The sequence below is a fragment of the Lissotriton helveticus genome, chromosome 2_1 (genome assembly GCF_964261635.1).
Source record: "Lissotriton helveticus chromosome 2_1, aLisHel1.1, whole genome shotgun sequence".
Lineage (NCBI taxonomy): Eukaryota > Metazoa > Chordata > Amphibia > Caudata > Salamandridae > Lissotriton > Lissotriton helveticus.
In genome coordinates this window covers 1,191,534,778-1,191,780,585 of record NC_136059.1, presented here as the reverse complement: position 1 = coordinate 1,191,780,585, position 245,808 = coordinate 1,191,534,778, and the positions used below count along the sequence as shown (strand labels likewise).

Genomic DNA, 245,808 nt, shown 5'->3' with positions numbered 1-245,808 from the left:
TCTCATCAGTTTTTCAGACAGCAAGAACCTTTTTCCCCAATTCCAAAATATTTACGATTTTTTGGGACACTTATCTTCTGCTTAAAGTAGACATTCTTAGAGAACTGAATTTCTATTTTAGGTAGTCAAGAGACATTAGCTACCCTCTAGCATTTTCATACAAAACTTTATGATTGTGATGAAATGGTCTCGCACTTTTCTTCTGTATTAAGAGCCATTTCATGTGTAGTTTTCGCATTTATTCATGCCGAGTTTAAAATATGCGTTATATGTTTAGCATTATTATACTGCCTGTGCATATAGTACATGTGATTGTGTTTCGTATATTTCATAATTCCAATTTTCAGAATGCATATGAATGTATTTTGGGGTGGTACAGTATACACAAACGCTACTAGTTTCACTATGCCTAGATTTGTAAATATGGACATAGTCTACGTGGAGTGGGTGTGATGTATTTCTATAGGTACTGTATCGATCCCCCTATTCCTGACCCTGGTTTGGTTAATAATTAACTAGCAGCCATCCAACGGTGCAAAAACCGTTATCTGATTAAGCCACACCACGGCACAGAAGCGCGTTATCTGATTAGGTCATAACGCATGCCATCTAATTAGGCAAGCGATATTCCTCCAGCCCCTGATAAGGCATACGGAGTTCTCAAAACAAATCAAACCTACAGCGACCTGGGAAATTCCCGTAGCCATTGTTTTGATTTCACCGAGAACTTCAGTAAAAGAATGTGCGAACGAACCCGTTCGTATGACATCCTTATTGACGTATATATGTTCATCCTTACGTCAATCTCGGCACCTTTCAGGTATAAATATTACCGACATTGCCTTAAGCAAACACACGCGGTGGTGACGAGATTGGAGCAGCGAGACTTGCCGAGAAGCCCAGCAGAGAGCGAAGCCCACAGGCGCTGCCCCGCCTTCCTGACGCGCTGAGAACGAGACGCTGCCTTTCTCCTGCTGAGAAATCCAGCTCCGGCGCTTCCACGCAGCCCTCGCAGGCAGCTGGAATATCAAGACCAGGGATAAGAGATACCAGCCCTCCACCATTCTAGATCTCAGGTACAGAACTGAATAACCCCTTGCAGAGAATTCTTGAGTCAGTCCCTTGGCAAAACAAACTTAACTTAAACTGCTACTTATCTACACCCGCCCACGTATTAGGCTTAGGTCAGGTACACTGGGGTAGGCGTGGTTAGAAGCACCAGTTGAGTACGATTAGTCAAATGTATATATGTATGTATGTATGTATCTATTTCATCCATTTTAAAGTATCATATGGCTCAGAAACCATATCAATGCTTTTACAGTATTATTGTATAATTCTGTCTTTACTGTATGCACTTTACTTAACTATAAGTATTACAATAGTAGCGATTCATTTTCTCTTGTACGAGAAAAGAGACTGATCAATAAATACCATCTTTTATTGAACACGCCCGTCTCTTCCTTTTCTCTACAATCTGGTGAAACTAAGAATGCACTGAACTGACTGAGTAAAATAAGTTGTCTTTTGTTTTCACACGACTCTAGAGATACACTCTTGATTAGGGGAGAGCAAAGTTGTCATGTTCTATGGTTGTCAGAAACTAAATCCCTTCTTGTCTATCCAGGGAGGTTAAAATCCTCCTTGCCTATTCGAGAAAGTTTCTAGTGAACTCTGAGCTAGCTGGCAAACACAAAACTTTAAGTCTAATATCGTCAGTAGAAGACCTAGTTAACCTCCGTCCTAGGTCTATACTATTGAAGATATTATTCCAATGCGCAGTGCCTATTGGGATAATAGGAACTACACTACAGTTCCTTGGGCTTCTCCAACCAGACAGGCGTCCGGGTTTCAGCCTCAGCTCTCATCCGGGTCCATTTCATCGTCAGCGTGCTTTCCAAAGAGGGTCTCGCCCGAAAAGGGTAAGTTGGCCACCCTCTTTTGGGCCTCAGGTTTCAAGGGCGTAAGCCGCAACCAGGCATGAAGTCACTGGTTGACTCCATGGCAGTACCCGTGGGCTCAAAAATATCAAAAGAGGGAGTGAAGAGGTGGTGCAACCAGGCACCGCGGTGGGCTAATCCTCCTCTTACGAACGTTTAAATAATCAACAGAGACCACCTGAAACAAATATACAATACATATTCCGATGGTGTTGGAATACACTCAGTGTGTTAAAATACCCCTCACACACCAAAAGGGCCCTTGGTGTCATGCTTCATCATCGGGGTCTTCCCGCCCCCGCTGCGGGACGGGGCAGTGCTGCGACAAGCGGCTACGCCGGAGCACCTTTAAATTGTGAGTACTATGTGAGTGATGATGGAGTGAGTGTCAGTGAGGTCAGGAGTGATAGACAGTGAAATTAAAAGATACCTGGCCTGGTGTTTAGAAAAAATTATTTAATAGGCACTGGCTGGTATCGTTAAAAGGGTGAGGCGGAGGGCAAGATCGGGTTACTAGTCTTGCTCTCCTGTGTGGGTCAACATGTTTCGGGGCGGCATGCCCCTTCGTCAGGACCGGGTTGTATAGATCCCCCTGTCACTCACTAATGCGCTCCCACAGATAGAGAGTATTGTGTTTGATCAATGTGTATAAATAATTTACATACACGTGAAAAAAGCTCGATCAGTAATACTGATGATGTAAGCCTGCAAGGATAAGAACACAGGATTTTAGAAAGGGCGCGGATCCCAATGCGCTTTGCTAATGAATACCTGTAAGGGATGAAAATACACATGGAGGAAGAAAACACACTATAGGCTGTTACATGTCACGCCAAAGATTTCTTGGGAGGACCAGGTTTGCTAAATGTGGAAAAAAAACAAAATATATAGAACTGTAGAGAAAAGCATTCATGGGCTTATTGCCTGGCAGGCCAAGGATTTCCTGGAAGGGCCAGGTGACTACACAGGGTGAAAAATGGGAAGGAATAAACACACATAAATATTTAAATACACACACACACAACAATATAAAGCATCAAAAACTCGCAGTGAGATGCTTATACAATTTTAGATACATACTTATTGAATGAGGAGACAATGCCCCATGAGCCAAGCTGGGCGAAGGGTATAGAGGGTCCAACTGTGGGGAGAAATGGAGAAATAATGCCAGGACCTAGATTAGCTATTTACACTGAATGGATTCGGGTAGTGTATTCCAGGTCAAGACTGTCGGCTATGCCGTACTTACTCAACCCCCACACCTCAGTGCTTCCTCCTTCGTCAGTGGCTTCCGTGGTAATGGTGAGCCAGGGCGGGGCGGGTCTTTTATAGTCTAGCAAGGGCTTGTTAACATAGCCTTAATTGATTAACTCGAAACCGATGTGCGCGTTCGGTCGAGTAGTTGGGACGTGTGACCAGAGCGGCCATTGTTAAATGTCCGAGGTCGGCTGGGCTGGGGTAGATTTTAGCAATAGATCCTTGCTAAAATCTACCCCAGCCCAGCCGGTTTCGAGTTAATCAATTAAGGCTATGTTAACAAGCCCTTGCTAGACTATAAAAGACCCGCCCCTCTATACCCTTCGCCCAGCTTGGCTCATGGGGCATTGTCTCCTCATTCAATAAGTATGTATCTAAAATTGTATAAGCATCTCACTGCGAGTTTTTGATGCTTTATATTGTTGTGTGTGTGTGTATTTAAATATTTATGTGTGTTTATTCCTTCCCATTTTTCACCCTGTGTAGTCACCTGGCCCTTCCAGGAAATCCTTGGCCTGCCAGGCAATAAGCCCATGAATGCTTTTCTCTACAGTTCTATATATTTTGTTTTTTTTCCACATTTAGCAAACCTGGTCCTCCCAAGAAATCTTTGGCGTGACATGTAACAGCCTATAGTGTGTTTTCTTCCTCCATGTGTATTTTCATCCCTTACAGGTATTCATTAGCAAAGCGCATTGGGATCCGCGCCCTTTCTAAAATCCTGTGTTCTTATCCTTGCAGGCTTACATCATCAGTATTACTGATCGAGCTTTTTTCACGTGTATGTAAATTATTTATACACATTGATCAAACACAATACTCTCTATCTGTGGGAGCGCATTAGTGAGTGACAGGGGGATCTATACAACCCGGTCCTGACGAAGGGGCATGCCGCCCCGAAACATGTTGACCCACACAGGAGAGCAAGACTAGTAACCCGATCTTGCCCTCCGCCTCACCCTTTTAACGATACCAGCCAGTGCCTATTAAATAATTTTTTCTAAACACCAGGCCAGGTATCTTTTAATTTCACTGTCTATCACTCCTGACCTCACTGACACTCACTCCATCATCACTCACATAGTACTCACAATTTAAAGGTGCTCCGGCGTAGCCGCTTGTCGCAGCACTGCCCCGTCCCGCAGCGGGGGCGGGAAGACCCCGATGATGAAGCATGACACCAAGGGCCCTTTTGGTGTGTGAGGGGTATTTTAACACACTGAGTACCCGTGGGCTGCCAGGAGCAATGAATCCGCAGCTGCGCTGATCAGTTGATTAGAGACCAGCAGCCCTTCGTTCAGGATCGCCATGAAATCCTCCTCCTTGGGAAGGAGGTCAGCGAACTGTTGGAGGGACTCCCACAGAGCCCGAGCGTACCTCCCCAACAACACTGAGGCACTCGCGGCCTTCATGGAGGTGGCGGACGTCCCGCAGATCTTCCTGCCTGCCAAATCCATCCAGCGGCTCTCCTGGTCTGGAGGCACTGTAGATGACGGGGTGGTGGCACGGTTGTTTCCGTGCCGCCGTCACTATCACCGAATCCGGTGCTGGATCAACCCTGAGAAATGCTGGGACCGAGTCAGGAGCCCTGTACTTCTTTTGGAACCTAGAGGGGGCTGATTTCGCAGTCGCCGGAGTGAGGAACAACTCCATGGCGGGCTGCTCCAATCCCGGGACCAACAGCAACAGAGGTCGAGATAATTGCTTCTTATGAAGGGTCTCAAAAATGACTGAGGTCGTCGGTGTGGGCACATTAAGCGTTATGCCCAGCTTGCTCGCCCCTCTCAGCAGTACATCCTGGAAGGATATATGGTCGTCCACAGGCGACACCCTCGTCCGAGGGGACCCCGACAGGGTAGGTGAGTAGTCCTTGGCGCTGGACGAATCCGTCCGAGATCTAGACCTGCCCCTCCTGTGGCGCCGTCTAGATCTAGTAGACGAAAAACGGCGACTCCTGGATCTCCCTCTCCGTCCAGAGTGGGATCTAGACCTCCTCGGCCTTGTTCATTCCGCAAGTTTCAGCGGCGGAAGTTGTGGCGGCCTGACCGGAAGCCTCGGGAGAAGAGCGGAGTCGGAAAGCGTGGCAACGAGGTCGACCTCAGTGGAACAGGTGGCGGAAGTGAAGTCGGCAGCCCACGAGGCGGCGGAGGAGGATGCTGAGGAGAAGGTGGCGGAGGTGGCGTCGGAATCCGAGGGACCGAATCCTTTGGCAACGGAGGCGGTGGTGGAGTCAACCTCGGGTTTAGGGGGAGAGTATACCACAGAGTACACAGAGCCCGGAGACTCCTCTCTCCTCTTCTTCCTAGCCTGACCTGACTGGGGAGACCGAGAGGCCACGCCCCCTGTCGGTGACTGACGTCGCCGCCGTGTCCCCGATGATCTGGAGGAGCTTCTGGCTTCAGAACGCCTCCTGGAGGACGAAGCCTTCTTCTTAGGCGCAGAGCGCCTCTTCGGCGTAGACGAACGCCTCCTCGACGTCGGACTTCGAAGATCACCGTGACCTCGACGCTCTTCGTCTCGACGTCGATGATCTTCTCGACGATCTCCTCTTCGACGACGAACGCGTAGACGACGTCGATGGCGAACGGCGGTGTCGCCTCAACGGCGAGCGCCGGCGTGACTTCTCTCGACGTCGATGACTCGACAACGACATTGAATCTGTATCTGACGTCGACCTCGGAGGTCTCGACGTCAGTCCCCTCGACGTCGAACGTCGTTTCGACTGGGGAGACGGGGAACAGACCGTGGTCATTCCTCTCGACGCCGAGGCCATCGACGTCGACGGAGACCGGTGGAGTTTTCTGGCCTCCTTCTCACTGGGGATCTCCCCAGAGGCCTCAGCACGGGCAGATGAAGCAGATCCAGCATGCCCAGATCCACCTTGATGTTTTCTTTGCTCCAGTCCTTGGAGCCTGATCTTCTGTCTGTCCTTCAGGGTCCTGGAGGTGAAAGTCTGGCAGATCTCACACTCCTCAGGAACATGTGTAGAAGGGAGACACAGAATACACACCTCGTGTGGATCGGACTTGGCCTTCTTCCTAGAGCACTGAGGGCATTTATCAAATAAGGCAGGCATATTTGATAAATGAGGGCTCAGAATTACCAGAAAAACACCAGCAATTAAAGAAAGCCCAAAAACACGTCGAGTGAACACACTCTAACACTTTAAAAGTGCAAAAAAAATTGAAATAAACCCTAAAAAGGGAGAGCTCAATGCCCCAGGGTCCTGCTAGCAGGAGCCGGAAAAAAGAACTGAAAGTGGAGGGGACCTGCTGTGCATTCTGGGATTCTGAGAGTGCTGGAAAGTTTCCTTAAAGGCACAGTATCCCTTTTTGAGCCACATAATGGCAGCCTATGGGGGCTTGTCTGTCCACCCCTTCATCTCTATCTTCCAGAGGCTTTCTTGGTAAAAGGGGAAGTTTTTCTATGAGAGAAACTTGGCAGGCTGTGCTGAATTTAATGTTGGTGGAATATCTAGTTGAAGTACTGGACAGTGTAGCCTTATAGGTATAGGCTGCATTATTTGTCTTTAAATTCTCTTAAGTGTCTATGCAGGACTGCACATTGAGACAGCTTAAGAGATTATTTTTGATTGCTCCAGGGTCCCCGCACATGAGCGGGACTATTCACTAGATTATGACTATACACAGAGATCCCCTACTACAGAACATGTGGTACCAACATATGTCAGACATTGGATCAGAAAGTACTAATGAATCATGTTTTGTGAGCTCATTAAGTCCTCATGCCACAGGATCAGATAGGTTACACTCAGCTAAAGTACTCCCAAAACAGCTTTATGTCTTTTACAGCTCCACCTATGTAAGATTAAGGCCTGAATGCGGCCAACACGTTAAGGTAGTGCAATTTCTAGTTAATCCTTCAAAATATGCCTCTTTAGCAGATTTTTTTATATATCCTTACAGACAGGAAGGATAATAAGGATGAGATCGTGTGAATAAGAAAACAGGCCGTCCTAAAACTGCAGAATGGATAGTTTGGGTTTTTTAGGAGTAACATGCTCGTCCATTGAGTGTAGTAGGTATTTAGTAAATCATTTACCTCAAGATTGTGCTCCTACAACGGGATTTAGAGTGACTGGATCAATGTATGCCTATGATCAATGGCATTCTGATATCGAAATTTCTTGTAGGGCCAGGTCTTTGGAATGGTACTGATATTAGTTCGGATGCAGTAAAGAAATGTGCGCTTACATGGGATGCGCGATACACTTGGAAGGATAGTACAGTGAGCACTCAGACATGAGATTAGCGTCTGGTTCTTTATGCTGCAGAGGAAACTTCACCATTAATGTAGGACAGAATATCAACTACAGTGCCACTATAGTTAACACCAACCTGCAGGGGGGCACCTCCAGCCTCATGGACTATTATTGGCAGTGTGGAGTATTATTGTACACTCATTACCACTAAACTGGAATGGCTTCTGCACACTGGTAACCTTGCACACCCGTCTTGGTATTTCCGAGAGTAAATAAGTCAATTCTACATTAACACTCCATGAACAACTTGGCTACATCACCAACAAAGGAGATTATGGCACTATAACTTGGAATGATGTTCCCCAAGAGTACAGGTTGTTTAATGATGCTCAGGTATTCTTTGGAAGTATACCGGTTTGGCGTGCCTGTATCCAGAACCCAACTGTCTCTCGAATGTGGACTCGAGCACTCTTTGTAGGTAAGCTGTTACATGGAAGCAACCCCTCGCTCTAAACACGCGACAGCGTGAAGTCGACAATTACAGGCAAAAATGTCTTGAATTAGACTAACCATGCTGCAGATTAAATGTCTAGATTCTTCATGTGCAGCACAAACGTTTGGTAATTATAGAAATTTAACTTCTCCTATACGCTTAATTTTAAACAAATTGCTCTTTGAATGCAGCATATTTGACAATTTGTATAATTAAATATAGCCTATATACATCAGTTTTTGATATGGACACAGCGAAATAATCATGTGTATTAATTACTGCTTCAACTAAGGTCGAACAACTGTTTTCAAACTTGCAGATTCAAACACACAAGAGAAGCAATATTACTAAAACGTTAGGAAGCCGTTCCTAAAAAGCCCCAATCTGGAAGACGCGATACCAGAGGACTCGGGTAAATCCTCTGGAAGGAGCATTAATGTTTACTCACCTTGAAACTGTTAGCCACAACTTCGACGCGTTAAATTCTGCATTTTAGGAAACCAGGTCGACAAAATTGCATTCTACTCAGACCTGTGGGATTTCGATCACGAGAAATTTCGGTCCTTCTAAGTAAGTTATACACCAGGCAGAAAGGAAGTAAAATAGATAAGTTGAAATTTTGATACACGGACTGTTATATTTCAGAAAACCATGACGGCTTGTACCTTAACAATCGTAATTCCTGCCATGAACAGTCTCTAAAAGTATTGGGGACCTTTTACAATGAAGTGCACACAACTGGCAGGTTCTAGGTTGATTAGATGTAAGAATCAGTTACTAACACTATGAATTATAATGTCATAACAATGTATCTCAGATTAAGTGATATAGATATGATGTTTAAAAGAGATGTATTTCTACAATCATTGATTAGAACAAAACAGCTGTGAACATGACGATTTGCAATGTTAAATAAGTATACATGATGAAGTGGCATATGCTAGATGTGCATTAGTGATGTCTTTTAGCTAACAATAAGTTATAGTTTGCACACAGGTGATCTGTGTTTTCGTTCTTGTAAATAGTGAAGACGGGATAAAAGATATGACAGTAATGTATTGCGTTAGGTCTTTGTAGGGGGTCACCGTTTTAAACATATGTTGTCTGGAAGATGGTCTTCCGAGTGAACAACATAAGATCGAAACGTCAACTGTAAAGTCCATCTCTTGGCTGGTTATTAACGACACATTTGGCTGTTACTACAAGAACTATAGGAGTCATTTGTCACTAATTTAGTTTGATTGGACTTTTTATTCGGATGTTTGATATAAAGATTACCCGTGTTGCTGCTTTCTCATTTAATTGTTCATTTTAACATTCACAATAAGGTTGTTTGAGATAAATGATGCACAGATCCCAATGTGGTTAAGTCATATAAATTGTTATTTGTAATTTTTTCAATCTGACCCCTGTAAATTGTTTGACCAAAACAAATTCCCTTGCTGGTATTTTCAAGTTTATAAAGGAAGAGGAGCATGACATGAGAAGGATGATTATGCAGCATTGTTATGTACTTGACCTTATGACAGTCATGGAAGGATGGGTATGGTCAGAAGCTATATCAAATTTGCATCATCCACAGAAGACAATAGTAAATGAAGTAGGTGCACCAGATAATTGGCTGCAAGGGTGATTTGCTTTGCTACCATCCTGGATGTTGGGACTGTCACGTTTTCTTGACAGCTGTTATGGCATTGTTGATATATTGTGTATTCAATTAATTTTCACATGTTGCAGGAGGATCAGTACAAAGGCAGGAGGGATATTTACAGTTAGGACACCTACATAGTTTGTTGATGCTCAGGGCAATACATATCCTCTAGTGCCAAGTCCTGACACAGTATTAGAGCCAGTAGTTGAAATATCAACAAGAGGGGGAAATATTAGTGAGGAAACTAAATGTGAAGAAGTTGTGTCACCACAATCATCAGAAGAGTGTGTCAGTTTTAAAAGATGAAAAAGCAGTGTAAGCCCACAGTGATGCAAGACAGGTGAAGAGTACACTTGGAAATAGAGTGCACGATCAGCAATGTCTTAGTTAAAGGAAAACAAGTGTTTACAAGCCTAAAGGAATTCATGGTTACAGCAAAACAGGAACATATTCTGTGTTCTCAGCAAACTGAAACACGATTAAATAGGCACAAGAGAGTTAGCCAAGGGTACACAGAATCGGATAAGAAGTCCTGGGAGCAGAGCAATAAAACACACAAACATAAAAGAAGGAAATACATTGTTTAAGCATAGTTAGAATTACAATAAAGATTGTGTAGAGGAAAAGGTCAGGGGTTTAAAGACACAGTGGAGGTGATGTAATTATTGAGTAACCTATTATTTGACCTTTTGTAAAAGACATTGTGCAACTATTTAAGGGTCTGCATCTGAGCACCCATTTGAGACCAGCGGTTTACCTCTGTGGTGCTAGCTACATTTCCTGCTGCAACAGTAGACCTGCATTTACCTTGCCAAGAGAATCCTTGTTTTTTATTCAGCTTGCCCGCGACAATTGCCAATTTACTTTAACATATGCTTATTACAAAACTAAATACTTATAAGGTCCCACAAGCGAGGCCTATTGGCAATGCCAATGCTTGTACTTTTAATTACTGCTCTAAACCGTGTCATGGCAGTTTTAAAAAATAGAAAATGGTAAAATAAGAAAGAAAGAAAAAGAAGAGAAATGCATAGAAGCATAAAAAGACAAAAGAGAATATATGAGAAGGTAAGAGAAATAAAAGAAAATTAAGGAACAAAAAAAGAAATTAAATAGTGAGAGCAAAAAAGGACAAGGAAATGACGAGCAACGTGATGAGAAAGGGAGGGGGGAAAACAAGAAAACGATGGGAAGCGAGCAAAGCCATTAAAAAACACATGATACAAACGGTGCGAGGAGGTGGTTCAACATCTAACGCTGCTGCCTTTGGTACAGGAAAACAGGGTTCAATCCTCGGGGTGGGCTGCATCATTCCAGTGCCTTTTCATAATGAATAAACTAAACGTAAATAAGTAAACAGCGTCGGGTAAGGGCAAGAAGCTGCCAAATGTGAAAATGCAAGCCGGGAAACTGAAAGTATGGCCGGCCACCGGCCAGCCATGAATAATTAGGGGAGGAGAAGCCGCAGAGCACACGCTGGGCGAAGCCCTTTGATGTGCTGTGCAGCGGCCGTTAAAAAAATGCAATTAGGAGGGAGGGAGGCTGATGCGCGTGCTTGTTTGATCACATGAACTTAAACAAAACCGCAGCGCAAGAAGCCCTTGGTTTCACGAGGATTTCGAGCACTTTAATTCTCGCTCCGCTCGATGCGCTTGCGCGCATCGATAGGTCGCGAGACCTAAAAACCGTTACCTACTAGAGTAATATGCAAGACTCCATGTAACAAAATACCTTTCTAGTCTTTAGCACAGTGTAATAACAATTTGCCTGTAAAAGCCCTTTACCCATGTTTTTCACAATCAGAAAAAAAGGCCTTCTTGGTTTGTTATAAGTTTCCTTATAAACAGGTCACACCAAAGGATTCTGAAATAAATTTTCCTAGTGTACAGATAAGGCCTCTAGCCTTTTCAAATGACTGGACACTGTATACATCACAGGCCGAAACAACAATAGATCAGAACCGCATCACCATTCCGGACATATCCGCAAGAAATCTTAGTGTCCATATTAATCCAGTCGAACCAATTAGTGCGAGAACATTTTGGAGAACGGAGCGTTAAGGCTACAGGACCGTATGTTTGGGTGGAGAATACCCGCTGTGTGTACTGTAGAACTGTTTTTGGTACACGCTGCATTTCTTTGCTGTTCCTCTTATTGGAGTTACTGCGTTTTTTGGGACTGGAACGAATCCACCCTTGAGATCTTTATGGATTATTCTGATTATGCCGAGATATGAAATAGCCAACAAACATCGATCAGATTAGATTACCGGTTACTCTACATCGGATGACTGCTTTCCTTTAACATTCACGCGACAAAAGTATAAACAAAGTCCTAGTAGATCAGGACGAAATGCGTTGGCTGATGTCTTATGATTGAAAATAAAAGAAACTTTAAACCAGCTGTTGGGACAATTGACGTCTCTCGCACTAATTGGTTCGACTGGATTAATATGGACACGTAAGGTTTCTTGCATATATATCCGGAATTGTGGTGCGGTTCTGATCTATTGTTTTGATTTCCTGTTTCAAGGTAGCGCCCTTGGGCAGGGGGTGCTTTCGGGACCTGCACACAGACCTTTAGATTTGGTTTAAAAACATTGGTATAACTTTCTAAACTGGTGCTGCACCAGTGTTCTGTACCCAACTGTCCACCTTTGTGTGAACAACACAGGCCAAACTGAAGTGTTTATAAACTGGCAACCATCGTGCATACAGTTGTAAAATTACTAATATGTACAAAAGTTTAGTTGGCAAAACAATATACACCCCCTCCTAACTATCATCACAGGGAAAAACGTCTCCCAGATATTTTTAGAAAGGGAGACCAAAACCCTTGTTTACTATGGTAATCTTCAAGATTGCATGTAACCAAATACAGATTACAAACTGAACCCCTTTCGCTATCTGGGGGGTAAGGATATACCCAGATTCAGCTTGAGGAACCATATGGACTTCTGACTTACACTGAAACTATCAAAAATGAACAGAATTGCTGATTAGGATGGTGTCCCTACAAATATTTTTTTCTTCTTTAAGTAAATTACCTACATGGATCCTGGCCCACTGGTTCAGCAACTTGGAAGCAACTATCCAGGATTTTGAAAGGGCGGGGAAACTGCACAATCCAACCCTCAAAACACTGCAAGTCCCACTGGCTGACGGTAGGGTAGCTTTTGCCAGCCCAACTCTGAGTAATACACAAATCCTTTGGAGCCCATACCATTGCTCCCCGGAATTAGTCCAAGTTACTGACTCAGTACACAGCAAGGATGACTTCTCACACTTAATGAACTAGTGGATGAAATATGGATTGTCACCCACTCAGTTCCTGACTTTCAAAACACTATCCCACAATTTCAGATGCCTCTGGGACCCAAGGCCACAGAGTCTGTAACTCATGGAGTTTTACCAGTCGGTATCTATGGCTGAAAATGACTGCAAACTTGTAATGTGGTTTGCCTTGGACACACATTGAAACCAAGTAGAGGACTGTGCCAAAAGAGTGGGATAGCGCCTTACATAATGTTAAATAGTCTCCAGGAACAAAGGATCCACATACAGTTTAACTAACTCCAAATGATTTACATGTCCACTCAGAGGCTAAATCTCAATGGTAATAATATACACTGGGGCCACTCTAGATGCGGTCTTTCCATCTTTCCTCGATAATCAGTTACAATGGAGGAGGATTAGAGAGTTAATGGGTAAGCAGTTGGATATGGAGAGCCTGCGTACACCAGAGGACTATATAATAATACAGAGTTTTATAAAGCGCGTTCAGTTACCTCGAGGAGAGGTGTCCCGGCGCTAAGTGTGCAGTGCATGTAAAAAAGAACGCGTGATGAGGTAGAAGGCAGGGAGGCTCATTACTCAAAAAGCCACGTTTTCAGTAGCTTCCTGAAAGTCGCTTCAGATGGTGCCCGCTGTATAACCAGCGGTAGAGTGTTCCAGAGCTTTGCCACGCTCGCTGAAAAGGTCCTGCCCCCCAACCGAGCACGCCTAACTCGAGGGACACAAAGTTGGAGCAAGGAGTTGGTGCTAAGAGGTCTCGACTGTACATATCTAGAAAGTCGAGCCTTCAGGTAGTTAGGACAGGTTCCATGTAAGGCTCTAAAAGCCAAGGTTAGGGCTTTAAATTTAATTCTACTAGCTACCGGTAGCCAGTGTAAACTATACAAATGCGGAGAGACATGCTGCTTGAATGGGATATGATTTACCAGGCTCGCAGCAGCATTCTGAACGGTTTGTAACATTGGATCATATATTTCGGAAGCCCTAAGTACAAACCATTAGCATAATCCAACCTTGAGGTGACCATAGCATGGATTACTGTTTTACGGCATCCCTCTGGCAGAAGCCGGAGAAATTTTCGTAAGTTCCTCAATTTACTTAAACAGCCTCCGACCACCTGTTGGATGTGGGGCAGATAAGATAAGCTAACATCCCACTGTACTCCTAGGTTTTGAACCTTAGTGCTAGGGATAGGCGCCATGCCCATCTCTGTAGGCCACCAGAGCTCCTCAGGGGGGTGGGGGCCTTTCCCAAAGAAGAGCACCTCAGTTTTTTCGGCATTCAACTTCAGTTTGTTGGTATTCATCCAACTAGCCACGTCACGAAGACATCCCTTGAAATTAGCAAAAGCTGCCTCGGATACCTCAGAGTAAGGAAAAACTAACTGGGTGTCATCGGCATATGAAATTGCCGTGACACCCCAGTTAGAAATTAAAGTAAAAAGTGGGGCTAAATAAATGTTAAAAAGCAGCGGGCTGAGTGCCAAGCCTTGTGGTACTCCGCAGTCTAGCCATCTAGATTTGGACACAAAGGTCCCCAATGCTACCTTCTGGGACCTATTAGTTAAATAAGAACGAAGCCAGCCGAGCGCTTGGTCCTGTAATCCTATCTCCGCCAATCGATGCAGAAGCCTTCCGTGGTCAACCGTGTCAAAGGCGGCCGATAGATCCAGGAGCACCAGCATAGCAGATGCCCCTGAATCCAGCGACCACCTAACTGACTGGGCTACCTCAATCATGGCGGTCTCAGTACTGAAACCTGCCCTGAAGCCCGAATGGGTTTCATGCAGGATTTTATTGTCCTCCGTAAACCTATTTAGTTGCCGTTGGATCAATCTCTCCAACATTTTGCCCGGAGCCGCCAATTGTGAAATTGGTCGCAGGTTGCTAATATCATCCGGATCTCCATTCAATTTCTTTTTCAAAGGGAGAAGTGTGGCATGTTTCCAGCAGTCCGGAAACACTCCCGAGGAGATCGATGTATTCCACACGTGTCGGAGAGCGGGCGCAATTGACTCCGCCATCAGACTCCAGAGCTTAGGTGGACAGGGGTCATCGGGATACCCGGATTTACACTTTTATTTCTTGCAGGGCCTCCGATAACGAGATTGGCTGGAATTGACATAGGGACACCAGGGTGCAGCTTGCCTCGGCCCCATCCTTTTTTTTCGTGGGTCTTGGCAGGGAGAATGAGCCGTAAACTTTCTTAATTTTGTTATCAAAAAAGTCCGAGATGCTATCACAGTGTTACCGAAGGGACAACCTCCGTCTCGATACATCTAGGTTTAAAAAAGGATTGCACTATTTTAAAAACTTCTTTACTCGAATGCTCCGCTTGCTGAATGGAGGTGGCAATAAAATGTTATTTGGCCTTTCTTATTAATTTGTGAAGTTTACGAATGGCTGCCCGGTAACGGGCACTTGCCAATTCACAATAATTTGCCCTCCACAGCCGTTCCAATCTTTTACAAGCTGATTTTTCTGCCTTCAGTTCCTGAGAACCAAGGGGTCGAGGGAGATTCCCTCTGTGACAATACTCATTTAACTGGAGCAACATCCTCCACCATGTCACTAATTCATTGATTCACAGCATTGGCATCAGTATTAGTATTGGTGGTTAAGGGCGGGGGGTTCTGGGCTAAGGCTGGACCAATGATTTCTGGTCTCAAATTTTTCCACTGTCTCTGCAGAACAGAATATTTTCCCCCTCCAATCTCTCTCCCAGAGCTGAAATGGCAAAAGGGATTAGGGCATGATCAGTCCACAGCAATGGCCGTGGTGCCTCCACTGATATATCCTTGATGTTAGAGAATATTAAATCGAGCGTGTGACCTGCTGTATGCGTGGGTCCAGTATTCATGAGTAGCAGGTTGGCTGCACTTAGAGTAGAAATTAGCTGCTCCGCCCGGGGGCAATCAGATCTATCAGCATGCACATTAAAATGCTGGGCTTAATGAACATATCTATGAACAATCCTACTGGCAAGGAATTTGAATTTGGCTGCAGAGCCAGCCAGGTGCGTTCTTGGTATCCGATGGCGTTCTGGATTCTCGCCTTCAAATCCTAGGTGCCACTCTGACATGAGTAGGTGGGCTAACAAACTTTGCCTCTCCACAGAGGACTGTCCGCTTTAAACCAATAGACCACTTGTGAGGTGAAATCTTAGGTAGTTTTGAGAACCCTGATTATATTGATCCAACAGCCCTTGACTTTGTGCCCACTAGGGATTGTTCCAGGCCACTAAACATGCTGATTGCAATGGCAATTTCCCACCAACCCACCCCATAATTATTTATATTTATTCTACAAGTATCAAAAGTTTGTTGTTATGATTGTTTGTTTCTACTATATAAGATCTGTAGTTGACGATAACATTGCCAAAGCCATGATAGAGTGCCTAATTAGCCAAGACTGCTGGACTCAACACTTTGTGATCATGCTACTGTCAACTTTATTATATTTTATCAAGTATTCACTGCAGTTTTGGGGAGCAATGTGACTAAAGTCAGATTAAAAAAACAAAATTTATAAGCACGATTCCAAAAGGAAAGACAACAACCTAAAGACCGATTTGGAGACATCCCTATATTATGGACTAATTGGGCAAAATCTAAATTACTTTAGATGAAGGACTGGTACATCTCCGAAGGCAGCTAATCTCACACCTCAGGATGAAATGGAAAACTGATGTTCTGATACCTGAGGATTCAGGTTGCATACACTACTAATAAGCAGCTCAAATAATATGGGTAGGGTCTTAGTGGGAATACAAAGGTTCGTCTCCTTTTGGACAAAACTACCACTTTAGTCTAGTAGCGTCCCTGTACTTTGCCGATTTAAGTATTCAGTGTAGGCATTAGCAGAACCCACAGCCACCTCAAGAGGCATAGAGTCCTGTCATACAGCACATTTTGGAAAGGAGAAATAAAACAAGATGCCTATCACCTCAGATTATGTGGATGCATGTTGGCACTGAAGTCACCAATTAATGAATTCCTCCTCATAGTGAACTATCGCTATTTGATTAATGTAATCCATTCTAAGTCACAACAGCCAAACCTTGCGCCTATGTAGGAGATGCACCCAAGTGCTCTAAAGAAGTATATCTGGGTGCTCAACTACTTTATTCTTTAGGTGGGAGTTGTGTACTGTTAGAAATAGCCGAGGCAAATGAATCACAATACCATCATAAGTGACTTCACTAGGATTATATGGAAATCTGCAGCCGAAGTCTAATAGAAACAGGTTAAAGCTTTGAGGTTGGGGATAGTATTTTGACTCTTAAACTCAAACACAAGAAGATCGTGAAAGAAAGGGGAGGAAACAAAGGACATGCAACACATGAGGAAAGTGGAGTATGTAGTGGGAGCTTACTGAACAATGACATTTACACAAAACCAAGAAAACATTACATATACTCAGGATTTTTTCCTTCATTAGCTCATTAGATGCACAGAAGTGAAGCTGTTCATCCAGGAGGATTTGACTAAATAGATGACCACACCTAACAATTCAGCCCTGAAGTCAGATGGAGGACGAAACGCGTTGGCTGTTTCGATTTCAAATAACATTAATAAAGAATAATTCTCAACATCATAAGACTTGATCGACTTCTTTCATTGGGAAAACTGTTTAATGCAGACCATCTATAATATGGATATGGCTAAATGAGTTTTAGATGTTTAAACTTGAGCCTTCTTGAAGAGTACTGGGCGATATTGTTTATATTGCTCTAGAGTGATCAAGGGACTGGTTTTCTTGTTTCTCTATTTGGGTCATAGGGGATTGTGTCCTAAGTCCTTTTGCACTTTTTTTCGTTGAATATCACTTTTTGGGATGTTAGGACTGGTGCAGGCAATAATGCTTTGATCCCTATATTTGTGTACACCTAAGAATCTGCAATAAACCTTTCTAATGGATGCTAGTATTCATTGGTGTTCTTGAATGAAAAAGAACGTTAACTGGAACTGAATATGAACAAAACATTCAACCATATCATTTGGTATCTACGTCCCTAAATTTGAAGTTTGAGTCTAACAAAATGAATAATAAAGTAAATCTGAAGGATTTTACTTGTCATACAATTCCCCCACACTAATCTTCACAGAACTAAGATTCATTCATGCATACTGAATAAGGTCAGTCTGTTTACTTTTCCACTATGAAGCCAAAAAGGAGTAGGGCCCTGGTTGCTTTAGTTGCAACAAATAACTTACAATCCAACAAAATGGACTGTACAATTCTCAATACCACAAAGCCTTGCTGTATAAATATTGCTTAACGCTAACATTGTCTGCATCTTAGTAGGTGGTGGTTTGTTATGCGGTAATCTTAATTGGCTGTCATCAGGATTAACGCAGACCAAATAACGTACTTCCTCCAAGATTAAGTTCTCAAAAAGGTCAAATAATTTGAGTTAGACAAAATAATTACACCAATTAATCTGTTAATACTGACAATCAGATTTCAGAATTCGATTTTTGTAACATTTTGAGCCGGATGACTCATGAACTTCAACCGTACAAAAACAGACAGGAACATTTTCAACAATTGCAGATTTGCTCAGGGTTTACTAATTAAACATTATCCAACAGTTCATGTGGGGGAGGGGGGTATAGATGCTACGGTATTCAAAACACTGGTTTGGGGAGGGCTGAAGGTGACCTTTTACTCCATAAAGAAACATACAAAAAGGAAAGCACCAAAGAGTACTAACTTGCCCAACTCTAAGTGCAGCCACACATGCCCTAGTCTCCTCCGAAAATGCCCATCATGGAACAGGTCAGACGATGCTCATTATGTAGGTCAAAGAGACGTGTATGCATTTTTTTAAAAGAAATTCTAACATGCAAGCAAGAAGCATGAGCCACCCAGAAAACCGTTGCAAGGCGGGTATACCAAACCAGTAGGACACAGAGGTGGGACCGAAAGAAGGGGCAATAACACAACTACTTAATTGTGAAAGACAGGTTCTGGCAGGAAAAAAGGCCCCCTTATTTGCAGTAAATCGACTAAAACTGATACTACCCTGAGACAAAAAAATATAATGTCAAGGATAGTCTTCAGCCACATTACAATCTCAATTAGAATACCAGCTATTTGATAAGACACCAACTGTTATCTTAATACTGGTATGACTATCACCAGGGATTTAAATCCACAAACTGGTTATTCAAATGATAAAATTCCCAAAACAAACTAAACAGAAAAAAAGTATACTTATCAGCTTTATTGCAGAGATGGAAAGAGTGTATGCTTAAACAGTAGGTTTCTGAATAACCCCACTTAATGCACAAAGATCATGGACGAGGTTAACAGTTTAAGCATTTTCCTTTTTTTGTTTTAGGGATATGACAGGCGCTTTAAAATAGTGAAGCGATAAGAAAGTGACCAGTTTCCACACCTTACCATTGTCCCCACAAGTACAGATATGCAAGCTTAAAAAGGAAAATAGTCCAGAAAACATTTAACGGAAGCGGTAAGGTAGATTAAATACATTGGGCGATTTTAAACAGTTCAAAATCTTACAAGCCACAATTCTCGAGTTTTGCACTTTTAAGGAAAAAAAGGAAAAAATGTATGCTTGTGTGGGGGTGACCTGGTTCACAAATTTTTTAGCAGGAACGAAGCCGACAAAGTATTTTACGAATAATGAATAAAGCAATGTAGAGAACAAGATAATTAGCACACAAAAAATACATAAAGTATTACAAACAAAGTCTATATAGAAGCCAAAAGGTGGCACAAATTAACTGTCTACAAATGTATTCAGTTTCAAATTGAGTATTGCAGCAAGATTTTTCAGTGAGACCTAGTGTAGAACAAAATTGACTACAAGTATACACATTGCTTATATTACCATGTGAATAACAACAAGTTTGCAGTCAGTAAGTGCATATAGTAGGATGTCATGTTTTGCAAGGGAACATTAAAACCAGGATTACTGCTCTAATAACCATCCACCCACCAAGCCATCAAGTTTCCCTTGCACAAATCAAGCACTGTGGTAATGCTATAGTACATATAGAAAATAAACAGTGCAATAATATTTAATTGTGGAGAAGTAAAGATAATGATCAATAGAGAAACATACTAATTGGTTCGGTTGAATACAGATGTAAATGTTTAGACAATACCTCTAGCAAAATAAACTTCAAGAGGACAAGTAATTTATATAACATGGCTCATATCGGCAGTCAAATGTGCGCTAAATACAGATTCTCCAAATAGTGAGATTTAGCATTTATTATGGAACTAGATTTCAGACTTCAGTCAGCTGGCAAAGTACATCACAATGCACATAGCTAATAAAAGTGCAAGAGGGCGAGTTAAACAAGTAACAAAAGAATCAAACTGATAATACAGAGAGCTAAAATTAAACGTTACAGAAGACAGCAATAAACGGGAATGAAAACATCTGGCAACCACTTCTGCAGTAGTTTGAAAACTAAATGGCACGGTTTTATTGTAAAACAAAAATTTACCAGCAAGTCTATTCACATTTAGTCACCCCAAAAAGAGATTAAGTGCTGACTATTTGTAATGCTTCAAATGTAAATAACTGACGAAAATGCCCACACGCTGATTAACCACTTCAAACACAACCTCTTCACAACTTTCACACACACTAAAGGACTGGACTAGTATTTCGGTCCCATTAAACCCCTCCACCACACAATGAGCAGTCGGTGCATCTGAAAACCTACCAACAATCCAAACAAAAGCAGGTTGGCAAGTTACCACTGCCAAGTCACATTTTGAAGATATATCTATACGTCTTTATAGCCATTTATACATCTTAAATGTGGCATAATGTACGAAAAATGATTTCAACAAAGTATCCAATCTTGAGCTTGACAGCATTATTTTAAGTCAAGACATTAAGAAAATTCTAGCAGTAAAAACAGACAAAAAGCTTCTATGTAGTTACAAAATATTGTGCATTCAACATTGATTAATTCAGGCAGCTAACACATTGGTTTAGGCAACTTTATTAAAGAAAAATATACAATAAAAAGAGCTATTAGTTAAATACTCATCCATTTGACACTTGAATTGCTGATTCATTCAGTGTGCGAGTAACGGGCTCTGGAGAGAGTACTAATACCTCCAAGATTCCACTGAAGTGGACCATGATGGGGCTTAAGGGTACAGTGGGGAAGAGACAACATAAGCTACTCTTTTAGTGGTGTTCCAAAATAGGAATGACCAAAGGGATTCTCGAATTCCTTTCAGAGTAACAAAAACTTGTACTATTATTTGCTAGGCATGCATGATGTTATCTCATTTTCTGTTCCACTGATGCAAATTGTATGGGCCCGTTCTTGAGCCGTAAAATCCGTTATGCGCGTCAAGTTTTTGATGTAGCCTTTAAATATCAAACATTGCAATGTTCAAATAAGATAAATCCTGCTGGTGCAGTGTAACGTCCGTTCATGTGAAACTAAGCATCCATCTTCACTGAAGGTGACCTCTTCAGTATTGGGTAAAAATGGGATGGTTTTAGCTCTCACCCAAGTAAGTGAAGACAATGGACATGAATAATGCTCCATTCTGAAATAACTGCCGAGTAATTGGCAACTGAAGTTGTGTTATTTTACACTTTCTAAAAGCAGCATTGTCCAAAGATGATCAATGGTCTTCAGATGAAACGAACAAAAAACATATTGAGGTCAGTTGAGAGCCAGTGTGGCAGGGAAAAAATATAAATCAAAATGAACAGTAATTTATAGTTTATTCCATCTATAATGTAGGTTATTCTGCTTGGTGAGCATCACATGGCATATTTCTGAGTCCATTCGCGAGCTATTCTATTGTACCTACAAATAAAAAAAAAAAAAAAGGAAAACAGTCATTACATTGCAAACCTGAGAAAAAATAAGTTATGAAGACAAACATTAAAATGCTCCATTAACTTACACTTCCGAGTGACAATATAGTGTTTGTCCACGCATTTTCCATCAGTGCCACATCAGACTTCTGATTTGTTTACAAACAATTAAAATATGAATAGGAACAGGCCCTTGTAGAAACTCTTTCTCCAGTCAATTAGTTAATTCCTTACTACCACTCCGATGCAAAACTCCACCACCTCCTATTCATTTTACCAAGTTTATACTAACAAGTCATTGGTAAGTTTTCACACTGAAAATGTTTCATTCCTTCTGTATCTGTACGAGTCTGGCGGAAGAAGTATGGAAATAAGCTTCCATAAAAAAAAAGTTCACTACCACACTAACAATCCCCTGGCAAGAACTAATTTGCAAATATTGAAAAATATTTAATGCTAGTCGTTCTTAAAGGGGATTTCACTGTTAAACCTACCCACGACAACCCACTGATGAAACAAGATCTTCTGCACCACCACAATCTTCACATTATTTAATAAAGCTTCTAAAGTCAACAATATCAAAGCATCTTCTTAGCCAACAACTTTAGTTCATAATCAACCTACCCTACAAAATAGATCCCCCAACTCACAAGTTCCATCCCTAGAGTAGTGTTTTTTCCGATGGATACTTCATATTTAGGCAAGTATCTTGTATGCTAAAGCATCCCACCGGAGGACTGTATGGCCGGGGATGATTGGGGGGTTTGCTACTAGGTACTAGTGACATCTGCCATATACATGCTATCATTTTGTACCCAAGTCTCCATAAAGGTACACCCCACATCTAGGGCAAGAGTTCAGTTTAATTTACCTAACTCCAAGAGACCAGAACATGGATACGAAAGAAAAAAAGAATACACGTCATGCAAAAAGGACAAACGTTCTAAATATAACTATCAGAAAACTCATACTTTAATTCATATGAAGAGAAATGAGCAAGTAGCTCGTAAAAATACTTCTACAACCTGCTCTTTCCCCAAGAACTTAATAGAGGTTATCAACCATCTAATGTTGGAGAAGTATTGCAAAGTGCTACAACAAGTGTCAGTAGCAAGAAAAGCTATTGCCCAATATCACATCTCCATCACAGGTTAACACCCCCACTATCAGCCCCCCCCCACGCTCCGATTCCAATCCTTAGTGCTCCCCCCATGATTAACTACAAACAATGTCGCGAATTTAACAAAAACATTAAGTTAAGAACATGTTCTAGAATACCCCCCTTTGCAAAGGTCTTCCAAATGCTTCACTACAGCAGAACCCATACTTAAGTCCCTCAGACACCTTTGCCAAGAGATACTAATTTAAGTCCCTAGTATAATGAGAAAAGTATTGGAAACTGAATGCCTGGTGATTTGCAAACACACATTATGCTTGTGTTTGTATAGTGCCAACCACCATGTTCATGGCATATCATCAGAAGATGTAACTGGGTGCCCTTTCAAGCGGGACTGTGGAGGTAATCAACTGACTAAGCTATGCTGTTTGTTAGTGAGAGACTAGGAGAAAATATTGGGAGGGGAATAGATCAGGATAAAAGTAAATGGTGTTCAACCTTGAGTTTTCATTCACGGTTGGATGTGCAGAAGAACTTGTGCTTTTGGTGGCAGGTGGGGCATTGCTCAGCTAGTCACTTGTTAGCTATGCCAAGGCACACAATTACTGTGCTGATAAAAGAATTGTGTGATCACATTTGCCCTACTAAGGAGTTCTTGGGGCGCATGGTAGTGTGATGTGCAACAGTGCTGCTGGTTTGGCAGTTTTTCCAATGATGTGGCACTGGTGCATTACTGTGTGAATGTGGATCAAAGAGTTCTTTTTAAAGAGTACTGTCTGAAAGTTGCCATTTGAAGGCGTCTGAAAAAAAATGTGCTTGATACGGAGAGGAGTAAACGTATGTAAGGTGTGGTGTGCACATCTTTTAAAGGACAGTAGAAGCTTGAATCCCAGCCAGACCATCTCACTAGGAGGTAAGTTATAGTCTGATTCACCATTCTCCAGTTCCACAGTTATGGCAGCAACTCAGTTCACTGCTTTAGTCTTATTAAGAATTGTTCGCTCTTACTGGATTCAAACTAGTAGCAGTCCGCCTATCCCTCCATATGAACCTATTGGCCAAATGGTCTTAACCACCGCTTTAAGCACTTGTTACTGTAGGGAGTTAGTAAAGAAAGTGTCACGGTTAGGCAAAGAACAGTTGTCCATTAGAGCTCAGGTTACCTGCAGCTCACCAAACGCTGCAGTCTTTTGTAAGTAGTGATGGGGACAGGGAAAGCAAAGCGCAAGGAGAGTCAATCAATCACTGCATTTATAAAGCGCGCTACATACCCATGAGGGTCTCAAGGCGCTGGGGGGGGGGGGGGTGCAAATGATCGAAGTGTCCGGTCTTGAGGAGTCTTCTGAAGGCCAGCAGGTCCTGCGTCTGTCGTAGGCTGGTGGGGAGAGCGTTCCAGGTCTTGGCGGCGAGGTAGGAGAAGGATCTGCCGCCGGCAGTGGTTTTCCGGAATCGAGGAACTGTGGCGAGGGCGAGGTTGGCTGAGCGGAGGTTTCGGGTGGGGGTGTGGAAGCGGAGACTGTTGTTGAGGTATGTGGGTCCGGTGTTGTGTAGGGCTTTGCGTGCGTGGATGAGGAGTTTGAAGATGATCCTTTTGTTGACGGGGAGCCAGTGCAGGCCTCTCAGGTGGGGTGTGATGTGGCTGCATCGGGGGACGTCGAGGATCAGTCGTGCCGAGGCGTTCTGGATTTGTTGGAAGTCGTCTCAGAAGCTTGGTTGTTGTTCCTGAGTATAGATGGTTTTTCTCGTGTCGGGAGGGATCCATTTGAAGATCCTGCGGAGCATGCAGAGGGTGTTGAAGCAGGACGCGGAGCCTGCGTTGACTTGCCTGGTCATGGAGAGGGTGGAGTCGAGGATGACCCCCAGGTTGCGTGCGTGGTCTATGGGTTCCGGGGCTGTGCCTAGCGACGTGGGCCATCAAGAGTCGTCCCAGGCTGATGGAGTGGGTCAGAGAATGAGGACCTCTGTCTTGTCGGAGTTCAGCTTCAGTCTGATGTCCTTCATCCAGTCGGCTACGGCCTTCATTCTTCTGTGGAGGTTGGCTTTGGCGGTGTGGGGGTCTTCGGTGAGGGATATGATCAGCTGGGTGTTGTCAGCGTAGGAGATGATGTTGAGGTTATGTTGTCGTGCGACGTGGGCGAGCGGTGCCATGTAGATATTGAGCAGCGTCTGGCTGAGGGAGGATCCCTGTGGGACGCCGCAGATGATCTCGGTGGATTTTGAGCGGAAGGGTGGGAGGCGGACGCTCTGGGTTCTGCCGGAGAGGAAGGATGTGGTCCAAGCCAGTGCCTTCTCTTAAATTCCGGCGTCATGGAGGCGTGCTGATAGGGTGCGGTGGCAGACTGTGTCAAAGGCGTGCTGATAGGGTGCGGTGGCAGACTGTGTCAAAGGTTGCTGATAGGTCCAGGAGGATAAGGGCGGCTGTTTCTCCTTTGTCAATCAGGATCCTGATGTTGTCAGTGGCGGCAATGAGGGCGGTCTCAGTGCTGTGGTTGCTGCGAAAACCGGATTGGGAGGGGTCCAGGATGTTGTTGTCTTCGAGGTAGCGGGTTAGCGGTTTGTTGACGATCTTCTCTGTCACTTTTGCCGGGAACGGGAGATGCACAATGCAATAAAAGGACGGTGGAGATGATTGGTTATATTGACATGCAACTTTAGACACCACCACCAATACTGCATTGACCACACTATCCATCTGCCCACCTCTGCCTTTTATACCACACCTTGTGACATCAAATCTTTCCCATGCTTCCACACAATCAACCCCCCAGTTCCTTTCTAATGTGGTTAAGGACAGCAACTAAGAAGTGAAGTTGACGTTCTCCCGTAGCTCAGTGGAATCAAGATTCCCATGCTCCTCTTTGAAGACGACACTTCTCTAGGTCTTCATCTGGTCTACAAAACTGCTTCACTAAATCTAAAGAATTTGGTCTTTCTAGAGGTCTAGAAATAAACACCCAAAAGACAAAACGTATGTCTTTTAGCACTTATTGAAGCCTTAAGTACCAACACCACTCCCTTGCAGCTGGTTCAAACGTTTGATTATTTTGGGGTAAGGATCTTCAAAAGCAGCCTGATCATCCCCCCACAAATCGGCTGGTGTTTTAAAAACACACAAAACTTCACAACTGCAGGCCATCTCCCCAGCATTGAAGGTTTATAGAGCCAAACCTCAAACAGCTGCGCTCTATGGCACTGAGCTATGGGGGAATATTACTCTTAACTCACCAAGAATGAAGGAGCTCAAGTTTCTCAGGTCTTTGCTCAAATTGCCCCAATCTGCCCATTCTATAGCTATAATTCGAGATACTGCTCATAAAAATATTAAACATTGCAGCTTTCCTCGCGACCCTCTCGATATTCAGACGGTCTCCACTACCAGCAGGCTTGGCTTAAACTGGTTCGGATATTGGGATCACCTCCACTGTACTCTCCGAGCCTACCGCTCCGAAATCAACCGTGGATACCTGGGGAGAAGATAGTGCAGCGCACCCTTACCCGATTCAACAGGACCACTATTGGGGATCTTTACATTGATGGCCACGTTTTTTCTGTCTGCAACAGAGAAAAGTTTACCGAGGTGTCGTTTATGGACAAATTTGTGCTTGCCCGACTTCGTGCCACTTTAAGGGCCAAGATCCCTGGATTCCCTGTCGAACCCGACCACTCCCTTGTCCACAGTTCTCGATAGCGACACTGGGAACCACCTGCTTTCCAAACTAAACAGATCCTGTGTGCAAATGATTCCAGTCAGCGATGTTAACGTGCGGGCCGCAATGGAGGCAGATCTAGGTCACCCAATTACTGATGACCAATGGGCTGCGTGCTGTCTGAAAATCAAAGCAGTTTCCTTGAATAGCCGCCACAAACTCATCCACTTCAAATTCCTGCGCAGAATTTACATCACACCCGAGAGGACCCACAAACTAGACCCTGACAGATCCCACTGCTGCCTAAAATGTAAATCCCCACATGCCGATTTTGCACACCTCACTTGGACCTGCAGCAAAATCGGTGCTTATTGAACCGAAATATATCACATACTCTGGATAATGATAGGCCTAGCCTTTGTCCCCACACCGGATGTGGCCCTATTAGGGTATGTGAACAATATCCCAAAGTCAGTCCGGAAATTCACCACCTTGGTGCTGCTCCTAGCAAAAAGGGAAATAGCATTAAAATGGGGGAGTAAGGCGGCACCGACGAGCAAAGACTGGCTAAACAGTTTGGCAGATTGTCACCTTAATTACGATTTGTACGCCTCCTCTGCCTAGCACATCCCACCCACGTGACATTTGGGGCCCTCTTAAACAATACACAGCAACATCACAATCTCAACCTGACACCGCTTGACGCCAGCCTGGTGCCTGCAGGTATTGATTGATCCAAGACCAACTATACAAAGGACACCGGTTTGTGCTCTTTTTATTTGGAAAATAGGATTGTTTCCCATTTTGTGTTTTGCTTGCACCGCAGGTACATGTACTGAAAATGTGGTGAGCAAGTTAACCTAATATGCAAGTGTAACTTTGCTTGAACAGACTCTTACTTTCTGTGATACTGAATGCCATGCATCATATGACCAATGTAATACGTATTGTATTCTATTAACTGTCATGGAACAATATATTGCTTTTGAATCTGAAACTGGTAAATAAATGTTTTGTTTTTTTAACTTATTGCAGCTTTAAGACCCCCTCCTTTATTGGCTCAGACTATGGTCCAACTGTGAACTGAACCTGTATAGAAGGGATCTCCTAGAAATCAAGAGTTTAGATCAGGCAATACGGTTTACCCACTTCAAGGAAAGGTTGAAAAACTAGGCATACAGTCCTTCTACACCTCCCCAGTGTATCAATCTTAACTCCAAGGCTACTCTAAATAAAACAAAAAGCTATTGGGATCAACTAAATTGGGTTTACTATATTGGCAAATTTAGTCTCATAAACAACTCTTAATTGGAGATTTCTCGACAGGATCAAATTCCGTTGTGGCATTCTACTGTTAAGGGCCTTTACTAGTAAATGGTCCCAAGGCTCTTCAGTTTGTAGGGAGTGCAAATTATGTGGGTACAAATCCAAGGAGAGACCATTTTTTGCCCTTTGTGCCTTAACTTGGTACTCAATAGATTCTCGCTCGCCCGCAGGATCTTTATTTCCAATCCTTCAAGGATTATATCATTCAGCAAACAGTTACGAGTTTGTGGCCTGGTCTATACGCTCCAGACTTTCTCCACCCGATATTCTACTCTAGTTTAACCCTCAAATTACCAGAACTCTGTAAACACTTCATCTTAAGCATGCAGCAATAGAAACACAGCCGAACCACTTGCCTTAGCTTTATGCACTTAACCAGATCGCTAACAACTTGTGTACACTATCACTTGGCATTTTATCTGAACGTTAACTGCCCTTGCTACTCCATTTTACATGTGCAACTTGTGGTATTTAGATACTGTGATTGTCGGACCTTCAATTGCTGCCAAGTATGTGTATTTTGTCTTAATTCTGTACTTGTATAGCCTTTTGGCCGAAATTAAGTTTTGCTCCTACTGCCAAGTGCAGTGAGTCACCAAAGCATAGCCAGAACAGAAATACAGCAGAATGTAGCTCATTAAGAGCGTAGCCATCGGACAACACAACCAGATGGGCATCAAGTCGACACAAAGTTTCCCTCAAATTCCTGTATTTACCACTCCATCCTGTAATGAAACCCATCCACTACAGGTTCGCTCTGCTGCCCTCCAATCACTGGGAACTCTGGCATCACCAGATCCCACACAACTGCACAAATGACTTCAAGCAGGCAGGCAAAGATGTCTGCACTCAACCTTGCATTAGCAAGGAGCCTTTTACATCTAGTGACTCAAATACTGAAACAGCTTCTTCCACACCTTGCTCTACAAGCTTCAACCCTTTTTATTTTTTTTAAACCAGGGTAGCCAAAGAACATTGAACAAGTTACTTGCCTTTGGTAACGCTTTCTGGTATCTGCTAACCGCAGATTCCTCACCTTTTGAATAATTCCCCAGGCATCAGACTAGGTCTTGAAACTTTTGAGCAGTAGACCTGCATGCAGTCTGAAGACACGTTCCACTCAGGAAATGTGGGAAGCCAATACAGATGCCAGTCTGTTATGAGGCTGCATGCACCCTCAGACAGGGAAACCCAACAGCAAATTGGCCGACCAGTGTGCAGGTTCCTAGACTTGATATCTTTTTAATGAACAGAATTGAATTCCCTAAAAAAGGGGAGGATGCGAGTTGGTGAGGAATCTGTGTTTAGAGTCTCTAAAAGAAAGAGCATTACAGAAGGTAGGTAACTTGTTCTTCTGATAGACTTCTAACCTATCGGATTTCTGGCCTTTTGAATAAAATTACTGCCCTTTACTAAAAACTCTCTACCTGTCATCACTCACCGACTACAAGACCGCAATCCTCGCCGCCAAATCCTCTCACTTCTCAACAAAAATAATATCTGCCGATAATAAACCTAGGGAGATCTTCGGTATAGTGCAGGACTTGGCTTATTCTGATAGAGCCTCACCTCAGATCCCCCCATCTCAGTCCCTCTGCAACCAACTAAACACTTACTTCCTCGACAAGATCACCACTATTAAGGCCAACATCCCCCCCCCCTCGTCTGCCTTTATTGACCCTTCTCCTCCGACCATTCTAAACCTCCTTACCTTTATCCCTCCCCTCACTGAAGAGGCATTTTTGGAGATTCTCCCCAGAGTGAAATCAGGGTCTCCGGCAGATACCTGTCCGGCACGAATTCTCCAACAAATTTATTCCTCTTGTCCTGAACCCCCGATTGCCTTCCTTAATAGCTCCCTAGCGCAGGGAGTAGTGACCCCTACGCTCAAATCAGCCGCCATAGTGCCTATCCTAAAGAAGCCTGGCGCTGACCCATCCATCTCAGCCAACTACCGCCCCATTTCCCTGCTGCCCTTTTTGGGCAAGGTGCTGGAGCGCCATGTCACCGCAACTCTCAGCACCCATGTTGAGGCAAATGGGGGGCTGGCTTCCCGCCAGGCAGGCTTTCGACCGAGGCATTCCACAGAATCAGTCGTGGTATCAGTCATGGACAACCTCAGGAAGGGTATGGATGACAACAAATACCAGGCGCTGGTTCTCCTCGATCTTTCCGCCGCCTTTGACACGGTTGACCATACCATCTTATTGTCCCGTGTCAAGGCGGCTGGAATCGAGGGATCCGCCCTGGTATGGCTTTCCTCCTTCCTGAGGGACCGCACCCAGGCGGTCCGGCTAAGAGACTTCACAACCACCCCACTCCCCGTCACGTGTGGTGTCCCCCAGGGTTCCTCCTTGTCTCCCCTACTATTTAATCTTTACATCTTTCCTCTTATCAGCGCTCTTCAGCAGCTGGAGGTCACCGTGTACAATTACGCGGATGACCTCCAGCTCATTTTTGATCTATCTTCTTCCCCTCACTCTGTCTCCAGCTTTCAGCACACCATGATATTCATCAGGGACTGGATGAACCACAACCACCTCAAGCTGAACCCGGATAAGACCGAGTTGGTTCTTACCGGTGGTTCTTCCAGTCCCTGGAATTCCCTCTTCTGGCCCAAAACCCTTGGTCCCGCCCCCACCCCTTCAACCACGGTAAAAACACTGGGGGTTAAAATGAATAATCAGCTCACCCTTCACTCTCAAATCAGTTCTGTAGTTTCCTCCTGCTTCCTTACCCTCCGCACTATTCGCACTGTCTCCCGTTTCTTCACTCCCCAGGCACTCAAAATGATCATGGCCGCGCTTGTGATATCACGGCTGGACTATGCCAACGCCATCTATAATGGCATACCAGCATATAGCCTAAGGAGACTACAGTTGGTTCAAAACCAAGCTGCCCGGCTGGTCTTTGGTCTTCCACGCTTCCACCACTCCACACCCCTCCTCAGGGAGCTTCATTGGCTACCTGTCAAGGAACGTTCCCTGTTCAAAACCGCATGTATGGTTTTCCAGGCCCGGCAAGGCACCGCCCCTGCCTTTATTTCTTCTCTTATAAAAGATTACGCTCCCCCAAGAGATCTTCGATCCTCCACCAAGTCCCTTCTTCAAATTCCGCGCTTCAGGCGTAAAAAGTGGGGGGGGTCCAATTTTTCCACCTTAGCCCCCACTTTTTGGAACTCCCTCCCTGACCACCTTCGCGCCTTTACCCATTATGTACCCTTTCGCAAGGAACTCAAAACGTTTCTTTTTAAACAGGCTTTCCATGCGTAACCTTTACCACTCCCCGGCTTTACTACCGGTTCCCTTTTTGTCTCAGTAGTTAATACCCTCCTTCAGCGCCAAGAAACCGACAGGTGTACGCCGCGCTTTACAAATGTTTTAAATTAGAAATTAGATAAAAAAGCAATACCTATTCCGAGGTGGGTCAGTGAATTGGCTCAAGATAATAAGTACTGCAAGACTGAGTGGGCAAAAATCCCCTCTAAGCAACCCTGCCTGTCCAAACAGTAGTGCTTAGTGAACATGTGGAGAGACACCCACATACTCGCCTGACAAATGTACAAGTCAGGAACTTTGCATGCTAACTCAGTGATAGCAGCGTTGGCTCTGCTGGAATGAGCATTTAACCCCTCCGGGGGTGGTTCTGGACCAACAAGTTGCAGGTCTTAATACAGAGGATGATCTAGCGAGAGATGCTCCGTTTCTACATGGCTTTGCTCTTTTTCATTCCAGCAATTCCCACAAACAGCTGATAGTCCATTCTGTTTTCTCTGGTATGATCGATGCTCTTCTTGGTGTCTAGGCAATGGAAGTCGCTCATCCTTCTAAGAGGAGTGAGACAAAGCATAGAACACCAATATTGTGATTGATCGACGTGGAATGGTGTCACTACTTTTGAAAGGAACAATGCCCTAGTCCACAGAATTAATTAGCCTGGCAAAGAAGGTGTACGGTGGAGCTTGCTCACCCGCTGTGCTGATGGGATGATAGCTAGGAACACTGCCTCGAGGTTAAGCAGCCACAAGTGACAGCTGTGTAGTGGCTCAAAGGGAGAACACATCAAGTATGTGAAGACCAGGTTAGGATCCCACTGAGACAATGAAGGGAGGAGGAAACAAATGCTTGATTACTTTTAAGAAACGCATCACAACTGGTTATTTAAATCATGTGGGCTGATCTGGCAACCATTAAAAGGAGAAAAAGTACCCTTTAAACATGCTCAAAACAAATCCTTGCCGGGCAAAGGATATAACAAACAAAATATCCAATAACTTGGCCTGGGGTGGGGGCTCGTGGAGGGAGTTCCTATCTGCCGTGTGCCGCACCAAACCACAAAGTTGTCCCAACTACAAGCGCATACAGTTTTTGCCACAGGACGCCTGGCTGTCAAGATGACATCAAATAACTGCTATTGGCCAATACCTCTCCTTGAATCGTCTGCCACAATTATGGGCAGAATCATTTTTAGATAGATAAGAGGTATGTGCACAGGAAAATCGTATACTAACCTATACAAAATATGGCTTCAGAAGGGATATTGGTACTATTGAACAGTGCAATTATTTAAAAAAAAATTGATTAGTAAATATACTGACGTTAAGCAGGGCCATATCCACTTATGCTTTGCTGATCCGAGTTGGCCTTTGATTTAGTAAACCATCCAATGGTATGTGTGAAAAGTTGGCCTGATGTATGATGTCTCCAATTCTGGGGGCACCTTGTACCAGTCCAAACAATCCCTTATGGTGGTGGTTGTAAGTCAACCTTAAAAGACAAGCTATCCTAATGGTAGCATGGACTAAGCAGCCTTCAGGGTTAACTCAAGAGGGCATGTGAAGCCAGCTGTTTTATCATATGCAATCCTGTAATATCAAATGAAAGGACACCACACAAGTTATATTTTATAAAAATATATGTATTTATTACTAGAATAATCCCCTGTACTCTTTATGGAGTATAGAAGCACAAGCGTTTAAAACAAAAGCACAGTTTAACATATGAAAGTTGCACAATTATGGATGAGGCCGGTGGCCACTCAAACCATATATCAAAAAAGTGGTATAAGTATCACCTTTCGAACTGTGGTAAGGCCTGGGGCCTTGGGAATCGCTGGGACTACACTGGACTAACAGCAGTTCGGACGGGAGTAGCCCGCGGGAATCGGGTACAGCGCTAAAAGCACACGCCTGCACCAATGCAAAGTCAATGGTGCGTAAAAGTTATCGAGTTACAGTTTTAGGAGTCTTCCGACTGGAATAGAATTACCCCACTTTAAACTAGGACACTAGAGGTGTAAACCACTACAGGAGCACCGGTGTTAGATCGTTACCTCACCCACAGGAAGCGGATGCATAGGTGCCAAAGTGTGTCGGGTTTCGTCGTGTAGATCTATGGAGCCTGGAGATGAAGATGCTGCAGGTGGCCAGTAGAGAAGAGTCCGGTTGGATCCAAGGGTGGATCGAAGATGTAGAGTACCTGAAAGCAGAGGGGACAGAATCTGGGTCACTAGCCAGTGATCAGGAAGGAACCAGGCAATGTCGGGCGCAATCAGGTGCTTGACGGGAAGCTCGTATCCGCTGCCACGTGGACTCTGGGGCATCGAGGATGTCCAGGAGTGGATCACGAGCTGTTCCACGAAGGCTCTCGCTGTCTGCTTCCGGATCGGAGTTAACAAGCCTTGGCAAGTGCAACCCACGCAGGATTGGAAGATCGCTTCTTGTTCGGACCAGCAAGGTCAGATAGATTGCTCCTTTTCAGGGGAGCGAGGGCCAGTCTGAAGCAAACAGCCCAGCAGTGTAAATTCAAAGGATCTTCGGTATTGGGGCCACTAGCCAACGGGCAAGTGACCAGACCAACGCGTCGAGCACGAAAATGCAAAAGGGCCCCACGCAGAACTCGGTGAGTGTGGAGGGGAGATCTTCGGTGCAAACGCTGCTCTGGACTGGGGCTTCTCAAACCCCAATGCACAGCTTCGAGGGAGCCTCGGGAGCTGCACGGTCAGCACTTCGTAGTTTTTCCAAGATGGCCGACTCCACGCTTCACGTCGCCTCCACGGGCCTCAGATTCGCTGGGACTGTGGATCGGGCTGTTAGAAGTCGAGGGGAGTTAGTCCCTAAACCCCCTTGATACCCTTCACATTTCTTTTTGTTAGTTAATTCAATTCACTGCATAGTTATACTTGCATTTTATTATATTGCATATTTATTGTATTTTGTATTCCTGATTTTCCAGGATTCGTATTTATACCATGAATTCATTATTTTCCATTATATTGCTCCTCTATCCTTTTATTAATCCATCATCGTGTATTTCCCCTCCCCTTCTACCCTCCTTCTCTTCCTTACAGTACCTGTTCATTTTTTGTACCTTTACCATGCATTTCTTTCAATAAAAATTTTTGAACTGAAAGAAGTCGAGGGGAGCTGGTCTTGTCGATCTGTCGCTCGAGTTCCGGCGGGAACTGTAACAAAGCAAACCATTGGGCGCTGGATGGTGCCTGTTTGCACATGGTGGTCACTCCTTGACCACAAGGGAGATTCTTCAGTCTTCCACGTCGAGTGGGATGTCGAAGGGTCCAGAGTTTCGTTTCATAAGTTTGTCAGGATAATCTGATGTGCACTATCACAGCTCCTACCTTTATTCCAAATCAAGGGGCTGGATTACCTGCTAGGTCCGTCCTATGGGTGGGACCCAAGAAGGGGGTGGTTACACCCCTTTCCCTTTGTCCAGTTTCGCGCCAGAGCTGGGGCTGGAGTGCCCCAGAACTGGTTTGACTGGATTTTGCATGGGACACCTTGTGTACCCCAGGCAGTGTCTAGTTTCTTTCAACCCTCCCTGCTCCAATCCACTATCTCCTGTCTGGGGTGGCGTAACACCTCCCTGTGACAGGAAACTTTGTCCAAGCCACCCCTGCCAGGTTTCGGTGAGCAGCAGGAGGCCAGACTTGTGTCTGGGCAGCAGCATCCATTTTGTGATGCTGTGGCTCTGGTTAGATTTAACCGCGTTTAAGTAAAGTAACAGGTCTTCTCCCTCTAGAAGGGTGGAATGCTACCCCCGTCGCCAGAACTGGTGAGGGGGTAGTATTCCAAAGTGTATGACACCTTACACAACATGTTTTGATAAAGCCAAACCAAAGTTAGTAATAACCGCGAGGATTATAATGCACTTAAGAGTATATGGTATGGCAATATCCTGGAACAGCAGTAAGGAAATGGTTCCGAACAAGACAGAGAGGCTCAGCTCATGCTAGAGCACCATCTCACATAAAACCAAGCACTCTGCCTCCAGGATTGTTAAGGTCTGCCATAGGAGTGACTTATAGGTGCATATGTGTCCAGATATAGGTTTAGACATAGGTATACTATATCTAAGCAAGGGGTGAGTACACCACCCTGCCCCAGCTGAGTGATCAGCCAGTTGTGTCAATTTAAGTGACCAGTCAGGGGTGGCAAAAGATATGCTGCAGCCCCTGGTGGCCTTGGATGCATCTATGCCCTGGGTACCTATAGTACACTGTACAGGGGCTGATCAGGTGACCCAACCCAATTTAGTTATGCACCTAGGGTACATGGAGTCCATTTTAAAGAGGGAGCAGATAGCCGGGGGCCCTGAATAGCAGGGTCCCAGGCCAACTAAGTCGAAAACCAGCTAAACACAAGGCAAAAAATCTGGGGTAACCATAGTCAGGTATCCACCTTCCTACAGTATGGAAGACACTAACGAAGCAGGGCGCCCGGTCAATATATTTATTTCACACTTATCTCAGATATATGCAAAGCTAACACGAATAAGATATGGAACGGGAGGAGAATGTACCTCTCGCTTCAAGGTCACAAAAAGCATTAGACAAGGATGCGTTCTCGCACCCCTTTCATTTTCACTATACATTAATGAGGTGGACAAGACACTACAACAATTAGAAACACAAGTTCCTAGGATGGGTTTACGTCCGACACCTGTGCTCTAAAATGCAGATGATTCAGTCCGGATCTCGAGAACTGGAAATGGCCTGCAACTCCTGATCGAAGGAGTTGCAGCATACATGGAGCGAAAAGAGCTGAATCTGTCCACAACTTTTACCATGGTGTGTGGAAAGGGAAACCCTAGAAATAGAACACATTTTGTGAAGGACTATAGATTGGTCGAAGTGCAGACCTTTTCTTATCTTGGTATACTCATCACACTTTCAGGTACATGGGTTCCTCACATTAGAAACGCAAACATGAAAATAACCAGGACTATTGAGGCCAGATTTTCTAGCAATCTTACATCTAAACTACAGGTAGTACTGAACATGGCGGTCCAGCTGGTAAATAAACAGCCGCCAGGCACTCAGTCTGTCCCCGTACTTAGGTCCCAGGTAAAAATTATGGGACCCCCTCTAATGAAATTTCTTTCAGGTCAGGGAGAAGAGGGGAAGAAAATATCAAATACTTTTTACTTTCTCATTTTCTTTAAATAATTTTTTCATTATTACTTTTCGCATCGTTATTTTCAGCTTAAAAGTTTCATTCAAAAAATACACAAGTTATCATCAATAATCCATAATATAAAGTTCATTATTCATACTATAATCCATTCATTACCAGGTAGAGATCTAACACAATCAATCCACTCACTCATACCTCATACACATTCACACCTCAATCTATCTGTGCAAGTTAACACGTTTCGTTGCTTCGTCTATTGCCCAGTACAGGGCCACTACAAACAGTAGGATTTTACAAAGACTTGGTCAGCGCGTTCCGGTGGCAAACGGCAACAATAGGAGTCCCCTTCATCAGGACCCGCCAGATATGTCAACACTTGTTCTCTACACCCTGGTTTTTCCTTGTACAATGTGGAAGATAGAGATGATGGCTCAATATATTTTTAGATTCCTTTATCTGCGGGTTTTGAGGCACTACAATGAGGCTGCCACACTCCAATCTCTAGGTATATCCTCAATTCCTTCGTGATCTGTATGTAGGGGGCCCGTCCCAAACCCTCAAATGTGTAGGCCAAGCTTGTTTAGTTGCAGCAGTACCCTTCACAAATTTGGTCTCTTATATGGGCTCTTCATAGAAATATCGAATAGACTATTCGCGTCACATTCTTTCCGAATATTCCATGTCCATAAGGTTTCTCTCTAACAAGGCGCACGTTTCCCCGGACGTCCATGTTTTCGACTCCTCCTTCGGTCCCTCAACTGGCTGCCTATAAAGAAAAGAGCAATTTTTAAAGTACTCCGTTTTACCTTTAAAGCAAGGACAGGAAGGGCTCCCCGGACTAATTTCCTATTGCCCTCAAAGAAACCTTAGATCCACCAATCAGCTTCTGCTTTAACCACAACGTATTCAAACTTTAAAATCCAGTGGTCGCTCCTTTTCATACCTCGCCCCTTTCCATTGGAACCAGCTCCCCTTTTATATTAGGGACTGCACAGAGTTTAAGGTTCAAAAAACATCTGAAGACCTGGCTCTTTTAAATGGCACAGAACCGCTATCTGGCTATCAAGCATCGAGATGCCCCGCATGGCCAATGTTTCCCTGCCACTGTTGCATGAATATTGCCCACTGCCTTGCTATGATTGTAGCGCTCCGCCCATCCTGGTTGCCAGGTGGCTGCATAATGTGGACCTGTACTTGAGCTTCACCTAGATCCGCCTTCCTCTACATGGGAGGCCCTTCCTTTTTTTATAACCGGCATTTTGAAAGTGGAACGCTGCGACCGCTGCCTTAACCAAGAGTATACCGAAATCAATGTCTTCACATCCTTATGCCCTTAGGTTCTACGAATGTTGACAGCTGACCTGATCTGATCTCTGGGGTAGTTGGGGGTGTTAAACTATATGATTGTTTCTAATGACAATATGAAAATGAGACTGTTACATGTCAGTATGTATCATTCTTTTTTTTTTTAAATTGAAACGCTGCCGGACCTTTGGTTCAAAAGGGGGTGGTGATGGACGGAGCATCTGAACCAATCAAACACTCACCTTTGGTTGTCGGCTATACGGCTGTGTCAAAATACTAAGCTATATATACCTTAGACTACTTCACGGTCAGCCCTGCGGGTTGTAGGCCTAAAGCGGTGTTCTTGCATTTAGATATAATAAAGGTCTTTTAAAAAAAAAAAAAAAGCCATCGAGATGCCCTTCCGAGGAGGAGTCATCCACTATACTAAATTTGAAACCAACATAGCCATAGCAGAATAGGTAATATGCCATTTCAGGAATTGTTCATATTATATAGGAGTAAATTCATACCCTCTGCTATTTATGGGGTGGCTGTTTGGGGTATGGCCAAGAACCTACCGTTCCAATCAGAGGAAAATCAGTTTTTATGTATGGTCTTGGCAGTACCCTGCACGGTTTCATCTTTTATTACAAACGAGTTGGACATGCCGTATATCAAAGACTTAACTGATCTCTATTATCTGCTGGCACAATATTTGGAGAAAGACAGTCAGAAATAACTTATTTTAAAAATGTTGAACCTGTCTAAATCTCAAACACTATTACAAGATCCCTTGGCTACAATTTATACATCGGTTGTTAATTAAATCACTTAAGGGACATCAGTAAGAAATCCAGGCAAGTATTTTGCATTTTATTAAGGAGGAGATAAAAATGTTTAATAACTACAGAAAAAGAGAAATGAGAGAAAGTCGAACCCTCCATAGTTAGGTACTTGTCATGTCAGGAACATCTGGGATTACTCATGTATCCAACTATGGCAAATAACACCCAGCAGAGATTTTAAATTACAAATGCGATTGGGCATTTTGCACCAACTGGTAGCATGACCCCAAGAAAGCTGCATGGACAACATTTTTTTTTTTTAAACAAAAATGTTTTCTAAAGTATGCATTAGGTATTGGAAAATTATCAATTGCCTTAACGGATTTTAAGAAATGAAATCATGCCATTTTTTTTACTAGTGATGTGGCCCAGAGCATACATTTTTTAATGTTCTTTTACAGGATGTTGTATATATTGTATACACTGTCTTATATGCTTAGATAAGTAGTACTGTATCTTTTTTTAGCGAGGATTTAAAATGTTTGTGATAACTTTTTACATGAAATGTATCTTTTATGGATTACTGAATATCAGGATAAAGATCTTTTGAGTTGAGACATCAACCACCTTCTAAGAACGAGCAAAAGATGTTCAGCTGTCACCGCTCAATCTCCAAGCATGAAAGTGGAGACTGCCGTAGATCGGGTGTAATATCTTGCCTAGTTGCAACCACAGCAGATTCTCCTGGAGGGGCAGCCTGATCGCAGGACAGATGCTCATGTCCAGGTTCTTTGGATACCAAACGGTCTGTGCCCACTCTAATTACTTGGGAACTATTGCTCTTGATCTTCAGAACGCTAGGTGTAAGAGGTATTAGCAGGAAAGCATAGTCCAGAGTCCCACCGTAGGTTAAAAAATAGATAAAAACACCTGCTGAGATTGTGCATTCTTATCCCAAAGCCAATTCCCATTTCTGGAGAAGACCTTACAAAACCTCCGGGTGTAATTGCCACTTGTGATCCACTAAGCCGTGACAGACAAGTCTGCCGGGTGATGAGCCTGCCAGGTGGTTCACCAACAGGAAAATTAATTCGCTGACTGGCACACATTCCCTGGCTGAAGAGTGTGTGCGCGCAAAATCCTTGGCCACAAAAAGGCTGGGAACTCTGCCGAGGCCGATGTAGGTGCCTGTATGGGGCACCCCTGCAGGAGCCCTAGAAGAATTGAAAGGGCTGAGGTAGTTGGCGTGGCAGAGCAGACCAGCGCAAGGAGAGCACTGTGGCGCTACTTTCTTTGAAGCAATACAGAGTGGAATCTGCTTCATCGCCAAAAAGGAGTGTCTCAATTAGCATATCCATAAGGCACAACTGGGCATCGAACAAAAAAACAGTCCATCTCATCCAGGCATTGTGATGAATGCCAGGCATGGTGAAGAATGCCAGGCATGGAACATCCAAAGAAATTGATGGCATCCAGGCCTCCATGGATTGTAAACTTAACAGCATCACAGTCATGTGGTGTGGTCTGCATAAGTACAGGATGCAGGTCTTCAAGGACACCTAAAAAGGACTTGAGCAACAGATTCAGAGTGAGAATGTCAACCCAAAAGACAACTGGTATGGACAGCCCGTTGAGCTAAATGTACGGAAGAAAATACCCAGTTTCCATAGGTCTCAACTTTTAGATTCCCTATCCAGGGAGTATTTTGGACGCATTCTGGTTTGTGAGACTGGTGAAGGCTTGCACCACTAAACTGTCATGGATGTAGAGTGAAAAAAGGAGGGTTGCAAGGGTAGGGCGCTGGCGCACTGCCATTTGGCAATTCACAGGGGAACCAGAACAGGGTTTGACCTAGGCCCCCAAGAGTGCGTCGGTAAAGGCTTCATCAAAAGGCAGCAGGAGCTCTGGATTGGTTTGCCTTGGCTGGAGAACTTCGGTTAGTACATTGGTTTTAACCTCCTAGGTAGAAAGCTAGAGGTAGAGAACTTCAGCTGCCCTCCACAAAATCATGAAGGTACTTCCTTCAGCTTCAGGAACTGGGGACGAGAATTTTATCCATTCTTTTTGTATACTTCAGTGTTCCACTCGGTGTGGTGGTGGGGGGAGGTGTGGAGGCTAGGCCCAAACATAGGTCCAGTGCACCCTGCCACTAGAATGAAAACTACACCCAGCTGATTAGCCCCAATATTAGTTCTGGGTTGCTTGTGTTCCCTTTCAGGGACAACCCAAGCTGAAAGTTCGGGTTGGGCTGGTCACACTGGAGCAGGGTCAAGCCTGATTTGCATATGGCTGGGTCCAAACTAAAGTGCTGTGGTGTGCAAAAGAACAATGGACTAGGATGCGGCCCAAGTGATTTCCAGTTGCTGAGAATAATTAAAGCATTCTACCCTTCACTTTTTTGTATACTTCGGAGGTATCCCGGCCACTGGCTTCTTGGAGGCCCCATTACGATTTATTTTTTATTTTATTTTTTTTAATGGGAGATTTGCACACATACATCCCCTACAAAGAATGTAATACATGAGACCTGCACTACGGAATCTGGATGTTAAGCGCCTCAGCTGGAGCAAGGAAAAGCTGCAGTTCGATAGACACGGAGTGCATCCTACATCGTATTAGGAGCACTGCCAAATCTGAATTGGAGAGCACAATAGGATGCGTGTCTTCCTCCAGTACCAGTCTGGAGTAGCGCAAACATTACAGGAACTTGAGTGAGCAACGGAGCTAGAGATGGAGTTGGCAAATGCGCTGGTAGAGGTCCTGCGGTTATAAATGAACGTTCAATTGGCACAGAGGGCAAACCCGCTGGCAGTCTCCCACAAGGAGTACCTCTCAGCTCTGTGGTCCCTAATGGCTTTTGGACTAATCAATGCAAATTTACTGCAGGCCTTAAAGACAAGGCAACCGTGAAGAGATTCCGTCAGACATGTGGTTGCAACAGTGTTTAAAACCCATTTCAGGGAGTGACATTTACCTTACACATTGCATAATTGAGGCAAATAGGTCTTGGATATAAGAGGTAGCTGTGGATCCGCGTCTGGTGGTGCTAACAAAGGAAATTACATCAGCGCGCAGATTTGCGAGGCGCACAGAGATACTACTCAAAAGTTGCCAGACACAGTCTGATACCTGGGGTAGTATTCGAAAAGTGAGGAATCTGCAACTAGAAGTCTCTATTAGTAGTGTCTATTAGAAGTGTCTATTTGCAAGACAAAGCTTGTCAGATACATCAGCTTACTATTGAAGGATAAACATATAGTAGTGCAATTAGTTATAGCCCTTGGGGTCATTCCTACCTGCAACCATGCCACTTGATGGTGAGACAGCTACCGCTTCTCAAAATAGTTCAGAGTTTTGTGCAACAGATACCATGGATAGCTGAATACTTGTAAGTGGATATACTTCATCTCTTGAAAGGGAGTCATCATCCTTACCTTTTCAGTCTTCAATAAAAGCCTATCACTGGGTTGCTATTAACCCATGTATGCTGCTAATTGGTTTGGAGTAACATCATTATCAGTGTGGGGATTGAGGGGCACAGGTTTTAGGTTTGGGTGTGGGTCAATCAATTGGGGAGGGTTAGATCACTGGGTCATCCAAGAAGTCAATGGACTTTCCGAAGAGACCAGAGAGGATGATGGGAGGAGTACCTGAACAGCTTACACAAGATTGACAGACAATGGTGCTGGGGGTTTCAAGAAAGACTGAAGAACTTAGGCTAACACTTCATTGGAGTACTCAAGGAATCAAAACATTAATCAGATGAATCAGACACCAGGACAGATGACAAGTTGGTAAATCGATTACCTTTAGGAACTACCCATGTCAGAAGTTATTTGTACAGCACATACAAAAAGGTCTCTTGGTGCCAAGATAACCATCCAAAAGGTATAACAAAAAGCCACATTCTATATAGTTCTCTAAATGAAAGCAGATTAGATTCATTTTTCATGTCAAGAGGGAGTTGATTCTGGCAAAGCAAGACAGTATGCGTGGTAGCATCACCAAATTAGTTAGGGCATCATACCCACAGCAGTGAGGATTGGTTTGCTTATGATTATGTGGATGTAGTTTGATCTAGGAAGATCTTTGTTTTTAATGTGCAGAAGGATTTATCAAAGCTACAATGCTTCACTCTTAGGAGGGATTGACTGGCTAGACGGTCTACTTAGTCAAATTGCTTATCAACAATTCATGTACCCTAGACAGTGTCATGTTCATAGTAGTTTTATCTACGTACTTCTGCAGTATTTGCTGGTGTGGCATGCCAACGCAGATGATTGGGCAAAGCTTTGTCAACCGTATGGCTCTGGTACGGGCCCTTCTTCCATTATAGAGGACACTCACTTCCCAGTTAATAATATTTAGCAGCAGGTCCAACCATAAGAAAAACCTTTAAGCAAAGAAAACTTGGCAGTCTATTTATAAACAAGGTGTTGACATCTGAAAGCAGAAAACGGAATCTGGACTCGATGGCTTCTTATCCCTACTGGGTCTTGACACGAACTATGAAGCTAACCCTGTATGCTTGCTATGCCAAGCAAGCACCACTGTGCCTAGATGGTGATTCGTTCTGACAAAAACTACGACAATACAATGTGAAAAGAACAATGCGCACATTTCCACTGTTAAGTAGCGTTTAACCACCTAAGTAAGTCATTCATAAGGCTTGCAGACCACTGGGAGGGTGTTTTTGTTCACAGATTCAATACTGGGTGCAAGTTAGCACATTTAATTACCCATTACCTGCTTTTGGGGTTAAAGTAGATTGTGTTACACATTTTAATACTTTATCCTTGTATCATTTTTCAACATTACACAAACATCCTTTTACTCATTTTTTGTTCCAATGTGAAACACCTGTAAGGTAGCTCTCACACACAAATTACTTTTTTAGGACAAATTGGACTTTGTCTTGCTACCAGATGGTTAACCTATAATAAAACCAGTTTACATCAGAGGATAACCCTATTTGGCAAAGAGGGTGTTCAGCCACAAACTTACTTCTCTTCTGTGCACCCAGGGAGTGGCAGTTTCTTTGCTTAGGCATTTTCACAGCCACTGAAAAGCTTCTTGTTTTCAGTCATCAAGATTAAAAGCTTTTTCAGTTGAATTCCCAAAATTATAACTAAGTTTCTCTGGGCTCTATCTTCACTTAGGCCGGCCCGGGACAATTAAAAAGCACATAAGCACTTAATAGTCAACTCGGTTTCCTTTGTCTTCAAAAGACAAACGCAAACTGGGATATTCTCTAAAGTGAAACATGCAATCAGAGATAATCATGTTAAGGACGAGTTTATAACTGCCAGAAATAGTTTGTCTAGATTTTCTCAAACTGGTCCGAAGCTAGTTTACTAATCTTCAAAACATTCTGTCTAAGATCCGATCTTGAAATGGGAAAGGGCACCAAGCAAGATTCAAGTATGTCAATGTTCACACAGCGGCTTTTATTGTTACACAACTTAAAGAAGGGCACTCCTGCGTTTTTTTTAAACAATCATTACTGAAGTTTTGGTATGGTAATACAGCAATCATAGTATCTGGTGCCGAGTAGGTTGCAATAGTAGTTCGAGCAGCATGACTGAGCCCCAGAGGCGATACTCCATTTACATCAACAGTAAGAAATGCGTATTCTAGTAACACAACTGCTTAAACTATATGCCAAGCCATGCACAGCTGGTAGGGTAAATGATCATATTTTCGGATGCATAGTTTGCCACCCAGTCCAACCCAAGTATTGGAAGTGGTGCATCCAATCTAATCAAAACACAAAATAACAACCCCTACTTCAGGTGCAATAGCAATACGGTCCAACATTGCCGCGGGGGTGGGGCACACTGATATGTTTTATGGGGGTCGGCCAGGGCTGGGTGGGAAAGAATAATAGGCTTGTGTGGCATAGGTCAATAAGTCTGAGGGGACGGGGCTATTTTGTGGGACCACGAAGTGCAGTCATAAGGTCCTCCCAAACGGACAATATGGGTCTCTTTCAGAGTCCCCCAGACATCCTCCCGTCGGAGCGAGATAGCCTCAGCTTTAATATATTTCAGCACTGCAACTCACGCCACCCCTGGCAGCGTCACAGCCTTCCAAGACATTGCTATTACATAAACAAAAATGTTGGTATCTTGGAAGTTCTAGAAGAACAAGGACAAATATATTAAAATCTTCGCAATTGGTCATGCTATAAACCGCATGGAAAGGAAGGCTCCTCAAGAAATTCGCTCCTCTCAAGCCTTTTATAAGAAAAGAAAGGCAACTAATCCTTCACACTGAAATTACCAAAAGTATTAAAAGGTAGTGAAACATACATAAACAAAAAGGTGAATAACAAATGTAAATATGAAAATACAGGCCAGGGCATTTGCTTCACAAGATCGCCAATTACGACTGCTGTGCGATTAAAAACCACTGGATATTGGGAGTGGAGACTAGCTGAACACTACTATACAGTAAAGATGGTCATAAGTGCTGCAAACAGATGGGACAAAACAGCCACAATTTACTGAAAAAGCTTGATGCTAGGGAATGCACCTTGTCCAGTTTAAACACAATTTAGTTTCAGATGTTTTTTTTTTTTTTTTAACCTGAGCTCAAATTATTTTACAAAGCCCATGTAGCAGTGGCTGAAAGCAGCCCGTTCTTGGTTCCATTTGGGTAGGGGTGTGTATCTCTTCTATTGCTCAGGTTGGCTATGAACCATTGTTTTCATTATAAGATTTATCTTTATTCCAAGGTTATTAGCACTAGTGCTTTACCGATTATTATTTTTTGTACACTTCAACCTATGACTCAGGACAAATCTCAACAGGGGGTGCGACCATATGTGCGCCAAGGGATGCATCTGAGGCTCCAACCCAATGCCTTTTAATCTACGGTCTTGCAATGCGGGATTGTATCCTCTTTCCCTTTTAGCTGGATGGATAGAACTATTACTATTGTTGGCAATCTTAACTCATTTGGCTTGTTTCTCTTTAGTCAGTGTGTGATGCTTTGCTTCCTCTTCTTGTAGTTGGTTCTCCCTTAGAGCATGGCTCAAGTACTTGTGTGCTTACACTACTTGCTCTTTTGTAGCTACTTTTTTTGCTGAAGCACTCTACAAGAGTATGTATTTGTAGGCGGACTCATGTGCATCTCTCCCGACCTTCCATTATTCTTACCAGAGTGATTTCCGCCCCTACAGTATAAAGGGAAAAAAGAGCTATGAAGCAGCCAATGCATGCTGGCCGGCAGCCACACTGCTGAACAAGGCTAAAAAATTGAAAGCTGGCTTTCACAGATGAGGCCTATTTGCTTTACTGATGCCTTCAAGGCATTCTGCATGGCAGCCGTGCTGTGAACATAGCTAAACATTGACAACGCCAATAGCTCTTGTCTCAGAGGTAATACCTATAGGCTTTTTCAATGCTTATTTTATTAACATTTAGATGGCCCAAACAGCATCCTCTACTAGTAAGGTGGGTGAGACAAATTAGAATCTAGAACAGCCTTAAACTGCAAAAGCTAAGGGCGTGGCCAAGATGGCGACCTGCTAAGATGTGTTTTGTTCGGCTCCCCGGCCTGAAGCCCCATTTAGCCCCCTTAAAAGCCTATAAATCCCCCTGAAGTACAGGAGCTTTGTCTCACCGACAGTTGCTCCTCAGTGGTGTTTGCCCAGGAGACTCCTGGTCGCTGTGCCGCCGCCTAGCTCGAGCCTGACTTGACGCGACCGCCCTTCCCGGGAGAGGGCATTAATGGCAGCCGCGCGTCCCTGCGGCTTGGCGCAGCTTCTGGGAAGGCGCATGTGAAGCCGGATCCCGCACTGGGCTGACCCGCGGAGTGGGCGGCCGGACCTGGGGATACCTGGCGAGTGGCAGTGCACATGAGGCCCCGGCTTCGGGCCTACACCGCATGGTGTGGCTGGCGGTGGCCCCCACTCAGGCAGGGGCCTTACTGGATCACTCTGCAGCACGTATCCTTCCGAACCAAGGTGTGCTGGCCCTGGTAGCACGCCGACCCGCTGGACATTGCTGGGCAGCCTCCGCGACGGGCCGATCCGCGAGGAGGACGGTCAGGCCCAGTGACGGCCGGAGTGCGGCAGCAAAATCGAGGACCCGGCGTCGGGCCTACACCACGTGGTGGGGACTAGCAGCGGCCACCACTCTGGCAGCGGCCCAGAACAGCACATTCTACGGCAAGTGGTCGCCTGGTCCTGTGGGCGCCGGCCCTGGTAGCACACCGACCTGTTGGGGGGTCCCCCGGCCTCGGTACAGCTTGAGGCCCTGGTTTGAGGCATAGCCAGGCCTGACCGGTGGTGGAAGCAGAGGGCCGGCATCTACCAAGCGGGGAGCACTCGATCATCTGTGTGGAGACCCAACACTGACCCTCAAGACCAGCAGGTGAGGAGGGGCACGGGAGGCACGGAGGTGCCCGGCTGGAAGGCCTTTAGGCTCTCATTGCCGATGCAATCGGGTGGCGGAGGTGCTCTCCGCGGGAGCCAGGGCACCCACGTCAGGATGGGTCCCGGCAGTTTGCCACATCTGCGGTTCAGGAGTGCACTAGCCGAGGGAGGTGGGACACAGAGGTACCGGAGAGGCCCAGCATCGGAGCAGTCGCCGCCTTGGCCGGGCGGGACTGGGCACCTACGCCTGATACACTGCCCTACCCTGCAGGCATCGCACCGCCCTCCTTTGCGGCGCCCTTACTACAGAGGCATCATGGCCAACACAAACCGCAGGGGAGGCCGCACCATCACTGACCTGCTGGTCAAGAACACCGCCAAGGGGGACAAAAGTCAGAACCCGCCCTCCCCAGCGGCAGTGACCAACACCTCGGGCCAAGACGATAGCGGGGCTCCCATTACGAAGGCCTTTGTGGAATCCCTGTTCAACCCGCTGAGGGACGATTTCCAGACTCTAAAACAGGATCTGGCGGGGGAACAACGCGAGCTGCATAGGGATATCGACGGCCTGGGCGAGCGGGTGGCCTCGGTGGAAGAGGCGGGCCTGGCCAGTAGCGAGGACATAGCACTACTGCAACAGGAGGCCATCCGCCTCCAGGAGCAACAGGTGGACCTCCAGGCGCACGCAGAGGACCTCGAGAACAGCTCCTGGAGAAACAACATACGGGTCCGGGGAGTGCCTTTAAACGCATAAGGCAATAGTGTCACTTGCTACCTCCAGGAGCTCTTTCGGGAGGTGCTGGGTGAACCGACGGACTTTGTCATCCGCATTGATCGTGCCCACAGGGTTGGCCTACTGAGAGGTGCACCTGCCCCCCCCCCCCCCGCCAGACATACTTGCCTTCCTTCCGGACTTCCCGGGTAAGCCCGTCAGAACCAACCGCTCCATTTCCAGGGTAACCCTGTGGCCCTCTTCCAGGACCTCTCGGCCATCACCTTCCAGAAGAGGAAGTCCTTCCGGGTGGTAACGACCTTTCTGAGGGACAATGGGGTGCCCTACTCCTGGGGTCACCCTTTTCGACTAATCTTCAAATGGAAAGGGGTGCTGCATTCCCTCCGTGATGCATGTGTTCTCATGGGACTTGATTTAGAGGGCAATGACCAGCCGGAGGAAGCCTCGCCACCACAATCGCAGGATGGGCCCTCACAACGTCCCTTCAATGGATGGCAAAAAGTGCGGAGGCGTCGCCGCCCTAAACCTGACCCAGCCACCGTGGCCCAGGAACAGGCCGCGGCCATACAGGAGGTGGTCAAGGACACCACGGCACCACCCTGAGGCACTTTAGTCCGGTTATTTGCCTACATTGCTCCATATGCCAGAGGGCGGGGGAGGGGGACGGGGAGCCAGTCGCCGCTGCCACACACTCCCACACATTGTGATTCCACAGGCCTGAACTCTGTTCTGCTAGACGTGGGACTATGGTTCGTTCTATGGGATTTCTAGTTGGGATCTACGTATGTTTTGATTTGTTGGATGCTTTTTGTTTCTCTTTTGGAAGGGGGGGGCAGTTGGGGTGGGGGGGCCGGGGTTGTGGGTAGGGGCCGGGGTTCCAGGTCCAAGGACTCTTTTAGACTTGAGTGGGAGGACGATCTTCTATCCCAGCTAGGTCCAGGTTATGGGAAGTGCCCCGAGGAAAGGCTTGTTTCATGGGAGGGGAGTTTGGTTAACGCTTGACATTACCAGGTTGGGGGGGCCATATGCCCTGTATGATTACCCATGCCCACAACTGAGTTACGAATCCTCACACTCAATGTGCGAGGACTCAACAATCCGGTGAAAAGGAAGGCTGTTCTCTCCCTTTTGGAGGCCTCTAAGGCTGACATCTGCTTGCTGTAGGAAACCCACCTGCTGCTGAAAGACTGCCCCAGGAGGCGCTCTCGCTATTTCCCTCACCAATTTTACTCTTCCTCTTCCACTAAAACTGCGGGGGTGGCAATCTTGGTGGCCCAGCAGTTCAGAGGGAAGGTCCTGCAGAAAGGGGTAGAGATGAAGGGGAGGTTGCTGTCTTATAGATTTTCCCTTGGGGGGGTGGCCTTTTCGATCTGTTCCATATATGCCCCAAACGAAGGCCAAGAGAAGTTTTACCATTCCACACTCACGGAAGTGGCCACGTCCCTGATCGACATGTGCTGGTGGGAGGGGATCTGAACCTAGTTATGGACACTTTGCAGGACAGGTCAGCCCAGCGTTCCTCTCAGGTTGGGTCGCTCTCCGCCGGGGGGTTGGCTAGACTGGGAGACATGGGCATGGTTGATTTGTGGCGTAGGTTCCATCCAAGCGCAAGGGAATACACGTATTATTCAAACGCCCACAAAATTAAAAGCCCGCTTAGATTATTTCTTGGCTTCTTCCACCCTGTATGCGCTCACAACAGAGGTTGAAATAGGTGCTGCGACTCTTTCTGACCATTCTCCCATGGTGGCCGTGTTTTCCCTTCCCCCGATGGCAAGAGCACCACGCTGCTGGAAGCTGCGCGACACGTTGCTACATCGCTCTGAGGTGGTGGAGAAAGTCAGGGGGGGGTTATCATGGGACTATTTGGCACACAACACCACAGAAGACACATCATTGGCTACTCACTGGGCGGCACTAAAAGCGGTACTGCGCGGTGAGCCAATCGCAGTCTCGGCCGCCGAGAACGCAGAACGTGCGCGTAAACGAGAGGAATTGTCACAAAGGACATTAGAACTTGAGCACATGCACCAGCGAACCGGGGCGCCGCGGATATGGAGGCAGCTGCGACAATTCAGGCAACAGTTAGCAGCACTTGACCAGGACCGGGCGGAATACGCAGCATTGAGGGTGCAACACTTATATTACACAGGGGGAGACCGTTGTGGGAGGCTGCTGGGTCATGCGCTTTGGGAGGTACGGCGAAAGCAGTCGGTTCAGGAGATAGTCACGCAGGATGCACGGGTGGTTACCGAGGACGCGGACATTGCAGGGGTCTTAATCCTTCTACACCTCCCTGTACACTGGGTCTGTGCTTGACCCGAAGGCAGGAGAGCAATTCCTAGCATCTGTCTCCCTCCCTTCACTGACCCCTGAACAGGCAGATTTTCTGGACCGGCCAGATGAGGTTATTGCGGCCATTTCGAGTCTCAAATTAGCAAAAGCACCCGGCCCAGACGGCTTCTCGGCGATCGTTTATAAGACGTTTTGTTCGCAGGTGACACCGCTGTTGACCGCCCTCTAATTCTTTCACGGACGTTGGAGCGATCCCGAGTGACCTTTTGGAAGCCACCATCTCGGTCATCCCCAAACCAGTGAAGGACCATTCGCGGTGCGAAGCATATCACCCTATATCTCTACTTAATGTAGATCTCAAACTCTACACCGGCATTCTGGTGGCCCGACTTGCGCCACTGATGCAGGGGCTGATCGATCCGGATCAGGCGGGATTCATCCCTGAACGTCAGACGGTAGATAAAAAAGGGCGCTACACCTCATAGAGAAGGCCACGAGGACGATGGGAGAGTACATGATGCTCGCGATAGATGCAGAGAAGGCGTTTGACCGAGTCCACTGGCCTTATCTTGAACAGGTGCTGGTGAAGGCTGAGTTGGGCGACAGATTCCGTACGTGGGTCCTTAATTGCTATTCCAGCCCTACCGTGACAGTCTAGGTCAAAGGCTTCGCCGATTCCCTATTAAACGTAGCACAAGACAGGGGTGCCCGCTGTCACCCCTGCTCTTTGCCCTGTACATGGAGCCACTGGCACAACTGATGCGAACCACTCCAGAAGTGCATGGTATCAAGTTTGGTGCATACGTACACACTATCAGCCTGTACGCTGACGATATCCTTATGTCACTGTCCTCTCCAGACACCTCCTTACCGGCCTGTGTGGAAGTCCTGGAAGCATTTTCCAGGGTGTCGGGGGTTCAAGGTTAGTATGAGCAAATCGGAAGCGTTGGACTTCTCACTGGACCTCTCACTGGAGCCGAACACTCGGTCTCAACTGCAGGGGCGCTTTCCATTCCGCTGGGCACAGACGGCGGTCCCATACCTGGGAATTCAGCTGGCACCAACACGGTCAGACACGGTCAGCATCAACTATACGCGTCTGCGCCGTCTAATTCGCAGAGAGCTGAGCAAGTGGAAGCACCTCCCTATGTCATGGTTGGGTAAGGTGGCGGCCATAAAAATGACGGTCTTACCGAAGATTCTTTATTTATTCCGGGCCATCCCCCTACGCCCGCCAGATGGCTGGCTTCGCCAGACGTAGTCAGAGCTGGCACAATTCATTTGAAATGGCAGGAAGCCCCGAATGAAACTTACTCGCGACATTGCCTCCTGAGAAAGGGAGTCTTGGTCTATCGGATCTCTTGTTATACTATCAGGCGGTACAGTTGCGAACCCTGGTGGAATGGAGCAGGTGGGAGTCCGATAAACACTGGCTCTTTCAGGACCAGGCGGTAGCGGGCCGTCCGCTCCAGCAAGTGCCCTTTCTTCGACGCCAACACAGACCCCCTAATCTTTACGACTCATACATCACGAGGGTACCTTTAGAGGTGTGGGATAGCACCAAAGTATGAGCTAACCACCTTTCCATCCCCGCTCACTCCCTTACTCGAGAATCAAGACTTTACTCCTGGGTTGGATGTGGTGGCGTTTGCGAGGTGGCGTCCGGCAGAATGCAGATCCCTGTGCTATCTGTATACTAAGGAGGGGATCATCCCATTTGAGACTTTCAAACAAGAATTTGACCTGCCGGAAGCGGACTTCTTCGGTACTTCCAGCTCGGCACTGGGCGCTTCATAGTCTGGTATGAGAGGGGGCCGTTCGACGGTTGCGACCATACGAATATTGGCTGATCACAAGAACTGCGGATAAGCACCTCATTTCTGACCTATACCGCACGCTTCTAGACCGGTATTCCCAGGTGTACCATTCAGGTAGGGCTCGCTGGGAGAAAGATTTGGGACGCACCCTCAGCGCCAAAGAGTGGGACAGTATATACTACCGCGCGCGACACTCTGCCTATCACATGGGGCTAACTGACACTCACTAAAATAGTAACATATTGGTACTACACTCCGGAGAGGCTGCACGAGATGGACCGTAAAAGGGAGGCGACATGCTGGTGCGGTTGTGGGGAGAGGGGGGTCCTTGGTCCATCTTTGGGACTGTGTCCATCTCCGGGAGTACTGGATGAAGTTGACACCTATTTTGACACTGAAATCCCTCGCTTCCCCTCTTATGTGCTACTGGGTCTACTCAATCCCATCACATACCCTTTGCGGTCCTGACGGGGCAGACTGATCGCCATCGGGTCAGCACTGCAGAATATCGTGTCTTACTGGCGCACCACACACATTCCCACTTTTCAGGGGTGGCTTTATCGTCTGTGGGCGGTTCTGGGCATGGAAAAGCGGTCACTGATCAAGGCTGGTGAGGGGGCGAGATATGGGGAACAGAGGCAACCATTCCTATCCCTACTAGCCACGGAATTTAGAGAAGTCACATGTCCTAAGTACCTGCGCCTACTGCGTTTGTCCCAGACCGAGAGCAGAGGAGATCGGACTGACTCAATCCTCTTATGCGGGGAGAGTCAGACCTGGGGAGGAGAGGGGGGACGTTTGGTTCGGGGGGAGGCTTAGGGTCGGGAGTTTTTATCTCTAGTTTCTTGCTCTTCAGTTGTCTGACAATATGGCCTAAATAGTGGCATGGCCCATTTTGTGGGGGCTGGCTTGAGAACCTTCGGGCGGCACGTTGGCAGTATGTTGCCTGATGGTGCACGCGATGTAGCCCTGGGACATGGGGGCTGACAGACTTGTGCCTGTCCGGTCCCTCGCAACGTAGCTCCGCAGCTTTGGGTAGAGGGGGGGGTGCGGATACCAGGGGTCGGATGGTTGCTGGAGCCCAATGATACATTTTAGTTCACTTGGACGACTGCAGGGTGCCGGAAGGGCACTTTTTCAACCCTCTCACCCTTCCCTTTAAGACGCGGCCGGCCCTTCTGGGTTGTAGGCGGCTTGCTGTGTTAAATAAGCGATGTATCATTGTCCTCATTGAATCAAATGCACAGTATCACACTTCTAAGCCGGCCATTGGGTTGTAGGCGATCTTTGTTTGTTGTTTGTTTCTGAAACAACTAATAAAACAGATTTAATACTAAACTGCAAAAGCTATTGCTACAGGTAAGTAACCTGTTTTTTCTGCATGAACCCTTCCTGGCGTGTGCATAAAAACCTGTACCAACCTATAAACCGTGCAGTCCTCCACGGATAAGGGATGCTGGGGGGCCTGTATGTAAGATACGGCCATGTTTTATTTGCTTATGTCAAGCAGATCTGTGCTTGGTACCCCAACCCAGTTTGCTCATAATCTCCAAAATTGCAGCTGTAGTTTCCATTTATGTGTGTCACCCAATCGTCTCCTCGTGAGGTACGCTTGCGCGTGATCTTCTACCACTAAAAAAAAAAAGGTACAAGAAAATCTTTATAGCCCATTACCAAATGTTTTGAGCTAGATTTGATAAGGGTAAGAAAGAATTGCTCCCAGGATAAGTAAAAGGCACATTGTCATTTGTTCCACTTGATTCTTTATCTGCCTTTGAAATGCTTTTAAAACAGAGAAACAGTCAAACTCTTGATATACGATATGTGCTATGGCATCCTGTTGTGATTGTGGGGAATTGTCACCTGAAATGCCCTCCCGTTGGCATATTGTAGATTGCCTTCTATATCAAGACTAGTGTTTAGGATGCGAAAGATACAATATGCTAACATTCACCATAAGGTAATTAGTGGACACAGCGAGATGTCTAGAAAAGGAGAGGTTTGTTCTGCACTTCTTTCGCATTGGTTTTGTTACTGGCACTTCTGTTTTTATATCTGTTGTCAAAATAGTTTTTTGTTTGCGATGCCAATTTTTATTTACATTAGGTCCATCACCTCTTTAATACAATATGCACTGTACAAAGAAATCCTTCTTTAACAGCCAATGATCTAGGTGAATTTATGCAAGAATGGCCTTGATCACAGGTATGATATCACTACAGTCAGACATTTTGGCAACACTCTTGCAGCTGATTTAAATTTCAAACAGTAAGACTCTGAACTTTTAATGTATTCCTAACATCACATACCAGAGATAGCTTTGTGTAGTATTGTGTTAATAAAAGAATGTTTACTACATGAGAATTCTCTGAGGAATTCTCATAGTTCATTCTTTGTAGAATGTTCTCTGTACAATGTTCTTTGCTTGGTTTGTATATCTTTAAAAAAGGGTTTGTTATGTTGCATCTTGAAAGGTCAGTTGTGGTCAGTTGCATTGCTGATCTTCAAGAAGGTGGATGCTCTAATAAACACCTCTTCACTACAATTTGGATTTGCTTGGATATTATTTCCTTCTGAACCTGGCGACGAGGATTGTCTATTTTAGATGAAAGAGGTATGACTATTCGTTTGGATAAGTGCAAATGTTTTGCATCTGAGGTTGAATATCTGGGACATATGATCAATTCACAAGGTATTTTTCCGAAAAATTAACTTCTTGCTTCCATCAAACACATGTGCGAACCTAAAGACAAAGATCAACTTAAATCATTTTTAGGTCTGTGTGAATATTACTCTAGGTTTGTTCAGAATTTTTCGGATATTGTTTTACCTTTGAGATTACTTCTTAAAAAGGGATGTAAATTTGATTGGACTGATGAACATTCTAGATCTTTCTCTGCTATTAAATCTGCAATAATTGATTGCAAACCTCTCTCCTTTTTCTCCTAATGCTTCAAGTGTGATTACTGTAGATGCGAGTGCCACTGGACTTGGTGCTGCTTTGAGTCAGGTAAAAAATGATAAAGAAGTAACCATTGCCTTTGCGTCAAGACCACTGTCAGCTGCTGAGGTAAAATACTCTACGATTGAAAGAGGCGTTAGGTTGTTCATGGGCAGTTGAACATTTTAAAACCTACTTATGGGGAAAGTCTTTTAAAATAAAGACTGATCATAAACCTTTAATTTCTTTACTATCTAACAATGGTGTTGGAAAAGCATCTGCAAGGTTGGTCCGTATTCTGGCAAAATTATATGAATACCATGTTGATATTTATATTCCTGGCTCACAAAATACCAGAGCCGATTGTGTTTCAAGGTTGTTGCCTAGTATCAATTTTGTTAATTATTCTGAGAGCTTTGATGAGTGTGTTGTAGCATCTGTGGACGATGTTCTTTCTATGTCAGATTTAGTTACAAAAGATGAGTGGTCTAAAGCTATGGATTTGGATGAACAGCTTAAATTAGTCGGTAAATACATTGTGGATTGTTGGCCAATTGAGAAAAATCTTTCAAAGGAACTTGCAGTGTTTTGGAAAGTTAGACATGATTTGACTTGTAATGAAAATTTGATTCTGAAAGGTGATTGTTTTGTACCCCCGATGTCTATTAACAGAAGATAATCTCTATTGCTCATCTAGGTCTTCAAGAAGGTGGATGCTTTAATAAACACCTCTTCACTACAATTTGGATTTTCTCTGATATTATTTCCTTCTTAACTTCTACTACACTTTGGTGAGCTGGATGCTTTGTTATACAAGTGGGATTGTTTTTACAAGGTTTTATTTGACACATACTGCTGCACAATCACACAATGTGCGTTTTACACACCTTGTGCTTTTGTTTACGTGCTAGCTAATAAAATTGAAAGAATGCTTCTTATAGGTTGATAAATAAGTAGGGTAATCCCCCAGTAGTGGAGTGATAGCTTAAGTAGTCACTTAAGATTTGTGCATTTTATAATTTGATCAAGTATTAGAAGTACAGGATCGGTCTTCATGTTCAGTGTCATTTGAGGATGAGAAAGTACAGAGCGCAAACAATCAATTAGAAGTAGCTAGTTTGTCTCTTATCAGAAGAGTAATGGGATCCTTCATGTATTTGTATCTTTGGTTAAACTGTACAGAATTCCTAAAACAAAATCCACAACCATTTTATTAAGTCTTTGACCCACTTCTGCTGAAATGAGATTGCCACTGAGAGGTAGTCCTTAATTCCACCAACTACTGGCATTTTATGTTATGAAGGGTGGAATCATTGAGTCACTTGTTGTAGGGGTTCTAATCTGTCTCATACTGCCATCTTTCTCACAAAAGTAAAGCCAGAGTACTGGTTTGTTGTCACTGTCCTACGAGATGAAAATGGGTTGTTGTGATGCGCTGTGTGAGGCAAAAGGTTGTTGCTTTTGGCTTCCATTAGTGGGCATTTTTCTTATGAATCTTCCTCTGGGATGCAAACATCCCACAGCCCAGACTCAGGTTTTCTTTCCCTCATCTAAGGCCCCAATAAATATTTTCCAGCTAAAGGCATATCCATATCACATTGTACTTCAGGTTTGAAACTTTAAATCCGAATCTGTGAGTGTCTACATAAGACTATGCCAGTCAACAGTTGCCTACTTGAAGTCTCTGCAAAGTATACAGAGGGTTTTTATTTTGTACCCCACTCCCACCCAGTGACTGCCTTGGTTTGTGTTTAGAAGCAGGATTTCCACCAGTACAAAGATTCTTATAGATACTAAGCATCCCTTTTCACTGTAGCTCCCGTCTCAGAGGCTTCCCATATATTTATGGTGATTTATCTGAATAGCAGTAAAAGTAGCCTCAAAGTTCAGGAGAAGACCATATTATTAGTAATGAGCACCATCTGGAAGGGGGGGGGGTCTAGGATTCTGCCATCATAGACTACCTTAAGGTCACATCCAGTAATAAAGACATACCTATCAGCTAGAAGGGAGCTTTTGTTAATTACTATTGAGTGGCCCAGTAGTATTGAGTCAGGCAGTGCAATCCCTCCATAATAAAATCCCAGACTGAGATCGGCGAGAGATACTTGAAGCGCACCAATCTCATCAGGTATCCAAAATGGGGTATTTTATATAATGTAGGGCAAGGTAAATTGCATCTCTAAATCTGAAGAAACCGGTCCCAATAAGTTATCAAAACTAAAGGAAGAGCTGCCTGCATTCAAAGAACTTTGCCTGTGTAACAGGATGAGCCTCTACAAATATCTATTAACTCCACTGCTGACCATGCTACCAAGGTTGGACTTTACAATCTTTTCCCTGCACGAGATGGGTCTTTTTCCTTTGTAACCAGATTAAAGTCTTCTGACAACATCAATAGTGCAACTGTAAACCTGCAAGATTACTGAACTCCGCCTTCCCAAATTGGACACCAAGACTAGGGCACAAGTATACCAGCATCAGCACTATCCCATACTCCAACAGCAGATACAACGGATCCTAGTGGTATGCCCATTTCTTTCCAACCTCAAATTGAATATGCTACTTACCAGTATGCATCTGTTCTTGGCATGTAGGGCTGCTGACATTCATATCTATAGCATAGATCGCCGACTAGTGTTGGGTCCGGATGATTGCACATTGTTGTCCTGGAAGAGTCTTCGAAGTATCACGAGATAGGTGGCTCCTCCCCTGGACTACAGTGCGCATGGGCATCGACTACATCCCCAGATTGTTTTTAGCCATTGCGGTGAAGATGGAGTGTAACAGTGTGAGCGATGACCATGCTAAGAGTAAGTGTAAATTCTGCAGGCGCCGGGGAGGAGGGCGGGCGATATGAATGTCAGCAGCCCTACATGCCAAGAACAGATGCATACTGGTAAGTAGCATATTCAGTTCGAGGCATGTGGGCTGCTGAATTCATATCTATAGCATAGAATATATAGCAGTCCCTCCATTATCGGCGGCCGCCTGTGCCAGCTGCAGACGTTTGAAAAAGTGTTTTCAGAACAGCCTGCCCTACAGCTGCTTGGAGTGCACATCTACACAGTAGTGTTTAGTAAATGTGTGTGGGGTAGACCATGTGGCTGCTCTACAAATGTCTTCCAAAGGGATATTACCAAGGAAAGCCATGGAGGCCCCCAACTTGTGGGTGGAGTGGGCTCTGGGGGGGGACCGTTAAAGTGCGCTTAGCTTTGAGATAGCAAATTTGAATACACTTAACGATCCACCTGGCTATACCTGCTTTGGAAATGGGGTTGCCTTTGTGTTGGGCAGAAAAGGCAACAAAGAGTTGTGTCGTCTTCCTAAAATCTTTGGTCCTATCGATGTAGTACATCAAAGCTCGTTTGACGTCAAGAGTGTGGAGCATTCTTTCAGCCACTGTCTCAGGATTTTGAAAGAACACAGGCAGTTCAATAGTCTGATTGACATGGAACTGTGAAACCACCTTAGGAAGAAATTTAGGGTTAGTGCGCAGCACCACCCTGTTTGAGTGAATCTGTATGAATGGCTCCTGTACAGTGAGCGCCTGGAGCTCACCAACATGTCGCAGGGACATTATGGCTATTAGGAAAGCCACTTTCCATGTTAAGAACTGAATCTCGCATGAATGTCGAGGCTCAAAAGGTGGGCCCATCAGTCTGGTGAGGACCACATTAAGGTTCCATACAGGAGCTGGCGGGGTTCTGGGAGGAATGACCCGTTTCAGTCCTTCCAGAAAAGTTTTAATGGCAGGCACTGTGAAAACCGAGAGATGCTGCCTGTTTTGGAAATAAGCCGCTATGGCTGATAAGTGTATCCGAATGGAAGCGTACGCCAGATTGCATTTGCAAAGATGTAACAAATTACAAATTATGTTGCGAGTAGATGCATCAAGCGGGTTGATGTTGTGTTCTGCACAGTAAATGACAAACCGCTTCCATTTGGCCGCGTAGCATGCTCTGGTGGGGGGCTTCCTTGCCTCCCGTATGATATCCATGCAGGCGGAAGGTAAGTTAAGGTAGCCAAATTCTAATACCTCAGGAGCTAGATCGCCAGGTTGAGCTGTTGCGGATCTGGGTGCTGAATGTCGCCATGGCTCTGCGTCAAAAGCCTGGGTGTGAGGTGTAGCCTTTGATGCGGTACCACGGAGAGTTCCAGATCCGTGGTGTACCATGGTTGGTGGGACCACGTTGGAGCAACCAGGATGAGTGTCATCGAGTGTTGCTTTAGCTTTCTTGCCACCAGCGGTATGAGAGGTGCTGGGGGAAAAGCGTACGCAAATCTGCCTGACCAGTTCATCCATATCACATTGCCCTGCGACTGTGGGAACCTGGCGGCAAAGCTTTGGCAGTTTGCGTTTTCCCTTGGGGCGAATAGGTCTATCTGCGGATTACCCCACTGCCGGTCGGCACCGGCGGACATTTTCGAGGGGGAAGAAGCGGACTAGCATGAAGTTCGAGAGCCGTTTTCTACTCCGGCAGAGGAGATCGACTACAACTACGACGCGGACGTCGAAGTAATCGATGCAGATTAAGTCGTCGACGAGGTAGGAGACGACAATGAGGCCTATGGGGCCTTGAGCCTGATTCCACTGATGTGCCAAGCACTCCTGAAGCGGACGCATATGTAGTCTGGCATGCGGGACTATGAAAATGCAGTAGGCCATCATGCCTATCAACTGCATGAACACTCGTGCCGGAAGAGTGTTGCGGTCTGAAGTTTTGGATCAGCGACTGAATGCTGCTGACCCTCACAGAATTTGGCTGAGCCGTGGCTGCCAGAGTATCTATTGTCGCGCCCAGATACTGTCGCACATGGGCTGGCTGAAGGTGCGACTTCGGATAGTTTAGTGAGAATCCGAGAGTGTGAAGAACGGGAATGGTGTGGGACATGTTGGCAGCGCACTGCTGGGCCGACTTCGCTTGGACAAGCCAGTCGTCCAGGTAAGGGTAGACGTGAACGTTCTGCCTCCTGAGGTGCGCAGCCACTGTCGCCAGGCATTTTGTGAAGACCCTGGGCGCTGTGGTCACCCCGAAAGGGAGGACCTTGAATTGATAATGCTGATTCTGAATGGTGAATCCGAGGTATTTTCTGTGTGATGGATGTAGTGGAATGTGAAAATATGCATCCTTGAGATCTAGTGTTGCGAGGAAGTCCCCCTGATTGAGCAACGGAAGAACCTGCTGCAGCGTGAGCATGTGAAAGTGTTCTGAGAGAATCTACTGATTTAGGGGTCTGAGATCCAGTATGGGTCTGAGGGACCCGTCCTTTTTCGGGATCAGGAAGTACAGGGAGTACACTCCGGAGCCTCTGTCCTCCACCGCACGAGCTCTATTGCCCCTTTTTGCAGCATGACGAGCACCTCCTGCTGCAACAAGTGCAAATGCTCTGTTGACATAGGACGGTGCCGTGGTGGGATGTTGGGTGGAGTGGACGTTAACTCCAGACAATATCCGTACTGGATAAGTTTTCTGACCCACCTGTCTGTGGTGATGGATTTCCAGACTGGCAGGAACCGTTGAGTCTCCCCCCCGACAGGTGTGGTATGGTCGGGGGCAGTGACAAGGCGTCACTGTTTGCGGCGGAGGATCAGGAGTGGTTTCCACGACCTCTGCCCTTGGCGCTGTTGCCACGATAGCCACCTCTACTCTGCTTGTTGTTAGAGGTCTGTGCCCCGCTTTTATTGTACTGTGTTTGCTGGGACATCTGGCCTCTGGAAACACCTCTTGCTTGAGCGACGAAAAGTACTACCCCTGAACTGCTGGGACTGGAGAGCCCCCATGGACTTTGCAGTCTCGGTATCTTTCTGTATTTTTTCCAGGGTGGTATCCACTTCAGGTCCAAATAAGCGATCAGGGTTTACAGGCTGATTGAGAATGGTGGTTTGCATCTCCGGTTTGAACCCGGAGATCCTGAGCTAGGCCTGACGTCGCAGCATCACACTTGTGTTAATTGCCCTGGCCGCGGTGTCTGCTGCGTCCAGTGCACACAATAGAGGCATTCAAGATGAGCTTCCCTTCCTGAATGAGCATCTCCGCTGCCTCCTTATACTCATCGGGCAAGTGCTGTAACAGGGTCTCAAGTGTATCATAGTGTGCCCTGTCATATCTGGCCAGGAGTGCTTGCGTGTTTGAAATACGCCAGATATTGGCCGATGCTTCAAGCTCACCACTGGCTGTGGAGGCTTCGACCCCGTAGACACCTTGACGGAAGAGTCGTCGACCGTTCTTGGTGCGAACGCCTTCGGCGCCACTTTCGGTGGTAGAGTGAACTGGATTGGCGCAGAGGACTTTGGCTTCACGGCAGCGGGTTTGGGGGTCGAAGAATCCTTCGGATCGACCCCGGAAGCCTTGCTCCTGATGCGTTGTATGGAGTCCGACACCTGCTTTGTGAAGGAGGCGGGCGGTTTCGTCGACTCGACGGGCGTCTTAGGTCTACCAGCATGTGCCGATTAGAGCGCAGAACTTTTGGCCTTCTCCGGTCGAGGTGTAGGAAGTGCCTCTTTTGGAGCGCTGTGTCCTCCGGCCGTGACGACGGCCTCCGGTGCCGACGGTTTCGGGTCAGCGGCCTTGACAGTCTGCTTCGGTGCCCCAGTCTTCGGCTCGACGCCCTTGAGCGACTAGGGTTCGATGCCCTTGGGCGCATTAACCGGATCGACAACCTTCTTCGGCTTCAGCTGCCCCGACATGTCGGAAGACGAGGAGGCGACCGGAGCGACAGACGTCTTCTGTTTCGATGGCGTCTCAATCACTTTCTGTTTCGTCGAGACCGAAGCTTTCACTTTGTTTCGATTTCACCAATGGCGGCTCCGCAGAAGTGTCCGTAGTCGGGCCCGCAGGCGAGACCGTCGATCCAGTTGTAAGGTCTTGGGTAAGGCCGTGTGGCGATCCCTCGACCTGAGCCTCAGTGATTGTTCGATCGGGGCATAGCTCTTCGCCTGAGCTATCTTCCGTGGCCCCATAGGCCTCATTGTCGTCTCCTACCTCCTCGACTACTTCTTCTGCATCGATTACTTCGACGTCCGCGTCGTAGTTGTAGTCGATCTCCTCTGCCGGAGTAGAAAGCGGCTCTCGAACTTCATGCTCGTCCACTTCTTCCCCCATGAAAATGTCCACCGGTGCCGGTGCCGACCGCCGGGCCTCCTGGCACGCCACGCGCTGAAGTCGAATAGTCTTCTTCGAGCGAAAACGGGAACAAGCCATACAGTTGGCTTCATCGTGATCCGGCGACAGGCACTTGTTGCCTACCGGGTGGACGTCGATGTGGGGATACTTAGATCCGCACACGGGACATTTCTTGAACGGGCTCCGTTCCATGATGTGTAGTCGAAAGTCTGGTTGCGTCGACTGGGCCTCGAGCACCGAAGAGCCACGCGACTCCTCTGGAAGTCCGACTCGGGAACTGAGCCGGAACAGAGCTGGGCACCGAACACAAGACAATACCGACGCTAAGGAAAGGCCTTCGGGCCTAAAGGAAAGTTTCTATCGATTCCGATCTTGAGTGTTCAAATATGCATCCGAACCCAATGGCGGAAAAAAACAATCTGGGGATGGAGTCGATGCCCATGCGCACTGTAGTCCAGGGGAGGAGCCACCTATCTCGTGATACTTCGAAGACTCTTCCAGGACAACAATGTGCAATCACCCGGACCCAACACTAGGCGGCGATCTATGCTATAGATATGAATTCACCATTACCAAGACAGGGTCTGGGCTCACTGGCAATAAGGACAAGCCTCACAATCAAATAACTACAAACCAACACGAGCACCACTATTGCCTAACTATTTCAACTTGGATCATTGATGATCGCTCGAATTACTGAAAAAAACAGTAACTCTCAGGAATTGCTTTTTCCGGAATTAATCCAATACTATTTATTAATTTTGCATCAGAAGGACCATATAAATGGACAAATGTTTTCTTTTTATACAAAACAGAACTCTTTTAACTCCACGTCACATATATAAAGACATTTTCTTACAACATAGCAACTTTCATTCAAACACTCATACACAACAGCACATTGATATATACACACACAAAATGTCTAGAACTGTACAACATTATTTACAATTTCATGGTTAAGAGAACATAGCATTGGAAAAACCAAATGAAGTTTAAATGATTCAAATTCAATCGAATATTCCTAATGCTGGGTAGAGGGGGTCTACGCGTTTCAATAACCCCTTGGTGTGGGGAAATCTCATCAGGACCATGTGCCTGTAAGTGAAGGACAAAAACAAATCAGCCCGGTGGGAAGCCAAGTCTCTGACACTACAGTCGGGGGGCGGGGGGGAAGCTAATCCTACCTCTTAGGTGCTCGGTTTTCTCTTGTTAGGTGAAACTGTAACAAAAACAAAGCCTCTTTAGCCTCTAATTCAGAAGGAACTTAAACTCTTTTAGATCACAGACTCGCACGTGAATACTCACATAATTTTATGCATACCGCGGTTTACCGGGTTTGAAGGAAGTGGAGATCTGAAAAAATAGAGCGGTTTGTGAGCGCATGGCCAGGTATTGCGGGCTCCTGCACTTACTTAGAAGGGAGAGGGAGAGGGAGAGCGACTTACTTGCTTTCAGCGTGTGAGTCGACCGGAGGATGTTTCCGGGCTTTTGCGGCGGTACTTCACGCTTTGATTTAGCTGCAATTAAAGCGGAGACATGTGTCAGGTCTCTGTCTGCGCCTGGTGTGCCTCGCGTTCCAGAACTGTCATCGCGCTTGCGTTTACCTTAACAAGTCGTTTGAGCTGAGTTAATCAGGGCATCCACGCTGTCTGACCTCTGTCAATCGATACGGGGGCCAGCACCAACCGGTCGGTGTTACTCTCCTCGCGTCTCTTGGTTTTACATACTTCCTGGTTCCAAGGGTTCTGGGAATTGTAGTTTTAATTGACGGTCGTCATGGAGACGATGTATTTTGCCGGGATCAAGTTAAATCGGACCATATATGCAGCCGACCTCACAGTCCCTGGCGGGGGCGGCAGGCATTACTTCAGAAGTGTTACGTGTTCAGTTCAGTCTCTGGGGTATTTAACAAGCGGTATATCTCAGAGAGTTCATTCAAACCGTTTGTCGCCGTATCAAACTTGACAATTAACATGGCTTCATGGCGTGATAGCTTCTCTTCAATATCTCCACCTCTGGAGTCTTTCAATTTTAGCGATCACTGTCCATTTTAGATCTTCTAGCGTATGTTCATGGTTTTTCCAGTGATTAACTAGTGGAGCAGTCGTCACATTCTTTTTTATTCGTGATTTGTGTTGTGTGATTCGACATCTCACCTCCTGGCTCGTTTTTCCGATGTACAGTTTCTCACAAGGGCATCTTATGCCATATATAACGTACCTTGACTTACAATTCGTGAATTTTTCATGTTTCCAGAATTTTTGTTGATGTTGGAACAAGTACCCTTCCTCAGTGCTTGCACAACAAATGCAAGATCCACATTTGTGATGGCCCTGGATTGGTGGCAATCCTAGCATTGTGCCAATTGTTGCTGTTTTCTTTTTTATAACTGCTCGAACCAAGTGGTTGGCCACACTTTGGTCTTTCTTGAAGGCAAAAAGTGGCTTCTCTTTTAGTGTCTCATCAATATTTTCCACCAGGTGCCAATTTTGTAGAATAGTTTTCTTAAACAGGTTGGAATTTGAGCAGAACGTTGAAACGCATACTATCCTATTGAGAGTTGGTTTTTCTTTTTTGACTAGTAGCGTGTCTCGGGGAATCCACCACACTCTCTTCATTGTTCTTCTTAATAGTTTTTTAGGGTACCCTCTTTCAGCTAAGTTGTCCGTCAAGTTGTTGGCGTGGAACATGTATTCGTCCTTAAAATGGCAATTTCTTTTAATCCGGAGGTACTGTCCAAACGGGAGGTTTTCTTTTAAATTGCGTGGGTGATTGCTCTTAAAATGTAGAGCCTTGTTTCTGTCTGTCTGTTTTTTGAAAAGTGTGGTAACCAAGCCTGAGCTATCTTCCGTGGCCCCATAGGCCTCATCGTCGTCTCCTACCTACTCGACTACTTCTTCTGCATCGATTACTTCGACGTCCGCGTCGTAGTTGTAGTCGATCTCCTCTGCCGGAGTAGAAAGCGGCTCTCGAACTTCATGCTCGTCCACTTCTTCCCCCATGAAAATGTCCACCGGTGCCGACCGCCGGGCCTCCTGGCGCGCCACGCGCCGAAGTCGAATCGTCTTCTTTGAGCGAAAACGGGAACAAGCCATACAGTTGGCTTCATCGTGATCCGGCGACAGGCACTTGTTGCCTACCGGGTGGACGTCGATGTGGGGATACTTAGATCCGCACACGGGACATTTCTTGAACGGGCTCCGTTCCATGATGTGTAGTCGAAAGTCTGGTTGCGTCGACTGGGCCTCGAGCACCGAAGAGCCACGCGACTCCTCTGGAAGTCCGACTCGGGAACTGAGCCGGAACAGAGCTGGGCACCGAACACAAGACAATACCGACGCTAAGGAAAGGCCTTCGGGCCTAAAGGAAAGTTTCTATCGATTCCGATCTTGAGTGTTCAAATATGCATCCGAACCCAATGGCGGAAAAAAACAATCTGGGGATGGAGTCGATGCCCATGCGCACTGTAGTCCAGGGGAGGAGCCACCTATCTCGTGATACTTCGAAGACTCTTCCAGGACAACAATGTGCAATCACCCGGACCCAAAACTAGGCGGCGATCTATGCTATAGATATGAATTCAGCAGCCCACATGCCTCGAACTGAAGTGTTTTCCTAACCAGGATTGCAGTTCTTCTGGAATAAGGAAGTGAAACCAGCCAGAATGAGCAAGGAGATCAAAACACCACCCCAACATCCCACCTTGCAATGCGTTTTTTGCACCACCCTACAGAATAATATCAACCAGATGGTGTAAATTTCCACACTGCATATATGGTACGAGGGCGATATCTTCAGGCAGCAGGGTTTCCTAAAAAGCATGCCATACTCAAAAAGAGCATAATGTCAGACTTCAAGCTCTGCATGAGTTCGAACTAAATCAGGTTGACGATGAGCCTCTATATGCCCATTTTTTGCCTAGAAGTCCAGGATTTTTCAAAGCCGTCCTATGTTGGTATGTCAACAAGACATGTACCATGTCTTTTGGAGAGGATATAATCTACAATTAGCAGCACCAACTTTGTTTTTCGTCTTAATCAAATCTTTGACAGCAGCCCTCATCCTCTCAGCAGCTTTCAACATGGTATCCCACCACACACCGATCAGGCTCCACTAGATCGGAATCCAAGGAGCAGCCCTTAAGTGGATTGCATACTACCTCACAGTAAGAATGCAGAAGGGCATCCTCTATCACTTCCCAGGAACATCAGCTGCGGTGTACATCAAAGCTCACCCCTCAGCCCAACCCTCTTCAACATATACAGGGCACCCCTGGCAAACAGTCAAGAGCCATGGAGACAACATACTATTCAATGCTGACGTTACCAAACTTAGTCCCTCCCTGACCAACAATTACCTTGGACAAATTCCAAAGATGCATGAAAGACGTAGCCGCATGGATGAACAACTACCGTCTCAAACTCAATACTGACAAGACAGAAGTACTCCTATTCGGCAATGGCAAGGATACCCTCTGGAACAACAAATGGTGGCCACATGAGCTGGGCCCAACCCCACTGAACATGCCTGCAACCTCTACATCCTTCTAGACAGCCAGCTATCGACGAAGAAGCAGGACAGCACTGTTTCCTCACCCTCTGAATGCTCATCAAGGTCTTCCAATGGCTCCCAACCAACACCAGGCAAACAGTCACTCAAGCACTCGTCACCAGCAGATCAAACTACGGCAACTCCCCCCATGTAGGAATCACCGCCCAACACAACTAAACTCCATACCATTCAGACCATCCAGAACACAGCAGTCAGACTCATCCCCGAACTCCCCAGTTGGACATAACCCATCTCCCTCAGGAAACTCCACTGGCTACCAGTCAAAGAGATGCCAGTTCAAGCTGCTCACTCACGCATACAAGGCACTACACAACGAAGGACCATCATACCTCAACAATCTAATCAATTTCCACATACCTATCGGAAAACACTGTTCTAAATCCTTCTTCATAGCAGCCACCGCAAGACGCATCTGCCGGACAAACCGTGGAGGCCGTGCCTCCTTGCACCTGGCAGCCAAGTCCTGGAACAAACTCCCCCTGCACCTCAGAGCCTCAACATCACTCCAGCAGTTCAGGAAGGACCTCAAAACCTGGATGTTCAACCAATAGGACTATAGGCAGATTGAGCATTGTCCCGCAGCACCTCAAAGCCCTCACTGATGATGCAGCCACAGTTCAAACCTTGATTGACAGGATTTCCTGAGCCCAATCCTTTCAGCTGGGGAATTTAACACACTGGTAAGATTCTCTGTATCTTTCAACAATTGGATGTTATTGAGCAGCTTGGTAGCCTTTGATTTATGTCACTTATTTGACCTGCCAGTGCTTTAGCCAGTCCCATACCTCAACAGGTTTAAAGTAGTGCATTAATAGTTCTCTACCATTCTGCAGAGCTTGGCCAGGAACAGACATTAACATCATATTTTCGGAGTTCCCTCTTCATTGCTTCAAAAGTGAATGTTGGTTGCTGCATCAACTCTGCAAGGTCTAGGGTGAAGAGAATTCTAGCGCCAAGCAACAGTGCTTTATTCAAGCAACAGTGCTTCATACAACCGAGCCATTTGTAGAACAGCACCTGTCAAATGGAATATTTGTGAGATAGAATCCCTAGGAGGGGACTGCAGACGAGGCCATCAGACTCTACATCCTGTGTGCCTTTTTCATCGATAAATAAGGCTGGAAGTCTGTGTGTTAAACTATTTGTTGAAGGTGTAATCCTCAAACGATTGTCACAGTCATCTTCTTTCAAAGAGTCTTATAATTCATATGCAATAGCATCTTTAACACCCTACCACGTCTTTGACCATAGCATCCAATTAGCAAGAGCGACTGTAGTTGGGAGACCGTGGCCTTCAAAATTTTGATATGGTTTCTTGCATTATCTGTAGATTTTTCATGCATTTCCACCCTTTGAGACCGCACCTAAATCAGCATGCAGGAGGTTTAGGTACAGGACTATGGCATCCATCTGGAGTTCAAACAGTATATAATAAATCCTTCCTCATTTTTGCCACAACATTCTATTAAAGTTTCGCAAAAGATATTTCAGTTTGGAATTTAGACTCTACCTGGACTGAATCAGCAAGGTCCATGTGTGATACTGGACCTTTGCTCTGCTTTTGTCGAACAAGTTATTTACATTCGGTAATGCCTTATCTGGTACAGAGTTTATGTAGCCACAGATTACTTACCTTAGAATTTCCCAGGCGTCCGACTGGATCTGGAAGATTTTTCGTGAGCAGTACACCTGGTAGGCAGTGTCATTTGGCTCTGCGTGCATCGCCTGCGTCATCCACGCCGAAAGTGACTGCCACGGCACCTACGTCGGCGCCACCTAGGCATGCTGTCATTTTCCTTTCACAACTTTTCATGCCAGATGCGGAGCCATGAACAACACCGACTACTTGTGTGGAAAGGGGCCCTTTTCCTAGAAATCCATGTCGCAGAGCAAGAAGGATGGGTGTGCAGGTAAGGAAGCTGCAGCTAGATAAAGTCTTTATCAAATAAGGCGTTACCAAAGGTAAGTAACTTGTTCATCATAGAGACTTCTAGCCTCAGATTCCCCACATTAGAATAGATACCCAACAATACCATCCCCAGTGGCGAGTTATGTTATGTTATGTTATGTTATTTATTATTTAGTATAGCGCAACGGTTACTCAAAAAGAGAATCCCGGCGCTTTAGGTAAGGTGAAGCTGGTTTCAGAATAACACAACACAGATAAAAACAGTTTAAAAGTCCACAAAAGAAACAGGGCTACTGGCAAACCTATTGAGAGAACAGCCAGGTTTTGAGGCCTTTCCTAAATTCAAGAAGACTGGTCGCCCCCCGCAAGGGGAGCGGTAAAGAGTTCCACATCTGTGGGGCCAGAAGACTGAAGGAGCGGCCACCTAGGCGAGCCCTCTTCACACGCGGAACAGCCGCGAGAAGTAAAGATTCCGATCTCAACGCGCGAGTAGGGTGGTAGAAAGTGAGTCTCTTTCGAAGATGTTTGGCTCCCACCGCATGGAGAGCTTTATAGGCCAGGGTCAGCGCCTTAAAGGCAATCCGTTTGCGGATGGGTAGCCAGTGTAGTTTCACCAACAACCCAGAGGCGCTGGTACGTCTACTTAGGCCAAAAATGGCCCTGGCCGCCGCGTTCTGTGCCACTTGAAGCCTCTGCAGCAAATACTCTGGTAGGCCCAGGTACAGACTGTTGGCATAATCCAGCCTGGAGCCTATCAGGGCCTGCACCGTCAGCCTCCTGTGATCCTCGGACAGGAGAGGCAGAAACTTCCGCAACATTTTTAGCAAGCCAAAACAAGTGCCAGTTACCCCCAGAATCTGGGCTTTCATCGTCAGCCCCTTGTCCATCTTGACCCCCAGGTTTTTAGCCATGGGAGAGGAGCCGGACGGAGGGAACATGTCGATGGGCCACCAGGCCTGCCAGCTAGGCTCCGAATCGCACCCGAAGAAGAGAACCTCCGATTTATCGGAATTGCACTTGAGGCTGTGCAGTTGGAACCATGCAAACACAGCCCCAAGGCAATTCTGGATACTCTCCCCGTCAAAGTCAGCCCCCCTCTCACATGAGAAGAGGAGCTGAGTGTCGTCGGCATACGACACGATCCGGGCACCAAAAGACTCCGCCACCGCCGCCAAAGGGGTCATATAGATATTAAAAAGAGTCGGGCTCAAAATAGAGCCCTGAGGGACCCCGACTCCCAAAGGCGGCATTACAGCGGTGTCCGATGATGTCCAGATCGTTTGCCGGCGGCCGGCCAGGAAGGAAGAAAACCATTTGAGCACCGTCCCCCGCAGGCCAATCTCAAAGAGTCTTGCGAGCAGGCCCTCATGGGGGACGGTGTCAAAGGCCGCCGACAGGTCCAACAACACCAGCATGACTTTGCCCCCGGAATCCAGCACCCCTTTGATGGTTTCCGAAACCTCAAGGAGCGCGGTCTCGGTGCTGCGGTTTGAGCGGAAGCCTGACTGGGAGTCGTGCAAGATCTCATGAGACTCCAAAAAGTTGGTAAGCACCGACTGAACGTGCTTTTCCAAGATTTTTACAAAAGCCGGCAGCAGCGAAATAGGCCTGTAATTAACAGGGGCTTTCGGATCAAGTCCCGGCTTTTTAAGCAACGGGATCACCATTGCCTGCTTCCAGGATAGCGGCACCTCTCCCGAGCTCAACGAAAGGTTGAGAAGAGGGTGAGCCAGCGGGTTAACCACCTCCGCCAATTTACCCAGAAGCTTAGCTGGGCAAGGGTCAAGCGGAGACCCAGATTTTAAATTGCCCATGAGCGCAAGGGAGGCGGAGGCTGGCAGAGATGGAAACTCAGCCAATATGGCGCCCTGCATGACTGGGGGGGGCATACCCTCTGGCCCCGGCAGCGTAACCGGTCCACTCGAAGGAAAGGAGTCCTGGATGAGTTTGATCTTGCCTGTGAAAAAGCACGCCAGATCTGCTGCCCAGGATTCTACAGGGCCCACTTCCAGAGCGGTGGTCCGGGGTGAGATGAATTCGCGAACGATCGTAAAAATCTCCTTACTGGAGTTCGAAGCTGCTTCGATTCTCCCCGCGAAGTAGGCTTTCTTTTCGAGGCGGATGTCGCGGTGGTAAGCTTTAACCGCCGCCTTGTAGGCAGACCTGTCCTTGCTGTCGTAATGTGCCCGCCAGGCCCTTTCGGCTACCTTGCACTGCTGCCGCGTAGCCCACAGAGCCGAGGTAAACCAAGGGGCAGAAACCCGCTTAGATGTCGGGCGGGGGGGCAGAGCAGGGGCCAGGTCGTTCAGCCTCTCCGTCAGCCACTTTTGCAGGGCCTCCAGGTCGCTTTCTAGCTCGCCCGACCGAGGGCAAGGGTGAGTCACAGCAGCCTGGGCTAGCATCTATGGGGTCACCCTGCTAAATGCTCTACAGGCACGTCCACTCTGCTGTGGGACCAATTCCAAACAAGGAAGTCCTGTAGGACAGAACGGCAAATTGCCCATCCCTAAAGACCTGACTGTCCAGACAGTAAGGTTTGATGAATGTGTGCAGAGAAACCCATGTTGCTGCCTGGCAGATGTCCAGGACCTCCACCTGCTAAAGCAGTGGTCGCAGCTATAGGTCTAGTGGAATGAGCTCGCAAACCTTCTGGAGGTTGCTTCTTGGTCAATGCATAGCAGATTTTAATGCAGAGCAACACCCATCTGAAGATGGTCCGCTTTTGCAAAGCCCGGCCTTTCTTTGCACCAACATACTCAAAAAAGACTTGGTTGTCCACTGAGAACTCTGGTGTGTGGGCACGGTAGAACGAAAACGCTCTTTTTGGGGTTCAGATACTGGAGTTGCTCCTCTTCCTTAAAGGGATGCGGAGGAGCATAAAAAGGTAGGCAGTGTGATGGATTAGCCTATGTGAAATGGGGTAACTGCTTTTGGTAGAAAGGACGCCCTTGTGCGAAACACCAGTTTGTCAGGATAGATGGATAAGTAAGGCAGGGTAGATGACAAGGCCTGCAGCTCACTTACTGTAAGAGCACATGTAATAACCACAAAGATGGCTGTTTTAATCATCAGAAACCTGAGGGGACAATAATGGAGAGGCTCGAAAGAAGTGCACATCAAGTTAGTTAACATCAGATTAAGGTCCCATTGAGGCATAAGTGGTGAAGGAAACTCTGGACAGGAGTGGTATGGGAGGAAAGGTGTATAGGAGGTCTGTGCTGCTCTCAAGACAAAAAGCCCCTTTGGGCGAGAGCTGCCTCAGAAACTTCAGTGCGCAAAACTGTTGATATTGTGTATTCTCGGCTAAGGTGAACAGATCTAACCAAGGCTATCTCCACTGTTGAAAGACCTTGCGCCACCTCCCGTTGGCGAGGCCATTCGAAATCTGCTAGCCATCAATGGCTGAGTTTGTCCGCTCTGTCGTTCAGAGAGCCCGCCAGTTGTTGAACCACCATGGATATAACCTGATGCTCCAGCCATGTCCACAGACAAAGCTCACGACCCGACCCGGTTTGTGTAAGTACCACACAATAATGGGGTCTGTAAAAACCTGTACAGACCTTTCCTTGGAGGATAGAAAGGCTTATAATGCCAGTCTGATCCCACGGAGTTTCAGCAGGCTGATGTGGAGTCTGGATTCCAACAGAGACACAAGTCCTCGGATCTTGACCTCTCCCAGACACCCACCTCATCCCAGGAGTGACGCATCTATCACTACTGTGAGATCTGGTTGGGGAAAGGAGATGGGCTTGCCTCGGACCCAATTGTTGTTCATTAGTACCACTGCAGATCCTTCACAATTCCCTCCAAGATCAAGACCATGTCGGAAAGGTTCACCTGATTATGTGCCCATTGAAACGTCAGGTCCCACTGCTGAGCCTGCATATGCAGTCTGGCATGAGTTACGAGCAGGAGGTCCAACAACCTCAGGGTCTGCCTCTTCACGAAAATCCAGGATAGAGGCTGAAACATTGGTATTAGCCTGAATATCCTGGACTCCCCTCTCTGGAGGCTAATCCCGAAACTGCACTGTGTCCAGAACAGCTTCAATGAAAGAAGTGTCAGAGTGGGAGTCAAGTGTGACTTCGGCACAGTGATAGTGAACCCCAGAGTCTGGAGGTGGGAGACAACAGCCTGGTGCGAGCCCATCTCTAACAGCCAGTTGTCGAGATAGGGGAAAACCTGGTAACCCTGTTCTCCGCAGATGAGCTGCAACCACTACCATCACCCTGTTGAACACCCAAGGGGCGCAGGTAAGGCCAAAAGGGAGCACGATGAATTGAAAGTGATATTCTGAGGGGAGGACTTGCGGCTGCATAACCTCTGTTAAGAGGTTAGTCTTGACTACCACTAAGGACAACTGAAGGTAGAGGACCTGAGCCACCCTCCGCATTACCATTGTATAAGAAGCTCCCTCCTCTGTAGCCACGGTAGGGGGAGAGAATATGCCAGTATCTGGAGAAATATCCAGTCCGCTGGCTTCACTCAGTTCCTCACACCAGTCTATGTTGGGGTTTTCTTCATTTGGCTGGTATTTCTCAGGGTCCAGAGACCCCTTCCATTCCTCCGGAGTCCTAAATCAAGGGAATAGGGCTCAGGCTTCGATGTAGAAGGCAAGGCACCTGGCGGCAACGGATACAGCATCAGGCTATGCTCCTCCGGCTCCATATCAGAGTGGGGGAAAAGAATGGGGATGGTGCCATCAGGGGAAGGTAGAGATGGTACTAGCGGTGCCGGTTCAGAACAAGGAACGGATCTTTGAGGCCCAAATGGAGCAGGGGCCAGACACAAAAGCGCAGACTCAGACAGGGGACCAGAGGTACCCTAAGGGGACCAAAGGTGCAGAGTCATCAAGCCACCCAAATATGAGACGCATAGCCTTAAAACTCCTTCAGTGAGGCTGGGGCTGCTTCGGCTCCTCGAAAATTGGCGATGTGCAGAGTTAGCGCACGCACAGGCTCTACCGCAGAGCCAGACCTTGAATGTCGATGTTCAGTTGTCTTGGACTAACTCTTCGAGCCAATACTCAAAAGTCTAGGGGATTTGGAGTGGAATGTGGATCTTGGAATCCACGACCGTTCCCGGGACCTCGAGTGTCATGGTGTAGCATACTGAGCCACCATGCGCTTGAGTGACCACTTCTGCAAGGCTTAGGCGCGGCAGTAGGAGCACGACTGAGGGTCGTGGTCGCGATCATGACATCACAGGCATACAAGGTGCGGGTCCTTCACCAACATCATTGACAGGCTCCGCAGGGCTAGAAGCCAGCCTCCTGGATGACATCCCTGCCACTCCAGAAGGAAAAAAACTTCAAAATAGTTGACAAAATCGAACATCCAGTAAAACAGTGACTGAAAGGGTAGCCTTTTTCCTGATCAACGCTGGCTTGCACGGAAAGAATATAACTGACATCAGCGCGCCTAGGTGGCACCTATATAGGTGCTGCAGATGTCACTTCCAGCGCAGAAGACACATGAGAAGCTGAACGACATCACCTACCAGCATGCAGGGGTACTGCTCATGAAAAATCTGGATCTAATCTGACGCCTGGGAAATTCTAAGTAAGGAATCTGCGGCTAGAAGTCTATCAGATGTTATAGTAACAGGTATATGTTAAGGAATGAAGTTATGCAGCATTACCTGGGGATCATATTCTGCACAGCTCTAGCTTATGAATTTAATCCTTCATTGCATCACTCACATTTAGCGGGTCCTTCATCCATTATCGATACCATGAATGTCTTTCTGTTCAGATCTAGAGACGTCTCTTATGCCATATTTCGGTTTACGTATTGTCAGAGACCGATCTGCTACTCAGATAATCAGGTGTTTAACACTTCCGTACAGCCAGTTGGATAGTCAAGTGATGGTTACAGCAGTACGCTGTTGTGCACTTCCTCAGTGCTTTAATCATATTCCCTTCATTATCTGATTGAGTAATAATTCTACGTAGCCACTTAAAGCTTGCTCCCAATTATATGTTTATGGGGTTGCACTACCACCACGGACCGTATAGTGGAAACCAGCCTAATCCACACTTTCGATAACTACACTGATGTCTGCTGGCCTCCGATGACTCCCAGTCTGGCTCTCACCCTGAAGGCCACTATTATGGCACAATTGGAACAGCAGTTATCAGTCTCCCTTCTTTACTATACAGTTCACTCTTAAGCCAGATCCAAATGGGCACAGATTATTGCATCGGCAGTCTGTAGAGGAGGAATGATTTATCACAGATGGTGTTTCCTGTCCCCACTAACCCACTGCAACCTTAATTGGTTTCAAGCATTCCTCTCCTGTCTTAATAATGTCCTGGATTTTGATAGACTATCTTAATGCAGAGGAAGCATTGGCAACAAGCAGCAAACCCAATGTGTGCTTAGCAGTTTGAAAGCAAGGCCCGATTAAAAGCCAGAAGAGATCCTATGCAGAAATGCCAGGGTGGGTGGAATTTCTGATGACTGAGAAGTCGACATAGAAAAGAAAGTTACTTACCTTCGGTAAAACTCTTTCTAGTAGAGACTACCTCACTGCAGATGCCTCACTGGATTCGAAAAATCTTAAACAGAACTCCTGCTCATCAGCAACTCCACAGCAATATCACTCCGCACCAGAAGTAATGTGCACAGGCCTATATATGCACCACCCATGCACACTGATACCAGTTACTTTCTTAACACTCCAAAAGATGTGAATCCACAGCTACCCCTAGTCTTAGACTGTTTTCTTCGTTTGTTTCAAAACAGGTTCACAATTTTTTGCAGTGTGCTACGGCTATGCCCACATCAGTCTACAGGGTTTAAGCCTAGTAGGAAAGGTCGCAAACAAATGTGTTTGAGATCCCACTAGGTGTGTTTGTCGTGTCAGGGGTAAGACCACAACTCCAAGACCTGCAGCGACTGTGCTAGGATGCACCGGAAGGCTAAGTAAGAGTGCAAGGCAAAGCTTTTTGTCGCCAAGTATCAGAAGACTGTTTCAGTTTAAGTCACAGGGGAGATTAAATGTCTCGCCCCAAAGTCGGTCCCATGAAAGGTCAAGGTGCAGGTTCCCTAGGTAAGTCCAATTAGAAGAGGAAGAAGTCAAAGAAGGACTCTGCTCCCTTTCGAAAGCCATTGCAATCCTCAATTGTACCTGAAGTTCCCAATGTGCCAGCCCAAATTTCCCACAATTACACATTTTTACATGACAAAGGCTACCTCTGGGTTGCCTACAGGCACCAAGGAGTAGAGGGACCTAAATTCTGGACTTCTGCTGACAGACCCTCCAATGGTGCTAAATGGGCACTCTGGATCCACTCCTGGGTCTGCAGCAGGTTTGATACTGAACCTCAACATTGAATATGCTACTTACCAGTATGCATCTGTTCTTGGCATGTAGGGCTGCTAACATTCATATCTATTGCATAGATCGCCGGTCTTTGAAGTATCACGAGATAGGTGGCTCCTCCCCTGGACTACAGTGCGCATGGGCATCGACTCCATCCCCAGATAGTTTTTTAGCCATTGTGGCAAAGATGGAGTGCGATAGTAGAAATGATGTCCATGCTAGTGATGAAATGCAAGAAGTACTCTGCAGCTGCTACAGGCGCCGGGGAGGAGGGTGGGCGATATGAATGTTAGCAGCCCTACATGCCAAGAACAGAGGCATACTGGTAAGTAGCATATTCAGTTCGAGGCATGTGGGCTGCTAAATTCATATCTATTGCATAGAATACATAGCAGTCCCCTCATTAGCGGCGGCCGCCCGTGCCAGCTGCAGAAGTCTGAAAAAGAGTTTTGAGAACAGCCTGTCCTACAGCTGCCTGCTGTTTGGAGTGCACATCTACACAGTAATGGTTGGTAAATGTATGTGGTGTAGCCCACGTGGCTGCTCTACAAATGTCTTCCAAAGGAATGTTACCTAGGAATGCCATGGAGGCCCCCAACTTGCGTGTGGAGTGCGCCCTGGGGGGGGACCGTTAAAGTGCGTTTAGCCTTCTGATAACAAATCTGAATACATTTAACGATCCACCTGGCTATTCCAGCTTTGGAAATAGGGTTGCCTTTGTGCGGTGCTGAGAAGGCAACGAAAAGTTGCTGTGTCTTTCTAAAGTGTTGTGTTCTGTCAATGTAGTACATTAATGCCCTTTTAACATCCAGCGTGTGGAGCATTCTTTCCGCTACTGTTTCTGGGTTTGGAAAGAATGCGGGCAGTTCAATCGTCTGACATGAAACTGTGACACCACCTTTGGAAGGAACTTAGGGTTAGTGCGGAGCACTACCCTGTTTGAATGGACTTGAATAAATGGCTCTTGAATTGTGAGCGCTTGTAGCTCACTAACACGTCTGAGAGACGTGATAGTAATGAGGAAAGCCACTTTCCATGTCAAGAACTGAACCTCACACGAATGTAGAGGCTGAAAAGGCGGGCCCATCAACCTAGTGAGGACCACGTTGAGATTCCACACTGGAGCGGGTGGGGTCCTGGGAGGAATGACCCGCTTCAGCCCTTCTAGAAAAGCTTTAATGGCAGGCACCCTGAAAACAGAGAGATGCTGCCTGTTTTGAAGATAAGCCGCTATGGCGGATAAGTGTATCCTAATGGAAGCGTACGCTAGATTGCATTTGTAAAGATGCAACAAATAGCAGATGATGTTAGGAATGGAGGCATCTAGCGGGTTTATGTCATGTGCTGTACAATAAATGACAAACCGCTTCCATTTTGCTGCATAGCAAGCCCTTGTAGTGGGCTTCCGTGCCTCCCTGATGATGTCCATGCATTCTGGAGGCAGGTTAAGGTAGCCAAACTCTAAGACCTCAGGAGCCAGATCGCCAGATTGAGCTGTTGCGGATCTGGATGCTGAATGTCGCCATGGTTCTGCGTCAAAAGTCTGGGTGAGGTGCAGCCTTTGATGCGGTACCACGGAGAGTTCTAGAAACGTGGTGTACCATGGTTGGCGTGCCCACGTTGGAGCAACCAGGATGAGCGTCATCGAGTGTTGCTTTAGCTTTCTTGCCACCAGCGGTATTAGAGGAGCTGGGGGAAAAGCGTACGCGAATCTGCCTGACCAGTTCATCCATATCGCATTGCCCTGCGATTGCGGGTGAGGGAACCTGGCGGCAAAGCTTTGGCATTTTGCGTTTTCCCTTGTGGCAAACAGGTCTATCTCTGGATGACCCCACTGCTGAAAGTACGGGCGGAGTACTGATGGATGTAACTCCCACTCGTGCATCTGGTGGCTGTACCTGCTGAGCAGATCCGCCATCTGATTGTCCTTGCCCGGGAGGTGTTCCGCCATGGGGAAAATGTTCCTCTGAATGGCCCACTTCCACATGCTCTGAGCCAGATGAGACAGCTGTGGAGAGTGCGTACCCCCCTGCTTCTGGATATAGTACATGGCAGTCATGTTGTCCGTCCGGATCAACACGACTTTGTTGCACAGATGTACCTTGAAGGACTTGAGTGCCATGAAGATTGCCATCAATTCTAGATAGTTGATGTGCATCTTCTTCTGCTGTGTAGTCCATAGCCCCTGCACCGTGTAGTGGAGCACATGAGCTCCCCAACCCTGGAGAGAAGCGTCCGTCGTCATGATGATCTGCGGCACAGGCTCTTGGAACGGTCGGCCCTTGCAAAGGTTGTGTGGATTCCACCAATGCAGAGAGCTGTATGCCCGACCGGTCACCAACACTAGGTCTTTCAATTGTCCTTGAGCCTGTGTCCACTGATGTGCCAAGCATTCTTGGAGCGGACGCATATGCAACCTTGCGTGCGGGACTATGAAGATGCAGGAGGCCATCATGCCTATCAACTGCATAAACACTCTCGCGGGGAGTGAGTGTCGCGGTCTGAACCTGTGGATGAGCGACTGGATGTTGTCGATCCTCACCTGGTTCGGCTGAGCCGTAGCAGTCAAAGTATTTATTGTCGCGCCCAGATACTGCCGCACATGGGCTGGCTGAAGGTGCGACTTTGGATAGTTCAGTGAGAACCCCAGACTGTGAAGGAGGTGAATTGTGTGGGACATGTCTGCCGCGCACTGCTGTTCCGACTTTGCTTGAACGAGCCAGTCGTCTAGGTAAGGGTAGACATGTATGTTCTGTCTCCTGAGGTGCGCCGCCACAGTCGCCAGACACTTCGTGAACACTCTGGGGGCAGTGGTCACTCCGAAGGGTAGGACCTTGAACTGGTAATGCCTGCTTTGTATGGTGAACCTGAGGTACTTTCTGTGGGATGGGTGGAGTGGTATGTGAAAATAAGCATCCTTGAGGTCCAAGGTTGCGAGGAAGTCTCCCTGGTTTAACAATGGAAGAACCTGCTGTAGTGTTAACATGTGAAAGTGTTCTGAGAGTATGTACAGGTTGAGGGGGCGTAGGTCCAGAATGGGTCTGAGCGAGCCGTCCTTCTTTGGGATTAAGAAGTACAGGGAATAAACCCCTGTGCCTTCTTCCTCCACCGGCACAAGCTCTATTGCGCCTTTTTGCAGCATTACAAGAACCTCTTGCTGCAATAAGTGCAAGTGCTCTGCTGACATAGGTCGTTGTCTTGGGGGTATGTTGGGTGGAGTGGACGTCAACTCCAAACAATAACCGAACTGGATAAGTTTCCTCACCCACCTGTCTGTGGTGATGGACCTCCAGACTGGCAGGAACTGCTGGAGTCTCCCCCCGACAGGTGTTGGATGGTCGGGGGGTAGTGACAGAGAGTCACTGTTTGTTGGCAGCAGAGGAACGGGAACTATTGTTGCCTCTGCCTCTGCCCTTGGCGCTGTTGCCTCTGTAACCACCTCTATTCTGTTTTGGGTACGAGGCCCGGGCGCCTCCTCTGCCGAAATGTGACTGCTGTGCCAAGTGTCCTCTGGTAGCACCCCGCGCACTTGAGCGACGAAAAGTGTTTCCTCTGAATTGCGGAGACTGAAGTGCCCCCATGGACTTAGCCGTCTCAGTATCTTTTTTGATCTTAGAGGGTGGTGTCAACCTCCGGCCCAAACAGTCTGTCTGGATTGACGGGCTGGTTGAGGATAGTCGTCTGTATTTCTGTCTGTATTTCTGGCTTGAACCCTGAGATGCGGAGTCATGCCTGACGCCTCAACATAACACTTGTGTTGACTGCTCTCGCCGCTGTATCTGCCACGTCTAGCGCACATTTAATTGCAGCGTTAGAAATTAGCTTGCCCTCTTGTATCAGCAACTCAGCTCCTTCTTTAAACTCGTCTGGAAGGTGTTTTAAGAGCTGCTCTAAGGTGTCATAGTGCGCCCTATCATACCTGGCTAATAGGGCTTGTGTGTTAGAGATGCGCCCCCTGCCTCTAGCACTTTTGACTCTTTGTCCGGGGGAGGAGCTTCACCCGTTGTCTGCGAATTCGCCCTTTTGCGGGCATTTGAGACCACCAAAGAGTCTAGAGGCAACTGGCCTCGTATATAAGTAGGGTCCCCAGGTGCCGGCCTGTACTTTTTTTCAATTCGTGGGTTCACAACCCTCGCTCTGGTGGGTTCCTTGAAAATGTCTGTGGCATGCTTGAGAACCCCCTTAAGCATTGGAAGTGTTTTCACAGTTTTTTCTGATGCAGAGAAAGTATCAAACAAAAAGTCAACTTCCACAGGGTCGGCATGCATCTCCACCTTATGGTTTGCAGCCGCCCTTTCAATTAAAGCATTAAACGCCGCAGAGTCTTCAGTTGGAGAAGTTTTCACCCCATACATCTGTGGGTCACCGACCACCTGTTGGTCCCCCTGATCACCAGAGTGTACCCATGAGTCCTGCTGCTCATCAGGGTCAGTATTGTCTGGGAAGTTATACCCCTGATCTTGTTCATCCTCATCTCCATCTGAGCAAGTGGGTGAAGGGGTAGGACTCCGCCTAGGCCGTTGTGGAATGGGTTCAACAAGTTCTGGCGTGTCTGGTGCAGGCTTTTTCTTCTTTAGAGGTATTACATATGATTCCACAGGCTGAGATGTAATTTTCCTCTTGTAGAGCGTTAATCTACCCGTGTCGGCGTCGATAAAATGCTCCTCTTGTTCGTCAGATAAAGGTGGTTGACCAAAGCCTCCACTTAGCTGAGTCTGCCTCAATGGCTCCGAGTCCTCGGGCACCGTACGAGGTGCAAAAGCCTTCGGCGCCACCTTCGGTGGTAGCGTATAGAGGATCGGCATGGAAGTCTTCTTCAGTGGAACACTTGTCGTCGGTACCGAAGGTGTGGTCGGCTCCGACGCCTTGTCTCTCAACCGTTTCAGGGAGTCCGAGACTTGCTCCGTAAAAGAAGCGGACGGCTTAGTCGATCCGACCGACGACCTCTGACCACCCGCAGGGGAAGAACCGAGCGTCGACTATTTTTCTTTGGGTGGCGGAGGCGCGGACGCACCTTCGACAGCTGCGCTTTGCTTCACCGTCCCGGCCTTAGTCGACGACGACGCAGACTTTGGAGCAGCAGATTTATCTGTCTGCATCGGGGCTCCAGACTTCGGCGCCCCTCGCTGACTTCGCTTCGACTGTCCGTTTGCCTGTCGGTGCGGCAGTCTTGGAGGAAGGTGTCTCGACAGTCTTCTTCGACTCCGACTCGACCATCTTACTCGACACTGGCTCGACGACCTTCTTCGAGCCGGTCTCCTTGGCCCCTTTCGGTACCTTAGCCTGTTCGACAGCCTTCTGCGGCTTCGATGGCTTCGAAGACGACGGTTTCGATGTCGTCCCAGACGTCTTCGGTGTCGATGGTTTGTCGGCCATCTTTGTTGTTTTCGATTCCGATGGTTTCGGTTTCGATTTGCATAATGGAGGCTCCGCTGGTATGTCTGTAGCCGGGCAAGGAGGCGGGCCGAGGACTGAGGAGTAGGGTCGTAGGTAAGGCCGTGTGGCGATCCCGTGACCTGAGCCTTAGTAATTGTACGTACGGGGCATAGCTCTTCCTCCGAGCTATCTTCCACGGCCCCATAAACTTCCTCGTTGTCCCCTACCTCCGACGTGTTCGTCTAGGTCCAGGTCCTCAACGGGTTCTCCGTAGTCGGCCTCGACCTCCGCCGATGTAGGTGAGATCTGCAGTTGAAGCTCTTGCTCGTCTGCTTCGGGGTCGCCAAAGATGTCTGCCGGTGCCGATCGCTGGGCCTCGAGGCGCGCCACGCGCCTAATCTTGAGCGTCTTATTCGACCTGAATGTCGAGCAGGCCATACAGTTGGCCTCGTTGTGGTCCGGCGACAGGCACTTGTTGCATACAGGATGCACGTCGATGTGTGGGTACTTCGATCCACACACGGGGCAGTACTTGAACGGGCTCCGTTCCATCGTAGCGTCGTCCGGGTCTTGCTGCGTCGACAGGGCCTCGATGACCGAAGAGTCACCCGACTCCTCAGATATCCGACTCGAAGAGTTGGAGTACACACGAGACCGAACGCGAACAATACCGACGAAGTAAAGAAGGCCTTTTGGCCTTAAAGAAATTGTTTTCTCGATTCCGAACAGGAGACGTCGAAATCACATCCGAACCCAATGGCGGAAAAACAATCTAGGGATGGAGTCGATGCCCATGCGCACTGTAGTCCAGGGGAGGAGCCACCTATCTCGTGATACTTCGAAGACCGGCGATCTATGCAATAGATATGAATTTAGCAGCCCACATGCCTCGAACATCATGCTGCCCCCTCTCCCAACCCAACAAAAACCAGGATCGGCGCAAGATCAGCTGATGCTGGCAAGCGGCAACCCATAGTGCTGACCAGGAGAGACCTAGCCACACAGATCAAGGCAGTGCTTGATGCTGCTTATTGCTCCACAGATGTGTGCATTAGTTCTGACACAGAATGTGCTTTTGACTCAAGGGACTCCGCTTTTGCATTACCTACTGAGACAGTTTGAGATAATGGCATATATGATTCTGGAGATTAATTTGTTCAGGCCTACATGGAGTCTCTGGCACACACAGCTGCTTCTGGCGATTTTCCAGCTCAAGTCCGTCACCATGAAGAATATTCAAAAGGTGGGGAATCTGCAGTTAGAAATCACTTTCGGATTTCATACTAATGTTACAAGATCTATCCAATCGGAGTACTGCATAAATGCATGGACCCAAGACGGACGGTCAGACTTCAGCATGGAATTACCTGTTCTGCCAAAGGAGTTGTTTGGGGGTTGGGGAGAGTTAAAACACAGACCTACTTTACCTGCTAGGAGCATGCGATATTTGCCGAACCTCTGTGCAAGAGTAGAGAAGGGGTGGAGGGGGAGCAGGGGTGTTGGAGATGGGCAATGAGGAAGGGTAGGGGAGACCAGGGCAAAAGGTCTATTGACAGGGAGTGTTAGGAAAGAGTGTGTACTATAGAGAAATGTTTGTAGATTTTCTGAGGGCAGCTATGTTGCCATAGAATTTGATCAAAGATTTTCACCGTCAAAAGAAAGGGGGTGGGGGCTAATGGGGTAGGGAGATGGAGGAAATGGGCCATTTGCCCATGAAAAGAAAAGCGGCACGGCATTAAAAAAATTATCAACATGGTGTACTGTAGTATGCTGGGGCATAAAGGTTCCTGTGCTTGGAAATCAATCAAACTACTAGGTATCTTACACTAGAGCTGCCATACTTACTTTGCTCTATCTGTTTTGTAGATTCGGGCAATCTCAGGCACTAGGGGGTCATCAGGGTTTGGGTCACACAATAGTGAACATATTGACAAAAGAACTGCAAAAAAAAATAAATTTAAAAACAATCACTTAACTAATACGTTTATAACACTTATCCTACATTTGAGTAAAACACGTCAGCACCAAAATGTACAGTTGTTTGAATCATGCATTGGCTAAGTCTAGTGACCTAATCCTAGTTTATTTTTTGTTTTGCGTTGTAGAATGTCCGCCAGCCATGTTGGAATGGTTAAATGAAACAGCCAAAACAGCTCGTGCCTCACACCGTATGGCACAAGAAATGTGTGCACACAGCTAACATCCTGGAATGGATATTGGCATGCATTCTATCCATTCCAAGATTGTGTAGTCACGCCTGGGCAAACAGGCCATTCCAAGATGGACAAGACAAATGTGATGAAAATTACCTGAACCATTTATACAAAGGTCAAACTAATAATTACATGGTACAACTTACAAATAATTTTAATTGTGCTCAAATTACCTTCAAGAATGCCTTACCTATTCAGAGATCTGGCCGATTCGGCGGGGGACTAGGCAGGGCTGCCCGCTCTCCGCCCTACTGTTTGCACTCATTTTGGAACCTCTGGCCCGTGTCGTTAGGGCCTCCCCAGGACTGGGTGGATTCGTGGATGATGCCCAACAGATGGAGGAGGACTGCATATCGTTATATGCAGATGATATTTTGCTGTATGTGACGAATCCGACGGAGACGCTCCCTCAAATCCTGCGAATAGTTGATGATTATGGGTACCATGCAGGATATAAAATTAACTGGACCAAGTCCACCTAATCTCCAGTGGAGGGGGGTGGATGAGACTCAGGCTTTACCTAGCTGCTTCCACTGGTCCATGGAGGGCTTTACCTACCTTGGTCTTTACATTACTTCGGATGTACACACTAGTCTTGCTCGCAATATTTGGCGGGTCTTCTCAAATTTCCAAGAGGATGTTAGGAGTTGGCTTCCCTTAACCATTATGGGCAGGGCCGCCATGTTTAAAATGGTAACACTCCCGTAGCTGCTCTACATATTGCAAAATACTCATTTTAAGATTCCAGATCTGATATTTAAGGGTATGGATAGTGAGCTACGCTCCCTCCTCTGGGATGGAGCCCATCCACGTGTTCACTTTCAACACTGCAGCGGAATCCCTACAATGGGGGTTTGGCTTTGCCAGACATTAGGTCCTATTATAGAGCGGCTCACCTTATTGCCATTAATGAATGGATACATGTATCTGGGGATCATCCGACCTATAGGCTTGAATGGCTCCAGTTTAGAGAACGTACCCATCTACACTATCTTTATGTAGGTAAGGGAAGTAGTAGACAACTCCAGGCGACCCAGAGGACGTTGGAGGCATGGAAGAGTGCAGAGCGACAAATGAAGGGAGACCAAAAATGCACCAGAGAAACCACACTGTGGTAGGGGAATAGACTAAATGAGATTGGCTTTAGGCACTGGGACCTAATAGGGATCTCTAAAATTGGTGACGTCCTTGAACATGGTGTGTTGGCCTCTTTCCACACGCTCCAAACTAGATAACTACACAACACTCAGACATATGCATATCTTACTCTGCAGCATGCTTGGGTTTCGTAGGGGTTGGATGGTACGACATTACCGGAATATGCCCCATTAGAAGGTAGTCTTCTTCAGGAAGAACTCCCAACAAAAGCCATTTCCTTTACTTACAAAACCTTACCTAATAACATGCCCGATAGACTGGGTCCACTTTGTGCAAAGTGGGAAAGGGTTACCGGTGGGGTGAAATACATTGATTGGGAGGCAGCTCTCATGCATCCACGTGAAGTAGCAATCAAGTTGAGGTTAGGTCTCATCCAGTACAAAATACTACACCGCACATATTTTGAGCCAAATTGCACACAATAGGAAGAGCCTCAAGCCCGGAATGTCTTCGTTGTCACACTGAGCTGGGGACGTTTATACATACCCTCTGGGAGTGCACCGAGATACAAGCCTATTGGGGGTGTGATTGTAGGGGAACTCAATCGTATCTTGGAAGCCCAGACAGAAGTAGAGCCACGATTTCTCCTTTAGGGACTTCTTCCAACATAGGTAGACATCCCAAGGTGCAAACTTGTTTTAGCTAACCTGGGGTTGGTAGTAGCCAAACAAGATATAGCTAAGTACTGGGGGGCTCCGCAAACACCTACTATTAACGAATGGAGGGCAAGTCTGGACTTAAACATGGTTGCGGAACGGGTGACATAAGGCCCGAGTTGCCCTTAAAAGTTCCAGAAAATATGGGCCCCATGGATTAAATATTGTTGTCTGGAGGTGGAAGGAGATGAAGAGGGCGGGACTCCGTCGTCCGGGAGGCCTGGGGCAGAGCCTGGACCGATTTATTGTTTGTTTCCAGTATGTGTAACGATGGGAAATGTACTATTGCCTTTGACCTCACTTTGTACCAAGTCTGCTTGCATTTATGTTTAGATTCAACTGGTCATTTTATTATATGCTTCCCCTACAGGGACAATGTGGAACGCTATGCAATGTGTACTGTGTATTCAATCTTTGTTTTATGTTTCGTTTTATCTAGAAAACGTAATAAATACATTTATAAAAAAATTTAAAGAATGCCTTACCTACCAGCAAAGGTAATTTTTGATAACTGGAATCTTTCATACATCCTTCTACACCCAGAACGTTCTCCACTAGAAGTGGAAAGTCTTCTCAAAAGGCCCAACGATGACAGCTGAGACAAGTGATCCACCCCTTGCTTTACAATGTAATACAACCGCTGTTATGTTGTCTCTATATCAGGACTGTTTGACAGCAAATCACTGTGTAAAATGCAATTAGAACAATGTAATTCAATGAGCTCCAGGTAATTGGATTGACAAAACTGTTCGAGTCAAGGTGCCCTTAACAGTCGAGATGTGCTCACACGCCCCCTGTGAAGGGTATCTATAGTAATGGTCACCTGTGGCGGAGAGTTCAGAAATTGCATGTCCACCAACAATTATTTTTTATTCTACCACAGGACAATGTGCTGGGTTCTGGGCTCTACCTGATCCTCCCACTGACTATCCACTTGTGACACTGCTGCAGTGTCTTGTGAGTCAAACACATGTTGATTTGCATGTGGCACTATTGGAATGAAACCACCATCACCAGCGTAAGAGGGCATGGCGTCTGGGAAAGATGTGGCAGCCAATTAATGCAATCCAGTCACTTAGTTTGGATAGACTTTCCCAGTGAATTAATTAAACAGCCTCTAGAAAAGGCTGGATCTGGTGTGGCACAAGATGTGATTTTCAGACGGTGAGCCCCAACTTGGTTAAGGCATTGTTCTCAGCTGCCGCTTGTCCAGCTATTGGAAAATGTGGCTAAAGTTTCTGTGTAGATGTTAGTCGACCACCACTAAGCATTTGGTGAATATCCTTGGGGCTGTTGTGCCCCTAAAATATAGAACTTTGAATTTGTATTGTTGCCCACTTAACACAAAACATAGCGACAGGGAGATAGGAGTCCTTTAGGCAAAAGGTCGCCAAGTGATCCCCTGTGCAGAACAGCAGAATGATGGCATTGCAAGTTGGTAATTCTGAGGGACTCCTAAAGGATACAGAGGTTCATGGGTCTAAGGTGGGTTGCAGAGTTCCATTCTTTCTGGGGTTTAAGTAGAGGGAGTGGATTCCTTGGCTCCCCTGGTGAAGGGGCACCAACTCAAAGGCACCTTTGGCAAGGAATGTCAGATAGTCGTAAAGTGGTGTCGACTGATTAGGTGGCAATGAGATTATACGTTTGTTGGTACAATCAGGAGAACTTGTTTGTCTGAGGTTATTTCCTCTTGCTATTGAAGGAATAAAAGTGTTCCTGAAGGAATTCTGAGTTAATCACTGCTTGGAGGTAGAGGTGCTGCTGCCAGAGCTTCCACCACCCATGCCACTGCATTACCACTGTAGTCACCTCTACTGAAGGGCTTCGGTTCCAGAATATTCTGAAAAGACTGTTGTTGATACTGCCTATATGAACGGGTATATTATTTGGTACTTCTTGATTGTGAAGAGAAGACCTAGGTGTTTGACTTTGCAGAATGCCCATGGTCTGAGCAGTTCAAGTCTTTATTTCCAAGCATACTTTCAACCTGAAGGCCCAAAAGATGCTTGTAATCAAACAAGCCACAAATGAGGCTCTGGTGAACCTCTGGTCTGAACCCAGATAATCTGATCCAGGCAAAAGGATTCTTGTGTTAAACTCCCTGGAGGTAGGGTCATTAGCGTCTGGGGGGGGGGCGGGGGGGGGGGGGGGGGCACGGAACATTGGTAATGGAGACAATTTCCCCTCTATTACAAGTTTTGGTCACCTCTTTCAATAAGTCTATGGAAGAACTTCGTCAACCCCACCCCCTCCCAGTGCGAAAGGTTGTGCGAGGACGGTAGTTTCTTGAAAGCAGTCCAACTAAAACAGCGATCTCCCACTGACTGGCTACCCACTATGCCACTCCCTTCCCTAGCTGCATACATTTTCTCTTTGTCTGAAGAGTAGCACCAGCGGTTGGCTGAACTAAGGATTTCTGGCAGTATTTATCATCAGTCAGATGGGACATGGTCCAGAATATAAACTGGGTTGCCTGGGGCAGCCTTACACTTCGACCCTTGGAGTGACAATCCTCAGCTTGGCCAGGTCCTTGAAGTTGTCCATATGCTTAGTCATGTTTTTTCGCATTTGTAAGCATTAGACAAAGGATTTCAACTAAGAAGTTGACCTCCCCAAGCACATGGAGCTTAACCTTTTCTGCTTGTGCTGTCCATTGGATAACTGTATGGTATGCAGGGTGTGTCATGACCAGGCGGGCAGGGATCACAGGCTATGGCTGGTCAGTGTCCTACTGGAGAGGTCATAGTCATTCCAAGGATCCTTCCCATTCTCTGGGGTCACATGATTGTGCTAATCATAGGGGCTACCTGGGACCATCTGAGTGCGGGATGAAGGAATATATAGCTGTGGTGAGAGGAGGTGGCTGCATGCAAAGTCGAGATGGTGGCCATGTTCATGACCTTTTTTTGGAGTAAGATAGAACTGTAGCTCCTCCCATACTTGCTTCTCAAAAGTGAGTTTCATCTTCCCTGTGAGGTGTATGTGGTTCTCTTGCAAGCATGGTCAAGCTAATATCTTCCTAGTGGAGGGAAGAATGAAGATCTTGTTTTACCCGAAAGAGGGCAACTCAAGGAACTGACCGATCTTTGCGTTAAGGCCTGCTGCTGAGTCAGCTTAGATGCTCATTTCTAGAGTCGGCTTTGGAGCCAATTTAAGCGGAGAGGGATTCTCAGGCTCTGGGTCGAGCAGAGGAGGAATGGGTGGCTACCGTGAATCCTGTGGCCTTCACCGTAGGATGTCCTGCAGCTGGAAAGGGATGGGAAGAGGGTTGGGGGTGCATGCAGTATGTCTAAGAGTCAAGAAGTCAGAGGGCTTGGAGCTGGACCCCAAAGGTCAGTGTTTCTTTTAGCTGGTCTCAAGAATTAAAGCCAGACTTCAAGAGCAATGCTTAAAACGAAAACATGTGAATTATATTCCCAAGTGGGTGGATTCAAGAGTGTGGAGGAATTTAGATTTTAGTGGCCGTTTCTGATCTGGGGCCTGTGTTGTGGCACAACTGAACTTCCTCCTCCTCGACTTCCAATACATAAGAGGTCAAAATCTCAAGGTTTCCGTGTCCTTACCCTGGCTGGAAGGGCCAGCCTTATCTTGGTCAGTACTCTCAATATCTTCGGGCCTGAAGAGGACCGGTGTTTCACATGGCTCTTGCCGATTCATCTAGTGGTGGGCCCAGCTACATTCACAGCAGTTTTTTTTACTCATGGGCTCATTACACATTGATCAGGTGGACTCCTCGAGCTCGGGAGACTAACAGGTTACAAATCACAGGCTCGTCAGACCATGGGGATTCACTGTTGCACTTGGAACAGAAGTGGAAATGTGTTTGCTCTATAACAGCCTCTGATTTCCATGGAAGAATTTGCATCCAAGCAGTTTCCAGTTGCGGGGGCGGGGGGGCTTGCAAGCCAAAGATGGTGGACGCATGAGCTTGTCACTCCGTGCCGGCCCACATAATATCCTGAGACATCCGCTGTCTGGGGAAGACTCCGGCCAGCCCATCAGAAAACTATCAGTGGCAATGTCCCCGGGAGCCATATATCTGGGCAACAAAAGAGCCCTTTTATAAGCAGCGACAGTCACCCAACCCGCAACTAGCTAGCAGCCCCAGTCCCCAAGATGGAAACCGGGAGCTTATGCCATGTTCTTTAGGCTTGCTGGCCCGCAGCAGTAGGGAGGTGTGGAGCCCGCAAGCAGTGGGGACTCCGATTTGAGCATCTTCCCCTGCAGGGCAGATCCGGAGTGCAGTGAGTGGAGCCCCGGCTGGAGGGATCTTCATGTGCAGAGCGTCTTGGTACCCGGTGCTGGGAGGTGGGATCGGGAAGCATCCCGAAGCAGACAGGCTTACTAACCCTGGAATTGGCCGGTTGGACAGTGGCAGCCTGGGAGGGTATTGGAGACCAGAGGTGACGCACACTGCTAAGACCCTGGGGCCTAACAAGTGGATGGCTCCCTCTGCCTCCCCGATGAACTGTGATCTGGAGGTAAGTAGCGGTTGCTGGGGGCCCGCATTAGAGGTCGCAGGTGAAGCCTTGTGCCTGCTTGGTTTTTGACCTCCCTTTGTGGGCTCCCCGATTTCATCCATGTGTAAAACAAAATCCCCTTGAAAGGTAGACCAGTGTGTGACTGGAAGCTGGCCAGTGTGGGGACGTCTGCACGGATTTATGGAACGCATCAGAAACTGTGTGCATCTGTGGTGCAATAAAAGGAAAAACACACCAAGTATCCAGGCTGGTGGCCTGGTTGTACTGGGCTACACCCTGCCCTGGAGTTACTGAGTGGCTGTGCCTCACTTAGTGCTACATATGCTTGCAGGCACCCCAGGGCTGTATGATTGTTACCCGCCCCGGGCTGCTAGTGGCAGGATTAACTTTGCCAGTCTTCAGAGTCCAGCTTGGACATGCCTGAAGCTGGTCAGCCGGAGCTCATCATCCATATTGGGAAGCAGAGGATCATACCAACGGGCCCACAGCTGGGCTCTGGGGATCCTTCTAAACCCTTAATCGTGGAGACTGAGGGACATTAGCCCACAAATTCTATACAACTCCAACTGGACAACATACTTGCCAGGCGCAATTGTAGTTTGGAAGAAGACTTTGCAAGAAACATTAGTAACAAACCACACAAATTTTACTAACAGAGGATACAATCGAGCGTGCCTGGACAAGGCAGAGAGGAGGGCTGTCTCGCTTAAAAGAAATGAAACAAACATCTAGAGTGTGGAGGAAACAGGATGTGAAAAAACCTACTCTGATGTCTTGTTTATTACTGAACATAATATGTCCAGTAATCATATTTATAATATAAGAAAGAACTGGCATCTCCTTGGAAAAGAGGGGTCTCTGAATACTATAACATCTAGGAAACCAAAAGCCGTGTACCGTAGAAGTAAGACCTTAAAGGATATAATAAGCCCAAGCTATGTCAGGGATATCTCGATTCCATCAGTAATGTGGCACCCTGAAAAACATTTCGGGCTTCCAGGTTTGTGGAAACTGTTGTATCTGTAAATTTGGTCTCAATAAGAGTAGGAAATTCAGTAATGACACTTCTATGGAATTTTCAATAAACTGCTCCATCAATTGCAATACTACGTTTACACTATACATGATTATATGCGGCTGCCAAAAGAAATACATTGGAAGTAGCATTCGCAGTCTCAAACTGCGTATACAGGAGAATGCAAGAGCCATAAAAAATAAGTATGGTACATATCCTGTCTCCATGCACATACAACGTGTGCATCCGAATGATAAGACCTTTACATTTTATGGCATCGATCAGGTTAAGACGCCGGAGAGAGGAGGTGATAGAGAGTTGCTTCTTAGGCAGCTGGAAGCTTCTTGGATATGTCGCTTTAGAACTTTGAAATTTGGTTTGAACACCAATGATGAAATGCAACACTTTCTGTGATGGGATAGAAGACGAGATATTTATGCAATTGCCTGTTGACTGGGTGAGTGGTTAATGATAGGATATTTTTTTTGCTCTTCTCAAAAACCACTATTGAAAAAAGAAACTCAAATCAAGAGACCTGTGCTTGATCATGAGATTACAGGTTCTTAGAAATGACTAAATTGTTACCCTGTGAAAAACCAGTTTGTAATTAAGAAATGCTCGATAATTGATAGAGTTTCTATATGATCAACTTATGGCTGTAGATCCATAATAATTTTATTATCAAAGATGTTTATGATGTATTTTGTTTGTTATTTGATTTAACAGTATGTACCAATTACGATTTGCAAGAAACAGGACCATTGTTTTTATATGTACTGTTGACTCATATACGAGAATTGTATCATGTTGTTTAGGAGTTATTTATATGCATTGGTTCACATTTTTAAACATGTCTGCCATCCATTTTATATCTCAAATATGTCTGCTACTATGCAATGTATTGGACACAATAACATGGTTCAGCACTCGGTACACTGGTGATTAAAAATGATCCCACACTTGTTCCTGAAGGGATCAGCAACGCTAAGGGAATGTGCGTGATTAAACAAATTTAATTCAGGTGAATTATTAGTACCTACTGGGTCGCTTTCAACATAGAGAACGAGTGATTGACATAATAAGAAATATCTTTTTGCAAACCTTCGTATAAGGTATTTTAAAGTGAATACTGTTCTCGCTAATAATTTGACGAAAACGGGTACTTTTAATACGAAGAAAGAATAAAGAAGGGTAGAACATTATTGTGGTGTTATGGAGAATAGTGTTAAGATGGCCGCCACACTCCCATCTGTTGCTCTATACTTGTGAGCTAGGGAAGAGTGGTGGCCATGTGTTCATTGCGTTTCCGGGATGGTGCAGTTAAAAACTAGTGTTTCTTGCGTCTCGTTTAAAAAAAAAAAAAAAAAAAAAAAAGATACTGACCTCTGTTACGTCTGGTTATCAGGCCATTTTTGGTGAGTTTGTTATGGGCATATTAGTCCTCGATTAACTTGTATACAAAAGGTTAAGTTATGGCAGGAATATGCAGTTTGTACTGATTGCAGCATTATATGGTCTGAGGAATGATGAAATGAAATATTGTGGAACGTTAGAATTTGTGGCAATAAGTAGGGACGTTATTTGGAGTGGAGTACTACTGTCATGCGGTTGCGATTGTGTAATTTTTTGTCACAAGCACGCTTCAAACATGGCTGCGGCAGTTTATCTATTTAGGGTAGACTTATGAGAGGTTGCAATGTTTTTATAAAACAATATTTTTTGACAATATTGCAAACATGCTACGTTAATGGGCACCAAAAGGATAAGGGATGTGTGTTGGGTAACGCTGAGCGAACCAGGACGTGCAGATGAAATATTTTAGTGCGATAACTGCTTGTTTGTATTCAATATTATGTAGCGAGTATGTTGTAAAGATGGCCGCATTAGTTACCTAAATATTTAGGCTGTACAAAATGAGAGTTACTGTCTTCCGATCATAACTAAGCATTTCGATAACATCGTATAATGCCATCACAAAGGGAGTTCTGAATAGGCACACCTATAGACACGTTAAGTTCAAATCATGCTATTTTACAAATGTGTTTCCAAATTGGTGGGCATTTTTACTCTACCTCTTGAGATGATAGGAATGTGTTATTTACTATGGTTGGGCATATTCATGTATACTCATATTTTCCCCAGCCATACGGGGGGGGGTAATACACTATAGTGCCGTTACCGCTATTATCCAAATGGCCACTTTATATTGGCTAACAGAACTTTGTAATTATACATTTTCTAAGGAGCGGATCATTTAATAAATTATAGGATATGTAGGAATGAAAATACAACCCCTACCCATGAAAGATTTGTACAGCGCCGAATAGAGCTACATAGGCAATTATGAATATTGTTGTGCAGATAACAATAATAGAGTTATTTAAAATGACTGTTCAGATGAGGAGATGTGGTCTTTTCTAGAATCAAATTTGATCAAGGGATAAAAATTTGCACTATTGTTCATGGCTTTCATGGTTTTTTTGCTCTTTGCCATGGTAACTATGTAGATAAATAGTGGTGTTACATGGATGCATATGTGCACATCTGATCTCTTCGATTTAGGGATGTAGAATCACATTCCTAAAATGTTTAACATTTCAGAGTTTTGGAACTTCACAAGTACTTTCCCTATTGGAATAGGGACACTGCGACAGTTGAGGAAATATACTTTGTGCCATACATTGAAGGTATGGTTTTTATTGTATAGATCTTTGTATGGGGATATATATATATATATATATATATATATATATATATATATATATATATATATATATATATATATATATATATATATATATATATTTTTTTGTTGTTGTTGTTGGACACCTTTCTTTATGTATATTAATGTGATTTGTTGTTGAAGTTTGATGCTGATCTTAGTAATATATTCACAGATGAATATTTGGTGATATTAACACTCGTTGGCTATGATCTAAGGAATTGTGGGGAGAGAACTTATTTATGAAAAATAAAGTGAACACTGCATTTGGAAATATATACCACGGATTTGGACAATTCTTTATGTACTACTAACCTGTGGATTGTGATATGACAAATTAATATCGTTGTATAAGAGTGCTGAAACCTTTTGTAGTGCAATTTGTTGTGCGATTTATTCCTACGTTGTGGGGAGTATAGGGGGGATTACTCCCTGGTTTCACGCACCATCTGTTACTTTAGGACACTATTCATTTGTTGTGTGCGGTTCGGAATAGCCTCTGCCCTCAGCTTTGTGTGTTTTGGACAAGATACTCGCTGCAATAGCAGACACTAAAAGCACCCTCTAATAGGACATTAGCGCTGTGTTGGTGTGACTGGGCCTCTTACAGGCCGAGCACCGTAAATTATCGGACCGGGTGAAAGATGTGGCTACCTCACTGGGTGAGCTAAAGACAGAACACCAGACACTGAACCGCCGAGTGGCAGATCTGATAGAAGAGCGGAAAACGCAGAAAGCTGTAATTGTTGAAACGTGTGTAGTGGGACTCCCCGAAGGTATGAAGGGGGAAAGAGGGAGGGCCTCTGCCTGGGAGGCCTGAAGAAACCACGGAATTGGATTAGCCTGTACATCTTACCCTGCCATTCACCGATTGGCCCCTCCCAGGAGAATGGAGGAGGTATTCTACGGACAATGTTTCTACTTAGTTTGGTTGGCCAGCTGTTTAAGAGCTGCTCTTGGAAAGGGGAGTTCAAAATTGGGGGATACTGTTATTTGTCTCCGGGGTTACGATGCATGTTGCTGTGGAAGGTTTGGACACTAGGGGGAGCCAGGGTTGAAAACAGGGCACATGAACACTGATAGATCAGATGTCTGATCAACACATACTAACCTTTTTGTCGTGGAATATTCCAGGGATGGGCTCAGCAACTAACGTCATACTGGGGTGGAGATTGAATGCCTACGGTGTCAGTGGTGCAGCCAGTTGTACGGTACCTCCTGCTCTGCCTACACTTGGGGGCATTAATATAGACAAGGGTAGGGACGCCCTTCGATATGTCCACTCCATTGACACCATGTTCTTGTTAAGGGTAAATTGCTGGGCAGAGATCACCTTGGGGAGTAGTTCTGCTTCAAACCAGGACCAAGAAATGCTCCTTCAGTCCCTCTTGGCACCCCTAGCGCCTTTAGTGACAGACAATCTACTAGGTGGGGACTTTAATTGTGTAGCCAATGTTACGTTGTATTGCTGACTCGGCTGGGCTACCTAAACTTCAGGAGGCTCAGAAACAATACAATACAGCCCTAGAATGCCTACAATGCCACTTACAAAAACTATATTGCCAGAGCACACAACGAAGAGGGACGGCCAGGTAGGCTCTAGCTCAGCTCATTAGACCTGAAACCCGAGGGGGCCCATCAAACAAATCCAAAAAGGGGACAACACAACACTATTCCCCAAGAGCAACCAACGCCTCCTTTAAGGAATACTATGATACTTTATAGGTGCCTGGTGCTTCTCTCACCAGGGATCCAGACCGCCTTTCTGGAACAACTGTCATTGCAGGAGCTTGCTCGAGAAACAGGGAGCCCGGTGACAGTCCAAGAGATTCGGATTGCCATTAGGGAAATGGCTACAGGTGAAACCCCAGGCCCTGAGGACCCAACTTTTCAGAGTTGTACTCCACTTTTCTGGGAGACCCTGGCCCCGAAGCTGGAGTCTAAGCTCCTTCCCTGGGAATGGGAGGGCTACCAGATTACACACGGGGCGCAGTTGTGATACTGCTTCCCAAGACCATGGTTCATGGAGCTCATACCTCTGTGTTACATCCCCTGTCCATGCTCAACATGGACTTCAAAATCCTTAGCAAGGTCCTGGCACTTTGACTACTGAATATGCCTGCAGGGGCACTAAGCAAGATGGTTTGGAAACCTTTATCACTCAGGTACAGGTGGGGAGGGTACGTGGACACAACCGTACGTACCCAGAGTGGCATAGGGTTCCGGCATATCCTAAAAGTCTCTAGGAACACGAGGTTGAAATATATTCAATTTAATTAAGTACACCAGTCCTACGTGACACCTCAAAGAATCCAGATCTACGGAAGCGAGCTGCATGGCTGCCCTAGATGTCAGCTTCTAGATGCGTACTTCTGGCACATGACCTGTAACTGCCCCCTATCTACAGCTGTTCTGGGACACAACGATATGTACCCCAAATATTACACTGGATCACACCCTTGCTTACACCTTGGCGGTCTGTCTCTTGGGGCAGTTTCCTAGACCGTGGCTATGAAAAGTAGGCTCTAGGTTCCTGGATTTGGCGCTGGCTAGGAGATGGTAGCGATGGCCTAAAAGTCCGCATTGGGGCCATTCGTGGGGACTTTGAAGAAGGATGTCACTATGTGGGCCAGAGCAGAGGAAAGGGCTCTGCTCAGAGAGGACATGCAGGTCATGTGGAAAGGTCAGATTGCGGGACTGTGGATGGAGGTGTTGGGGGACTGGAAGCATCCAGAGGAAGAGACAGACGAGGGACCGGATGGTCAGGTTGGACCGACTGGTGGAGACTGGGAGTACACCACAAGAGACTGATGGAGGGGAGTGTACACTAGGAGAGGTCAACTCACTCCTTTCCAGTGTTTTTTAGTATTAACAAACATGTGCATCCTCAGATGGTTTTGTTTCTTCCTTTTTGCTTTTCATTCGTTGACTTCCACGTGTCCCCTTTCTCTCACTCCTTAATAGCCAAAGAAAATGAGACCTGATACGCACAGCTTCGCTCATTGGGGCTTTGCATAGTTTATTTTACTAATCATGTCCTTGGTGGGGCTACAGCGCAAGGAGTTTGGGATGCAAGACCCGAGAAATGCATCATTATTGGGACCCTGTATTACACTCCACTTCCGTTGATGGACTACTAAGCGGTTAATTTTTCTTTCTGACCCAAATGGGGAGGCACTCCAGCTTGATATGTTTGATTATTGCTTATAATGTAAAATTGCATAGGCATGGAATTCCAAGCAGTCCACAATGGGTAGGAAGTTCTTTGGTCATGAGGGGTGAATTCTCAAAGTTGGCTCCAGAAGTCCTGGAGAAGTTGCAGATAGTACTGAAGCTGAAACTGGAATGAACAAACTATCTGGTAGGTGATTGGGGGGTGGGAGGAGTTATCACAATCAGAGGAGATTGTAAATTTGTCGGATCAATTTGTGTGAGGAATCAGCAACTTCTGTCCATAAATAAATATAACCTGCTAAGGTAAGCACCCAAAAGGTAGATGTTAGAAGTGAGCACAACATTTGAATCTATACCAACACATGCTACCAATAGAGGGTTTATATCTATGTGAAGAAAAGCGGTGGGGCAGGACCGCGAAGAGGAGAAGATCAGGGTTGTGGGTGGGAAAGAAGGGAAACCGGCACTAGAGAGGAATAAACCAGGGGAGACTGGAGTGAGAAGCTGTGGGAGAAACAAGGGTGAGAGCAAGAGAAAGGTCGGGAGGCCTACAGCGCCAAAGAGAGACAGCTGAGAAACAAATGCAAACTAAAAGTGTTATAACAAAAAAAGGTAATCTGACAACAGGTCTATAGCAACTCTCATAGGACTTTCTGCTCTACCTGAATATTAACATCTTATTTACAGGCAGTGGCAATATGCTATAACACTAGAAGTCTAATGCCAGTTTGGCCTTCATACTATTTTAGGGTCAGATCTTTCCAAGTCAAGTACAACCTTTTTATTTGCTACAACTGGAGGAAAAAAAGCCACAGCTCTCTAAGGTCTAACAGACTCAGGCCAGGAAAGGCCGTTCACAAGTTTTACGAAGGTCTAATTATTTCAGTGATGGCTATCGCATTTGCCCACTTTTACCCATAATGGAACGACCGGTTTGCATGGTCACAACATGGTGTGTTTTTTTAACAACTTTATTTTTCATTTTACAATACAAATACAGGGCAATTGGATGCAGTCTTCTCCATATTTTAAAACACAGTCGACTTCTAAGGTTGGTAGACCTCCAAGACACACCCACATTACATGATTATATAGTACGAAGTTTATGAGTAGTAACTTTGACATTTACCACATTACACAAGATTCAATTTGACATTTCGCTATTGGTATCAGACGCATCTTTCTGCCCGTTCTCATTTCCTGTTGGGTTTAGAAGTTCCCTGCATAATTCCCTCCAGAGTACTATGTCTTTGGCACATTTTTCATCCTTTCTACAGGCTTCCATATGCAATTCTTCGCAAGAGACCATTCCCCTACGTCAAACATGTGTTATTAAATTGATCATCTCAGACCAACACTCTGGTATGCTCACCAAGACAATCACTGACCTGCAAATCCTGCATGGTGCAAGGTTCAAAGTTGCTACAAGTGATTTTCTGTTGTCTCTGGCTTTTACTTCCGACAGATAAACAAAGAGATAGCATTGTTTTCAATCAGAGGACTGTTCCCCCCTCACACCTCCATAAATACCTGTAAGCATCTGTTTTGGCATGTGGTGCTGCAGATTCATATGCTTTGCATAAGTCTGCCATCTAATGTTGGGCTCGGATGATTACAAGTTGTTTTTGTCCCAAGAATTTTTCTTCAAGACACAAGGCTGTGCGACTCCTTTTGGTAATACTGCACTTGGTCATAGATTCAATTTCCAGATTGTTTTGCCGTAGATAGGTGAGAATGGAATAGTAATATGCATCAGTAATGTGATGTCCATGCAGTAAGATAATAGAAGGATATAAAGTATATAAACCACAACCTACACAGGTTTTTTGGAGAGGAGGGATGGCACATGTGAATCTACAGCACTACATGCCAAGAACAGATGCTTTCAGGGCGAGTAGCATAATCCGTTCGAGGCATGTGTGCTGTAGATACGCATACTTTGCAGAGACTGTAAAGCAGTCCCTCTCCTTAGGCAGTGGGTATCCTGTGGGGGTTGAAGCGGTTTGAAAAAGTTATTAGAACAGCCTGGCCAACATTGCAAAGACAGTGCAAAGACATCCACACAATGTTTTGCGAATGTGTGTGGAGTGGACCATGTTTCTGCCTTGCAAACAGCAGTAATAGGAATGTTCCCTAAAAAAGCCATAGAAGCTCCAATTGTCCTAGTGGAGGGAGCTTTAAGAGGAACAGGTAAAAGCCTTTTAGTATATCAAGTTTGGATGCATTTGACTATGCATCTTGAAATTCCAGATTTTGAAATCACCTTTCCTATGTGAGGAGGTGTGAAGGCAATAAATAATTGTTTAGTCTTTCTGAATGTTTTGATCCAGTCTATATAATCCATTAGAACTCTTAATATCTAAAGTATGTAAAGCCTTCTTTGCAACAGAGTCTGGTTGTGTAAGAAAAACTGGTTCATTTTGATTAATATGAAAATTGAAAACCACTTTTGGAAGGAATTTAGAGTTTGTTTAAAGTACTTCCTTGTCCCTATGAAGTTGAAAGAAAGGTTCCTCAAGGGTTAGTGCCTGAATTTCACTGATTCTAAGTAAAGTGATAGCGATTAAGAAGACTAGTCTGCAAGATAAATATTGCAATTGGCAAAAGTGGAGTGGTTCAAATGGAGGCCCCACAAGTCTTGATAGTACAATGTTTAAGTTCCATGTTGTTGCAGGTGGACGTTTAAAAGGAATGATTCTTTTAAGTATCTCCATAAAGGCTTTGATAGCAGGTATTCTAAATGACAAGTGGCGTCTAGATTGCAAATAGGCTGCAATAGCTGCCAGGTGTAATCTTATTGAAGTATAGGCCAATCCTGTGGTTTGCAATATGGTTGGTACTATTGAGTGGGTTGAGGTTTTGTTTATGACAGTATATAAACTAATCTTTGCCACTTTGCCGCATAAGATTGCCTGGTTGTAGTTTTGCAAGCTTCTTTAAGAATGTCCACACAAGAATGTCCACACATTGCTGTGGTAAATGTAAGTATTCAAATGCTAAGGCTCCAGGATTTATATTGCAAGGTTCATTTCTTTGGGATTGGGGTGTCTTAGTGTTCCTTTGTTCTGTGTGAAGGTCCAGGTGAAGTTTCTCGTGTGGGACTAGGGAGAGCTTCAACAGTATTGAAAACTATGTTTGGTGAGCCAACGTTTGTGCTGCAAGTAGCATTGTAAGATGTTTGAGTTTCCTGACCACTAATGGGAATTAGTAGATCGGAGAGGATGAGAAATGTTCATCCTCTCGCAGTCCAGTTCATCCATAGAGCATTGCCCTTGGACTATTGGCATGGGTACCTGACTGAAATGTTTGGGCATTTTGTGTTTTCTGGGGTTGCGAACAGATCCATTTGTGGAAACCTTAATCTTTGAAAGTATGGTAGGGGCTCTGGGGTGGAGTTCCCATTCATGGACTTGTTGCTGTGTCCTGCTTAGAAACTCTGCAACTTGATTGCTTGTCCGTGGAGCAGATGAATGCTATGCTCCATAGTTTGTGATAACTGGAGAGTGTGCCCCTCCACGTTACTGCATTGAATACATAGTCATATGGTCTGCTCAAATCAGGACAACTTTGTGTTGTAGGTGAGGTAGGAAGGCTTTCATTGCTAGGTGAACAGACTGCAGCTTTAGGTGATGGATATGGAGATCTGTGTTTGGAGTCCCATACACCGTAAATTGTGAGGTTTTGGAGATGAGCTTCCAACCAATCAGGGAAGCATCCGCTGTGAGAATTAATTGTGGAACTGGGTCTTGAAATGGCCGCTACTGGCGTAAGTTTAGTGGATTCCACCATTGCAGAGAGTTGTGTGCGGATGTCTACCAACACCAGAACGTGAAGTTGAATTGGTGACTGTCCATTGATGGGAGAGACTTGGAAAGGTCTCTGTAGTATGGCATGTGGGACTAGAGAAATGTAAGATGCCATCATGCCTAGAGGTGGTAGAAATGATATGGCTGGGATTGGAGTCCCAGTTTGAAACTGTTGAATCAATGTTACTATGTTGTTTATTCTGTCTGTATTTGGATATGCCAACAGTGACTTAAGCCTGGATCCTAGATAAGGCTATATGGTAGCTAGTAATAGATTTGACTTTTGTAGGTTGATGGTGAACCCTAATTGATGTAGTAGGGCTAGGGTGTGTGGAGTATTTGGTTTCCAAAGGCTGAGGCTGTTTGCTTTTATTAACTAGTCGTCTAAATAAGGAAAGACATGGATGTTTTGTCTGCGGAGGTGTGCTGGTATTATCGCTAGACATTGGAATTACCACCGCACCACGGATATTCACAAAGGGAAGAACCTCAAACTGATAATTTCCTTGGAATAGAAACCTTAGATATTTTCTGTGAGTGGGCTGGCTAGGTATTTGGAAGTAGGTGTCCTTTAAGTCAAAGGCAGTCATGAAATCTCCTTTCTGTAGCAAAGGAATGATTTTCTGAAGAGTGACCATATGGAAGTGTTCAGTGATTTAATGATTCAGTGCAGTGGTCTGAGCTCAGGAATAGGTCGTAGTGACCATGTTTTTTGGGAATAAGTTAGTATACTCTTGTTACCCGATACAAAACTGGGCAATAGAACCAGTTCAAAAACAGTAATAGAGGGGTTATTTCCGGTTGTAGGAAATTTTGATGTATTGATAGTTTATGTTTGCGAGGTAGACTATTTGGAGGAGTTGTAATGAGCTCCAGACAGTAACCATGTTGGATAATATCAAACACCCATTGATCGGTTGTGACCGATTTGCATGTGGAGGGAAACGTTTGAAGACTAACCCGAGACAGGTGTTAAACGATCTGGGGAATGGTAAGGAAGTCCTTGTTTGGTATTGTTTGAGGTACAGGTATTATTCAGTGATCTCTTTTAAAATAGGTTTCTCTGTAGGAACTCCTGTAGAATGTTTTACGAGTAGGTTTGTTCCTGGTTTTCCTATGCTGATCCTGTGTTGTCTGCGGCAGATCTTGCACCTTGCTAATAGTTGGGCCTATAAAATGAACCACAGCAGATGCTTGTTTGGAGTGCCCCCTTGAATTTGCGGAACCTTGGCATTATTTTTTTCATTTTCTCAAGGACTGAGTCCACTTGAGGGCCAAAAAGATTATTTATGAAATGGGAGGTTTAAAATTGCCTGTTGTACCTCAGACTTCAAACCTGAGGCTCTGAGCCATGCATGCCTACGTAGTAGGAGACTAGTATATATACCTCTAGCAGCAGTGTCAGCTGCATCTAGTGCACATTTTATAGAATTGTTGGTAATGAGCTTTCCCTCATTAAGCATTTCCTGCCCCCTGGTTAGCGGATTGTGCAGCTACACGTTTCCCAGAAGTATCTATTTGTTTAGATTCTTTCTTTGGCGCATCACCTGATGTTTGGGCATTTGCCCTTTTCCTTGCATTAAACACTACTAGAGAGGAGCACAAAAAAAAAATACAAAAAAGACACATTATATAGACATATACATAAATACAGATATACACACACACACACACACACACACACACACACACGATTTAAGGTTTGAGTTTTATACTTTGTCAATGTGTGATGTTAGGATTCAAACCTTGCCAGGGTCTTTACAAATGTCCTCTGTGTGACGTACCATGCCTTTAAGGAGTGGTGGATACTGTGGCCCCCCTAACCCCTGAGCTTTAAACAAGTTTTCAAAAAGGAAATCCTCTTCTATTGCGTCCTTATGTTAAGGTACTTGATGGAAAACTGCTGCCCTTGCTATTAATCCTGATACGCAGAGGCATCAGGTGGTGATGGTTGTGTGGGATAGAGATCAACATCTGTATCCCCTTGTGGTTCAATACCAGTCATCCCAAGTATCGTCAGGGTGTATGTTCTGTGGTATATAATCCTCAACTATGGGTGAGTGAGGAGATACGTCACCAGCTTCGAAAAGTTTTGGTGAGTTAGTTGGTGGAGTGGATGGTGGGGGTGTTGGTGGGTTAGGTGAAGATGGAATGTGGATGTGTAGTAAAGGGCTAGTGGAAGCATCCTTTTTCTTCTTTGGAGGCTGTAGAGGAACATACAAAGCCTTGTGGAAAGTTAAGTGTTTCTTAAAAGAGTGAGGTTTTGCTGACTGAAGAACTATTTTCGGATCAAGCCGTTCCTGCATTACATCAAGAATTGAAAGTGAAACACTTCAGTGAAGGATGTTTGAGTTTCTGTGCATCTGGGATCAGATCCGAAATAGGTTTTTATTTTGGTACCAAAACTGATGGTCGAGGCATTGTAGTCCCAGAGGTCAAAGAGGTGGAGGCCCCTGCTGTAGGTGGAACCTTCGGAGCAGAGCACGAGGGCGGGGCTTCAGAGTCAGTTTTTTTTGTGATCGCCAAGGTCTTTTTGAGGTGGCGGACTGTGAGAAAGTGCCATCTTTCTTGCCTTGGTATGCCCCACCTTTTTCTGAACTGCTGATCTGCTTGACTGAGTGTGCCCTGGGCCCCTGCCAATCAGGTACCCAGGGCCTGTGTTCCTTCCCTAAAGAGAAAAGTTATCCTGAAACAAAATACCCAATTGGCACCTCTGGCCACCTGTCAGTCCCTAATAGATGGTACCCTAGGTACCCAGGGCATGGTGACCAGAGGAGACCCCTGAGGGCTGCAGCACTTATTATGTCACCCTCAGGGGCCTTGTACCCTGGCACCCACACACTGCCTTTGCAGGCTGAGTGCCTAAGTACAGATCTAAAACAAGAGTTGACATGGCACACATCCCTGTGTGCCATGCCCACAGAACCCACTGCCCTGGCATACTTCAGTCACCCCTCTAGCTGGGTGCCCTATGCCAGAGGTGAGGGCACAGAGGCATGAGCCCCCTGCCCCTACAGAACCCAGGGCCATTCCTGGGCACTAAGTGCAGTGATGCCATTTAAGAGTGTATGGTGCTGGGAGGTAGTCATTACCAACTCCACAGCACCATAATGGCTACACTGAAGACTGACAAGTTTGGTACCAAACTTCCAGGCACATTAAACCCGCACTGATGCCAGTGTGTGATTTAATGGAAAATGCACGAGAGGGCATCTTAGAGATGCCCTCCAAAACCCGAACCTACAATCCACGTCTGGGCTGAGTGGCTGCAGAGGCTGCCACACAGCAGACATGTTGCTGGACCCCTGGGAGGAGAGCCCCCTGCTCTCCTGGGCCTGCAACAATGCACATCCTGGGCGAGGTGATATGTCTCCTCCCCCAGGATGGACAGGGGGAAGCTTCAAAGGCATACCGCCTCTGAGAGCTTCTCCAGACCATTTGCTGTACCCAGCAACTGGCCCCCCACCCGTTCTACCCCCACTCTGGCGGGAGGACTGGCGGTAAAAACTACATCAGGAGGGTGTGCCAACCCTTGCCAACTCCACCCCTCAGGTGGGGAAGGCGAGGTGAAGCACGACCCCGGGCTCCGGCCATCTTGTAGATGGGGAGCCCTGCCCAATCCCAGCCAGGCTCCTGCACCCCTCCCACAGGAGAGGAGCAGGCTACGGGGTGTCCTCACCCCAGGACAGGGACCCATTGGTCCCTGCCATTGCCCTACCTGTAACGCCCCTAAATTTAGTATTTAGGGGCTCCCTGAACCTGCCTTCCTCAGATCCCGATATCAAAAGAAGAAAGAAGATCAAAAAGAAGACGACCTGCAGCGCAGCTGCTAACAGGACAACAACAACTGACTTGGCCCCAGCCCTACCGGCCTGTTGATCCTCAAACCTGCTCCTGCCTAATCCCGGCAACCTTCGCGGACAGCAACCTTGGGACACCCAGAGGACCTGCCTGCCTTGACCCTCTCGAAGATTGGGACTCCCATCAGCAGAGGCTCTGCTGCAACACCCCACCTGGTGCTCACCAGGAAGCTACGGACCAGTCAACTCTGCACCAGCCAAGCCCAGGCCGGGCCAACGCGAACCAAGACCACGAGGATGTCCACCCGGCGACTGGGACCCGAAGTCGAGTGCCCAAAGACCCTCCTCGACGACCCAGCCGACGCCTGCAGACTCCGAACCAGGGGCCACCCCAACCACGACCAGCCGAGGGTAAGCTTTCCCGACCCCTAAAGACATCCCTGCACCGGGCACCCTGAAGCCTCCTGTGTCTCCCTTTGGGGTACCTACCTGTGCTCCATCACCCCAACTTACCTCTCGAAGTGCTGGTCGCCCCTGGAGAGTCACCGTCCCCGAGCCTACAGCCTTTGTTCCTTTTTCAAGATCCTCATTTGATAAAATTGAGCGCCCGACGGCTCAAAAGCACCCTGCACCCAGCCGCCCGAGTGCCGCTGGCTGTGACCTTTGCCCTATCCTACTCCCCCCCCCCCAACACCCCCCTTGCACAGAGCAAGTGACCAGGAGCCCAGTTCCCAGAGCTGCGTGGCCTGCTAGCCAGCAACCACCAACCGAAGGCCCCCTTTCCCTCATTGGATAACATTGGGCCTACCTCTGCACCCGGTCACCCCTGTGCCGCTGGGACTGAACTAACTGTACTCACCTGACCCTGGGGGACCCCCGAGTCTACGCCCAGAACCCTAACTTCACCAACTAAATACTCACCTGGAAACCGGTAATTCACTTACCTGCCATTGGATAACATTGACCCATTTTGACTAGAAATTTTTTTGTGTGTAGTTTTGAAAACTGAAAATATTCCTATAAAATCAGTTAAAGTCCGAATTCGAAAATACTCACCTGTGATCCGGAGAGAAGTCAGTACTGTACCTTTCAGCCCAGCACTGAAGCGCAAAAGTAATCCCTAGCGGGTTTACTAGTAACCTGTATTTTCTCCATAGGAACCCATGGTCTGCTTTTCTATGAAATTTCTTCTAAGTGTCTACTTTTGAAAACTGCAAATATTCTTTCAAAATCGTACGAAATACTGAAACGCAATTCCATACCTGTTTTGAGTTAAGCCCCGGTGCTGGCCCTAGGAGACTAGTGCTGTGTTACAAAAGTAACGCAATCGTACTTTACCTGTAACCTGAATTTTCTCCCATTGGATAACATTGTCAGAATCACCTTGATAAGTTTCTAAGTGTGAACTTTTAAAACAGCTTTATATTCAGGAAAATTCATCACAGTAACTAAAACGGTTTTGCTAATCTGGTTTCAGCTTAGACCCCAGGACTGAATCTAAGATCTAGTCCTGGAACTACCAAAGTAATCCATAAAGTAATCCACTGTACTTTCCTATGAAAAACCCATTGAGCTCAATGCTAGAGTGCGTTTCAGAACTGTGTTGCTTATTAGCTATCCTGTAATTGTGTATACAAACTTCTTGCTCCTCTGCAAAGTATTTACGAGAGTACTCGTACCTTGAAAAGTATATTTTTAGAACGGTTGGTTCTAAAAATAAAACTAGGAGGATATAACAATTGGCCTGGAGTTCAGTTCTTGAGTGTGTGAAACATTTTGCTGACAGCGTGTACAACAAATGCTTTACACTGTCCTCTGTTGCTGCCTTAATGCTCGACCAAGCTACCACTTTGGAGAGTAAGGACAGTTCGGCCTTTAACCTCTGTTATACCTCTGGGGTTGGTGGTCTCTATACACACTGTACTTCCTTCTAGTCCAGTATATATAGAGCCACTTTCTCACACGGACCGTAAGCAGTCTTTCTGGACAGAGCGGATGTTTTGGTCTTTGGATCAGGGATAAAAGTACTCACTGTCCGATACTTCTCTGCCGGTTGGAGGGTGGCTGAGTCCTGGTCAGAATCCGACTGGGAATCATGTATAGATAGTGATTCTTCTTGTGCTGCCGATGCTTCCTTGTCTTCCTCCTGTTGTCGACCGAAAATGTCGGGTAAACAGTTTGTTTACGCTGCATCTCTTGGTGTCGATCAAGTCTATCGTGAAGTTATTTATGATGAAAATGACTTTCATGACTCACAGCTTTCCTCTTGATGATCTGGCGAGAGGCATAAGTTACAGAGTGTTGGTCGATACAGGGTTTTTTAGAGTGACTTCGGACAGAAGCGGAATGGAGTTCATTCCATTTGCAGGTCATTCTCCGAAGGACCAAGTTAGTGAAGAAGAGGACCAGCCGGGCATGGCCTGTGTGCACCCGCTACGCAGAAGGGTGATCGCCTGGAATGCAATAAAACTGTGATCGAGACGATACCATTGAGCGGAGATCTACTAGAGAACTGAAGGGACCCTGACTAACCAGACTGCAAGAGATTACATTCAAACCAGTCGGCAGGAAAAAGAAAAAGCATTTAAAATGCAATAGGTCTCGCCTTTGATTAAGTTAAAGCCATTTGCTTTGCTAATGGTATTGTATAGCAAAGCAAATGGCTTTAACTTAATGAAAGGCGAGATCTATTGCATTTTGAATGCTTGTTTTTATAATACAGGGGAGAAAACCGGGAAAAGCAGAGAGGGGCCATGAGGATTAACCGACAGTGGGCGATGAAATAGAACAGACACGGTTGAAGAAAGAGTGAGCGTGCAGTGCTTAGAGGGACTTTTAAGAAAAGACCAAAAAAAATGGCTGCAGAGGTTTTACTTGCTCTTCCATGCTTAAGGGGACCGGCTGAGCCTCGGAGTCCTTCCCAGGCAGGCACGGGAAAACAAAGCAACATCTGGGATAGTGCCTCGAGGAGGCATTAACAGAGGCACCAGCGATCTGCCACGTTGCAGCTCTGAACTGCAAGGAGTGGATAATATGAAAGATGCTAGCAGAGAAGACGCTGGTGCAATATAGAAGCTTTGTGAAGCTGGGCTCTTCTCGTACTACAGCATTGTGGGATCCATACTCCCTGTCACCAAGCAGAGCTCACCCACTACAGCTTCCAGGGCCGCACACCCACTGATGCTGAGCTTCTCCAAAAAATAATTGCATAGGAGGCCCACAATCACAGACACTGAACCGAATGTCAAAACACTATAAAAACGTTCATTTAGACGGGATATACCAATGTTTTAAACCTGTACAGTAGGAGAATTTGAAAACAAAAATCGGGGGGGGGGGGGGGGGGGGGGGAGTGTACTTTCTTCATTTACTTCGATTGAGGGAGAACAATATTAAGCAGAAGGAAGCTGAAGTAAAGCACTTCTGGCCTTTTAAAAATAGGTATTCTCCCGTCTGAATCATGTCTGTTGGCATGTAAGCCAGATTGTGGCAGGCGCTGGCGCGTATTAAAGCAGGAGTTGGTTTGACCTTCAGCCTTAAAAGTAAAATAATTTGATGTGATTTTTAGAGCTATTTTATTTAAATGCTGATTTAACCATCTTTTTGGTTTATCTCTAAACTTTGGGCAACTCTGAATGTTCATGCGTCCATCCTGCTGCAAAATGTAAAATCAGTGAGAAATTGAGATTGATCTTACGAGGAAAAGAAAAAGTTTAAAAACCGTTAATGCTCGGTCATCCCGCCTTTGGTGTTCAGAACAGTCCTCCTTAGCATATCACCCTCATGCGAGGCAGGCTTGGCGCCATTGCAGCTTTACAGGGGGCGGCGCCTCTTTTCCCCTGCGAGTGTGAAACTGGCTTCTCAAAGACTGGGGGAGACTACAATGTGTTGGTATGCAAGTGATAAACAAATGGTCAAAAGACCGCATTTACATCCAAACAAATGGCTGGCTCTTATTTCAAAAGGCCCTTTTCTTAACACAGTACGAGGTAAAACCGTCCCCGCTTGTTATGCTGATGACGGCGGTTAAACTGAGCATCGGATAAGGCGCCCTTTCGTCATGTCGCTAGTAGAACGTAATGGACTTGGATTGCTTTAGACTCTGGAAGGAAAGAAAACAAGCATTCGCAATGTAATCGGTCCACTTAAGTTTAAAACAGGGTGGCACCGCTTCACGGACACTGCTCCTGGTTTCTAAATATATATCCTAACTTTAACACTGAGCGCAGTGTCCGTGAAGCGCCGCCGCGCTCAGCTTCAAAGTTAAAAATCGTTCCAGTCGGAATGACAAAAAGTCCTCACCCTGTAGTTTAAGGAGATAGTAACGCCGTCAGTAAAAGATCCAATTCCGGTGGGCGGGGCCAAAAGAAGACAAGACGGCAACAAGGAGGGACTATGAGGCCCCCTTTACAATAAGAAGCCAGCGTTTTGCATGGAAGATGACGCCAGCGAATGAGGAAGATGGGCGGGGCTTCAACTCTACCTGCGAGAGCTTCGGAATCTGTATCGATTCCAAGAAGCCCTTGTATGACAAGAGCAGCGCATGCTCTGCTTTCGCCAGCCGAGACCTAAAAATCAATCTGGAAATGGAGTGGATGACCATGGGCAGTATTACCAAGAGTAGTCTTCACATAGCCTTATGACTCAAAGAAAACTTCTTGGGACAAAAATAAATCATGAGCCCAACACTGGATGGCAGACTTGTGTAATGAATGTTTATTTACAGTACACATGCCTGAACATATATTTTAGATTTTCCATACAACCTGTTCCCATTACACCGCCTGGTGGAGAACATTCCCAGGCCCCCCAGTCCCCATCTGAGCTCCGATCCACAGGACTCAGACCAATCACAACGCTGCATTGTTATTGGCTTAGAGGTGTCTGTGAGCTTCTGGGCTCTTCAGCAATGATGGAGCTGGCTGCAAAAGATAAATGCTTTGTTTGCTTTTTAAAATATTTTGTACCACTGCCCTCCTGCCCCCCGCCAGCTGCCACCGACTCCCTCTACCCCCTTCCCAGAAATGGCAGTACTCATTACTAGGAGAGCTGGACGCACATACGAATCCTTATAGCATAGAACTAAACATAGCTCAGACTTCTAGCTCGTACTAGAAAACCGCATATCTCGCGATCACAAAAGAAACCTGTGCAAGGCCTTCAAATTAAGATGTTTGCGCTCCACCTCTACAAGTCAGAGCCTATGGCTACACAAAACTTAGTGAGCAGCCTGCTTCTAAAGAGTACATTCTCAAAAACAGTGTAAAATAGACCAGGTTTACAAATACTTGTAGATTTCAGGCAGTGACAAGGGGCCACCAAGCACAAAATACATCACCTAGCTTTACAAGACAAAGCCCAAGGAACATTACCTTTGGAAATAGTTAATGCTGGAGACCATTGTGACCTTAGAATATCCAGGCAAATGCTTCCATTACTGTTAATGTTTGGATGGTAAATTCGTGTGGTAAATGCAACCTGACAGAAAAAGATTAATAAAAAGGTTATTTTTGCTCTAGAACTCTGATTTACACCCATACCTTTTGCCCACACCAATGTGACATGAATTCAACCACATAGCTCACTTTCTTCAAGAGAACATATTGTATACTCAATATGGGATATTGGGGCAGGGGAAAGAGTCTACTTTAATTAGATGAGCCTTTGAGACTGTCAGTGCATAACTTGCAGATAATAGGTTTTAACAACGGCACTTACTTCACAGAATGTCTGTCAGCAAGAGATCACAACGTACCCTATTTTGGAGACGGGGTATTGTTGGGATGATAAGGGAATATCCACCTGCTTTAGTCAGCACAAAGGATCTTCCCAACTGAGCATCAATAAGAGTAACTGCAGCAGATAAAGCTCTCGAAAGTACATACAAGTGGGGAAGTTCACTGTTAATGTGATACCAAATTCATAGTTAAAAAAGGCTTAAAATCTGTAGGAGACTGAATCCGACAACTTTTGACAGTCATTCAGCTAAATACAGAGGCACTCCCAGCATTAACTAAAACTGCTAATGTCTACACAACGGAAGGAGTCTTGTGAGGAAAGCATTATTCTGGTTTTCCTGACATTTTCAAGCACTACTAAATGCTTCTTGCATGAGACAACCCTAGTATCCTTAGGGATCCCAGGTACAGGAGGTGAAAAGTACTGTCACTTAAAAATCTTTTAGACCCTGACAAGGCCCCAAAAAGTGTGGCTCACCCATATTTCAGAACGTCTTGGGCTGGTTGCAATGCCACCCAACATCACTTTAAAACACCCAAGCCCACTTCCCAATGGACCACTGACTGAAGGGCCACCATTTACCAGCTCGTATCATTTCAGCCAGCCACCCCAAAGTGATTTGTTCCACTATTCACATTTTTTGTTATAGAACTCACTGAAGCATGACTGAGGCTCTGCCGAGCCGCAGCTTGGCCCAACTCTTGTGCATCAATACTAAGAAACGTGGGGGTCCTCAGCAGCCTTGAAGCATGGTAGTGCTTTTGATATAGTCATTTGTGTTATACATTTAAACCCAACAGATCCTTTGAAAACAGTTCACTCAGCCTACTTAACACCTAGTGATGGCCTACTAACAAACAAGTATGTAGACTTGCCTTGGGTGGTTTGAAGGGGTAGTCTGTTGGAAAGTGAATCGTCAAGAAGAATACGCCACCTTGATATGGGCTATCGTTCTGCACAGACAAAAAATTTAAAGCAGTAAGTGATCAGAGAAATCAGTTTACAAGGGATATCTACTGCTTGAAAATGCCCCACATCTTATTCCCAACTGAGCAATTGGATTTGATGACTGGAAGTTAACAAATCCGTGCAGTTGTCGTTTGACAGATTACTATATTAGACTTTACATTCACACTTTTAATAGGAATTTCTAGCAACTTTTCCAAGACATTAACATATCATGTAAAATGCATGTGCTGTATTAACTCTGAATGTAAAACAAGAGGAACTGTGTATTAAGTGCTTGGTTAAACAAAGTCTTGAAACAGTAAGTTACATACCAGGTCTGATTTGATCTGAACAATAGATTTAATGGAGAGTCTAGCAGTAAAGTTTAATTGATAAAGGGAGGATGATATCTGCTGTAACCATCAATTTGCAAATGTACATACACAAGCTAGCTGAACATCCTTATGGTAACTAGTTGTTGGAGTCAGAACGACAATTTTCTTTTCCTTACTTTTAAAGCAGTCAGGTGTTGACCACAAAGGATCCTTCAGCCCCCAATCCCTTATAATTGGCTAATAGAGCTCCAAGTCTGGACCAAATAAACCAGAATTGATCATCTATAACAAGCAAATGTGTGTGCCACTTCAAATCTTGCAGGTGAGAGTGTTGCCTGTTAATCTATAACGTTAAGCTGTGAATGACCCGTTACCGCCAAATAAAGTTTTCCTTTCCGATTCACATCTTTTTCTACTGAAAAGCTGTGTCATGCTTCAGAATCAGAATGAAGGCACCAAGTAGACAGTGGCATCAAACAGATAGAAATGCTTATGGTTCATTGTACCAATCAATGCAGTCGACAACTTCATTAGAAATAGAAAACACAGTACCTGCTACATAACTTCACATACACTTCTGTATTAACAACGGTGTGGTCTCTCAGGTTTTCTAAGTGTGGCTTAATATCCAGGGACCCACTTCTTTAAAAAAAGATCCCAAGAACATGCCATTATTCTAAATGCACCTTAAAGTACACACACTCAACCTGCCGCCTATCTAGTTCAGGGACAAAACTAGAGAAATGGACCATGAAAAATTGCTCTAGGCTTTAAGCTCCGACACATGTTTCTCTATTATATGCATAGGAAGCTTCTCCTTTCTTGCTAAGGATAGTGGGACGTAGAGGAGCCACCCTGGCCTCCAATTTAGGAATCAACAAGTTATGCATAATTCTATGGGTAATCTCCCTCTCCTCCTGGCATTTCGTCCAGTTAAGCTAAAGCCCAGCTCACTTCTGCCTACTCAATTGGCACCTTTTGCGTCTGCAGATCATCTGGCGAAATAGGAGTCAGCAAAGCTTCAGTTAACTGGTTTGTGCTTGCTTCAGTTCAGTCTATATTTCTCTGAAATAGGGGTTGAATACTTGGTTGGTATCACCTGGTAATGCTCACTGTTCTCTACATCTAACAACTGACCTAGGGCCTCTGTGTGCATTAACCAGCTATACCCAGTCTGGTCACCCTCGTTACCAAGGTTTTTCTATGCTTCGAAAAGCTAAGATTTATTGTATACAAGGCACTTTTCAAATGTCTAAGAAAGAAACTATGGGCACCCCTTTAGATAGGTATTCATACTGCCAACTGTGATGATAACTAATATCTGCTCACATATGAATACCCAGATCCAAAACCAATGATATTTTTTATCTAGTCAGTATGAGTGGCATCCCCCAGGGTCCGCTGGAGTATGCGGGAGGGTGGCTCAGACAAGACTTCAAGTTAACAGTTCAAGCAGTCAGAAACTCAGACTGGCTCAACTTGTACATCCTCTAATGTAGAAAAGTTTAATAAATACATATATTTGGATACTCACCACCATCAACTACAGTACACCACATTCACTGTCAAGTTAGAAGATGACCATCTACCATGATTAAGTAAAATGTGAGAAGTACTTCTACCAAACTTCTTTCTTCGATAGTATTGCAAGTCAAATCAGAAACAGCGTATTTAGAATGTGGAGTTGAACTGTTAAGTTAGCACAATTTTAATGCAATATATGATGGTTGCACTCCATTGTGATCTCACTAAATGTAAATAGCTCAAACTACATAAAGAGAAGAAAGATCTTCTTGGACCCAGCATACCAAAATACTGATTTCATTACTTCAAGAAACTCACCTATCAAATTTGGAATCTGAAAAGCTGAAAGAGGACAGGATCGGAGGAGTCTTCTTCAATAACTGTTTACTTGGGTCCACCTGACTTTTGAAAACTGAAACCTTGCAAAATCTATCCTGTGTTTCCAAATCCAGCTTTAAAAATAGTAGTATACAGACCATACAGAGTTTAATTTTAGCCATTTGAATGATGGTATTTATGGCTTTATCATTTCGAATTACATCGAGAAGCCATACAAAAAAACAGCAAATTAAATTGGTCAAAGGGCTGCCCAGTCCAGTTCCACGATTAACTTTTTAATGTGCTGATTTCAGACTAGTTCAAAATTAATCATGCTTTGGCAACTATTCATTGTATTGTGAATTAATTTATAATTTTATAATCTGCAATAAGTAAACTATTTGACCTAGATGAAGTTTTATCCTCTTGATAGATTTGTTTGAGGCATGTAGTGCCGTAGATTCACATGCTTAACATAAGTCTGCCATCTGGTATTGGGCTCTGAAGTGCGCAAGTTGTTTTTCTTCAAATAAGTCTTTGAGTCATGCTGAATGCGCATGGTACTGGACTCCTTTGTTAGATTGTTTTCCGCTTGGAGGGTGAGGATGGAGTGTGAAGGATGATGTATTCTAGTGAGATATTTCATGTAGAAAACCGCAACTAACAGTTGCCCAGGAAGGAGTGTAGTGTGTTTTATCTAGGTACCTGAATCAATATCCTATTCTTTGCCCTTGTCCGGTTATAAACCAATAATATCCCTGCAACGGCACAGAAACCCTTTTTCATAATTCGGTCATAGCGCATGCTGTCACATTAAGCAAGCCTATTCCTCCAGCCCCCTAGAAAGCACACAGAGTACTTAAACAAATCCAAACCTCCAGCAAACCTGGGAAATCCCCTCTGCTATTGTTTTGATTTCGTCCGAGAACTCCTGTAAAACTGTAAGAACGACCAGTCTTAATGACATCTTTATTGACGTCTTATGTCCATCCTTACGTCAAACCCTGCACCTTTCAGGTATAAATATACCAACACTGCCTTAAGCAAACACACGGTGGTGGTGAATCTGGAGCAGCGACTACTTGCCCGAGAGCCCAGCTGATGCGAGAGCCCACGGACGCTGCCCCTCCCTTTTGACGCGCTGAGAAAGGACGCTGTCTTTTCTCTTGCCGAAAAATCCAGCCTACGGCGTTTCCAGCCTACCCTTGCGGGTGACTGGGATACCGAGTCCTGAGAGAGAGAGATACCAGCCCTCCTGCCTTCTAATACCCAGGTACTGAACTGACTAAACCCTTACAGAGAATTCTTGAGTCAGATTCTTGGCAAAACAAACTTAACTTAAACTGCTACTTACTTACTCCTTCCCACGTATTAGGCTTCGGTCAGGTACACCGGGGTAGGCGTAATTAGAAGCACCAGTTGAGTACGATTAGTCAATGTATATATGTATGTATCTATTTTATCCATTTTAAAGTATCATATGGCTAAGAAACCATATCAATGCTTTTACAGTATTATTTCATAATCCTGCTTTTACTGTATGCACTTTACTTAACTATAAGTATTGCAATTGTAGCAATTCATTTCTTTTGTATGAGGAAAGAGACTGCTCAATAAATATTGAAAAACGCCCGTCTCTCTTTTTCTCTGCAAATCTGGTGAAACTAAGTACGCACATATTGACTGAGTAAAATAGCTGTCTTTTGTTTTCACACGACTCTAGAGATACACTCTTATTCAGGGAGAGCAAAGTTGTCATGTTTTATGGTTGTCAGAAACTAAATCCCTTCTTGTCTATCCAGGGAGGTTAAACTCCTCCTTGCTTATTCAAGAAAGTTTCTAGTGAACTCTGAGCTAGCTGGCAAAAACTTAAGTCTAATATCGTCAGTAGAGACCTAGTTAACCTCAGTCCTACGTCTACACTACTGAAGATATTATTCCAATGCGCAGAGCCTATTGGGAATATAGGAACTTCACTACAGGAGGGTCGGCGCATATGAATCAACAGCACTACATGCCACAAATAGATGCTTACTGGGCAAGTCATATTTTCCGTTTTATGGCATATGTGGCTGTAGATACCAATGCTTCACAGACTTTAAAGCAGTTTTCTTCCCAAAGCGGAGGCAAACCGTTGTGAGTTGCGTTTGTTGGAATAATGTTCCAAAAACTGCTTGGCTCACATTGGCTTGTTGACGGGCGATAACATCTACACGGTAACGTTTTTCAAATGTGTGTGGTGTAATCCATACAGCTGCTTTACACATGTCAGCCATGGGGATACTGCCTGAAAAGTTATGGAAGCTCCCTTCTTTCTAGTAGAGCAAGCATTTGGAGGGATAGGTAGCTTTCGTTTAGCTTTGGTGTCAAGTTTGGATACATTTTACAATGCAATGTAAAATACTTGCTTTAGACATGGTCCCCTCTTTGTGCGGTTAGAAGAATGCAAAAAAATGTTAGGTCTTTCTGAATGATGGCGTTCGGTCAATAGAATACACAAGAGTTCTCCTTACATCAGGTTGTGTAAAGCTCTTTCCGCAACAGAATCAGGCAGTAGAAAGAATACTGGCAACTCAAATTAATTGGAACTGAGAGACCACTCCTGGAAGAAATTTAGGGTTGTTAGCAGTACCACTTTATCTCTATTAAGTTGAAAGAATGGTTCTTCTAGAGTCAACGCCTGAAGCTCACGGACAGGTCTGAGTGAAGTGATTGCAATGAGAAATGTAACTTTCCAGGAAAGGAACTGGAGGGGGCATGAGTGTAAAGGTTCAAATGGGGGACCTGTTAACCTTGTTAACAGAACAGTGAGGTTCCACACTGGTGTTGGAGGAACTCTAGGCGGGATAACTTTTGAGACCCTCTAGCATAGCTTTAATGACAAGAATCCTGAAGATGTGTTTGTTCTCGGTTTTGGAGAAATACAGCAACCGCCCCTAGGTGTAGTCTTATGGAACTGACGGCGAACCCGGAAATTTGTAAATGGAGAAGGTAACAGATATTGCCATGAGGCTTTGCTGTTCATGGGTTAATATCCTTTGAATGGCAATAGTGAACAAATAGTTTCCACTTTGCCGCATAGCATGCTTTAGTAGTTGGCCTTTTTTTTCCCTTTTTATTTCAATTTTCAAACATACAATCGCCTTCTACATATATCTCACAATACAATATCTTTTTGGTCCAAATGTCCAACACAATATAATACGAACATGGTACGTGTGCTGTTCAGCAACGATATCACATCAGTGGGTTAACCGCGTATGGGCTTTACCCCCTCCCCACGCCTATTTTCACATCGTCTGAAGTACACATATTCTCATGGAATGTGAACGATCGAGGCCATCTAAGAGTGGGTATGTACCCCTTCCACATCACCAAACCCGAACAATAACATGTCTGTTGCAATGAACCAGGTGGCTGCTAAGTCTGTAGATCTACAGCCTACACCCCCTTCCCTCCATCTGCATGCAATGTCAAATCCTCATGACCCCATATCTGTGGCAACCGAATCTCCGTTACCTAATTCAGCAGTCGCTCTAGCGATTAGATAGCATGGGGGGGGGCAGACGTCATTCGGCCTAGAAGCCACCGGTAGTAATTGCGCATATGTGGCTAGCCTTTGACAGGTAATTAAATCATCCATCCATGTCTTAAATTTGGGCGCCCGGCCCCTCCCCAATCTGCAGGCCACCCTTCGCTTTGCCATGAGAAGTGCCATAGCCACAAACCACCTGTGTTCTGCCTTTACCAGAGTAACAAACCCCAACAGTGCCAGTAAAGGGTCCGGTTCCAGTGTCTCATCTACCATTTGCTGTAACGCCTCAAAAACCTTATTTCAATATTCCCGAATGCTCGGACAGTCCCATGCCAGGTGCAAAAAATCCGCCCGAGGGGCGCGACATCTGTCACATCTACCGTCCTCCCTCAGTTTAAATCTGTGCATCTTAGCAGGTGTATAATATAATCTATGGAGGAACTTATAGTGTATGATGCGGAGTCTGCTGCTCGCTGAAACCCTCTGTGTGACGGCAGCAGGTCTCCCACTGTGAATCGGTCAGCTGTCGCCCAAATTCTGCGTTCCATTTCACCAGCGCCGGAGCTGCAGGTCTCTCTTTTTGAGCATGCACAGTGTTGCAAACTAGGCGCATGGGTTTGGGCCTTTCCAGCATTGAATGCAACAGGTTCAGCCGTACTGGTACGCCCAGAAACATGAGGGTGATTGCTTTTATCCCCTGCCTTAGTCTAATATATAGAAACACATCCAACGGCGTCTGCATCTCTTCCGGACACGTGCTAGAGCACGGAACTCACTCTCATGGTACATATTCTCCCCCCCCCCCCCCCAAGTAACCAAACCATATTTGCCCCTGAATTTCCTAAACACTTCCTCTTGCAGCAATGGGATGTCCGGGTGATAAGTGAGGGGCATCAGTGGTGTATATGCCAATGGCACTTCCAACATCTCCTTGATCTTGTGCCACACCTTAAGTGAAACAAAGTGCGTTCGGTTGCCGCTCTCTTTGACCGATCTTGCTATATATTGCCCCATCTAGCGGGACAGGGTGGGCCAGCCAATGTTCCGCCGCTACTTGTGGCATATAGCGAGGTTGTTTAATCCAAAACCACACAAAGTGTGCCTGCGCCGCTATAAAGTATAACTCTAAATCCGGTATCCCGAATCCCCCTTGGGAATAAGGTCTAGTTAACACTTACCATTGTAGCAGAGGCGGTTTACCTCCCCATACTAGTTGTATTAATTCAGATTTCAGGGTTTTAAAGAAATAGGAACCCGGGTAGTAGGGAATATTCAGAAATAAATATAGCACATGCAGGAGTATCACCATTTTAATTAAGGAAGCACGTCCTGCCATAGACAGGGGAAGCGCCACCCATCTCGTCACACAATCTCCGATCCTGGACATAATAGTCCCATAATTTGCCCTCATCAATTCCTCCCTATCCCTTGTAACCTTGACTCCAAAATATTTGAGCTCATCTGTACACCATTCTAAGGGGTAATCCATTTCAAATCGCTCCACCGCCGCTGTGAGTGGAAAGAAGCTAGATTTGGTACAATTGATCTGCACACCGGACATTCTCCCAAAAACAATGAATTCCCGCAGTACAGGGTTCAAATTCTGTTGTGGGTCACGGATATATAAGGTAATGTCGTCCGCATACAGCGAGATAAGTATCTGGTGCTGAAAGCACCGCAATGCCTTATCATTGTGACTCTGCCTCAATTTTGCCGCAAGAGGTTCCACTGCCAGCGCAAATAGTAGTGGCGAAAGAGGGCACCCCTGCCTCGTTCCCCTCGTTCTCAAACTCTTGGGACGTGTGTCCATTAATCAAAACATTCGTTAGGTATAGAGTAGTTCAATCCAAGCTAAAAACAACGGTGGGAAGCCTTCATCACCCCGAATAGGTATCCCCATTCCAGCTAATCAAATGCCTTAGTAGCATCCAAAAATATAGCAGCCATGGGGAGATCAGGGGAGGTGGTGTGCAGGATCGCAAATAGCGTTCTTAAGTTATGAGAGGTTGCCCTGCCAGGCACAAACCCCGACTGGTCTGGCAGGATCAAATGTTCCATCAGCAGACTATCTTGTTGCTATCACCTTAGCTAAATTTTTCACGTCTCAGTTGAGCATCGAAAGTGGCCTATAGGAGTCACAAAGGTCAAGGGGCTTACCAGGCTTTGGCAAAGACAATATCAGCACCTCCCTCATCGACCGCGGCAATAGCCCCACCTCTAATGCGTCTTCATAGACTTCCCGAAGTACCGGAGCCATGAGGTCTATATACGTTTTATAAAATTCCACCGGAATGCCAATGTTGCCTGTGGCTTTGCCAAACTGCATGCTCAGAATGGCGTCCCGCACCTCATCTAGCTCAAAGGGTGCACACAAGAAAGTCCTCTGTGTGTCGCTCAGCCACCCCAGTGCCATATCCCCAAGGAAATTGTCCAGCTGCTCAGCCGTGGTGCCCGTTGTGGTATACAATGTGCTGTAATGTTCCAAGAACGTTCTAAGTATATTGTGTGTATCCCGGTGAGTGATGCCTATCGAGTCTTGTACTTCCGTGACAGCGTTGGGTCATCGTGGCTTTTTCACCTTTTGCGCCAGTATTCTTCCAGGCCTGTCGTCCTCTCCATAATTTCTGGCCACCCAGTACTTGCTTTTGAATTTCGCCTTCCTCTGCGCTTCTTCCATGTACAGGGACAGTTTTTCCCGAAAGGCTATTTGTGCTTCTGAGGTGGGGGCGTCCGCAAGTTCCGCCTCCAGCCTTTTAAGATCCCTATCAAGAGCCCTGATCGGGGCCTGAATATCCTTAAGTACTCCCGCACCTTTCCCTATACAATATCCCCGTATCGTTACTTTAAAGGCCTCCCAGATCATCTCTACGCTCTTCATGGAGTCATTGTTTCGTGTAAAAAAGTCAAGTATTTCCTCTCTCAGTTCTTCTTGAAAGACCGTGTCTAACAGAATGGAGGGATTCAGCCTCCACGGGCTCCGCGGTACATTAAAATCCGAGGAGGAGAGCGCCAATAATACCGGTGCATGGTCAGAGTATGTTCTAGCAAGATTCCTTGTGTCTGTTATTGCAGGTGCAAGTCCCCTCGACACCAAAAAATAGTCCAGTCTGGCCCATGAGTGTGCCTGCGCTGTAAAGTGCGTACCTTCCCGGTCCTGTGGGTGTCTGTGCCTCCAAGCGTCTATCAAACAGTAAGCCTCCTTGATGTCTCTGACCACATCCTGTGCTCTAGTGTAATGGTGCAGAGCAGAGTGGGATCTATCTGCACCTGGATTGTACGTGACATTGAAATCACCTCCCTAAACTATGTGTGTGGCTTCTATTTCAAAAATCTTGGCCCATAGGCCTTCAAAAAACCTGGGGTCATCCACATTTGGACTATAACAACATACTAGAAGGACAGATTGTGTCCCCAGTCTACCCCACGCCATACAATATCTCCCATCCTCATCGCATAAGGAGCCTGCCATTTGGAATGGCACCTGCCTCTCAACCAGTATGGCAGTCCCACATGCATAGCCCGAATAGGACGAAAAGAGCCTAGTCTCGGTCCATTTACTTCCAAAAGTACTTAGCCTATTACGTTGGCAGTGAGTCTCCTGTAGCAGAGCTATGTGTACATGGTGGCGATCCAAATAAGACAAGACCAGCCTCTTCTTACGGGGGGGGGGGGGGGGAAATCACCCAAGCCTCTCACGTTCCAAGTTAGTAAATTAAGGTCAGTGCTAAGCGCCCCAGACATCACGTCTACCAATCCACATCTCAATCAATAGGAAATAGGGTCGGGCCCTCCACCCGGCCAGCCTCCCACCTGTCAATTTCACAATACCATAGTTCTCCTGAACCCTCTTGTACCTCTGGACTTCCATATGTTGGACCTCACAATTTGAAAACTATAAACTCCCAAACACCCCTGCGATCCTCCCCCTGCGATCCTCCCCCCACCAACCTCTCCCCCTCCCCCTGAAGCAACCAAATCTTGCCAGCACCCATCACCCCTCCCCCCCACCTCATCCAAAATGAACATGCAAAGTCTGGTTCCACAACAGCTGGATAGCTGCCAAACATTAGTGGGTTATACCCTCCAGGGGCCTACTCTAGAGGGCCTCACAAGTTCTCCTCTCCCGTTAAGGCCCTCTGCGATGTAACACCAAGGGACCCCCACTACGGGAGAGGCGGTCCGGAGTCCAATATCAACTAACTGGTGCACATCGGAACTTACGTTAGTGTCTTTAGACTTCGTTATTCTCATACTTGCCACCGGTGTTTCGACACTCACTTCGTGTACTCAGTGCGGGCGTCCTTCTCTGGCCGGAGACTATCTCTTCGACCCACTGTGGCTCTCGCGATCTCGATTTTGCCGTTTCATTGAGCGTACGTATTCATCCACTTGAGCGGGGTTAGTGAAAAATTTCTGTTTGCCCTGATGCGTCACTCGCAGACGAGCTGGATATAGCAGGGCATAGTCGATCTGTGCCTCTCGAAGTTTTTTCCTGACGTCTATGAACTTTCTGCGTTCTTCTTGCACCATGGGGGTGACCACTGTGGAAAGCAACAGCTTCTGTACATATTCTTCCATTTTGCCAGTGTTTGTGGATTCTGGAATCCCCACCACGCGTATATTATTGCGCCGGCTGCGCGCTCCCAAGTCCTCGTTTTTGGCTGCTATAGTCCTCAGGATGTTATCCATTCGAGCCAGTTGAGTCGAGTGCCCAGCCGTAACATCATCATTGTCCGAGATACGCCTTTCTACTTCCACTATACTTTCTTCATGCGCATCCAACTTGTGCGCAATTGCATCCATTCTTGACGACATGCGGTCCACCTTGTCTACAACAGTCGCGAACCCCTGGCGCATTTCTTGCAATATGTGTTCCATGTCTGCACATTGCGATCCAGTAGCTTGTGCTTCCTCCATAGCTCCCGCTTTCGGCTGCTTGCTTCTGGAGCACTGATTTAGCATTCTCAAAGGTGAGTTTTGGTTGTCTGCCGTCTGCCTTCCCCATCGTATCCTCGGGCGCTGCACTTCCTGTGAAACGGGGGGGGGGGGGGGTTTAGAGAGGCCCGCGCGGCATCTCTGTATCGTTGTTTTATGCTTCTGCTTTGGTTTTGTGTTTCCTTCACTCACTGCGTTTCACCACCCTGCGTGGGGCCTTCGACGAGCTCTGTCACACAGCAAGTGGTCCTCCGGGTCACCACTACCACCCACTTGTTCTGGGGAATGAGGCACATACACCTCGCCACCAAGTTATGCTATGCCTGGCTTATAGGGGTGTTACCCTGGCACCTCTTTCAGCCCTCTGCACCGGTAGGCGACTGGTCTGCGCCCTGCAATGGTGTTCTAAAGGGCAATACCGGGGGCGTAGCGGCACCTCAGCAGTGCCCTCAGAGGAGAAATGTCTGTGTCCTCCAGCACCCAGCGTGGGTCGCGCGTGGGGTTCTGCCTCAAACGTCGTTCACCGAGGCGATCGGCACGGGAGAGTGGGGGAAGCCCCCCGACAACAGCAAAGTTCGTAATGGCTATCCCCAGGCAGCAGCAATGCCTCTTGCCAATCGTGGCGCAATGGCAGTCCAGTCTTGCTTCACTCACCTCTCAGTGAGGGTTCCTCGGATCCCAGCGCTGGGCACCATGCACACAGACCCAGGGCGATTCGTGCATGGCCACGCCTTGGTGCTCCCCGCCGCCTACCCTCACCCAGCTAGGCCCTGGATGCAGTTCCAGTCAGGCGGAAGGCCTGGGCCCGTAATGACATGTACTGCAGCAACAGTTCTGTGTACCGGAGAACCATATCAATTCAGGCAAAGTTAGGAGGCTGCTGCTGCCTTCCAATGCGGCCTCTCCTCCTCCCCTCCGTTGCGGGCAAATCTGCAATCCTAAATGCCCCCCGACGCACCCGAGGATGTGCCCCCGTCCCCCCGCACCCCACCTCCTTGTAATCCTCCACGTAGTGGCAGCCGCGACTGCCCTCAGCGCTGCAGTCTCCCCTCCGGGCAGCTGGGTCGTCAGCCAATGCCAAGGCTCACTATTCCACTCGCGATGGTTGTCCTCTATGTGCGCTGCACTTAGCGCGCCGGCTCGCTCCAGTACCTGCCAAACAGTCCGCAGCACCTCACAATTTCTCAGGCGTCTCCGCACTTCCCATACAGCCACTGGGCCTAACGTCCGCCCTTCACGCCACGGGCTGTCGCATCCATTTCTTCCGCCAAGCACTTCCGACAGCCTTCCCCTCTGCAGTCGGCCAGGTTTCAATCAGATCCTACCTGCTCCCGCCGCATCCGTTCCGCACTAAAGTTGGACCGAGTGTCCGTCAGGCAGCTGGGTACAGCCCCCTGGAATTTCGGACGTATGCCCCAAGTTGTCAGTAGGATAAATTCAGGATAATTGTTCCGGACCTCAGGAGCCTCACGCGAGTGCAGCCATTCAGTTGTGCGCCCTCTAGTGCCCCCTAGTAGTGGGCCTTCTTGCCTCTTTAATAATATCCATGTACTGTTGCGGGAGATACAAATTCGGAGACATCTGGAGCCAGATTGAAAGATCTGGGGTTTGGAGGTCTTACTGCTCCTTGGTTTTGAGTTAGCAGGTCCTATCAGTTGGGTAGTACTTGGTGTGAGACTACTGAGAGTTCCAGTAGCGTGGTGAATAATGGTTATCAGGCCCATGTGGGAGCCACTAGGAGTGTCAGACATCTACCGCAGTTTAAGAATCACAAACTAAAGCAGCGGTAAAGGTGGAAAAGTGAAAGCAAATATCCCTGACCAACTCATCCATAGTGCATTGCCCTTGGACTGCAGGTTTTGGAGCCTGGAGGCGAAGTTTGGGCATTTGTCATTTTCAGCCGTGGTGAATAAGTCTTTGTCCGAGTTACACCATTGTTGAAAGAATGCAGACAAGTCCACAACGAACAAGACGGCGGAATTAAACAATCGAACAATGAAATCTAGGACCATGCGCACTGCAAGCAGGAGGAGGAGTCACTACACCTCGTGACTCAAAACACTTTGAAGAAATACAACTTGCACACTAACGAGTCCAACACTCGATGGCAGAATTATGCCAAGCAATTGTATCTACAGCTACACATTTCAAACATTTTTACAGAGTTCAATCACCAACTCTTTTAATATATTTTTTGTGATTCGCATTTTTGTTATAGCCCAGACAATACTGTAGGCTAAAACGACCATGAATATGAATAGACAGTTCATTTGAAGTAATCCTGCATAGCAGAAAAAGTTGGTAGAATATGTCAACAGTTAGTTCATCATCAACTAACTCCATGCACCCTTCGCTAAAGGAAGTGCTGTGCCAGCAGCAGCATCTGCAGTCTGCGGTTAAGGACCGTAGATGAAGAGCAAAGGACATTGAAAGGTGCTCCTGGCTCAACATTCGCTTGATTGGGCTACAAGAAAGTTCAGAGTACTTAGTTGTTCCTGGAGGAGTGGTTGATGACTATGGTGTTGATCGGCAGGGTCCCCAAGCTCACAGTTTGAGTGGGTGACCATGTACAGGGGTGTGTACCCCCTCCAGTCAGACGGTCACTCAATTTAACTAAGGGGGCTAGAGATCTGCTGCTGCAGCACTTCATACCAGATGGAACATGGCTCTACAACGGCATCATGAATGCCGAACCTGAATACGTCTCGAAAGTTCAAAGACGGCATGCATACTTTGTAGCTGTTAAACAGCTAATCGATGGGCATGAAATATGCCCTTCAGTTTATTGCAAAACAGAGGATGGTGGAGAATGACACTACGCATTTGTACAAGTCTCATGACCAAGCTTGGGCCGGATTACAGACAAAGGGAGCAGGCACCCTGCTAGATATGGAGGGCCTAGAACCCTCCATATATAGAAAGATTAGTCAGGCTGGAAGGAGTATTAACAGGGGTATGCGTGCGTGGCTGGCTGGCTGGCTGATGGCTGAACAGGCTGCCTTAAAAAGGTACTAGCAGTTACCAATGTTCTCCAGCACAACAGAAATCCATCTGAGGTTCTAGCACCTGACAAGCATTTGGAATCAGAGGAGGGGGTGGGGGCTACTGGCTCTGTAAACTCAGACACTGAGTGGTCATATGGTTCTGCGTTTACGCAGAGAGCACCTGATGATTTCTCAAACATTACAAGGGTCTCAAGACATTGCACCCAGGACTTAAGTTACAAACAGACTCTACAGTTAACAAAGACACCAGCGCTCCCAACTGCTTACTAACGTGATTGAACGTACAGACGGAATATAGTCAATTGATTTGTACATTATGAACTGGTTAAACCCAGGTCTTCATTATGGCAATAGACAAGTACTCTTCTTTGCTGTGATTGGGATTGGTATTTTTGTTTATTCTCTTCTGGAACACACTTGCTTTGGGTACAAGGAAACCACATCCTGGGAAGTTTGGGGGAAAGGGATAAAGAGCTGGGTGGCGAGGATGCAGACAACAGGTCGGCACACTATACCCGTATGACTGTCACAGGCACTAGTTACAATATATTGACTTGTAATCTACGCAGCATGGCCACACCCAGGAAACGTCACAGGATCCATTTATTTATTTGAAAAGTTTTATATAGCGCTGGCTAGACCCGGAGGTATCAGAGCGCTTTACATGAGGTAGAACATTGTTTCAGAACATTGTTACATAGTTACATCAGTTGCTGGAGCGTCGCATAACATAGAAAGGTAAACAGTATAACATAGTTACCTGAGTTACTAAAGCATGGCATAACATAGAAAAAAACAACAAGGGGGAAAGTACTTCAGGGGATACAGAAAAAGCAGGCTGGAAAAGGGGAGACAGTCAAAGAATCACAGAGGGAGGAGGCAGGGGGAGGAAAAAGAAATACAACGGGGAGACGAGGAAAGCAATGTCTGATTTCCGGCTGGGTAGGTGGCGGCCGAGGGGTGAACCAGAGCCAGACTCCTCTATAGCTGCATAGGACAGCTCCACCGGGCATTGGCCAAGGTTGCTCGGGCACCGCAGTAAGTACAGACAGTTATGGTTTCCGCCCAGGGTGCTAGTCAAAAGTTCCATCAAGAGCACCGTTCATGGTGTTATTGGGAGGCGCCATTCGCCTCATCCTCCAGCTCGCCCCCAGGTCAAGAGTGGTGAGAGGGGACGTAGAAGGGACAGTTCCAAAGTCTGCAGATCTACCCCATTCCCAGCAGTAGTAGTGAGTGTCGGGCATTTGTGCAGGATCCCAATGGTAGGGGGACCACTCCCAATCCTCTTCTGGGTGTGTCTCCCTTGCAAATGTGGTCCCTCACAGAGAGGTCCCAGTAGCACCGGAGAACGAATGCTGGATCCCTTGCCAAACAGGGGAGAAAAGCGTGCTTTCGTGGCATATGTGCAGGTAAGTAGGCTCAGTTTGAGGGGGAGAGCCCCCCCCCACTCCCCCCGACCCTGTGTAGTCACCAGTGTATCTGAAGCGTTCTGTCAGCATGCTTCTCGTCCAGCAGTGACAGCTCCCCAAGTAGAGGACGGTGGCCATCTTGGGGTCAGGCACAGAGTGAGTTTGTCTGATTGTGAGAGGAGGTGCTTCCCAAGACTTGCACACTTGCTTCTGCGGGTTCAGGATCACAGCTATCCCCCTCTAGTGTGGATGCATCAACATTCAAGGATAATCATTGAAATGAAGCTCCGCGTCGCAGCAACCACAGACGGCTATATTGCTGATTGATTTGCCGATAGCTACATCATGGGCGCCATCTTAGGGCCTGGCTCCACTCTGGAGAAAATCGTTGTGCTGGTGAACTCAGATTTGTGCAAAATGCATTCCTTACAGTAAGCAGACACAGTCTAACTTAAAATATTGGTTTGTGTTGCTGATCTTTACAACACAACTCCGCAAGGAAAGATAGAGCGCTTCCCGTACACTTCAGCCGCCATCTTAGTGTCAGGCCACTTTAATTGATGATTGCCGCAAGGATAGGAAACACTGGTCATGGCAACAAAATTAATTATGCCTTGTCGGAAAATTAGGTCGGAAAAATCCTTACGAAGAGGGCGCTCAGGAGGGCAATCCGGTTGTTATTCTGTACCCTCTGTGCTGGTTTTGCTGATGTCTTTAATAATCCGCAATATTTAATTGCCGCGTTACTTCGTCCGACAAGGATGCAGCAGTGATTCTGCTTTAATCAGCGCCTTACAGCCTGTGTGCCTCGTGCTCAGATCAGCAGTCACCTGGTAGCCCCACGCATACAGCATATCTGCACGAGACACCTCATAGGCTCCAAACTTCGGAAGCTGTCTGGCCAGTGGAGGGAGTAGACATACGAGAGCACATGGGGTTCCTCCAGTGAGTCACAACATGTATAGATGCGGAGGACAGGTGCGTGGTTGTTGAGGGAACACTAGGTGGGGATCTACTTAAACTGGTTGAGGTATATGTTCCCAATAGTAATTACTCCATATTCCTGGACTCTCTCAACCAGACTTGCTCCAAGAATGCCTCTAGCCTTGGGGAGTCATTTTAACTGTGTACACAATACTCACATGGACAGGTCGCCTTGCCCTCTGCCAGGTACACAAGTTGTGAGGGCATCAACATTTTCAGCACTGGCCATCTAAGAGTCAGCTGCATGATATTTGGTGTTTAATGCACTAGGAGGCCAGGGTATACTCACTGGTGCATCAGCTCCACACAAGTCTAGACTATTTATTTTGTACTGACGCACTGCACTCTGGCCTAAAATTGCAGACACTGAATATTTAGAGTGCACCCTGTCTGATACTTTTCCTCCTTTGCCTGGTCCTCACAGGAGTTCGAGTGTGTACGAATACACCCATGTAGAAGCTACACAGAGGCGTTGCTGGGTGCCCCATTCTGGGAAAATGGATACCTACAGCAAGTGCATTTTTGCAAAAAACAAACTCTGCCTAAAGCAAATGCTAAATGGGAGATATTCAAAGGGGTTGCCACTACTTGAAGCACCAGACTAGCATTGAATAGGTGCATTCTGGGAAAAGAAAAGATACAGCAACTTGGAAAATTGGCGAGCACATCACAGGAGGTGGAGAATCAGGTTAGGGAAATGCAGAAATCGGATGCAAAACATGTGCAGTGTTGAGGGCTTATGAACTACAGGCGTATGCCCAGCGACAAGGAGAGAGTTAAACCGTGACTTATATTGGCCTGGCTGCTGAGATCGGAGATACCTAGGACTGACAGGTGCCATCAAAATGAAGGGAGGGTTGCTACTTAACAATCAGGAAGGCATTAATAGAGTCTTTGTGGATTGTTCTTTTACTGTACTCCGCTCCAGTAGCTTGATTAGGGGCTTATGTGTGCTCTATTCCCTTTTCTTAAAGTATACCTGTTGCAATTCCAGGAACTACAGACTGAAAGAATTCAGGCAGTTATGCCCCAAATGGCTAGGAATAAAACATGAGGCCCAGATGGGCTCTCGGGGTAATTGTGTAGCACAGTGTTTCCCAAACTGTGGTCCGCGGACCCCCAGGGGTCCGTGACACATTCCCAGGGGGTCCGCAGGCAACAGTTTTAAAAGCACAGCAAAGTTTATTGTATAATTAGCAGCTTTCCAGCAGCAATAAAAGTGTCACGATAAAGCCAGTGATTAATGAACCTGCTGGAGCGTGAGGAGAGCTTTGTTTAGTGGCAGCTTTGACTTAACTAATGTAGCACAGAGAGTTAATGTGCCTACTGCAAAGAACGTGTAACATGCATTTTATGTGCACAGGTTCGTGGTTACTGCTTTTGTCACAGAGATTCTTTTGTTACTGTGCACTTCATAAGTGACAATCGTAATGTAGCAGAGGGACCTATAAACTATCATCAAAGAGCTGCTTGCAAACTGCATGGTACCAGTTAGTAACTTTTGTTTTTTCCCAATTATTCATTATCCTGATGCTGCTAAAAAGATTTATTTGGGTGGAAATACACCTTTAATGTTAAAGTCAGTGCTAGCCACTGTGTTATGTTCTGAATCCTGAGTTTGTGCTTTTTCAGACCAAGCACTCTTTAAACATTTTATATACACACTGTTTTACATGTACGATTCAATGTCTCTATATGTGTGTGATGTAAAGTGCTCTGACATCCTACAATAGTATGAGAGATGCTATCAAACAAATGAAATACATGTGACAGAGGGGCTATTACTTCAATATAAAATACTAAGGGCCAGATGTACGATCCATTTTTATATGCGTGAACGGGTTCGTGAACCCACTTTCCCATGCAAAAACGTATTGGGCCATGTACATTGCCTATTTCGCGAGTCGCAATTTGTTTGCGACTCGCTAAATAGGTTTTGCAACTTGCTATTTGGAAGGGGCATTCCCTTCCAAATAGCGAGTCTTAAAACCATGTACAAATGTTTAACGGTTGCAAAACACTTGTGATTACCACTTACTTCAAGTAGATGGTAATGCATTTGCAAATGGGAAGGAGTCCCCAGGGGACCCATTCCCCTTTGCAAATGCATGCAAAATTATTTTTTTTAAGGGCAGGCAGTGGTCCCAGGGACCTCTGCCTGCCCTTAGAAAATAAACCGAAAACGTTTCATTTTCTTTTTTTTTTTAAATGCATGGTAAATGGGCTGCATTTTTTTTAACTGCTTTATTTAAAAGCAGTCCCAGCCATGGTGGCCTGCAGAGCCCAGCAGGCACCATACCTAGGAGGGCTGGCATTCCCAATAGGCTCGCAAATTGTGAGAGGCTCATTAATATTAATGAACCTTGCAATTTGCGACCCGATCGGGAATCCGAAACACTGTTGTACATTTCATTTAGCGACTCGCAATTTGCCACTCGCAATGCGCCGCCAATTGCGAGGCGCTAAATGAAATGGTCGTACATCTGGCCCCAAAATCCTTAAGGGCAGATTTACAAGCCCCTTGCTCCTCTTTTACGCCACCGTTGCGTCACTTTCGTGATGCAGCGGCGACGCAAAAGATGCGCCATTGTGCAGGGTATTTACAATGTGATGCATCTGAGAGATGCGCCACATTGTAAAGCCCTGCGCCAGAAGGAGGCGTTCCGGTGCAGGAACGCCTCCTAAAAGTGGCTGAGTGAAATCTACAAGATTTCATTCAGTCACTTTGGGGCCCATGCTGCGTCAAAACCCTGCGCCTGCTTGAAGTAGGCGTAAGGATTGACGCAGCATTAACAAGATTCGGCCCCCCAGAGCATTGCTGGAGCTGTGTCGCGCTTGCGACGCAACTCCAGCAATGCGCCACCTTTACGGCACAGATGCGTCATGCATCTGTGCTTTTTTGCCCCATGAGGCGCAGCATTGGAAATGCGGCGCATCAATGGTGGCGGAGGCATTGCGCACAATAAGTGGCGCATCCCTGCTGATATGCATGGATGGTCACTTATTGTAAATCTGCCCCTAAGTACTTTGAGTATTTGCTTTGTGTGCACACGTGTGTATTTTTTTTCGAATTACCGTTTTAATATTTGAAATTTAACTCATACAAATTGCTTGGGGGTCCCCGGCTTCCAGTGGTGACTCAATGGGGGTCCTCAGGAGTCAAAAGTTTGGGAACCACTGGTGTAGCACATAGTGCTATACCATACAGAAATGGTTAAATATGTATCATGCCGCTAGGCACACTGGCTGCCTCCCAGAGACTCCTTGCGAGAAGCATTTATAGTGGTATTCCCGAAACAGGGGCAAGATTCCCTAGTAGTGTGTGCGCACCGTCCTTTGCTAGTGCCTTGCACAGGAATTTATAATCTATATAACGACAGTTTGTTGCCAGTGGTTGAGAAATTGATTCACCTGGCCCACAGCTGGTGTATACCGTGGAGGTGCACATTTTACAACATTCGGTGGCTTCTCTTTTTGAAAGGGGAGGTTGGGGAGTGAGACGATGGGCATCTGTCGGTGTCACTTGATAAAAAGCATTCAACACCACGGTTGGTCTTTTCTTATGGCAGCATTGGCAGCTATGGGCTTAGTGACCAGTTCTTAGCTGGACTAAATTGCTCTATGCAGACCCTCTGACTTGAGTTAAAACTGGCCCAGAGATTTCAGAGCATTTCACTAGGCAGGATTTTCCCCAATTGTTTTTGCTCTTCCAATAGAAACTTTGGCATGCTTGTTGCACTTAAGGCCCAATGAGGGGTACTCCCTTACATGATACTGAACACATTGTTGCACGATGTGCTGACTATAAACTTATTTATACCTAGGAAATTTATGGGGTGTTTAATAAGTTGATGAAAGTATTAGACTAGTTTAGGGAGTTCTCTGGCCTCAGAATTGAGATGAGTCTTATCTGTTCACCCGGCTATCGGCCTCCAGACAATTTACTATGTACAAGATTAGATTTGAAATGAAATACTTTCAAATATCTGCGTTAGTGTTAATGTCTATCATGCAGAAGATAAGCTGATTGACAGTAGTTTGGGCAAGGTTCTGCCAGCATTCCACCAGCCGATTCATTTTGAATTGGTTTGCCATTGGTCCATTTGCAGTATGTGGTAGTGGTCAAAAAGTCGCCGTTACTGGGGTTAATATGTTTGCAACCTTACCGATGTCCTGGGAGGGGCTTTTTTTTGCAGAGCTCCACAGTCCGCTATCCAATTTAATTTGGAGTAATGGTAGGAACAGGGTAGCGCTCAGTAAAATACAAAGTCCCCTGATGGACGTGGCACAGAGGCCTCGGACTAGGACTTCTATTATGCAGTGGCCCAATTCCAATGATTGATATGTTGGCTGTGAGACGCGCCTCACAAGGAGTGGAAGCCTTAGAAGAAGCACTGCAGGGGGGCTCGAACATAGGCTGGTAGTTGGATCCTGCTCACTGACCTGAGGCTCAGCAGACTTGAGACCACGACAAACGCACTCGTTTGTGCAAATGCATGGACACTGTTTTCCATATGCCCTGCAGTTACCTCCATGGTGGTTGCTCACCCTAAAATAGAAGGTACCTCGGTACACAAATGCAGACCGTGGCTAGATGCTTGTGTGCAAGGGGGGGTAGGGATTTGAACACCTAGATTGGCTTCAGCACTTTCAGACTTGCAAGGGAACTATGGGTTGAGTGGGTCTCTTCTGGGCCTATAATGCTTTAGCGGCTGACCTCCTTTGAACGTGGGGTTCAGAGTACTCTACGCCTAGTACCCAACATGCTGCAAATGTTGGTTAACTCGCACACAGGGTGGAAAAGCTGTTACTGCCCTGTACTCTGCACCATTAGAGCAGCCTTCCCTGCCAACCCAGGCACAAAATAAATGGTAAAGAGGACAGGGCCTGGAGCTCTCCGACAAACAATGGGCTACGGCATTCGCAAAGGTTATGTAGGTGTCGCAGAATCCCAGGCTTAAATTTATGCAGTTTAAGTATTTTTACTAAACTTATTTTACTCCTCCGCAAACACCCCAATCATGTGATATGGCCCTGTCCAAATCTACTAAAGAAGTGTGCAAAACTATGGACGTCATAGCTGACCTGACTTGCACCCGACACCCCAGATGTGCTTGCTAGGTCCCTTACCTAAGCTACACACCAGGTCCATGAACCTGGTACACACACAGGTTCACGGACCTGGTGCTGGTCCCGTTTAATATGTGCTTCTCCCTAAACTTCAACACTTTAGAAAGCAGAATTTGGTTTAAAGACTACCCTGTGTGAATTCTGATTTTTAATAACAATGAAAGCATTTTCTAAGACAATTTAGGCGAACATTTTTAAAATGATAAATTCTACTACTTACAGGTCCCATGATTGTTGCTTGCCAATGGAACACTACAAAACAGAAAAAAAGGGGCAAATGTTATTTTGAGTCATGTTCAGTAGTCCACAAAATGAGAAGAAAATCATGAACACTACTTTACTTACTATCATCGCCAACTGGACCTGCAGAACACTGTGCTGGAGGATCACGAGCCAAATCATTGAGTTCCTAAACAAAAGAAAATAGGGTTCATTTCACAAAGGTGAAGAGGCTTTCTACAGTGTTGAATCTTTAGATTCAGGGAATTATAGGCACACAAAGTGCAATTAATCATTTCCATACCAAAATAGTTTATATAATGTTCAAAACATTGCAGAAAATTAAAGTTTCGTATTCGCATAATGCAGTATTACTAGACAATAATTTATTGTCAGCAATCTGTATTTGGATACACTATTCATCAGGATCGTAAATAATATTTCTGAAAACATTAAAATTTATCATGCATTATTAATGGATAAATACTTAGAACTTGCACAAAGCACAGCAACGTACTTTCTTATCTACATTTTTAAAGCTCATTAATTAAGTTAAAACATGCAATTACTCTGCCGTCATTTAAGCATTATTTTACCCTTATTAATCTTATAACGTGCCGTCATTCCTGGAAGGCCACGATTCAGGCCCTGTAGACAATTTATATTGCACAATGCCTTAGTTGGCAGAATAAATAGAGTTAATACCATGATAACATTCGAATACTATTCTTCCCATAAATTAGTGTATCTCAAAATGTTATCATCCGTTATTGCATTGACCGTGGACTGTATAACAATATAGTTAAAATCGGGGGGGGGGGGGGGGGGGGTTTACTACGTCATCTATATTATGAAAACGAGAACTCCTCTTCAGCATTTAGCCCATTCAGAAATTTAGTATCAAGGTTGACAATGTATCTACACTCCAATAGTCTCAATGATCTCTCCCGGTTGCCACCCCTCACAGATCGACATTGCATCAATCACATAATTTATGTGTCCAGGGTCATTGTTCTGGAAATCATGGGTATGTGTGGCAATGGGATACACCCAGTCCTTATTTCTGACTGCTCTCGGAGGTTGTAAAATCCTGCGTTGGACCTGTACAATGGTACTGCCTACATATCACATACCACACTTGCAGGACAAAAACTAACTGCAAGATGAAATTTGCAGTATATGATCCCCTGATCTTGCAGGGTCGCATACGCCAGAATCTGGACTCTATAGACACAGGCTTTGTACCTATGGCATCTACTGAAGCCACTGGCCTGCTGTAATAAAGTTCCCAGTCTGCCCACTTCCGGACTACTACACACCAATGCACACCTAATAGAGAATGTTCTTCTGTTTGTTAACTGAAGGAATTTGGGAGTAGTTTGTCCCAGGACTGGGTCCTAGTTAATCAAGAGCCAATGCTTTTGAATTATCTACCCAAGTTTCCCTTCCTGTTGGCGGAAGGTGGTTATTAACCCGATCATTGGTTTATCTTTCTTTTAGTGTCTACTAGTGAAGAGTAATTATTCCCTACTCTTAGCCAGTACCTCAACTATTGCTGTGGCTGGGGATTCATTAGAGTAGCCATGCGGTCTAAATCTACCGACCATCTCCTCCCTACCCACATTACAAGCATCAATACAACTTCAGTTCCTTTTCAGTCTCAAAAGTTCATCATAAGGAATGCTAGCCTCAACCGGATGGAACCTACTCGCGTGAAAGGTTGAATTCCCTGCAGTCTTGTGATCTATGAAATGCAACCAGCAGATGACGTGCTCTTCCCACACCTTTCAGTGTCGTGGATGAGTATCTGCTTCTCCCACCAGCACATATGCAAACAAGAATAGCTTGGGGTGAAGCAGGTACCCATCGCCGTGCCACGAATCAGTTTGAGTACCTGAAAAGGAAATTACTATTGTTAAGACAACACAGTGTGTCAATATATTCAGATTGCTTTAGTTTGCAAAAAAAAATGCATAGCGCTTTCATTTGGATTATGTTGTGGCCTGCTCTGGCCACAAAGACAACCCCGCTGCCTTGAAGCAGATCGGTGTGCCCGGTTAAGAGAGGGCACGCTAGCGGAACAACGTACCTGTTGGGAAAGGCACGAGATAAGCAGCAAGCAGGAGTGGTCCCGACAACCACCCAACAGGATGAGATTAGCGGGAGGAGACAGTAAGCGGCATCCACTAAGGAAGATTACTTTGCTAAAAACCTTCATCAACCAGAGTGCTTAGCAAGCACACGCCCAGTGGGGTGGGACTAAGAACTGCAGCATCACGCGAAAAAATTAAGGTCGAAATCTTTTTCCCCCATACACACCAAGCCACAGAGGAAGAAAAGTTCTCCGAAACGCGTATGGCATTTATGGTGTTCATGAACGTTGAAAGGGTCGGTTTCTGCCGGCTGCTGCCTTCCGAGCAATAAAGGTGAAAAAAATGTTGGGAGAGGGGTCTTCAATATCTCTCTATCTATCCATCTATCTATATTTTTTTTTACCAACTGGCAGTCACCAGTTCTAGTTAGGACCAAGTTTCCATAGGAAGAGCAATTTTTGTTTTGCTTATAACTTTGGCGTCGTTTGATGAACCTTCATGAAATTTGTTCATATCAGCTCCTATGTTGAAAGTTTGGGGGTGATTCGTCAAGGGGGGCCCCCCGAGAAAAAAGGGGGGTCCCAAAACGTGTTTTCTTCATGTTAATTTCCATAGGAAACTTTAGACAAGGATACAGGTCTGAACGGATGCACGGAATTACCCCAAATTTGGCAGGGAGAAGGTTCTTGGTCTAGAAAGCACGCTTTTGTTCATTTGGTGTAAATCCGTTCAGTAGTTTAAGAAATATTGAAATTTACAGATATCGATATTTGGGAAGTCTGCCATCTGATTGGCGGAAGAGTTACGAGCACAAGCTTGCTCCTCATTGGCTGCGAGCGGTTGCAACTAGGACGTGTTGGCCGCCATTTTGTGATTCCATTGAAGCAAGTAAGGAGGAAAAAAAGGGTGAAAAAAGTAAGAAAGAGGAGGGTAGGAGCACTGTAACCTCTGGGGTGTTTAGGGTGTGCTATAGAGTGGGTGCGAAGCAAAGTATTCACCCCTACCCTTGTGAAAGTGCTGGGCTACAGAAATTTAGTGAGGCATTGCGTACAGTCTGATGCTGCTAAAGTGAGCTGCTGCGGGACTCTGGGATTAAAGCGTGAGCCCAATCTGTGTGTCTTATGCTGTGAAGTCATGTGCCCTGGCCGCTGCACTACAGCTGTGGAAGTAGTGTCAGCATGTGTTTATACCTACTAGGACCAAGTACTGACCCGTACTGGTCTGAAAGTCCCGGGGTACCGAAAATATGAGGTATTGTCTAGCGTCTCATGCTGCTAAGCTGAGATGGTGCCGGACTCTGGGATGAAAGCGTCTGTGGAAGTAGTATCTGCATGTGTTTATACCTACTCGGACGAAGTACTGACCCGTACTGGTCTGAAAGTCCTAGGGTACGGAAAATATGTGAGGTATTGTCTAGAGTCTCATGCTGCTAAGCCAAACTGTGTGTCATATGCTGTGAACTCATGTGCTCTGGCCGCTGTGCCACATCTGTCCAAGTTGTGTCCGCATGTAGCTATACCTACTCGGAGGAACTTTTGTTTTGAACATTGTAAGTCGTGTATGGTGTTTAGGGAGTGTTATACAGGGAGTGCGAAGGTAAATTTGCGCGTATCAAATCAATTCGGTATTTGTAAAGTGCAAACTACTCACTCCTACGGGTCTGATGGTGCTGTGAGCGTAAGCTGAGCTGCTGCCGAACTCGGGGATAAAGCCGCTGAACTACTGACCACATCCGATATGAAAGTGCGGGGTACGGAAATTAAGTGAGGTATTGCCTACAGTGTTATGATGCTAAACTGAGCTGCTGCTGGACTCTGGGATGAGACCGTGAGCCCAAACTGTGTGTCTTATGTTGTGTAGTCATGTGCTCGGGCGCTGTGCCACACCTTTCCAATTTGTATATGGTGCTTAGGTGGTGTTCTATAGGAAGTGCGAATGTAAATCAATACGGTATTTGTAAAGCACAAACTACTCAGCCGTATGGGTCTGAGGGCCCTCGAGGCCGTAGTGGAAATTATGTGAGCTATTAAGTGAGCTATTGCCCAGAGTCACATGGTGGTGAGCTGAGGTGCTGCCGGAGCAAGGGATTAAATCTTGACCTCTGTGCTCTGAACTCATGTTTTCTAGCCGCTGCGGCACACCTGTCCAAGAAGGGTCAACATGTGTGCATACGTACTAGACAGAACTTTTGTTTTAAACAGTGTGACTTCTGTAAGGCGATTGGGGGGTGCTACAGAGGGAGTGTGAAGTTAAATTGTGCCGTTTCGAATCAATACGGTATTTTTAAAGTGCAAACTACTCACTCGTACGGGTCTGCAGGCGATGGCGGTCTGAGTGGAAATTAAGTGAGCTATTGCCCAGAGTCACATGGGGCTGTCGCTAGAGCCGGGGATCTAAGCGAGAGCTCTGTGCTGCAAAGTCAGATGGTCTGGCCGCTGGGCCTCAGCTGTGTGGAGAATACATTTTGGTGAGGGTCCGGGAGTTGCCGTTACGTTGCCCCAAAATAGCGGCCTAAGTTGTCAGTTATATGGTGGCTCTAAAAAGAGCCCATGTGTATATTAGTAAGAGCTACATATAAGTGCGGATGCACAGCTTCAAGTTATTCAGAAAAACTCGATTTCCCTGATCTGTGAAGTGTACTCCATCACTTCTGTAGATATCAGCGACATCAAAACGTATGTTGCTGTAGTAGATCGACCCCATTCTATGGTCTCCGAGGTATGCAGACACAGCTTTGTTGACTTTCTTCCTAGATTTTTCAATCAAAGGACAAAATTGATTCAACCATTTCCACTTTTGGCTTTGGTATATATTGGAATATACAAAGAAAGTTTGAGGCGAAAAGTAACAGTTGTCCAAAGGAGTCCTTCATAAGCATTTCCAAACCTACTCCAGTCAATGTGCCTAGGTCATATCCACCACAATGCACAATCATGAGGTCAGGGTGTGGAAGATGCAAAAAGGTTTTAACTAAAGGCAACAATTGGAGACACGTCAATCCTCTGTGAAAACCATTTAATGTCCACATTTTGTAAACCTAGGTCTAAGTCAATAAGTCTGTGTTCTGCATACCTCTTGCACCAGAAAATATAGCTATGTCCTACGATCCACACTAGCATTATTAAAGTATGGCTGGAAGGTATGGAAAGATGTCTGTAGCGCATGCAGTTGCTTCGTAGAATAAGAGATATATGTTTAAAGATGGGGAACTACTTTTTTTTTGCCATACAAAACGATACATGATTGGGAGATGAAAAGCATTGTTTTTTAAAAGTAGGGTGCACATTCGGTTTGTAGAAAAGCATCTTGTGATTGGTTAACCAAAAAAGTTTCAACGTGGAGTACATATCATATGATAAAATTGGCTCCACTCAACCACACCTGCTACTCTTATTTGGAAGGCACTGCTCGAACTTAAAACAATCGTGAACTTTTAACCTGCAAGTGCTGATAAATAATCGAGAAAATGTTGCAAAAAAATATTGTTAGGTTTATAAGTTGATGAACTTTTAACCTGCACGTGTTGTAGAAAGTGTGTGGATAGAATACGTTGGCCTGCTGACTTCTATGGGTCTTTAAATATGAAAATAACTGTTTATATGCAAACTTTTAAAAGAAACGAATAAAGGAATCAAGGAAGTATTCTAATTTGATCTTTAAATGTATTTATGTATGAAAGAACAAAATTATAGAAACAGCACCAGGAAGAAGCAGGGAGTGGGGGGAGACGGGGGGGGGGGGAGATGGGCACAATGGCACCATCAAGTAGAGCACAAGTATAGACAAACAATGGCCACAATGTAACACCAACAAGGAGCACAAGTCACAACCCGCCAACATCACACCACTGAACGAGTATAGAAGTAAAAACCACGCTGCATTCATTCAGGATGTGTACAAAGCCCGGTCGTGGGTGTTGTGGTATGTCTGCGACTGTGGTCATCATGGATGAAATGCCCAGAACGTGGCACATTGGCAACGTAACACACAGTGAACTCGCCTAACAGCTGCTCGTCACTCCCACGAGCCCCACACTTTTACGGTGCGCTTTTGAATCCTGTGCAGTTGTACAGCACAGCATTGTAATGTCTATTCGGGCATGTCCCGCGGCATTCCAACTACACCATGAGAGTGCCGTTTGCTGGTTGTGCGTGCCACTTTACAACAGTCTGCTGCGGCCCTTGCAGCAGGCCACACCAGAACACAGACACACTTACCGCACTTCCTGCACGCGGACATGTCAGACACCCCGCTCCCCTTGCCGGATAGGTACACCCCTGTGCAGACCTGTGTACGCCGGACCAGCACACGCCTGTTGTGCATGCAGGAGGATGCTTGCGTAGCTCCATGTCCAGGCTCACTGCCAACGCTGAGGTGACAGCAGACTGATGTTGCAGGGCCTGTGCCTATCATGCTACCACAATGACCACAGGGACACTTGCTCAGATGCGGGTTTGGGGGCATTAGCGGTCCTGGAGTTGTTGCAATGAGTCTAGTGGCCCTCATGGGTACCCTTGCATCATGCTAGACTCCATAGCACCTGTGGGTGTTCTGGTGTGGCTCTTGGCTGTGTTCCTTTTCATGGTGCAGGTAGTCGTCCTGCTTAACACCAGCAGAAAGCAGGTGTAAAATCCCTAGTGCTAACGTGGCTTATCACCGGAAGTTGTTACGCATTGCAGTTGGTGTGAAAGTTGTGATGGGTTTTTTTCGTGTGCAGAACAATATATGAACTGGGCAGTGTATCCTGTGAAGATCCAGCACCCGACACACTATTCCCAATCAATATAAATACAATGAGATTTCTGAATTGATTTTGTGTGTACACCGTAAGTGCAGCCACTAACTCAATTCAATACACGATTTTAGTATTTAGAATAAATCACAAAGGTGCACCTCGTGTCTTTTTGCAGGCGAACGGCTAGTCTGCATTTCATTATGAGCACTTTAATGTTAGTAAAGTTAAGATAACTTTAACACACTATTCAGAAGTTGGTGCAGACTGCAGACATCACCAGTATTCCCGGGATGAGGGTCACAAAATTTAACACGATGGTGGACACCATCAAATAACAATAATAAGTACAAGAAAGAGTAACAGCAGTTAAGAAAACAACCAAAAACTATATTAATTGTTTTTTTTCATCAAACTTTTTTTATTAACATACATATGAAAGATGAACTAAAACAAAATGTAACAAAAATAGAAAACACTGCGGAACAGTCTTGTGGGGACCACGGATGTGGAAGACAGAGCCTGGAAAATAAAGCACAAAATAAGGACTAGTGTAATGTGCATATCAGAGAGAGACAGAGAAACAGAAGGAAAAAAAGCCAGAGAACGCTAGAAGGGGGGAAAAAAAAGCCAGAGAGAGCTAGAAGAAGAAAAAAGCTGAAGAGAGCTAGCGGGCGGGCGGTAACAGGGCAGGGATCGCTACAATGACGCAGACAGCTCGTAGTACTGCGTCTGAGTCGAGCGCACGGGCCACAGCTGTTCCTCCGCGAGCCTGGGTGCGAACTATTCATAACTTACACTACATAAGTATTGAAAAATCATTTTGTGATTCATTCCGTCAGCTGGCATCTGTCAAAGGCATTTGTGAAAAACATATCTGAGTTCTTTCTGTGATAGACACCCTTTGGACGCTGCTTCTCCCCACATCAGCGGGTAACGCACGCTCTTCCCACATTACCACCATACCCCCAACAACCTTCTTTGGCCTGGAAGTGTCCCTGTGCAGTTGGACAAAGAAGCTTAGTCATGTATAGATTTACATATAAAAAAAAAATGTATTTTAAAAAAGAACAAATAAGACTGAAGGGGGTCTGACGCTGTGGTCGCTTCCACGAAGTTGTGCTGACTGTCATTCACTACTCAGTTACAGATGTGGGATCGGCTTGTGTTAAAGAGTGTTAGTGGGACTACGTGTAGCCGGCGTTTCATATCGAAATATGCCTCACTGATCGAAGGGAGTGTGGTGGGTGCCATGAACTTGGGGTCACTGCCATTCAGGAGTCAGGACAAAGTTACACATGTGGGATCGGCTTGTGTTAATGCGGGTTAGAGGCACCAGAAGCATTGAAACTGTATGAGCCTGTGACGATGCTTGGTGTGGATGGGCCGCACTGGGAGCAATGCGTCTTGCCTACTGGACTGTGTCATGTGGAATCAGGACTATCTGAATTGTGAGGCGTGCTGACCGTAATGTAGGCTGCTGTGGTCGCTGTCACGAAGTTCGGGTCACTGACGTTCAGGACACAGTTACACATGTGGGATCGACTTGTGTTAAAGAGGGTTAGTGGGACTATGCATCACCGGCCTTGTATATCGAAATATGCCTCACTGATCGAAAGGAGTGTGGTGCTGTGGTCGCTGCCACAGACTTGGTGTGACTGCTATTCAGGACTCAGGACACAGTTACACATGTGGAATCGGCTTGTGTTGGACAGTGTTAGTTGGCACATGTCCAAAATTGAAATTGCGAGCTCTGCTGCCCGCAGTGTAGACTGCTAATGAGTGTTCGTTTGTACTTGAAAATGAATTTGGTGATTGTACTAAACCTATAACTCATATAAACAAGCATTGGCATAGCCAATAGGTCTCGCTTTTGGGACTGTATAAGTATGTAGTTATGCAGCACAATATCCTTGGTGCAACAACATCAACTGTTGCATGGCCAAACACTTATAGGGTCCCAAAGGAGAGACCTATTGGCTATGTCAATGCTTGTTGGAGTTTACTTGTGTGTGGGTTGTAGAAAAGGTGTTTGTATTCGGTTTTGAAATGGTTTGTGTGAGCTAGTGTGAAAGTAAAGTGAGTTTAATTTTGGAATACCTTTGAAGTGCTTTATGTGCCTGGGTGATTTTGTTTAAGGACTTGCAGTTTTTATTGACGAATAGGGAATCAGCGGTCCATTGCTCAGCTTGAGTTTGTTAATATACATCTGTGCATCACAATCCAAGTTGTCCTGTTATGAAGCAATGCTGTGACAAGTTAGTTTGACCTCTACCTTTCTATGGTGATTTGGCACGGTTATTGACAGCACCTTGATTTAGCCTTGATTTTCCATATGTATGGCTTTTGAGCTGTGTTCTGTGCAAGATGTTGAGAGTTCTATCTAGCATGTGCTGTACGACCATGACTGATGCAGGTGAGATTTGATAATGGTTTGTGGTGGTGTTGGGTATGGCAAGGTGTTGGTATTTCGATGAAGCCGAAACGTGGGATATCCGAGTGGTATTAGTGGATGTTTGTGTCCGAACGCTCTAGATTTACATAGTGAGATATGTACGGAGAATCGTCTGTGTCCTTAAAAAACATGCTGCCAATGGGTAGCGATGTGTGGTAAATGCACCACAAGTGAACAAGCGGTTAAAAAGCACCCAGATTATGTAACTCCCTCAAATATTAAGAGGAGACGGTGCCGTCTGATCGGTGTGAAAAACGTGACCCCACTCGACTCGGAGTGAAACTGGTACATATGCAGTTTGATGTGTGAGATAATCATGCTTATAAGGGGAGTGCGTAACGTGATGCTATTATCTAACTGACAAGTGAATTCGGTTTACCTGCCAATGTAAACTGTCACTGTTGAAGAACCAGTAGGGACTTCCAACCTCATACGTCTAGAAAACGACAACGAAAACCAAACGTCAATAGTCAAAAATGGTTTTAGTGCATGTTATTACGCTGCCTCAATGTGGGATGAAATTCAAAGTATTTCACCAAACAGTATGACATGGCTGCCTTCAACAAAAAAGTAGAACCGAAAACTAATTTACCTTCTACCACTTAAAACAACCTGTGTATGTAAATAATCGAGTGCTCAAATACTTAATTCTGGCCTTACCTTCGAATGTGAGTGTTAAGTGCTTTCTGAAACAGCTGTATTCTCAGATTAAACAGTCTTTCACTGCTTCAACTAACCGCTACACAGAACGAAAGTTCACCCACGTCTGCCGTATGAAGAGAAGCCTAGTCACCTGACTAAATACAAGCATAAAATGTAACCGCGCGTCCTGTTTTTAGAGTGACATGCCAAAGGCGTCATCAGATTCAAAGCAATACTAACTTTATTAAAGGCGTGAAGCGTAACCTCCTCCATATATAGTCGGCTGCCACATCTCCCAACATTCAGCTACTGTGTAGCTGAGGGGGATGGCGTTTTGGGAAGGTCCGTTGTCCTGTTTTGTGCTCCCTCGGTGGTAGTAGGGGATGGTGGTCCGAGGAAAGAAAGGGGGGGTAGGTGGTAGTTGCGCTGGGTGTTGTGGCCTTGTTGGGTGTCGGAGCTGCATGATCAGAAGCTCAATCACGGGTTGGTCTTTAGATGTGGCTGTGAGTTGGGTCCAATTCACGGAGTAGATATTCGACCTCCTTACACCTATTAAAGGTTGTTGTTAATTTGTTACTGCTAACTAGGCTTATCGCCTGCTTTTTGGATCGCATTGCAGATTTGGCTGGTTGTTCAAAATATGGCGAAGTGGTGTTTGTGTTTTTTTTTGCACAGGAATGCCTACTTTGCATATTATTAGCGTTAGTTGTGGCGATTTTGTTGGCGTAAGGTATTGATGGAAGAGTGGTGAGATTTGCAGTTTTCACCAAGTTGAGGATGTGATCATTAAAAAACACAGAAAAAAAGATAGGTTTAACGAACATTATAATTAGAAATTAGCATTAAAAAAACTTTTAAATTCACTGAAAAAAACATAGGTTTCAGGGATGTTCTAATTAGTTGGGCATTTCACTCACAGAAACCCATAGAAATTCCCCTGTTCTAGTTAGTTGAGCTAACTAGAACTCGCGCCCCCGCAATGCACTGCTGATGACGTCACATATTACATCATTCATGACATGGTCAGTGACATCACTGGTGACATCCATGTGAAAATCTGATGCACATCAGACCCTAATAACACTTGACACACCCACTCTAAAATACAGACGATAATTTTCGAAACCATGAACACACCAATACCAGTTAGTACATATCCACTCACTAAAAATCTTAGGTCTACACACATCCATTCATTCACTCATACATGGTCAGCCATCAATACAGCATTACCATATCTATACAGACACTCACACAGCCTCTCATTCATAGGTATTCATATAACTAGTCAGTAATGGAAATAATCGCACTTCAATTTACTCACCTGTACAGTTCTACACATACCACATCACTTATTTAAAAATATACTAACACATACTTACACTCTAATACAATAACTAATACAAGCACACACTGATCCATACAAGCACAATCACTTACTGTCGCATATAGTCATTTACACAGTCCAACACTCATATATACTGCCTTTCACATATGCAGTTACTCGCACATGTACCACTGAGGCATCCATTCACTCACCAAGACACTCATACACACACTCACCGAGCCATATAACCCTTCACAGAAACAGACTTGAACACATATACCCAGTGAATTATCCACTCACCTCTATGCACAGAGTCACACCCCCATCCACCCACACACCCACCCACCCACACAGACTCTCAGGAACCTACACAAGTACTCAGACATGCAATCAATAGCTCATACAGATAATCATTTAGCTACTAACCAAAACCATGCAACGCAAGACCCCAAGCCTGCCCTAAATGCGGTGGGCCCTATACGGACTTTGCACACCTGTCATGGTCGTGTCCAGTGCTTCAGGACTACAAGACCAGGGTGCACCGCACACTTAGTGACATGCTGCGCCTGAATCTGGTTCCCATCCCTGAGATTGCCCTTTTGGGTTGCCCTTTTGGGTTACATGGCCGAATTCCCGAGGGCGGTGCGTAGACTAGAGGCGCTGGGTTTTTTACTGGCTAAACGCGAGGTGGCGTTGCGATGGTGTGACAGTCGCCCCCCGTTACACAATTCATGGCTCCGAAGCATGGACCATTGCAACGCCAACAATGAGGAATATTCCAATATGGTCCCTTCTACCTCCAGGCCTAGGGATATTTGGGGCCCCTATCGCTCATATCTCGCGGGCATCATGGCAGAGGGCCAGCCTACTCCCGCCAATGACATGGATCCCGAGGGGATTGATTGAAGGGCTACACAGGGTTACTAACTGAACACCTGTTGCTTAGGGATCCCAGGCGAAGCCTATATCCAGTTACTACTGAGGTGTGGTTTCGCGCACTCTGAGATCCGTCATTGGAATTGCGTCCCCCCAGATATCTTCCACTTTGACCTAAGACTGATATTTGAGTATGTTCGGATTATTGTATACTGCATGCATGTGACTAGAGTGACACACTATGAACCAGCTGTATGTTTCCAAAATGTATGTGCACCTTATTTGTATGTTTCTTTTGGAAAATAGTAAATACATTTTCACAAAAAAACAAACCATGCAACTGCTTACACACCAACTGACAACCTAAACTGTGTGAATGTCTGTATCAGTCGCTAACACATGCATTAAGCAAGACACAAATAATCACTCACTTACACAGTCAGTCACACACCTACTTAATCATCCATCCTGACTCTATACACCTGGATATAACATTTACATTTTATAAAAACACATTCACTGGATGATGTCACCGGCAGGGCGTCATCGCCGATGTGACAGACACCCAATGCCCACTCTAAGGAAAGAATGAGCCAGACATGTGCTCGCACACAATCCAGGATTTATTCTGCAAAAATTATAAAAGCAAAGTCCAGGAATCCCCAGGAAGACGCGTTTCAACGAGTCTGTGCTTTCTTCAGTGCTGGTTCCAGTTTCCCAAAAGAGCCTCACACCTGGGGATTATTTCAAGGTCCTGTGGCGATCTGAGGCCACTCCCTTTCTAAAGTTGTTACACCCGCCTCTGCAGTCAGCTGTGATGCTTCCCGTGTTTTTTTTTTCCGAGAACTGGGGCATGCTGGTTCATCAAGTCCAAAGTGTCAGCCCATGCAGTGAAGGGCTGCCAAACACCAAGTGGCGTGTCTCGGTGACTCGCAAACATTCGCTCTCTACCACAGGGATAATCTTGCAGTACCTGGTGTAAGCCCCGCAGTCAATGCTGGAGCCTCTCTCCCTGTGTAGTACAGCCAAGCCTGTGCTGCTTAAACCACTTGGGGGTGGTGACACGCTGTAGTTTTATACAAACATCCAAAGGTGCTGGTTTTTGCGCGTCACACCAAATCGAGAGGGCATGCCGGTTAGCCAGTGCCAAGCATTCTGGCATAATATAAGAACCCAAAGCCCACTCTAAGGAAAGAATGAGCTAGACATGTGCTCGCACACAATCCAGGATTTATTCTGCAAAAATTATAAAAGCAAAGTCCAGGAAACGCAAGGCAGACTAGTTTTTAGCGAGTCTGTGCTTTTAGTGCCCCGCGCCCCCCACCTCCATAATACAAAAAAAAGAATTTGGCCATGCCCCAGGGGGATGGGGTCCCCAAGGCCCCGAATTAGCCACAGGATGGAGAGGGGGGGGGGGGGGGTTCCACGCGGAGAGATATAGATATATTTTTTAATGGGGGTCAGGCCCTGGGGGATGGGGTCCCCAGGGCTAAAAAAAAAGTACAACGAAGGGGGGCCCAAACAGCCCCCCTTCCAAAAAAAGATTTTTTTTTAACATCTCAGGATCGTGCCGGAGGCTCCGCCCCCTCCCAGCAGCACTTTGCAAATGCGCCCCCTGGTGTAAAATGGGGAAGTAATTCCCCTTGAATACTGGGGGTTCCTGGTTGCCAACTAGCCCAACAGGTACCTCCAGTAAGCGCCAGGGAGCTGCGTTGCAGAGGTGTTCAGAGGCCACGCCTATTTACACCTCTCTGCAACGCAGCTCTGTGGCGTTTACTGGAGGTACCTGGTGGGCTAGTTGAATCCCGAGGGTCCCTGGGGGCCAAGGGGACTTAATCCCCCCCACTTAAAACGTGCCACAGGGTGAGTTTGCACAGTGGTGAAGAGAGGGGCCTAAGGTGACGTGTGCAAACACACCCTGTGGCACGTTTTAAATTGGGGAATTAATTCCCCTTCAATCCTGAGGTCCCCTGGGGGGCCAACCACCCTATCAGGTACCTTCAAAAAGCACCAGGGGCCTGCGTTGTAGAGAGGTGGTCTAGGCAACGCCCCCTTTTACACCTCTATGCAATGCAGCTCTGTGGCACTTACTGGAGGTACATGGTGGGCTAGTTGGACCCCAGGGACCCTCAGTATTCAAGGGGACTTAATCCCCCAACTTAAACGCGCCACGGGCGCGTTTCCACAGTGGTGAAGGGAGGGGGCGGGGACCTTCTGCACCTCTGACAGAGGTAGTTTTAATAAATGAATAAATAAATGCCCCTGCCCTATTATGTACTAGGGCCTTACAGAGGGCAGGCTAATCACAGAGGTACCCCAACGCATAATGTTCCCTAGTGTATGTAGGTGTTTTCACTGTATTCCGAGTATCTTTTAGCATAGCACTGGCTCTAGGCTTGGTTAGTCAGATTCAGTTACCACCAGTACCCATCTGAAAAAGTTGAGGGCACAGGATGATTTTGCAACAAGGTCTCTTTCTGCTCCTCTTTGTTCTTTCTGCACGTCTTGCTTTTTCCTGCACTTCTCTTCGTCTTCGAGGACTTCTGTTGCTTCTTCCTGCATTTCTTTGGCTTCTTTGTGGGTTTTTTCTTCTTTCTTCACGTCCTTCCTCTGTAGGCATAGTTACAAACTAGCATTTATAGTTAGCTGAGCAAACAGGGGAATTTGTATGGTTTTGTACGACCAACTAACTAGAACGCTCCTGAAACCAATGATCTAGATACAGATACATGTGTGATTCAAAAAATGAACATTAATAACTACACTAGCCTTGAAGGACTTGAGATTTTGCATGTTAAACGTCTGAACATGTTAATACATTAGCTCTATGCAGAATGAATAGGGTGTCAGGGATGTCATCAGGAATGTCGTCAATGTTGTTTTTATTATGTTACGAATTAGAAGTCACAAGAAGTGCATGGTGTGGGAGACAAGTTATTGTTAGCTCAGTATAATGCAACTGGTGAATTTTGGCGGCCTTTGGTTGGAGTTATTTAAATAGCCAACTATAAAGTCACTTTAAATTATGTTTTTTCCAAGTGAAAATATGTATGTTCATACATAGGTAAAACTAAAATGAGCACATCAGAATTAGTCCTACTCATAGTAGCAATAATCCTACCCTCCTACTGGGGGGTGGGGATCTGCAGACAGAACTTTTTTGTTGAAATTGAGAGAGGTAAAAGTATGGGCAAGCCATTTGTAGGAAACAAAACGTAAGTGGAATTGAAGATTTACTGGGGTGAGAAAGGGAGTGTATGGGAACATTTCGATGACCATTATTGCATTCTCAAGTTTGATTAAGCAAGCAGAAAAATAAACGGTGGAAAAAAGCAGGTTTAATTGCTCGCTTTTTGTAGTTGCATATGTTACTAATGATTTAGGCGCTGCCCCAGTGGTCCCCCCCAAGCTTAAGTCCAGGCTGGTTCCCCTCCGGCCAAGCGGCCCCGGGTTCCGAGGGTGGATTCAGACACTTTTGAGCGTTTACGCTAGGCTTTCCTGGATAGCCGATCAGCCCAACCGGCTGCGCCCCCCTCTCCCCTAGCCCACACAGCCCACTGACCCAGATGCGACGGGGGATCCTGATAATGATCCAGGGCCCTCGAGATCCTGGCTCCCCTCCCACCAAGCAGTTACCCCTCCGGCCACCTCGGTCATGTTGACATCGTTCACCACCGCTCTTCAGAGTGGGTCCCGGGGGAGAAGGTGGACGCTTATGTGGGAGAGCACATCCACCAGCCCTTCGAGAAGGAGGCTCGTAATTGTCTACGGGCAGAGTGTCCTTGTCCTTCTTTGGAAGGCAAAGTAGCCCTCACCCCAGAGATCGACCCATAATGCATACCTTCTTACAAAAATTCATCCGTGATTCGAAGAAAGGGATCGATAGGTCCTGGAAGGCTTGCCAGGATAAGCTCCTGGATGCCCTCGGCCCAGCTACAAAGATTTTAGATATGGAGGAGGAGGCCAAAGAATCGGGCTCTACTATTTCTCCCGAAATCCTCTCCAACTGGGCCCAAAGAGTGGTCATCTTCTTGGGTAATGCAAATTGCGCCCTCTCCACAGAGCGCCGCAGGTCCCTTCTCATAAAAATTGATCCAAAATTGGGTGACCTGGCCGACTGAGGCCGGAGCTGTGGAGCAAGGAGGTCTATTTGGCGAGCCCTTCGTGAAGGAGCTTGGCAAATTTGTGAATACTTCCACTTCCCTTGGCAGGGCGCAAATATATATATATATATATATATATATATATATATATATATATATATATATATATATATATATATATATATATATATCCCATCTTTGGCTTGTCACAGCTCACGGCCCTGTTGCAATGTGCAGTGTCCCACCAAAGCATTGGTGCACGACGCATAATTATCCATACATCATTCACAATAACGGTCTACTAGGTCTTGCATCATTTATGTATCGCATATTAAGATAAGTGAAGTGGGGATTCTTATGAACGACAATACAGTTTTGGGTTTCTGAAGTAAGGGAAATAAAGAAACCCCATGAGTACAGAACTGATAGCCTCAGTTTCAGATACTTTTTGGAATGTTTGCCTTTACCTTGTGCAAACAGGTCAGATATTTTGCATGGCACGCACACAGTCATAAGGGCGTAATGTGAACACCCTTTCACAACAGGAATAGTAGGTCATTAGGTTAGAGAAATGGTTAAATAAGGGTAGTGGTTTTAGCAGTTCCAAAAGTAAAGTGTGCACATTAGAAGAGTACACCAAAATTATTACCCAAGTGTTTTAGTTAACGCTGAAAAGGTTAAGTGCACTAAAACAGCTTTTCCCCCCGCTGATTCTGCAAATCAAGTTATTTTTTATTTGCATGAAACAAAGGAGATGGTATTAAAATCATTATTTGTCCTCAATGCGGACTGCAGAGATGCCACAGAAAAGCAAAGCAGTCTCCAGACCTCCTGTTGACCACACACTCATACTCACTTGACACTAAACCATTTTAAAAGAAAAGCTCAAACCAAAATTACTAATAGTCAAATCAATAAACAAGATTTAAAGGGTAATTGTATACATTCTAGAGGAACTCCATATTCTAGTTTATGTATGGCCTGCATGAGATCATGATCTTTTGGGAAGCACCACAACAACTTAAGAACAAGTTTCAAAAATGTTTTTCCTGCAAATTTGGAAGATGGAACGTGGCGCAGTCCCACCGCCCCATCTGCGAATGGATGCTTCATGTCTTTCAAGACAGTGTCACTAACCGCAGAGCAGGGCCTGCATGACGTGGAGGTCCCATGACAACATCCGCTACTTCTAAAGGGAATCGCTGAAGGGGTCCTGAAAGCAGTTTCATAGGACATAACATTGAAGGAGTACTCCGAGTGCTGGAGTATCAGACTAGGATAAAACGAAGATGGGAAGCAGATATCCGAGAAAAGCACAGTATATCCTTCCCCAGAAGTGTGCTAGTGAAAATAAATGAGAAAGTAAACACTAATAGGGATTAAAATAAACGTTTTAGAAACATTAATTCGCCCAAGGGACCTACAAGGGACTCCAGCAAAAGACCAGTATAATCGGTGGTAGTTTGCAAATCTGGCCGGAGGGGCATTGGACCCGGCAAATTCATTTTGATTACCAAAATGAAACTTTCATTACTAAAAGCCACATCAAATTCTAAATCTCGCCCAAATTACATTATCCTTTATTTTTACAGCACAATAAGCGGGAATCTTGATTTCACCAGCGAGATGACCCTCTGATGCAGTCACACTTAAGCTCCAATTAGGTTTATTAGCACTACCTTTCCACGCCTCTCCCTATAATGTCCCCTTCCCAGTTGGTGTTGGCGTGAGAAAGCTTGGGCACATTGCTCAGCCAGCAAATTCTAGGGTCGGCTGCTAGCACACAATTTGAATACTATGAAAAACAGGCTGAGAAATAAAAAGGATTTGGTAATGCAAGAATCGCTTGCCCAAAGTGGATGGGAGGCTTCATGTACAGTGTGGGAGTAGGGAGGCATCCAAAGTGCTAAAGCCATTGTTACAGTATGAAAATGTATTAGCGCACACACACGGGGACAACACTAAAATCTTGATAGATTGGGAAAGAGGTGAAGGAGAATAACAGCACAGCAAACTAATCTCTTTGGAATAAAGAGGGTCTCTGCAGTTAAGTAAATGCAAAGGAATGTGGAAGGATACTTGGAAGGGACAAGATTAATGTTGTGATGATTCAGGAAAGTTAACTCTGCAGGCAAGCCCCCTTTGCAGGAAGTGGGGATGCCACATATTGTTTGACATAACAGTCCAGGGAAGTGATTACAATGACTCACGAGTCTGAAGGATTATATGTAGTAAGGCAGTCACCAGCCAAGTCAATAAATACATGAACGTTCATGGTACTGTTACTGATAACTGACTCACGAACGTACATGGATGAAAGCTGGATAACTCATGCTTTTGAAGAAATGAAGGCTTTGTATTTCCTTATTCATCAGTTCTGACACCTTTAATATAATACTGCTGTTGAGAAAGACATCCACACAACTACCAAATGCTTAATAAATATTATATAGGCAGGAAGTCCAAACCACCAGAGCTCATGATGCATCAAGCATCAATTTAGGGGACTGCGGCAGAGCAGAGAGTTGAATAGAGTGCGCCTGAATATTAGTTGGTGTACTACTCTTTGCCCGCTCAAAAAGAAACTACGACAATGTGGTGCAATATTTCATTACACTCCTTCCCAAAGTAAAACTGAACATGGCTGAAGTGAGTTATTGAAAGGAAAAATATAAAGATATAATGAACATGCACATATTTTTTTTAATGAATCTAAACTCATTTACAATTTAGTAAGACAGCATGCATGGAGGCAGATCAAGTTATTCTGCACTAAGGCGGTGGATCCAAAGTAAATTAACCTTGTGCCAGTTACATATCTAGGAAAAGCAGGTAGCGATGATCCATCGGGACACCTCTGTATGCACAAAGATATATGTAGATATTAGCACAACAAGGCTGCTTTAAGTCACTGCCTCACACAAAATGCCAGCAGAGTCTTAACTTCTTATACGCAACATGAGATCGGTATTGGTGGATATATCAAACAAGCAGTTTAAACTGCATTATCCTGCATATCAAGTACTTTATACAGCAAAGGGTGTAAATAGGGAGACTTACATTTTCTGCTCATTCCAGCTTTATGGAGTCGCAATTATAGTCACTTTCTGTGGCCATTTCAAAAGGTAGAATCCTAGTGCAGAGGAAAGGTTGCCTTGGGAGAGGGGCATTGACTTCAACTAATGGAAGAGGCAAAAGATTGACTGATTTGATAGAGACAAAATAAAAAGTTTAGAAAAGGTACAATTAACAAGTTAGCCACCACCCCTTCCAGATCAAAGTGGGCATGTCAAGAAAAGTTGACCAATACGTAAGGCTGGAAGTAGGTTGCTCTGCACAATTAAGTATGTTACATTACCTTGAACTGGACACGTCTGGTGTCAGTAGAAAAATACCAAGAGAAGATATCAATATTAAAAAATGAAAAAATGAAGTTGATTTTGAAGCTAGAAATCTGGATGAAGGAGTGAAAGGTAGCCAACATGGTCTCAATTTGGACAGACATTTTCACCTAACTTCAAGATCCAGGATATTTAAAATGTCAATCAGGCAAGGCCCTCCAGGTGGGCCTTGCAAACTCCATGACAAAATGGTCAGTCATCGATGAGGTGGCAAAACGCCACTATTTGAGGAAGAGTAGTACTTCAAGAAACTAGGCAAGTCAATAAGATCTCCTTCAGTGGACAAGCCTGTTCCCTCTTTCAAGACCACTTCAAAACTACTTAGCAACTGGCTACCCAGCCTCCATCAAGCTGCAGTTTCTAAAATATGAGATGGGGCTACTACCAGGTAAAGATCTACTGGCACCTTGGCTGTGTGGAAGTCTCCCCGCTGCCTCTGTGGGTCTGGTAAGAAAGACTTGCCACACCTAGTCTGCTCCTGCAACACTGTTCACATAGAAAGGAGCTGGCACCTAACTAGGGCCTTCAACCAAAAGGGAATCCGCAAAAGGCGGCAGGGTATTTTGGCCTGCTTTGACCAAGGGGACCCCTAACTGAACTGCTGCTTTGTTAAATTTCTGCTAAAGGTTGAGCAAATACAACACCACAATGCAATTTGTCCAGCCCAGCAGACAAAAACTGCAACGTAATTGGAAACATCATAATCATCATCATTTAGAAAAAGTACCACCTTCCAACAGGTAACACCGTGGCCACTATGACTTTGAACGCCACTGCTCCTGCAACAAACCAATAGTTGTAAATAAGGCGAATGCAAAGTCTCACATTTTAAAACTATTCTCCTTTTTACAAGCAACATCGAATTACGCAACATCCAACACGCCAAAAAGCTGCGGTCCCTGGTTACTAAAACACCTAACCTCACCTTTCCCCTTTTATAAATCAGACACTTTTAAACGTGAATGTACAGATTCAATTTTAAACCTGTTCATTTTACCACGTACTTATAGCTGATCTAATTTTTTTGCAATGGTTTTAAGTAACTTAGTACGTTTTTTAAAGTTTATTAAATAATTGCTTTTTTAACCGCATGCGTGCGGCGGCTATTTTTGCGCTGCGCTGCTTTTTTCAAAAAGCCGCGTTACATGAAGAGCTGAGCTAGTCATCAGCGTGCGAGTGGCACAACTCATGACGAGCTCAGCTCGTCATGAGCGCCGAAGGGGTTAAGACAAATCACAATCAACTTTAAAAGAGAAGAGCCAGCTTCAGACAGGTCGCAGAGAGACTTTTAGATCTGAAAAGGTCAGCTACAGATGGACACATTCCTTTGGTATGGTCTTTGACCACCTGGAACACCACACTGTTACGGGCAGGAAAAAGGTGGCAGAAATAATGAAGATGAATGTGAAGGGGTGGCTACATAAGGGTGTGCAAATGGTCAAACCGTCTTTTCGGCAACAAAAGGCGGTAAAAGTAGTCACTGGCAACAATAAAGAACATGACACGGACAGGACGGAAGGCCACAGAAACAAGATTTTACAGAGAACAAGAGTAATCAGATAAGACTTATCAATGACGATTTGTTTTTCAACTGGGAAGGGAGGCCATCTTACTAAACCAGGTGGAGGCCAAGGGAACATGGCGGCCTAACATTATTACACGCTCACTGAGGTGGGTGGGATGTGTGGAGGGCATACAGGTTATAGAACCAGGCCCCTGTCAAAGGCAATTGAAAGCAATGTGGCCACCCAGTGCAGTATATACACAGGTTATCAGTTTGGACGAGTTTGGTAATTTGAGGACCGACCTGGCATAGTACAACCAAGGGTAGGGGTTAGCACGTTTAGTTATTATCGGCGATGGCATTCAGTGTCTCATTTAAACCCCGCTTCCCAGTGAAGTTTCAAAACATTGGAGCAGTTGCAGGAAGGAGGGTTTTATTTGCATTTGTTCAGTTTGACAAAGACACACTTTCACACCTATGATGAGATACAGGCTGGGACTCTTGCCCTGGGGGAACTCACCAACCTCTTTTGGAAGAGAATGGCCCACATGACAGCAAAAGATGACGCTCCTAGGAAGGTGAAGGTTCTCACAAAATGGGAAGGGTATCAATTCCCTGGTCAAAATAAAGGCAAGATGAAGATCTATTAGAAATTCCCAACCAGCTTTATGCCTACAAAGAAACGGACCGCATAAGGAAGGACCAAAACAGGATGAAACCAAACTACAACATTGCCTATTACTTATCCAGTGCATATACTCTGTATGAGGCCTCTATTTAGACAGACTTCTTTTTAACTACACAAGACACCAAAATAGACAAGGGAAGCAGGTAAGTCATGCTATGGAGCAGAGTAGGAATGAAGGGCACTCGCTACAGTTTGTGTGTTCCCCCAATAGGGCACCAGACTAATTTTGGATTAACTTCCTCAGAACACTGGAGGAACGAGTCAATGGAGCTATTGTCTTCACTGCAGATTTTCATTTGATGTGGGACATATCCCAAGATTTTGCGGGTGGGGGTGTGTGGCGGGAATTTCATCCTTTAGGAGAGAGAATACTCTTGCGCACATCAACCGCATGTATTCCCTCAGATTTACATTTAGAAAGTAACCTTCTAATGTATTTACTCCAAGTGTGAAGATGGGTACACTGGGCCTTTCGATCACACACATCATGGCTGACCTAGATATGTAACAGATGCTCACGCACAGCACAGCTTGGAGGCTGGTTCCCAGACTGCTTAGGGACAACGCTCTACTTAGGAAATGTGAGAAGTTGGCCTGATGTATGATGTCTCCAATTCTGGGGGCACCTTGTATCAGTCCAAACAATCCCTTATGGTGGTGGTTGTAAGTCAACCTTGTAGACAAGCTATCCTAATGGTAGCATGGACTAAGCAGTCTTAGGCTAAACTCAAGAGGGCATGTGAAGCCAGCTGTTTTACCATATGCAGTCCTGTAATATCAAATGAAAGGACACCACACAAGTTACATATTATAAAAATATATGTATTTATTACTAGAATAATCCTCAGTACTCTTTATGAGTGCAGAGGCACAAGCGTTTAAACAAAAGCACAGTTAAACATACACAAGTTGCACAATTTTGGATGAGCCCGGTGGCAACTCTAACCATATACTAAAATAGTGGTATAAGTACCACCTCTCGAACAATGGTAGGGCCTAGGGCCTTGTGAATCACTGGGACTACTCGGGACTAACAGTGATGAAGTCGGGAGAGGGGCAGTGCCTAAAGCACACGCATGCACCAATGCAAAGTCAATGGCGCGTAAAAGTTAGAAAGTTACTGTTTTGGAAGTCTTCCGACTGGAATAGAATTACCCCACTTTAAACTAGGACACTAGAGGTGTAAACCACTACAGGAGCACCGGTGTTTGATCGTTACCTCACCCACAGGAAGCGGGCGTATAGGTGCCAAAGTGTGTCGGGTTTCGTCGTGGAGATCTATGGAGCCTGGAGATGAAGATGCTGCAGGCGGCCAGGAGAGAAGAGTCCGGTTGGATCCAAGGGTGGATCGAAGATGTAGAGTACCTGAAAGCAGAGGGGACAGAGTCTGGGTCACTAGCCAGTGACCAGGATGGAACCAGGAGGAATCAAGCAATGTCGGGCGCAATCAGGTGGTTGTCGAGAAGCTTGTCTCCGCTGCCACGTGGACCCTGGGGCATCGAGGGCATCCAGGAGTGGATCACGAGCTGTCCCACGAAGGCTCTCGCTGTCGGCGGTGTCGGCTTCCGGATCGGAGTCAACAGGCCTTGGCAAATGCAACCCACGCAGGATTTGAAGATCGCTTCTTATTCGGACCAGTAAGGTCAGATAGATTGCTCCTTTTCAGGGGATCGAGGCCCAGTCTGGAGCAACCAGACCAGCAGAGTAAATTCAAGGATTCGTCGGTACTGGGGCCGCTAGCCAACGGGCAAGTGACCGGACCAACGAGTCGAGCAGGAAAATGCAAAAGGGCACCACGAGGCACTCTGTGAGTGTGGAGGGAAGATCTTCGGTGTAAAAGCTGCTCGGGGCTGGGGCTTCTCAAACCCCAATGCACAGCTTCGAGGGAGCCTCGGGAGCTGCACGGTCAGCACTTCGTAGTTTTTCCAAGATGGCGGGCTCCACGTTTCACGTCGCCTCCACGGGTCTCAGATCCGCTGGGACTGTGGATCGGGCTGTTAAAAGTCAGGGAAGCTGGGTCTCGATCGAGTTCCGGCGGGAACTGCAACAAAGCAAACCGTTGGGCGCTGGATGGTGCCTGTTTGCACAGGGTGGTCACTCCTTGACCACAAGGGAGATTCTTCAGTCTTCCACGTCGAGTGGATGTCGAAGGGTCCAGAGTTCTGTATCAAAGTTTCAGTCAGGATAATCTGATGTGCACTGGCACAGCTCCTACCTTTATTCCAAATCAAGGGCTGGATTACCTGCTAGGTCCCTCCTATGGGTGGGACCCAGGAAGGGGGTGGTTACACCCCTTTCCCTTTGTCCAGTTTTGTGCCAGAGCTGGGGCTGGAGTGCCCCAGAACCGGTTCAACTGGATTTTGCATGGGACACCTTGTGTGCCCCAGGCAGTGTCTAGTTTCTTTCAGCCCGCCCTGCCCCAATCCACTATCTCCTGTCTGGGGTGTGTAACACCTCCCTGTGACAGGAAACCTTTTGTCCAAGCCTACCCTGCCAAGTTTCGGTCAGCAGCAGGAGGCCAGACTTGTGTCTGTGGCAGCAGCATCCATTTTGTGATGCTGAGGCTCTGGTTAGATTTAACCGCGTTTAAGTAAAGTAACATGTCTTCTCCCTCTAGAAGGGTGGAATGCTACCCCCGTCGCCAGAACTGGCGAGGGGATAGTATTCCAAAGTGTATGACACCTTACACGACATGTTTTGATAAAGCCAAGCCAAACCAAAGTTAACAATAACCGCGAGGATTATAATGCACTTAAGAGTATATGGTATGGCAATACCCTGGAACAGCCATAAGGAAATGGTTCCGAAAGCTGCAGACAGGCTCAGCTCATACTACAGGCTCAGCTCATACTACAGCATCATCTCACATAAAACCAAGCACTCTGCCTCCAGGATCGATGAGGCCTGCCATAGGAGTGACTTATAGGTATATATGTGTCCAGACATAGGTTTAGATATAGGTATACTATATCTAAGCAAGGGGTGATTACACGACCTTGCCCCAGCTGAGTGATCAGCCAGTTGTGTCTGTTTGAATGGCCAGCCAGGGGTGGCAAAAGATATGCTGCAGCCCCTGGTAGGCCTTGGATGCACCTATGCCCTGGGTACCTATAGTACACTGTACAGGGGCTGATAAGGTGTCCAATATCAAATTGGTGATGTACCTATAGTACATGGATATAAGTTTAGAGAGAAAACAGCAATCTGTGGGTCTGATTAGCAGGCCCACAGCCACATTAAGTCGAAAACCAGTGAAGCAAAAATTGGGGTGACCATAGGAAAGCAGACCCTACTCTCCTACAGGAAAGATTTGGCAAAGCAATTAAGAAATATTGACAAAGCTAAGTCAGCCCTGGAGGAACCTCGGTTACAATAAAAGGAATTATACAGGGTAAGTATTTGCACGATGGCTCCCCTCCATCAAATCCAGAAACTGGAGGTTGCAAAGCTACCAGCAGCCATATAGGAAAAGTAGAGAATGTAAATACGAAGCAACTCACTCACTTACTGTGTGCACAGAGCTTTACACAACAAAAGGGCCAAATTCTTCATGCTGCATTTAGCAGAATATAAAGTGGAACTCCATCTAGCCATGCAGCCAAGAAGCATAAGAAGAATATGTTAAGGAAATATGGACAAAGATGGGAGAGGTCTCTCAGATAGAGGGGTATAAGCTTGAGGCATTCACCAAGAACGATACTAAGTTTACAGTAAGCAGTTAGGAGCAATTTTTAGAGGAGGCTATGTTACCCCATCTAATAGACATCCAACGACAATCTCTAGACTCAGATTTCCCAGTAAGAAACAAAGCAGTCAATAAAAAGTGGAAAGCAAAATAATGCTCCTAGCCAGGATGGGCTTACAAACCCCTTCTATTAAACATTTTCAGGACATATTAGTCCCCAAACTAGAGAGATTATTGAACTACATAGCACAAAAAGGGAGAATCATGAGACATGGGGAAGGAGACAATTTAGATACATCACAAACATGGGAAGAACCCAAACCTGTGCGACACCTACTGGCCCGATAGCCCCGATAACCAGACCTTTAACTGTACTCTAAAATCTCTGCAAATAGAAAGAACAGGTCCTTCCCGATCTGATTTGTGTGTGCCAGTCTTGCTTTATAACTTCTATAAAGGCAATATTCGGAGAACAGCCCACTTAGTCTTATGAAGTTCAGCCAAAAGAATCCATGCACTTAAAGTGTCTCTTGACGCCAAAAAGGCTTTCCACTGGGTGGATCAGTCCGATCTGAGGCTGGTCATGCAAAAGACACGGTTTAGCAGGCAATTTATAACAATGGCTATCGTTGTCAAACCCAAAGGATTGCATTGAATGGATTTTGGTCAGGGTATTGCGAAAGAGGAATTAGGCAGGGAAGAGAGCACGGTCAGCTTGAGGAATAAATACATTTAAAAAATAATTCTGGCATTACAGCCCGGTGAAGATACACAGCATGAGTTTAAGCACATCAAGTGTTTGCTGCAGGGGTTATGGAATTATAGGAGACAATCTTCATGTACGGTGAATTTGCTACAGGCTCATACCATTCGGAAAGGACGTAGAAAGCACTTAGAGAGCACTCTGGGCTTTTTCCTCCGATTTGACTTGAAGACACCATTACTAGTGTTCCAACCAAAGAATTGAATACATGGCCAAATTTTAAAAGTATGTAGCATTACAGTAACAAGGAGGTAAAACTATTGCACTAGTCTGGGAAAAAGTAAACCCACCTATGACTGAAGTGTGGTACCAGCAGCTATGGGACGCTCTGGTTATTAACAAACATTAGCAATGTGAAGAGTTTATCTCCTTTTCAAAAGCCAGGGGATGAGGGAGGGGGATGGGGGTGGGGGAAGGGGGGGCAGTTTGACCACTGGAAGGTATATTCTCACGGGTTGCCTGGGGGTTGGGAGAAGGTCACAGAGGAAGAAGTAGGGTGTGAACAAATTAGAGCAGTTGGGGAATTTGGGGGGCAGGGTAAATAGGTTAAGATGATTCAGCAATATATTTCAAAATATGTTGCATTATTCTGGTCTGGGGAAAGGGGGCTAACATAGGTGGAGATGCAGGGACCGATCGATATATAGATATATATATCCTGGAAACTCGAACCACTTCCTGATTCCTCCAACGGCAGATTGGGCGAGGAAATATATATACACACACACACACACACACACACATACACATACACACATACACACACACACTTGCCAAACAAATGTGATGCTTTCTCCTGCAATTGAGGTATATATTAAATGCAGTATACCCAGTTAAAAGGTTGATAAAATATACTTTAAGTATGTATTTTAAGCCAGGTAGCCGCGGCCAGCAACAGCAAACAAATGTCATGTTAGAAACTAGATCTGAAGACAGCGAAATTCATGAGAGATGCATACCATTCAACAAACATCCCACGGAGCCTGAAATAAAACCCACCCCTATTAGAGTTACTATCAGAAAGGAGAATAGCCAGCCACACAACAAATGCTCAAGATGACCTAGAAATAACACCAATGTGGTGCTTAGGAGATAAGTCGGGGAGGCTCCTTGCCCGGCTGGTTAACCTGGGCAGGAGCACGACATGCACCCACATTGTAGAAACAGAATGGACCCTACGCCACTCTCAGATGACAAAAATTCCTCATTTATATTGATACTACAAAATGTTATACATTAGCACCGACAAAGGCCTGAATTGAGATACTGACCCTTCACCTGCTGGGGGAGGTGAGTGCACTACTTCCCTAGCATTCCCTCCCTGGTCACAACTTAAGAGGGAAGTCCAATTTTATTACAAAAGATCAGGGAGACCACATCTTTTCTAGCATGGGTAAGGTCCAGGGAACTGATAGCTTACCTCCCAAAATTCACCTACGTAGGCAAATTAGCACCCAGGCTCGAACTATACAAGGCGTACCACTCAAGAGTACCTTGTTATTGATCTTCCCAAGCCTGGCAGACCCCACAACATCAACTCTTCCTATTATTTACTCTCTACCTTCAATGTCGACTACAAGATAACAGGCAAGATCATGGGCTTCAGATTACTCCCACATAAGACTTAGCTCGTCACCAGTAACCTAAATGGTTCTCTCTCGGGGCACTGCATGGCCCAGAACATTCGTAAACTTCTACAAATTACGGAAGCGGACGCTTCGGATTGGACCCAATCGGCTGTGGTGGGGCCTTGAACACGGAAAAGGCCTCAGACTCTCCGAGTTGGAGATGTCTTGACATGGTATTGGGCCGATTCGGCAAACAGCAGGCCTTTTGGAAATGGTTTGTACTTCTTTACTAATTTTCATGACACTGGTTCATACCAGACTAGCAGTCTCTGGTGCCTACTGCGTATTTATAGGAATTAGACAAGGTAGCCCCATCTCCCCTCAGTTATTTGCATCTGTGATAGAAACATTTACGATACAACTTCAATCTGTTGGCGAGGGATCACTTGCAGCAGAAAACTAGATGTTATTTCACTGTATGTTGACAACCTGCTTCGCAATCTTAGAAAGGCAGAGGTCACCAGAGAGCTGGGCAGGTTTGACGACATATCAGGACCATGGCTGAATGAGACTAATCTAGCATTTTACCCAACTACATGGGACTCTACCTCAGTGTCTCTTCCTCGCTGGGAATCAACCACCTCCAGGTACTTGGGAGCACTGTTTCCTGTAAGGCGTGCGCACCTATGTGAATCAGAGCGCACAGAGTCTTGTTTGAAGCGTACACACACACACACCACAAGAGGCACGTATTCATGTTATCCGCATCGCTGTGTAGAAGCACACCAGGTGCTGCGATCAACATGAATACTTTAGGAAAAGCAGACAATCTGCCCCACTCCACGCTCTATGAAGAAAACGCATGCAGCTGTCCCAGAAGCACGACGTGGGCTTTCACAATCATTGATCTATATTAGTGATTGTGACAGGTCATGCGGTTAGGTTTGCTGCGTTCCTTTTTTAACAGAGCGTGGCAGTTTGAGCGCCTTTTTTGAAAGTGTTCATGTTAAATCCAGCCCAGTGTGTAAACATGACGGGCACTGCAATTAACATTAAAACTTTCAAAAGGCACACAATCTGCTGCACTCTATTAACAACAAGCATTGGAAATGCAATAGGTCTCGCAGTAGGAAAGTTAGAGGTATAGGTGTTATTTTTTTTTATTTTTTTATGTTTTTTTTTTTTAAAATAGCTACATTAATAGCTTTCTTTTTTACAAAGGCAATAGTTATCATTTTTGTAAATGTGACCTCTAGCATTTGTAAAGCAACATGTTTATTATGTACGTGACTTTTATGTATTGATATGAAAAAAATCAATGGCTTTAAAAAATGTTAAATAATTAATACGTAAAAAAATATGCATGTTATTTTATATTGCTATTAACTTAAACTTTATTAAATATATTTAGTGAAGATTTTGTTTATTTTATTGTGGCGAAAATCCAAGAACAGAAGTGCATTTTTAAGATTTAGTTTGACATTTTGAATATTTTTTGTAACATTCGCAAAACATATTTGAACTATTGATGCTGTGTTGGCGCTGAGTGATGCTGTGGTGCTGAGTGATGCTGTGCTGCTGAGTGTTGCTGTTGCGCTGCGTGATGCTGTTGCGCTGCGTGATGCTGTGGCGCTGAGTGATGCTGTGGCGCTGAGTGATGCTGTGGCGCTGAGTGATGCTGTGGCGCTGAGTGATGCTGTTGCGCTGAGTGATGCTGTTGCGCTGCGTGATGCTGTTGCGCTGCGTGATGCTGTGGCGCTGAGTGACGCTGTGGCGCTGAGTGTTGATGTGGTATTGAGTGGTGCTGTGCTATTTAATTGTTTTATTGCGTTGACTGTTGTGGCGTTGATTGGTGCTGAGTGATGCTGTGGCGTTGTTTTTGTTTGTGGCATTGAGTGATGCTGTGCTATTGAGTGTTGATGTGGCATAGAGTGATGCTGTTGTATGAAGTGATGCTGTGGCATTGAGTGATGTTGTAGCATTGAGTAATGCTGTGGCATTGTGTGGTGTAGTGTTATTTAGTGTTGCTGTGGCATTTAGAGGTGCTGTGGCATTGAGTGGTGCTGTGGCGTTAGGGTGTTGTGTTTGAGTGTGTATTTGGAGGATGTAGTGTGCTATTGCGTTTTTAGTGTGTGAGGGTGAGTGAGGATGGGTGAGTGTGAGTGTATATGTTGAGTAAGGGTGTGTGAGGATGAGGTGTTGAGGGTGTGAGGGTGTGAATGAGTGAAGGTTTGAATGTGAGTGAGGGTGTGTGAGGGAGTTTGTGGGTGTGAGGGTAGGTGAGTGAGTTTTTGCGGAAATGAGTGTTTGTGTAGTTTAGGATGTGTGAGTGCGCTAGAGCGTTTTTAGTGTGTGAGGGTGAGTGAGGATGTGTGAGAGTGAGGATGTGTGAGAGTGAGGGTGAGTGAGAGTGGGTGTGGGTCTAAGGCTGAGGTGTTATGAGGGTGAGGTGTGCGAGTGTTTGACGGTGTGTGAGTGCTTGATGGTGTGTGAAGGTGAGTGGTGTGTGAGGGTGATGGTGTGAGAGTGTGATGGGGTGTTAGGCCGATGGTTTGATGGTTTTTTTGTGTTTATGTGACTTAGATGTATTGATATTGTAATTAGTTTTTTGTTTTTTTTTGGTTAAAATAATTAATAGTTAAATGAAAGTGATTGTAATTTATACTGGCAATAGTTTAATTTTTTGTAAATAACTGTAGTGAATATTTTGTTCAGTGTATTTTAGAGGGTCGAAAATCCAAGAACAGAAGTGAATTTTTTGTAGACATTTGTAATAAAGCTTGAAACATTGAGAGAACATATTTGAACCAGCGAAGCTGTGGCGATGCTGAGTTATGCTGTGGTTGCGCTGAGTGATGCTTTTGTTAAGCTGAGTGATGCTGTATTTTGCGCTGAGTGATGCTGTGGTTGCACAGAGTGATGCTGTGGTTGCACAGAGTGATGCTGTGGTTGCACAGAGTGATGCTGTGGTTGCACAGAGTGATGCTGTGGTTGCACAGAGTGATGCTGTGGTTGCACAGAGTGATGCTGTGGTTGCACAGAGTGATGCTGTGGTTGCACAGAGTGATGCTGTGGTTGCACAGAGTGATGCTGTGGTTGCACAGAGTGATGCTGTGGTTGCACAGAGTGATGCTGTGGTTGCACAGAGTGATGCTGTGGTTGCACAGAGTGATGCTGTGGTTGCACAGAGTGATGCTGTGGTTGCACAGAGTGATGCTGTGGTTGCACAGAGTGATGCTGTGGTTGCACAGAGTGATGCTGTGGTTGCACAGAGTGATGCTGTGGTTGCACAGAGTGATGCTGTGGTTGCACAGAGTGATGCTGTGGTTGCACAGAGTGATGCTGTGGTTGCACAGAGTGATGCTGTGGTTGCACAGAGTGATGCTGTGGTTGCACAGAGTGATGCTGTGGTTGCACAGAGTGATGCTGTGGTTGCACAGAGTGATGCTGTGGTTGCACAGAGTGATGCTGTGGTTGCACAGAGTGATGCTGTGGTTGCACAGAGTGATGCTGTGGTTGCACAGAGTGATGCTGTGGTTGCACAGAGTGATGCTGTGGTTGCACAGAGTGATGCTGTGGTTGCACAGAGTGATGCTGTGGTTGCACAGAGTGATGCTGTGGTTGCACAGAGTGATGCTGTGGTTGCACAGAGTGATGCTGTGGTTGCACAGAGTGATGCTGTGGTTGCACAGAGTGATGCTGTGGTTGCACAGAGTGATGCTGTGGTTGCACCGAGTGATGCTGTGGTTGCGCCGAGTGATGCTGTGGTTGCGCCGAGTGATGCTGTGTTTGCGCCGATTGATGCTGTTGTTGCGCTGAGTGATGCTGTTGTTGCGCTGAGTGATGCTGTTGTTGCGCTGAGTGATGCTGTTGTTGCGCTGAGTGATGCTGTTGTTGCGCTGAGTGATGCTGTTGTTGCGCTGAGTGATGCTGTTGTTGCGCTGAGTGATGCTGTTGTTGCGCTGAGTGATGCTGTTGTTGCGCTGAGTGATGCTGTTGTTGCGCTGAGTGATGCTGTTGTTGCGCTGAGTGATGCTGTGCTGCTGCTGATTGATGCTGTGGTCGTGCTGAGAGGTGCTGTGGTGGTGCTGTTTGATGTTGTGGTGGTGTTGAGTGATGCTGTGGTGGTTCTGAGTGATGCTGTGGTGGTGTTGAGTGATGCTGTGGTTGCACAGAGTGATGCTGTGTTTGCGCTGATTGATGCTATGGTTGAGCTGAGTGATGCTGTTGTTGTGCTGAGTGATGCTGTTGTTGCGCTGAGTGATGCTGTGCTGCTGCTGATTGATGCTGTGGTGGTGCTGAGAGGTGCTGTGGTGGTGCTGTTTGATGTGGTGGTGTTGAGTGATGCTGTGGTGGTGTTGAGTGATGCTGTGGTGGTGTTGAGTGATGCTGTGGTGGTGTTGAGTGATGCTGTGGTGGTGCTGAGTGATGCTGTGGTGGTGCTGAGTGATGCTGTGGTGGTGTTGAGTGATGCTGTGGTGGTGTTGAGTGATGCTGTGGTGGTGTTGAGTGATGCTGTGGTGGTGTTGAGTGATGCTGTGGTGGTGTTGAGTGATGCTGTGGTGGTGTTGAGTGATGCTGTGGTGGTGCTGAGTGATGCTGTGGTGGTGCTGAGTGATGCTGTGGTGGTGCTGAGTGATGCTGTGGTGGTGCTGAGTGATGCTGTGGTGGTGCTGAGTGATGCTGTGGTGGTGCTGAGTGATGCTGTGGTGGTGCTGAGTGATGCTGTGGTGGTGCTGAGTGATGCTGTGGTGGTGCTGAGTGATGCTGTGGTGGTGCTGAGTGATGCTGTGGTGGTGCTGAGTGATGCTGTGGTGGTGCTGAGTGATGCTGTGGTGGTGCTGAGTGATGCTGTGGTGGTGCTGAGTGATGCTGTGGGGGTGCTGAGTGATGCTGTGGGGGTGCTGAGTGATGCTGTGGGGGTGCTGAGTTATGCAGTGACATTGAGTGATGCAGTGACATTGAGTGATGCAGTGACATTGAGTGATGCTGTGGTGTCATTGAGTGATGCTGTGGTGTGGCGTAATGCTGTTGCTTTGATCGATGCTTTTTTTGTTGTTTCTGTGACGTTGAGTGACGCTGTTTTTTTTGGCGTTGATGGATGCTGTGCATTGAGTGGTGCTGTGGCGTTAAGTGGTGCTGTGGCGTTAAGTGGTGCTGTGGCGTTAAGTGACGCTGTGGCGTTAAGTGACGCTGTGGCATTGAGTGAGGTGTGTGAGGGTGATGGGGTGTGAGGTTGATGGGGTGATGGTGAGTGATGGTGTGTGAGGGTAATTGGGTGAGGGTAAGTGGTTGTGTGTGATGGTTATTGTGTGAGTGATTGATGGTGTGTGAGGGTGATTGGTGTGTGAGGGTGATTGGGGTGTGAGGGTGATTGGGGTGTGAGGGTGATGGGGTGTGAGGGTGATGGGGTGTGAGGGTGATGGGGTGTGAGGGTGATGGGGTGTGAGGGTGATGGGGTGATGGTGAGAGATGGTGTGTGATGGTAATTGTGTGAGGGTGAGTGAGGGTGAGTGTGTGGGGGTGACTGTAAGTGTGTTGTATGTGTGTGTGTTGTTGTGTTGTTGTGAGCGTGTGTGTGTGTAGCAGTGTGAGTTTGTATGTGTGTGCGTTTTGATTACGGAATTTTGCATAGTCCTAGATTTAGTCCCTTTTCCCTTTTTTTTTTGTTCGTGCGTAAAAATTGTGGATGCTACCCTGTGCCATAACGCTACCTATGTTATTTAGGTTAGCCTTCTAGTTTATTTTTCCGATTTACCTTGGATTTTGATTGACGTGTATTCCGTCCAATCAAATTGCAACGTTTTCTTACGTAGCATTGCAATTGCGTCACGTTAATTGGGAAACTTCCAGATCTTCAGGAACCGGCGTATGTCTAAGGCGCGTCATGCTTCCCGCGTTGGAGCCGCGTCGTTGGACAGGTAAGTTGTCAATCTAATTATTTTTTGTGTTGTTTACCTAGTGTTTCTTTAATATATATATATATATATATATATATATATATATATATATATATATATATATATATATATATATATATATATATATATATATATATTTATTAAGTTTTGTAATGTTTAGTAATGTTTTTTAAAGAATTAACTTTGCGATTGTACTTGGCTTGTGTATGTACCTATTGTACTTTTATGGAATGTTTCTAATTTCCCTTAGTTAATGTATTTTTGCTTACTTTTATGTAATGTATGTTATAAAGAAAACGTTTTGGGATGTACTCTTTCTACATGTTGCTATATTGGTTTAGTTGAAAATGTGTTATTTAGACTGTACTTTTTTTTTATTGTTCCTTGTGTTTTGGTGTTGATTAAATTGTATTTATGTTTTCTTTGTTGTTTTTTTCCCCGTATACTTTCTGAATTTCGCCCACCTTTAAATATTTCTATTTATTGTACTGGTACGTAAAAGCTATATATGCTGTATATTTTGAAGCCTACATGTTTTTGCTGCTTTTGAGCACCAATTCCTTATGTATGTTTTTGTAAGTACTATAACATTTTAAAGCAATACTTATGGAGTGTAAGCTTATACTTTTGTATGTTAATTAATGGCCAAGTATACGTATGAATACACCTTTATTAATTGTTTATAATTTTTTGGTTACTTTGAGTGGAATACTTTATTGTAGTTTTGGAAGAATTGCAATTAGGCTGTGAAGTCTCGTGCTTTTGTGATTACGCACTTTGTTTGTGTTTTGGTTTTATTCCGGCATTGTTTAATGGTTTATTTTCCCTTACTTTAGTAAGTGCTTTCTGTTGTGAATTTGTGTCCTTTAGATGGCTTTGTCCACTTTTAAATTGTTGTATTATTTGCAGTGTATTCAGATGTTTCCCTATTTTGTGTGCATTTATGTTTTTTGTCAAAAAAATGAATTATTTTACAATTTATTTCTGCATTTTTGTGTATTAATTGCTGCACTGTCCTCGCGATGCATTACGTTTTTATATTTGAATAGCTACAAGTGTGTAATCCGATTTTTACTTCTTAAAATAAATGTTGCCTAACGCTATTTATGTGTGGAGTTGGAGGGTGGAGTTGTAGTTGGAGGGTAGAGTTGTAGGGTGGTATTGTAGTTATAGGCTGTAGTTGGAGGGTGGACTTGGACGGTGTGGAGTGTGAGTGGATGTGAGGGTCCGGGGGTGTGAGGGTGTGTGCTGGTGTGTGAGGGTGATTGAGGGTGACGGTTTTAGTATGAGTGAGGGTGTGAGTGTTGTGAGGGTGTGTGATGATAGGTGTTCGTGAATGAGGCTGAGAATTTGAGGGTGAGTGTTGTATGTGTATGTATTTTGCGGCACCATCAGTCAGAATAGTGTTTTTTGTATATTGGATGTAATTTCGTGTGAATAAATGCTCGTGTTATATGCGTACGGCTTTTTGTGTAACTCTTGACAATTGTGTTTAATCCGTCCCATTTCCCGGGTGAATAATGTTTATTTATTCCCCCAATAAAAAGTAGGCTGTTTCACATTTGTGTTTGTACATCCTCGTCCTCGCTTCCTGCCAGATATTTCTTCGTTGTTTTGTTGGTGTTATCTTGTCCGAATAATTTTTGTTTTGTGACCTGAAGCCTGATAAACATCATTGCATGCTGTAGATCACATTTTGTTTTGTGAAGCTAAGAGACCTATGTAATGTTTATTGATGCTGTTAGCGCTGAATCCAAGTTGCGTAATATGTTTCTTATATTTGATGTAATTCCGTGTGAATAACTGCTATTGTTATATGCGTACGGCTTTTTGTGTAACTCTTGACCATTGTGTTTAATCCATCCCATTCCCCGGATGAATAGTACGGCTTTTTGTGTAACTCTTGACCATTGTGTTTAATCCGTCCCATTCCCCGGATGAATAGTGCTTGTTTATTGCCCCAATCAAAAGTTGGCTGTTTCACTTTTGTGTTTGTACATCCTCGTCCTCGCTTCCTGCCACATATTTCTCTTTGTTTTGTTGGTGTAATATTGTACGAATGTTTTTTGCTTTTTGGCCTGAAGCCTGATCAACATCCTTGCATGCTGTAGCTCACTTTTGGGAAGTATATTTTGTGTGTAACGTATCTGATGCACTACTCCGTAGACCCCCTTTTTTTTCCGTCCTAAAAGTTGTTTATGTCTATGAAAATGGCATAACATTCATCAATTAGCAGAGTGGGTGACTGAAGCAGAGTGGGTGACTGAAGCAGAGTGGGTGACTGAAGCAGAGTGGGTGACTGAAGCAGAGTGGGTGACTGAAGCAGAGTGGGTGACTGAAGCAGAGTGGGTGACTGAAGCAGAGTGGGTGACTGAAGCAGAGTGGGTGACTGAAGCAGAGTGGGTGACTGAAGCAGAGTGGGTGACTGAAGCAGAGTGGGTGACTGAAGCAGAGTGGGTGACTGAAGCAGAGTGGGTGAATATATATGTCTGATGCTTGTGGATGTCTGATGCTTGCATGTCTGCTGGGGTGACAGCGTCAGTACAAGTCAAGCTTGAAGTTGGTGTGTGTCAGAACTGGTTGCCTCGGGGAAAAATACAAGTTCTCCCTGTAAATAAAGAAAGAGGAGGTGAGAAAGGAGGGTCCGGCTTGGAGCTGGGAAAGAGGCTGAAAGGGAGGGGAGAATGCATGGAGCGCATTCCAATGAAGTCTGTTGCGAGGCGTGGGGGGCAGCCTTTGATGTGCGAGAGAGCTGCCGTGAAAGAAGTAAACAGCAGGCATGTAATTAGGGGGGAGGAGAAGTCGCGCTGGGGTGAATACCTGAGGCCAAGCTGCCCGCGGTAGGGAGGCTGATGGCTGTGATGTGGACGCGCGTCGTGAACTAGCCTCTTGTTGCCTGTGGGAGGGAAGACGGAGGGAAGGCAGAGAAGGGGAGGGGGGATGAATGCGACACGGCGGGCAGGGGAGGGGGCGGAGCGGGGAGAGCGGCATGAGGGTGTGAAAGCAGCAGGGGCATGGAGAGCGGCTAAGGGAACTGAAGAAACGCGACACGGCAGGCAGGGGAGGGGGCGGAGCGGGGGTGTGGGAGGAGTGCGGCTGAGGGAAAATACATGCAAGCAGGCGGCTGGGGGCATGTGCACGCGCTTTTAAGCTTAATGCACATGCGCATTAAGCTTGAATTTCACGGGCACTGCAAGGAATCGCCACGATTCCTTGCAAGTTGGTTAAAGACTGTTTAAGCCCCAATAGTCTCGCAAGCTCGATGCGCATGCGCATCGACAGGCGAGACCTAAAAAGGCATGCAGCAATATATATTAGTGATTCTGAAAGCACACGTCATGCTTCTAGACTTGCTGTATGCCTTTTGTTGATAGATCGGGTGCCAAGAATTTTTTAAAGCCAAAAACCACGACATTTCACAAAAACAGAAAAGGGACTACAAAATGTACTTCAATGGAGCGCAGCGATAACAGCGCTCATCAGCAAAGAATTACAGAAGAGGCAGTAAAAACCTAGATACACTTGCCACCCCACTGTGGGATTCTGAATCTCTGGGCACACTGGGTCGCACAAAAGGGTTAGACAAATGGGACCTCATAGGCCTTTCACGAATTGGTGACCTCTGGGGAACGAAAGGGGTGGTCACATTTGCCTCTCTGCAACAGACACACAAATTAGCCACATCAGAATACTTTGGGTACATGCAGCTTAGGCACTCCCTGCAGGCTAACATCCTAGCCGGGTCTAAATTGCCAGAATCCTCCCCGCTCGAAGACAGACTGCTGGACGGACACCTGTCAGACAAATTCTCACTCACATACAAGAAGTTAATATGGAACACCCTAGATCCTCTCACTGCCTTGCGGGAAAAGTTGGGCCGGGACAGCCTGGTGTTAGACGACGAGGAATGGCAGGAAGTACTATCCTCGCCAAAGGAGGTTGCCATGTCAGCAAAACTTAGGTTGGTCCAATTAAATCCTACATCGGGTATATATCTCTAGTCCTAGACTGGTTCAGATGGGCAGAAGCGAGGAAGGGATTTGCAGGAGGGGTTGTGGACTGGAGGGGTCCTTTCTGTATATTATCTGAAAGTGTCCGTTAAGTCACAAATATTGGAAGGAGCTACATAAATGTATGAGTGAAATGTGGGGGGTTGAAATTCGGCTCGAAGTCAAAAGGTGTCTGCTAAACGTTTGGGAGCCCACGGATCTCAACACCAGAGGTAAACTCTGGTCAACGCTAGGCCAGATGATAGCTATGCGGAATATCGCCCACTTATGGGGAGCACCTACACTACCAACACTTGCTGCCTGGAAAAATGACATGGACTGGTGTATGGTGCGGGGAAAAAACTGTTTGTGGCAAGTGGTTGTCCACGGAAATGGATAGCGCTCGGGACAAAATGGAACATTTACCGTGACAACATATGTGAACCCCCGTGTGTTCCACTCACTGACTAACCACTGACTCCTTGATTGAAGCTACTGTTTTCCTGACTTTTCGTACTGTATTATCATCTGTCATGCCCTGTTATTTTGCGTAAATGTGATACACCTGTACTTGCCGATCTACTGTATGGATTGACCAACCACTGGCATTGTTTAATAAAAATAATTAAAAAAAAATTTTTTAAAACTAGATAAAATAAAAAAGGGTTTCAAAGTCAGTGTCATGCCAGCTAATTGCATTGATTTTTCTAACAGCTGCTAACTAGCCCTGCTTTGGAAAACATAAGACACCTCCCACCCAGGAGCTACATTTACTGAAATCTACTGGGACAGGTGGTGAAAAACCAGGACTCTTCTGGTCAACCTATTGACAGAGCAGTGCAGGTTGGGTGCCTTTTTGAAAGTATTCAAGTTAATTGCAGTGCCATGTACAGGCATGACCAAGTGCTGAAATTAACATGAAAACTTTGAAAAAGACACAATCTGCCACGCTTTAATAACAAAGGCATAGCTATCAAGGTTTCAGGTTGCTATGTGTAACATTTTCTTAATTTCAGTGTAATTAGGAGGGCCATTTCAATGACTGACACTTTCTCGCGAGCAAAATCAAGTAATGATTTAGTCGGACAGGCACCACTGCGGTGTGCTGAATCTATTAATAAAATTTAAAAGCACATTTTGAAGCAGAGTCACTGAGGCACAACCTCCTACACTCAGTGCTGCTCTTTCCCTTGTATGCTTCCATGTTTTATGCAATCCAACAGCCAGTATGCGCTCTGTGCGAATTAGAAAAAAAGATGGAAGTATGCTGGTGGTTAGATATGTCTGCCATTTGTTTATATGTTCCCAATTAAGCCTACTGGTCTAGTAGTGTCGGTAGCAGAAGAATATCCGGATGATCAAAAGTATGTTGCACAATGAGACCACCAACTGGCAGCTTGAACACAGCACGGTTATCTACTGCAATAGTGCATGTGACGGGCACTTGGCAGCTGCAGTTCAAGCTTCTCCCTCACAGCACGCAGGTGTTGTCAAAGCGCTACAAATGTGATTAATGCATTTTAGTGTGGTGATGCAGACCACCACACTAAGTTGTATTAGTCTAATGCATGTTACTTGACAGGACTTCAAAAAGGCATGCAAGATATGCAGCAGGAGATAACAAGCATTGGTATAGCCAATAGATCTCGCAGTTGGGAACTTATATGTTTAGCCAGAACTTTTGGCTATGTTGTAGAACATTGTGGCTGCTGTGCAGCATGTTGAGAAGTTATAATAACAAGCATTTGCAATGCAATAGGTCTCGCAGTTACGCGAGTTTGAGCTATTGGCATTGTAAATGGCTGTGCCTTTTATTTTGGTTTTTAAAACAAATAAAACACATTGTCATTTACAAAGGCAATAGCTTAAACTCGGGTAAATGCAAGACCTATTGCATTGCAAATGCTTGTTTTATATGGTATAATGATGTTGTCCAAAATTATTATTAAATTTGTGTGGTAAATTTTAGAGATGAAACTAAACACACTTTGTGGGAGCTGTCAGGTTCCACATTACAGTGAAAGTATATCATACTCATGAATTTTATTGAACAGTTTCCGTAAGACGTGTTCTTTCACAACCAGGGCCACATTGGCAGTCTTGTATCTAAATTACTGTGAGTTGGGAATGGCAGTGCCCTGGGTTTCTTCATAACAGCTGATAGGTTTGAGAGTGGGGTCTGCGTTGGGTGAAAGGAGTACCACACTGAGCTAATACTCCATGCGAGAGTCTGGTCAGTGTGTGGTACCCTTAGGAATGTTATTGCCACACGGGGTGGGCAGTGAAGGGGCGTGCACTCACCTGCTTGGGGGGGGGGGGGCTCACAGCCCACGAACTCCACACAGCTCTGGGGCCCTCCAACGCCTGGGAGGACCTCACACCCCGCTCCGGCTCCGTGGGCCCCCAAAGCACTCCTTCACACGGTCCTGCACACACACCTGTCCACGGGTCCCTCAAACACTCTTATCCACGGTCTCTGGGTCCCTCTGGTGTCCCGGTCCTCCCCACGGCCTGGTGACGACGCTATGAAGACAGCTGAGCTTAAGGCAGCGCCTAGAGGAGAGCGTTAGGGCGCTAGGGATGGCAGTGGCTGTGCTGTGCATGGGGAGGCGGTGCACAAGTCAACTCTTATCCCTCAGTCGAGAGACCACACCCCGTGTCCCATCACCCCCGGAGTCTCCAACTTTAAGGTGTGGGGAGGGGGGCAGGCCACCTGAACCTTGGTATCAATACCCCGAGCAGGGCAGCACCCCTGAAACACGAACCCTTGCGGGCAGAGGGGGCGATTGGCTCAGAGCATATGAGCCAGGCCGTGGGTGAAGTGACCGTCCCTGGAGTTTCCAGGTTTTAGGAGGGCAGGGGGAGGGAAGCAGGCCGGCTAGACACTGGCAGCGTTCCAGAAACAAGAACATGAGGGCGGAGGGGGTGATTGGGGTAAAAAAAATAGGACCGGGCACCTAAAAAATGTGGCAAAGGTGCGGATTGTGCTTTTTTTTCGAAACACTGCTTCAATGTTTTAAGTATTATTAGTTTTCTAAAAGAAGCGTGATTTTTTAACTTTGCTGAGATTTAAAAAGCAAATATTTCTAGGACTCTTTGTCCACGGAGGAGTTGTGAACCACACCAGAGTATAAGTGAGGTCACTTCTGCTACCCCCCTTACCGCCCCCCTGCTCAACCTGCATACAATAATGGGTGGACCAGGCAGAGGCCGGAGTGGCACATTCGCCCCCTTGACAAAAGGATGGTAAATAGAGACCTGTCTCCCTCGAAAAGGCTGCTCGGGCCCCCATTGGGCCGCTGGCGACATCTGGACAGCACAAACACAGCACAATAAGGCCACTGCGCTGGCCAAAAAAAACGTCCCACAGCTGCACCTCCGGTACCGGAGTTTCCAGGTTTGGGGAGGGGGTGATTAAGACAGAGTTTACGAAAGGCTACTTCATGACCCCTGCACTTCAATGGGAGAGACGACAAGGATGGTGTTCACCGATTGTAGGTCAGAGAGAGACGGAAGGCAGGAGGCGCCTGACAACCTAAGGAACCCAAAGTTGGAAAACAGGCAGGATTTTAAACAAGCCCAGGGACTCAGGGCGAGGTAAAGCGCACTGCTTTTAAGTGCAGACAGCGAGTTTGTGGGATGCGCCTTCCATTCCACGGCTCGGGAATGCCAGCCGGCCACACGCACGAGTAAAACGAAACCGAAACCTACGAGCCGCGCGACGTGAGCTGTCTCGGTAGAAGCACACGCACGCGACCCAATCCCAAGGCGCATGGCAGAGTCTGATTCCGACACGCGCGACCCAATCCCAAGCCGCGCGTCGGAATCCGACTCTGCCGTGCGCCTCAATGTGCGCGTGGCCATCTCCTGTCTCCAGTCCTTGTCGGCTGAACTGACAGCTATAGGCTCTCTGCGAGAGCGCGCTTTCCGCAGTGAGACCTAAAAAGTGTTAATCATTTTTTTTACCTTTATAAAAACCAAGACTACATTATATACAACTGAATAACCTGATTAAAAAAAGATTTTAACAAAATTATGTGGTACTGAGTGGTATCATGTGGAGTGTATTTATGGTGCATTGAGTAGAGTGTAATTACGTGGTGTGTAACTATACGGTACTGAGTGGTATAGTGGAGTGTATTTAGATTGCATTGAGTAGAGTAATTATGTGGCGTGTAATTATGTGGCACCAAGTGGTATTATGTGGAGTGTATTTATGTTGCATTGAGTAGTGGAATTATGTGGTGTGTAATCATGTGGTAGTCAGTGGTATGTGGAGTGTATTTATGTTGCATTGAGGAGAGTAATTATGTGGCGTATTTTTAGAGTTGAAACAGCTCCATGGAGGATGTCCAGCCGCTAGAAGATAGAAAATAGGTCATGATAGATGGGCCACAGCAAACAAGGTGCCCAGGGGTGAGAAAATAGCCAGGTCTTTAACGGTTCAGGATACTGATATGATACATCAAGCAATCCCAGAGCCAAACAGTATATTCACCATAAATCGCATGCAATCTATGTGCCATACAGCATTCAGCTAAACACAAAGAACGATGGGAAAGCTGGCAATGCCAGACGTATTGATCAAGCATTACTTGTTTGTATATCGGTGTGATGGTACACTAAATGTCAATGACCTAAACAATTAATTGCAGCTACATAATTACTGTTGGTGTCATAATTTGACTAACAAAAAAAAATTGTTTACAATCAAATGCTGCTTTGATATATATATATATATATATATATATATATATATATATATATATATATATAAATAAACAAATGTATGTCTGTCTGTCCTTTATGCATTACTACACCATTCATCCGATCGCCATGAAACTTTGGGAAGTGAAGTACAATCCCGCGAAGGTTTCTGGCATAAAAACTTTTTAAATATCGGCCCCCCCAGGGCCCTCAATCTTTCGAATATCGCGCGGAATTACAAAAATCATCAGTGGCTCAGTGCACTTGCTATATTAGCAGCTACGAACAACGATGTAAATGCCATCAATTTCAGCATTCAAAACGGAATACCAGGTGAAGCGAGAACGTACAAGTCCATCGATAATGTGATGAATCAAGACGAAGTTGTAAATTACCCAACGGAATTCTTCAATTCACTGGATTTGCCAGGCATGCCACCACACATTTTGACATTGAAAATTGGCGTGCCTATCATTCTTCTCCGAAACATCAATCCACCACCACTTTGCAACGGTACAAGACTTTCGGTGAAAAAGATGATTAACAATGTCATCGAAGCTACAATTTTGAATGGGAAATTTAAGGGGGAAGATGTACTGTTGCCACGTATTCCCATGATCCCAATAGATATGCCATTTGAATTCAAACGTTTACAGTTTCCGGTGCGACTCGCTTTTGCAATGACCATCAACAAAGCACAAGGACAATCGCTGCAAGTGTGTGGACTCCATTTGGAGAATCCGTGCTTCTCAAATGGACAACTGTGTGTGGCCAGCTCACGCGTCTGAAAACCTTCCGATTTATTCGTGTACGCACCAGACGGAAAAACAAAAGATATCGTGTATCCATAAGCACTCTAATAAATAGAATTAAAAAACGACACTTTGAAATGTTTTCCATATTAAAATGAATACATTTCAATAAAAATGACAATGTAAATTGAATGTTATCATAACAAGTTTCCTTAAATTTTCTCTCTTCTGAGATCGCAGTAACGCGCGACTGGTAAGCTAGTAGGACATAATCCAAAAGCCCTACTACATGGTCTGGCAATACTGTTCCAGAGTGGAAATGCATAGGACTAATTCTTAACTTGCAACTAAGAAGACTGGCAGAGGGCACCAGTGTTACACCTGAGTGAGAATGAAAAGGAATGACCTGCAATATGGATAATAAGCAATCATATTTGCACATGTGAAATTCAATAAAAGAAAGAAAAAAAAGGTCCACATGGGGCATCAGTTGAGCTACAGCAAGATGTGCATATTAAGCATGTAATCTTTAGCTCCTGTTAAGCCTCAATATTTGCCACAGCAGTGTTGATGTGCTCTGAACTCAGGTTGAGGCTGCCACCATGGACAGTGAAGGACTCGGACGGCTTCTGAGCAGGTCGAGCGAGGTTCAGGACTGAAAAGCCTCTCCTGTTTGTTTTACATCCATAATGCACTCAGATCAACGTCAGCTATTGTGAACAAGGTCCATGAGGAACGGGATGAGTGGCAAAGAGTGGGGGGTGGGAAAAGGAAGGTGAACTGCCACTCAGAAAAGAAGGGGCGAACAGAGGAAGATTAAGAGAGAAAGAATGGTAAAAAAACACTGGGAAAAGGAGTGGAATAGGCCATGGTTATGAGGAGGATCGGAAAACATAACAAAAAAAGAGTAGAGAGAAGAGAAGTAAGGAAAAAGAAAGGGCAATTAATGGAGTGAAATTGAGGAACGGTGGATGAAGAGAGGCACGAATGGGCACAGGATAAATAAATGGAGACAGTGGAACGAGAGTTGAATGGATAGCAGAAAATGTACAAAGTGGAATGAGGGGAAAATTCAGAAAATTAGTAGTAGACAAGGGGTAGAAAGGGAAAAAAAGAAGATAAAAGAAAAAAGTATGAGTGGAGGATGAATGGAGCAGAAAGAAGGGAGTGAACATCATTCGCAAAAGACAGGGGGAAGGAAAATAGGCAAAAGGAGGATTACAGAGGACAGAAAACATGTGACAAAGAGGGGTGTAATGGGAGTACAAAGAAGGTGACACCGGTCGGGAAATATAGAGGCGTGAAACTTACATTTGCCAGTGCAAGTAAAGTTAGTTCAGAGAGTGAAGATAAGCGAGAGAAGGGGCGAGTGAGGTGTGGGTCCTGTTTGTGAGGTATTTACGTAAATTAGGCATGGGCCCTCCTGGTGAATCTGGTGAGGGAGGTGTCAGCAAGTGCTGCATGTAGCTGCCCTGTTCTATGCCAAGTTTCTCTCTTAGCACAATGGCCGGTTAGTAGTCGGCACAGCAGCAAAAACCACTGAAGCTCAATGCTTGGCTTCTGCCCCTTCGACATTCTCTTAGCCCGGGCAGCTTTCGCGACAAGAATGTGGTTTTAAGCCTTGGAAGCATGCGGAGGTAGTTTACGCTATAACGATTTGTTCAAGCTAGAAGCATCTCTGCTCTCCCAGTGAATGTAAATCTCAGTGCACTGCACCAAAAACGAGCCCTGGAATATTGATGCGCTGCGAAGTCTCAACTCCTTCTCTATAACAGAGCATAAGCCATTAATGTACGAGTTAGAAAGGGAGACGAAAAACGGGGCAATTTATCCATCTTCAGTCAGAGACTTTGACTTCTAAGAAACTGTTAGAACGTGTAGTTGTAACACATTTGCCGTCCTTTCATTTTAGTGGAACTGTTCGATCTAGGTACCAGGCACTATGGATCAATGGGATTGTAATGTGTAAGGAGCTTTACAGTCACGCTCTAAGATAAACACAGACTTGATTTTATTGTGGGGTTGAAAGGAAGGGTAAGTAACTCCTTCTGACTGCTGTTTGCAGTGAGAATCTCCAAACTTAAACACAGGCAGATTCCCTCTCCCGGCACACACACAAGGAAGGGGCAGGGCTGAGACGAAGGCTGCGTGTGTGAACCGAGAAGAGTGTCTGAAGCCAAGGACAGCCAAAGCGCGCTTGGAGGGGCCAGAGACCAAGCTAAAACTACAGTGACGCAAAATTAAAGAAAATCTGCAACATTAGTCTCCATTTCAGAGAGCTTCGACATCAGACAAATGGGGTTCCTTTGAGTAACACCGTCAGGTGAGGTATAGGACGCTTGTAAACTCAACTAAGCGCGGCCGCAATGATGAAACCGACGAAAAACAAGACTGTGAAATGTGACCCGAAACAGATGGCACACTGCGCGTTGCTGCTCGTAAGCGCAAGGTCTAGGCTGTAGGCATCAACATTCTAAGAAAAGGTAGGACAAAAGGCTGCCTTTGGCCAATTGCGTGCGAAAGCCACACGCAAGGGCCAATAACATGTAATTACTTCGAGCACGAGCTGGCTCAAAGTCCAGAGTGATTCCAAGAGGTCGATTCCTAGAGCAGAGCATGCACTGCGCTAGGCTCGACCTAAAAAAAGCATATAAGGAATGTTCTGTGGTTGGCTATGGATAGGACACAATAATGCATTTTCACAGATTCCATTGTGGTGCAATCTTGAACAACAGACACCACTCGTGTGGAGAAGTGTGGCTCAGGAGTTAGAGGCAGCAGACCCGGAAGCTGAGATCAGTCCTGGACCAGGGTTCAATTCCCCGCCTCGGCAGGTCTTGGGCCAAAAAATTCCACGGACTCGATAATTCTCGCCCCGGTGCCTCCTCGACTCACGGGTTCACACTCTGCGACTCTGGGCAATAGCTTGCTTAATCTCCACAACGGCCCCTCGCGGCGGGATGCCTGACTCACCTTGTGGATACCCTGCTATCTCACAGGGGAATATCAGGAAGGGTTCCCTAAGCAAGCGCCGGGACACCCACTGCGGGTAGCTGTGCGCTATATAAGCTCAACTACATTTACATTTAATCGGGGGATGTAGCATTCACATTTGACAAGTGATAATAAGGGACACATTGTTACACAATTAAAAGATTTAACGGAGAATATGCTCTTGAATACTGTATCCCTTTTACGTTGCAAACCTGCCGTAAGACCCTTCATGTGGTGCTGCATGTGTAGAAATGCACTATTTCACTTTATTAAGCAAATGTTGGAGTGATATTTACACTATTGGTCGCTGCACCCACACATGCGGTCAGTTGTTGGCACACAGACCTTGCAACCCTGCAAACATAGGAAAACAAGCACTAGAAATGCAATAGGTCTCACCTTTTATTAAGTTAAAGCCATTTGCTGTGCTATACAATACCATTAGCAAAGCAAATCGCTCTAACTTAATCAAAGGCTAGACCTATTGCATTTTCAATGCTCGTTATCACACGTCATCCAAGGTGAAAACATGGTCTCAATGTAAAGACTGGTGAACTATGATTTCTTGGCGAGTGAAGGGACTAACTTTTATAGTTCCGTTTTAAGACTATTAATATACGTGGACACTTAACACAGAAAGATGTAAATATCTAAACACTACACCCCCACAATCATAGCTATGTTGCTCCTAGCACCAACCAATCTTACATTCATGACTTTGTGAGCTGCATCTAAGCTTTAACTCGCAAAAACCCAAGCAACTTTGGTAGAACAGTTAAAACAAGTAAGTACCTCAGTAGTCTCCCTCAGTGTACAATATTACACAATACAGAAACAGGCTATGTGCAAAACAGCTTTCACTCCAGTAATACAGTTGCTACTTTTAGGTATTTAGTAATGCAAATGCATATAAAGTGGCTTAGGAAATATGAGAATTTACTTTTCACATTGGAAGTGGGACATACCCAGAGAACGAAATGACATGCATCGGGAACAAAAGGGGAAAAGGAAAAGAAATGTCGAAATTTCATTCGAATGAATGTCAACATTTTCATTTAAGTATGAAAGCAAAAAAATGAGTTAATTACTGGACGGCTGCATGATCAAATTCACCTGCTCCACATAGATGTCGAGAAAGAAATACACTTGATTTAGAAGATTTTTTTTTCTTTGTAATCATATGTGCACAAACCCGAGCCCATCGTTGTACACGGCGTGCCATCTCAACTTAAACTACTGATACAAAAGTGACAGCCGCGGTTATATATGAACGATACCTTAATAGACGTCTGCCAGGTCCGAGCAGCATTCACAAGATTGACAGTGACCGTACATATACTACGCAAACCGTAGTTTTCCAAACCATTAAAATACTTATTAAAATACAATATTTTAGGAGACTTTAGACGCAACCCTGTGTAATATTTCAAATGTGATCAACGCAGTATGTAATCAAGAGGAAAAAGAGCACAGATGAATCAAGAAAACAACTAAAACAACTGACTTGAGCAGCCAGTGCCTGCCCTGTCCGCACTAGCTAGGTGTCGGACTGCACCCTCCCCCCCCCCCTTCTAAACTCAGCTAGCTGAGTACGCAGGTTTTCCATAACCCAATACTAGATAACGTGGTTACCGGCGAGGATGAGTGGAAAGGGAGGGCAAGAAAAGAAGTCTGCGATTCTGCGTACTCTGGACACCTGTGTTACTTGAGCTGTGTATGCAAGTAAATATATATATAATTTTTTTCACAAAGGGTGCTCCAGTCTGTGTGCGGGTTCCTTGTACACCCCACAACTAACAACTTAAGGCCGGAAGGTCTTGCTGTCAAATACTTGCCCACATACAAGACAAGCGAGTCGCTCGTCACATGCCGGTAGGATTAGAGGCAGACAGCTGGGACGGACCAATATTTTGCATACCAATAACGCAGTATAGTCAGATACAACCCCAACCCTACCCCTTTGTTGAGGTCCCCTAATCGGTGCTTACTGTGCACAAGAACACATCAAGTTCAGATGAAGTGTACTCGTACTATAAATATTAAACCTACATTTATTTATGGATTTAATTTCTAAAACGTTCTGTCACTTAACAGGCATCCCGGCGCTTGCAAACTCATACATAGTGCATAGTGGGAACGTGCAAAAGAAAGACGGGGGAAAACACCCTGAAAACAGCACCTACATTTTCGGAAACAACCGTGTTTTTAGTCTCCTTCTGAAGAGAAGGAGATCACTAACTTGTCTCAGTTCCAGAGGGAGCCCATTCCAAAGTCTGGCAGTGGCGACCATAAAGGTTCTGCCACCCGCTTTGACTTTCCTGAACCTCAAGGTCTTGACTAATCTTGCCGAAGCGGAACGAAGGTTTCTGGCTGGAACATACCACTCGAATTTCCTCTGCACAGAGGCAGGACCCAGCCCATGCAGCGCTTTAAACACGAGGCAGAGGGACTTAAACTGAAGTGGGAGCCAATGCAATTCTGCCAGGGCCCGAGAGGAGTAGGACCTTCTAGGCCTGCAAAAGGCAAGTTTGGCTGCCGTGGACTGAATCTTAAGAAGTCTACCCAAAAGAAATTTTGGACATTCTAACAGAAGGGCATTGCAATAATCCAATCTGCTCAAGACTGTACTCTGTTATGTTATAGGTATTTGTTTTGCGCACAGCTGCTCCAGCAAAGGAGCGTCCTGGCGCCACCAACAAGGTGAGACACAACAAGCAGCCAGAAACAAGAGAGCTAAACGGGAGTACTAAAACAGAAATGTTTTAATAGCTTTCCGAAAAAGCATAAGATCCTCCAACAGACGAATTTCCACCGGGAGGGAGTTCCAAAGAGTTGCAGCTTTGACACAGAAAGAGCGTCCACCAGCACGACAGAGCTTGAAACGTGGGACCACGGCAAGAGCCTGGCCAGCGGAACGCAGAACACAAGTTGGAACATAGAGGGACAAAAAGTTGGACAAGATCTGAGGCCCCATGCCCTTCAAAATTTTAAAAGTCAAACAGAGGACCTTAAAATCAATTCTCTTCCTCACAGGTAGCCAATGCAGAGAACGAAGGACATTGGAGACAGGACAAAATCTGGGCAGACCGACTATCGCTCTTGCTGCGGCGGTTTGTACCCGCTGAAAGCGGGAGATCTCTGCCTGATTAGCTCCCACCAGGAGAGAGCTGGCATAATCCAGGTGAGAGATAACCGTAGCCTGAATCACCAGCTGCCTGGTTGGGGCATCAAAGAATCTAAGCACGGGTCTCAGGCCTCGAAGAACGCCAAAACAACAAGCTGCTGTTTTCTTAGTATGGCCGACAAAAGTAAGGCCAGCATCCAGCCAGACTCCCAGGTTTCTCAGTTCCAGGACCGGCGACGGAACTGGACCCAATTCTGAGGGCCACCACCTGTCGCCCCAAAGCTCCACTCCCTTCCCGACAATCATAGACTCTGTCTTAGTGGCATTAAGCTGAAGGCAATTCACCGTCAGCCAGTTGGCCACCGCTTTCAGTCCTTTCTGAAACCTGGGGGCATCTTGTTCCGCATCCCCGCTGAGAGTAACCGCCAGCTGAGTGTCATCGGCATATGAGACCAGAGTCAGGCCCCATTGCCTGGCGACCTCAGCCAGCGGTCTCACGTACAGATTGAATAACGTGGGGCTCAGCGAGGATCCCTGCGGAACCCCCATGGCCAGAGGATGATATTTGGACTTGAAGGGAGGAATAGCCACACAAAATGAGCGATTGTCAAGGAAGGAGTGGAACCACCGTAGGGCCTGTCCCCCAACACCAATCTCCCTTAGCCGATGTAACAGGATGCTATGGGAGACAGTGTCGAAGGCGGCGCTGAGATCTAATAGTATCAGCGCCGCCGTCTGACCAGCATCCAGCACCATTCGTAGGTGCTCTACCATGGCCAGGAGAGCCGTCTCCGTGCTGTGCCCAGCACGGAAGCCGTTCTGCGTAGGATCTAAGGCTTTAGTCCGGGCCAGATGTTCTGACAGGGCCAGGTTAACATGGGCTTCCGCAATCTTTGCCGGCCAGGGTAAGAGTGATATGGGGCGATAGCTTTCAGGTTTCGCAGGGTCCAGCGCAGGCTTCTTAATGATTGGGGAGACCACCGCCTGCTTCCATCTGGTTGGAACCACCCCTGATTCCAATGAAAGATTGACATGGGTACAAACTGCAGAGCGCCCCCGAAAAGACTGTTCTCTGAAAAGAGCAGATCTAACTGGATCTGAATGAGAGCCCGATTTAATCTGCGAGGCAAGTTTAGTAAACCCCTCCGGAAGCAATGGGGGAAAGGAGTGCAGGATAGAAAGACTTTGAACCCCTTCTCGAGCTTCCAAGACGGGCCCCGAACTGGGGAAGGCCCGGTAAATAACCTGGACCTTCTCCAGAAAAAAGGCAGCCAAGGCCTCGCAGTGGGAAGTGGACCCCGCTGCCACAGAGGAAGTCCTTTTCGCCAAGAGATCTTTGACGGCCTTAAAAATGGTCTTGGACGGGTTCGAGCTATTGCGGAACTCCACGGCATAAAATGCCGCACGAGCTCTACAAATAGCACGGTGGTAAGTCCTGACGGAGGCAACATACGCAGCTTTCAAATCAGCCCCATACGTCTTCCGCCACGCCCTCTCCACCCGTCTACAAGCACCCTTCAGGGCACGCAACGCACTGTCATACCAGGGGCTCGACTGACGGACACTCACTTTACTAGACACAGTGGGAATCAAAGAATCCAGCGCCCTAGAGATCCACTCACAGAACTGGTCATAGCCTGTTTCCACGTTATTCAGTGGGCCCAGCGGCTCTTCCGTTAGGAGCCGATGCAGATCGTCCAACTTAAGTGTATTCCAGCGCCGCCTGGGCACCCTCCTAGCCAGTGGAGTGGGAGGGATTTCAGGTAAGGAGAACCAACAGGTCACCAGAAAGTGGTCAGTCCAGTCTAGAGGGGAGATGGCCATATCCCTAACCTCACCCAAGTTGGTAAAGAGGGGGTCCAAAATATGGCCTCCTACGTGGGTGGGCTGAGATACCTGTTGAAAGAGCTGCAGAGCCTCTAAGTCAGCTAAAATACTGCTCACCGTCGGGTTGGTCTGAGTATCGAAATGCAGGTTCAGATCACCCAAGATGGAAAAGTTAGCACAACCCAAAATTAGTGTACTAACAACATCTGGGAAAGCATTTCTTAACACTACATCGCTACCTGGTGGACGGTAGACAACCATCCCCGAGAGGTTGCGCACCGCTGTTGCAGCGCTTCGCGCTTCCACCGCTGAAATTGTATTTTAAAACTTCCTGTTACTTATTCGCTTTAAACTTTGTTACTTTTCCCTTGTTTTTAATTGGCCCTATACTTGCACTGCAATAGGTGGAACACCGCCACTTGAGCGGGTCCGGTACCTGGGGCGGGTCGCTTCTTCTTTTCGCCGCCAACATATTGTAGTGGTGTGGGTGCTTGGCAGGCGATAACTAATGCCCATGCCTGGAAGGGGGGGGTAGGGGGGGGGGGGGGTTGGGGTAGTAGTAAAGGAAAAAATTTCCGCAAAGATCTGATAATCGCAAGGCAGCTGCCCACCGTTCTGGTAACCTGAGCCTCCATAGTCAGGTTGCGAACCGTATCCACTGTTCCACTGCGGTTGACATATCGTTAGGCCAAAAGTTACTGGGCAACACAGAGGGGAACCCTATCCGCCGAGCAGTAGAGCACCTCAGTCTTGCCTACATTGAAAACCAAACTGAGCCTCCTCCAGCAGTTTATGCTGCTCCAGATGGTTAGAGAGCGTCCTACTGACCACTCTTTCAGCAATTTTGGCCAGAAAAGGCATAAGTGAGATTGGCCTATAATTCTTAGGACATTCCGAGTCCAGAGAAGGCTTACACTCACAGCCCCCGCTCCGCCCTCACCTGCGCTGCGATCCTGGCTGCCGCTCTGGCTCCACAGCTGCCGAGACAGGGACTCCCCTATCAGCTGGAGATAGAGGCAGCGCGCACGGACAAGCGTCACTGGCAGACATTGCTTGGGCAGAAGATTCGGACGTCCGCACAATGAACATAGAAAACAGGTTTAATGCAGAAGACACAGAGGAAAGTAAATGGAAGACAGAGTTCAGTCATACGACTACAAGGCGCATTAAAATAGCGACTAGACTACGCATGGGGTGCTACAGCAAGCACGTCCTGATTTAAGCGGGGAAACTACGCTACTATTTAACATGAATAGTCAGTAAAAGCATACAAGTTTGACTTTAACCAGTCCAGACGAAACTAAACACGCGGCTGTAATTAGGAGGGAAGGAAGATCCACCAAACACGAACCCAGAGACCACGGAGCTGGTGGGCAGCCGCGTGTTTACTTTGGCATTGTGCTTAAGTGAAAGCGCGATGCGAAACTAAACATGCAGCTGCCTTTGCCAAAGCTGAGTGAGAAGAAAAAAGTGCGTGGGGACAAATGAAGCAGAGACTGTCATGCCGCCGGTAAAAGATCAAATCCCAGTGGGCGTGGCCAAAAGGAGACAAGGCGGCAACAAGGACAAAGAAGCCTCCTTTACAATGAAAAGTCTACGTTTTGCATGCAACATGACGAGAACCAGTTAGAAAGATGGGCGGGGCTTCAACTCCGCCACCAAGAGCTTCAGAATCTGAATTGATTCCAAGAAGCTCTCGAATGTCGAGAGCAGCGCATCTGCTTTCGACAGCCGAGACCCAACAAGAATCTCTCGAATGCAGAGAGCAGCACATGCGCTGCTTTCAACAGCCGAGACCTAAAAAAATGAGGGAACTTTGCACGAGTATGGCTATACCATGAGGAATAAGGGATGACAGAGGGAAAACAATGGACAGGCAGTAAGAAGCCCTACGGTCTAAGGTCCCCTCTTTGCAGAACCGTGGTGGTCAAAATAGTTGTACAGCCTAGACCGCTCTATTAGGCAACATTATTGTGTATCTTCCGTCTAACATGTTCTAGAGAAATGTACAATCGCCTCCTAGAACCGACATGAAAGGGAGGGTGCCCGAAGGTAGCCCAAATTTGAGCTCTACTACCTTTGGGAACACACCCAGTGGCCCTCACAGTGGCCAGCCGGTTTAAGCCTACAGGAGGTCGGAGAACAAAGACATGGCTATTGTGATTTCCAGACTGGCTGGCTGGGCCCTACGACCCTCAACACTACGCAATACACAATCTAAGCTATTTAGAGTGATTCAAGAGCCATTGGCAGTTCCTGTACCAGACAGCTGTCATATTGTCCTAGGCCCAGACATCCCGCTTTCTCCATGGTTTGTACTCATACCCACACTGAGTAGGACGACAGCAGCCCAATGGTCCCAATCCATTTGAACGTTAGTTGGACACTTCTTTGGAAATGGGGTGGTCTCACCCTTTGACTCACTACGAGATGGCTCAGAGGTCTTTCCTAGATGGTTCCTAATTGACAGGGCACTGCTAGCATGGATGCATGAACTCTAGCACATCACCACCACTGAACCACAAACACATGTATATGCAAACATTGGTTAGCATGCGCATGGGGTGCAGATTAATTACATGGTTCTATAGAACTTCAGACTCTCCCCTGACAAATCTTAAACTCCTGAGAGAAAGCGATCTAGCACACTCACAGGACGATAAAGCCAGAGGCAAGATACTGGAATACATTCGGAAGACCCAATTGCAACACATTCAGTACCTATACGCTAACATGATTAATAAATTATACCCAAAACCCACAGACATTTGTCATCGGTGCTGAGTGGCTCCTGTAGGCTTTTTACGCGTCATGCTGAGGTGCCCTGTAATAGAACCGTTTTGGCATGGGGCACACAATAATGAGGACTGCCAGGAAAGAGTGTCATTTTCTGCTGGATTGCGGATTAAAGCTGTATCAAGATGAGTGAGTGGGATACTGTAGGCAGGATCACTTTTTAGCCCCTTTTTAACCTTTGTGGTGATCATGCGTGACTTAAACAATGCAGCTTTAGAAGGCTTATACAGCAAAGTTGTATCTTCAGCAAAGGCTGCAAGTGCGTGGGTTCAGGAAGGGAAACTTGGGGCATTTATTTTTTCCCTAGGATGCAAGCCTGCCAAAGGAGGGGTGGGGAATACACTAACTTTATAGACTTCATTTCATAAGGCACTCTGGGTGTATGTGTACATGGAAGTAAATAGCCAGCCTCAGCTTGCAGCCACTGATTCGCTAGCACCCATGTATCCATGGTCGCCTAGAAGCAAAGAGTCTCTATAGCATATATGGTGATAGAGTAAAAAGGTCTCAACTCAATCATGCAAAGAAAGGGATTAAATGCGCGAATTTCCTCTTTTTTACCTGTTTCGGGAACACTCCCATGGCATACCAGCATGGACCTCAGAATGGCCTAGAATAAAAAGGTACTGCAAGTACATACTTGCTAGAAATGCAAAAAGTATTGTTACACATGGAAGGAAAGTTTGCGAACTGCTGTGCATCAATGCAGCAAGTAGTAGTTCTTTGGTCATACTGGATGCCACAATGATAAGCATTGCCTTGTGTTCAACACTGCACTGGAAGGAATCAGGCATGTTCTACAGATCTGATTGTCAGGATCACAAAGAAAAATGCATGGCAGTGATGGGGAAGGAGGTATAGTAGTAAGCAGTGGAGATGGCAGAAATATGAGCTTAGAGGTACTAGGAATGACTGGTGGATGGTATGATCAAGTTGGGAGGGTACTTGAACGGTTGTGGGAGTAACGAGTGACTGAGGGGATAGAGTCATGGAGTTGAACTTAAGTGGTTACTGGGATGGCAGAATACTATCTGGAATGACTGACAGGGCAACAGATGAGTTGCTAAAAGGGCTAACTGGGCTGAGCTTCTTGTGTTTATGAGGGTAATGAAGGGAAAGGTAAAGTGGGCACCAGTCAAGGATAATACAGGTGCGTCATGGCTGTCAGAATAGGCTAACTGGAGTAATTAAGAGGTAACAAGCTGGTTAGGGCGATTCTGGTTGAATTAGCAACAGAAACAATTTGAGGCAGGCTATTGAACAGCTTGTTGGATAATTTGTTGCAACTGGTTGAAAGAGGTAAAGGATTGGACTGCTCTAGTAGCAGTGTCAAGGCTCTCCTTTTTAGGGGATCCATTTACAGACTGTTTCCAGTTCCTCTTCTCCCAAGGTCAGCTGAGGTGGTACGATTGCCCCGACATGGGTTTGTGTCCCTTCAGAGATTTATCCTTGAACGTGCTGCCACCAACCCGTCCGAACATAAGGCCCGATTAACCCTTTGGCGGAAGGATTAAATATGGTTACCATGACTGAGCACTTCACTCACGCATGGTGAGGGTATTCTGCCATATTCAGAGAGGTCAGCTGACTGGGGAGACATCTCATGTATTTAGAAGAACCTCCCTCACAACGGTTTCTGTAAATACATTGAAAGTTTGAAGGACGGTTCCATCAACATGACAGAGCCATATGCCAAACTTATAAAGTTTCTTTTATGCAAAGATAAAAATATCAGTAGAATTGTGTTCTTAAAAATGTTTAAATAAAAAAAAACAACACAATAACCTCCACTTGCCATTGGGAGGTTTCTTTCATGGGGGGTTGATGACAAACAGCAAAGAAAATGGTAGAGCACATCCAATGGATTTTCGGGATTCTTTAGGGATACAGAGGGAAAAAAACAGAAATCAAGCTGTGCAGAAGAACTTCATCACTACTTTTAAAAATTGGAAGTCTTTAGAGGGAGAAGATGCTATCGATATGGGCCTTTGAGGAAGGGGTCATGGAAAACAGGACGTCTAAATGGTCTTTTTGGGAGGGATTAGCCCACTGAGCCATCTGTAAAAAGTACAAGATGGAAAACAGTCCTTCAAATCAATAAATTTACGGCAAAAATTACCTTGTTTATGCTTTCCTGGAAGGTATGAATAGAGAATGCTGAAACTAGTCTGGTACTACCAATGCTCTCTAAATAGAACCTGGCTTTGAAATTCAGACTAGACTGAGTGTTATAGAGCAAGATCTATCTGATTTTCCACTAGCTATGATCTTTAGAGATGTACAGTGGGTTAGAAAAATTGACTGCAATTGCCTCTTAATTAATCATCTGTGGCCGAGATAAATTCAAACATTCAATGAATCAATTTCAGTTTTTCCCGCACGAATAACTCATGCAGGCCCTGTTACAGCCATCGACCGGACACTTTGCTTGCCGCCACAGTGGAACCACAGCCCCCAGCAGCACACGCGGCGCGCACGCTGCCAAAGCGTCTTTCTAACGCCAGGAGGAGTTTAAGGAGAACAGAGCTTCTGCGTCGCGGGCGAAGCCCGGGCCAGTCAGTGCCCGGAGGAGGCCGGGCATCCCCTCTAACCTTATTGACCGGAAGTTTGTGACCTATATGTAAGTCTGATAATTACAAACCTGGGTAGCAGTTATTCATGCCCCTGTTGGTGTTCTTTGAGGGCTAATTACTTACTATTTATTTTGTCCAGCTCTATTTGTAACATCATGGCAAGGAGGAAGACCGCTAAGCCGTTCATTGAAAAATCCTGTTCCACGATTGCCTCCTATTTGGTTAAAGCTGTTCATGTTCTCTCAGAAGAAATAGAGCGTACTGAGAGGCTACTGTCTATGGGTCCTAACTATGGGGGGAGGGGGGGGGGGGGGGGAGAGAACAGGGGAATGAGGTTAGGGCCCCTACCAGTCCTTCTAGCGAGACCAGATTCGATAAATCGATCAATCACTCGTTGTTAGTTGAGGAGACCGGAACTGACGCCAATAATGTTGGAAGTATTAATGGGGACTGCACTCGAATATCTTTGACCCATACTTTGACTATCCCTGAAAGCCTGTGGGGGGGGGGGGCAGATTCTAATCCGAACCCTAAAACAAAAAAAGACAAAAAGAATACTCATATTGGGAAACCAGGTTTGCCTGCTGATAATCTGACTAGACTCCCCACAGCATGGCCTAACATTAGCGGCCATTTCTGATAAAGTGATAGAGCTTTTAAGGCTGCTCAATGACAAACTTGACAATTTAGCCAGAGAAATCCATAAGATTAGTGGATCACTGGCTAAAGTCAATGGTAAACTCCAAAACGAGTCGATTAGGATTCAACAGAAAGAGGTTATTTCAGGCCCCATTAATTTGATTACTGCCCCGGATAGTGAACCCAGTAATAATTCTAAGGAAGGGAACCCTATCGTAGAGGCGGTAAATGGGGAAAAAGATGCAATTATAGTAACAGGAAAGTCAACTAATAATTATAGACCTGTCCTACCTCAGAAGGAAACAGTAGAGATTAAGTCAGGTAAATGTACTACATCTGATCCCGTAAAGCCTGATGGTTTAAGAACTTTAGCTTGTGGAGATAGGAAAACAGCCACGTCTGTAAACTTGCCCCCTGAATGTAGCGCCTATGTCGCAATTTTGGTTAATGTACCTAAACTTCAACTTAGCCAGGTAGAAGACCATGGTTCACTTATGATCAAAGTAGTGTTTTGGTTGACCAATAATTGCGGTTACCCAATGGAAGGAGCAAGTCAGATTCTGACAACACGTAGAGTGGGCTGGATTGGGCCTCTTAAAAAATGCTTTGATGGCGATTGTATCATTATTAATTTCCGGTCTCCAAGGTGGGCAAGCAATACTCTTAATAACACACCACCACCTTCTCCCGGGGAATTTAATACTACCCTTCTCCCTCTAGGGTAATTCTATAGACATCTAATGGGGACGCATGGAAATGGTAGTCGGCCTAGAAATGGACTTCTGCTAGCCCCCCCCCACCCCAACCCCCCCCCAGTTTTCTGCTTTATCTAATTTTGCTATTCCATTAGCCGATACCAGGCCCTGAGTCATCTTGATACTAACAATTGGCGTGAGGGATCTATACAGTCTAGTACGCAGGACGGGCAAGATATGTACCCAAAAGCTTTATAACGGGAACTAAGAACGATGACAATTTATTTAGAAAGGCCGAACTACGTGTGATAGAGCAGGGTGGAATGCTACCTACAAATGTAACATGGATCCCAACCACCCCTAGTGATTCAGAATGTATTTTAGCAGAATTAATTTTCACTAGCGAAGTGGCGGGTCATGAAGTACCCCTTCGGGAAGTTTATGGAGGTGAATACGGGTAATGGGTATCAAGTCACCACCTGGAACATCTCTGGTTTCAAAATCAAACTAGGTACACCATCATGGTCTGACTTTATTTAGGCCCAACATGACATATCTACAGGAGATGTGGAGCATTGAACCTATCTGTGTAGAGGGTTTTACCTCCCATTGGCCACCAGCTCAGGCTTCCCCTTCGGGTAGAACAAAGGGCGGTCTCTTGATCTCCACCAATATGAATAAATGTTAGAACAAATGTTGTACTATTGTTGGTACCCATTCCCAGATTGTGTGGTTGGCATCCCCCGTGGGTAAAGATGTTATTTTGATCAATTTCTATTATAATGCGTTCAACTCTTCCCGCGGGTCAGTTGTCTATGCCCTGGAAAGGGAACTTGATTATTCTTCTCTGGGTTGGTGATTTCAATGTTCAAGCATGTCCACTATCCCCGACTAAAGTTTGCGGGTACAGGAGAGGGGGGGGGGGGGACTAACGATTGTTATATGCACTTCCCCCATTGTGAATACGGTACGGCTTTAAATAGTGTTATTGCTAAGCTGGATTTAGAATTATTGCACTGTGCCTTTGATAAACAATGTGAAACGTCCTACATTTACAGGTAGAAATGCAATGTCCAATATTCATCACATCATAACTTTGTGTAAACGTGTATATTTGTTCTCATTACCTTGGATAACGGATCAACCAACGAGTGATCATAATAGCATTTCTCTTTCTTTATTATGTTGGGGTCTTAAAAATTCAACTGGTGTCTCTTATAGCCCGTGCATTGCCCCCATTAGACCGAATGGTGTCCGGATAAAATGGGCTGGCTTGGACCCATCCAAAATCCAGTACGATGTCATTATGCAATGCCAGAATGAAATCCAAGATTGTTTAGGTGATCAGGTTGATACACAATTGATGCTTGCCAATTTTACTAAGCTTAATGTCGTTGAGAGCCTATGGACGAAACCAGTCCGCGGAAATAAAAAACCTAAGGTGGGCTGGTTTGACGGTAATTGTACAGTGGCTCTACATCGTCTTAAACAAGCCCTGGGGTGTAATCCAAGATACCCGGATACAATTAAGGTCTTGCGTGCAGAATATGCTTCAGCCCTAAAAGCCAGAAAAGTAGAGCTTCAAGAAATAGCCTGGGAAGATTTAAGTCAGGCAGCTGACACTAAAAATAGTAAATTGTTCGGGGATACGGTTAATAGTACATTCTTGAAGCATGACCATATACCAGAACTCAATTCCCATATTAACTGCAATTCCTGGGTAGAACACTTCAACATTTTTTAATCCAATTGATAGAGACGCCCCATCCTTTTTGCCTACCTAATTTACCACTCACTGGCCAATAATACCCCTGTCAATTAGTACAGAGGAGGTCCAGAGGGTATAATTCGCAGTAAAGGGGGTAAGGCACCGGGACCTGACGGGGTCCCGATAGACCTTTATAAAAGTGAAATGGTCCTATGGTCCCAGCTTTTAACAAGAGTTTTAATGCCGCTGTTGAGACCCAATTTCCATTAACATGGGGCCAGTCAATAAGAATACCAATCCATAAGAAAGAAGTAAAAACGGACGTCCATAACTAAAGTCCAATTTCCTTACTGGACTCTTCTATAAAGATCATGAGTAGGGTCATGCTATCAAGATTAGAAGCTTGGGCTACAGAGAAGTCGATCCTCACACAAGTGCAATATGGATTTAGAAAAGGAGTTGGCACACTAGAGCAGTATGTCAACTTGGATCTCTTGATCGGCAAGTATACCCTAGCAAAGGAGGGTAATTTATATCTACGCTTTGCTGGCCTCAGCAGTGCTTTTGATTTGGTAGACCACCCTATTTTATGGCCCTTATTGCTAGAAATGGGTGCTCCCAAAGAGATAGTTTATTTTCTGGCAAGATTATATGGGGAGCTGTCAAGTAAGGTGCGGTACGGTTACTCAGGTGAATATACCCCCCCTTTTTAAACTTAAAAGAGGCATCCGACAAGGCTGGGTGCTAGCTCCACTACTTTTTCCATTGTTTATCAATGATGTAGATGCAGTCATGAAATCTTTTGAGTCGGATGCAACGAGGGTGGATGGGAATTCCATCCCAATACTTTTGTACGCTGATGACGCGGTTTTACTTTCTCGTACCCCTATTGGGTTACAGCGTCTGATCGCTAAAAGAAAGGTTTTAATTAATAAAACTAAAACTTTTGTTATGGCTTGCGGCATGAACCCAATAACATCTAGATCTTATTATATAGAAGGTTATAAGGTCCAGACAGTTAAAACATTTTGTTACTTGGGTATTACATTTGCAGGGAACAGGTCATGGGCACAGGAACAGGAAAATTCCTGTCCTAAGATGATGAGAAATATTAATGGCATTTTTAGAATTGCTGCTAAACTGGGCAACTGACTTATCAAAGGTATGATGACAATCTTTGAGAGAAGATGTGTTACTGCTGCACTATACGGTGCAGGTGTTTGGGGACATTGCCAAAGTAATCTATTACAACAAACTGAAAATTCATTTTTAAAACGCTTGTTGTGTGTCCCACCATCGGCCTCAACGGAACTCATTCATCGTTAAGTGGGCATTAAATATATTTCAGATTTGGCTTCACTACGCCCTCTCCTACTATGGAACTCTATATGGTCGAAAGAGGAGACAATGTTTACCCAAACTATAACACGGGACTGCCTCAAAATGGAGAAATGTCTAAGAATACCGTAGCTTAATTATATTTCTTACTCGTTTAAATCCTTATTTAATTGTGATATCCGGCTGGATCATGGGTGTGCAGATTTTGTTGCCAGAACGGAGATATATCAATCCTATTAGCCGATACAACAGAGGCCCGCTCCCGTGTAATTAAGAACCAATCAACTTTTATTTTCTATGTGCAACTAGATCTTAAACAGGGTTTTCAAACTTAACTGTCAGTCGTGACAAGAGCATCACATTGATTTGTGTTGACACGCCTAAGATTGGGTACCATATATCATCTTGTTAATTTTCCATTTATGAAACCGTGTTCTGTCCAACCATGCCCATGTGATGGAGTTTCCCGACAAAGCTGCTGCCACATATTATTTAGCAAATTTAACTTGCATTTTAGAAAACTTTATTAAAACCATTCTTTTTATACTATAATATAAGATCTACTAAAGATGCCATGAAACTGCTCTTTAGATTAGAGGACCCAGGATTGTGCTTTTATCTAGCTACATTTCTTTTGAAATCTATTAGTATTAGGAAATCGATGATCATTGACACTTGACTAAGATTTTTAGGGCATCATATGTAATTATCTGCACTTGCACTTTTTAGGTTTTGCCTAGCGAAAGCTGCGCTCTGCGCAGCTTTTCGCGCAGGCGAAATCCTGTTGAGAACTGTAGGGTGCTTTGGGTCGGCCCTCGTCATTGATTGGCTGGCTCCGTAAACGGAGCCTTGCCATTGGACGAGGGGCCTGTCCGTCAATGCCGGACCAGACACGGGGGCGTTCCTGACATTCTTTGCCTTTTGCCGACGTCACGCGACGCCGGGAACGCCCCCGAGTCTGGTCCGGCATTGCCGGCACCTCCCTTGCTCTACTGTCATCACCACAACACTGCGCCCATTTTATCCCAAGCTAAAGAGAGGCGCAGTGACCGGGTCTTTGAAGGCCGCTCTCCCAATGAAAACAAGTTTTCTCTCCGAGTCAGCACGAGCAGGAAGACGAGCAGCGCGCCTCCCAGCTGGCCTCTCGCATCAGCATCCAGAGCTGCCCTGCGCGGTGTGTAGCTTCAGTGGAGCTTCAGAGTGGAGCTTCAGAGTGGAGCTTCAGAGTGGAGCTTCAGAGTGGAGCTTCAGAGTGGAGCTTCAGAGTGGAGCTTCAGAGTGGAGCTTCAGAGTGGAGCTTCAGAGTGGAGCTTCAGAGTGGAGCTTCAGAGTGCAGAGTGGAGCTTCAGAGTGGAGCTTCAGAGTGCAGAGTGGAGCTTCAGAGTGGAGCTTCAGAGTGGAGCTTCAGAGTGCAGATTCAGAGTGGAGCTTCAGAGTGGAGCTTCAGAGTGGAGCTTCAGAGTGGAGCTTCAGAGTGGAGCTTCAGAGTGGAGCTTCAGAGTGGAGCTTCAGAGTGGAGCTTCAGAGTGGAGCTTCAGAGTGGAGCTTCAGAGTGGAGCTTCAGAGTGCAGAGTGGAGCTTCAGAGTGCAGAGTGGAGCTTCAGAGTGCAGAGTGGAGCTTCAGAGTGCAGATTCAGAGTGGAGCTTCAGAGTGCAGAGTGGAGCTTCAGAGTGCAGATTCAGAGTGGAGCTTCAGAGTGCAGAGTGGAGCTTCAGAGTGCAGCTTCAGAGTGGAGCTTCAGAGTGGAGCTTCAGAGTGGAGCTTCAGAGTGGAGCTTCAGAGTGGAGCTTCAGAGTGGAGCTTCAGAGTGGAGCTTCAGAGTGCAGATTCAGAGTGGAGCTGCAGAGTGCAGATTCAGAGTGCAGAGTGGAGCTTCAGAGTGCAGATTCAGAGTGGAGCATCAGAGTGCAGAGTGGAGCTTCAGAGTGCAGATTCAGAGTGGAGCATCAGAGTGCAGAGTGGAGCTTCAGAGTGCAGATTCAGAGTGGAGCTTCAGAGTGCAGAGTGGAGCTTCAGAGTGCAGATTCAGAGTGGAGCTTCAGAGTGGAGCTGCAGAGTGGAGCTGCAGAGTGGAGCTTCAGAGTGGAGCTGCAGAGTGGAGCTTCAGAGTGGAGCTGCAGAGTGGAGCTTCAGAGTGCAGAGTGGAGCTTCAGAGTGCAGAGTGGAGCTTCAGAGTGCAGAGTGGAGCTTCAGAGTGCAGAGTGGAGCTTCAGAGTGCAGAGTGGAGCTTCAGAGTGCAGAGTGGAGCTTCAGAGTGCAGAGTGGAGCTTCAGAGTGGAGCTTCAGAGTGCAGAGTGGAGCTTCAGAGTGCAGAGTGGAGCTTCAGAGTGGAGCTTCAGAGTGCAGAGTGGAGCTTCAGAGTGGAGCTTCAGAGTGGAGCTTCAGAGTGGAGCTTCAGAGTGGAGCTTCAGAGTGGAGCTTCAGAGTGGAGCTTCAGAGTGGAGCTTCAGAGTGGAGCGTGGAGCTTCAGAGTGGAGCTTCAGAGTGGAGCGTGGAGCTTCAGAGTGGAGCTTCAGAGTGCAGCTTCAGAGTGCAGAGTGGAGCTTCAGAGTGCAGAGTGGAGCTTCAGAGTGCAGAGTGGAGCTTCAGAGTGGAGCTTCAGAGTGGAGCTTCAGAGTGGAGCTTCAGAGTGGAGCTTCAGAGTGGAGCTTCAGAGTGGAGCTTCAGAGTGGAGCTTCAGAGTGGAGCTTCAGAGTGGAGCTTCAGAGTGGAGCTTCAGAGTGGAGCTTCAGAGTGGAGCTTCAGAGTGGAGCTTCAGAGTGGAGCTTCAGAGTGGAGCTTCAGAGTGGAGCTTCAGAGTGGAGCTTCAGAGTGGAGCTTCAGAGTGGAGCTTCAGAGTGGAGCTTCAGAGTGGAGCTTCAGAGTGGAGCTTCAGAGTGGAGCTTCAGAGTGGAGCTGCAGAGTGGAGCTGCAGAGTGGAGCTGCAGAGTGGAGCTGCAGAGTGGAGCTTCAGAGTGGAGCTGCAGAGTGGAGCTGCAGAGTGCAGATTCAGAGTGCAGATTCAGAGTGCAGATTCAGAGTGCAGAGTGGAGCTTCAGAGTGCAGATTCAGAGTGCAGAGTGGAGCTTCAGAGTGCAGAGTGGAGCTTCAGAGTGCAGAGTGGAGCTTCAGAGTGCAGATTCAGAGTGCAGAGTGGAGCTTCAGAGTGGAGCTTCAGAGTGCAGAGTGGAGCTTCAGAGTGCAGATTCAGAGTGGAGCTTCAGAGTGCAGAGTGGAGCTTCAGAGTGCAGATTCAGAGTGGAGCTTCAGAGTGCAGAGTGGAGCTTCAGAGTGCAGATTCAGAGTGGAGCTTCAGAGTGCAGAGTGGAGCTTCAGAGTGCAGAGTGGAGCTTCAGAGTGCAGAGTGGAGCTTCAGAGTGGAGCTTCAGAGTGGAGCTTCAGAGTGGAGCTTCAGAGTGGAGCTTCAGAGTGGAGCTTCAGAGTGGAGCTTCAGAGTGGAGCTTCAGAGTGGAGCTTCAGAGTGGAGCTTCAGAGTGGAGCTTCAGAGTGGAGCTTCAGAGTGGAGCTTCAGAGTGGAGCTTCAGAGTGGAGCTTCAGAGTGGAGCTTCAGAGTGGAGCTTCAGAGTGGAGCTGCAGAGTGCAGATTCAGAGTGCAGAGTGGAGCTGCAGAGTGCAGATTCAGAGTGCAGAGTGGAGCTTCAGAGTGCAGATTCAGAGTGCAGATTCAGAGTGCAGAGTGGAGCTTCAGAGTGCAGATTCAGAGTGCAGAGTGGAGCTTCAGAGTGCAGAGTGGAGCTTCAGAGTGCAGATTCAGAGTGGAGCTTCAGAGTGCAGAGTGGAGCTTCAGAGTGCAGATTCAGAGTGGAGCTTCAGAGTGCAGAGTGGAGCTTCAGAGTGCAGATTCAGAGTGGAGCTTCAGAGTGCAGAGTGGAGCTTCAGAGTGCAGATTCAGAGTGGAGCTTCAGAGTGCAGAGTGGAGCTTCAGAGTGCAGATTCAGAGTGGAGCTTCAGAGTGCAGAGTGCAGATTCAGAGTGGAGCTTCAGAGTGCAGAGTGGAGCTTCAGAGTGGAGCTTCAGAGTGCAGAGTGGAGCTTCAGAGTGGAGCTTCAGAGTGCAGAGTGGAGCTTCAGAGTGGAGCTTCAGAGTGCAGAGTGGAGCTTCAGAGTGGAGCTTCAGAGTGGAGCTTCAGAGTGGAGCTTCAGAGTGGAGCTTCAGAGTGGAGCTTCAGAGTGGAGCTTCAGAGTGGAGCTTCAGAGTGGAGCTTCAGAGTGGAGCTTCAGAGTGGAGCTTCAGAGTGGAGCTTCAGAGTGGAGCTTCAGAGTGGAGCTTCAGAGTGGAGCTTCAGAGTGGAGCTTCAGAGTGGAGCTTCAGAGTGGAGCGTGGAGCTTCAGAGTGGAGCGTGGAGCTTCAGAGTGGAGCGTGGAGCTTCAGAGTGGAGCGTGGAGCTTCAGAGTGGAGCTTCAGAGTGGAGCGTGGAGCTTCAGAGTGGAGCTTCAGAGTGCAGAGTGGAGCTTCAGAGTGCAGAGTGGAGCTTCAGAGTGCAGAGTGGAGCTTCAGAGTGCAGAGTGGAGCTTCAGAGTGCAGAGTGGAGCTTCAGAGTGGAGCTTCAGAGTGGAGCTTCAGAGTGGAGCTTCAGAGTGGAGCTTCAGAGTGGAGCTTCAGAGTGGAGCTTCAGAGTGGAGCTTCAGAGTGGAGCTTCAGAGTGGAGCTTCAGAGTGGAGCTTCAGAGTGGAGCTTCAGAGTGGAGCTTCAGAGTGGAGCTTCAGAGTGGAGCTTCAGAGTGGAGCTTCAGAGTGGAGCTTCAGAGTGGAGCTTCAGAGTGGAGCTTCAGAGTGGAGCTTCAGAGTGGAGCTTCAGAGTGGAGCTTCAGAGTGGAGCTTCAGAGTGGAGCTTCAGAGTGGAGCTTCAGAGTGGAGCTTCAGAGTGGAGCTTCAGAGTGGAGCTTCAGAGTGGAGCTTCAGAGTGGAGCTTCAGAGTGGAGCTTCAGAGTGGAGCTGCAGAGTGGAGCTGCAGAGTGGAGCTGCAGAGTGGAGCTGCAGAGTGGAGCTGCAGAGTGGAGCTGCAGAGTGGAGCTGCAGAGTGGAGCTGCAGAGTGGAGCTGCAGAGTGGAGCTGCAGAGTGCAGATTCAGAGTGCAGATTCAGAGTGCAGATTCAGAGTGCAGATTCAGAGTGGAGCTTCAGAGTGCAGATTCAGAGTGCAGAGTGGAGCTTCAGAGTGCAGAGTGGAGCTTCAGAGTGCAGAGTGGAGCTTCAGAGTGCAGAGTGGAGCTTCAGAGTGCAGAGTGGAGCTTCAGAGTGGAGCTTCAGAGTGTCAAGAGCAATGCCAATAGCTCTAACTTTAACAAAGGCAAAACCATTGCATTGTAAATGCTTGTTGTATTAGGACCCATACATGCTTATGTAGATCGCTAGGGTCCATACACGAATTATGTACTTGCACTTTCTGTATCAGGATTACTATATGTTCATGAATTTCTATATAGATACACATTTTATTAGCCCTGTAGTTTTATATTTTATAACTATCATTGTAGATTGATTAATGGTTGTATTGCTTATATGGTTGAGTTATTTAACCAAATAAAAGCTTTCAAACCAAACCTCATGCAGGCAACCATCATCATCACATCGTGTATCACATATATTAAACTGTCCCTAACCCTGCTCTTCTGCTAGGATAAATTACAGCTACTCCAGAACCAGCAAAATTATGTGACATCACAATTAGCTATATCCGGAGTATTCAAAGACAGATTTACCAAGACACAAACTGACATCAGTACATTAGGTCTAAGACAGCAAAGCATGAAATTATCAAGGACTGGGGAAATCCAGCAAGACGTGCCGGAGCAAAGTAATAAATAGGACAGATCACTGCACGAAGGCAGAAAGTGATATGTAGGGAAGAGATGGTCCTGGAGGTTGCATAAGATATGGGCCCCAGTGAGAGAATACCTCAGCTTGAAAGAGGAGCTCATCACCAGAGTTCAGGTAGACTGGAGCCACTGAAGACAGTCAAGACAATTTGAGGAATCCACCAACCAGAGAAGAAAGAATGTGGTAAATCTCACAGAGGAATAGTTGAACGGGGAATAGTAAAACTTCCAAAAACAAATGTTAAGTGTATTATACTACTAATGCTAGTGGAAATGCCTGTGCAGCTTGGTTATTCATTTAAAAATTAAACAAGTAAAAAAGTACTTTTTAAGCTGTTTGCTTTGTTAAAGATCTGTGGAAGAAACGGGTTCCATCACAAGCTAGGTCTTTAAACCAAGTCTACAAATAATTGTGCATCGCTGTGTTTAAAGAGATATATTATCCCCTCCAACACTCCTATTAATCCACCCACTCCTTTATCTAACCACCCACCTCTTTAATTCACAAGCTTTTCCAGCCCCTCATTGTGTAGCCCAGTAATGCTGCATTAAGTCTTCTGTGCCTGGAGAATCATCGTATTAGGCTCTGTGGTCAACGATCCTGGTTTTGGTTACATAAATGATTAAAGGACAGTTATTCATGGGTTACCCTACGCCAGCAGTACTTAACCTAGTGTCTGCAGACCTCAGGAGTCCACAATACGTAATTAGAGGATCCAGGACTGTTTCGAAAAATCAAATATTAGTGTATCAAAGAAAACAAAATTACTAAAAAAGCAAAATGTAAAATTCTAAATGTGAACAAATTTGGAGACAAAAAATTAGGTTTGTGACCGTAGCTTAATTTTAGAAGCAGCACAAGTGCCACATACCGAACCTAGTATGAAGGACTGGTGGCCTCAATTGAAGCACAGATATGGACCCAAAAAAACAAGCAGCTTTTATTAAGACCAAAACAAAATAGGGGATATGCTAGAGTTTAGCAAATCACGTGCTAGCATATCCTGTGGTCTTTTAGAAAAAAAAAAAACTACATTTTGAAAAGCTTCACCGTAGTTTAAAATTTATAATTTGTGTATTTTTTTGTTGAAATTATGTTTATTGATTTATTAACAATGAAATAACAGTACAGCAGTTTATAAAGTTTCAGATGTACACTATCAATCTTCAATATACAATCGGTCATAATTGTTACAGGCAATTCATTAATAGAGTTCGTTCTCCCATCATAGCCTATTCCCACCGCAGTATCAAAGTTCCCTGCCGTGCTATTCCTCCTCCAAACCCTCCTCATCACGATCACTTGGTGGTTCACATAGGTCCCCCCTAAATTTGTTCCATGCCCCCCAGACTTTACTCCACTTCCGGAGACACCCCCGATTGGTGAATACAGTTCTTTCAGCAACCATGGCCTCGTCAATGTCCCTGCACCACGAGGCCAGTGTCGGTATCTCTGCTGAGCCCCATTTTTGTGCAATATTATGCTTGGCTAACATAATCCCTAATGTGGCCCAGTCCTGTGCCTGGTGAGTGAGGTTGTTGGGCTCCCAAACATTTAACAAACAGTGTCTGGGCTCCGGTATTAGTGAGACGTCCTCAGTTTGGGAAATCATTCTCATCACTTTCACGCAAAATTCCCTGATTTTGGGGCATTGCCATATGGTATGAAAAAGGGTACCTTCGTCTCCACAATGACGTAAGCAATACGGGTGTGGTGTTTCACCTATCTTGTGTAAGGTGTGTCTAGTATATTAAGATCGGTGTAAGATTTTTAGCTGCACCAGTCTGAGTCGCAATGGTATACCCACCACCCCTGGGGAAGCCAGTGCCTCCTGCCACTCAGTCTCGTCAAGGTCGCCCACGTCTTGGGCCCATTTATCCCTAAGGGGTCAGGCAGCTTATTGACCAATTTTCGGTAAGTAACTGATGTTGCTTTCTTAAACATACAGTCTGTCAGCAATCTGTCCTCCAGAGGAGATGCCTCGGGGACATCGGTGCCAGGTGGTAATGCCGCTGTTAGTGCGTGCTTTATCTGTAGATGCGTTCTTTATCTGTAGATACCTAAAAATTTCAGAGGAGGCCAATTCATATTGTCGCTGAAGACGCTCAAACATGATAACTTTTCCCCTTGCTCCACGTATCCCCCACTGTGGATATACCTATGTCGTCCCATTTATCGAAGCCCTTACTATTCCTGAGCTTGCCCAGTCACATTGTGTCCCAGAGAAGTGTCAGCTGAGTTATAACCCCCTGCCATCCAAGTTTAGCCTGAGCTTTGTGCCATATGGAAACTGCTTTGCGGGTAGCACCAGTGGTGTGGTCAGCCTCTGGTCGTAGAGGGCCGGCTGCATACCATTTGTTCCCAAGGCAGATCTATCCGCCTTAAATGCTGGGTCTGTCTGCGGGGCATGGATCCACTGGTTAATGACGAACAGGGGGGGGGGGGGGGAGGGAGTTATTTTGCAGCCTCTGTAGTAAGCCTACCATTGTGTGTAAGCCCTAATGAGTACAAGAATAAAGTAACTGGAAGTTTGGAGGACTGCATGCTCCTGCACAAAAAACAAGCATTGGCAAAGTCAATAGGGTTCACCTTTGACCTGGTCTTTTAAACCATGTTGTAGAGCAGCATAGTTACTGTGCAGCGTGGTTAAAAGGAAAAAAAGCACTATAGCAATGGTTATAAAAAAAAAAAAAAAAGCTCATGCAGGAAGGTAAACAGCATTTTGTTGGATATGCCTTTTAGCCATGCTGCACAGCAGCCACCCCACTCTACAACAGGATATCTGGGCAATTGGTTTTGGTATGCGTGTGTCAGGTGGGTTTGTGAATGACAAACATTATGCCCATGTACTTTCATAATCAGGCTAAGTTGCCTACTGCGGCCATCTTCGTAAAATATATAACGGGCAAAAAAATAATTGATACGTATAAATTACATCAATATATTTAATCTACTCCAATCCAAATTGAGAACTTGTTATGTGCTTACTCTTATATAGGAGACAGAATATATATTAACTGAATTGCGCCGGCACACGTTTCTGAAATTAGAGAACACTTGATGAAAAGAGTTAAACCTTCATCAGGGTACTGTCTGTACTCTACATATGGTGGCAACTGCTATCCATTCTCAACTTGATCCAAGTTCTAAAAGGGAGCTCACATCAGGACTCAAACCTGGTTCATATCTGTTATAGTCAGCTTCTCTTGAAAATGGTGGCATCATGAAAGAAAGAGGTCTCATAATATAAGAGCAAGTATATAAAAAGCTGAAAGGTCCCAATTTGTACAATAAGTAATTTAGAATTCCAATGGAAAAAATGAAACTACTGTTACCCTATTGTGATATAACTGCTTTTATTTTTTTGATGTGTATGTCTTCGTAGAGTATGATTGAGTGTGAGTGTTACTGGAAACACGCTATGTTGTATTGTTCCTTTTCCTTCAAGTATGTTTTGAACTTGTGTTCGAGTTCACAATATTTATGTACATAGTCAAAAAAATATTTCCACTGTAAAATATAAATATTTATATTAATGATAAATTATAACCCAAACTGGTCTGATCTATGGCTCCTAAAACACTGAGGTGCCAAGTGCTTCGATTTCATCTGAGAAGCTATTGTTTGGTTTTCTTGCAAATTTCCTCCCCGGACTCTTCTACTTAATTATGTCTCAGGGACCCCGCTCTTTTGTTTTTGACACCTAGGGACAGGTGCCATAACGAAACTGGAGGTATAATTTCCTAGCCGCCACAGGTTCAATCTCGTCAAGGAACCGCTCTACCTAAAACTCATTCTTGACCAAGAGTAAAGCGTCATTTAGGGGGCCGAGAGAGGGTTATGGCTGCATTAGGTTCATTGAGTATTGGCCATAACTGGCTTTGATGGTATTCTTGCCAATTGACCCCGCCGTCATCGGGACTTCGTACAAAATCCCATTACCAGACTTTCTCAGTGGGTCTCTGATGTATCTTCGGCTGACCCAGGACCATCTCGCCTTCAGGAGACAACTCAAGACCTGGCTGTTCGAGCAGTAGCATACCCCTTCCCCAAGCGCCTTGAGACCCTCCCGGGTGAGTAGTGCGCTATACAAATGGTATGATTGATTGATCTCTAATCCACATGATTTTGCCATTTCCTTGAGGTGGAGGGACAAACAGCTGACTTAAGTTGAAATGAAAATACTACTCTGGATTGCTCAACGATGCAATCGCTAATGTCTCAAACCAGTAGCTAATGTTCCTGATCCAGGTAAGCAAATAAATGGGTTAACCAAGGAGTATTCTAGAATACTATATATTCACACCATTAACAGCTTAAGTGACATTAAATGGCAAACCTAAAAAGGTTGGCTTATTTAAACTGCTACGTACCTTGAAGAAAATCCTGGATGAACGCAAAAAAAATTGCAAGCAGTAATTATCTCCAGCCGCCTCCGTCTTGCATACCACTGGAGTACCTGAGCCTGCTGTCACCCTGACGCCACACCTTGAAAGCTTGGGTTTGCCTGAAGCCTCTCGCGGAATAGTTACCCCTCCCCCCATCTACTACAGATGTGACCAGTCACTGCCCAGTGGGCCTCACCCTAAAGACCTCTTGCCGGTAACAGGACAGGCTTGGCTCCGATAACTTCGCCCCCTCTCCACTCCACATTGAGAAATACCAAGTTCTACCCAAAATCCAATACCATATTCCAACACAGTCTCAAAACCCCTCTACGATTCTTCAATCAACCTTTTATTCCAACATTAGTTACTGACAACGCTCCTCCAAAAATCGTCACCGACTTCGCTGTATCACTTCTCATTCTGCTTTTCGATAAACACAATTATCACACCCGTCCTTTACACCTCCGACCCTACCTTGTGGATACGTTTCAGCGCCATGCTGGGTGCGTTCCGGGGCTGCCTCGGGTCCTAGCTCTGGTAGGTGCAGGGGAGGGAGGAGGGTCAGGTGAGGTCAGGGCACCGCGGGAGTCGGTCTACCGGCGGCGGGCAGGCATGGCTACTGCTCCTGTTTGGAATTGGCGGGGGGCTGCTGCACGCGCTCCACCGCCTCGCGGCCCTCGGACTCCGCCGCTGACAAGTCACCGCTGCTCCGGGCCGCGCGCCCTGCTCCTCCGCCGCTCTTGCGTCTTTATCAGCGGCGCGAAAGGCCTCTCTTGTTCCGCTGTCGCGCTTCCTCCCTCTCCTACCGCGCGGACCTGGCCTCTGCGGTGACGTCACCTGAAAGGCCTGCGCTCAACCCCAGCAAGCTGCCTGGTGTGCCTTCCAGACTGTGGTGCTTCCGCTCGCTGGGTGGAGCGGCCCTGTTGTACAGACAGCCGGAGAAACGGGGAGGAGCCACAAAGAAGAACGCCCAGGCTGCGCATGACCGCGCTTGTAAATGTTGTGGTGCTGTTGGAATGCCTCCCCTGAACTGGTTTCTGTTAGTAAGCGGTAGCTAGTTTGACCATCATTTTTTTTTGCTTAGCAACGATGCATTAATTACAGTGAGACATCTAGCAGGAGAGGAACGACGATGCTAAACAATGTCGGCAAGTACAACTGAAAGCATAACATCGAGCATGTACGCAGACGTAGCTGTTAGAAGGCAGTCATGTTAGGCTCAGGCGTGAACCTTCCATGATAGACCAGAGCATTTAGTAGACGCTAGTTGAGCCTGACTCTAATATGGCTATTTAGATCACATGGTCTGGGGCATAGAATACCTTGCGGGAGGAAGGTTTGAATGAAGGTGTAGTTAGTCAGTCCGAATACTTTATTTCGATAAATCAATATCATAAAAAGACAATAGTACTATGCAAAAGTTGCATGAAATACATTAGATTAATTATACACATTTAAAAACAGAATATACACGGTAAAAAGGAAATATCAAACCCTTTAAAAAATCCTTTAAAAACATTCCCTAAAGTTCATAAAATGAAGACATAAAAAGGATTAAAAAAAATCAATCAATATGGTTGCCCTACCATTATCCATAGTGCAAAGATGTGTAGTTAAGTTAAAGGTTCTGAGCAAAAAAAGCGAAAGTAAACTCAAAGTAATCAATTAAAATAATTTAGTTAAGAGTTGGATATATAACGAGTTCCACAGAAAATGTACGCTATTTCCAATAGGTCATATAACAATACAATTCACAAATACAGGTAACAAAGCATTTCATCCATACTATTATTATAAAGAGAGAGCCCAAACCTTTGAGGCGGGTAATCTCAGTACTCATAAACAAAAGGAATCCACTAAGTGGGGTTCGGTTGTCACTGCAATGATGAGGAGCAACCAGTGTTGTTTAAATACCCCTCACACACCAACAGGCCCCTTGGTGTCATGCTTCATCATCGGGGTCTACGCAAACCTCTACGGGATGCGGCGTGCTACGACTCACGACTACGTAGGAGCACTATCTGTGAACTATGTGCTGGTGTGTGTGAGGGTAAATGATGTGAGTAGTGGGGTGAAAGTGAAAAATTAAAAGATACCTGGCACGTAAGTACTGAAAAAATTTTAATTAGTCTTCGGCTGGTATCATTAAAAAGTGCTAGAGAGGTTGTTTTTTACTGATTAGGGTAAAGCAACTATATTAGTGCGTCGACATGTTTCGGAGTAGAAAACTCCTTCTTCAGGACGAGGATGTGCACTACTTATCCCCACCTTACTCACATGTATGTAGATATAAAAGTGTGCTCTACAAAAATAATCTTAGGTGAAAATGTACCTATCTGTTTTAAAGGTCATAAAGTCCGATGCGCCCAATTGGCGAAGAACTGAACCTGTGAATAGAGAAAGGTCAGATAAACCATGATGTAATATACATATTCAGGAAACACTGTGTAAATACACAGGAGGGTAACAAGGAGCAAAAATGGAGGTCCAGGAACCCTAAAAAGAAAAAGAAAATAACGAACAACACATAGACTGGGACACACATTAATGGTCTCTGGAGATGCCATGAGATGAAAAAATAAGACATAGATGTATATAGCTTACTTATAGTCATGGGCCAGATTGCCTCATGAGCCAGAAACGTGGTATGGGGGTCCGTTCTGCCCGGTGTGGCAACCTGTGAGGTATTCAAGGGACCGAGTTAAAGCATTATGAGCCCTCGATCCTAGTAAAGGTTTCAGGCCAGTGAAAAACTCCCATACATACAAACACACTCACGGTTACTTCCAGGGCTGTTTGGCTCTCTTCCCCTCCACGCGGCTCCGATGAATGGTCGGCTTGGTCAGAGGTGAGCCCTTTTATAGTGTTCCCCTGTCCCTAATTGACCACTTATTGAAAACGGAAAAAGCCCATACAAGGGCCTAACCCTCCGATTCTAATCCGCTTCTGCGCTGAATGGGTAGGGCGTTCCCATGGTGGTGCGCATGTGTGAAGGGGTAATGATACTCGCCAGTGCCTGCGCATGGCGGTAGTGTCTCTGTTAACCTCCGCAGACAGATTGTTGGTCATAAGCGCATGCGCGGGGAAAGCTGACTAGTCACTCGCGCATGCCTATGGATCATGTCTTACATCGCAGAGTGTCATATGGAAAACCTCTGCTTTAGGCATATTTCTAAGTAGAAAATAGGTGCGGGCGGGGGGATAAGGCATGAATTGACAGCGTTTTTGGCAGGAATAGATGATGGCTATATCATAATACCCATAGTTAGGAATTACAGAATAGGACTACAATACAGCATTAGGAGCACCTTAACTACATGGTGTCTGGGGGCTCCATTTTAATGTAATTGGCTCCATGGGATGGAGTCATTCAGCCCCGTGACATCTGAGCCCAAACGAAACACCCATCTCTGTTCTTTTTCAAACAGGCCTCTTTCTGAAGGCAGTTTTTCAATTTCGCACATCATGGTTTATCTGACCTTTCTCTATTCACAGGTTCAGTTCTTCGCCAATTGGGCGCATCGGACTTTATGACCTTTAAAACAGATAGGTACATTTTCACCTAAGATTATTTTTGTAGAGCACACTTTTATATCTACATACATGTGAGTAAGGTGGGGATAAGTAGTGCACATCCTCGTCCTGAAGAAGGAGTTTTCTACTCCGAAACATGTCGACGCACTAATATGGTTGCTTTACCATAATCAGTAAAAAACAACCTCTCTAGCACTTTTTAATGATACCAGCCGAAGACTAATTAAAAAATTTTCAGTACTTACGTGCCAGGTATCTTTTAATTTTTCACTTTCACCCCACTACTCACATCATTTACCCTCACACACACCAGCACATAGTTCACTGGTTGTGCTCCTACGTAGTCGTGAGTCGTAGCACGCCGCATCCCGTAGAGGTTTGCGAAGACCCCGATGATGAAGCATGACACCAAGGGGCCTGTTGGTGTGTGAGGGGTATTTAAACAACACTGGTTGCTCCTCATCATTGCAGTGACAACCGAACCCCACTTAGTGGATTCCTTTTGTTTATGAGTATTGTTAGGGGAGACAGAATCCACTGCTCCCTCTCCCTCCCCCCCTTTGTTTATTACTGGGTAATCTCAGTAACCACAGCACCAAATACAGTGTTGGAATGGGCAGTTGCAGCAGAAGGACATAGGCTATGCAGACGGCCACCATATTTTTTTTTTTGCAGAGTTTTATATAGCACAAACTTGACCCGAACTGAATCAGGTATCAGAGCGCTTTACATAGCACTAGTTACGTTACATGAGGACACACATTCATTTTTGTTAGGCACAGGAAGATTAGGGAGATTTAGTGATTTGCCCAGAATCACAGGATGTTTGGCGTTGTTACCAAAACTCGAACCCAGATCCCCAGGTCCGAGGTCGAGCGCCTTAGCCGTTAGGCCAACTCCTATATACATTTAAAAGGTAAAAGAACCGTGCCACCAAAGTAGTCCCTTGTGGGCTTATCTGCGTTGTGCTGTGGGCGTGGGCTGGGGGCGTGACTAACGCTGGGGGCGTGTGGTACGGCCATCACATCGTGGGCTGTGGGCGTGTGCTGGTGGCGTGACAAACGCTGGGGGCGTGACAAACGCTGGGGGCGTGTGTCCGCCCTTCATGCCATGTGAGTCGTACATACAAGCGCCAATTACGTTGCTGCGTCAAGGGGCACGCTGGGGGCGTGACACGCTAGGGGCGTGTGTCATGCCATGTGAACGCAATTGCGCCGCATTAAGGGGCACGCTGGGGGTGTGAGAAACGCTGGGGGCTTGTGCTACGTTCCGCCCTTCATGCCATGTGGGTCGTACATTAATCAGAAGATCGTCTGCTGTGGCCGTGTGCTGGGGACGTGACAAACGCGTTCACCTGGAGGCCTGGTAAGTAACGTTACTGCAGCCTCTCCTGCGTGCTGTTACTGAACTCTCTCATTCAACGAAATTACACGTGCCTGCTACCATCAACCAGGGCTCTAGCCGGGCTCAGGCGGCGGATCAGTACACTAATTACACGTGCCTGATAACATCAACCAGGGCTGCAGCTGGGCCTCAAGAGGGGCAACACGCGCCTGCTAACATCAAACAGGCCTGCATCTGGGTCTCAAGCGGGGGAACACGCAAATGAGCGTGTCTGCGGGGACAATTACTGCAGCCTCTCCTACTCGCTGTCACTCAACTCTTTCATTAAACGGATTTACCCGCGGCTGATAACTCTCTCATTCAACCACATTACACGCGCCTGCTAACATCAACCAGGGCTGTAGCTGGGCCTTCTCCGTCGCTATTCTAATGAAACAAAAAATGTTGTCTACCGCGAGATTTTAAAATAAATTGCCCATGCCAAATACATACATTACACACATTCTATTTCATACCCGGAAAACGTCGGGATGGGCTGCTAGTTACCCAATAAAGCACGAATAACAAATTACCATCACCGTAGCACAGCTTAAAAGCTACTAGTTCCAGAAGTGCCATACTAAATTGCAGAAAATACAGTGGCGTAGCTAAAGCTTCTGGCGCCCGGGGCTATCCCGCAGATTGCCGCCCATGGCCGTTAGAGGGGGGGTTCTGGGGGAAAAGGACGGCGAGCAGCGCAGGTGGATTGACAGGGTTTAGGTTACAACGCCACTCTCAACTCCAAAGCAGGAGAAAGCAAAGGTCAGAGCAGAGGTGCTGCATGCCCAACACTAACCTCTCCCAGCGAACACGCGCTGCCAAGGCGCACATACTCAACTGAGTAACAACCCTTTTAATGGAGTGGCCTGGAACCTCACACTTTAATGTAAATGCAATGGAGGTAGACAAACCACACAGCTTGTTATCTCTTCTCAGGTACTTAAGAGAGGCATGCTTTTGACGTTGTTACTGCATGAACTGTAAGAACTGTAATGAACTGTAAGAATGTCAGATGTGTCAGTCTGTCTCAGTTTTCAAACACAATTTAAATAGCACTATTTTATTTCTTTTATAGAGCAAAGCATCCCAATGCATGGTGTCAGACCGATTTACGTAACATATAGATTGACAATAAATCATGCAAGTGTGTAAATCAGTGTACAAGCTATGTTGCATGAATCAGTGAAGGTTAAAGGGTGTATTAGTCACATATCCTGCATAGCTCACTGTTCTTTATTAAAAGGCCTACTATTTATGAATTGCAAGTAACGAAAGAATCTGTGTTCAAAGCAGTAACCCACTTACCCTAGCTACCTAAAAAAAAAAAAATATATATATATATATATATATATATATATATATATATATATATATATATATATATATATATATATTCTGTCACCTGCATATTACATGCTTTGCAGGCACATTAACCTTCTATACTACTTTGAGTCAGATCTGGGACTACACCAAACAGAAATCTCTACTAAAAATACTTTAACCTCCTGGGCTATCTCACTGATAATTATTCTCTGTTATTTACTAGGCTCCTCTGCAGCAGATGTCTTAACCCCATAAAAATATTAAAAAACAGAGACTTTGTAACCAATTAAACATAATAGATCTACCAACATGCTCCTCCATGGTGCCAATTTTTTTGTAATGAAATGTAAGCGAAGCCTACATGCGGAGTGCACTGTTCCTAGAGAGAAAAATTCTCACAATTTCTCACAAATTTCGTATTCTAAATAATATTTGATCAGCCTTTTTCTTTTCCCAAGAAACACATTTATTTACAAAAGGATATATTCTGACCTGTAACCATTATTTTCAATTGGTTCTGGTTAGCTGACAGAATTTTTTTATGCAAGACAAAAACTTCTTTTGAATGCCTTAGTTTTAACTGTACATGACTATTCAACATAAATGTATCTAACCACTCATAGTGTTCCTTTGTACATAATCATGTAGAAACGTTACATCATTTCAATACTCGGTCACTAGACTTGCGAAGAAGCGTCGCCCTATGCATTTCGGGAAGCCCTGTTCCCTTCTTCGGGGGCGAGTGTCTGTAAAAATAAATTATAAGAACATGAGCTGTCTATCACTCATTTTATATTCTGACATGATCTGCCATGTTTATATTATACACATGCGGGGGATACTGATTAAACATTTTAGCAATACAACACATGACCAATATTAGTTTCTGATAATATGGACCTGATTCTGGGCAATAGTGGAGTCTAGCGGTTTATCTGTTGTAAAAATAAACCACCGTGGAATAGCTGTGGGTGTTTGCTCTGGATAATACCTTACAAAAAACATAACATAACAGTGAATAAACAGCCATTAAAGTCAACGTGAACACTGTGGTGCTAACTCGTATACTCATTGTTGAACGAGCGTATCAGACAAATGTAATGTTGTCGTGCTACCAACATCTCTGAAACATGGGAAACTTAAGCCAACAATGTCAAATATGACGCTAAAGGTACGTGGGTGAGCAGAGCTAAGTATATGTAGAACATAACATGATCTAAGTTAAATGGTCGCTAATATAGTAATAATGCATACCTTCAACCCCGTTATTGAGGGCTATATGTATTTTTGCGTTCATCAAGTCTGTTCTAGCTCCAACTTGCTCGCGGAGATATGACACAAATAATCCTGCGGATACAACCACTCATTAACTGTCTGTTCGTGAAAAGGATATAACAGTTCTAAAGTCTCAAGTTCTGTCGTACTCGTTTCATTACTCTTTTATGAGTTTAAATAACGGTGCATACCTACTGTATGCTAGCAACATATAATAGATATGTATAGCGGCTATACATCACAAATTGATGCAAAGTAAGTACAGTGGGAAATAAATCTATTACAGAACCTGAATCAACCTCGTTTGGCAGGTCAAACACTTGTACCTTACACATAATTATTCTGTTGCTCTAACCTGGAGCCGCAGTGTAAAAAAATCCTATACTAACAGCGAATGCAAATTAAGGTATACCATAAACATGCAACAGCCTCACAACTATATTAGTCTATTAAATAATTCACTGAGATGCATAACACAACTCGTTAATGTATACCTTAGTGCCTCTTGTTTAAGCAGAATAAACTCTGTGGTGATACAGCTGTTATAAGCCTCTGGTCATCAACCAATATCTGCGAACAAAATTATAACGGGGATGTCAACACTATCAAAGTTAGACCGAGTCAATGCATACTAAAGCCTAAAAGACTATCAGGGACTTTCTTACCGGCTATAATCTGTGTCTACTCCTCCAAAACTCAATGCGAAGAAACGCGGAAGGATACCATACAACCTTTAAATAGTCCCAGGTCACATGGGGATCACATGATCTGTACTAGGAATGATGGGACATGTAGTGCGTTAACAAATATCCTTAGTATTCAACCCACAACGCATTCCTATAATCATTATACTGAACCTATATTCTGCTTGCCACTCAGAAACTAATAGGTTGATATCTCTCCTAGTAGGTTGTGTGATATATACCGATCAACATTTTATCTGCAGCATATTATTGAAAATAACATAATTTAAATAGAGAACTGGACTCGCCTCTCTACATAAAGTAGTTACAATCTAACGATCGTGATCTCTAAAGTCCTAAATATCAAGGGAACTATGATTATTAACACAGTTGTGATGACTGTAACGTGTGTTCAACAGACATTACACTGTTACGGAATGTACATAGTAACATGCTGCCAATCAGAATAATATTCACAGTTGTATGCATAGACACCACCTAGTATTCGTAATTTATAAAGTCCTAAATTTCAAGGAAAATGTGATTGTTAACACAGTAATGATAACTATGACGTGTGTTCAACAGATTACGATGTTACAAAATATGCATAGTAACATGCTCACAATCAAATGATATTCACAGTTGTATACATAGACACCACCTATGATGTAACTGATCAGTATAATAACTACAAGAATGAAGGTAGCCAAATTAGTGTGTTTGGAAGAATATAAATCGTGTTACTACATACTATTATATAGCTATCAGTTCATAGTCAACCTTTCTTAGTTCTAATACCTTGTATATTCATATGGTCCAGTTTCACAGGTATTATCAACATGGTATATAAAAAAGAAAATTCTCAATTTAATGATATTAGTTGGAGGTGCCCTCTACCTAGGGTAGTCACAATCTAATAAACAGGATATCATCTCGAATATGTGAAATAATCTTTTATCATCACTATCATGTTTAATATAGTCACTATGTGCTAGTCCGGCCCATATCGAGCAAACAGGTTCTTACTCATCCCTCCAACTAAAAGAAACATATGCCCTACATTGTGGTCTAGTGGTGTTATGTGTCAAGTGTTGTTTGTTATGGTAAATCTTGTGTATGTATATCGTGTACATAAATTACAGGAAGCAGCTGTAATCAATTCTGTCATTGAGACCACGTGGGATGAGAGTCCCCAGATGTTCGATCCAAAATAACTCCCTTTGAAGGAGCTTGGCATGATTGTTCTGGCCTTCTCGTTTCATGACCACTTCAACAATCTGGGCCCTTAATTGCGCAATGAAAAGACAGGTATTATCCAGAGCAAACACCCACAGCTATTCCACGGTGGTTTATTTTTACAACAGATAAACCGCTAGACTCCACTATTGCCCAGAATCAGGTCCATATTATCAGAAACTAATGTTGGTCATGTGTTGTATTGCTAAAATGTTTAATCAGTATCCCCCGCATGTGTATAATATAAACATGGCAGATCATGTCAGAATATAAAATGAGTGATAGACAGCTCATGTTCTTATAATTTATTTTTACAGACACTCGCCCCCGAAGAAGGGAACAGGGCTTCCCGAAATGCATAGGGCGACGCTTCTTCGCAAGTCTAGTGACCGAGTATTGAAATGATGTAACGTTTCTACATGATTATGTACAAAGGAACACTATGAGTGGTTACATACATTTATGTTGAAAAGTCATGTACAGTTAAAACTAAGGCATTCAAAAGAAGTTTTTGTCTTGTATAAAAAAAATCTGTCAGCTAACCAGAACCAATTGAAAATAATGGTTACAGGTCAGAATATATCCTTTTGTAAATAAATGTGTTTCTTGGGAAAAGAAAAAGGCTGATCACATATTATTTAGAATACGAAATTTGTGAGAAATTGTGAGAATTTTTCTCTCTAGGAACAGTGCACTCCGCATGTAGGCTTCGCTTACATTTCATTAGAGTATTTCACACACTGTGCAGCCAACACAGTCTGCAGAGAGCACCCTTGGTATATAAGCAGATTAATCTTGACACATTGAGTACTAGAGTGCTCCTCTTATTCCCCCTCTTTGGCCAATTTTTTTGTGGCAGGGTTTAAAAAAATGTGTAAAATCAGTTGAGGCCCAGATTTTACATTGGGATTGCGCCACTTTTTTTTAGCACAACCCCAAAGCAAAATCTAATTTGTTAAATCTCATAATGTGCTTAAATGCACTCATGATATGTGATGTCACTTACTGCGATGCTACTTGTGGTGTCATGCATTGTGACATCACAGGCTGTGATGGCACACACCATAATGTCACTTGCATACTGTCTAACTAGGGGATAGTCCCCTGCCCACCCCACGTGCTGGAGCTGCAAGAATTAAATGCACACTAAACAAACTTCCAAGAGAAATGCAACTGGAAGTTTATTTGAGGTATGTTCACTTTATTAAAATCTGCATCCTGCAAACGAATTTCACATCCTGAACATTTAGTTCTGTGCCTATAGTATGTTAAATTGACATTCAGTGGAACTGGAGAGGGTATTATCATTATACCTACATGTTCCCATGCACAAATCTACTGCACAGGACAATCGTATCTCTGAAATACAGGAGTGAAAAAGTCTAAGGGGAGCTGTAATGGTGGGGATCTTTGAATGGCCTTTTAAAATAATGATGTTTCTCTCTGATTTGAAACGGGGAGGAAGAAAAAGAGAAACTATGACAGTTCTGTGTCTGGGTGTTTTCTTGTTATTAAGGGCATGTCTGAGAGTTACTTTTATGACTTCTAAGCATCAGTATTCACAACCACCGTCATCATCAATGGTGAACAGACTTTTTGTTGTACAAGGCCTGTTTGGCTGGACATCACAGGTGCTTTTGGGAAAGTTGCCAGTTACTGATGAAGCGCTAACTTTGGATTCTAGAGCGGAATCGGAGTTTACCACTCAGTAGATTCAAGAACTATAGAAGTTCTAGTCACAGCGATATGAAATGTGCACAGAGTCTTTCACATAAACCCTTCCTGAGTCAGGTTTAAAAATTGCGTGCCACAACACTTAACGCAATAAATCTAGAGTAGACAAGCTTTCTATGCTATCATTTAATATATTTCTCCATTCCGTTTCTAAAACATTCCTAAGTAGCGTAAAAAAATACAAATTTAATTAATTTTCAATTACCTTGATTTGGCGGGGAGGGGGCGTGCTTATAACTCGGTGGATGAGGTGGAGACCGGGAACAAGTCCCCTTTTCTGACTGACATAAACAACAGTCTCCTTGAAACAATGTCCATTGACTGAAACTAATAATGGCGAAGAGTATGAAGAACAGCTGATATTTCTAAACAAATTGAGGAATGTTAATTTCCAATAGAGATAAACCTCCCTTATGGAAAAGGAATCCCAAGTTAGCATCCTTCTCCCCAGACAGCTGGAATCCATCCTAGCTACCAAGAGCACCTCTAGATGGAGAGGAAACCCTGTGACCAAGGAAGCAGGAGTCATCTAGCACTGCAGCTGAAAGACATCAAGATCACTGGTTTGAAGCCCTATGTTGGTAGCTCCAAATGATAGTGGAGATGCTCCAGAGGGGGGTGAAGAGAGACGCAGGGCAGCCCAAGGGACAGTGAAAATGGATAACGCCAGGTAGCCACAGAGGAGCAGGAGGCTGTCTGCAGCAAATTTGAAATGTTAAGGTTAGCGCAAGAGTCCTCCACTCATGCGCGTGGTGGTGACGTCACTTGCCTGAAAGTGCGCAGCGTGCGCGTCACTGCTGGAGCACGGGGGCTTGCTAAAAATGATTCCCAGCGCCGTCATTGGGAGCGCTTAAGCGCGCTACAAGATTGACGGCCCTGGGACCCACATTCTTTATCTGTTCCCTCCTCTCTCCTACATTGCTATTCGTCTCTGCTTCTCTCCCTCCCCCACATGCTTTCTTGTGGTTTCCATTACCTCACCTTTTATATGCCCCCTTCTTCCTTTTTTCTCTTTTCAACCTTTTTGTCTGTTACCCTTAGCATCTTTCTATATCTGCTTTGTATTCCTTTCTCTGCCCCCTTTTCTTCTGTGGTCCCGTTTTCTCCATCAGCTGGCAGATCCTTACTTGCTTTCCTCTTCTCTTACTATTCACTTGCATTATTTCAACCTTCAGTCTCTCACTCTTTTTATTTATTCCTCTCTCTTCCTTCCTCACCATCATTTCTTTCTCTATTTCATATTCCTCTCAATAAGTGCATGAGTCTGTGCTCTGTGCCCCACACTTAAGTTGTGGCGGTCGGAACTCGGGACTCATTCTTGTGGACTAGAATAGATTTTTTATTTTTAACAGACTGTGACGCATAGCAAGAGAGGCGGGAAAGACAGATGGGGGAGGGAGGTTCGGAATGAAGGGAAAGATGTAAAAAGAGTGACAGAATGGATAAAAAACTGCAGGGAGGAGCTTAAAAACCCGTGTAAGGTGGTAGAAGAAAGAGGCATGAAGTGGAATCAAGACTAGGCAGTTGTGGTTTTAGGCAGACCCAGCGGCAGAGCCTAACAAAAGCTTATACTTAAAAAAAATAAATAAAGCGCTGTGCCAGTCTGTGTTTGGATGCAGGGTATCTGCGCACATGCACTATACAAAAGTCACACCTATTGGCTTTGTCAGTACTTTGTCTTTTTGTGTCATGAATTGAGAAGACGCATCCTTTGCAGACTTGTAGGCGATGTTGCTATTGTGTGTACAGCAGCGGCTTTAAATCACAGCTAAGCAACTGAACTACCCCACATGCATTTTAAAAAGGCCCCTTTCTCATGACGTCCGAGCGCCCCAGTGCTCCCAGCTCTTCACAGTTGTAAACAGAGTAAAACTGAATGAGGCCTGACAGACGAGGATTTCCTGAGGCCCAGAAGATGCTTTCCTTCGAGCAGTGCCGGTCCTAGGCCTTCTGAGGCCCCGGGCGAAAGGGAAGATGTGAGGCCCCTCCAAGTGACATCACAGAAAGTGACTTCGCAGGACTTTTGATCTTAGTTATTTGGCATCAGTGAAGCAAACTAATGTGGATATCAGTAACATGGACAAAAGTAGAGGGAATGGAAAACAGGTGAGCAAATATCCATGAGTGTAACACTTGCCGTCTCCTTGAATGATTAGTTGGACATGCCCCCAAATTCCAAAGGAACCAGAGGGTCAAGAAAACAGCAGTATACATTTCACAGCCGAATCTGAAGGAGGAACAAAACAGGATACATTAAGTTGAACTCTGAAAAATAACACAGTAAAGAGCCCAATGAGTTCATTCTGACAGTGCAATATTTAATAAGTAAATTTGTTGTGACAAATCAATATCTGTTGTGTGTTTAGCACTACATGCTAAAATGCGATCTTCCTAGCCTTTCTTCTGCTAAAGGCATCAATCATTTCGCTGTAGTCCAATGTTGCTGCAATATCTCCTTCAATTGAAAGAAGGGCCAATCCTGATAGTCGTTCCTGAGACATCGTTGAGCGTAAAAAAGTCTTTATCAATTTGAGGCATGAGAAACTGCGTTCCGCAGATGCTACTGTGGCTGGAATTGTAAGCAGAATTCTTAGGGCAACAACACAGTTTGGATGGATGTCCTCCAATCTGTTAAAATAAATATACTGAAGAGCGTCTATCAAGTTATGTTTTTCAGGAAGGACTTGAGCAAGAAAGGAAATCTCCTGAAACAGTTGAATCCCATCTATGTCAGAAGATATAACACCATCAGCTGAGCTGTCTGACAGAACATGATGTAGATCATTGCAGTGCTTTTGTAGGTCTCCACTGTTCATGTCTTTTAAGCTGGAAATGTTATAAAGAAAGCCAAATTGCTTTTGGTGATTTTTCAGCTGCTCAAATCGTCTGTCAATGCACACAATTGCTGTATCAACAAGAGCATTAAAAAAGTTGATCCTAAATTGCTCCTTTGGGTCCGTGATTGGCATGTCAGCTCCCTCATATCCAAACATTTTCTTTTTCTTAGATATTCTTCGATCACATTTGAATTCTTTTTCAATTTCCAATTCATCTGCAAATTCGTTTGCTGATATCAATGCAGCTGTAAATCCTTCATGGCGATACTTTGTTAAGAAAGCGAGTAGTTCCTCAACGTGTTTCACAGCTACATCAAGCTGCATGTTCTCACTCTGCATCAGTTTACTGACTATGTTGATTCTCATTAAAATATCATACCATATGATCAAACATAGGAGGAATTCATATGATTGAAGCGCTGATGCTAGTGATGTTCTGGTTTTCAGATCTTTATCCATTTCAGACACCTGCAGAAATCGGACCGCTTTGACGCTTTCCAGACGGCATTCCCACCGAGTAGCAGAGAGGTTTTTGAGGGTAAGGGTCACTCCAGCTCCGGTTAATACATTCCACCTTTTTGTTGATGCTGAGAACAATGTGTAAAGTCGTTGAGTAATACCAAAGAAGTTGGCAGCATATGTAGATGAAGCTGCAGCATCTCCCAAGACCAGGTTCCAATTGTGACAGACGCACAGTGTAAAAAAAGCCCGTCTGTTCTCTTTTAAGATTCGAGCTTGCACACCACTGTATTGTCCACGCATATTTGCACCATTGTCATAACCTTGCCCACGACAATCAGCAAGGGGTAGTTCGAGTGCCTTCAGCTTCTGCAACAATGCATCAGTAAGAGCCAGTCCAGTTTGCTCTTCCAGGGGAATGAATCCAATGAAATGTTCCTCAATAGTCACACATCCATTTGTAGAACTGACGAATCTCACAATAAATGTCATCTGTTCGGTATGACTCAAATCAAGAGTACAGTCTAGAAGAACTGAGTAATATTTGGCTCTTCGGACACGCTGTAGGATTTCCTTGAGAATCATCTCAGACATCAGCTCAATAAATTCATTTTGAATGTGTTTGCCAAGATAATGTGTATGAATCTCCTTTGTGGTAACTCTGCGAACATGTTCCATCATAACTGAGTCAAATTTGCCTAAAAGTTCTACAAGCCCTAGGAAGTTGCCATTGTGGGGTTGGTTCAGCTGGTCAACACTGCAGCGGAATGCCAAGTTATGTATTGCTAGGTACTGTGTAAATGCTAGGAGCCTCTCCAAGACATTTCGCCAATGCATCTTCTCCTGCTGGATTTGAGCAAGGTTTTGTTTATCAATAGTGCATTCCTTCCGCATTCGAAGTTCAAGCTCCTTCCACTCTCTAATATTTTTTAGGTGCTCCGGAGAATTTTTATGATCATGTAAACGCTGACCAAGATGGTGCCAATCAGACAAACCGCTGCTCACAAGCTGAGTGTTAGTGAAAGAAGTGGTAAACAATTTGCAGCAGAAACAAAAAACAGCATTTTTGTACGTTGAATACACCAGCCACTGACGGTTAATTTGCTGACCGTTACTCATTTCTCTTTTGAAATAAGTAGGTTTGAAGGATCGATTTTGGGAGTCACGTGGGAAATCACATGCATTACGTCCAGCCTGGGTAGGTCCTCTTTCTACTAGGTAGCAACGGATTCTATCATCTTGAGTAGTAGGCCATTTTCCTGGGTCATCATCAATGTGTTGGTAAATCTTTTCAGTAGTTTCGCTAGTAGTTTCAACGCTACCAGTCTCTGCCACTGTTACAATTTTCAGCCGCTGACTATACTGGTTCTTTTGTTCCTCTCCTTGGAACTTGGAAGTGTCACTGGCATTTTCTTGCTGCTGGTCCTCTGATTCCTGTTCTTGCAACTGAGATAGTGGTACTTCAGTAACTTGGTGCTCAAGTTCCTGATCATGTTCCTCGTAACTGGAGACTCTACTGGCTGTGGTAGTAGTCATGTGTTTAGGATCTTGACCCAGGATGCTCTTCGCCACTTCATTGTCATACTGAAGGAGTACACTAGTGGCAGTTGATGCTTGGTGCTGGTCCTGCGGGTTCTCTGGCTCCTGATTTTGGGACTGGAAGACTGCTGTGTTGGGGTTACTTTCCTTCTCATTGTGCATCCCTCTTCTCATAAATTTAAGTAGTGCTTCCCGCTGACTTTTATCTTCTTCAATCTGTTCCCGCTTCCTTTTCCTCTTGAATGCCCCAGAGGCATGTTTCCGTCCATTGTCACGTTCACGGCTTGCCATTTTTCCTTGTTAAAAAGCTTGACCCTGCAGAAAAAATTTAAAATGAGTTGTACAGGAAAAGAAAGAAACGAAACAAACCAATGTAAATATTTACTGCAAGAATGCAAGAATGCACCATTGTTCAAACTACACAACCCCATAGGTAGTATTGAAATTGAAATTAAAATATTTATAAAGCGCACATACACCACGCGGTTTCTTGGCGCTAGTATTCAAAACACTTATCAGCTACACCCACCTCTGAAGAAAATGAAATGGAGAATTTGGAGTGAACCTCAGCTGACAAATCTTATAATCACATTGAAAGTAATTGGAAGTGTGATGCAACCTTTCTGTGTGATATTTTCGTGGGCCCTCATTTCCTTTTTTCAAGCTTAGTACCCTGATCTTTGGCTTTCCTGTGACTAATCTTCTTATAAGTCATAAAAGGGCACAGGTGTGAGCTAAGTGAGATTGGTCCTTTTCGACATACTTTCCCAGCCCTGAATAGTTTGTCTTTCAGCGGCCACAAAAGACACTAATACCTTAATCATATTGGCACACTTCAAAAATCCACAATGGGAGTGACAACAAAAAAGTCAGTAAACACAAATATTTTTTTGTAAAATTCATTAAGGGCAAAGGAAACACAAATAGCAAAAGTGCCAAATAAACACAAATTGGAATGGAAGTGCACAAATCAAGTAGGGCAAGACCTACAAAATAGAGACACCTTCAGTGTAATAATCATTGCGCAATAGGTGATCAAATGGCATAAGCACCATAAAGTCACAGGATCATGATCAGACACCACCACCACCACACTTCAACTCATACTAATGCAGACAAAGTGAGAGAAGACCTCACTGGCGGAGAAGGTGAGCACACATGAAAAGGAGGTGAAGACAGGAGCAACACTACAGATGTATCTGACTAGGAACACGTCCCTTGGTGACTCATCTTGTTCATAATTAAGACTTCCTGTTTTCCGTTTTTACTGATTTTGACAGATAAATACAGACAGAAAACATTTCTTTTCACCTTTCATGGCTATTATGTCATCTTCCGGCTATGATATATTCATATAATTAAGGTATTCATATAATTAGGGCAAAAAATATTGCTTCATGTCACCTTCGGTGGCTATATGCTATATTTCATGTCACATTCCCTGGCTATTATGGCACCTTCCGGCTATGCGACCAATATTCATATAATTAGTGCTAAAGATAGTGCTTCATGTCACCTTAATGAGTTCTAATTGCATCGATGTTTGCTTTGTAAGGCAAACCATTATAGTATCAGTTGATTCTAGTCCTCCTTGGATTGTTGGAGCTGACAGCCCTTGACTCTCAATGATGAATAATGTAAAATTGCCTTCCTCCATTTTGAGCTAATGGACAAAAATCAGATACTCTTGTAGAACAGTGGAGTAAGGTGTAGCCTTACATATGTCAGTTGGCAGGTCATTCCTTTGTAGAATTTGTCTTGTCTCATTATACAGAAGATTTATACTCTTTAGTCTAAAGCCAACTTTCTCATGCCTCAGACATTATTACAAATGATATAGCTGGTGTTTAGGCCTTAGACTAGTCATTTGCCGATTTTCAGTAAACATGAGAAAGTAGAATGCAAAGCTCCCAAAGGGTTGATAAAGCCAGCAGACTATATTGTACGATTTTGATTTAGGAACTAGCTAGCATCAAAGGAGGGAAGGCCCGGTGCCCCATACATCCACAGCCCGTCAGAGCTGCTGCTCGTTGCCATCTGTGAATGTGTGTAAAAGTATGTACTGAAGTATGTATTTTAGTGTAGTGATGTAAATATTGTGTAAAAGCAAGCGTGAGTGTGTTTTATAATTGTGTGATGGTGAGAGCATGTGTGAGTGTTTTGTGAGTCAGTGTATGTGACTGTGTAAGTGCGTGTTTGTGAAATGCTTGTAAGTGCACTAATGGCCATGGCAGTTTTGAGGTCATTCCCCAGTCGGTTCAAACGCCGGCGAAGGAGTACCGACGGTTAGAGCGGTGCTTCACTCTATCCCTGAGCCACTGCCAGGTGGGGTGAGGTCTTCACGTCTCGCAGACTATGTGAACGACACGAGCTGTGAGTTATGACAAGACTCTTCACCTGGAGACTGCAGGTGATTTAATGTACTTGTCCTTTTACAAATTTCACTTATTATTTTGATTTGCAGTAGCGATTAATTATTATGAGGTCCTGAAGAAAGCAACGACCACTATGTCGATGAATTGCTGAAACATGTTGACCTAGCTTCACCTATAGACAGCGCATTTTTCAAACTGTCTCTACATAATAATGGTTTTTAGATTTGGTAAAGAGAGCATTATCTGAATAAAGTTTGCTCTATGCTCCCTTATCCAATTTTAGACACTTTTTTCTAATAATTTTTCACGTTTTGCTTTTTGCACTGCACCCCCTCAGTCACACCGATCCTCTACCACTTACCAGTCACAGATAGTGGTACACCATACTATTGTCACTCAACGGGGGAGAACTATTTACCATCTAGTCTCCCTTTGGCTTTGAGTATCATCAACTTGCATAGATGGTTTCAAAAAAATCCAAAATGATGAAGGGCGGTTTCGAGTGGTGACTGATGGGTACATTTGACCATCCACTGAGTTGTCACAGTGAATCTTTGTGTAAGTCAGTCTAGGGCCCTTTGTTTCTGACTATTTTTCTGGCTACCGTAGGCTCACACCTTCTTGTGTAGACCCTCTGGAACCTTTTTGTTATCATATACTCTTGGGGACCGTTCACAGAGCTTGGTCTTTAAATATTCCCCTGGGTCCTATCTCACCGTAGTGTTAATATTGCTCTGTGGAATGGACAGGTTGCCATGGCACACCATTAAAGCTCTAGAATATTTCGGCGTCATAGATCCTCATAGATCAAGGCCAAGGGTGGTCACAGTGGCAGCAGAGGAAGCAGGGACCGCACTGGCGCCCCCAGCATCCCAGCGAAAATGCTGATCCTCCACAAGCTGGAAAAATACTTATTCCATATCCAAAACTAGGACAAATTACATTAACCTATATTGTGATGCTTGTTAAATTGGCTTGAGTTCTGAGACAAATGTTGTCAGCAGTATTTGCAGTTGCATAAATGTATATACTTTAAAACTATAATTGCTATACGTGGAGAAGGTAATTGTAGATATACATATGCAGCCTTCACAACTTCCCAGCGCTACTGGCGACCTGCGACCGACCCTGGATTTCAAGCTCATATTGGTGGAAGGCAAGCTCTTTTATTTAATTATCGACACGTCACCCACAGACCACGACCTGTCTTCGTCAATGGTTTCCCACTTTCCCCATCTCTTCACTCTACTTCCTGTCTCCTGCATTCTGGCCTTTCCCGCAGCAATTCCAGATTTCAAATTCAAATAATATAAATAATTGTTTTTAAATGATACTGAAGCAGCTCTCTTACCTTAACGTTTGTCGTTCGTAGACAGTCTGAGTCAACACACGGACTCAATGAGGGAGGAGGACGGGGCCCCGCGACGACGTCGTCCGACTCCTGCCTGGCCTGCAGCCCTGCCCTGCCCACGCGGCCCGCGGACCGCCGCCCGAGTTAGTAAGTGCAGGCAGGTGGTGTGAGTGTGACTGACTGACTTTCAGCCCAGTGGGGCCAGGTCACGTATGGCAGGCGTGTGCGCATGCTGAGTGCGCGTGGGCTGGCCAAAAAAACATGTCCAGGGCCGTCATTGGTAGCGCTTTCGCGCGCTACCAGATTCACGGCCCTGGGACCCACTGCCACTGTCACCTGAGGAAGAGAAGAAGGGCGACGCCGGCATCACGTCACCACCACAGGGCACGCAGGCTCCACCACCACCACCAACCAAGGAAGGTGGTGGGGGTGCGTGCAGGCGTCAAATTGCGCAGACACCACCACACAGAATGAAATGCCGATTGTACGGTACGTCACGTGGTGTGGCAACACAAGTGTGGAGATTCATTTCATTTATTTTATTCTTCCCGCAACTGCGGGGCCGGCGGCGGGGCCCCCCTGAGTCAGAAACACTGCACTCTCGATAATATTGTATTGGACGGACCGGACGGAAGCAGTGCGCAGCGCAGCGCTTTTCCCCAGGCCAATCAGGCCATCATCAATCATCATGTGTTATTCCCACAACTGCGGGGCCGACGGCAGGGCCCCCCTGAGCGCGAGGCCCTGGGCAGCTGCCCATACCGCCCATGGCTAGGACCGGCCCTGCCTTCGAGATCTGAGATGGGTCTGGCCGGGAGTCACCAGGAGCACACGTCCTGCACCAGCAAATGCGTATTTTGTAAGCTGAAGACAGAACTTGTAGAATATAGACTTCTGAGTCCATTTACTTAAATATTGAACCGAATATAGGACAAACTCTCCATGGAGGCCGGAGATGCGCAGCGAAGAGTCCTCCTCGCCGGAGACTTTTCCCAAATCCCATCGGAGGAGTTCAAGAAATGCATCCGGGTCTTCCTGTGCGCGGAGCCCAGAGGTGAGCGGTCATTGGACAGGTTATGCGACACAGGTCTCCCACTTTGCAGGGATGCACGATGCGCCGCGTGCCGCACCAACACTATGGTAGGTGGTGCAGCATGCATTTAAGCAGGTGCGCTTGCACTTTCGTGCACGTGTGGTGTGGTGCTACTACGCGACAGCTGCCGGCCGCCCCAAAAAATAGTGCCACCCGGGGTGGACCGCACCCCCCTAGGTACGCCCCTGAAAAAATGTGCAGAATCAAGATACCACAATTTCATAAAAACAATTCCAATTAAATAAAAGGGAATTTCCTCCATGAATTCCTTGACACTAACTCGGGATACCTATACTTTACTACGCTATTAATACTCACCCCCACCACGAACCATAAGAACCGAACCTGTACAAATCATACCAGCATTTTCCCTTTAATAAAGGATTTAGGATATTCTAAAATATTTTGGAAAACATTTACAAATTGTGTACATTCCATATAGAAACATTTCATTTACTGGCTCAATTACCAAAACGTGAAAAAATTAAGACCTTCTAAAATAACTTTAGGAAACATTTCCAAACTTTGTACATGCCATATGAAAACATTCCATTTACTGGCTCAGTTATCGCAGTGCGGACTTCCACCGCCGAATAATCATTATATTTAAAAAAAGAAAGGTCTCAAATAAGTGTGGTGCAGGTGGTGCACAGCGGATTAAAAAAATACATGATCCAATTCCTGCTTACCCTTATGGCAAAGATCACACACTAAGTAACAATGAAAGAGTGACTACTAATGTAACCAAAGGAGGTTTCACTGAACAGGCAACAGACAAAACCAGTGTTTGTAAAAGGAACCCTCACTCACCGACCTGGTCGGTGATATGCTTCATCATAGCGTTCCACCAGAGAAGCAAAGCGCTTCCCTGGTGTGCTTCTACGCCTGGTTTACAGTGGAGCGGGATGTTCAAAGGCGTGTGTGCATTGGTGGACAAAGTGAGGTGAAATTAAAAGGTGTTTGGTGCTAGCCTATCAACAACTTTATTAAAGGCTGACCAAAGACCGTTAAAAGGGGTGAGTGAGATGGATGTAAACTGGTCCTGTAAAGTGACTAGTGACATCTGATTGGTGTAATTAAGAATTGGTCAACATGTTTCTGCTTTTAATGCCATTTGCAAAGCATTCGTCAGGACCTAAATAGAGTTCCACGGCAGTATGCGCTCGCTAAGGCTCACCCTAACCTGTGGAACGAACCAGTATGGTACAACTCACGGTTATACCGAGAAGGTCTTGCGTGAATTCCTAGACCTTTGGAACCTGCAATCAAAGATAAAAAAAGGGGGAGAGACAAGGGCATATATGCAAGTTAGCCATTTAGCTGGTTATGCAGGTCGCTCCACATTCAAACATGCAGGTATTGAAGTGCTGCCAAAAAGTATACATGTGCATCAAGGCATCATATCACCTAGACTTGCTTTCACAGGATAGTACATAAACAAATTGGAAATATAATTCTTATAATAAACAGATCCAATTGTGGTAATGCTTATATAGCTTAGAGATACCTGTCAGTTAGGCTATTTTCACTTAGATCCGCATAACATAGGGAAAATGCGACTCTACTTATTAACCAGCCCAATAAGGGCAGTGCTTTAGTGGCCCTACGGAAATGTGGAGGAGCAGCACCCATCGGGCGTTCCACATTAAAAGGGGCTGAATTACCTTAATCCGGTATAACAAAGCATTTTTAAAGCGTGCTCTGAAAAGTAATTTGTAAAGCGACTGAAACGATATATACAGTATTACAACACATTATCCATCGTTGTATTGGATAAGGTACCGTTAGCAATTCACAACATGAGGTAGAAGGTGAGACTTACATAAGTCCGTGAAGTTGTTCACTTCATGGAACTATCAGGGAGGGGGAACAGGCACTCGGGCATCTGGGGAGGGAACGAGACGCACAGACTCGATCAAAACACCCGGCGCTCCCTCCGCCCTTCACAATGTGAGAAACCCGCTCTCAAGACCTATTTACTTCCCATCTCGCATGTTCCATCCAGAAACCTAGCACGGGCCTCCCTGGTCTGTATGTTGACGGTGTTTGGGATTCCTGGATACTAGTACAGTTCGGCGCTTACGTGACCGCGTGACTCATGCAACATGAGACACGAAACTTGGAGACTGGGGGAGCATTCGGACAACTAGAACGCTAACCTAGTATGTTTTATGAAAAGGGAAAACTTTATTAACAAAATGTAATGCGATCCCCAGTCACTCCTAATGCGCAAGTCGTGGTACATATCGACTCTGGGCATGATTTATGAGGAAGTGGATGGCATTTCTTTGAGCATTACCCCTGATGATATATTTTATAGATATCGTCCACGGCTTAAGGGGCGTTCTAAACGTGGGGATAACAGCAAGCTAAGCTAAATCGTGCAGTGGACAACAATGGTGTAATGATCTATGATTAAAATTCTGGGAGCTTACTGTGGTTGTAATTCAGGGCGCTCACTGTGGGCTGCTACATTGGCCCTGCCAGTGATCTTTATTCAGAAAATAAGCTCTTTCGTAGTAAGTGTCAGGTGGCACACACCGGAATGGCCCTGTCAGTAGCCTAAAAACTTCTCCGAATGTACCCTCCCCCAGGGGTAGTTTAATTTATTGGTCAGCCAACTCATTGAGACTGATAAGGTTGGGACCAGTATTCGATGCTGAGTACGTACAAGCCAAACAGGCGGTGTTTTGGGGAGCTCTCATCTGGGAGGTTATGGCCGTTTTGTTGGGGTCCATCTTTGGGCATCAAAAGGTCTTCCCTTTAGATCGTCCTATGGTAGTAAAACTATCTTTTCAAGGTGAACACATTCCAGGAACCACAATGACGGGGGATCAATGGTGTAGGACTGTACTCCAAGGAATGTTATCATTTAAACCTGTAAGATGGGTTGACAGGCGATAATCCATCTTTGTTCCTTCTCGAAAAGAGACTGCTAGGCGGTCAGTCCGAGGGGCAAATGCTCAATCACAGTCCAATGTAGATCGCTGGGGGTGTGGTTTGACAGAAGAAAGTGGTCTGTTAGTTTTGTGTTGTTCTTCTTGCATCGAATATTGCTGCGATGCTCGCAGATACGTTTTTTTATTTTTCGAGTGGTCATTCCCACGTATCTGAGTCTGCATGGGCAGGTGATTAAATAAACCACATGGGTGGAATTACAGTTAGTGTGGGATTTTTGCACCCACAGTTTCCCTTGTTCCAGGTCCAGCTCTTTTGTAGTGGTTGTCAGGTGGCATACACTGCACGAACCGCAGGGGAAGTGTCTCACAACTGGGGGAGACCCCATGCATTTAGGACAGATTGTTGTTCTGCAGGTATACCCGGCCTGGGACGAGTATGGACCAAGGAGTCCTTTAAGCTGCGGGCTCTTTTGTATGAGAAAAGAGGTTTGTCCTAATTGTGTTTGTTGCTTTCCAAAATTCGCCAATGCTTGCGGATTGATTTGCTTACTGCATTTGATGCAGTGTTGAAAGTAGTTACACAGGTAAGTGGCGGAGGGCCGGATGCTGCAGAGGTGTTCACTTCCAAGAGGGCTTCGCGATTTTGTTTGCGAGCTCTCTTGCAACTCTTTTTCAAAATTCCTGCGGGGTAACCACGATCCTGGAGTTTTAAAGTAAGTTCGTTGGCCCGGTTCTTAAAAACTGCAACCTCGCTGCAGTTTCTTCTCAGCTGTAAAAATTGCCCAAAAGAGAGATTCTCCCGTAGGGGGCGCGGATGGTGGCTGGTAAAGTGTAGCAAGTTGTTTTTAGCTGTAAGCTTGTGATGGGTACTCGTTTTTAGTCCATTGTCAGATTTGCTGATCACAACATTAAGGAAGAGTATTTCATTCTCATGATACGTGTGGGTGATTTTCAAATGTTCATCACAGGTATTTATCCAGTTGAAAAAGTCAAGGAGGATGTTTTCCGGGCCTTTCCAGATGATGAGCACATCGTCTATGTATCTTCGCCAGAATGATACATAGGGAAGGAAAGGGTTGAGGTCTGATAAGACATATTTACATTGAAAATCATGGAAGTACATCCCGGCCACACTCGGGGCAAAAGTACTGCCCATTGATGTTCCGGTCGATTGAAGGTACAGGACTCCTTGGTATTCAAAAATGTTTTCTTTTAGTGCCAAAGTGGCACAATCAACAACAAATTTCTGGGGGGTGATATAATCCCAATCACTGTTAGCCAGAGTTTCCTCAATCACTCTGATAGTAGAGTCCTGCGGAATGCATGTATAAAGACTCTCTATATCTAGAGTGACCAGATAGGTGGGATCCTCAGTGAGCTCAATGGTTTGGAGCAGAGCAAGCAAACTTTGTTTGACTTGTACGAACTCAGCATCGAACACTGGTCCCAACCTTATCAGTCTCAATGAGTTGGCTGACCAATAAATTAAACTACCCCTGGGGGAGGGTATATTAGGAGACGTTTTCAAGTTACTGACAGGGCCATTCCGCTGTGTGCAACCTGACACTTACTACGAAAGAGCTTATTTTCTGAATAAAGATCACTGGCAGGGCCACTGTAGCAGCCCACAGTGAGCGCCCTGAATTACAACCACAGTAAGCTCCCAGAATTCTAATCATAGATCATTACACCATCGTTGTCCACTGCACGATTTAGCTTAGCTTGCTGTTATCCCCACGTTTTGAACGCCCCTTAACCGTGGACGATATCTATAAAATATATCATCAGGCATAATGCACAAAGAAATGCCATCCACTTCCTCATAAATCATGCCCAGAGTCGATATGTACCACGACTTGCGCATTAAGAGTGACTGGGGATCGCATTACGTTTTGTTAATAAAGTTTTCCCTTTTCATAAAACATACTAGGTTAGTGCTCTAGTTGTCCGAGTGCTGCCCCAGTCTCCAAGTTTCGCGTCTCACGTTGCATGTGTCATGTGGTCAAGTGAGCGCCGAACTGTACTAGTAACCGGGAATCCCAAACACCGTCAACATACGGACCAGGGAGGCCCGTGCTAGGTTTCTGGATGGAATATGGAGTAAGTTAATTCGGCCCCTTTTAATGTGGAACGCCCGATGGGTGCTGCCCCTCCACATTTCCGTAGGGCCTCTAAAGCACTGCCCTAATTGGGCTGGTTAATAAGTAGAGTCGCATTTTCCCTATGTTATGCGGATCTAAGTGAAAATAGCCTAACTGACAGGTATCTCTAAGCTATATAAGCATTACCACAATTGGGTCTGTTTATTATAAGAATTGTATTTCCAATTTGTTTATGTTCTATCCTGTGAAAGCAAGTCAAGGTGATATGATGCCTTGATGCACATGTATACCTTTTGGCAGCACTTCAATATCTGCATGTTTGAATGAGGAGCGACCTGCATAACCGGCTAAATGGCTAACTTGCATATATGCCCTTGTCTCTCCCCCTTTTTTTATCTTTGATTGCAGGTTCCAAAGGTCTAGGAATACACGCAAGACCTTCTCGGTATAACCGTGAGTTGTACCATACTGGTTCGTTCCACAGGTTAGGGTGCGCCTTAGCGAGCGCTTACTGCCGTGGAGCTCTATTTAGGTCCTGACGAATGCTTTGCGAATGGCATTAAGAGCAGAAATATGTTGACCAATTCTTAATTACACCTATCGGATGCCACTAGTCACTTTACAGGACTAGTTTACATCCATCTCACCCCTTTTAACGGTCTTTGGTCAGCCTTTAATAAAGTTGTTGATAGGCTAGCACCAAACACCTTTTAATTTCATCTCACTTTGTCCACCAATGCACACACGCCTTTGAACATCCCGCTCCGCTGTATACCAGGCGTAGAAGCACACCAGGGAAACACTTTGCTTCTCTGGTGGAACCTTATGATGAAGAATGTCACCGACCAGGTCGGTGAGTGAGGGTTCCTTTTACAAACACTGGTTTTGTCTGTTGCCTGCTCATTGAAACCTCATTTGGTTACATTAGTAGTCACTCTTCAATTCTCAAAGGCCACTAACTCGATTTTAAGTATTCCCAGACCAAAGAGATCAGACGTCACTAAAGCGATTGTTAACATTTTTAAATTACAGTGTGTCCCAGTAGCAACCTATGGGGCAGAAGTATGGGGCATTGGGAACAGTACCATTATCCAGCAAGAAGAAAATAGGTTTTGCAGGAAATTGTTAAGTGTGCCAATTTTTACATCTAATTTTATCGCACACAATGAACTAAACTTACAATTTGTCTCGGACTTTGTTAGCGCCCGACCAGTGCTATTTTGGCATTCAGTTTGGATGAATCACTCAGCGATATTCACACAAGAGATAATAACTGACTGTTTAAGCTGTGATAGGGGGATGAAGACCCCGTGGCTTTTATACGTGTATACCAACTTGCGCAAAATAGGCATGGATAATATCTTTGTCAATCCAAGTCACGCTAGTACAGTCAAGAAATCTGAATTAAAGGAAGCACTATATGCACTTTATTCATCGAGAAGACTTAAGACTGAATTGGGGACAACCACAGTTGTTAGGTACCTGAACATAGAGGCACCCAGATATTCTTTTGCACTCTACCTAACATTACCATTGACAAATTGGGAAAGAAGTCTTTTGTTTCGACTAAGGGCTGGTTCCATTAGGTACTTGTTAAACTTCCCCCTGGGTCACCAGCCAAGTACAGTTAAAATCAGTTGCCCTTGTAATGGCCAAAGTAACCAAAATGATTTGAACTTTCTTTTTTCCTGTAAATACTATCTGAAATATACAAAATGGCTTTTAATTCCGTTTTTTTTTTAAAACATAGACCTATCACTTTAGACCAATCTTATCAGGCGCTGTTAACTCTTGACAATGAGGAAATAATATGTTGTATCTGTACTTTAAAAAAAATTGCTGTTCATGCTCGCAAGATGATGAAAAATGCCTAAAGTAATACTTTCGCCCGTTTTATCCCTAATTTTGTATTTTTAATGGAACATAGGTTTTTTATGGATTGTGTAATATGATATGTGCTTTTATGAATTTCTGTAATTCGAATAAAGATTTTTGAACTGAACAGAACTGAGTAGTCAGTCTTTCGTTGTTACTTGTTGATTTACAGGGGGTTTAAGAGTGCCTCTTTCCCTCTCTCTTTTGTTGTTAAACATAAAGTTCGCACACTCTCACCTCTAGCCGGTGGGTTTCAACAAGCTGCTATAATACAATTCAAGGGTAACATCTTCAATTGTGCTAACATCATCAGACCATTTCATGAATGATGTAATATGTGACATCATCAGCAGTGGATTGCGGGTGCGCGAAATATAGTTAGTACAACTAACTATATAGGAGCAATTTCAATGGTTTTTTAAATGCTAATTCCTAACTATATAAGGCCTGAAACCTATGGTTTTTTCAGTGAATTTCAAAGGTTTTTATATGCTAATTCCTAACTATATAAGGCCTGAAACCTATGTTTTTTTCAGTGAATTTGCAAGGTTTTTTAAATGCTAATTCCTAACTATATAAGGCGTGAAACCTATGGTTTTTTCAGTGAATTTGCAAGGTTTTTTAAATGCTAATTCTATTAGCGGATAACGTTTAAATATGTTAATATCCTTGTGGTGATGGAGCGAGATTCAGAAATGTTTTTCATTTCGACTCGTGAAGTCACACTTCCATAATAAAATAATAAAATTAACAGTTGTATTGTGTATGTATTAATTTAATCTAGTTTAAGTTGCATCTACACCTGACAAACGCGGGATACTAACATCTGTGCTCATAAACGTGCATTATGTTGCTTTTCCTGGTTTGTGAAAATAATAAATTAATCGTGTTTATTTGTCATGTCAAAAATTAACTGCAGCTGTTAAGAATAAATGGCATGTGCTTATTTTGCTTCCCTGTTTATGTGGTGTCACTCTATTCTCTATAGGTGCATTAAAGAACATTACTGGATAATAAGAAGAATGGTAGATATAAAATGCTGCTTTATTTGTTTGCTTTTGCTAGGTAATTCAGATTAATGGGTTGGCTATTAGCAATAAAGGGTGGCAACAGAACAAATTACTTTTCTCGCATTAATTATTTTCTTGTGTTTGTTTATACATTAGTTAATAAAGAGGCTTTGGGCCTAGTGAAAACTTTCCGTGTTTGCAAAAATCTGCTTGGAGCCAGAATAAATCCGTGATGGCTTCAGTTTCTCCGTCTGAAAAGTTTGTTACGATGAGATGACATTCTCTTTGCCGAACAAGGCCAAAGCCAGGAAGCGGCGAAAGGATTATAATTTTCATGCATCCGAGGAAGCTGAAAACTTCATTTTGTTTCCAATGTATCGAACTGGAGGAAACTGCGTTTTTTCGAAAACCGGAGACAATGGTCTCTAAGAATGATGACGGAACTGTAATTTTGAAATCTGGTGACATGTCGCTTGTCACTTTTGAGCCAATGAGACTTCACTTCAGCAGAGAAAAATATACAATTTTAGATTAGCTTAGCGTAGAAAGGTATAAAAACTCATGCCCCGTGGAAGAGTTATGCTTCTCCTTGCAGACCTTTTGATGAGGGCGTTATGCTGTTGGACTTCTCTTGGAGCACGTAAGAGCCCTCAAAGACTTTACTTTTAATTTTCCTTATAGCTAGCTTTAGTTAGGGACTTAGGTTTTGAAAAATGCCAAACTGATAATTCTCATTTGCAATAATAATTTTGATTCATAATAAAATTGTCATAACTGTTTGCAATGATTCAAATAAAAATACTTTAATAAAATCTCTAATACATTTTCCAAATGAGTAGCTAATAAAAATCTTACTTTGGAAATCAAGCTGGTCTTGTTATTTTCATATGTATAGGTTATTCATAGTTAGATCTTATCGCCACAGTGGCTTAATTAGCTTGTAGGTTTGCATAGTATGAAGAATTCATTTACCATGGTTGTATATAAATGTATATAATTTGTGAATAGGTTAATTAGGTCACATGATCCAGTTGGTTATAATATGTCATGTTAGAATTATGGGCCTTATGAGAGTTTATTGATTGATGGTGTATATATTAGAGTTGGGTAGCGTTACTTATGACATATTTCCAAAAGCCCGCTGGATCAATTTTTCTGGTAGCAGATTTGGATGGTTACTATGGTAACCGAGATGTTACATGGTAGTTGCATAGGATCGATGATTAACATATGTTGAGTTTGTTCAATTGTGTTATGTGTAGTCGAAAGGGTTTTTCCGACGTGGAAAATCCTGGTTGTACCGGTACAGAGTAGTGTGACCAGCGTGTAAAGTCACAAGTCACACAGTGCATTTGATCTGTTTGTTGTGATATCGTCGTGTATCACAAGTGTTGTCGTCGTGCAGCACGTGTTAGGGATATAGGTGTGTAAGATAGAATGCATGATTAGTGAGGATTTTCTAAGAAATCGAAACTTTGAGTATAAGGACATTGTGTCCATTGTAAACCTCTCTGTGGGGAAAGTAATAGAATAAATTCCACTTGAATGAAGGGTAGGATAACGTCGCTTATTTTACTGACGATTCATGTTATCGGTGGAGGGTTAGAGTTCCGCCAAGATTTCATGTGTGTGTGGTTAGGGATACTTTCCGTTTGAAAGTGCGTAAATGATCTTGTAATTCTGTTCGAGTCAAACTTTGAATTGCTACTTTATGTGCATTCAGAGGGAAGCGAGTTCGTTATTACGTGTGTGAAGGGTAGAGTAAAAGTTTACTTTATCGGCAAATGCATATTCTGTGAGAATAGCGTCGTCTATTCCACGTAAAGAATTTCTCGTGTGTCTGTAAAACTATCATCTTATTTAGAGAAACATACAAATGGTTTGTTCTTTTTGTTGTCGATTAATCGAATTTCATTAAGAAAAGAGTCTTTAAAATGGCGCTGTGAAAAGTTTTTGTGAAGAAGGGGTGAGCGCTGAGAGTGAGACGCGAGAAACCGCAGCGGATGTGTACGTCACAGGGTCCGCGCAAGGATTGGGTACAATACGTCATAGGCTGTACTCTGATTGGCTCACGTGATTTTGTCGAGCTGAACGCTGATTGGCTTTAGTGGAAAGCTCTAATTTTACTGGTTGAGCAAGGTGGTGACGTAGCTCGAACCTGATTGGCTTGTTGGTGTGTTTCGCGCACGGATTGGTTGGTGTTACGGAACAACCAGGAAAACATTACGATCATTTCTGATTAAGCGGATTAGATTTAAAAATGACTTATTACTTTAAACATGTCGAGAAAAAGACTTCGATACTTCAAAAATTTAAGAATTTATTTTCACCAGACAAGAAAATTGAAACGCGAGGTGGTAAATTACTTCATAAGTACAAGACACCTGCAGCGTATATGGAAGGTGAATATGGTTACCATACTGTCCTGTGGTTTGATGTTTGGAAAAATTACACAAAGGACGACGGCGTATTGGCTTGGCCGGATGATGGTTCATTTAATGTAAAGGTTTTGAGAAATTTGAGAGAGAAAATGTCAGCTCTAGTTCCACGGCCTAGACCGACGCAATTTGAAGCTTTAGTTGAATGGGAGGATGAGATGTTTCAACTTCAGAGAGAAGCGAATGGGATTAAGAGACCTCCAAAAACACAGAGTTTCAGACGAGAAACGCATGAAGATAGAATGCGTATGTGGAGACAGGGAGATATGTGTGATGGTCTCTATTTAATTAGGGAAATGGTTCTAGGGTCTCCAGGTGAAAAAAGAACTGAAACGAAAAATAATATGGTTATAGATAATGAAACAGAGGATCCAGTTTTAGAAGAAATTTATACAAAGAATAATAAAAATGCCCCTTTGAGACAGCCTCGTTCTTGGTCCACTCCAACGGTTTCTACAGGAACCACTCCTAGTGCACCCCCAGTAAATGACTCTCCAAAATTGTACCCAAATAATTATGAATCTTTTGGAACTCCAAAACAGTTTGAGATAAGAACTAATTCTAGTGCCTATGATGAAAGCAGAAGTTTTCCAATAGAAAGGGAAGCCCCTAGAAATTTGATGAGAACTGACAGGATTGAGGAAGTTGCAAATAATTCAGAATACCTGCGATCGAAAGAAAAATTAATTCAGCAAATAACCAAGAATATGGAAGCAGTGACAGTTCCAGTAACGATTGGTCCTGTTCAGCCTGTTTTCGATCAAAAGGAAATTAAACAGCCAGGTTTAACAATTCCATTAAATGCAGAAATTCAAAAGGTAGCTGAAAAATTTTATTCAGATTTATCTGAAATTAATCGTGAAAAATCAAGGATGCCTGATTTGACTTTTAATCAAGGTTCTTTTAACCAGACACCAATGGGTGCAGAGTCAGATGCTGAGTCACCTGAGAAAAGAGAATCGAATTCAAAACTTGATGTTGCTAAATTAAAAGCAGATTTAGAGGAATTAATAATTGGTACAATTGGTCCTGACAGTTTAAAAGTTTACAGAGATGATGAACTCCTGTTCATTAGCAAAAGCATGCATTGGAAAATAAAGAATAAATATGATCAGCTGGAAGAACTGGCAGAATAATTAGAAATTGATTTGAACAAACAGAAAAACCTAGGAAAACATTACAGATTAAACTTTACAGAAAAGGATATCGAAAATTTCAATACAGGAGGAAGAATTATGCACATAAAAGAGTTGATTGTTTATATCAAAAAATTAGGTGACTTGAGTAAATGGAGAGTGAAATGGACTAAAAAGAAGGAAGACGAAAGGTTGGATAGGTTGGATAATCTGTCTAAACAATTTCCAGTGAGAGAAATCGCAGGTGGAGGGTATGTACATGTTCCCTGGTCAAGACAGGACATTTTGCTTTTCACTAATGATTTTCCTCGGCTGAGGGAAAAACCTGTGGAATGGTACTGACAGGTAGATAGATTTATTAAGGTTTCAAAGGTTCTGTGGATTGATCTGGATGGCTTTTTTGACATAGTTGTCCCATCAGATCTATGGACAGAATGCAAAATTGCTATAAGTTGGCCAAAAGCTGAACCAGAAAGAGTTAAGGAGACAGGTGCTCCAGCACCCGAGGTCATGGAATTCTATGAAAAAGTGATTTACTGGTTAAAACAAAAAATCGCCCCAAAAGAAGTAGATTGGGTTAAAATTGACAGAACAAACCAGGAGTCGAAAGAATCAGTTCATTCGTTCTATGAAAGATTATTATTGGTTTTTAAACAATACAGTGGTTATGAAAAATTAGATGAGAAAGATATGAGCCATTTTATTTACAGGTTCGTATATGGTCTTAGACCAGAAATCGGGGAAATGATCAGGAATAATATTGTCGGATGGCAATCAAATTCAGTTGATGATATTTTGAGAAAAGCAAAATACTGCAGTGATGAGTTGGAGGCCAAGCAAAAGAAGCTAAAAGAGAAGGCAATGTGGGCACAAGTAAAAGTAGCTGAACAACAGATAGCAAGCCTGGAAAATAAAAATGGAAATTTTGTGCCACATGGAAATTTCGTACAGAATCAGAATCAGGGTCAAGGGAAGTTTAAAAGTAATTTTAATAATCCAAATAAGCCAAAATTTAATCCAGAAATTGAAAAATTAAAACAAACGATGCCTTGCTTTAACTGCGGGGAGATTGGACACTGGAGAAACGAGTGTAAAAACCCACCCAGAAAGTTTAAAAATGCATCATTTAACCCACAGATGCAGAGTGATGTTGATCTGCAGCAACAGTAGCAGCTGCAGCGTCAAATGAATGAACTGAGTCTTCAGCGACAGCTACAACAGCAGTTGACCCAACAGCAGAGTCAGATTCCGCCCCCCTTTTCCAAATTGTCGGGGAAGTCAAAAATTCAACCCAGAAATTGGTTTCAGCGGATGTGATCAGGTAATAAGAAATCAAAGACAAAATTTGCAAAGTGCATCAGGACAATTTTTGTTAACAGGAAACAAAGAAAGTGATTCTGAAGACTGCTTCTGACGGTGCCCGAGAGAGGGGGAAGAGTGTGTAATTGGAGCCACTCTTGAGGTTGACCAGTCTGGTCCATTTGTAAATGGAAAGGTGAATGATGTAGAAATCACTTTCCTGGTGGACACTGGTGCGACTCGTTCTACTGTTAGATCAGTGGAAATTGAAAACCTACCTCTCTCTGGGGATACCATCCAAGTAGTCGGAGTCAGTAATCAACAGATGAAGACTGATCTTACTGATCCTGTGAATGTGGAAATAGGCAATTTTAAAGACAAACACAGATTTGTAGTTTGTAATAGCAGTCCAGTGAATTTACTAGGTAGAGATATATTGTGCAAGATGAATTGCAGAATATATTGTTCACCTGGTGGAATTGAGTTACAAACCATGGAGGAAGATGGGTTGTACAGACTAACTATGCTAATGATTGAAGCAGAAGAAGAAAAATTGTTTCCTACCTTTGATAAAGAAAATTTACCAGAGGAATTGAAAGAGACAGTTAAATCTGAGATTTGGGATTTGACCGGAAATGAGATGGGTCTGATGAAACATGTTGATCCAGTCAAAATCACAGTGAAGCAGGGAATAGACTTCCCAAACATTCCTCAATATAAAATGAAGGCAGAAACGATTGAGGGTGTTATTCCTGTAATTGAAAAATTCATCAAACAAGGTGTTTTGAAAGAAATTGAGAGCAGTCCTTGTAACTCACTGATTATGGGGATCAAAAAGCCAAATGGAACGTACAGAATAGTTCAGGATCTGAGAAAAATTAATCAGATTGTCGTTCCTTGTTGCCCAGTTGTTCCAAACCCTGCTTTCATTCTTTACCAGATTCCGCATGATGCAGAATGGTATACTGTCATTGATCTTTGCAATGCGTTCTTTACTGTCCCATTGCATCCAGAAAGCCAGGAAATCTTCGCTTTTCGGTTCCAGAGTAGGACCCTCGCATGGTGCAGAATTCCTCAGGGGTATACAGAAAGTCCATCTATCTTTAATGAACTGTTAAAGAGATCTTTAGAAGATTTGAGTTTGCCAGGAAGATCTACATTAGTGCAGTATATTGACGATCTGTTGATCGCAGCAAAGACAAGAGATAATTGTGTGACAGACACGATTACAATTTTGAATCATTTGGCAGATGAGAGACACAAAGTGTCTCCTGCGAAGTTGCAGTTTTGTAAACAAGAAGTAAAATACCTTGGTCATAGAATTGCAAAAGGGATGAGGCAGGTGACAATCGAGAGAATAAAGATGATTCAGGGAATGCAACCTCCAAAAACACAAAGACAGGTGAGAATGTTTCTGGGAATGGTTGGTTACTGTCGGCAATGGATTAGTGGATTTTCAGTAATTGCAAAACCACTACAGAAATTAACAAAATCAGATGTGAAAGATCCGATTGTTCTTACTGATATTGAGTTGGAAGCTTTTGAGAAACTAAAAAGAAGCTTATGTGAAGCTCCAGCTCTGGGCATGCCAGATTATGAAAAGGGTTTTGAACTATACTGCAGTGAAAGAGAAGGATGTGCTTTGTCTGTGTTAATTCAGAGACATGGTAGCATGAGAAAACCTATTGCTTACTTCTCAGCAGTTCTTGATCCAGTTGCAAAGGCATTACCAGGTTGTTTAAAAGCAGTTGCAGCAACAAGTGTTAGCCTGGAACAAAGTGAGGGAATAATAATGGGATTTCCTGTGAAAGTTTATGTTCCTCACTCAGTTGAAATTCTCCTTACAAGGAGTAAAACGCAGCACATGACAAGCAGCAGACTGACCAAATATGAGAAAATCATTTTGGGATCTGATAATGTGTCAATTGCAAGGTGTGTGAATTTAAATCCTTCCACACTGTTACCTGACACTGAGAATATTGATGAAAATGACGTAGAGCATGAATGCTTGGATGTCATGGAATACTGTACCAAGCCAAGGCAGGACATTAAAGATGTGCCATTGCCTGAATCAGATCTTGTCCTCTTTGTGGATGGCTCCTGTCTAAGATCAGAAGGAGGCGTTTTAAAAGCAGCATACTCAGTCTGCACAGTTGCAGATGTTGAAGAAGCATCATGTCTAGAAGGAATTCGTTCAGCACAGGTGGCTGAATTAATTGCTTTGATTCGTGCTTGTGAAATAGCAAAAGATTTGAGAGTTACTATAATAACAGATAGTCAGTATGGGTTCGGAGTTGTGCATGATTATGGACAGCTCTGGTCTCAGAGAGGCTACATGACATCAGCAGGTTCACCAATCAAAAATGCAGTATTTTTCAAGAGGTTGATTGATGGCATTCAATTGCCAAAGGAGATTGCTGTAGTGAAATGTGCAGCACATCAAAAAGGTGAAGATTTTATCACCAAAGGCAATAATTTTGCAGACGAAATGGCGAAATTTTGTGCAAAGAATGAATTTGGACTTAATAGGGGAAAAAACAAAGATATTGGTTCAATTTCAGTAATGCTAACATCTGTTGTTGAGACATGGGAAGAAATTAGGGACTTACAAAATGAAGCTGACGATGATGAGAAAAACTCATGGTTGAGAGCAGAATGTAGGCCACGAGATGAGGATGGTGTTTGGACCTACAAAGATGGCAGAGTAGTTTTACCAAATTGCATGATTGCTGACATGGCCAGAATGTATCATGGTCCTGGTCATATTGGAAGAGACTCTATGATCAGACTTTTCAAAGAGACATGGTTTAATACCAAGTTTAGGACAATTGCAGAGTCTCTTTGTCAGAGGTGTTTGACTTGCCAACAAATGAACTCAAACAGGAAATCAGTTGTGGGAACGGGAGTCATTGGTCGGGAGGGTGGTCCCTTCACCAGATTACAAATGGATTTCATTGAGATGCCAATACACAACTGTTTGAAATACGTTTTGGTGATTGTGGGCTTGTTTTCAAGATGGGTGGAAGCATTTCCAACACGTCATTGTGATTCGATTACAGTGGCAAAGTTGCTTCTTAGAGAGATAATACCAAGGTACGGTTTCCCAGTCACTCTTGAGAGTGATGGAGGGGGACATTTTGATAACATACTGATGAAATTGATCTGTGAAGCATTACACATTGAGCAGAAGATACATTGTGCATACAGACCAGAGGCATCTGGAGTAGTAGAGCAGATTAATGGAACAATAAAAAATAGAATTGGAAAAATGTGTCTTGATACAGGTGTAAAGTGGACAGATGCTCTTCCACTTGTTCTGATGACTTTGAGAAGTACACCAGATAAAAAGACAGGTCTGAGTCCTCATGAAATCCTTATGGGGAGAGTGATGAGGCAAGCTTATGTACCTGTAGGGAAACTGTTAAGTATTAATGACAGTGCGATTTTGGAGTATTGCAAGCGTCTGTCTGACGTGGTGACTTCTGTGTCTAATCAGGTGGGAACTGAAGCACAATCAAAAGACAAAGTGCAGAAACATGATCTGAGACCTGGAGATTGGGTCAGAACAAAAGTTCACCGAAGAAGGAACTGTTTGATCCCGAGGTGGCAGAAACCGAGACAGGTGATCCTTGTTACAACGAATGCAGTGAAGTGTAGAGGATTGAAAAGGTGGATACATCCAAGTCACACTATTCCAATACCTACACCTGAAAACTCTGATGAAGAGAGTGATACGACAGATGATTCAGACTCTGAAGAAGAAGTAGAAGGAAATCCAGATATTGAAGATCGACAGAGTGGTCGACATCTGGAGAAACCATCGGTGAATGGAGATTTGATTAGAAAAGAATTGAAGATTATCGAAATAGATTCTGAAGATGAAAATAATCTATTAGATAAAGAATCAACAGAAGTAACGGAAAAGGAAGCAGGTGAAGGGAGAGAATCTGATAAAGAATCGAGAAAAGAAAAAGAGACAACGGAAGAGTCTGATCAAGTTCAGAAGAAAGACCAGGAGGGCATCGAAAGGCAAATAACGAGCTCTGAAAGCAGGAACAAGAATTCCGGATCTGGGAAGTTAAAGGTGATTGAAGAATTGGAAGAAGACGAATTACCGAGTACCAGTGATGGGAGAAGGAGTGCTGTTTCTAACAGAGTAAGGCTGCCGATTAGAGAAGATCCTGGGAAAACGATTGAAATTTCTGACAGTGACTCTGGAGAAAGCGATGAAGAATGTCAAAAAGGAGGAGTGAAGAAAAGATCATGGAAAACAGAATCTAATGAGTCTGAACCGAAAAGAAAAATCTTGAGGAAAGGAGAGAACTGGCCATCTGAAAACGGAGGGTTAAGAGTCAGGTTAGTGAAAAGATCAAAAGAGCAGGTGAACGAGATAAGTAGTCAAGGGGATCCTGAAAAGAAAGCTCAAAAAAGGAAAGAAAATAGAAGTAATTTCTAGAAAGACAAAGAGAGTTTTGAAACCGAATCAGAAATATAAGTCTCCTGAATGGGCTTATATAATAATACCACCTGTTAGAATTTAGGATTAAGTTTAGGTTTCTGTTTTTGGCATAAGGCTGAAGAAATTGTGTTAGGTGACACAAGGTCGAAGAAATTGTATTTAGTTGGAGAATAACTTGTGACGCAAGGTCGAAGATAAATTGTTAGAGGGTTTAAAAAAAAAAATATTTAAAAGGGGGTGTGAGGTTTTGAAAAATTTTGAAATTTTTTTGTTTTCTCTTTTTGTAAATAAGTTTTGGAAAAAAAAAAAGATGCCTTATGTAATGTCGCGTAGTACTTCAAAATGTTCCATTTTTAAGAAATGCTGTAAGATGACTCTGGTGTGTGTGCTCATATTAATTCTGCTCTGGTTAGTTTTAGCTGTCATCTTTCCTTTCGGGATCGATAAGGAGAGGTACAAGGTCAATATGACAAGCAAAGCCTCAGTTAGTCAAAACAAACATAGTGCAACACACAAAGCTAACAAGGTTATTGATCACAGACCAGATGCTCATCAGGACAGGTCTGTTGGTGATTTTTCTAGCAATACTTTTTCAAGGCTTTTGGGAGAGTACGTTAAGGTCATGGGTGTCAAAGATTGTTATATCTGTGTGAAGTTGCCTGCTTCTGTTTCTGAGGGAGTGACATACAATATGCTTCCTCTTACTTATGGCATAACATGCAGTGTGATAGCTAGTTTATTTTATCAGACTGGTCGGTTGGAGTATTATTATTCCAACTATGATGAGATTTTTGCTAACCTAAAATAGAGAATGCTTTAAATAAACATAAACAAGCTAAACAGATGAGGGATTTCTTTTTAGTAACTAATGAGCTGACTTACGAGTATGCTTATAGAAACAATTTAACTTGCAAATTGAGAGCTGAGGAAAAGACTTTCTTGAATCTTGTTGAGGAGAGAAGGGCAATTTATAAAAGAAATGAGATGGTCAAACAAACCAAATCGAAGTTTTGGCAGAAGGAGGATGCTAAGCTTAATGGCAAATCTTTTGATAATGTTGCAATTCACATAGACAAACCAATTAGTGGCAAGCTTTGCATTAGGAGAGACAATACACTGTTTGATAATTATTTTGTTGGAGCTAGCAACTGTGAGGACACTTATCAAATCATGGGGGGTTGGGTATTCAAAGGTGGCAGAGATCCAATTTTTCATGGGATTTATTTTGTTTGTGGAGATAAGGCTTATTATAATCTCCCAGACCATTTGTATGGGACATTTTTGTTGGTCTTGTGTTCCCCAAGATTTTTCATGTTGACAGAAATGCAGAAGGTTCTTTTGAAATCAGTGGCCATGCAAACAGATATAGAAGAGAAAGCTTCTCAGAAATTTTGGGAGATATCTTTGAGGCAGTGATACCCTTATGTGGTTCTGAAAAATACGGATCCGTAATAGTCCCGGACTCGAGAATAAAAACTTCGTCAAAATAGGACGAATTTGGTATCAAAAGACCGGAAATGACGAGTACATCAAGCACATGTATTTTCAGTATATTCGAGTGACAATTGCACCTCGAAATCGTCATTTACCTTCTGAACCCTTAGTTGCATGTTGCCCTCTACATAGGCCTTAATCCAGTCGAATTTGATTCCACAAGGACACGTACTCCTTAATCGACTTCTTCCTGACCCCAGTACAAGTTAGAACCATTGCCCCAGGCCGAGCTCGTTAGGTCAGTTCCCTCCCAGTGGCCAAGCAAGATAGTATCTAGGCCCAACCAGCCATAAAACCATTTCAGCACGCACACCTGCCATATCTCGCTCACATCTTTCTCCACTCCTTTTCCTCACTTATTTTATGATGGGGAGGTGACCATTTTTATTAGGGGTCCAGCGATATCTGATGAAATGTTGGGCCTTGCCGGATGATTTGTTATGGGCATCACGACGTGAAATATGTACATGTCATCATGACTCTGCTTTCTTTTTGTAATCAGTAACCATAAATGAAATACCGCACACCTAAGGAATGTTTCGCCAAAGGGTGAATATTAGGTATAAGAAGAGAAGCCTGACTTTGTGAAAGTGTGCAGTCTCCTGAATATACTTGTATCGTACTTCTAGGACCCTGTCACCTTGGTTGCAGCCAATAAACTAATCTTTGACTTCACCTAGAAGACTCTGAAGTTTCTGTGGGTCTGACTCAGGAGAACCCGAGGTCTTTGGTGTGTTGATCCCCTGGCACCGCTGGGTTACCGGTTCGGTACCGGTCCCTAAAAACCCAGTACCTCATTTGGCGCCCAGCGTTGGGGCGATTCCAGTGGTACCAATCAGCCTGAAGATCGTGAGGAGCTTCGTGTGAAAATTCCGGAGGAGGGCCCACCACCTCATCGACCCCTGCATGTCGACGTGGTCTGAAGGTCTTTACTACGAGGTTCCCCGCTTCCCGACGGCTACAAGGACTGCTGCCCTGGCTATCGCCCTGATGTTGGACCCTTGAAATTTTCGGTAGAGCGAAACGCTGAGACGAGTCTTCTGGTGAAGCCATCGATAATTTTCAGTTAAGTATAAGTGGAGCGTCTCCTAGTCCTTAGTTGGACTTACTTTTTGTTATCTTAGAGATACATAAAGGTTTTTATTGGTTCTTGCAAGTACCATAACCGAAGGACTCGTGTTTTCACGAGCAATATCGTAATCGATAACTCCTTTGAAGTTTTGGAACTAGACTAGAGAGAAAGGATGCCTAGTCTTAGACTCGGGAATTTGTTTTGTCTTGGTAATAATAATAGGGACTCCCGATTGGAGGACTCATGTCCGGTTCCTCCAGTTGGAACTCCGACTTACGAGCTATACGTTAAACATGGGGTAGGCCCCATCGTTTACAACGAGGTATGGATTAAATACACTAGGAAAGACGGTGTTTTGGAATGGCCCCAATATGGTAGCTTTGATTCTGAAATCTTAGACAACCTTGAAGTTAAACTCTTCAAAAAGAAAGCCCGGCCGGCGATGTTTGACTCTTTCCGCATATGGCGCAAAGAAGCCAAGCAAAAAGAAATTAAATTAGCTAAGAAAAATAAGAGAGAAGAAGGACTTTCAGTAATGCAAGCTGCCGTGCAGTTTAAAGATAATGAGGAAGAGCAGATAAATGAACAATTGCACAGGCAACGTAAAATGGCAATAGATAAGTGCTATCCAGTTTTGCCGTCTCTTCAGCAAGGGACAGCAAAAGAGCGTGAAAAAGACCAATTAATGTCGCAATTGTTAACTTCGCCACCGCCCTATGCGCAGAATGCTACAGCACCCCCGCAACCTTTAGTTGCACAATCTGCGCCTCTGGCTTTTCCACAGCACCCACCAGCTGTTCTTCAGCTGGCTCCTACTTCTTCGGTGCAGCCTCCTCCAGGCCCACCGACCACTTCTGTTGCTCCTGTGTTTTCTACGATCTTGCCTACTATACTTTCTACGAATGCCCCTTCTATGATTTTGCCTAGTACCACATCTATTAGTCCTCATACCTCTTCTGCCATCTCTGCATCCGCTTTACCTCACCCCGTTCTTTCATCTGTTTGTTCTTCCGTTTCACCTTCCCTTCGGCAGAAAATGGCCAGTACTGTTACTAATCTTCTTTTTCCACTTTTCGGGTCGCCTGCTACGACCCCTAACATAGGAAGAAGACAGTTGCGAAGTCAACTGCCCGATTATCAAGAGAGAGATTCCCTGAATAATTTAGCTCGGAAATGGGTCATGGACACTGCAAAATATGATTTACAGTCTGTCATGGAAGTTTTCCATCAATGGGAAACAGCGACACAGAGATATGTGTTCGAACAGATGTGTGTTTTTCTTTGCGAAGATTTAGAAGACAATGATCAGGATTGCCTCCCACAAGAGATGTGTCGTATAAGGTTTAAGTTTAGTCTGGGTATGATTGTAGGTCCCGATGTGGAAAAAGCAGTTGAAATGCTATTATCACATCGAAGTAAGGGAAGTAGTTCTGGGTCACCATCAGAATCTAGTGCATCTAGTAGGAAAAAGGCACGACAATACCCTATGAGAGAAGTTCCCCCACAGTGGAGAGAGGGTGACGCGACAGCTGTCCCACCTGTCCTGCCCCACTTTCACCGTGTATGGGTACATGTCCCATGGAAGCGAGCTGAAGTTTTAGCACTCAAACAAACACTACCAGATCCGCGTAAAAATCCTGCAGGGTACTGTAAAGAATTATCGCAAACTGCTGGGTCATGTATTATGAATTTAGCCGATATCGATATGTTATTCGGGAACGTTGTTCCACAGCCTTTATGGGGAAAAATTCGTCATGAAGATCATGACCAGGAATTAGGTGACACATGGGCTAATATTACTGTTGCAGATGCACGACAAGTTGGTGGTGCAAAGCCTGAGCCCCTGATAGCGGAACTACCTGGTAGGATAGTAGATTACATGAAGACAATAATGCCTGCGATACGTGTAAATTGGGATAAGTTATCTGCATGCAAGCAAAAGAAAGAAGAAACTGTGTCAGATTTCTTCACCAGATTTGAAGAAACATTCATTGACCACAGCGGTCAAGATATGACCACAGAAGGTGGTCAGAGATTGTTCGTCGATAAATTTGTGCACAATCTGCTTCCAGACTTGTGTAGAAAATTGAAGGATTCAGAAAGCTCTTGGGCAGTCTCATCTTCAGCCCAGATATTAGCTACCGCACAGTACTACGAGAATAGAGACAAGGATGAGAAAGATAAAGTAGAAAAGAAAACTAGAGAACTCAAAACGAAGGTTTTGCTACAGC

At 45.1% G+C, this 245,808-nt stretch overlaps 1 protein-coding gene across 1 annotated transcript; it reads right to left on the bottom strand.

Annotated features, from left to right (window-relative positions):
- Nucleotides 1–19,069: 19,069 nt before the first annotated feature.
- UBE2D3 (ubiquitin conjugating enzyme E2 D3) lies at nucleotides 19,070–203,928 on the bottom strand. The gene is made up of 7 exons (XM_078676070.1): nucleotides 203,445–203,928; nucleotides 131,990–132,053; nucleotides 131,865–131,896; nucleotides 110,397–110,474; nucleotides 109,155–109,260; nucleotides 82,603–82,696; nucleotides 19,070–21,674 (listed from the first exon to the last, which is right to left on the bottom strand). Exons 1-7 carry the CDS (start codon nucleotides 203,466–203,468, stop codon nucleotides 21,629–21,631), a joined length of 444 nt encoding a protein of 147 aa, XP_078532196.1. The 5' UTR covers nucleotides 203,469–203,928; the 3' UTR covers nucleotides 19,070–21,628.
- Between the last annotated feature and the right edge of the window lie 41,880 nt (nucleotides 203,929–245,808).

Excerpts from the sequence above, each read along its gene's own strand:
- UBE2D3 (XM_078676070.1), bottom strand. The coding sequence starts at position 203,468 with ATGGCGCTGAAACGTATCCACAAG. Across the intron at positions 110,475-131,864 it reads AAGCAACAATCATGGGACCT|AACGATAGCCCATATCAAGG; the intron begins GTAAGTAGTAGA and ends TTGTCTGTGCAG. Across the intron at positions 82,697-109,154 it reads AGCATTAACTATTTCCAAAG|TTCTTTTGTCAATATGTTCA; the intron begins GTAATGTTCCTT and ends TTTTTTTTGCAG.